Source organism: Parambassis ranga, chromosome 22 (genome assembly GCF_900634625.1).
Source record: "Parambassis ranga chromosome 22, fParRan2.1, whole genome shotgun sequence".
Classification (NCBI taxonomy): domain Eukaryota; kingdom Metazoa; phylum Chordata; class Actinopteri; family Ambassidae; genus Parambassis; species Parambassis ranga.
In genome coordinates this window covers 2,763,390-3,051,747 of record NC_041042.1, presented here as the reverse complement: position 1 = coordinate 3,051,747, position 288,358 = coordinate 2,763,390, and the positions used below count along the sequence as shown (strand labels likewise).

Here is a 288,358-nt window from a genome sequence, read left to right as displayed (position 1 = left end):
GTGCTTAATGCAACATGTCCTCCTCCAAGCCTGGTACGTCACATAGTTAGAGGTTCCCCCTGACACCCTGAGCTGTTTTGTTTTCACTCGCTGTTCTGTTTTCGGTAAAAAAACTAGGTTAGGCATTAAACACAGTGTAAGGAGGCAAAGATTCTAAACACACACATTTGTAACATAAAACTCATTTTACAAGGAAAACCACCTTCTTCTGCGGTCGCTGTTTTTGGCTGCAATCATGATGAGTCCTCGCCTCCATGAACAAGAAAAGTTCAGGTGCAGCTGCACCTGTGGTCAGTCAGGCTTGGTGAACGTCTTCTTAATTCTAATTACAAAGTCGGACCCAGCTAAGACCAACATAAGGAGTTAAGGTGCCTCCACACCAGGAGGGTACAGTCTGTCTTAAAATTTGGCACAAACGTCCACTTAGACTCCAGGATGAGGACCACATCTTGTTTCCTTCAGATTTGGAGTGATAGTTTACATGGACTCAAGCTTTTGGTGAATCAAAACAGCCACAGTTTAAGAGTTTATGCACTAAATGTCTCTTCCTGTTGATAATGCTCTTCAGAGTCCATTGAAGTTGTCACAAAGTCTGGACATACATGAATGTATGATGTGACATCTACAAGGCGCTAATTGTAGCTGATAAATAATTAGTAACATTATCATTAGATCACCATTATGCAGTTGAATGCTTTGCTGAGAGCAGCCAGCCATGCTTTCATTATTAGCATTTGCCGTGTAAATTCCACCCTCCCTGTTGAGTTTTGACTGATTGTCCCGAGTGAAAACGCCAAAACACATCTTCATTTGGCTCGTTGTGTCGAGAGCTGCGGTGTAACGATTCCCCAACATCGTTGTTATTTACACAAGCTAACAAGGTTAGGACAGGATTTAAACTCCTGAATGTCATGGTGGTTTTTAAAGAAGCAGAATTTAATAAGCTCCCCTGTCAGGCTGGGGTGCAGCAGTGCATTAATATGCATGAATATGTATAAGCATCTCTTCCTCACATTTAAAGGATTAACAGCTGAGTCTGTTACCTGTTTTAGAATTGCCGGAGGAGGAGTGTTTTTGACTCCTTGGCTGTGGGGAGAATTATTTATCATCATTATTATCGTGTGCTGGGGGAATGCCGTGCTGAGCTAATGTCTATACTTAAGGTAAAACTGGTTTTAAATGCTGCACCTCTACGGCCTCCCATAATTACTTGATATTAATTTACATATTATGATAATGTGCGAGTCATATGGCTCATTCACACTTTCCAATTAATTGCCTCTGTCTGTGTGATTTGGGATGGAGTCGGAGGTTCGTGACCTACTTCCAGGAGTCTGTGTCACTGTGATGGTCCGTGCAGCTGAGTCAGGTCTGCCCTCCCTGCACCGCCACAGCGCTCGCTCTCTCCTTCCTCACCGTGTCCCCTTTATACACCCTCATCATCCCCAGGCCAATATATTTCCATTTACTGTGGCTGGCAGAGCTGCTAATAGCACAGGATCATTAAATGAGGTCAGGAAGCTGAAGGTGAGGACAGTGGGCGGGTTGCAGGAAGGTTGCAGGTTTAAATCTCCAGCCAGGTGAGGAGGCGGCTGTGAACACTACACAAATGTTGTCATCTTAGTTTTAAAATAATATTTAGTAAAAAAAGTACATTTATTAATTTTAGATTTTTATGAATTGAGGATATTTAATTAAGCACACAAATCAGAATGTTTAACCACATTTCAATATTTCATAGCCATATTATCCATATTGTGTGATTCCTTTATTTAATAAGACTATGACTTAACAGAGACGTGACACATGTAGTCTGAATAAACCGCATGTTTCTGTCTAAGCAGCTCTGTAATCAACACATGTAAGTGTTGGATTTTAACTGTTTCATGCATTTAATTGGGTAAAATTGACCCTCTAGTGTTAATCCTGTGTTTGGCATCCCCGGGGGCCGCATTTGTTGCTAACATGCTAATCCGACAGGCCTTATTATAAACAATCTATGTTATCTCTGTAATTGTGTAGGGAATGTGAATGACGGTATGTATTTATTTATGGCTGCTGTAATGGACACAAGGTGCATCCAACACCTTCGAGGTGTAGTAAGAAGCAGGAAATCACCAAATGAACGTGCAACTCTGATGCAATCGTGCCACCCTGGAGCAGAATCCTGCTGCGTCTTGTCTGCAACATTTTGTGGAATTCATGCCGCAAGTAATTCAGTTTTTATGGAAAGTACAGTGTGCCCTTAAGACTCATTATACATGGTTTGCACACACTCTGAATTCAGCCAAGCTTTATCTGAAAGAGTAAACAAGTAACTTTTTTAATTTTCAACATCTTCAGCTAAAGTGTGTGATGGCTCATATTTTAAGACTCTCCGCTCTCTGCTGCCTGAGTTGCTTGTTTACATATGCTTGGTACATTAAAATCCTTGGATTACAGCTTACATAATGTACACCTGGTAAAAGCTGCTCTGCTGAAATGCCCTTGAGCAAACACACGTCTCCCGGCTACTTTGTGTGCAGTGACTAACAGGGTGGAAACCTTTCCGCGGCCATGTTTGGGCATCACGCCTATGATGGAAATGAATGTCGGTTCATGATTAAAAAAAAGAAGCCAAAGGTCACCGCGGACTATTTTAGCATCTCAGGCATCAGTTATACTTCATGCCTTGGGGTTAATATTACAATTACATGAATGTGGGTGATGGGTTAATGTCATACCACACACAGCTTCATGTGAACAAGAGCCTCATGTCATATCCTAATATGGATGGACGAACATGCTGATTTTACCTCACCCCTGAGGTTTTACATCAGACTGCAGCCGAAATGTCCGCTAGTATTAAACATGAAGTTAATTAACAGGAAGAAGCGCATACAAAGCAGAGCTGTGACGGAGAGATTTGACATTCCCAGCAGCTCTGCTACTGTATCCTCCTTCACAGAAGTGTCAGTAGGAGTTTAAACAGATCCCTCTGCCTCATGTCAGCCTGCTGGAGTTGGCTAAAGTTGCTGTTTTTGCTGATGGTCAAGCCGCTTTGATCAGGAGACAGGATGCGAGGTTCCTCCGGCCCTGTTGTGACTAAGCAGATATGACTCAATGAGGCAGAGAGTAACCTGAGTCAGCTGAAAACAAAAACCCTCACTGTCATAACAATGAGAGCAGGATGGAAAATTACACATTTTAGCTGACCAAACCAGAGGAGAGACGGCGATGACGGCTGCGATCACGCGTCCTGAATCGAATGCCCCACATCCCCCCAGGAGACCGAGCTGATTTCCTGCCTTGTCAAATACAGAAAAAAACAGAAGACGAAAAATATTACACGTAAGCCTGGAAAGCAGATATATATACAGCCTGAAAACACAAACCTACTCTGTTCACACATTTGCCCTCACCAGCATCGCCTAATAAGGACAGAGCTTCAAATATTCAACACACGGCGCCATAAACAGACATTTTTGTGCGATACAAAAAGACCCACTGTCTGCCCAGAGGCGATCGAAGGGAATCGGGGGATAAACTGAGCATGTGAGAGTAGGAAGCCAGTACAAAAAAAAGAGAAGGAGTGGCTGAAGCACCCGCAGGTCAACAACAAAAGCTTCACAAGCAAAAAAATAGAGACAGCTGTGCCTCAGGATATCAGCTAATGAGCAAGGAATGTCTTTCTTTTCAAGAATCTATGAGCACATGGTACGAAGATGCGGCCGCAGGAGCGGGTGATGGTCTGTGGCAAATGATCCTTCGTTATCAGAAAACACAACATAATGGAAAATCAAATGAAATGAGGGGTTTCAGGCCAGACGTCTGGATGTATTTTAAGAAAGTTTTATTTCCTAGAATTCATCACAACAGTGATTGTATCATCAAGAGCTGCGATTATGTCCTTCATTTAGTTGGCAGTAAAAAGCCACAGGTTGTGGATGGTTATCTCATCACGATGGAATCCGGTTGGTATTCGACCTGGCAGTGACTTCACTGCATCTCAGGCCTTTTAGGCCCATTCTTCAGAACAGAACAGCTACGATCTGAGATGTTTGGTGGGTTTCTTCACATACACTGCTTGTTTCAGGTGTTTCCACACCACTTGAGCTGGAATAAGGTCACTTCCAAAACAATAACTTTGTCCTTTTCTAACAATTCTTTTGTGAAATTAGCTGTGTGGTTGTTGTTGTCTCGAGCTCACAGACAGACGTCTAAGAATTCATTGTTTCATCAGTGCAGGCAGGTCATCCTGGTTCAGATGCAGTGAAACAGGCCCAAACCCTGATACCACCACCATGTTTAACAGAGGGGACAGCTTCATACACTGGACTGCGGGGTCATTCTTTCTTCCAACATTAAGCTTCTCATTTAAACCAAATAATCCCATTCTGCTCTCATCTGTCCACTGAACATTTTCCCAGCAGCCCTCTGGTCTGTCCACATGATCTTCATCACACTGCAGTGTTCTTTGTTGAGAGCAGAGCCTTTCTCCATGCAGCTCTGTCATGCACACCATGTTTGTTCAGTGTTCTCCTGATGGTGGATTCATTAAGATGAACGTCAGCCAACGTGAGAGAGGTCTTTATCTGCTCAGAGGTTACCGTGTTACTCTGTGACCTCGCAGACTGTTACAGGACTTGTTTTTGGAGAGATCTTTGTTGATAGACCACTCCTGGGGAGGAACTTTAGATGAGCCTGATGAGCATTGTATGAGGTCCTCAGAAAGGTCCTTTAAATGTTTAATTTCCACAAACACATGTTGTGATGATCAGACATTGATTGGGTCATATTTATGCAGAAATATAAAGGGTTCATTAACTTAAGCAGCACTGAATACACAACTGACTTCGAGTCCGTTGTGTTGCTCCGTTTAAACTTCATGCGTTGGAGCCTCATGAAGCGTCAGACGTTAGATTTGACTGTTTGAAACACAATTTGTCCTTATGACACCCTTAGGGTGGAAATTAACAGTGTGAGCACTGTTAATGGATGGTCCTGTGTAGCCCTTTGCACCCTGTTGTGAAAGAAGGTAGGCTGCTCACACAATGCCACCAGTTCTCATAAATTCCCAGCCGAGGGTGAAAGTGAGCGTCGGCGAGGACTGAGCCTTTATCTGAGAATGATAAATCCCCCTCCACTGCCACACTGAGGATCACTGAGGAACCTTGAGCTGATTTATCGAGCTCAGAAAAACAGGGAGAGTGAGGAAGCTGTCCTCTGGCTGGATATCGCTGCCATTCTTCATTTGGGTGACGTTTCACTCAACCCTGGAAGAGAGACCCAGGAAATACTGCTCTTTTTGTTTTTGAGACGTAGTTTTTGGCATTTCTGATTCATAATTTGGTGTTTAGGAACAAACCGGGAGGGGAAATGTTGTGTTTTTATCTTACAGCTGTTGGTAATGTAACAACATGTCAATGTCAATGTCAGAAAGCTTTCAGTAAATGTGCAAGATGTCACACTGTGGCACACCAGATATAAACAGCAGAGCTCTGTGCTGTTCCCAGTGAAATACATGAAATTCGGGCCAATCAGTTGAAGCCTGTTGGGTGAATTTGCATAGTTTCTTTGTGCCCAGAGCGACTGGTTTGTAATGTTTGTGCACTCGGTGTGTTGGCTTTAATTGCTGACATTTTGACATTGCCTAACTCTGCTTGGCTCCTGGATAATTGTCTTTAAAGAGGTGGAGCTAAGGTCCACCCAGCTACCATGCCCCAAAACAATGAATTATCCATGGAGACCAGGCTGTAAACATGTTTATCTCTAAGAGGATTGGTCTGTACAGCAGAAATAAACATGTTTACAGTGTCGTACAACAATATGAGGACCTTCATTTATTTATTTTAATATATTAGCCAAAATTCGCATGATGATGACTGCAGAAACATTCATTGTGGCCTGTGTGACATTTATTGCTGAAAACAAGACATCAAGTTGTTACTTCTGCCTCACATGTGTGACGCTGGTAGACTGTCATCATGCAGACAGAGCGCAAACCCCCCTGTCTGAGTGTCAATCCATTGTTAAGGCAGCAGAAAGCCCAGGTAGCTCCTCTAACCCATGATGCAATGCAGCTACATGACAAGTAACGAAAACTCTCGCTTTCAACTTTTCAACCCTTTTTTTCTGTAGCTTCCTTCAACCTACAGCTTTCAGAGTTCACACCTGAATCAGGTTGAAGGACAACTTGACTACAATACTTCATCACAAAATCAGTCCCTCCCAGAAGGTGCTGAACATTACAGCTCTAATGATGTCAGCGTACTTGAGGTCAGATGATTTCTTCTAAGAGCAGAGAAGTTTTTTTAAAAATCTGGCAGCAGGCCAAGCACAGCCATCTGTGACAGTACCAACCCAGATATTAAATAATTCAGGTTTGGTTGTCTCTGTCTGCCTCCATGATATTAAATTAAAACCATTTTCACCATGTTGTTGAGAACACTTCCGAATGATTAGACACAGTGCAGTTTTTACATCTCATTATAATTGTAGATGAATATGTGTGGCTGGAAGACTTCTGCCAAATCCAAATATTTTAGTTTATTTTTTCTTTTCCAAGGTTGAAAAAGATTTTCAGCTGTTCATTTAAATAAATTTCTATCAGGTACAGTAAAGGCAAGGTAATCCTCTCTGAATGATATGGGTTACACTTAGAATTTAATTTCTGTTCGCATCAGAGTTGCTTAGCAACCACAGCCACCTCAGCCACATTTAAAAACGTTTTAGCTGTCACAGTGGAAAAGATTTTATTTCAAACCTTTTCAGTTATTCAGTTTTTTTATGACATGATGTTTTTACTGTGTTTTTTAAGAAAAAGTGCTCCACAGTCAAATTTAGTGTCAAAGGAAGATTATGTGTAGCTGTCATGGGATGAACAGAAGGAACAGAAAGATGTGTGGAGAGGCTTTGAAAGCAGTTAGACAGCAGCCCTGCTTCTAAAATTCAATGTAATCAATCATTTGAATTTCTGCTATCTGATGCAGAAAAAAAGTTACAGGCAGAGGTAATCTTTATTTAAATAAAGATATTTTGTGTTTAATTACGAAATATTTTTAACAATTGCACTATAGGGTGATGTATAGTCTTTTGTATAGTGTAGTTCATTCTCTCATAGTTTTGTGGACCCAAAATGAAGCTGGCTAATAGGACAAAACTATGGACGAAGCTTCCATGATGTCACCCATAGGTTTCTAAAGTGCTGTCTGGAGTTCCTGTATGATGTTCCACAGTCTGCCTAAACTCCAACTACAGACAAAGAGGTGGAGCTAGAGGGGAACTTATCAGCAGAGACCGGAATCATTTGCTTTGTTTTGTTAAACCAGGCACATTTCTGCTGTAAAGTTGAACATTTTAACATAGGAGTCTGTGGGGAGCCTGGCATTAGAGGCTGCAGGGTGGACTGTAATTTTGAACACTTCCACAGTGGCTTCATGTCTGAGCCCTGGAGGTTTCCTGCTTGGGAAGAACTGAGAGAAAAAAGGGCTCAGTGGCAAATCTGTCCCCTGCGTCAGCACCACGGACAGCTCCATGCATCTACCAATGGCCTGCTGAGCAGAGCCTGAATAACACAGAGCTTTAACAACTGTTATTTAGCATAATATATATTAAAATATGTAATAAGTCACCTCAGAAAAGTCAGATTCCCTGCATGCATTATTATTTTTTTTACTTATATTTTTACAGTAAGTAATAATAAGTGTGAAGACACCCACTTTGACACTCACATCCTACAGTTCCACAGGCAAGGACACTCTTTTCTTCAGTAGCCTGATATTCATTATCATTGATTGGCTGTGAGGTCACTTTAGTTTAACGTGAAATACACAGAGGACATACATTACATGTTCTATAACACGCTGCCTCTTTATTACCACATATGTTTTATTTCACACATTCTGCTATCTTAAGGAAGTAAGGTGCCTACATTACCCACAATGCACAGTAACCTCTGTCTGTTTAGTCAGAGGAGGTTGCGAGGAACATTTTAATTTTATTTTTTGTGTCAATTTATCAAATTTCAAAGTCACACCCATGAAAAAGCACATGGACATCTCAGGCCTTGAAACACACAAAGCAGTGGGAGGTAATTACTCACCTTCAGACCCGTGTGCTACGTTACATCTTTCAAATCCATCTGCTGCCTGCTACACCAGCCTCCAACTGTGCCACTATGCTGCTGTTTGTCCCACCAGTCATTGTGTCAACAGTGCTGGCACAGCTGGCAATCATCTTTCTCAAAGTGGCCCTTGGACAAGAAGAGCAGAGTGATGTAGTTACAAGCAGTGTGTGGGAGGTGAACTGGTTGGAGGGATTGATGGAGTTGATTTCATTTAAAACCTCATGCATCCTCATAGTAATCCCATCTCCCTTATAGGTTATTTCATTATTCATATATTCACTGATGTCTATTTTTATTCCTAGCAAAGCCGGGGTTTGAATTCCCACTTCATTTGTGTCCCTGAAACATGTAGGTTATACCCCTGAGCCAAGGTAGCGGCGTTAGGGAAGGATGCAGTGATTTATTTTAGCTGTGCATGAGTGTCACTCTCAGAATGAGGTGCTGGACTGTAGGTGAGATGGTCAGCTTTTTTGAGGCAACTACGTATAGCAGCAGTTTGAGTTTGACCTGGCTCAGGGACCAGCTGTAAAATCTGTTGAGTAATCTGAAGCCTGCCTCCTAGAGAAGGTGCCATTGAAAAAATGAGCATTCTCCGTCTCCTTTTTTTTGTGTGTTTTTGCCCATTTTCTGCCCCCCCCAACAACACCAATTTGCTCAATTTGAGCCACATATCTGTTCCGCTGCATTTACTGAGGACAATGAGAAATGGACAGAGACAGGCAACACCAGGCAGCTCATGAACATTTTCAATTTGTGGGATTTCAATTGAATCTACCGGCATCATTGGGTCAAGCTGGAGCACCCAGGTATGCCTCCAGATGACCTTCAGTGCTAAACACATCTGACACCGTAATGGTGGAGGCAGACAGGGATGTTTGTTTAGACTCTGTAAGAAGGACAATTGTTCTTAAATTATCCCTGCACCTGTCAGCTGTTCGTTCCCCTCAGAGGGCTGCTGTGACCGCTCAGCTCCAGCTGAGACGTGATTGGTCAGATGTGGCTCCATTAAGCTGTAGTCACACCAGGATTCATCCCTACAGCTGTCAGTCTAGCTGAACACTGCTCATATGGGCCCCACAAAAGAGCATGTTTTCATTTTAAAATCACACACTGTATCACCAGATTCATGGCTAAAGTTACAAGCTGACATGTGGTCGTCTGATGCTACATGGTGCACCACTTAGGATGAATTATGCATATTGTGTTTTTTGTGTCATTTTGTGTTAAATGGCAGAAATTTGAATATTTTCTAGGGATGTCCAGATTCGATCACGTGATCGGAAATCAGGCCTGATTATGTGGTTTCACACTCGATCGGAATCGATAAGAATCGGATGTTATTTCCCGATCAGGACTTGAATATATATATATACATATATATATATATATTTATTAGGGCTGACAAAGTAAATGTGTTTCCAGTGCAGGATGACTGTGGCTTGTTGTCTAGGGGGTATGATTGTTACTTTGGGTGCGAGAGGTCCTGGGTTTGACACTCGGATGATCCATTCTCTTTGCGAAATTTCCTAGTATGGGATGGATGAATCCATAGTTTATGCAATGCGTTTCAGGCAGTTTGTCAGAGCATTCAGCGGCAAGTGACAACACACACCGAGTTTTGCCTATGCAAACAGAAACGTTAGAAACGGACATCGCTAATGTTTTCCAAGGGACACAAAATTTAGCAGGATCTGGTACAGTTTAAACCCTTGGTAGGTTGTCCCACTGCTCGTAAGCTGACTGATGAGTTTGTGTAAGTTTGGCCAGAGCTGCTGGAGTAAATCTTCAGCAAACTAAACTGGTATGTTAGCATCTCCAGTGCTACGATCTCTGTACACTTCAGAAGAAGTAAAAGAAACTTTTAGTCAAACCTCAAATTTCTTGCTGCTCTTACCCCTGTAGTTATGGCTGCTAAGCTATAATTAGACAGTTCCAATTTTATAGAGGTGTTAAGAGAACGATTGTCTGGTGAGAAAAATGTGTGCACGTTGAGGCAAAAGCAGGTGGAGTTATGAGAGTACAGACCGCAGACATGCAAAATGCTCTGTTATGGTAGTCTCTTGCAGCCCTCACAGTGACTCACCGTGCCTTTTTCCTCTGCAGTCCCACCTTTTCTCTCATTTTGATTCAATAAAATTGATCCTTGAGCAGGGAATCTGCTAAACTTGCAGCATTCTTTTGAAATTTAACCATCGTCAAGTGGAGGCGAGGTCAGAGTTTCACAGATTGCTCTTAAATAAACTCATGAAGGATCTAAAGCCAGAGCTGTTTTCATGACCTTGATGACGGCTGAATCAAATTTAATTTGTTCTTTTCACTTTCACTTAACTGCCTGCAGCACTCATGCTTGCAGCGTGTCAGTGGGGGTTTGATAGGGCTGCTCACTGATAGCATTATGATTCAATCAGATAATTGCACCCATTAGTGATTATAGAAAATACACATGAATGCTTTACATCAGGAACGAACTGTGAATGCATAATGTTGGTCAGACAGGCAGGTTTTTATGTGGATGCTCAGGGTTTCTTTTCGTTGCATTTGTACATCATTCACCAGTTGATTGGATGGTATTGTGCCTGGTTTCATCTAGTGAAGAGAGAAGTGTTTGCATTTCCATCAAACAGGTGGAGAAGATGAACAACTCAGAAGATAACAGTATAAGAAGGTTACAGTCTTCTTCTTCATGTACTTTAGTGTTCACCGTGTCAGAACATATGGATAATAATAGCTCTTCTTTGCATCACCTCAAGCACCACATCATCATGATGTGAATTTTGTTGTTTCTATTAGATGTGATACCACAAAAGGCATGTGAAAACAGAGCTGCTGTCAGAAGTTGGGACTTCTTCATGTACTCCTGAAATGTTACTAGAGGAGTGATTTTGTTTGTTTGTTTATTTTGTATTGTGGCATGTATATTAAGACTTTGTGGTCACCAGAAAATTTGTTGTATTGGCAAGGCATGTCCTGATCCGATCACGTGATCGGATATCGCGCCCAATTACGTGGTTTCAGACTCGAATGGAATCGGACGTTATCTCCCGATCAGGACTCAGATATATATGTATTAAGGCTGTCAACATTAGCACATTTCTACAGATTAATCCAGCATAATGCTGTGCAGGGGGACTCTGGCTTGTAGTGTAGGGGTGTGATTGATGCTTTGGGTGCGAGAGGTCCTGGGTTTGAGACTGGGAGGAGCTGTTTCCTTTGTGAAACTTACCAGTTTGAACAGAAGTATTTATCCGTATTTATTGTCTGTGATAATGCATTTCGGGCAGTTTGTGGAAGTATTGTACCCGTTGAAAGGGGCAGTTAATGCGGCTACGATGAGCAGCAAAAGTGTCCCACACACAAGTTTTGCTTATGCAAACACATGCGCGAGCAATAAGAGAGGTACCAATCATTCTAGTAGCGTTTATAAGCCCAGTGGCAGCGCGAAGGCACAGGACATCACAGTGAGAGCACAAATGAGTGACCTGCCATTCAAGTATTGGATCGGGACTCGGTAGTGGCAGATACTCAAAATCAAATGACTTGGATTCTGACTCGAGGGCAAAAAAACCTGATCGCGACATCCCTAGTATTGGCCGTCTACATGGTCTGGAGTGAATCTTACGTGTGGTATCTGAACTCTGAACTTCTTCACATGTTATTAGTTCATTTAATTTAGATGGCTTTGACCTAAAATTGATCCTTTAATTCTTCTTTCTGTCTTTCTCTCTGTCACTGAGTTTTGAGCAGACCCATCTGGCACAGATCGGAGGAGGCAATCTTCATTCAAAGCTAATGGTCTGACAGACGTAGAGCCATTTTTTTTAACTGGTAACCAGCTAAAATTCTGAGATACATTAAAGCATTTTCCATCTACATAATGTCTCCTCCACACCTTCAAGATATCAGCTGACATCTCTTTGTGCTTCACCTCCCGCTGAGCTCCTCAATTAATTTGTCATCTCTTTTAAAATGAAACGTGAGTTAAAATAGTGAACGGCGGCCTCCATTTTCCTCCATAATAACACCGCCATCCCCCCTCCTTCCAAATGAATCCAGCACAAAGAATTACCTGCAGTGTCCTCTTCTCTGCATGATCACACAGATTTTCCTGCCGCACTTTGTATTTTTGGGGGTTTTGTTTTTTTTGTATCACTTTATCTTCTCCGTGTAGTGGGACTTCTTCACCAGTGATGCCGCTGTCAGCAGAGCAAACAAAAAGCTGATTACAGGGCAGAATTATCTAGAATGCCAGTCTCTTTTAGCATCCAGAGATATCATAGTGCCCAAAGAACAGAGAGAGGTACTTGCTTTTGCACACACTTGTTTATAAGATAATATCTTTTTTTTTTTTTTTTTTTTTTTTTTTACGATAAGTCCCCATTCCCAAGCCCCGCCCCAAACAATATAAATGTATATGAGGGAAAACTAGGGCAAGCCTGAATCAGAATTTCAATGGACTACATTTTTGTTTAGTCGTGCAATTTTGGCAGTAAGCACCACCACAATCAGAATATCAATCAAAAGCACTCATTCTGAGGGAGATGACGGTCTGCTTACTGAAAGTGGCACCAGTAACAACATCTGCAATAAGGCAGATGTCACAGATTGTTATGTGTTATTTTTCCCCCCACTACATGCATTATTCCTCTGATATGAACTGCTGGCATCTCTCCCTTCCACTGCTATGAACACCTCTACATTTTTCCCGAGACCTTCATGACACCTCCATACATTAAACAGCAACATTAACTGCTGCTCGGCCTACTGATTCACTTGTGCAGTTTTTATTGGAGAGATGCTCGGAGCTATTTGGCAGCAGAGGACAAAAATAGAAAGAGGGTGATGATGGATCGTAAAGTATGTGCTTTATTGGACATAATGGAGCTCGGTTTATAGCTGCGATGGTGAACCACTGAAATGGGAGTGTCAGCTGTGGTGTTACAGACATTACAGAGTCCCCGAGCACTGCATATACGTGCCGGCAGGCTGGCTTTGTTAGTCATGTGTTGCAATAATAATGGCTGTGGAAACGAGGGGTCAGCTCTGTAATGAGTTCAAGTAAAGCTGAATATTTGAAGTCAGAATTCAGCTGCACATATTATCATTTAATTGCGGCGTGGCTTTAGTTTCAAAAGACGTGAAGACATTCTAAAGCCGTCGAGGAATTAGGAAGTCTGCTGTGAGTTTTTTGTGGGAGCCGACAAAACTTTGTATATATGCTTGAATGAAGTGAAGAGAAATCCGTTGTGTGTGTGTGTGTAAGAAAACCCTCCTCAGAAACACACTGGAGCCCTCACAGCTGATTGACTCCTGGCCCAGCCTCATTAGTGTGTTTGGAGAGGAAACTTTTCTGCAGGTGGGGGCTGGGAGGGAGAGAGTTTCACATGAAGCATGAAGGCCAAATACACCGCATTCCGCTGCCGTAACCAAGGACACTGCCGGGCAGCAGGGCGGTGGCGGCACCCCCCCCCCCCCCCCCCCCATCTAAAATGTTGCTCCACTTAATGGGAGCGAGTTGAAAACAAATAAGCCAACCTGATAATGAGGCTTTCCCTCAATTTCTGTGACGTTTTTCCAATAAGAGTCATCTGTGCCTTTAATAGACGACAAACATCTGTGCTGCTCAAAGCCTAATTTGTTTGGTAATTGTTGGCTGAGAGCAGACTGAGCTAACCACGTTTTTTTTTTTTGTCAATAGCTATTAAAGTTCTTAGAGATGTAATAAAATGGTTATTCATTACAGAACGCACTGCTGCCATAATTCAACTGCTGAAGTAAGAAGGAAGTACATAAGGACAGACTGCTTTCACAGCAGCAGTGCTTGTGCTAAGTGCTATGTGGTTGTCCAGTTTCACAATCTACCATCAAACCTGGGGCAAACATTTAAGAATGTTCTATATTTCTGCATAAATATGACCCAAAACATCCGAATCATACATACACAAGCCATCTGTTCAGGGGTGTGTTCAGTCAATGGGTGATGTCAGTGAGTTTCCTTCAACACCACTGATCTATCAACGTCTGATCATCACAACATGTGTTATTGGAGGTATATTGAAATTTCTGAGGACCTCTTACTAACAGGTGTTGCGGCTCATCAGGCTCATCTAAAGACCCTCCCCAGGAGTGGTCTATCAACAAAGATCACACCACAAACAAGTCATGTAACAGGCTGTGAGGTCACAGAGTAACACAGGGTAACCTCTGAGCAGATAAAGACCTCTCACGTTGGCTGATCTTCATGTTAATGAATCCACCATCAGGAGAATGCTGAACAAACATGGTGCATGACAGAGCTGCAAGGAGAAAGGCTCTGCTCTCCACACAGAACACTGCTGTCATGTGATCATGTGGACAAACCAGAGGGCTGCTGGGAAAATGTTCAGTGGACAGATGAGAGAAGAGAAGCTTAATGTTGGAAGAAAGAATGACCCTGCAGTCCAGTATGAAGCTGTCCCCTCTGTTAAACACGGTGGTGGTAGTATCAGGGTTTGGGGCCTGTTTCACTGCATCTGATGGGACAATGAATTCTTAGACGTCTGTGAGCTCGAGACTTTCATCCTAACCTACAACATCTGTGCTTCATGAAGCTGCTTATAGTGACAGCTTTGTATCTGATCAGGTTAATAGTCTTCTGAAGTGTTTTCCTTCAGATCATCATTTATAAAAGAAAGTACCACATGCACACCTTTATGATGCAGTAGGAAAGACCGGGAATGTGTCAGACCCACACACACACACCTGCAGTGCATTCAAAGCAGCATTCCAGCAGCACAGAGGGTTATTTAGTTAGCTGTGATTTTGATGCTATGCTAATTAGCCAGGAGAAATAATTACATGTGGTTGACACCTTTCCACTCGGCTTGGTCGCAGATGTGCCGATTAAAACAGATAGACCCAGAATGCAACTTGAGTCGATCATCTCCTGTGAGTCGGTGGCAAGAAACAGGTGGACAGGAGCACATGAAGTCTGCTGCAGGTAGACTGGGATGCTTCACCTCAGACTCTTTGAATTTTAAGTGTCTGTAATGACACAAAATGATCGAAGGAAGCTGACAGGAGATAGTCTGTGACTGATGCCCTTGGCTGACAAAACACTTTTTAAAAATGAATAATTTGCCTTGTCAGGTGTTAAATGATGGACTTTAAAGCTGGTTGTTTTGTCCTTAATGCAAAGGAGGTGATCAGAATAGAACCTCGGAAAGAATACTTTGTGCCAGATTTGATTTTAGCTGATGGTAGGTGATGCTGACATTTACCAAACTCTGCTGATTCATGCAGGTCTGACAGACAAACCGAGTCTTTTATCAAATCTGTGATTTTCTGAAGACTTTTTTCCTCCATATATTTGTATACATGGGAAAATGTGTTTGTGTTTTTTCTACACATACACACAGGGAGCAGTGAGGGTTAAGTGCTTTGCTCAAGGGCATTTCAGCTGTGGCTGTTGAGGGGGAAGCGCTGCTCGTTCTCTCCCCTGCCTACACATTCCATCATACTGCTTCAGGGACTCAAACTGGCGACCTTTGGTCCCAGAGCCTGCTTCTCTAAATACTAGTGCTGCTTGCATGTTGTGTTGAGGTCAGAGAGCCTCGGGATGTTTTCCTTTCAGGTCCCTGTGCAGAGCAGCTGTGCTGCATTAGGCCTTTTACAGCTCTGCATGCGCAGCATCCCACACGCTTGATGATCGGTTTTGGGTGCTTCTTCACTCCTTCAGCCACTTGTTGTGTAATCATAATGTACAAAAGTTTGGACAAACCTTCTCATTCACTTGTTGGGCTGCTTTGCCTTCACTCTGCAGTCCAGCTCATACCAAACCCTCTCAGGGGTCGGGTTTATGTCGGGTGACTGTGGAGGCCGGGTCATGTGACGCAGCACTCCATCACTCTCCTTCCTGGTCAAACAGCTCTCACAGAGCCTGGAGGTGTGTTTGGGCGCCTTTTCCTGTTGAAAAACAAATGATGGTCCCACTGAACCAGGTGTGGATGGCGTGTTGCTGCAGAATGGATGTGGAAGCCCTGCTGGTTAGTCCCCTCACATCCCATCACTCCTCCTCCATGCTTCACAGTGGGGACCACACATTGTCTGCTCACCTTTTCTGCTCCTGAAAGGACACGGTGGAACCAAAGATTTCACAACTGATCTTGACAAAGTTTGTAATCATCCATATCAACTGGAATAATTGTGACCGTGCTCATGGCTGGAGGTGGAGGAAGGTGCAGCCTCAACACATCATTTTTTTTTCATGTTTGGATTTAAGCGGCTGCCTAATTGTGAGCTTGCAGCCGGCACAGTAAAGATAAGATAAGATAAGATAAGATAAAACTTTATTAATCCCGAAGGAAATTCTTGTGCCAGAGGTATCAAGTTACAATAAATGCAGTTAAGTACAGAGTATAAGAGTATAAGTGTCACTATAATCCAAAAAGAGTACAGTACGCAGTATGAGCACAATATATGATACATGGATACAAATATGGAGACATAAGGTGCTAAGTAAACATAAATATAGACAAGTGGAGGGAATGACAGTGATGCCTGACATGATTATCTAGCGCTCCCTACAGAAAGGGGAGGAGTTATACAGTCTGATGGCCACTGGCAGGAAGGACCTCCTGTGGCGTTCTGTGCTGCTCCTCGTAGTCTCAGTCTACCACTGAATGTGCTCCTGTAGGACAGCAGTGTGTCGTGCAGGGGGTGAGACGTGTTGTTACGAATACTGAGGAGTTTCCTCAGTATCCTCCTCTCTGTCACCTCCACCACAGACTCCAGCTCCACTCCCAGCACCGAGCCAGCCTTCCTAATGAGCTTGTTGAGTCTGTTGGTGTCTGTCGTCTTCATCCTGCTGCCCCAGCACACTACAGCGTAGAAGCTGACGCTGGAGACCACCGAGTGGAAAAACATCTGCAGCATGGTCTGCCAGACGTTAAAGGATTTGAGTCTCCTCAGTAGATACAGGCGACTCTGTCCCTTCCTGTATATTGCCTCTGCGTTTGTGGACCAGTCCAGTTTGTGGTCAATGTGGACACCCAGGTATTTGTAGCTGTCCACAATGTCCACGTTGGTACCCTTGGTGCTGACTGGGTTTGGGAGTGTCTGGTGCTTCCTGAAGTCCACCACCAGCTCTTTTGTCTTTGTGACATTCAGCTAAAGGCAGAGATGTGCTGCCAGAGGTGCTGTAGGAGGTAAAGTGGTGGATAGATTGGACGCTGCGGGGCCGCGCTCACACTGCTGAGAGTAAAATAGAGGTCCCTGTCAGTAAACATGGCGCCTGTTGGCGTGATCTGAATTCTTTTGTCGATCATAACGATGAACCATCACGGTTTTCTTAAGTTCAATCTGCAGACCTACAAGAGCTGCAGCAAAAAATTATACATGAAGCTGGACGGGGAGCTGCTTTGGAGCGGCTGAGATCATGTGAAGGAGCAGTAATTCCCTCCTCTTCAAACAGCAGTGCACCACACGCCGTCCCTTTTTTCTGCTGCTGTCAAAATAAGTTTTTTCTCCACTTTATTGTTCAAGGTGCCTTACCCCAGCTGTGGCCTGACTGCAGCAGCGTGGTGAGTTTTGTTTGGCATTGGTGGAGAATAAACCTGTTATTTTGGAGGCATGTCTGCTTCTGTTAAATCATGACGTGGATTACAGTGTCTACGCTTAATGAACGAGATTGAAATGTAAATGTATCTCACTTGAAAGCAGCTGTTTAACGATGAGTGTGTTTGTACTTCCGGCGTTGATTTGAACGACCTTGTGTCAACATGGCGGCGTGTTGGAACCTAGAGCCCGGATGCTGCTGGACGTTATTTCCCTTTGCAGCTTTGCCAGTTTGGTGTCAGCGCAGTTTTCAGGCTCGTTCAGCTGTGTGACATTTAACAGGTTTATTGTCAAGAAAAAAAAAGAAAGAAACTGTGTCAACTGTGTCAATTAGAATCACAACACAGAGGAGGCTTTTATCACGATCTTGAAGGTGGCTTTTCTGTGAAAATAAAAGAGCAGAAGCGTGGGTTGTTTGTCTCGCTAATGTCACTCATTTTACTTGTAAAGCAGCCTGCGCATTTTGGAAAATGTGCTCTTGAACTAAACCTGTCTTGCGCTAATGGAAGCTGTGCTGTTGGGAGGTTGAGGGCCGTAGCCCTCCAGGGATCCTTGATAAAAAGCCATTAGTCTCCTGTGGGCAATACCTGCTACTTTACAGTATGTAATGGACTTAACATGCCGGTCGTGTGGCTTTGTGTTCTGTATTTTATCCACCGTACTGGGATTAATCCCTAAAGGCTGATAGATGCTAAATGAATATTTATGACCTCAAGCAGTGAGGGTGAGTATTGTAGGCGCACACACACACACACACACACAACGAACGAGCGGCATAATCAAATCCTCATAAAATACTTTTAACAAAAGCATTTTGTAGCAACATGAGTTTATAGATTTATTTTCTGCTGGTAAAACGACCTCTACCTGACACCACATTGACACTGAACAGTTCAGTTCTCTGTAGGGCTGTGAGGAAGTGCAAACTGTGTGAGAGGCAGCTGTGGAACAGTGAAGTCTTATAAATAAGTTATAAATAATGTGGCTCCCAGAAAACACACTCACTAATCATTCAGGTGATCCACATTCTCATCAATCAATCAGATGCACTCACTGCATGATAACATCAGGAAGGAAGGAGTGGTGATAAAACCAGGCTGCAGTTCACCTATAGGGGAGCTTGTGAGTGGTAGTGAAAATTAGTATTTACACTTGCTGCTTATTGATTATATATCAGAACTGAACTGAATAAACAGATGGATGCTAATGTTATTTGTTAGCAAGGAAGCTAATTGGTCTGACTGTGACAGGAGATCCTCCCTCTGCTGCTGTTTGTTAGGTGTGTAAGCAAAATGGCGGATGGCCTTCATGGTGAATGACATCACAAATAGTTGTTGTAGTCCAATTTCCAATAGGAAACCAAGTGGGCTCCCTCCATTCATTCTAGATTTTTTAAGAGCGCCCCCTATGGGAGAGGAGGTTCACAGAGTGGGACATTTTCTGCACCACACTGAGCTTTGTCCATGTAATACAGACCAGGTTTGGAGCTCTTTGGCATTATTGTCACCTGTTGATATTAAATAACCTAAAGTAGAGTTTTGTCTACTTGGATTGTTAATCAGGCTGAATGCACACAGCAGCACTGCCTCTGCTTTAAGGAGGCGATGCATGACAATCAAATTATTTAAACATTATATAGAGTTATGAATGAAATTGTAATCTTTTTTTAAAAAGACTGCATAAAAATCTGATGTGATGCGTTAGGAGCTAACAGGCTAAACTTCCTACTTCCTGTCTTCACCATAAATAAATGGTCTTTCCTGATGATCTGTCTTTTGACAGTTTTTTTTTTCTCCTGCTGAGCTGCGCAGAGAATTTACCCATGAAAAGTGTTGGTGTCACGCTCTGTCCATTGAGATCCAAACGACCACAGAGTAACCTGACAGCGCCTCATATTCGCATTAGAGTCTTTCTGATGTCATCTTAAGAATGTGAAATGGCTTTCATGCAAATGGTGAAACTCTCCCTCATGACTGTCTGTTTGGTGATGACGGGCACTTTGCTGCATTGCAGTTCAAACCGGCGAGCTAACTCGTTTTTTATTTTTTATTTTTTTTTTCTAAAGCCAGTTACTGGGGTTGCACGAAATTGCAAATCAGCGGCTGGTGACACGCTCTGTCATGTTTGCAAAGAGGAAGAGAGAAAGAGAGGAGGGAGGAAGAGGAGAGAAGGAAGCCCAAACAGTATCTAACACCTGCAAATGGAAACTGTCACAGCTTGATAACAAACTTAGAGGAGGGTGAGCAGAATAAACACTGAGCTCTCTAGTGTTGCTGCTTAATGAGGTTTTCAGTGGAACTATTCAGTGAGATGGAAAGAAGTGACTGGCTCCTGTGACCCCTGCGAGGATCTGTAAGTCTTACTGGCCATACATTTTGTTGCTCTCAGTGACTGAGATCCTATAGAAAATCATAAATGGAGTCACCGCCACGGCTGGGCGCTCGCCTCTGTCTTTGATTTAGTGCAGGGAGACGGCCAGAGACACCGGCGCAGCCTTGCATGACCAGAAGCAAATGAAACAGGAAACTGACCGCCTCATCTCCTCAAGGGTGTCTGTGGTCTGTGGCAGGGTGGAGGGTGGAGGGGCGAAGGGGATTTAGGTGGCCTGGGCGGAGGTGTTAGGGTTGTGGGAGTATATTTTACTAATGAGGACACCCATGTAGCCTCCGATGCCTGTGCAAACAGCGACGAGGGAGAGAAGTGAATCAAAGCAGCTCAACACAACAGAGCTGGAAGGCTCACATGTGCTATATCTGCTAACACACAGATGTGATGCTAGTATACAGAGTGTAAGCTACCGCTAACTGTAACAAACAGTTCACTTCATATGATGTGAAGACCTGGCAGCTGGTGATCCAAGGCAGTGTCTCTTTAAGAGTGCTTACTGTTGCATTTAAAAAAAAAAAAAAAAAAACGTTTTAACATGGTGGCTCATTTTTGGGGGTAAGCCTCAAGTGGCCACTCAAGGAACTGCAGTATTTGGCACTGGGAAACACATAATAATCACATCTGCGTGGAAGACATTTTTACACCATGGAAAATCGAGGAGCAGATTTTTGTGTAATTGGAGGAGAAACCCTGTAGAGCGGGGGGAAGGAGGTGTGTGTGCGTGTCTTGTGTTTGAGGTTTTTAGCTGCGGCTCTTCACCAGAACGACTTTAACATTTAAGTTTGAAGTGTTTCTCAAGGGCACTTTGGATAGCATGGCTCTTTAGGAGACTTAACCTGTGTTCTCATAATTATCTGACGTCTCTGTGAGTGCTCCGGCTACCCTGCCACCTTTAACTCCTTGTGCTGTTCACGGTTCACCAGTCCATAATCCATTAAGGAGTGGGAGGGCACGGGCTTCATTACCGACGAGTCGAGCAGTCTGCGCGCCTCAGGAGGAGACATTGACAGAAAAAAAAGCCTTCATGGTTCTGCAAGTGGACCGACTCTATTATATGCAGCGATGACACTTGAGCCACAAAATGCCATAAGTGCAGACGGAGGATTTTTCCAGCAGTGTGACTATGACCAAATGCTGCTTCATTCAGTCGCTGCTTTCATCCAAAGCTTTTTTTTTTACGGTCCTCAAACATTGGTGGTACAAAGAAGCCCCCTGAGCGTAGCAGTCCACATTCACTTCAAGCAATTTATTCAGAGTCAGATGTGTTTCCTCCGTCAATTTGGATCAGCTGGACAGGTGAGAATAAGGCTGTTTAAACAGGCCAGGTCAGTAGATCTGACACCAGCAGGAAACAGTTGTATGGGTATTACAGGACACATGTTGATATGTGACTGCAGGCAGTTCCTGGAAAGAACAAAATGAAGTGAATGGAACCGTCGAGAGAGAGAGAGAGACGCTCCACATTATATTTCATTTCCTCGTGTGCTTCTCAACCTCTTAAACTAATGAATCCCAAGACAAATTCTCCTCAGCTTCTTTGCCTTCAGGGGAGAAAAACTGAAAATATTTCCAAAGTGTTGCAGCATTTAAAGTTGCCACAGTGTATAAGCCTGACAGTGAGTTCAGTTTTCACACCCAGGATGCTGTGTTCTCGTGGCTGCAGCATTAAATCAAACTGAAATATTTTAGTTGTGCTCTGCATAATTCTCTGCTCCGTCTCCCTGAATTCAGTCCAACATATTTGTATCCGCAGACCCCTCTGGGACCGCCGCGAGAATTCAAAAATATTGTAGCGCTGTAAACATTGAGGGGGTGTTAGCTGGTCCCCTCGCGGTCAGCTGTCAGAGGGACATAACTCAGAGTTATTTGAGCTCCTCCGTGGAGGGGTGGCTCAGTATGATAAGCTGTGACACATGTCAGTCAGGAGTCTCTTTAAAGGCCTGTAGAGAAAATGATTCCAAATGTAACACAGTGTGTCTATGAAGGCGTCGGCTGTGGAGTTCAGCAGCCTCCTCTCCAGCCCGTCCTCACCAGGAAAACCTAACATGAGGTCTATATTTCAGGAAATGTGTGCACGTATTTCTACGACGGTTGTCTACGGGTGCGTTGATGGGGGCGGGACTTGTTGTCCTGCTAGCTGGAAAAGGTGAAAGCGGAAAGGAACTGTTTTCCTTGTTTACTTTATGACATGTAACCCTGTTCTTTTAATGCAAACCGGTGCCGGGTCTGCAGTCTACCTCCTGTCTTGGACTTTTGCAGCTAAATTGGTCGCATCATTGAATACATTGAACATCTGTGTGTTCCACACGGCCATGTTGTTTCTTTGTGAGGACATGCTGCTCCTTTTATCTTGGTCTTACCACCTAGATCTGGTGGCAGTACTGAAGAAAGTTGGTTCTGGGGTGGCTAACCTCAAACCATAGGTCTAAGTCTGCAGTTCCCCTTGTAGCCTATAGGGGGCTGCCACCAAACATCAGTCAGTATCCATAGACCTCCATGTTAAAATGTCCAACTTAACAGCAAAAATGTGAATTGTTATATAACTCAACTTTATTGTGTTAAAATTATCACCATGTTGAGTGACAGGCGCGTGCTGACTCATAGTTTCTGTGGCCTCAGCTCCATTTGTGCTCCACCATAAACAGACTATGATGTTGCCAACATGGCGACGGTTGGAGCCTCCCACAGAGGCTCAAAAAAGCTTTTTCAGAAACCTGCAGGTATACACCACAGATGCTATATACACTCAACAAAAATATAAACGCAACACTTTTGTTTTTGCTCCCATGTTTCATGAGATGGACTTGAAGATCTAAACTTCATTCCAGATACACAATATTACCATTCCTCTCAAACATTGTTCACAAATCTGTCTAAATGTGTGATAGTGAGCACTTCTGCTTTGCTGAGATAATCCATCCCACCTCACAGGTGTGCCACATCAAGATGCTGATCTGACATCATGATTAGTGCACAGGTGTACCTCAAACTGCCCACAATAAAAGGCCACCCTGAAATGTGCATTTTGTTTCTGCGTTATTGGCGGTCTGGGGACTCAGAACCAGTCAGTATCTGGTGTGACCACCATTTGCCTCATGCAGTGCAACACATCTTCTTCGCATAGAGTTTATCAGATTGTCTATTGTGGCCTGTGGAATGTTGGTCCACTCCTCTTCAATGGCTGTGCGAAGTTGCTGGATATTAGTGGGAACTGGTGCACGCTGTCGTATACGCCGGTCAAGCACATCCCAAACATGTTCAATGGGTGACATGTCCGGTGAGTATGCTGGCCATGCAAGAACTGGGACATTTTCAGCTTCCAAGAATTGTGTACAGATCCTTGCAACATGGGGCCGTGCATTATCTTGCTGAAACATGAGGTGATGTTCATGGATGTATGGCACAACAATGGGCCTCAGGATCTCATCACGGTATCTCTGTGCATTCAAAATGCCATCAATAAAATGCACCTGTGTTCTTCGTCCATAACAGATGCCTGCCCATACCATGACCCCACCACCACGGGCCACTCGATCCACAACATTGACATCAGCAAAGCGCTCACCCACACGACGCCACACACGCTGTCTGCCATCTGCCCTGAACAATGTAAACCGAGATTCATCCGTGAAGAGAACACCTCTCCAACGTGCTAGACGCCATCGAATGTGAGCATTTGCCCACTCAAGTCTGTTACGGCGACGATCTGGAGTCAGGTTAAGACCCCAATGAGGACGACGAGCATGCAGTTGAGCTTTCCTGAGACGGTTTCTGACAGTTTGTGCAGAAATTGTTTGGTTATGCAAACCAATTGTTTCAGCAGCTGTCTGAGTGGCTGGTCTCAGACGATCTCGGAGGTGAACCTGCTGGATGTGGAGGTCCTGGGCTGGTGTGGTTACTCGTGGTCTGCGGTTGTGAGGCCGGTTGGATGTACTGCCATATTCTCTGAAACGCCTTTGGAGACGGCTTATGGTGGAGAAATGAACATTCAATGCACGAGCAACAGATCTGGTTGACATTCCTGCTGTCAGCATGCCAATTGCACGCTCCCTCAATGCTTGTGGCATCTGTGGCATTTTGCTGTGAGACAAAACTGCACATTTCAGGGTGGCCTTTTATTGTGGGCAGTTTGAGGTACACCTGTGCACTAATCATGATGTCAGATCAGCATCTTGATGTGGCACACCTGTGAGGTGGGATGGATTATCTCAGCAAAGCAGAAGTGCTCACTATCACACATTTAGACAGATTTGTGAACAATGTTTGAGAGGAATGGTAATATTGTGTATCTGGAATGAAGTTTAGATCTTCAAGTCCATCTCATGAAACATGGGAGCAAAAACAAAAGTGTTGCGTTTATATTTTTGTTGAGTGTATATAGTTAGGTATTATCTAGAGGGCCGGTCATCGTCACAACACTGACACGAACCATGACTCGATCTTAAGGCACATCCAGAGAGAATTTTAGAATCGACCACTTCCAACATCCAGAGTCCAACCTGCACGAGAGGCTGACAGGATGAACGCTCTTCCGCTCATTAAATAACCCATTGTGATGATGGCTGCCATCCAGAAATGTGGATTTGAGCAGCACTTACCCTCTTCACCTGATCCGGTCTCCCTCAAGGTGGAAGTATATACTCTTGGTTTAATCTGTCTGTCTCCAACCCTGCACCTTAATGCACTTCCACTGCATTAACTGCTGCTTGTTGTGAAAATTGCAGCCTTTACGCATTAACACCGTTGACCCCGCGCAGCAGCGCACCTAATGAAAATAAACACATTTTAATTTTCACCGTGCGATTGGTGACAAATCCTCTCACATTCACACGCTCGCTTTTGTGTGTAATTCTGTATGATTATGGTCAAAGGATCATTACAAAAACAAATAGGTGGGATCACCGTGGCGACACTGATAGCAAGGTTCTTTCCCCTCGTCTCTGTAATGAATGGAATAATCAGCCCAGTGAGGCGGCTGTCGAATGAACGTCAGCATTAAACCATTTCTCAGCTCCACTTCCTCGACCCCAGCGGGCTCATTAGTGGGCTGTTGAAAGCGCTGCTATACAACATATTTATTATTTAGTGCTTTTTGTGTTTTTCTTTTGTGATTAGACTTTACTATGGTCTCACTTACACATAACGACACAAAATGTTTTGATAAAGCTGGAATTTGATTCTCTCTCTCTGTGTGTGTGTGTGTGTGTGTGTGTGTGTGCAACAGAAACTGTGTATCTAGACTAAAAACATCCTCTGTGTTATGAAGTGCATTGGGTTTGTCTCATTTGCATTAACAGCATCAGCAGTATGAGAGGCATGAGAACACAGCCTTCTCCCTGCGACTGCTGGAAAGAAAAAAACACACAACACAAACTAAGTGTATGCTTTCCTCACATACAGACACACTGACGAGCTGGAAGTCGCACATCTGCTGTGACGCATGTGAAGACAGAGAAGGAGGGGGGGTGGTGGAAGTGGCCTTAAGGTCTCTGCAATTTCAGATTAATTCCTTCCCGTGCTTTAAGATAACGACATGTGAGTGTTGGTCCGGAGAAGGTCAGGTGACATTGTGCTGCTGCTGCTTATGTCTGGGATGCACAGTGCTGTGTTGCATATTGTTCTATAGTCTGAGGATGTTGCTTGTTTTGTCGTCCTCTGACAGAAAGTCATCGTATTTAACCCTTTAATAAATATCGATTGGTTTCTACAAACCTGAAGCAGGAATAATTTGCCGTGTGTTCGCTGGGAAAGAAAAGAGAAGCTGTTTAACCTGAGCGCTCATGTAATCTGCGTGAGCTTGGTTTTAAAGTTTTAATTATGATTTTTGACATTTAGGCTCCAGGAAACTGTTTAAAAACAGAGTCTGAGGAAACCTTGGAGGTTGAGAGCTTGACCGGAAAAGAATCTCCCTGCAGCGATATGATGTCTGAAGTCTGAACTCTGGTTTTATCTTCCACAGAAACAGAAACTGACCAAGAACCAGAACTGCTGCTCGAGGGAGCCACGGGCTTAAAAACATCAACTGCCGGGCTGATAGTGAACGTGGCCCGTTTATCTCTCGCAGAGGACACGACGACAACAAAAGGTTTGACACAAGTTGTTCACGCAATGCACATAAACACAAAAACACGTTAGACTACAGGACGACTCCTCCTCATCCTCAGCCGCTGCTTCAGAGCGCGCTCAGCTGAGGTAATCCCCAAAACTTGTTAGAAACATCAACATAGTTTAACAGAGCATGAAGACTAAGCTGTTGACTTCCTCACCTGCCAAAATTACATATTTATTCTGCGATATAAGACAAAGGTCTGTTGTTATTTGTTGTGAAATATGTACAAATCTAAAAAAAAATAAAGAGGAGAAAGACAAAATGGTGACCAGTGACGGCTAGAGACTGGTCAGTGGTTTTCCAATCAGAGGAGGGACGTTAATGAGTAATTCCCAGCTAGCATTATCAGGCTCTTAACCCCATCCTGGCCCGTGCAGCTGGGGCTTCATGTCCTCCAGGACGTCTCTCTCTCTCTCTCTCTCTCTCTCTCTCTGCAGTTGTACTGGGGAGCTCCCAGCTGTGATTGTGATTGTGTGTGCACGTGAAGCAGGGAGCTGCTGGAAGCAGCGCATGTATGTGCTCAATCAAGTTCCCCCGGATAAATAATATGGGAGAAAGATTAGTGCCAGCAGAGATTGTATTTGTATTGCATAAATTTGAATTTGTCACCCTCATATTAAGCTGTTGATTTAAAACAAAAATATGAATTTGTTGAATAAATGAATTCTAAAATTGAACCTGGGGTGAAATTAAAGGATTTATGTCGGCTCTGATTACATTTAAATTAAAGCTAACGAGCCTGTATTTGTGAACAAACACAACCAAAGTCTCTGACAGCAGACACACACAGGTCTTTCTGCCATCATACTTCGTTTTATTGTTATTTCCGCTGATCGAGTGCGCTGTCTGAACTCGCCTCTGATAAAACTTGGAAAGAGTCACCAGCGTTTGGCTGCTCCGTGGACCAAAAAACTTAAAAGGAATAATTCAATTATATATTTATTTCCCCCCACACTGTCCTGTTGAGGAGTTCAGCCCTTCCTGGTGGCTCTGGGGACACAAACAGTAGCGCTCTTTATCCCCTTTTCTTACCGTCAGGGAGAAAACGTTGCCAGTTAGTAATTATTGATATCAAGAGCCCGAGAAGGAGCGTTATTGCCTGAAATGACATCAGGTCCCCTGGCAGCAAATTTAGAGGTTGACTGCTCTTGAAGTGTTTCGGAGGTGTTGATGCTAAAAAGTAAAAATGTTCTGACACGCCGGCTTGATGCTTGTTTTTGTGTTCCTGCCGTGGATGTCGTCTGTAATCCAGGGTCTTAGCTTAGCTTAGTTTAGCTTGTTTGTTCTGTGAGGAATTTAACCCCTTTTTACACACTTTTAGTGCAATGACAATGGAAGATTTTCCATAATGTTGTAACTGTTGGTGATGCCATCCATCCATCCATCTTCCACCGCTTATCCGGGGCCGGGTCGCGGGGGCAGCAGTCTAAGCAGGGACACCCAGACTTCCCTCTCACCAGACACTTCCTCCAGCTCCTCTGGGGGAATCCCGAGGCGTTCCCAGGCCAGCCGAGAGACATAGTCTCTCCACCGCGTCCTGGGTCTTCCCCGGGGCCTCCTCCCAGTGGGACATGCCCGGGGAAGACCCAGGCCAGCCGAGAGACATAGTCTCTCCACCGCGTCCTGGGTCTTCCCCGGGGCCTCCTCCCAGTGGGACATGCCCGGAACACCTCCCCAGGGAGGCGTCCAGGAGGCATCCGAACCAGATGCCCGAGCCACCTCAGCTGGCTCCTCTCGATGTGGAGGAGCAGCGGCTCTACTCCGAGCTCCTCCCGGGTGACTGAGCTGTCACCCTATCTCTAAGGGAGCGCCCAGCCACCCTTCGAAGGAAACTCATTTCGGCCGCCTGTATTCGCGATCTCATTCTTTCGGTCACTACCCAAAGCTCATGACCATAGGTGAGGGTAGGAACGTAGATTGACCAGTAAATCGAGAGCTTCGCCTTCCGGCTCAGCTCCTTCTTCACCACAACAGACCGGTACAGCGACCGCATTACTGCGGAAGCTGCACCGATTCGTCTGTCAATCTCCCGCTCCATTTTTCCCTCACTCGTGAACGAGACCCCGAGATACACAAACTCCTCCACTTGGGGCAGGAGCTCTCCTCCCACCCAGAGAGGACAAACTACCTTTTTCCGGTCGAGAACCATGGCCTCAGACTTGGAGGTGCTGATTCTCATCCCAGCCGCTTCACACTCGGCTGCAAACCGTCCCAGTGCACACTGGAGGTCCCGGCTCGATGAAGCCAACAGGACAACATCATCCGCAAAAAGCAGAGATGAAATCCTATGGTTCCCGAACCAGATCCCCTTCGGTCCCTCGCGGCGCCTAGAAATTCTGTCCATAAAAATTATGAACAGAACCGGTGACAAAGGGCAGCCCTGCCGGAGTCCAACATGCACTGGGAACAGGTCTGACTTACTGCCGGCAATGCGAACCAGACTCCTGCTCCGGTCATACAGGGACCTAACAGCCCTCAGCAGAGGGCCACGGACCCCATACTCCCAGAGCACCTCCCACAAGATGCCGCGAGGGACACGGTCGAACGCCTTCTCCAAGTCCACAAAACACATGTGGACTGGTTCGGCGAACTCCCATGAACCCTCCAGCACCAAGCGGAGGGTATAGAGCTGGTCCAGCGTTCCGCGGCCAGGACGAAAACCACATTGCTCCTCCTTAATCCGAGGTTCGACTATGGGTCTAATTCTCCTCTCCAGTACCCTGGCGTAGACTTTCCCAGGGAGGCTGAGGAGTGTGATCCCCCTGTAGTTGGAGCACACCCTCCGGTCCCCCTTTTTAAAAAGAGGGACCACCACCCCGGTCTGCCAGTCCAGCGGCACTGCCCCCGATTGCCACGCGATGTTGCAGAGGCGTGTCAACCAAGACAGCCCCACAACATCCAGAGACTTAAGGTACCCAGGGTGAATCTCATCCACCCCCGGCGGCCTTGCCGCCGGGGAGCTTTTTGACTACCTCGGCAACTTCAGCACAGGTGATGAACGAGTCCACCACTGAGTCATCAGCCTCCGCTTCCATAATAGAAGGCGTGTTGGTGGGATTGAGGAGACCCTCAAAGTACTCTTTCCACCGTCCAACCACCCCCTCAGTCGAGGTCAACAGCTCCCCACCCCCACTGAATACAGTGTTGGCAGAGTACTGCTTCCCCCTCCTGAGGCGCCGGACGGTTTGCCAGAATCTCTTTGAGGCTGACCGATAGTCCTCCTCCATGGCCTCCCCAAACTCCTCCCAGGCCCGAGTTTTTGCCTCTACAACTGCCTTCGCTGCAGCACGCTTGGCCTGCCGATACCTATCAGCTGCCTCAGGAGTCCCACAAGCCAACCAAGCCCGATAGGACTCCTTCTTCAGCTTGACGGCATCCCTGACCTCCGGTGTCCACCACCGGGTCCGGGGATTGCCGCCATGACAGGCACCAGAGGCCTTGCGGCCGCAGCTTTGGTCAGCTGCATCGACAATGGAGGTGGAAAACATGGTCCACTCCGACTCAATGTCTCCAGCCTCCCTCGGAATCTGGGTGAAGCTCTCCCGGAGGTGGGAGTTGAAGATCTCCTTAGCGGCGGGTTCGGCCAAACACTCCCAACAGACCCGCACAGTACGTTTGGGCCTGCCGGGCCTGTCCAGCCTCTTCCCCCGCCAACGGATCCAACTCACCACCAGGTAGTGATCAGTTGACAGCTCAGCCCCTCTCTTCACCCGAGTGTCCAAAACACAAGGCCGAAGGTCAGCTGACACGATTACAAAATCGATCATTGACCTCCGGCCTAGGGTGTCCTGGTGCCAGGTGCACCGATGGACAACCTTGTGCTCGAACATGGTGTTCGTTATGGACAAACCATGCCCAGCACAGAAGTCCAATAACAAAACACCACTCGGGTTCAGATCGGGGAGGCCGTTCCTCCCAATCACGCCTCTCCAGGTGTTACTGTCACTGCCCACGTGGGCGTTGAAGTCTCCCAGCAAGATGACAGAGTCCCCGGTTGGGGTGCCATCCAGCACCCCTCCCAGAGACTGTAAGAAGGTCAAGTACTCTACACTGCTGTTCGGCGCATACGCCGAAACCACAGTGAGAGACCTCTCCCCAACCCGAAGGCGCAGGGAGGCGACCCTCTCACATACTGGGGAAAACTCCAACACATGGCAGCTAAGCTGTGGGGCTATAAGCCCACACCAGCCCGCCGCCTCGCACCATGGGCAACTCCAGAATAGAAGAGAGTCCAACCCCTCTCAAGGAGTTGGGTTCCAGAACCCGAGCTGTGCGTGGAGGCGAGCCCGACTATATCTAGTCGGTACCGCTCAGCCTCCCGCACAAGCTCAGGCTCCTTCCCCCCCAGCGAGGTGACATTTCATGTCCCCAGAGCCAGTTTCTGTGTCCAGTGATCAGGTCGCCGAGGCCCCCGCCTTCGACTGCCACCCAATCCACTCTGCACCGGCCCCTTACGGTTCCTCCCACCGGTGGTGGGCCCATGGGAGGTCGGCCCCACGTCGCTCCTTCGGGCTAAGCCCGGCCGGGCCCCGTGGGGAAAGGCCCGGCCACCAGGCGCTCGCATTCGAGCCCCAACCCCGGGCCTGGCTCCAGGGTGGGGCCCCGGCTGCGCCATACCGGGCGACGTCACGGTCCTTGTTCTTCTTTCCATCATAAGGGGTGTGTTGGTGATGCCTACCTCTGATTTCATGCCACACACAAAACGCGAGTATGTTTTCAAGCCCAGTCTCATCCCATAATCTGAGATAGTCACACATTTTCAATCATTTCATGCACAAAGACACAACTTTGTGTATTTCAGTTGTGATCCACTTGGTGTTTTGCAGGTGTGGTTTAATGGACAATGGTTGAATCATTGTACAGAGAGATGGAAAACATGACAAAAACATATGGATCGCCCCCTGGTGGCTGCCTGCAGAATAGGTCATAAACCCTTCCTCCTCCATATGTTTCAATATGTTCAGATTTAATGAAGTTATTATTTAAAAAAGGAGGAGGATTTAATGTAACGGCGAGCTACGCAAAAAAAGCCTAAGATAGTGGTAGTAATAATGGTAGTGATGCAGCGTCGTCCATCTTTATATACAGTCTAAGGTTTGCAGCAGCTGAGTGACACACACACAGTGTTTGATGTGGATTCACAATAAATGTCATTGAAGTTCACATGGATTCATACTAATATATCATTCCCAGGAAATGATGCCAAAAATAGACCGATAAAAAACACATGGTGTGCACAATGCAAAGAAAACATTACTGCACCAAGTGGAAGTTAAAAATGACTGTGACATCATCAGCACTCCGTATTCAGAAATCCAGTGAAAGTAATAACAGCGTTGGAGATAATGGACAGCGAGTTCGAAACTAATGCTTACACTATGAGCTCCATTTGCTCAAGTAGTCTATCACCGTCAGCCTGTGAGGCTATAAACAGACAGATAATGTAGACATATCCAGAGGGAAGTCTGATTTACTCTTTATTTCATGTATATTTTGGACATTAACTCAATATAAACATATTATAATATAAATTTAATTCGCTCTAATAATTACAGACCTTCTCACCCGGAGCTTTGTGGGTATACAGGCGGGGTCAAGGTGTGTGTGGCACGTGAACAGGAAGTTCAATGATTTGGCCTAAAAAGCTTTTTTTTTTTTTTTAGAGAATACTTCTTCGTCGCCTTGACAACACACGAGCTGCAAATAGTCACAAACCAATCAAATGTGTTGAAGCAAGTACGACACATTAGAAATGCTCTCAGTGACCTGAAAGTGTGACTGAAGGGACACGCTTGTTACTGAAGCCTTGGGACTTCTGAAGTCACTGAAGTGGAGCCAGACTTTATGGGCACAGTAATTCATTAGCATTTTTGCTAATTGTTAGCATGACCTAGCCAAGTGTGTCACATTAAAAAAAAAAAAAAATCCCTGACTTCTGTTTGTGTTGTGAGCATTAGGATGGGGTTATGCTATCTTAATTTGCTGCCAGCCCTCCGGTGGCCACTTGTGGAACTGCAGTTCTCGGTAGTTTTGTTTGTGTGGTAGCCTGTGTTTGAGCAGCACAGAAAGGTGACACAAACAGTCATGCGACCTGTGGAATAAGTATAAATATAGCACAAGCAGATAATATTAATAATATTTTTAAACTGACGTGTTGCTCATGTGGTTTCGTGCTGGGCTGCTGCTCTAATCAGACAATGTGATGTGAGTGTGAGAGAGGCAGAGTGAGAGGTGTCAGTGTGTGTGTGTGTGTGTGTGTGTGTGTGTGTGTGATGAGTCCTGACTCAGCTGGAGAGGGCAGACAATGACAATGATGATATTCAGTTATACACATGGCAACTGGGACCTTAATTTAGACCTGCTGCAGTTACCAAGAACAGGGCCATTTAGTTTCAGGCCTTTTTGTTTTTTTGGACACTCCGTTCATTGAGCCTGATTTATCTTCTGCAGGGTGAGAAGGTGTTTTTGCCCAAACCTCATATTAATTTCTTATTATTTCCAGCTCTGATATGTAAATACAGGCCTGTATATTAAAGAAAACATGCATGAATTGCTCCTTTGGATGTGAAACAAACTCCTGGATGACCTCTAACTTCCCTGAAGTCAAATTAAAGGAGAAAATCATTTCATTTGTGTCATGAAAACAACAACACTCCCTCTCTCTCTCTCTTTTTTTTTTCATCCTTATAATGAATGGAATAATTAGGTCTGTGAGGCTACTGTCGAATGAACGTCAGCATCAAACCATTTCTCATCTTGACTTCCTCTCCCCAGATGGCCTCATTGATTTATCCATTTCCACGCAACCTCGCTGTGAATCTGAAATATGCGGCTGCAAAACAGCCACCGGGCTGCCAAGGACGTACGAGTCCTTTGGTTTTCATGCCTCTTTCTGAATGCCGCCGTCTCATCAGCTGCCCACTGCGATGGCCAGTTATGATTGTAATTACACCGCAGGCCTGCGTCAGAAAGCCCAAACATGGCGCTGCCTTGTTTTCTTCTTCTTCTTTTTCATCTCTCTCGCTCTGTGTCTCCCTCTCTCTCTCTCTCGCTCTCTGCCAGTTTCTGGTTACAGCTCGAGCCTGCAATGGGAGCAGAAGCTGATGCTGCAGTTCGCTGGCACCACTGCAGGCCAGGCTTCTCATATTCAGCTTCATCTTCAAAGGGGGTTTCATTGTTGTTGGAGAGGCAAGTGACAAGTTGGCATTTCGATGACATGCCCTGTGCTACAGCAGAAATATGTTGCCCGCCACCACAAACTCTAATCATTGCTGTAGCCAGAGGTTGGACACTTGAAGTGAGATACATGCTGTGGAGAAAAAACCCTTCATACAGCACATCCTTGAAGTTTGAAAGGTAAAAAAGTGTGTGTGTTAGGAGGAGCAGACGGCTTCAACTAAACTGCGGCCTTGACTTTATGAATAGTAAAGTTTTGCTCTTACTGTGAGCTCCCACTTAACAGCACGGTCCCTGTGATGCTGTCAAAATCTGTTCAGGACTAGTAGTGTATGAAATTCTAGTGTAGAAATACTGATCACTTCACTTAAATGCAGCACCGTGCACAGTAGTAGAGTTTATTGTTTCTGCTTTTCTATCAGCTGAGACGCTCACAGCTAAAAAAGACATACGCCTGGACATCAAATGAAACACGCTGAGTCTCATTCCACTCAGATCTCATATCTCACAAGCGATGAGTCCACTGTCTTTAAAAGCTGCACTGCACAGCACATGGGGGGGATGTTGTGTAGCATTACGGCTCGGTAATATTGGCCACAGCAGGGATAGAATTTAAAAATGGGATCAAATCAGTGTGATGGGCAAAAAAAACGAAAAAAAAGTGGCGTCATTTGTTTGTGTTGTGAGATCTTAGAAAGCAAAGCTGTAGTTTATTGTGAGTGACGTTCAGTCCTGACAGAGGTCCAAGAGCGGGTCAGTGACTAACAACCCCGGAATAAACAACAGAAGTTTGTTTATGAATAAATCATAGCAGCCTACTGACACTTTTAATCATTTATCCAGCACAAATAAAACATTCACTGCTTCTCAAAAATCCGAATTGTGCTGCTTTTCTGTATTTTACATAATGTAAATGAATCATATTTTAGTGCTGCAGCAGCACATGGGGACCACAGTAACTGGGACTGCTCGGCTGTGGCTGTTTGTTTCCTCGACATGAACAGAAGTCGCAGAGAGTGGCGGCGAAGTTATTCGCAGCTTATTCGTCGTCTCTGCTGTAAAGCTTACACACAACTCACCACCTCTATGTGGTAATAAATGATCAGATCAGCTGTTCGCTCAGTAATTGGACACAGCTGACCTTTCAGCTTTGATATCGCAGTCATGAAAGAAAAGAACATATTGGCTGAAGGGGATGTAATTATGCCCTGATTGTGCACAAATATGCTCTTTACACACGTTATTGTTGCCCCATAATGTGATAATTGCCTCATTGATATGATGTGTTTTCATATATTGGCAGTTTGATTATGAACACAGAGAAGAGCTCGGGTCACTCAGTGCCTGCTCGCTGTATGAGGAGTAGTGCAAACATCAGGAAACCACTCATTTTTGTGCCGTTGGAAGCAGGAAACTCACGTTGTGATACGTCAACTGTCTGTCACTCACGCGGCAACGCCCAAAATTATGCGTAATTTTAAGTCAGGATACCATTGAAACGAGTGAGTTGTAAAAAAATTCACCCCCCCTACAATCGACACTAGAAGAGAACCTATCATCTGAGACCAGAGTGGTTTTTTGTACCAGGCTGTAAACATGTTTTTTTCTGCTGTGAAGTCGGACATTTTAACATGGGAGTCTATGGGAAATTACTCGCTTTTGGAGCCAGCCCCCAGCAGTTGCGGCATGAATTACAAGTTTTGACACTTCCGCATGGGCTTCAACTTTGAGCCCCGAAGGTTGCCGCTTGGTTACACACTATGTTTTATGATGCATTGTAGGATACATTCAGGGCTACACATTCAGACATCACTACAAAGTGCCGATGACACTGTGTGAGGCCCTATAATAGTGAGTAAGGGGCGGTTTTGGGCACAGCCTTGGTCACCATGGTAACCAAAAATGGCAGATATAGAGATGGCATAATTTGGCCTGCCCAACTCTTTATTGGTGTTTATCAGTCACATTTACTTGTATACCTGGAGAGCCATTTTACACAACAGTAACAAAAAGTATTCAGAGAAAATTGCGTAAATGTTCAACAAGAAGATGAGAAAAGTGTGATTGAATCTGTGTGAGGGAGTGGATGTCAGAGTCACGGAGCAGAGTGCTGTGCTGCCGTCGGCCTTGTCATTATCATGTAACTGTATCTTTATTGCCAGGCAATTCATTGTTTGTGCACTGTGGCCTTGAAAGCTGTTGCAGTATCTGATTCAGCTCCATCGCTGGTCAACAGCTCGACTACGGGTGATGCGTAGGTGGAGCGGCACCACATCTCCTCGCTCCTGTTCCTCCTCAGCCTCGCGCTGTATTTTTTTTTCTCCATGTGTATCAGTAGGTGCACACAGAGGCAAAAAAAAACCCAGCTCAGGTGCTGGCATTCATTTGAATGAATTAACACCTCTCAATCAGATTTTCTCACCGCTCTGTGGCCAACCCAGCAGGAGCTCAGCCCACAGCCACTCCTGGCTCATGACATCAGCGTCACAAACGTTTTAATGGTAGAGCGGCTTTTTCAGAGGGAGACAGAGAAGATATTTCACAAGAAGCATTCAATCCAACGCAGGAGGGGAGAGGGAGGTTTGATCAATACATCCATTTTTTTCTTTTTTTTTTGGCACATTGCTTGGATTCAGGGGGAGGTGTGAGGAGAAGAGTGCAGAAGAGTGCAACTGCAGCCAGTTTGCCTTTGAGCAAAGCAGTTCACTACCAGCTGAGGCTGATGGAGAGCTGCCAGGGTGCAAATCCAAACCTCAGATTTTCCTCACCCTCCATCTACACTTTGTATTTATCCAAGCAGCAGCAGCAGCAGCAGCAGCAACTTCCAGGGCTGAGAAATGTCTGAAACCTTTCACCGTTCACCATGCATCCTCTAGGTGGGTCCACCCCTCTAAACCTCCCTGTTAGGAACTTTACAGCATAAAAAAACATACTTACAACCCGGTATCATTTTTAGTCGCCATAGTGTCAAGTCCCCCCCCCCCCCGGACAAAAGCTCCATCCAGAGAGAGAGACCACACGTTTTGTTGCAGTGGTGGGTTCTCCAAGCAGCTCTTCAGAACCTAAGGGGCTCCATCTACAGTCGACAGTTTCACCACAACACAAACGTCTCAGTAGACGACAGTTTGACATTTGAGTCCCATGAGTCTTTTTGTTGTTGTTGTTGTGAAAACAGGCTTTCATGTGAAGAAAATGTCATAAAATGACCACGCGCCCATTTTCCATTATTTACTGAAACCATTATATTTGACATTATCAGAAGAAACAGATTAACGTTGGGCCAGCGGAGGCTATTCCACTATTCCACACTTGAAATGTGTTGAAATCTGTAGTTTCATGCTCTCTTGTGTGCTATGAAAAGTTAATGCTGATCCAGGCTGTAATTTGTGTATGTTGTGAGCACTTTGTAATTATAAGGGGCTTCAGGCTAAAGACAAATCCCTGCAAATGTAATGAATGTTTAAAAAACACTTAAGAAAGCCGAGTGCAAAAAAAAAAAAAATCAAAGTGAGAAGCTGCAGCGGCCTCGGAGAGAAACATGCTGCAGGAATCCTCCTAACATCTGGCCTCCTGCAGCATCTTCACTCGCTTCGGTTTCGGTCAAACCAAATCCTGCCAGGAGCAGCCTGCCCACACGCTTCTCAAACCAAAAAAGAACACAGAGAGGAAGTTTGTAAATGTCTAAGGTTGTGCGGCTTGTTGTGATCCTTCCCAGCGTTCTTTTTACACACTGCACTAACAAGGCTTTGGGTAGAAGTGTCCCTGAGATGCTGTTAAACCTCCACGAATAAGAGAAACAGCTTCCAGCACACAGACCCTGCTCCGACATGAATCTCTCATTCAGACAATGTGCATTTAACCAAAATAATTCAGAAAGGTTGCTGCAGCCAGAGCTGCCTTCAGCCTGTGGAGGTGAAATATCATCGAACAAATGTCTTGTAGGAAAGTAGGATAGGTCTACAGCTTCAGTCAGGCCTGCTGACCCCAAACCCAGATCAAACCCATGATGCTTTGTTCTGTTTTGGAAGGAGAGCAGCATGAGCACATTAGCCAGCAAGTGGCACACACACACACACACACACACACACACACACACACACACTTGCTGGCTGCAAGATGGTCTCTTCATTTTCTTTTCAACCATTCGGAGGCAGAGCCGAGGTGAGTCAGTGAGTCCGCCTGCTTCTGGGCCTCTAAAAGATTTTCTCAACTGCCTCCAAATCAATGATCAGCTTGACTGTGGTAGTTTTTTTTTTATTTTTTTTATTTTGGTGAGAACAACCTACTTCCAGAGAAGTGTGGATGTGGCCCACCCACCCATACAGACTATGCACCATTTTACGCAGGATAGTTGTTTCCATTTTATGGCGCTATGAAATAGGCTATCGATTTAACTTGTCCTATTTCAACTTTGGCCAAGATTGGATTTTTAAACGAGCTGGGCATCTCCGGCCGCCCGGCAGCACACAGATCACAGGGACTGTGTGTGTGTGTGTGTGTGTGAGAGAGAGAGTCGCAGGTCGGAGTGCGCAAAGCAGCGCGCCCGTAATTCATCCGCAGTTTCCAGACGGCGCGCAGGTGGAGGCGAAGAGGAGAGGAAGCAGCAGCCGCTCCGGACGGAGGAGACGGACAGAGGGATTTTCAATACGCGCAAGATTTGTTCCACGCAAAAGGAACGGACTGTGTTCTGCCTCTCGGTTCGGATCCACTGGCTTTGACCCGTTTCTCCTCTATGACAAAAGTTTGCCTGTTTAAAAAAATGATGCTCTGCTCCGCTGCTGTTTTTTCACGCAGTGCTGTGGATTCCGGCGTCAGCGGCCAGTCATCACTTGAGAAATAGCTGCGGTTCTGTCCGTCCTCGCTTCGGTGCCAGTTTGAACAGACAGGGCTTTTATTCCCGCTCAGCGTCACTCCGCCCGGATTGCATCCATTTGAATTAATGTCGCGCTCCATAATGGACTTCCTCGGACTCTACTTCTTACAGCTGGCTCTCATTGGTAAGTTGACCAAGACTTAACATGTATCAGAGTGCGGCTGAAGTTGCGCGGTGTGGATGCGTGGTCCCGCGCTGCAAGCTCGTGTTTTGACCTGTTTTCAGTCTCATTAGTGCTGCTCAGCGCGCCGGCCGTGGCCACAAGTTGGTGCTCAGAAATGTCTTTTTCTCATGAGAGGACATGTGCAGGTGTTCCTTACAGACCACACAGACACCCGCAGATATCTGCTGTGCGCTCACTGGTCTCCGCTCAGGAGAAGCTCGCATGTCGTTTCTCTCTGTGATTCCTGCGGGCTGCGGTTCATTTGTTTTTACTCGCAGTATGTTTAAATGATTTTCAGACTGCAGCAGATGTGAGGATAGAATATGAAGGATAAAGAAAATGCCACCAAAGCTGGCGCTGACTGCGAAAATGCCAGCGCAGACAAGTGTGTGTCAAACTGTTGGTGCGCGCGCACATTTGCCAGCCTGTGTGGGTTAAGTGTGAACGTGCGTATGCGTGTGCACGCTGCGCGCGCTGGTGCACCTGCCTTTGCAGGTGAATCGTGTTGTTTTATGTGTATGATGGAGGCGGAGTGACACGGACCCCAGTGTGTGTGTGTGTGTGTGTGTGTAGGAAGCCTTAAACGGACCAAATAAAGTGGTGTGTATGATCAAGTCAAACACACACACACACACACACACACACACACACACACACACAGGGTTGTTTCCTCATCCTTCACTGTGCCAGGTGGTGCAAGTCGCTTTCCTCAGTGTCAGTGTTGTCCTCTGCTTGTTGGAGTCGTGTGTGCTACGAACTCTTTTCTTATTATTGCTGCATTCTGTTGCAAAATGTTCATCTCCCTCCTGCAGAGTGGGTGCAGGCTGGAAGCAGGACGTGCAGACGGAGGGATTTGTATTTGTGAGATTTCATGATGACAGCTCTACATCTCAGACTCCATTTGCTTCTGCTGCAGCTGTGATTTCAGCAGCTTTGCATGCTGGGAGGAGTGTACTGGAAATTCTGCTGCTCCTGGACGAGATGTTCCACCAGCAGCACCACCACCTCCAGCACTCGCTCGCCTTTTGTCTCACACTGTAGATGTAAAAGAAGAAAGCAATATAAATATGTTCCCCCTCACTTCTCACATCACATGTAAAGCCTGTGTCACCACTCTGTGCTGTCACTCAGGATATGAGCCGGGTGGGTAAGTGGAAGCTGGATGCATGGACAGAAGAAGAAGAAGGGGGGGGCAGTCAGTCCTCGTCTTTTTTTCCCCGCAGATTTTCACACCTTGTCAAAGAAATGTGTCATAGCAGCAGAGTTACTCAGCCAGGGCCTCATGATCCCGTCCATCAGCCGCACCGAGAGGCGGGGGGGGCAGATCAAAGAAAGGCAGGCAGCCTCAGCCTGAAGGTTACGGAGGGGAAAGTGTTCCGTTTGAACCCAAACACCGTCTCCCACGTTGTTGTGCACCAACACTTGAAATGCGGACCTTTCAGTTTAAGGGGGACCTGCTGTGTGTTTGCATGCAGATCTCCTCCTCCTGCAGAGCCTCTGCTCGCTCTTTACAACAACTTGCTGGACCGGATTGAGCTATAAAAACTGCCCATAGCTGCAGCCTCTCTCTGTCTGTCTGTCTCTGATGAAGCGTGCTGCGTGTTTGCATTTTAACTTGCAGGGCTAAACTCACGCAATTAAACCAAAGGAAGGGGAAAAAGCATGTATTTAGATGAGCTTGAAATTAGCATATTTACTCCTCAGTCTTGTGATGCTTCAGTGATTATCAGCCTGCAAACCCCCGTGAACATTTTGCAATCATTACTGTAATTAGTTGACCAGGTTCATCTGCTTATTATTCTTCTCTAAGTGGAGCAAGCACGCCCTGTTTTCTGTGGCGCTTCACGTGTGAGGGATAGTTTTTATATACACACAGCAGTCGTTTGTGGGAAGTAGCAGTGATCATAAACACAACTGGTGACTCGAGGATGGACACACACAGACACATGCTGGGACAAATCCCAGCATGTGTCTGCAGTGATTGGTTCCAGCTTTGAAAAGGTGTGAACAATGTGATGAAACGGAATGGGATTAGGGCCGTATCTGGATATATCCGAATCATTTTTTTCTGAGTCTAAATCTGGATATATCCACAGCTGAACGGACTCTGTATATTACGAGGCGCCACCTAGCGGTTTGGAGGACAACAAGCAAGCCGGATTGAGCGCAGATCTGGATTCAATCCTACTCTAGCTGGATTGACTTTCTCCAGTGTGAACGGGGCCTTAGACTCCTGTTTTGGCCAACAGATGATTGCATATAAATGAAACATGAATACAATGATTACTTGCTTTAAAGAGGAAATATTTGGTTTTGATTGTGAAATTAAAGGCTGTAATTAGATCTGATTTAGTTTTTTGCTGTCATTTAGCTGATTGGTTGCTGATGTTGTCATTATAGTTCCATATTGTAAAGTTACCCAAAGGTAATTACAGGCTACAGCACAGAGTGTAAACCCGCTGCTGATGATCATTCCTACTAGATAAATGTTAACTTGCTAATGTTCCAGTCCAGTTGAAGAGAATCGTGTCACCTGCAGCACTGTAAGGTATCAGGATGTTTTTTAAACATTGTTCCAGTTTTTGGAGCTTTCTCTGAAACGTGTGAGGTGTGACTTACATTTTCTCTCCTTTGTGCTTTTGACATCTGCGTGATTTTGTTGAATTTCAATGAGAAGCTTGAGTTGAAGACAAACTCTAATTAAGGATTTTCCCTTTTTTGAAGATCCAGGTGTCACTTGGAGCTCGGTCGCGTTCTGAGATTTAAGGCTGCGTTCCATCCAAAGAAAATATTTTTACTGTGATGGATTCCTGCAAGAGCCAGAGTTTTTAAGAATTAAAACATTTACGTTAAGTTTTGCCAGCCTGATACCACCAAAATGTGCATTAAATTCTGTCATTTTACATGTTATTACGACACGTTTTGTGTGTTAATTCATGCATCTGATGCCTTTATGGCAGCAGAAAGGGACCGGTTTCCTTTAAAAAGTGTTTAATGTTACCTAACAGTAGTTTTAAAGGCCTAACCCCATCTATGACGCAAGTAAAAACCAAACAGTTAACTATATCACAGTGGTGTTAGGCAGAAAACCTGGTGGTGTCATGCTAGCATTGATGCTAGTGATAAAAATAAAGCAACTAATGATGTCTTCTTGCTGCTCTGTACCAAGATTCGATCATGGAAAGCTCAGGAGCAGCCATGTTGTAGTTTCACAGAAGCTGTGGACAGGATTCTTTCCAACAACATGAGACCACACTGAGACCCAGCAGCTGCTGCCCACACCTTGGTCTGATTGGTCTCCAAGAGACAGTGCAGGAGAACAAATATGGACTCAGAAAAGCAGAAAGGAAACAGAGCTGCTGCCGACGACTTCCTGTGGTGGTTGTTTTTTTGCCCATGTTTAGTTCTGGTATGGCTTCTACCAGCCTGAATTGTTTGTCGGTTTGTTCTCCCCGGCTGCCTCCTTGTGCTGAAATTAGTGTCAAACGATCCTAAAACACTAAAAATATGTTTATGCAGGTTTCTCTCAAGCTCATTGAATCCAGTAAGAGTAAGGTTGATAATTAAGGCAGAAGCTATTAGCACCCAGGTGTCCTGAGGCAGTGATGCAATTTGCACCCTCGAGAGAGTCGTCAGTGTTTCCTTTACACCTGGGGTTTATGCCACGACAGATGAGCATCCTGGTATTTATAGTAAGCAATGCTATTTGCTATCTTTAGGGTCACATCATCCTCGGTCGAAAACAACCAAATATAATGTATCAAAATAACACCATCAGCCAAGAGTTTGACCCACGAGCTTCAGCTTTTTGTTTGTGAACCCTCAACAGACTGTTTAAGCTCTGCAGCTCTGGGTGTAAACAGCCAAATAGCACCTGACTTTTCTCACCATAGACTGTATAGACTAGATGTGGTTTAGCCTCCAGCCATTGCACAAAAGTGAGGCCAAATTATTCAGCCTACAGATGCGGCCATGTTCAACACACACCTCCCTCGGCTCATTGCTGCTGTATTGACTGCTGACTTAATAGATAAATAAATGATTAGTTCTCTTAGATAGAAATGGGGGGAGTACTGTTAGTTAGTTTGATTGCCGTTGCTAGACAATCAAACTCTTGTTCTTCACCCTCTTTCTTCTTCTTCTTCTTTATCCGTACGTTTTTTTGGCGCAGTTTATCTTCAGCATATATTGGCCGATTTCAGCCATTCAACTATCAAAATGTTCATCTCACAGAGGACATCCCGGGTCAACAAGTTTTTTTCAAAAAATTATAGTTTTTCACATATTAAGCAATTTCGGTGTAATTTCTAACATGGGAGTCTGTGAGGGAGCCTTTCAACGAGGGCCATCTGCCAAATGTATCTTCTCCTACAAATTTCAAGCCACAGACTCCATTTTAGTCTTAAAACGCTCATCAGATGCTGCTCTATCAAACTTGTATTCAGAATTTTCTAATTCCGAATCCTTTCCGCACGCCAGGCTCTCAAAGTTGGAGTCGTTTTTGAGGTCTCCTCTGCTGTTACCATGGTGACAGGCTGACACACAGAGGCATAGAAAGCTCTGAATTGCTCTGATTCTCCAGCAATTCAGAGCAATCCTTCACATCAGCACTCAAAGCAATGCTTCAGCTGCAGCAATCAAACTTGTTTTTAGTTAGCTTCATGTCCTGTCCATCACCATGAAGGAGCCAGGCCTCACGTCATGTCATTCATCTTTATTTACAGTCTATGCTTCTTACCCCAGAGGTAAACTGTACGCCTGGATTCGGGTTTACAGGCGTAACTTTCTGAAAGTTTCATAGCACAGACAGTGCAGAGGGGAGATTCTGTCAATCAGAAGATCAACATATCACCACACAAGTATAGCTTCCTAATTATCAGCCCCTCCACACACACAGAGCGGCCTCCAGTGGATCTAAACTCCTTCTGTTCCTGTCAGCAGTTATTCAGCCTAATCACCATGCTTTGTATGGCAATGAATAATTTGCTCCTTGCATGTTTGGTAACCTTGACTTGTGACAGATAATATTATGGACTACTCCAAGCATGCGCTTTATGTATTTATTCTGTCAAATCTAAAACCCAACAGCCCTCCTCCACCCCCACCTGCCCACCATGTATAATTCATACTCACCCTCCTCCTCCCTCACCAGGTCCCCACAGCTGGCTGCAGCATCGCATAGTTTTTCTCTCATAGTGGATACTTCTCGTGCACCTTCAAGTTCCACCGACAGAGAGAAGCAAGAGAATATTGTCAAAGAATTACAGGAGCAAACACAGCAGGGAGAGGAGGATGTGAATGCCAATAAGCCGTGTGTGACAGTGAGAGAAGGGATTTATTTTTCTGTGAGGCTGGAGCTGTCGCTGGGCATCTGACATAGAGGAGATACGTATCCTCTGCAGAGAAAGAGAGAGAGTCTCACCCGAGCTGAATTGCTCTTCGGATCCCCGGTGCTTCGGTTCGCCGCTTTCTGAGGCTCACATTTACTCAGCTGGCCCCCTTCAGAATCCATTTTGTGATTGTTGTTTATGCACAACACCTGTTGCTTCACATCCCCAAAGTGGAGATGTGGAGATGATTTCCCAGATCACCAACCCCCGTCTCCACATTTGCAGATATGATTTCTGACACTCAGTCCATCTACTGTGATTTATGGATTTAATTTGTCAGCTGTCTACTTGAGGAGATAATGCTTTTGGCAAAATAAAGGCAAACTATAGCAAAAGTTTTCGCCGTCATGGTGACTCTGTGACAGCTGAAACGTGATGTCGGGGGTGCTGCGGGTGTGTTTTGCTGCTGACTGGGTGACATTTTTAGCTGGTTGTTCCTCACTGTCTCCCTGCTCTGTTATCTCTGCCAGGACAATTAATACTGTATGTACAAAGAGCAGATGGATGCAATTACAGACCATGAAGAAAAGCAGGCCCCAAGATGGAGATAAGCATTCCCCGGAAGAGAGGGAATCAAACTGCAGCACTGAACAGTGGTAGCAAGGATTTTTGTGGGGTGAAACCGAAATGACAGTGCTCCTTATTATGTTAAAACCCTGTCATTTCCACTGGCTTTTGTTGAGGGACGATTATGCCACAGAGACAATTACCCTGCCCTTGCCGTGCTGAAAGGATATGGCATTTACTGCCACTGTATTCCATAGCCAGACGTTTAACTCTGCAATGAAAAGGCTGCAAAATGGTCCAGGCTGATTGTGAGAAAAGCCTTAAAAGGCTGCAATTAATCAGAAGAAAAAAGTTTTGTGAGTGGGAGGGAAAGGTAGCGTTGAGTTGACTTGGCATAGAGAGAGAATGAGAAGTGGTAATGAAACAAGCTAGCAAGGCTTCAAGGCCCTTCATCAAGTGTTCACACTACTTCAAGCCTCCGAGTGTGCCTGTCAGTGTGCATTTAAGAAATGAGGAAGGTTCAGTGTCTCATGGTGACTGGTCTGCACCATTATTCAGTCCCATACAATAAAGCCTATTATTACTCCACCATTTAACAGAGAGAGAGGCGTGCGGGAGGTGACAATCATACTCTTACGGAAATATCTCTGATAATCACAAGACTTCCGTTCACATGATCCTGTGCATTAATCCCACATGCTCCCCTGGTGACGGAGTACTCAATACTCTCACAGTGTAGGCTTTAGAGCGGGTGTTTAGTATGGGCCTTGACTTTTTGAGCAGGAAAATCTGCTCTGTCGTCACCACGATATACAAAAAAGTAGCTGAAAAGCTTGTTTCAGGCAGGGACAGTGTTCCTCAGTTTATTTTAACCCATTCTGTGATCTTTTATGAAGCATTTTGGTGCCTAAAACAGAGTTAGGTAAATGGTAATAATCCAGCTCTGGAATGTATATAGCAATGGATGGGAGAACCCATGAGCCTAAACTCCAAGTTAATCCAAATGCAGGCAAAGAGGCAAGCGGGGCAGAGGCTGGGTTGAGTTGCAGAAGCAGGAAGATTGATTAAATCCACCCGTCACCTGTCAATTCACAGTTTTTTTGAGTCACATATTGAGCTGTTCTACCACGGACATTCTTTGAGGTTTAGAAGCAGTTTATGTTTTTTAACATGAACATAAAGAAGAGAATTTGTCTAAGAGGACCTGAATAATGTTCAAGTGGAACTGATGTTCTTTGGTTTGTTGAGGGATGGATCTTTATCACGTGTGTGTGATTCACCTTTGAAGTCGTTTTTGAGATTTTGATTCACCTCCTCTTGAGTTAATGAGGTTTGCCATGTAGCTTAATACCCCCATCCTCTCCTCCATGTGGTCGTTTATGTGTGAGGACACATCAGAACATGTGGACTGGAAGCTGAACAGACGTGCAGCTTATCCCGACAGTGATGATTGCTAAGAAATAAATCAAAGACCGCCTCTCAAAACGTAACAGGAAGTTTGTAATGTGAACGTCTAGAAGGTTATAAAACAGCTGATCCTCTGCTCTGTTTAATGGCTTTTGAGGATTATGAGTTAAAGTGGCTTATTTTTATTGGCTTAAAGGTCAAAGATATGAAACAAATATTATGTGAAAGAGGCCCAAAGATTACAATCTCTCACATTTAGGTCAGTTCACATTAAAGGAGCAGCTCCTCCACTTGTCATCGTACTTTTCTCCCTGTGAACTTCAACCAAATGAGAGCAGACTCCTCCGTCCGGAGCAGGATCCAAACTGAGATGACATCTTGCAGCCTCTTCTGCAGGGGCCCCGGGAACTAAGGGAGCTAATTGGTTTCTAATCAGAGCTGCAGTTTCTGTGGTGTCGTTCCGCTCAATCTGTTGAGATAGAAATAGAAAGAGGGGAGAGTGTGAAATTCAGAGATTCAGGAATCAGGTTCAGAGCCAGGCTGTCAACTGACTAAACCACCAGGAGGTGGAGGAGGATGGGGATGTGTAGGAATGGGCCAGATCGCTGCAGGCGATCCACCCAGCCTGTCTCAGATATGTGCCAGATAACATTTATGAGGGCTAATGAAAGAGTCGGCAGCTCCATGCTGCGTTGGGGGCCGCTACGCTGATCCTATCTTTTTTGTCTTACATGTTCCACGTCATCACCCAGGCAGATGGAAAAACAGGAGGACAGAAAAAAACTGAAAGATGTTCAAGATTTGATAAAGATACAAAAAAAAACTGTTTATTGGCAGTTTTATATGCTGTCTCATTTCCCAGAATATTCATCACTAATTTTACTGTCACAGTGTTTCTGAATATTACATAAGTACCACATGTTATACAATATCAGCTGGTATTTCTGTAACCATGTGTGGACTCCACCATCCTGGTTCTCACAGCTACATGGAGTTATTTCAGGAGAACGGTGACTTATTTCTAAACCAGTGGTGGAAAGTAACTAAGTATTTGTACTTCGTTATTCTTATTTATTTCTACTTTACTTAAGTAAAAATAATAGAGCATACTCAGGGCTCTAGAGTGCGACCATTTTGGGTGCACATGAGACCTAATTTCTCAAAGGTGCAACCAAAAAATATCAGAGGTCGCACCGGTACGACCAGCTGTAAGAGGGAGATACATTCTCCGCGACTCTCAAAAGTCTCCACCAACAGACACACATCGGGCCCATATCGTGGTCTAAACCAATCAGAGACGGTGAAGGGCAGGACCTCCGTGTGTGTATCTTTCAAAACGTGTCTGCTGCGGTCAGCCGAGACTGAAAATTCAGAAGAAGAACGCAGACATATGCTGCGCAGAGCTGATGCTGTGTGATAAAGCTTGTTCCATACTTCACGAGAACGGAGAAATCTGTTCGTGTTCCCGAGGTGACGAGAACAAAATTCATTTCGGCCCGGACTTTTTAAAACGTGTGTGCAGAATTCATATGGCCCTCTGACTGCAGCGCGCACACGGACACAGACAGACAGGGTTTAAAGACGTTTCGCTGCTGAACAGCAGAAACCGCAGTTTAAGTGAACATGTACGGAGGAGGAGGAGTTGTTGCTACTATGCGGGTTTTGCTAATTTGCTGTTGACCTGAATGAATGACGATAACAAGCCGGTCATGTTCAGGGAGGGGGCGTGACGTGTTCGTAGCATCATAACAGACTGAACAACAGGTCTGAGGACAGTGTTATCTGACCTGCGTGGTTCCATCCATGAAGGCTGAGTCACTCTGACTGACAGCAGTCAGCTAGTTTTAAGGAGTTATAGTACATGGTTACGTGACGAACGCCCATTTAAACAGTATTGATATTATCCTGCTATAGTGGAGCATTGTCTGCCAGTATGATATCTGCATACACCTGAAACTGTAACAGACAGAATGAAAAGTCTGTCAGCTGGAGCTCAGCTTTAGAAAGAGAGGAGACACAGGAGAAACTGAGGAAGAGAGGTGAGGAAGATGAGAGAAGAGATACTGTAGTTGCATTAGAAACGTGTTGAAGAAAACAAATATATATCTCAATCACAACTATTAAATAAAGGTGTATATAATTTAAATAATTTTTAATTCCCATTGCCAGATAGATAAGTGAGAAGTGACTGCCAGAAAATACAGAGAGAAAGCAAACAGGGAACTGAAGTGCTGAGTGCTGTAACTTTGAATCTTCATTATGGATTTCTGACAGGCAGACTTGTTGGCTAGTTTGTCCATAATTTGAATGAGTACTATTGGTACATGTATTTATTTATTTTTATTAACCTGTGTTCATTAAACAAGGTCCAAAGTCAGTTTAGGATGATATGTGATTATTATCCCGTTCATATTTCCTAGAGATCAATTTTTAGACCTCAATATTTCTAAAACTTTGGCTACAGCCCTGTGAGGCCTGTCAGGTAAAAAGTAGATGTAGCTGCAGATGATGAGAGAAGATGAAAAGAACTTCTGTATTAGGATAGGTGTCAAGTTAAGGCCTGATTCATAAAATATATGGACAGCAATTAAAAAACAAACTGCTGTGTGATGTGTGATGCGGCGCACCTAACTTTTGTGCCGGTGCACCAAGAAAAAAAAGTTAGGCGCACCAGTGCAACCAGTGCAAAAAGTTAGTCTAGAGCCCTGATACTTCATACTTTTACTCCATTACATGTTGCAGCTGTTACCTGTACTTTCTCCTCCACTACATTTCTACAGTGTTTGTAGTTCCTTGTTCCATGTGATGAACACAGTGCTGGACTGATGTGAGGTCAGACTCTGCATGGAGGTGGTGTCACGTTGCCAGCTGTGTTTCTATAATGAGCCTCAGTCATGATGCCGGTGCTCTGGCTCAGTTAGCTAACTAGTTAGCTGCTGTCTGCTAACACAGGTCCATCCATTAATGTCTGATTAACATGAATCATCACATGAATCTACAGCAGGAACACTGACACAGTAAACATGCTGAATGCCTGTTTGTTATCAGCAGCCTCTCTGTTCACTTGATGCCCACAGCCTGCCTCATGACACACAGACCTGTCCACAGCTGCTTCTGGACTGAACATGTACATTAACTACACATGCTCCATTTTCATTTGAGATGATTTCTTTGATTATTTTAACCTGTTCAGATCCTTTGCAATGGAAATCAATCATATATATTCAGTGTGTGAGTACTTTTACTTTGGATACTTTAAGTACATTTAAAAGTACTTAAGACTTTTACTTAAGTAGGATTGTTGATGTAGCACTTCTACTTTTACTTAAGTACCAAGCTTCAGTACTTCCTCCACCACTGTTCTAAACAGATGTTTGTTCAGTTAAGTAAGTTAAAATTCAGTTTTCAAATATATTATATAAAACCATCCTCAGATTGAAGTCAATTCAGGTTTGGAATTTAAGTTGAATTTGGCTGAATCCATGCAGGCGGCTGTGTGGTGGTGTTTCATCCCTGATTGCAGTGACAAATCGTTGACTTTGTCACAGTTCTGAATCCTCTCATCTTCCTACACAGCATGCTTGCTACCCACAGTGTCGCTACATCTGTGGAAAAACACAAATGACAACAAAATGTGGATGAAGACTGACGTAGCTGCAGAGAGGTAGGAGGAGTAGGAATGTGGAAAATGCCACATTTAGGTCGATTGGAGTCATTTAAAACAAAAAATAACATTAAAACGGCAAAAAAGTCACATGTTTAGGGAGCTGAGGGAAAACTTTCTGCTTTAAGCCAAAAGTCTTAGAGATACATAATGTATATTAAACATGCGTCAGCAGTAAAGGGAGCTGTGTGAGAACAAGTTAAGTGCTGGTTTTATCATGTTAAATGTGGTCTCCTTAAGCTAATCAGTACATCCATGTCCTGCAGGCCCTGAGATGGATTCCATGTGAAATCACGGGTCTTCATATAAGCTGAGAGCGTCAGACGGGGCAGCCCCTTCCTATCTGCGCTCAGTGGATCATCTCCCCTTAGCTAAGCTGATAAATCCTGCCTCCGAGGTCTTTTTGTTCCAGCACATCTAAATACAGTTTTTCTAGATTTATTTCAAAGGGGATTGTGGAGTGTCCTGATTGACATGCTGCGCACAATGTAGGAAGGAATTAGCTCCTTTCCTGTTTCATCTGCTTCCTGTCTCACCAGCTGGATCGATGCGGTTTGCAAAGGTAGACGACATAAAGGATATACATTCACTTTTTTTTCTTTTTTTATTGTATGGTTTGTGCAGATTTCTATGTGATGCATGTAGCTGAGGATTAAATACAACTCGCTGATTAAACAGATGAAATTTTATTGTCATTTTGGACCCGAAGATTAGTCGAGCCAATATAAGTAAGGTAGGGAAGCTTAGTAACAGAAGAATGGATGTAAATAGGATTCTGTGGCAATGAAAGGTACAAAGTGGTCTAATTAAATCCCCCTCGATGGGAATTCAATTTCCCCGGGCCTCGCGGCGTCCTGTCGCTGACAGCAGAGCCGCCTCTCCCTCGTCTTCCTCTCAGCAAATTCCAATTAGGCAGTGGGTGTGTGTGTCGGCAATGCCAGTCAATCACAGCCGCAGCCTGCGCGTTAAAGATGATGAGTGGCGATATATTGACTACCACAGCCCCCCCCCTCTTCTTTTTAGTGGCTCTCATTTGGAACAATAGGCAGTTAACAGAGGTATTGATTTTTCTTTATATGCTTGTTGAGTGGGGCAGTTGGTTCGTTTAGAAGTCGGCCATTTGCAACCTCACAGCGTGCTCGGCTCCCAGGGTTTTTTTCAAAAATATTGATGAGTCCTTTGTGCTGTAGCGCCTTCTCCCACCAATTAACACCAGCGTCCACTGCTAAAGTGATTTTTATCTCTTTTTAAAAAATGGAACATATTTTCCCGGCTGCTGCTGGTGGTGGTGTTATGTGTGGAGAGTGTGTAGGCTCACAGTCCACACCTACACCTGTCCTAATCCAATCAGGTCTTTGGAACAGGATCATACACCCCACCTCAAACTACACACACAGAGATTTCCTTTAGGTTGAATGTTTGATGGCGATGCCCGGCATCAGCGCGGCCTCCGCCGCCATCTGCCTTCAGGAAGCGCCATTTATTTTGAGAAGACTTCTTTTTTTTCATGGCACGCTCCCTCATGTGGAACACTGAATATGAGATATCAACCCGTCTGCTGTGTGACTTTGGGCCATGGTGAGATCAAACAAGAGAGGAGCTGAGAGACAGACGAGAGAAGAGGAAGAAAAACCAAAAAAAAAAGCCTGATGGAAAATATTGGAAGTCTCTTCTAGACGACCGCTGGCTTGCCTCCGTCCCCTCGGTCACTGCGTGTCTCATCTTTAGGTTTAATTAGCTGCTTTTAACTCATCCATCACCCTCCACCCACCCCCCCCTCTGCTCTCTGTGTGATCCATGCTCCTCGCTCGCCATCTCTTCAGGCCTTTCTACTGAAGTGTGACCCAGCCTTACTGCCATTGATCTAAGGTCACTCGGTGACCTTTCACTCATTTCAATTATTTGATAATCCCCTGCATCATTTATCCCTGGGATGATAGGGGGGGGGGGGGGGAGGGGGGGGGGGGGGGGGGGGGGGGGGCAGTGATCAGAGGGGCGAGTTCTTGCTTCTTCAAACACAATCAAAGCTCTGGCACTTTTTTTTGGACTTTTATTTTGGCTGCTTCTGTGTAGATGAAGGATTATGAGTAGATAGCCTGTGAGGTCAGAACCACTTGACTCAGACCCAGATACTACTCGATGGTATCAGTGTAAGGTAATGGACACAGCCTTCCTAAAAGACAAGTGAAGTCGAGCTCAGATGGCGGCGAGGCAGATTGGCTATCATGGTGTCGAGGGCAGCAGATAAAGTGAAAGCTCCTCCTCTCCTGTCAGCCGCCGTGACCTCTTGTCTGATCAGCAACCTGAACAAACCCGAGGTTGCGTGTTCACTGTGCTGAACAAGATGCTGTCCGATCTTGATAACCGCTAGAATGGATGAAAGCCACTGAGCCGCTGAAGAATACTCCTTGGTGTACCCCGGCCTTCATGGGGTTCATGAGGTTTCAGCTCCCATCAATACTGTTTAAGGCCTTTACACAGTGTACCAGAAGCTGTGGGAGCTGTGTGGTAGTACTCGCCTGAGTGGAGGGTGGAGGGTAGAGGGGCGGGGGGTGGCGGTGGCAAAGAGCCCATAATGGGACCAAGACGCTAAGCCTCAGCCGTGGAGCCAAGAATGTGCCAGGGCCAGGGCCGTGATAGATGATGAGGTGCGGCGAAGGTTTTATTGAGGCTGTAGCGACGCTTGTCATGACAACCAGATTGAATGAGATTCTTGGCATCTGTGGGCACCGTCACCCCCCCCCTCCAGTCCCATTTTTATTATTACTTATTCACATGCGGCAATAATGTTGGTTCAATTTCTCCTGCTATCAATTTGCAGACTTGGCTGTTAAACTGTGAATTATACAACACTTGGATACAACAAAAAAGAAAGATGGCAGCTAATCAAAATGACTGCGCTGAGCATATTTACAACCTTCTCCGGCTCCCTGGAACTTCTTACACTTGTAGAGGAAAGAAAGCATATGGAAATATGTGCACACATGCAGGTCTCCTGATTGGCTCAATGATACATTCATCCTCCTGCTATTCACTGTTTGATCATATTTGCATCTAGTCTTAATCACTGTGATATCAACTGGGCTCGTCTAATTTCTGAAGTGATTGTTTACAAGATTCCTTCATTGTTTGGCAGACGATGTGTCATTATGTTGTGGTCATGAATCCTCGGTGGAGTTTTATATTCACCCCCCCCCCCACCACCTTTCCTGGGTGTTTTTCTTCAGGCTTCTTTTCAAGCTTGTGAAAATGTTTTCATCCGACCAGATAACAGATAATAAAGAGCCTCTGCGGCCGTGAATATATGTGTGTATTTTTGACCCTGCTCACACTGGGGAAATCAATCCGGCTAGAGCTGGATTCGGGCCGTATCTGGATATATCCAGTTTTTTTTCTCAGTCTGAACAATGCGAATCTGGATATATCCTATCGGAGGTGGATCTAGCCGGATTGGCTTACATCTGGCTCAGGTCTGAAAGCAAATCCGCGTAGCGATGTGATGGGAACAGTGTCCGGGTGGCGTACAAAAGCCGTATGTGAACAACTGTTGAACTACGACAGCTTTGCTCCAAGTTTGAACCAAGCGACATGGGACATGCGTGCTTGCGGTCCTACTGCGGCCTGAATGGATGTGTGTGATTTGAAAATAGGTCTGAATGTATCCAGCTTAAAGGCTATCCGGGTTCAATCCCACTCTAGCTGGATTGACTTTCTCCAGTGTGAACGGGGTCTTGTGGGGGCAGGAAATGTCGACATTGTAGGTTTAGGACGAACCATTTGCTGAAGCCATTCACTTGCCTGACCTTAACCAGTGTTTGTTAATGCACAACCCCAACAATCCGATTATCATTCGTTTAGCATATCTGGAGGATGGGTCCCTCTAATTTTAAAGTCGTGCATGTTTCAGTGATGAAAGTCGTCCGAACATGCTGAAGTTACGCTGTCCGTTGACCTGGATTCAAATCAAGCTCTTTCCCTTGTTCACGTCTCACACTTGTGTTAAAGACTGGTCGGCGCACTCATCCAGCAGCCATGTATTTTGCTGAAATGTTCCTATCTTTCTTATTAAATCTTCCGTCCAGAGTCATGTCACAGCGATCCCCAGCCGAGCCATTAGAGTCCATTGAAATGGTCAAGCATGTTCAGCCACGCTTGGCTGGATGATTCCCATTTATTCCTATAACGCTGCCTTCCTCGCCGCTCTCTTTTCAAAAGACAGGAGCTGCCAGGTTCATCTGTTTGCCTGTCTCCTGACTTGTTAGAGGCCCTGTCAGCCTTGTTACTGAGCCCGCTGATCCGTGGCCATAAACCTGTGCAAAGGTGGAGAGGTATTAGCGAAGCAGGGCTTTACACAGCTGTTGGATGAGTGGCTGTAAGCCCAACATCTCCCTCAATTCATTACTGACACTGTTAGCAGAAGCTGGGCTGTTATCAACCTAAGATAGATCAACCAATCAGCATTTCCTCGTGTCTGAATCAGCCTTCTGAATGTTAATAGCTGGCTTCCAAGCACTTCTCCCGCTCCTAAATTTTGGATTGTATCTGAATCATTTTGTGTAATGACCTCAAAGTAATGGTCTATGCGTCCACATTGCTCAATAAAAGCAATGAAGTGCTGCTGTTTCGCAGCCTTTTAATCTCCAACTGTCCGCTCGTACCACTTTATTGCATCCAGGTCTGGTGACTTTAATATCCTGGTTTTTTAAATAGGTACATTTCACTGCTGGCTTTTGATTTGATTTGTTTCTAGCGGTTGCTGTAATTACCCCTCCTGGAATCAGGTTTGTTGGTGATGTTTGCCAGAGGAGATGAAGACGTATCTGACCCGATGGGAAATCTCTCCAACATCAACACCATTAATTACTAATGGAGGATTTCCATTTGATAGAGCACATGTGACTTGATATTTAATGAGAACGAGGAGGGAAACAGGTTTTATTTTTCTTCAAATGTATGTTGCCGATATTTATTTTTTTGCTTTGATGAAGACATCTGGACGTTTCTTCATGACCACTCCTGTGTGAATTATTCGGTTCTCTTCACTGCACACTTCATCTAATAGATGTTACCTGTGGGTGGCACCGTTTTTTATCTTAGTGACTTTCATTAACCGCGAGTAGTGTTTGCGCACACAGCGGAAGCTTCCTGCCGCTTCTGCAAACGGAAAGCTCGGCCCTCGTCTGCACCTGGTCTGAAACCAGACCAGGTAAAACCTCCACAGAGGCTGAACGTGTGAAGAAAGCAAGCACACAAAAAAAAGTGAGAAGATGTAGAAGTCACCGCATCCCTTGAGAAATATCCCCGCTGGCTCCACATTCTTAATGCTCTTGACTCTGAGAAAGGCCGAGAGACAGAAATAGAGAAGAGGGGACGTTCGGAAGAAGAGTTCAGCATCTGAGAGGGGATGAAATGAGAGAGTTGACTGAGAGAAGGATTAAAAGGTGATGCAGGGGGTGAAGACGAGGCGGAGCAGTGGCATGAAGAAGAAAGAGAAAGTTCAGAGAAAGTAGACAAGATTAATTAGCTTATTTCCAACAACAGATCCTATTAAAGTTGCTGTCAGCAGCACTCAGCCACTCTCTGACCGGCTTAAACTGAATACTTTATGAGCTCTGTGTTCCAGATATATAAAGATATGGACACGCTGTGTATTGTACACGCACGCCGGCCGGCCCGTGTTTACCTTTATGGTTTTCCTGAGATTGTTGCAGCAGCAGTCGGGCATCTGTTGCTATGCTATTATAGAGAGCAGCAGATAGCAAAATGGCAGGTAGGTCTGTACACACAGCAGCTGAGCGATTCAGTGTAGCAGGCGTTTCTCCAGGTCTATACTGCCAAAGAGAGAGGGAGAGGGAGGCGGGCGGGCGGCTGTGTGCTGGGTGAGAGGCCAGCTGCCGGGAGACGTGATGAAAGATTGATCAAGCAGGCCGATGCCTTTTCAAGGTGAGATATCAGTACTGAGGGGAGGGAGGGACCTCATCCTCACCTTCTCACCTCCTCAGCTCAGCTTTGACTCCTTTTTTTTTTTCTCCATTTGGATGCTCTGGGAGAGAAAAGATCTCTGAGAATGAAACTGAGCTGAGGCAGCAGGAAGTCTCAGATTAGGGGAGTGAAGCGTTGTCTGTTTTCTTTCCCTGGTGGACTGTAGTAACGCTCTAATGCTTTCCCACAGCAGTTTTTCAAACATTTTGCTCTCTACGGTATATTTTGGTGAGTGGTTATTCCTCCCCTTCCTCTCCTTTCCCTTTTCCCTTGCCTATATATATATATATATCCTTTTTTTTTCTTCTCAGAGCTGACGCGGCCCCGCTGAGGCTTTTTAAACATTGGTAGAACTCTATTATGTCTGTCAGCCTCATCAAACACAACGACAATAACGCCTCTGGGCATTAATCTTCACCTTCTCTCATATACCACAGCACCGTTTGATCTTTCACATCTTTCTTCATTCCCCCCGACCCAACCACACACACACACACTCTTAAAACCACTTGAGGTTTGATCCCGGCATGACAAAGCCTGTCTGTCATCTCACCGCTGTTCAGAGCAGAATAGTTAGCAATAAATGCTAATTTCATATAATTGATTTCCACTCAATTCCATTTAGCAGAATATAGAGACCCTAATTGGACTCTGTGTCAGTCCGCTCTGCATTTTTTCACTTCCAGTTTCAGTGACGTTGCCTCAGAAGTGGATTTTTATGAAATGTGTGGCTCAGTAGCAGCAGGCGGCCCAACAGGTTACAGGAGCTACTTTATTTTTTTTTTGTGATTTCCAGGTTTAACTCCACAGGCATCCGTGGATGGGTTGTGTGAATTAACGACTCCTTACCTTCCCTTAAGCGCTGTCAAGGTGCCTTTAATCAAAGCATGTAGGGGGAAATTACTCCGAGACAAATCAACAGTGATTTCTAGGAGGTTCCACAAGTCCCTGCTGGAATTTCTGTTTCTTTTTGTGCATCCTAAATCCTGATTCACCACTTCCTCTGTGAACTTATCCAGGCCTGGATGCTTCCAGCTATTTTTTATGATAATTATAGCAATAGCAATATTATTAACAGCAACATAGCAAGTGTGTTTTTTTCCAGTTGAGAAGACATGAAAATTATAGCCTTAAACCAAAACATGTCCTCAGGCCTGTTGCATTGTGGGTTGTTGAAGTTATTGTCTGTAAGCCTTAAAAGCTGCTCGTCTGTTGGCTGACAGGCAGCAGCTGCTCCATCACAGCCGGTCATTCTGCAGACCTGCAGGTGTGCATCTCTTTTTATTCTGTTGATGTGTTTATGTCTGTATTGATTACTGTCTCAGCTCCCTCCTCGGTACTCGGGCAGTATTGTCTTTAACTGTAGATCGGGCGTCTGTGTCCACGTTCAGACACACATTCAGACACAGCTTGTATGAGCTTCTGGTAGAAAAAAATCTGACGGGCATCTCAGAAAAGTTTGTGATGCTTCAGATATGAAAGAAACTCTGGTTAGTGGATGGATTGTTGCAAACAGAAGGTTGAACAACATTCAAAAAGATTCTTTGTGCTACTCTTAGCACTTCTCCATATACAGACGTGCACATGTGTGTACACATACATCCGGTGCATTGAGCGCAGTAAAGCAGACAATGAATCACAGCAGATGCTGTGACACCAGCCCAAAATGGCTGCTCATTCACACCCTGCTGTTTTCACCTCAGGCACTAAGGCTCCGTCCACACGGAGACGAAGTTGTTTTTGTTTCCAAACCTTCTTAGTTATTGTCCGTTTGCGTCTCGCTGTGAAGTTTGCTGTTAAAATCAAAAACAAGCTTTGCAGTTTGTTGTTGACTGTGGAGCTGTGTCGTCTGCGTTTTAGAAAAGTAGCAGTTGGGCGTCTACGCGTAGACATGGACACGGCGTTTTCCATCGTATCCATCCTGGGACCCGTTTTCAAAAGTTGTTGTTTTCGCACCTCTGAAACGCTCCGTGTGGACGAAACGCCTAAATGATACAAAACTTTAACGGATACGGCCGTTTTCGTTTCCATGTGGACGGGGCCTAACAGAAAGGCTGCCATTGTCATTCATCAAAAGAGAGTCCTTCTCCGTCCGTTGTAGAGAACAGACGTTACAGAAATGCTTTCTGTGTTTCATATGCACACGTGACGTTGTGTTTGGTGACAAAGCTCAGCTGCAGCTTTTATGTATTTAATGCAAATACATAATAGAAGCATGGTGCATATTTTTTTGGTATAGAAGCTGTGAAAGCACCAAAAAATGTTGGTTAACAAGGAAACAAATCTTTTCTTTCCCCTGGAGAAAGATTTAATCAGAGCGTGCCTTACCTGCTGTAGGTGGTAACAGAGGAGGAACAGTGGGGGGTGGACCTGACTAAACTCCATTCAGAGTCACTGCTGAGCTTACAAAGAGAACAGATCGTGTTTATTCTGCAGGAAGCTGCTGTCACTTCCATATGGAATGCATCTAATTCTCTGCTTATGATTAATTTGAGTCAGCATGAAGTCCATTTTCTTGTTTTGGTTGATTTTTTTTGTGTGTTTTGCAAGTATAATTCAATACTTGAGCATTAAATATGCTCATGAATTAATTAAGCATGTCCTTGATTTAAAGCCATCAGCAAGTTCCAAACTGATTTTATTTGCCTGTGATAATTAGTAGAATTTACTTGATTGTGTTTGTAAAAAATAATGTGACATTTAGCTGAATAAAGAGATGATTGAAAAAAGAAGACGACGACTGGTTGATTAAAACCAAGCTGCCAGGCAGGTCTTAGGAAAAAACATAATTTACAAGCTGAAGTGCTCCACCTTTATCAGTGGGCACAGTGATCAGCAAGGTGTGTGTGTGTGTGTGATATTCTTCACCCTGTCACCTAGTCTGACACAGTGGTTGTAAAGATACCAGTTTGATCACAGGAAGTGTTGCCTTCCTCTTCCTGTGTTTCAGAGTGACGTCTGTTTGTCAGCGTGGATCCTCATGACAGTTCTGGGGACTAATTTAGCATCTCTGACACAAAGTCATGTCATAGCTGGTAGGTAGGTATGTAAGTTTATACCTCTACCTATAAGGTCGTACAGGGAACCATTACTTCAGGGGGTACTTAGTGTTGGCCACATGTTGCTTCTGAGGGTGTAGTTGTAGTTTGTATTGGCATCACTCAGGGTTCTTCAGAAGTTTGAGTGTCGGTTCATTCACTGATAGAGTGAATAGAAGATACATTTGTAGTACTACTGTTTAGGCCGCTCATCACGGAGGGGGAACCTCAAATGATGAATTTGCGCAGGTCACCGTCGGTCGGGCTTCCCTCCTCGTCTTTTGTTTGAGCTCTTGCTTTAAGCTTTATCTTCGTCTCCTCAAACATCACCTTCACTTTCTTCGGTTTAGCCTCGGGGGCCGGGCGGATGTGGTGTATGCTGTAAAGTCAGTTTTGGAGTCCCTTTTTAGATACGGGTTCCTTCCTGAACCCTGAAGTTCCTGGTGCTAGTGCAGGCGATAGAGACGCTCTGGATCAAAGACGGAGGTGTCATTCAATCTACTGTGAGTCGATGCACCATGAGTGATCTTGATCTGGTTGAGGGCTGATGTTCACTTCTGTTCTGACGATGCTCACGCTGTGTGCAGCATCGCCATGGTTACTTCTATCACATCCATTCATCTTTAGTGAGTTTAAATTCACAGCTGCAAATATAAAACTCCGGCATACTGATTGTAGGTTTTATTCATCCTGTCCTCTATCTGCTGTCACAGCTGTCTACACTGCTCCTCCCATCTCTGTGCCTCGAGTTGTATAAGAACTGTTTCTCTCTTTCAGCTCGGTTACATTATGTGCCTTCCTGAAGTTACAGTTAATCTCACCATTTCCCCCTTTTCTCTCATCCACATTATCTTTTCATACTTGCAGCAGAGCCGCAGCCTTTTTTCCAAGGTGCTGCAGTGTTGATGTTAAATGTAAACCAACAAAAAGAAGAGCACTTTCTCTGAGCCGGGAACTGGGAGGAGGTGGGGAGTTAATGGGAGTTAATGGGATGGACTGGAGTCAGATCCACATCGGTGCTCCTCTGTTTCTGCACAGAGACATTAGAGAGATCTTACAGGCACTGACCTGCACAGCCACAAGAGGGCGCTTAGTTAAAGTACGTCAACGCTGCAACACTGTAAAAACTTGAAACTGCAGATGTTTTCCTGGTGATTAGTCTGTGTGCACTGAGTAGTTAAATAGCCTGTAATGAAAGCGTGGACCTGGGGCCAGAGAGAGAGAGAGAGAGAGAGAGCCTCTTAAAGGGTCACCAGAGATCACAGGAGAAGGTTTTAAAATCAGTACCACCTCCTTATACATGAATAAAACTTAATGTATATGAACCAAAAGAAAAGATGGGGAATGTGGCGTAACAATGCAGTTCAGCTAACGGTGATGTCCTGCTCTAGTATTATCGCTCACACCAAAAGTCTGAAGACCTGCACGTGGCCTGTGAGTCCTTAGAACCAGGCCCAAAGTGCGCCAGGCTCCCAGACACAAGCAGACACAAAAGGGGGGTGAGGAAGTCAGTGTGGCCCAAAGACGGGAAGAACTGTAGGATATTTTTCTGTCATTAATTCATCGATATATATCAGGGTACGTTCCAGAGAGCCTGAAAGGTGTAGGCACCTTTAAAAGGTTCTTCCAGACTGAATATAAAACATCTCAGGTTCGTCATCATCACGCTTAAAACATGCCAAAAACCTCATCACTGAGAACCTGTCAGACTGTTGTGTGAGCGTGTGATCGCACAAAGAAAGGTTCATGCACACTTTAAAAAGATAATTAGAGACCACTTCCTGCGTGTAAATAACAAGAAAAAGAAGGGAGCTGGCAGTAACCGTGTGACTAACCAAAGATGCCATCAAGGTCAAAGTGAGAACTTCTTTCCACCGAGATACAATCTGAAGTATTGCCTTTAGTCCCTGTCTGCTTTCAGGCACAATACAAAGTTATATTTACTCGCCTCCACAATATGTCTGTTTCTCCTGCCGCTCTGTCGTTTGACCCCTCTGTCCATCTCTGTCTCTTCCAGCCTCCCTGTGCTCCCTCTGTTCCATCACAATGACAATATTATTTACAGTTGTTTGAGTCCATATCTTTGACCCTCCCAGCAGTGATAAGGTTATGGACTTTTTGTGCAGGTGGTGGCTGGTTGCCCACCCATCCACAACACACACACACGGCTGCATGTCCATTGGCTGTGAATCATGGTCTGACCTGGAGAACAGGGGGACGGAGCTGTAATTAAGCTTGGTGCCATCATTCCTCTTCTTACCTTTCCTCCCCTGCACCTTCTTGTCTTGGTTCCTCCCTCTCAAAGACATTTTTCTCTCTATTTGACCTTCTGTTAAATTGTCTTTCCCTCAACTGTCCTTTATCCTAAATCTGGCTTTGTATTTATGTTTATAATGGAAGGTTTTCACATTTTATTTTTAGATACTTTATTAATCCCTTGCCCAAGAACACACAACAGTGACTAGGGAGGAGTTGGGATCAAACCACCAACCTTCCGGTTACTGGACAACCCTGCTATACCACTGCGCCACATGTTACTAGTTATTAATAAGACCTCATTCACACTGAGAAAATCAATCCGGCTAGAGTAGGATTCAGGCCGTATCTAGATATATCCAGATACCCAGATAGAGTCTGAACAATGCAAATCTGGATATTGGTTTCACATCTGGCTCAGGTCTGAACGCAAATGTGGCTAGCGAATCCCGCTAGTGATGTCATACTTCCGGTTCAAGTGGACTGTGTCCGGGTCACGTACAAAAGCCGTATGTAAACAACCGTCGAACTACGACAGCTTTGCCCCGAGTTTATTTTCCACAGGGCTACAAAGGAATAAACTGCTTTTTAAACAGAAAAAACTGTGACCTGAACAGTTATTACGAGGCGCCACCTAGTGGTTTGGAGGACAACAAACAAGCCGGATTAAGCTGGATTGAGCACGGACACGAGTGTGTGATAGCCAGATTTATAAATAGGTCTGAATGTATCCAGTTTAAAGGCTATCTGGATTCAATCCTACTCTAGCTGGATTGACTTTCTCCAGTGTGAACGGGGCCTTAGACTCTGTTGCAACATTAAGAGGAGGCAGTTGAGGTGGTTTGGGCAGTTTGGTTAGGAGGCCCCCTGGATCCCTGAGGTGTTTTGGGCATGTCAACTTGGGAGGAGGCCTTAGGGCAGACCCAGGAGACACTGGAGGGATTATGTCTCCCAGCTGACCTGGAACGGCTCTGTGTACTCCTGGAGGAGGTGGGGACGGTCTAGGCTTCACTGCCACATGACCCCTGAAAACAATAAGCATGGATACATGCACAGATATGAATGTAATGTAAATATGGCTCATTGAATCACCTTTAACATCTGGGCCCTGCTGTTGTCTTTGTGTGGCCTGAGTGTAAAAAACAACTGTTCATGTGAACGTCTTCTTCAGTTCAGCTCTCAGATATCAGAGTGCAGTCTGGCCCAGCTGTTTTTATCTGTGTCTCACTCTGTGGCCGGTATCATCACACGTCCACGGCAAGGTCCTTCTGACCTCACCTGTCCTCATCGCCCGCCTGCAAGCTTCACAACCTGCAATCAATACTCACACAGCTATTGCACAGTTTGTCACAATCTGTGTCTCACGTCTGCGTGTTGTCTGCCGCCGACTGTGGCTTCAGTACAAATACACAAAAACAATGCAACACCTACGACTGAAACATGCAATGAACAAAGTGTGAGAAAGTAGAAACTGTGACAGTGCTGGCTCCTTGTCTTGTGAAAATATGGGGACTAGATATGAGACTTTGGTAAATTCAATAGACCGATAATGAATTTGCAGGAAAGTTCTGGAGTTTCTCCTCTGCACAGTTCTTGTGGAGCTTTATCTATAAGCAAGTGCATAATCTCCTCTCCTCATTATAAAAAAAAGTGACATCATTTACATATCAGAATGTCAACGGGAGATTTGCATATTTTTCATGAACTCTGCACAATTAATGACTTTGCTGTGAGGCTGTAAAGAGGAAAGACCCCCTGCTTATTATTGATATGTATTAGGCCATTATTCTACCGAGCACGTGCAGGCGCTCGGCTTCATGTTTATGTTGTTTGCACCTTGATGATGGGGCACGAGTGCACGCCCAGTGTTTTTTCAATATCAGCCTCGGAGTGCCTGAATGATCCGGGCGCTGGATCGGCCTGATGAGTGCATGCCGATGGAATTTATTCACTGTGCATCAAAGTTGGCAGAGATCAACAGGAGAGGTTTGCATAAACAAGCCGCTCCCAGCAGCCCCTGCTGCCTGCTCCGAGCCTGGTTGTAGGTGGACGGCTCGGGAGGGAGATGGTGTGTGTGTGTGTGTGTGTGTGTGTTTGCGTGGGCGGGTGGGATGCTCATTAGCATATTTACCTCAGAAATTCAGAACTAAAGATGGCACCCATGAACCTGCCTTCATTCTTAATCGCACCTCGAAAGTGCACACACACTTACACAGAAGAAGCACACATGCCTGTCAACACAGACGCTGCACGCACACACTCAGACTCTCTCACACTCATATTCACATCTCACATTAGAGTCCTCAAGTGTGCTGTTTGATAAATCTTCCCCTTAAGTCTATTATCCATGGAATACTCTGGTGGCACGAAAAAGCTGCTTTGAAGTCTTCCTCCCTCTTCCTGCTTATTCTTCAGTATAAAAACACAGATGACGCTTTGCAACTCAGCTGCCTACTCGCCGCAGATGCACAATATTCTGTTTGAAGAGTTTATTTTCAAAGTGCCAGATACGCATGTTGGAAATGGTTCAAAAGCATGTTTTCAACCAGAGTGAGAGGAAAAGAGATCTTTTGTTTTTTCACAGGCGGTCGATTTGTGAGGGCATCGCACTTCTCATACTGAGCAGAAGGCTGCGAAAATGTTCCATCATATGGTCAAAACCAATATTTGCATTTTGAAATAATTCTTCACACCTGGGTCCTCGTTTTAGGGATTAAAATATTGGAAGTGGCCGAGAAATCTGTGGCTGTAATGTCATCAGAAAAGGTGTTTGTGCCGCTCACCGGTTCAGATATTTATCTGAGATGGATGTGGAACCAAAAGTCTGGCTCTGAAAGTGAATTGTTTACAGCAGTGTAAACATGAGGAGCCATCGTCTGAGGGAAGAGTGGACTATAACAGCGAAACTGGGCTCGGCTTTCACAGACCGCCTGCATGAAAACACTCACACTGCTGCTCATACACACGGCTCCTGTTAGACCATCACGTTCGCTTTGACGAGGACTCCTGCCAGTCAAACAGCAAAAGAAATCCTGCACAAAAGTGCTTTTTACTGAAGAAAAAGAAATGTAATTTCAAGAGCAGAAAAACCTGACATCAGTGCACCTTTGTTTGCCTTTGTACACCTGCTATCAGTGAGCAGAAACGAGCACTTTCGGTCGACGGTGGACAAAAGATGCTTGATTGTAGCCACTTTTTGGCTTTAAAAAAAACATCCAAACTAAAAAAAATCTTTAATTTATAGCAGTGTGTGGTATGTCTGCGTTTCTTTTTATTGCTACTGTCTTGCTGCTGGTTGATGAAATTTAGATATCATATATTGACACAGCTTAAAGTAATAAGTTTAAAAAGTATCCCTGCAGGTATTACAGGCTTTTAACCACACATCCTTATTCGAGCATGGGTGGAAAAGCCTTCAGAAGAAGCTCTGTGGATGACAATAAAATAAAAAGTGCCGAGCATGAGGCACAAAACTTAAAGTTCAGCTGAGAAATGATTTCTGTTCCCCTCACTTCCTGTAATCTGTCAGATCTCTGGTAAAATCATAAAAAAGAATTCTTATTAAAATAATTCTGAATCTCCATCATTAGTGTTGTAAGTAAATTGTTCCAAAACGATGCCAGAAGTGACCCAATGACAGCTGAGACGTGGAAACAGTGGATGGTTTGTGTATCCAGGGATTCAAACTTCTCAGAGCGGCACACTTTGTTTTTCACAGCTTTCTTATATGCAAGAAAAAAACGATTTTTTTTCTTTAAAACATGAACAATATGTGCGTTCCTTTGAAATGTGTTTTTCTATGAGTAAAGCTGCGTTATAGATGGAACATGTCCCATCATAAAGCCTTTTGTTTCAAAGCTGATTGACCTCCATTCTTAGATATTACTCCAAATGTGATCTCTGGAGGGACTCTTTGTTCCTCCAGCCATAAAAAGCACGGAGTTAAAAGTGGCGCTTTCAGTTACTTTACGGCTGACAGGCGGAGAACACACAGATAGAAGCTCTGCTCTCTCCTGCTACCAGCCAGCAGGATTTCCGGTATCTGTGTTTAATGGAGGCTAACAGACACTTGGACAGAAGCAGAGACACTGATATGATGAAAGGTTTTTTTTTTCTCTTTACCACCCGCTGCAGCAGAGAGGATACGTCACAGCAAATTTAAAGTTTAATGACATCTCCCTGATGCCTTTTGTGGAGGATGCAGGGACGGTGAGCACCAAAGAATACTTATTTGTCATTTTTGAATAATTAAAGACACAGGCTTGTTAGAAAAACCTTTTGTTGTCTTGTAAGCTACTCTGAGGCAATCTCAGCCAGCAGACCTCCCAGCGGCACTGAGTGCATTAAGCAATCGCTCTCCCACTGCTGAAATTGAGCAAGTCACTCATGCATGCTGATGTCTTCATGCAGAGTTGGATGTGCAGTCTTATAGAGTGGAGAAAAACAAAACGCTTAAATAAGGAAAAGTGTCTGGACAGCCATGAGGAGTCTGTAAGCCTTCCTGCTCAGACGATGCTGTTTGTAAAGGTGTTATCTCCAACAAGAAGGTTCATACTTTGTAGACAGTGTGAATGGTCCAAAGATCCTGTAGAGTAATGGTTACCTTCTGAAAGTGGAGGGACTGATGCTCACATTTTGCTGAAAATGTTTAATGCAGGACCACATAGGAAGGTTTTCCAATGGGTTCCATGCTGACCTCTGTCCAATGTCTGACAGTAAATAGCTGTCTGAAGGAGTGTCCATGATGTGACTCGAAGGTTTCTGAAGAGCTGTTTTGAGTCTCTGCAGGAGGCTTCGACCGTCGCCATGTTGGCATCGTCACAGCATGCCTGAAGTCCCAGAACAGATACCAAAACTGTTTCTGTACCAGGCTGCACACCTTTTCTATAATATTGCTGTACAGATGAGAGTAAAGAGGCTGCAGGGTGAACTCCAGCACTTCCTCATGGGATTCAGGTGCCAGCCTGGAGGTTGATGCTTGGTTGGCACATAAGCATCGGAGCTGGATGTAGAACAATGACAGTATGACGCTTCAAACTTTGGGTCCTGGCATCCATGTTGATTTTCCTTTGACACACAGCATCTATCTTATCTGGTTTTAACACTGATTGGTGCATAGTTACCCCGTTCACACTGGGGAAATCAATCCGGCTAGAACAGGATTCTGGATCAGGCCATATCCGGATAGGTCTTGATCCACCTCTCAGAGCAGCCTGTATATTATGAGGCGCCACCTAGTGGTTTGGAGGACACGTGTGTGTGATAGCCAGATTTGAAAATAGGCCTGAATGTATCCAGCTTAAAGGCTATCTGGATTCAATCCTGCTCTAGCTGATTTGACTTTCTCCAGTGTGAACGGGGCCTATTCTAGTCTATTCAGTGCAAACATTTGAAGTTATTATGCACACTGTGCTTAAGGTTCTTGAGCAGAGCTGCAGTTATTTTCCATCTCACTAAGACTTATAGTGAAAACACGTGGTTATATTTTGCTCTTACTTGATGGATCTCGAGTGCAGGTTTTAGCTGTTAGTTCTCACAGCCTTCCTGGTACCTCAGCTCAAAGCCACATTTTTCCAAATAAACTCAAACATTACCTTAAATAGGTGTTAAAATGTTCAATAGTTTTCTCATGATAAAAGCAGCCGTGCTGATAAAAGTCCTCCTACACTTCTCTTTGAACTGACACAGCAGCCTGCAGCATCACGGCCAACCTCATTAACCCCCCGCAGACATTACACAGACTTTTTGGTATACTGCATTTTGCTCTTTTGCAAAGACTGAGTTTAGCTTCTATAAATGGCAATAGACGTATTTTTTTAGCAATAAAACTGGTCAAGTGAAACCCAGTGAACCTCAGATATTGTGGATACACCTAATCTGTTCAGCCTGGCTTCTGCATCAACTTTTGTCACTGCCCTCCTACAGTTCAGTGAGCCACATCTTCCCCCAACAAGCGCCTCCTGTGGGGCACATTTCCTCTTTGAGCCCACATTAAAATCAGGAATGTGTGGACAGGTTAGAAGCATGTCTCCATCCAAGGACTTAGTTTGAGCCCAGGAGATCATTAAACTTTGAATAGGAGTCGCTATCAATGCTCGGGCCCTCTGTCGCTCTGAGATAGGGCATGCAGCAGATGAATGTACGGATTTACAGTGAGTGCATTGAAGGTCACCCACCCAGAGGCATCAACTCGGAGAAACACTGTATCCCTGTGCTGCTGCTGTGTATCTCGCTTTGTCTTGCTACTGCATGAATGATAAGATGTGCAGAGGGTAGAGCAGATTCTCCTGAGGAAATCTGATTTGGCTTTTAGTCCCCCTGCACATTTTTTTTTTTTGCCCTGCCGGCTGCCAGGGCCCGTTTTTTTCCCCAGAAATATGGCAATGTGAGCATGCAGAAGGACGAATTAGCTGCACACTGGACATTGTATAGACAGACGAGACATGCACGCAGGTAAGCTAGCAGGGAAATGTCATGCAGGGGACACGCCAGAGCTGACAGATGTTACGTTGACTTTCAAGGGAGTTTTTTTTTCAGTCAAATAAGCTTAAATTCCTCTATCAACAACATGACAAGCCCTCAAAAGAAAACACCTCAACAGTCAGAGCAGCAGTGCAGAGAATGTAGATGTAATAAACGTCCCCGTGTCCCTCAGAAGTGCTGCATAATAAAGTAATAGTGCAGAAAAGTCAGGGTGAAGTAATAAAGCACAAAGAGGCTGTAATACTCAGATAACATATCAGGGAGGTCGGGCAAATGTGTGGCCTACATGCTCATAGTGCATTCAGACAGACAGCTGGACAGGGTAATATACCTCAGGGTGAAAAAATAAACATGTAGGGAGGATTAAAGAAACGCGAACAGACATGTGAGGACGGACAGAAGCCAGAAAGGCAGACCGACTGGCAAACCTAAAGACAGACAGAGTGACGAGGCTCTGAGGAAAACACACGCACGCAGACAGACAGCAGACAGGCTGGTCTTTTCATGGCTCATCCTGCAGAGGATCAGGGGAGGGAGGCGGCCTCTCAGCAGATGGAATATTTATCACGTCTGGCTCTGGATCTGCTACCCAGTCACAGCTGAGAAGCAGCGAGACGGCTGGGACAGATCTGGGCTGCACAACACACACACACTGAGCGGATTGGGACGTGCTGCGACTCGGGCTTGCTGTGCCCATGATGGTGATGAAGGCCTTGTCACCAACCTGTCACTCGCCAGCCATGTACACCCCGGCCCGGCCGCCAGCCAGAGACTGCACAAAATGGCTCACTAATGAATACAAGACAGCGCTTAGTGGTTTACTGGCTGCCGGGTATGAGACGCAGCCGTCACCGGTGAAGGCTTTTTTTTTTTAATACATACATACATCCGGGAACCTGTGGGCATTCCTAGCAGTCTCTCATGCTGCCTGTCAGCCACTTTTAGTGTAGTCTGTTGACAGCTGAGGCGAGAAAAATGTCACCGTCGACAAGTCTGATATCCAGACAACAACAATGACCCACTAAAGTAAGCAAACACAAAAGAACTCACTAATGGCACGTCAAGGCTGCAAGTGACACAGCTACAAAATGCAGAAGTTTCACTGTCATCAGTATCATGAGGCTTTTTGCAAAATAAGGAGCTCTGATATTTAGATCCAAACTTTTATGTGCACCAAAACTTTCCTGTTGTGTGTTGAGGCGTCTGACAAGGATATATATATATATATGTATTTTATCACCACAAGGCTAAGAGACGCTGACACCGATCACTGCAGCTCGTCTGAGGCACCGTTAGCAGTCTGTCAGCAGAGTTTTAAACAATGCGCCTGTCCACACTCACTCCGGGTGATGTGCGTTATATATGCAGCCCGCTCTGTTTTATAATACGCTGCACGTCAAGTCGTGCTCCTTTTCTTTTGTCCTAAGTTTAAACTTTGTAATCCTCTTCTATTTTATGAACTTCTAGCTGTGATGGTGGGATTAGAAACAAAAACAAATGCATGGATTGTGGATTATAGGCCTACTCCATAATCTCTTTTAGTGTAGCTCATAATTCCATTAATGATTTCTTTGTCTCCTGTTGGATTGAATGTGCCACGCATGTTACATAGACGTCAGTGTTAATGGCTCCTCCAGCTCTTTTTGGCTTATTTTTAACAGAGGTTTGCTTTATAAACAAAAACACCTGGTATAGAAATACATGCAGCTGGGTGCAGCCTGACAGACCTGCCAAAGGATGGCTCTATAGTCTTATTCTTGGGTCAGACAGGAAGCTGAAGTGTATCAACATTAGATTCTGGTCATGTTTTCCAGGTATAAACCAAATAAATGAATTTGAATTTGAATTTGAATGAATTTGACCATCCACCATAAATGAACCCATGTCTGTGTCATGTGTCTAGGATGTATTATTGATCACCATGTTTGGGACCGCCCTACCGCACAGTTGCCTCAAATTGCTTCAACTACTGTTGGTCACAGTTCCAGAACTGACAATCCAGCTGTGGGCCTGTGGTAGTCTGCTCAGGGGCCAATGTGCACAAGAGGTGAAATGCAATTGGAAGCTAGAACTTTGATCAATAATTTTACCCGCAAGGTCATCCTGTCACTTACACTTACAAAAACTGGCTCCATGAGAAATGAAGACCACGATTGAGGGTCAAAAACTGAACCCCTGCTGCCTCTGGAGATTGTTATTACAGCCTCATCAGGCTGAACTTCTTCATAAAGCCATAATATTCAGCATAAAGGATGTAGCTACAGAGCAATTACCGTGAAAGGACCCATCATGCTGTAAAAATCGCTTACTTCCTCTGTTTTGTCTCAGTAATCTGGATGTTTTGTAACTGAGCAGGGATCTGGGGAACTGCGAGCTGCCTGGTGTCTGGTTCAGGCGAAAACAGTGAATTTTTATACGCATAATACTCATTGAAATACTCACAGGCTTCTGAATAACAGGCCCACTTGTGTCTGTGGATGCCCGTCAGCTTTACAGTTCTTATTGTCTGCTGGCAGCAAATGACAGAAAACTCAACAAGGCTTCTATCACAGCTCACTAATAATAGGACAAAATGTGCTTCAGCTCGACGACGACTGTGCAAATGTACAGAAACGGTCTGTTGATTGGACCGCTGACTCCTTTCTATCAGTGAATTGGCAGTTTGTGTTTAAATGACACACTTCAGCTCAGAATCTACATGTTAGATGTGATTTTTCTTCACATTGAACGAGCATCAGTGCTTCTCAGCTGGCTTCCAAAGCCAGAAACCAGCACCCGAGATAAGTTCTATGCCACCTCAGGATTCTGGAGTCTTCTTGAGAAGCATCTGTCACCTAATGATTTCTTCCTCTGGAATCCAATTTAAACAAAAGAGTTTAGTTAGTCATCTATTTCCTGGTGTTAAGATAAGAAGAGCAGTTTAACAGGGCGGTTAACGGCTCTTGTAACCAGAGCTCATCTGCAGCCAGACAGCATCTCCTGCTCTTCCTCTCCATCTCCTCCTCCTCACTCCCCTTTCTTCTTCATTCCTCCAGGGCTGCAGGCTGGCAGAGGCTGTGCTGGTCAGCCAAATCAGGCCAATTACAGGGGTTCATCTGGGGCTGTTGAAGGGGCTCAGGTGCTCTACAGGGGTGGTAAATCTCTATTAAACCCAGATCCCACTGTTCTCCTCTTCATATTAATATCCCCTCCTTTCCAAGCTACCGCTGCTATCAAGGCGATCACACCCAGGCCTTCCCTTTTTTGCCTCTGTTCTCCCACTCCTACCTCCTGATTTCCTGCAGAAATGGGGCACGTTCATGCCGGCAGTCTACTCCTACCCGGAGGCGAGCTGCACTGGTTAGTGAACTGAGTCTGGGCCGGCTTGCTTATGTGGATTATCCATCATCCTGTCACTGCTTTTAATTCAACGCAGTGCAGACGCCTTTAAGGGGACTTGACCTGAATAAGTTGTTGTTTGTATTTTGATGTAAAGGTCAGTTCATTTACTAATGGTGCATTGAGGGGCTGTGATTGGTGCTAGCCCTGCTGTCCAGGGGTTCAGCGGGGTGCAGGTTTTTGCTCTGGCAGGACGCCCTGCCTCAGGCAGCCGGGTGCAGAGCGAGCAACCGAGCTGCTCTTAAAACATATGTATCTGTTCATTGTAAAGGACACAGGAGTCTGAATGTGTGATTCCCCACAGTGTTTCCACGCCTAAAATCGATACTGTAATGAAAACAAAAGTGCATCCAGCAGCCGTCCGGAGCAGAAGATAAAAATAATGAGATCCAAAGCCAATATCTGTGTGTGGATGTATGTCGTTTTGTGTGTGGCTGTGACCGTGTTTGCATATAAATCTGCAGCACATGAGATGCTCTATATGCTGAGAGCATCAGCATTTATGATCGCTGTGCATGTTTTCTGAATATATTATTTGCGTTTATGATCATGTGAATGTAAATAAGAATCCAAGGATTCCTGCGTGCCCTTTGTGTAATCACAGGAGAGATGAGCTGATCTGAAGGGAGGGAAATTACAATAGAGGAGGCGAGGCGGCAGGTACAGCTAACAAGGCCAACGCTGCCAGCTATGCAGATTGTGCACCATCAGTCCTCCTCCGCGGGGAAACCGCCCACACTCATAAGACGACGGCTGCAGATTGTTAAAGGCAAACTGACAGTCCATTAAAGCACTGACAGACAGCCGTCCCACCGTACCTGTGCGCTCTGTGGCAGTTTAATGCCAACAGCAGGGAGTGTGCTCTAATTGCATCATGGCAATGGATGGGTTTATGTTTTGTATAAACAAGTCTGTATTATTGTGTTTATACTGATGGTCATATTGACATTTATGAAAGGAGGCACTTGAAGGTTTTCTACACACTTCTACAAAGAAAGATTTATTCACAAAATAAATATAAAAATAATTTTGAATTTTTAGACCATAGAAACTAGGGATGTCCCGATCCGATCACGTGATCGGAAATCGGGCCCGATTACGTGATTCCAGACTCGATCGGAATCGGACATCCTCCCGAGCAGGACTCGAATATATATTTATTAGGACTCTCAAAGTTAACGCCTTCTGTGCAGGGTGGCTCTGTGTAGGGGTATGACAGTCGCTTTTGGCGCGAGAGGTCCTGGTTCGAGACCTCCATGAGCCGCTGCGTGTGTGAAATCTCCTAGCATGTCTGGACACACACACACACACACGTTTTGCTAGGATCGGATCGGGACTCGGTATCGGCAGATACTCAAAATTAAATGACTCGGACTCGAGGGCAAAAAAACCTGATCGGAACATCCCTAATAGAAACGACAAACGACAAATCTTGGCTGTGTCTAAATAATTCAGTTTGGTCGGTTGGGTGAAGGAGGAAAAAAAAAACTGTTAACCCTAGCACACGATGGCTTAGATTAACTGTAGGCATGCATGTGTTTCAAGCTCCATCATGAACTGAGTTTGGAAGATTCCAAAGTGTGATTTCATAGGTGAGGTATCAAAGCTCCGCCTCTCATTCTTAGAGATTCAGGGAAACACAAGCAAACCTGCATTCTGTTGGATTATATGGCATTGTAAGATCCTGAAGGTATGATGATAGTGATGATAGAGTTTGGCCTCTTAGGGCCTTGTATGTGTGCAGAAGAATTTTAAAGTCTGTTCTGGATAGAATTAGGAGCCAGTGATGAAGCTGACAGAACTGCCAGCTGCTCCTGCTTCTCCTCATGTAGATGTCGGGACATACTTCTAGACTTCATTCATGCCTTTTACCTTTGAGCATATGTTGTTTAAAACCCTTTTGCACCACCCTCAATAGTTGACAAACGCCTGTCAAAGGCATACCCAAATTAAACTACAAGCTGTTTGTGAGCCCTTAGGAGTATGTGCAAAAGCTTGGTCTCATTGTGAAGGTAACACTCTGAAATTTTTATTTTAGCTGTGTGATTTACTGCAATTGCAAATGGTTAACAGTGAGAGAAGTCTAAACACAGAGAAATAAAAAGATTTTGTAGCTCGCCTAATTTTTTTTTTGTAAAAAAAGGCTGCTTGACAACTGGAGCATGGAGATGTTGATTAGATGACAATATAGTGACACAGGCTGAAGTCTTACCTATTCCCAGTTAAAAGTAGATAGTAATTGGACAAGAAATGACCATTTGGGACAGGTTTTTCTGTAGGTATTCCCAGGCGCTCTCCAAAAAGTGCCATTTGGAGTCTCCAAATGGACACTTTGGCACCAAAGTGCATAACTCTGGAATGCTTCAACATACAGACATCAATGAGAGCTCTAATGAAAGGTGCCACTTAGAGGAACCTCATTCCATATTCAGATTCACTATTAGCATGATTGAAATAATGTTAGTGAAGCAAAAACACATTGAATGCTCATTATTCTACTGAAACTGAAATTGTGCATCAAAAGAAAAGACTCAGAACTATAGACATATGTATGTCTGTATGTATATATCAGATATTCATTCACAGAACAACTGTATCTGTATTCATTGTTCACCTCACCTCATTCATCAGTCCTCCACAACTACTTGTAGAGGAAAAGCGCACACCTCCCCCATACACGTGTAAACAGAACAAAGGACACAACACTGTATTCACTAATTCTTCGAAATGTCTACATTCTGTTTATAAAACTGCAACATGTATAAAAGTTACACTTACTTGTCAAGGACTATATCTCCTCCTTCAATGAACATATCTTCTTCCACATAACACATAACTTTCTGCGTCCGACACGTCCTCGTCAGAAAAGTTGCTTTTCCTTATTATAAACTCATCGATAACTTCTTCAATGGTGTAATTCTTCTTTTCTGTGTGTTTCGCCATCTCTCTGGTCGCTAGAAACACCAAAATATGTAGCTATACGCTCACTCTCACTGTTACACACGGACAGCCGGCATCCATTGTTCATGTTTACGCTTAGGTGTGTAGCCCACCCTCCTTCCACAACCCCTTCATGTGGGACATCCCCGTGACGGAAATTTTATTGGTTATACGTCCATTGCATCAGATTCAGCGTCAAATATAATGGGCTGAAAATACAAGCGTACGAGTGGGGGGAGGTGCTTCGCTCGATATAGTCGCTCATTGGATTCTTTTGGCTATGGACAGGCCCTCGATCCTTTTGTATGGTCAAACGAGCTGTCAATCAATAGATTAGGGAAGTGGCTTTCCAACGAGGTATAGGTTGTCAACAAAGAGCAAAAAATGGCTGTGGCCGGACGGAGATATTGCAGTGAAACATGAACCATCCCGTCTTCGGTCTGCCTACCCCCGTGTGTGTAGAAAAGGTTAAAGTTTCTATTATTAACCCCCCAACAATCTGAGCAATGCTGACAGTACAGAATTGATTTAACCCTGCAGTTCCTACAGTGAACACTTGAGGAAGTACACCTGAATCTTCATAGACCTCAATGTTAAAGTATGTGTGTCACACTACATAAGCCTCCTTTTTATACTGTTAAATTCTGTTATTTATATCTAACAATACTCTTGTTTTCATGAATAGTGTGACCCTGACGATGTGTCCAGGGACAGAAAACTCTCTTATTCCTGCTTTTACTGCACAAAAAGACCAGAAAATGAATCAAGCTATCAACCCCCTGCAGATCTCTGTCACATGAGCATCTTAATGTGCTCTTTAGCCCACGCACCTTTTTGTAAACTGCAGCATGTGTGCTACAGGCTACACCAGACCAAACATAGAAATAATACTTTCAATTGGGAGTCGTTCCATATGGACCTTGTCCTAAAGGCAGCACCTGCGTCTGTCAGTGATAAAATCAGCTGCTGGTTGTGGTTGTGGTTGCTGCATGTTACACACACGATTAGCTCCTAATGTACACATTATAAATGCTCAATTTAAATACCCCCAGTAAACAGGAATGCATTCATGGGGGTGCACACAGGTATGAAAAAGAGTCCATATTTTTCCAGCATGGCTCTGTGTACAGTGTTGATTGACTTGTGAGAGAAAAACAATAATTACACTCATAAAAACGACCTGTTTTGAAAGCAGCACAAGCCTGTAAATTACTGTTTGTCAGCCCTGGCAATCATGCAGGCTATATGTTAACCAACATCTGAAACACACACACACACACAAAGCAGAGCTTTGTTTATGTTATTTTTTGGCAGCTTTCATGTTGTCTCTTTGAGCTGATGATTGCTACTCTAGTGGCAACATTACCAGCATTTTATGTCAGAAAAGGTGCTTCAGTTTCCATGTGTGCATTAGTAAAGGACTCGGATTTGTCGACTGTATTAAGGCGGTTTTGTTCGCCCTGTCTAGATTTTAAAGTGAAACTTTCCTGTTTCCAAGTTAAGAATAGTGGTAAGTCTGTGTATCTAAAGCTATGATGATGCATATGTGCTTATTTGGGATTATCATGATACTGTTGAAAAAGCCGGGACAATTAACACGCTCATAATAAAAAAGGATGAGTGATTCAATGCTTTTTTTTTTATCTCACTGCAGCACTTAGGCACACTGGAGGGGATTAGCATGCTGCAAGCCTTATTTTAAGGGTGTGATTACATTTTCAAGGGCGAAAATCACATTATAAGAAGTGACTCAGGGAAAAGCCTTGTCCCCGATGTACCGGGGCGACGTCGCACGGTCGCACTGATACTCTGAGAATATTGTCTGAGGCCTTTGGCTGTGTAGAGATTTGTAATGTTTTGTCAGTTTATCGACGGGGAAACACTCGGACGATCACACGTCTGCTCGCCCGCTGGAAGTGTGTTTATCTCTTCCCCAGATCCGGCAGTGAAAAGCGACTGTTATGTAAAGTGCAACCGGCAGATATATCCTAGTGTCCGCACACCTACCCAGCCCTGACAGTTTATCTGCCCGTCCATCCATTTCACTCTCTGTTGCTTCTCTGATCTGCTACCCAATCATAATCAGCCAGCCCTCCTAGGCAAGGCAGAGTCTTTTATCTCAATCAGCCATCCTTTTCCCTCTACTATCACCATCTCTGGACCTACTGCGTTAAATAAGGTAGCGTATACATCCACCCCTCCCCCGTGCCGTCTAAACCGCCGCCACACAGACTCGCCGCTTCGCTTTCAACCGCTGCGCTTTGATGAAGCGTGATAGCAGCGTTTGAAAACAACGTGCAATTTTCCCGTTAGTCAAAGCAGAAGATATTTCACAACGACCTGCTGAGTGAGCATGGCGGTCCAGTTCAAGACAGTCTTTGAAATGAGAGGACACAGGTCAGGTGTGAGCTTAGTAAGCTTCATACTTACAGGGATGTTTCATTTAAAAGTACAGAAGTAACTTTACCATGACATTAATAATGTAGAATAGTACATAAAAGGCGATATGTCTGTTAAAAAAAGATGGCTTCCGTTGGTCTCCAGGTGGGTCCTGAACATATTGCAGGATTATTACATGGATAATTACATTAAACATCGTTATCACATGTCGCTGTCTGCACTACACATCTTTGCCTGCTTCTGGATTAGCTGGTAGTTAGGTGGAGTTTGCCAAGATGGCACTGGCCAGAGCAACTGAACTGTTGTGTACAGTTTCAGAGCTGCACCTGTCCATACATCTATCGATCAGTGGGTCAGAGGGTGGTCTAACCAGTTAAAGGCAATTTAGACCCCCCACTTAGCCTAACATGCAGGTCTTTGATATGTTCAAAGAAGCCGGAATACCTGTAAAAAAGTAAATAAAAAAAGGCCTGCTGAGAACGTCTCCACAGAGAAAGGCCTCAGCTGAAGCTTCACCAGAAACCTTCTCGCTGTGAGGCAATAGCACTAACCACTGAGTGGGACGAATTCAGCTGTCTGTTTCTAACCCTAATCCTTAAACTACAGCCTTCCAGTGTGCTAAGCTAAGCTAAGCCCTCTTACATCCTGGTCTGGTCTCCCTGCAAAGGTGCAGTGTAACCCCTCCTCTGTTTCACAGCTAACAAGCACAAAAAATAAACAGCAGTTTGGGTCAGAGGTCGGCGAGTATAGTGGATAAAATGCATGCATTAAAGCGTTGGTGCTTGAATGTGTCCACACGTCTGTGTCTGTGTGTGTCTGTATCTAATCGGCGGTTGTGGGAGAGCGACGGGGACACTGTACCTCTGAGAGTTTCAGGGAGATAATTGGGACCTTTTCCCAGGTGATTATCATTCAGAAGGAGTTACGATCAAAGCGAGGGCACCCTGGCAGCTGAGGAGAGAGGCCATGGCTGCCTTCAGTAATCTTTTCAGATAACACGCTCTCCCCGGCTGCCTCCCTGCAGGGCTCGTCCCATTCCTTACCTGACTGTTCCTCGCTGTCACCAAAGGCAGACCCTGGTCACACTCGCCAATTCGATTAGATTTTAAGGATTGTGTAAGAAGGGAATTGAGGCTTGAAGTAGCCGCTTCATAGTAAGTGAATGCAGAGCAGGAGTTTGACTTTTTAACATAGCAGGAATGTTGCACCTGTAAATAAATATAATATGTAGTATGACAGACATCCACACACACCCATCACACTTGTATGAGTGAAGTACGGCTGAGATATGTTTCCCCGGAGTCTCATAATGATAATCGCACAACATAATAATGAGATTATTAGCAGTGGTGCAGTTGAAGTCGTATTTATGGGTCTAACCTTGTTAGGGCAGGTTCTGTTTTAATTAACATGAACAGGGTTTCTCCAACTGGAATACTGACTGGATTGGAAGTGACACCGAGCTATCAGGTCGTTACTGTAACTGAGAGAGGGTGTGTGTGTGTGTGTGTGTGTGTGTGTGTGCTGCAGTTGAAAGTCCTGAATTTCCAGACTCCCCAATTAAGGTAATTGAGATTGTGATGTGAATTGATGTGAGCGTTTTTTGCGTACGTAGTGTTTCCTTTAAATTTAGGAAGGCTGCTCCCCAGGTCAGTGTGGCCTCTGATTGGTCAGCTGAACAAACACTTTCTAGTCCTGGAGAGACAGCGAGGGAGACAGAGACATCTGAATTATACCAAAAAATGTTTCATTTCATGCAAAATTAGTCCCCATGTTCCCAAAGAGTCATTAATTAACACGAGCTGCTGGCAATTGTTGACATACTATATTGACTAATTTTATTTTATTGGGGTTTTGACACTGTCTTTTCTCAAGGCAACAGTTAAGCTGGATCCATACTCCGCGAGACAAAGACATTTTTCCCCCGTGCAGACGTTACGCCCACAAAATGACGTCATTTTTTGTCCCTGACCGCCCGCTGTTCCGCACTCCTGTGCACAGGGTCCGGGCCGAACTTTGTCTTTCAAGGCTGTGCGGCAACCATGCTGTGATTGGTCGGAATTTATTGTGGGCGTGATGAAAATGGAGAAGCGCAAGAGCCTCTCCAGGTATATAGGTAGGTGTATAAACAGCACTGATTCAACAGATACCGGTTACCGGTAAAGTCTTTCCTTATAGTTTAGTGGGCGGGCCGTATGAGGAGTTCTGCACACACGCGTCTCGCGGAGTATGGTACCTCAGTGCGGAAAAGACCTTTTTTTTGTATCTCTTACCACCCGTGGAGCGCGTTCTCCGCTCTTTGTCTCGCGGAGTATGGAAAAGCCTTTAAGCATCAGTTTTAATTGTAAAGAGTTGTCTGATAGACTTTAATGGGAGAGCTTTAGCACTGTAGACTGTTTGTAACGATGGACGAAGCATCTGTGACGTCACCTGTAGGTTTCTGAACAGCTGCTTGGTCCTAATAGAGTTAAAATAAGTGAGTTAAGTTTGATATTTGGAGGTCTATGGGGGGGAATGACTCACCTTTGGAGGCGAGCTCTGGATCAAATCCTGATTCTGTGTATCTCTAGTACAATTAGCATTAACCCTTTCTGCCTCAGCGTTATGTGATAACATTAAAAAACGGTGTGAGCAGGTCCTTACTGTACATGCTGTCTTAGTCCTGGGAGATAGATCAAGTGTCACAATCATAACACCTCCAATATATTTTTTTTATATTTATACACTTATGGATGTGCAGTAAAATGACTCGTATTGTAGACCTGCCTGTGGCAGTAAAAACATTATGTACTTTTACTTTTATTTCTCTTGTCAGACGATCTTCTGTAATTTTCCATGCTGGCACAAATTAATGACTAAAAAAACTTGTACCCAGCTGACAGATTTAAGCAGGATATTCATAGCAATGACCCAGAATTCAGTCATTTATCACCACTTCAAAAACACAGTCGAGGATAAGCATCATTTCCTCAGCCTGCTCCCACAGATGGAAGTAACAGCAAAATACGATTCAGTCTCAAAGGCACCATGTCCTTTTCCCTTTATTTGAATAGACGTTGGAGTGTTTTTTTGTCTCGCCAGCTGGTTACACATAAGATAACAGTGCTGCTGCAGAAACATATCAACACTTAGAGGCCACCAGGACGTTTCCAGGCTTCATGTCTTTGTCATTCTTATCCTCCTCCAGAGCGTCTGGTCACGTTCGGAAAGCAGGCAGCGCTTTGAATGTAAATACATGTAGACCTTATCTCAAGGCCTGCCCCATTGACAGACCTCTGACAGAGCAAAGGAACCGAGCTGCATTATTCACAGCCGCAAATGAAACTGTAGCCCCACGAGGGAAACAAACTTCTGTACACACACACACACACTCTTGACCTGGCCTTTTGTTCATGCTGTTTTCACATCTTTCCTGCCTCTATAAATCCCTGCATCTTCGCAGAGGCGCATACTGAGCAACGCTCCACGTCCCCGCGGATCGGCCGGGAGCAGCTCAGACCAGGCAGTGAGAACAATTTGCTCGACAGATCTGTGTGAAACACGGGCGGCTGTTTCTGAACTGTGTCAAATACCTTCAGCTTGGTGGAAGGTTTCTCTTCCAACGTGAGCCAAACTTTCCTGACTTAAAGACTTTTGTTGTCGTTGCCACAGGAGCAGACGATGTATCCACGCAAACGTCAGGTGAAATCAGAGGGAAGTCTGCATGTTTCGACCCGAGACTTAAGTCAACCTGGCAGCCTGATGTGGACATGTCTAGCTGGACTCGTAAATAGGAAGAACGTTGTCCCATTTAAAAACCTGATGCATGTCAGGGTGTATTTTTTTTTTGCTCATAAAATGAATTTAAGCAGGTCAGTGAGTGAAGGAATGAAAACATGTGGAGTCAGGAAGCAGGTAACTGAATGACTGAGCTACAAAGATATGTAGAGCACCTTAATCATTTTATAAAGCACTTCACATTCCTCCTGAAGCGAGGACACCGAGCCTCCAGGCGCTCGCCCCTTGGCCAGGATATCCTGCTGCACTGCACGGCCCTCTGGGATGCCAGGGCAGCAGCTACACAGCCCTAATGTGAATGCAGAGCCAGAGCTTTAGTCAATAAATCAGCGGCCGTGACTGATGCGCTTGAACATTGAACCTAAGTGTTTGAAAACGTGCCACATTTTCTATAGAGTCACATTCGGAGTGTTCGGATGGACTCCGGGGGCACAGATAAGACAGACTGCTCACATATTTTTAGAATATCATCGGAACGGAACTCGTGGCTTTGTTCCCCGTGTATCACACACATCTTTTAGCCGCTGCTAATGCACGGTGTCAGGTGGAATTAGATCACCTGAGTGGACGGATAATTGGCCGCTGTGCAGCGTCTGGACACGGGCCAGGCACGTCAGTCACTGTGATCATATTAAAAACAGTGCTGTCCACTTTATTCAGCAGCTTTTATGTCTTGTTACTGTTACCTGGGAGATAATATTTGGCATAAATGTGGAGTGATGGCCACTATTTGGCGTCCTACAGCTCTGTACTGTCATTTTTTATTATGCTGTCATCAGTGTTAGAGTGAAAAAGTGGGGCTACACAAAGGGAAATGGAAACTGGCAGCATGTGGGCCGTGTTGTCTGCTGCTCCAAACACCCAGCTAACACTGATTTACACCAATCTGTCTAAGAAATATATGAAGCTCCTTTAATCTTTAATGCATGTATTCATCAGCGCATATGTAGCGCCTGTGTCCAGATGGCTGGCGTGTGCGTACGTACGTGTTTGTGTGTCGTCTGTGCAGGATCATTTCCTCTCGCTCTCTTCTTCTTCTTCAGCGTTCAAACAATAAAAGAAGAAAAGAAAAAAAATGATCACTTCAACCAAAGAATACTAAATGTTGAATATCACGATTTGACGGGGAGGATTTGAATTGCAAAGAGGAAGGAATTATAAATAAGAAGTGACAGTGACAGTGGCAGGGAATGGCCTGAATGCTGAACCGCTTGGATTTGTAATTACATCTTCTTTACAATTCAAATGCTCTCTCTCTGTCTCTCTCTCTGTCTCTCTCTCTCTCTCTCTCTCTCTCTCTTACGGTCTACGACTTTCTGCCACCCTCTCGGTGTCGGTAACACCCGCTGCTAGATGGTTATTTTACGGGCTGTTTGCACAATTTCTGGTCCCAAGGAGTGAAATCACCTCCACACTTGAAACCAGGCGCTCAGGGAGGTTATTCATCTGCATTGCTAAATTGAAATGAAGCTATAGTGCTGCCTGCTAGTGCTAATTCCCCTCCCACTCAGCAGGACAGTAGCCTGGACAGACACAATTCTCTCGGTGAAATTGGTCCATGTTTTTATAGCAAAAGCAACAATTCCAGATGCTAGTCTGGTTTCTTTCGCTCAATGTCACATGCTGCATTTGTCTGATTGGTTGTATACAGCAAGCCTTTTCAGTCATGTACAAAGTTATAAACTCGAGTAATATTCGAGGGCAAAATGCATCGTCAACAAATTTAGTATTCGATCGCTCGTTAGTGACGTCATCTCATCGCATGGCATGCAAGTGTAACACATTTACAGCGGAGAACGATTCTCTGGCTTGTGGTGTAGCGGGATGATCAGTGTTTTGTGTGCAAGAGGCCCTGGGCTCGAAACCTGGGTGAGCCGTTTGTAGGTTGGTGTGGAGTAAGTGTTTAGATTTTACGATAATGTGTTTCGGGCAGATGTGGGAATGGGTGAGCACACACACAGTTTTAAAGCATGAGGGTTTCGGCTCTGGGCATGGAGGTGGTTGCGGATGAAGCAATGCCTAATCAGTGGTCCTAAGTAGTCGTCCACTATTGAAATAGTCATTAGCTGCAGCCGTGCTTATGACATTTACATGTGATCCGATCGAATAATCGCAAAAAAGTTGGCGACTATTCGATTATCAAAATAGTCGTTTGTTGCAGCCCTAACCAGAAGTGAAACTGAAATCCGAGTGATGTTTGATGGCCTGATCATAACCCTGTATTGTTTATGTCTTGGATATGTGACACTCATTTGTGAATATAAGTTAGTACTATGTGACTTGTCATGTGTCATGTACAGAATCTACACCTGTCTTGTTCTCAGTGTCAGCAAACAGCTCCTCCTGGAGAAATATCTTCATATTATGTAATATGTGAAAGTTCAGCTGTCTAAACACTCATTAAAGGTAGGGTAGGAGATTTCATTCTGATGCACTTTTTGTTAAATTAGTGTAACTTCTCTTTACAATCCGATAGCAACCAATTAGTTCGTCAGTTTCGCTTTAAAACGAAGAATATGAATCATCTGTGGAAGCTATAAAACGCTAAAAACATCAGCCAATCCTGCGAGGCGCCCCTGCGCCTAGAGTTCGGCCGGTTGTCACTCTCTTCCTGCTCTGCGCACACCAGAGAGGTGCGCGCATGATGGCCGAAGTCACAGACTGGTTGGGAGGCGTGGCTTCAGGGTGAGCTCCGAGAGAAAGGGGCGTGTGTTTACTTTCAAAATCTGGCTGACTCTCACTGAGTTTTCAAAATCTCCTACCCTACCTTTAAAACCCCTCCATGAGTGTGAGGCAGGCCGCTGTTGCAAATGAGCAGCAAACTCACCTTGGAAGAAAATAGAAAAAAAAATCTAAAAAAAACAAAGAGTAGTTTAAGAGAGAAACGGAGGATAATGCATGAAAGCACATGATGCCATTCGTCTTTGTTTACAAGACGTGTCCTCTCCCCAAATCAAGATCTGATAAGTCGGTCCTGACCTGCAGGGTACTTTATCACAGCTGCTCCAGCTGGGTGATGTTTATGATGATACATGCCTGTAGGTATTTCTTATTCCTCATCATTACACTGGCCGTACGAGCCATTATTTATGAGCTATGACTCTGTTTGAGTGTAGCGAAGAGTTGGTGAACTCTGAATTCTTCTACATACAGACGTCTCCGCTTAATGAGTGAGGACTCTGTGACTGCCCACAGTGTGCATGGACATGCACAAAGCAGGATGATAATGTGTTGTTTAACCTCTTTGTTACACCTCAACACCGATGAAGCTGCTAGAAAAACAAGGAAAAAAAAGGTACATTGATGCCTGTAGCTCTGCCTGTCCAGGTAAAATCCCCTAAAACACGTTTCCCCCACAGGCAGAAACTCACTCATTAGCTTGTGTACATACTCTTGCATCACACTCACTCACTCACTCACTGCCGACATACTCGCCGCCTGTGTCATTGTCATCATTGCAGTCGGTGACAGGACCACTTCGCTGTTTGACGAGTATGAATCCAGCATCAGCACCGGCTCCTCTCTGCTGCTGCTGCTGCTGCTGCTGCTGCCGGCACACAGCGTGTCAGTCCTCATCATCTCCCCCAGACCGCCAGCTCGCCACTTCTCCTCCGTCCTGCTGTTTCTGCTCCGGCTTTGTGTTGATCACAGGGAATATTTGTTGCTTCACCTCATGGATGATGTAGCACTGTGAAAGTTTGACAGTTAGAAAAGTAGTAGTATGTTTAGGTGCCACATGATGCTGTTTTTAATGATAATATCTTTTTATAGCAGCGTGTCTGTAGAGATGTTTCTTTCTCCAGTGGACCTAAATGCAGATTACCACCCACATTTAACACTTTAGGCTCACAGTTATACGATTGTTGTCACCTGTGGTCCTTCTCAGCCTCCGCCTGGCTCCTTGATGATCTAAGATGGCGTCAATACTCAGATGTTTCAAGGAAAACAGGTTGCTGAATTCTCTGTGGACACAAACACACATACTTACACACTCTTTAGGGAATCTCTGTTCTAGTGGGAATTCATCAAGCGCTTATTTTTAGCACAGGACAGTGAATTTATTGGAAGCAAAGCAGTGGTGGCTGAAGAGCTGAGAACCAGCTGCCAACTCTGAGTCACAGCAGGAGGGGAGGGATGCCTTTATTGTCATTTCAAAGCCTTGCCAAAGGTAATCGATTATGAGCCATCTGTTCCTGGTTTCTTATCACAGGAATCAGTGCTAATGTTTGAATGTTCTTTTCTACACTTCCATTTATTTTTAGTTGCCATCTATCACACACTAATCCTTCAAATGTTTCTAAGTAGGCCAAGTGTTCTCACCGTAACGTCTGTGTATCGTCACTCGCTGCTCTGCCCCTCAGTGCCACTCATAGGTAATCTGAGTGGCCTGGTCAGCTGATGGTATCTGTGCAGTTCTACATCCCGTCAGCAGTGTGTGTGTGTGTGTGTGTGTGTGTTTACCTGTCCGTTGTCAGATACAGAGCTCTGCATAATGTGCTGCTGATGATACGTTTGCTAATCAAGTCTTTTGATATCTCCATTGTTTGTCTGATTCCTCTTCGGTTACCAGGATGTGAAGTGTGCATGTTCTCCCCGTGGGTTTCCTGCTCATGCTCCAGATTTCTCAGACATTTAGGTCAGGTGCAACCGGAAAATCCTGCAGTACACCCCTCATCATATTTTTCACTCCTTCACGGTGAAAATCCATGTATGAAGAGAGGAAAACAAAGGACGTGTCTAGGTTCAAATCACAGAAGAAGTACAGAAGTACAGAAAAAATACAGTACAGCCGCTTACTGTAGCAGCTCTTTAAGTGGGTCAGTGGAAACAGCTAATGGCTGTGGAGGGTTCAAGGGGGGGGGTCACCTCTCTGACAGGTCCGTTCATCTCATGACCCAAAACTGTAGAGTCAGAGGATGATAAGTGAACGTGTCCATTTATCATCACTTAGTCTGGATTCTGACTGAAAGCTTTATGGCAAAATGCACAAGATGCTTTATGAGCTAAAACTGTTAGCAGTTCTCTATCTGTCTGGACCAGGTTGGAGTTTTGGGTTCTTGGATTGTTTTAAGATACAGAACATCTACTAATAGATACATCCTGTAGCATTGGCGTGACTTTTTGTAGTGTAGAGTGCAAAGGGAAGAGATGGATGGTAGAACAGTTCCTGTGTGGTGCATCTGTGATGTCTTCTCCTTCTACGCCTTGTTCTGATTGCTCCTCTCTTCATCCTTACTAAGTTTAAACCTCTGCTGGAAACATTCCTCAGACGCTGACGAGTTTCACACAGTGGCTGCAGATTTGCCAGCTGGTCGTCCATGATGCGACCCAGCTCTTCCAGCACATCCTAAAGCCCGGAGAGCTGGATATTTTCTCTTTTTTTCAACTTTTTTTCCATATTCTGATGCTGAATTTGAACTTGCACATATGAGTGAGTCGCTGTCATGTGACTGTCTGATGCAATTTTAGATTAAACAAGCAGTTAATGAAGCAGCCGCTGCAGCTGGAGATGCACTGTGTAAACTCATTTGTGTGGAGACCACGTTCCATCCTCAAAACTTTGAGCCAGCGCCGGGGTACATGCGATGACCAAACTGTTCATAGTCCTCCTTCTCTTTGCTGTTTTGGCGGGCCCATAGCAGACGCTGTCTTCCAGCTCAGTATGTTCCAAATGAGGCCAGGTCGTGAGCTCCAAACCCAGAATACTCAGCACCTGAGTGCACAGAGTAATGGAGTCATTAGTTTTGATCAGAGGCGCTCTCAGCATCTTTCAGACATATTATGGTCATTTTGATGTACAAGTATAAAATAAGAAAAGTCTGTCTGGATTAACTCTTTGAGATCTGCTCCCCTCTGAGGCCACCCATGATCAAAATACTTCACATGTTGGAACATGTAAATGAGTCGATTGATCTCTCTGCCTAATGCACCTAATCCATAACCAAAAAAAGGCTCAGTGCGAAATCGGCATGTTTGGTCTACGGGGCGCCTTATTAACCCATTGACCCATCTATTCCAATCCTAAATCCCATTGATGTGTACACGGAAGCACTGATTACATTTTGTCTTTCCATCTAATCCTGCTGAGTACATGAGCCGTTAATGTTTAAATCAAAATCAATACATAACTTAATCATTCAAACTCGTCTCTAATTTGTTTGTCACAATCGATTGCTTTGGCCTGAGCGTGCTGTCTGCCCCTCTCCCCGTCAATTATGGCGTGATGTGAGCAGACTGTAGCTGCCAGAGACGAGGAAGAGGAGGAAGAGGAGGAGGAGGAGGAGGGAGAGTGGAGAGTGTTTTTATGACCAGCCCTGCTGACACTATGATCTATCAAATGTTATGACCTTGGGGATATTAAGTCAAACTATTATATGAAAGCCATAGAAGCAGCACTGAAACGACACACTTCATGTTCCCTTTATGTAATTACAGCATGCTCATTTATACAGTTATACTAGCAGGATTAACACATTGTCCCACGAGCAGTGACTGTAAATCCTGGCACGCTGTATAGTGCATGCATTCTGCATGAAGCCACAGCCTGATAGTTATTACAGTACTTAAAACCATTGTAGGAGTTATAGCAGGAATATTGCCCGATAACTCAAAGTGAGATTGAGATTACAGTGGAATTCAGTTTACCGTCACTTTGCAGAGCTGTTACCTGGAATAATCCTCCATTCTTAGGTCACCAGCAGCCTCGAAGCCAGAGTAGATGAAACTAATATTATATGATCACAGCACTGAGATACACCTTTGTATTGACAGCACACGTCCTTTCATCTTGGCCGTTCCCACATCAGAAAGTCCTGTGTCAGCAGTGGTGAGGTGATGAGAACCTCCAGGCAATAATTACACCGAGCATGAAGCCACGGCATCGTACAGTTTACAGTACTGTGTACACGGGTGCATGATGCCGCCCCGAGGACCCAGCCGTGGATTCTCTCATGCCACCCACTTGCAGCCCCTCGAAGATTCCTCGCTCAAGCCGAGCTCATTTCAGACTCATCTCTTATTAGTCCCTTTGAAACAAATTAAAAAAGAAAAGCTGCCCACGTCGCTGAGATTTGAAGGAGTCGAGGTTTTCTCCTGTAACAGTGTTGAAAAACCTTGCTGTTAACTTCAGGTTTCATCTGCGGATACTTTTGATCACTGTTAGGCTGGAGTTATAGGCACTGGTTGAGGTTAGGTATTTTAAACAGTGTAAGAAAAAGAACGTTCCTCTCCATGGTCGCCATTTTTGTCAACCATGGCTGCAAGACTTGCTCCACATGAGCATTTAGGGATGCAGCCGCAGAAATACACTCACATGTTCCATTTCCACAGACTGAAACAGTGCACTGGGCTTCCAAATGTAGCACACATTGATTGATTATCAGTAAATAATTTTCACACATTTCCAGACCAGCAGGATGCTAAAGCTGCACATGGCATCCAAGTCGCTCAGGTTGTACAAAGACCATCCACAATGGGAGGTTTTAGCCATCTATGGTGGTGCTAACATGGTTCATTTCAAATCTCAGGAGGTTCTCGAACTGTTTTTCTTTAGGCAAAACTTCTCCTGTCTCCCAGGAGGATGCACAAAGTTCCATCAGTTGTGTCTCATTTGCATTTTTAAAGCATTAAAAACATGCATGGCTGAAATTCAAGGTTATCATTGGACAGTGATGGCCTGCTGACCTCTGACCTCATAGCCCCCAACAGCATTTACCCTCCCACCAATTTCAAGGGCAGGTGAAGGTCTCCGTGCCCACTGGGTGGAGGTAATTTGCCTGACATGCGGTCATAAATCCAGCCAAGCGCCGCCGCTTTATGAGGAATGTAGGCTTTATCTGCAGAGTCAGGAGCGATCCGTCTTCATTCTGAACTTCAGCCGTGCACACTGCGATGGGGCTGATTGTGTTGGAACTGGCTGCGGATTTAAGGGCAATAAAGGCGTTATCGCCAGCGTGAAACCAGCAAGGAAGTCATCTCAGAGCATTGCAGCGGTTGATTTCTTACTTACCATCATCAGCGCCCACTGAGATCTGAGCTCAAAGTGCAGAGAACTTTGAGACGGAAAATTTTACCCTGATGAAAAATTCATGCATCCTAAGCTGCTTTGATATATCTGTCTGCACAGTATGATCAATGGGAAACAATACCGCCCTCTAGTTCTGTGTCAGCTCGTCTCTCAACCTACATGAAGCAATTATCTAAATTGTGATATTGTTTTGATTAAAATATATTTATTTTTAAACGCGTCCACGGTCCCTCTGACAGCGCAGCTCGCCTCCCAACGTCTGAATCTCATCTCTTCAGTGAAAAGCTTAAGCCTGACTCTTTTTCTCTATTTTGTGCATTTCAATATTTAATATTAAGCATCATTTTTAAGAGATCTAGTCCTGCCTCCTCGGGTGTGCTCTATTTTTTATATCTAATGTAAGATATACAAACTGACAGTGATGTGTGACTACACCAAGTACATCTGTTCTCTTAAAAAAAGAGGGGAACTCTTATCTCTGCAGAACTTTGTGCTAAGTTTCACATTCTCCTTTTAATTCCTGATGTGATATATGTGCCCCAGCTCTGACAAATCAGACATTTACCAGTTAATGATGATCGCAAATCTGTTGTGTAGGTATGTAAACTCATTTATTGCTAACCGTGGTTGTGACTCCTGAGTATGAAGCTGGACTTTCTGAGTAAAGGATGGTGTGCAGCAAGCAGGTCATTATAGACTTATTAACCGCTGAGCGGTGCCGGGTCCCAGCACCACACCTAGTCATCAGCAATTTTGCACAACATATTGACTTGGAATGAAATTTCCTGAACTCAGTATGGAGCGGTTCAATCCCCGGCTCTGGCTGCATGCTGATGTATCCTTGGGCAAGATGCAAAGTTGCACCATGGCTGTGTAAACGTGTGTGTGTGTGAAGAGTGAATATGTGTTAGAGTAAATGAACCTTCAGTACTTTTGTTTAGGTAGAAATGTGCTACATAAACGCAGACTGTCTACCATCCTGCCTAGTGATCACATCTGTGTACTTGACCACTTCACAGCTCTGTGTGTTGTTGGCTTGATTAACCAACAAAATCCACTCTCTCACCTCCTGCAGCTTGTTCTTTAATTGGAGTCATATCTTCTCAGTGTGCATTGTCACAACCTTTACAGATAAAAAAAAATAAAACGTTTCTACACCTACCGCCTCTTTTTTCCTCTAACAACCCACAAACCCATCTGCATTCAGAGCGTGATGGAGAGATACAGCCAGGGAAGTTAGGAGTGGGCCGGCGGGGGAATGAGCAGCGGCCTTCGTCTTTGAGTGGAATCGATTGCTTGTACAAGTCAAGGGAAATGAGAGAAATCTGACCACCCCTGGATTGGCTAGAATCACTCACAGGCAGAATCATAACAAGGGAACGAGCTCCCAGTGTGTGTGTGTGTGATAGATTGATCAGGTGTACATGCATAATGGTGATGGAGAGATGTAAGCTGTGTGTGTGTGTTACACATCACTTTACCACTCGAGCCTTTTTGAGAGTTGATTAAACGCTGTATATAAAATTTTGTCCAACAGTTTGAAGAAAATCATTCACGCCCAAATAATTTAAAGGAAAACATCCGTGATTGCTGCTATTAGGCTGAAAATCGACCATTTCCTCAAATGTGTTGAACTTTCCAAGACTTCTTGCGGTTGTACAAGGAATAACTGAGTCAAATGTGGAGGAAGAGCAGCAGGCAGCCCGTCCTCACCAGGAAAACGTGCTGGATATTTCAGTCCATCAAAACGGAACATGTCTGCGTATTTCTCAAGCGGCAGCCTTCGGGGCTCAGACTTGAAGCCCATGCGGAAGTGTCAAAACTTGTAATTCACGCTGAAACCACTGGGGGCTGGCTCCAGCAGCGAGTAATTTCCCATAGACTCCCATGTTAAAATGGCCGAATTCACAGCAGAAATGAACATGTTTACAGCCTGGTTGCCGTATCATAGCGCTTTCCTGCTTCAACGATCGCCCGCCCACTAAACTCTGCTCGTGCCCCCCTCTTTGTCCATATTTGGAGTTTTGGTGGACGTGACGTGTCGTCTATGTTTACAAACTGATAAACGGTTTATTAAGAGTATTGACACAGCCAGTCTTTGCGTCCTCTGGTGGCTGTGAAAGGCGTTGTTGTGTTTTTTTTTAAACCTAATAAAGTAGTTTTGATGCCTAAATGTAACCAATAAGATATAAAAGCAAAATAACTATTCATAAATAATCATTAAACTGATATAAAGGCACAAATAATGGTGATAAATGTCTGCAGATGCCCTCCTCCTCCTCCAGTCTCACCCACATGTTGTTGTTTAGAGTCAACCTCTGTGTGTGTTTACCAGGAGTCGGCATAATGTCCACAGCTTAAAGACTGTTTTGCATGCACTAAGCACTTCTTTTATATCTTATTGCCTCTCTACATGATGCCCACACACCTTATTATTTATTATAGATAGATGCTCACTGAGTGTGAACACGCTAGTTTAAAATAAAGCAGTGAGAAGAAGGCAGTGAATGCCTGCTAAGATAAACTGTTATCTTCACAGGAGAGGGCAGAGCAATCGAACGGTGCCTCGCTGAGTATCGAGTTACTACCTGTTAATGGGTGAGTTAGTGTATCAATGTACATGCTCGGCTTTTTCATTTTTAATGGCCAGCAGAAAGCTAACAAGAGGCGCAAGTGGTAGTTTGAACAAATTCTAAGCACCATTCAAACACCGCTAATGCTCACAGAGCTCCATTTAAGGAACTATCAGAGCCGGGAGGACTCCCCCCCCCTCCCTGATCGGGTGAGTGGAGTGGAGGGTCAGAGATTTAACAGGAGGAGGCTTGAGGTGGGGGTAGAGGAGGGCAGCCAGGGTGGCTTCGCTGGAAATGGAGGCCATAGATCTGTTTGTTTGGGGATTAGGACGGGATTAGGCCTCTAATTCCCTTTCCTCGTGTGCATAATTGAAAAAATGTGTCTGCCCATCGAAGGAAGCCAGGCCAGGCCAGAGAGCCTGAGCCCCTCGCAGCACTTGATGTTTAAGCTGTGGAGCTCTCAGGCGGAGAGGAAAGGAGGAGGAACCTTTAACAATTGAATCCTGCTCAGCTGTGCAGAGCTGGGTCTGTTCTTCCTTCCATGTCTGTACAGGGTGAGCTCTCCACCTGCAGCAGCATCCCAGCAGCTTTTTGTCCTTTCTCTGTCTGTCTTCTACTTTAGTCCCCGCTGTCCCCCTTTAGACTTCCTGTGTGGTGACACCATGTAACATGGTGTAGCTGTGTGATTGTCTGGCTAATGCAGAGATCTGGCCAAAGCCTCGAGACCACTCGAGGAGTTAAAAATTCATTGTAATTGTGTTTTACATCCCCTCTGCTCTTCTGGATTTGTCTGGCACTGAGTGATGACATGGCAGGGAGGTCCGACATGTATTACTGTAAATCACATCAGCTAGTGGTGCAGAGACCTGAGCAGAATGAGAGGGCATATTTTATTTGTCAAACGCACATGTGAAGATCTGCCCGACGCAGCACATAACACCATAAATCCAGCAGAACTGTCCGGGTTTGTATGAGAAATGTTGGGTTTATCCACATTTCCTCCTTCTTTTTTTAATGTCAGCTGCATCCTGGAATCATTCCTGTCTTTTATCTTTAACTCCTGACAATGCACGCCAAGATGAGGCTGATGGTGTCGGAGTGCACCGCAGATTGAGCCGTCACTTTTCTTCTCGAGCCGCCGAACGTCTGATACGGCAGACACGATTACAACCTGACATCCAAATACACCCATTCATCTCATGGCCTGAAAAGTCGGGATGAGTCGGAGGTTCCAGTTATTCTGCTGACTTCCTTGGAACTGTATTCAGTTTTAGAAAACGCTCAGCAGTATTTTAAAAGGCAGAAAATATGTCTGTTTTCAATAATTAATGCTTCCTTCTGCTGCAAAAACTATTTTCATGGTTCCTGGGAGCCAGCGCTGCACCATGGCCAACAGTAAAAGCCTCTCACCGCTCTGAATTTACAGCCATTTGTATATAAAGCAGTGTATTGATAAAAAAAAAGAGGATGTCTGCCCAGAAACCTCCTCCTCCTGCACGAGTAAAGGTGAAAACACTTGAACAGAATTAGTCTGCAGCAGAATTAAAATGATCTTTTGATGCTTCTGGGAATTTCCAGACCAGAAGCTGGATTGATCGTATCGTCCCGCCCGGCCGGCTGAGATAAGGAAGGTGTCGCTCAGACGTTTGATCTCTCCTGCAGCTAATTATTATTATTCATTGCATTTGTATTCACTCAAAGCTAATTAATTACATGCATTTGCCCACCGAAGCGCAGACATTTAATTGAAATGCAGACTGAAGAAGTGAGTTTGTCAAAGTGGCAGCAGTGTTTTCACCTTTTTCAGTCTGAAAGGCGTGTGATTGGATGAGAGCGTGTGATGACCTTTTTTAAGTTTCCCATACGCCTTAATTAAAACTCAAAAGGCTCCTTCCATCATGGTGATGTGTTCTCCTGAAAGGAAGGCCGTGAAAGTGTGACCGATGCTGCAGAACTTCAGGTGATGAAGTTCGATGTGTGGATTCTGTTAACAGCTGAGGACACACTGTGCTCCACTAATGCAGAGCAGAACAATGTGTCATTATCACAATGAGCGTAATTTTCCATTAAAAGAACGACGCCACGTTAGATCATTATCTTGTTTTTAATAATTAGCTCCTACGTGTTGGTTAATATGCGCAGATGAGTGTATGTCTGTCAGCAGAGCCCAGCCTGTCTCCCTGAAGAAGTGCACAGGTTCTGCTGTAAGTCGGGATATGTTCAGTCAATCAATCATTTGCAGATCACTTCAGTGAGGTTCAGAGATGATTGATAAGCCAACAGAGATAATGAGACAGATCCAGGGACAATACAATTTGATGTTTATGCTACAAAATCCATCTCTAATAACATAAAATAAATGACATTAAAATAACATTGTATATGTTTTAGACTTTTAAACTATGAAATATTAACTAACTTGTGTTATATTAATGAAAGAATGAATCTGAATCTGAATTATGCATATTCCCATTTTGTCCTGGTGGTTTGGAAAAGAGTGAAGTTACTGCCTCATATTTTTTAAAAAGCACATTTTAAATAGTGTATATGACAGAAGACCTCTGATGTGTTGCTGGTAATGATGTTATTCATCCAACTCAGAGAAAAGCCTGTTTTGATTAGAATTAGCATGTAGCTGCTTGTCAGGGCTGGTTTGTTCTGTGTCTGTTCACCCTCCTGTTAGCAGGAATACATTAAAGAAAAACACAATACCTATGTGACAGATATCAGAATCTGAATCAGAATCAGAAATACTTTATTGATCCCAGGGGGGAACTGCTTTCATTCCAGGTGTTCCATGTATACTAAAAAAAAAAACAGGTTAGAAATATAAAATAAGGTGAAGTAGTAAGAGTAAAATAAAAATAAAACCTAATAAATTCTAAACATTAATAAACATTCAAGTAAAATCCAGGCAAGTGAAGACATCATCACGAATGATGGATATTTACTTACCCTGAGCTGTGTGTTGGTGCCGCTGCACCTCGACGCTGGAGGGTGAACCTCAGTCCTCTCAGTCCTCTTTAGGGCCCCGCATGGTCACATGATGATTATCTGCTGGTTCATTATGCTGTTAAATCCTTCATTCATCTTAATGTCACCTGCATATAAAATATGTGATTATAGATTTATACAGGTTCTGTGGTGCTCAGTTTATAAAACCTTTATGCAGCGTTTAACCATTTAATGACCTGGATTCTTCCCTAATTGGCTCTTTTTTACACAATCAGAATTGGCTCTCTGATAAACGGTGCCCACAGGAACAGAGCAGCTTAAACCACAAAAAAAAAGAAAAAGCCATGAACCCGGACCCTCTGCAGGAGCTTAGAGCCTTTGGCTGTCATTTCCTGCGGCCCGGCACACCTCTTGATTCCTGGCGTGATACCGATAACAGATAGTGTGACCACAGACGGGGTTTGTGCAGCCTCTCCTCCTGGTTCGCTCTCTGATGGTATGTTGCTTGTAAGGAAATGTTTCACATGATGCCCGAGGAGTTGCTGCTGACAGGGTGTACAGTAAAACGAGAGAGAGAGAGAGAGAGTGGATATGGCGTGCAGCAAAGGTCACCTGACAGACTCGAACTGTGAACATTGCGATTACACGGTCAGCGTCTGAAAGCCCCCGGGCTGCCATGATGCCCCCATTTCTAACAGCAGCTGCAGATCAGTGTGAGCTTCAAAGTCCAGCAGAATGACATAAAAAGCATGGCTCCCTGCCCTCCTCTCTGCTTTATTGCCCGCTCATTTTTTGGTTATTGAGCTTTGATAATGGCGGCGCATTAACATGGAGACGCTTCCTGTGATTGGGTTAAGTTAATTAATGATGTCACTCCTTGGAATGAAGGAGGAAAACATTCAAGGCAGCACTGCAGCCATCTTTTAAACCTATAATGTGTTAGTGGCCAGATCAGTGAGCTCTGAATCTACCCCACACAGCGCCCTCCAGGGCCGAGCTTCACTGGTGCTCCCCCTCTGTGCCCGTATTTGGAGTTTAGGTGGACTGTGGACTCTGCTAAAGTGGCGAAAATTGGAGCCTCCCACAGAGACTGAAATGGCACTCAGTGTGGTCTAACCTGAGGTCCTTTTAGGATTCCTCCACCACTTCAGCTACAAAGACCAAATCCAGACACTCTACAGAGGACACTCAGTTTGGACTGTGTCAAATGACCACAGGTGAAGGCTGGAGCTGGGATTGGGGGATTGAAAGGTTGTAAGTGTTCTAGCAGGGAGCTGTGGTGTTTGCAAGTGTGGATCCTTCTGGATCTGTTGGAGCTGCCAGGACCTTACTGTGTTCCCCAAACCAAGGATTCTAAAAGCTCATCACTGAGCCACCCTGAACACATCATCATCATCATCATCATCATCATCATCAAGGGTCTAAATGCTTCTGTGAGATGAGATGAGAGCGCCTTGGTTTGTGTGACTGTATGTATTCCGTACGCCTGACCTCCCTGCAGTGTGGCTGCAGGTTAGCACCGTGCACATTATGGTCAAGCCAATGACAATAGACGCGCTGCGTGATGGTGGCTGCAGGGCGGCTGTAATTGGAACGGACAAGGTCAAGTGTGGCACTCCCAGTTTTGAAGAGAGCAGAGTGCTTTTTTTCTCCCACCCTAACTATGATGAGGACACAATCTGACGGCATGTTGATATAATACCGGGGCCACGCTTCCAGGCGAGTATCGGGGTCAGTGTCACATAAATCTTTATTTACGGAGAAGTGACCCAGACGTGTTTACAGAGAGGAAGAGGAGGAGGAAGAGGAGGAGAGCGAAGTGTCTTAGGTGAGAAAACATGTTTACCAGCAGTGAGGAATTATTTCATCAGCGATCATAAGTTTGTAAACATGTTTACTCGACAGAGCTGTTTGTGCTGGACTGATAAGGGTTTGTCCTGATAGAAGGCACCAGGGACCTGGGGCCTGTTGGCATGTGGGGCCCCCTCACAGTGGCATTTTTCCTCAACGCTAACGGGTGATGTGAAATTCACATAAACAGCGAGTCCGTGTTTACATCCGCGTGGCGTGCTAGGGTTAAGAAGACGTCAGACGGTTTCCGGCCTTCTTCAGTATGGATGAGCGCTGCGAGATTTACAGGCTGTAAATGTTTCTGCAGGAGTGACGCTTCTCTCTGCAGCAGCCTTTAATCTGTACAGTATTTTATTTCGGGAGCTGCTGGAGAAGCCAACATTTTGCTGGCAAAGAAAAAAGACATTTGAAAGAGGATTTAGATGTTTTAGACCATTTGGGAAAAAGTGTTTTTTTCAGATGTGGCAGAATACGAAGGTGACGTCACACCTCTTATAAATAGGCACAAAGCTTTAGGCCCGCTGCCATTGTCAGACTGATGTATAGGTGTATTACTGATGTTTTCCACATCTTCTGTGTGTGAAGATCATTTATATTTAAACACACGAAACATGAAGTCTCAAATATATTATATTCCATCACTTTCCATCATACATTTTCATATATCGGAGACTTTTCAAGACACAAATCACGTCCTGTGAAATGAAAGAGCAGCGTTTCTTTCTGGGTGGTAGTGGCATTGATGTTAACTTCTGTCTACAACAGGTCTATGTTCCTTGAAGCAGCGTTCAGGTGAGGCCCTGCCACAGGTTTCCAAGAACGTTGCTCCTCACGGACCAACATGGCGATGTGGTGATGGAGCACCAGATGGTTATTCTGAGCAGAGTTTCTAAGGACGCACTCCAAAGCAGGCAGATTGAAAGCGACCACACCATCAGAGAAACAGAGAAAGTGTCAGAGCTTCAGAGTGGATGATGGAAGATCCTGGATACAAGTCTTATTTATAATTGGACTGAATCATCTGTGGCAGTCAGAGAGGTTTGTGGTGAGAATGGATTCTCAGATTTGAGGACCTCCACCTTGTTGTTAGGCCAGGACAGATGATACCAGGGATTGATAGTCCATTTTTAAGGTGTGTGTAGATCTATATTTTTATATCATATAGTTTTTGGGCTGTAAACAAACAATGTCTTCCATTCCTGGACCAACCCTACCCTGCAGTGACTCTCCTTCCTACCAGACTGTGTGTATTCGCAGTGAGTCGTACACTCAGGTCATGGCCTGAATCACCAAACAAAGCCGTCGCCGTGCCTTCTGATGCATTCAATCTGTACGTTTCTGCAGGCTAAGATTTGTCTGATTCTCACAGATTGTGACTCACTGGATCATGATGCACCGGATGCCGTGGCTGAACACGGTCGTCTTTATTGTCGTATTGTAAACAGACGGAGAATGAAACATGACAGGGCATCAATAAGCACGCACAAAGAAAACAGCCTGTTTTAGACATCGTTCTCTGCATGCAGGACGACGCTGTGTAGAAATAAACAAGCAGAACCGCGGTTCTTCATAATGACTTTACTCTCAGGAGATTATCAACACACACACACACACACCTCTGTGGTGCTATGTAAAGAAAAGCTTTATATGACTGTGTGTGTGTGTGTGTGTGTGTGTGTGTGTTCAAACCAAGTGATATTAAAAGTAATTATGCCAGCAAGATAAACATAATTAACACAGCAGGAAACCATGTTTTCCTGTGAATATTCTATCTCTAATTATCTTGGTAGGGTTCAACAGGACCAACCTCAGTAGAGATCCATCCCCATGTTCATTTAACCATTCTTTATTTACACCTCAGTCCTGATGCGTCCATGCCTGCTCCACCTCTCTGGCCTCGCAGATACTTTATTCATCGTATTATTTTATTTATTTTGCTACACCCAAGTGTCTGCGCTCCACTTTTTGTTTTGCTGCCTGAGCTGGTGCGTCACAGTCCATAAGAAGGCCACTTAGCTTCATCCTTTATTCATCACAGTGTGCATCAAAGTTTGTGACAAGTGACAAACGCTTTAGCCCTCAATCTCTTGCTTATATTTACCTCTCGCCGCCGTGACCCGCGGTGCTGCTTGGGTCTCAAACAGTGGTGCTGCTGCTGCTGCTGCCTCTCAGGCTTTCAGAGAGCACGTGGCCGGTTTCCAAACTTTCCTCTGGAGATGAGCCAACAATGTTCCTGCATGTCGGTGACTCTCGTGACGGAGTCAAGTCCAATCTATTTATAAAGTGCTTTTAACAAGCAGGTTTATCACAAAGTGCATCACCAGGGAGGTAAAAAGAACAACACAGAGTGAACAGTGCAGTGTGTGTGTGTATGTGGAGTCAAGGATGATAAGAAAGAATGCAATTAGGGTGCGTGCGTCTCCTAGCAACCGTCTCCATCTTGGACATCAGTGGGGAAACATTCAGCCTTGTCCTCACCTGCCGCGCAGGTTCTCCAGCCATAAGCAGGCCGTAAACGGTCCGGGTCCTGAGTGTGATGGTCATCTGAACTACATGCATGGAATGGGTTTCCTCACGCAGCTAACATGCTAATGATGTTTATTAAGGCAGGAATGAGTTGCAGCCGTTGCACGGTTTTAAGTGTCTGGTCTGCCTCTCCGGCTGAGTCCAGCTGCTCTCAGAGCTTTTTTTTTTTTTCTGTCGACTTGAGTTCGGTTTGCTCTGCAGTTAAACTTTATCTTCTTCTCCCTCAGTCAGCAGACGTCAGAAAGCTATCAGTCAGTTTTGAAGAATCTGAGATGAGATCCAGAAATGTTCAGTCCAGTTGAATTTCTGTCAGTGTGGCAGCTGGAGGTGGTCGGAGCGGCTCCCTCTTATCTTCCCTTCATGCTCAGCCGACCCTCAGCTCTTCCTCTTCTTAAATTCTTCAAATTTGTTTTGCTTTTCTTCTCCTCCCCTTCTTCTTTTACTTCTTCATTCACCTGCTCATCTCCTCATCCTCTCCTCTCCACCTTCACCTTCTTCTTTTTCCTTCATTCCTCTTACCTCCTCCTTCTCTATCTTCTTCTATTTTTCTGCACATGTTCTTTTTCAGCTGCTTCTCTTTCTTCCTCTTCTCCTCCTCCTCCTTCTTTTCCCTCTTGCTCTACACCTTCTTTGTTTTTCTCTTCCTTCTTCTTCTCCCTCCCTTTCACTTCCTCCTCATCCTCTTCTCTTTTTCTGCTTCTTCTTCCTCTTCCTTTCACCTTTTCTGTATTTTCTCTCTCATTCCTCTTTCTTCTTCTCCTCCTCCTTTTCTTTCTCTCCCTGCTCCTCTGTCTTCTCTGATGCTTCTTCTTCTTCTGCTCCTCCTCCTCCTAAGTTAAATCATTTAATAAACTACAGCACTTGTTTAAAGTTATTTTATAAACCTGTCTGTTAGTCAGCTGTGCTGCTCCGGCTGTATCTACATGCGCGGGGCGTCGTTTGTTTTGTTCAGTAAATGTCTCATTTCATCTCTTTCTAATCTTGTCAAGTTTGTGATCCTAACTGAAGCCTAAACACTGGTTATATCAAAGAGTGTGTGGAGGGAAGAGGGAGGCGAGCTGCAGTTCTGCAGTATGTGCTGGCATCTCCCACTTCCAGCCTCGGCCCCGCAGCCTCCTGGGAGAATGAAGACGGGGGGACAGAAGAAGAAAAGGTGTTCGTGGTGTCGGCCCGGCGCTGCTGTGCTGCTGCCTCAGCCCCACGTGTCACTCTGACTGTCAGCCTGATTAATGAGCACCTGGCTCCCATGAGCCCCTCTCACAGGGACAACACAGATCAATACACAATGGAAAGTTGCTCCGGAGCGCCCTGCTCACGGCCGCCGCGGGTCCGTCTGAGGCATCAGCTGATTGAAACATTCAAACTATTCCTCTGTGTGTTATTACAATGACTCCAACATCGAAGCAGAGACTCAGTGTCTCAGGAGACAGTGGACATATCTTGAGGACTGTTTGACTTCACACAGCACACTTCCTCTGTGTTGAACTTCAGAGGCCTGAAAAGTTATGGAGCTCTTCAGGGGGCTGTCGCTGTGTTTGTGCCCTTTACGCCGACTGTCTGGCTGCATCTTTTAATGAACTTTTTCCTTTTCTGGTGTTTGTATCAATACTTCCCCACCGTAAAGACAAACCTTTGAAGGTCTCGCCGGACTTTTAATTGCTTTGACAGGAGCGCAAGTCTGTCTCCTGCTTCAGATTTGGGACCAGTCGGGGTCGATAGCTCACAGTCGATATTGCTTTGTGTCAAGGAGAGAGAGGGAGGGTGACAATGTCGGTATTTATGAGTCCATATTGGAAAAGGATTCTAAACGGCAGAATGATTGTTGATATTGAACGTCCGTGCATTCTAAGCGGGCCGGTTTTATTCGCTGCCTCTTTCAGGGATGGTAAGTGATGCCAGTTTTGCTTCCCGCTCACTGCTGGAAAAGCCTGTTTTGCTCCAGGCTATGGTCAATGGAGTCTCCCTACATCACATTCATCACTTTTTATTTTGAGCTTTTCCTCTCAGGGGTGAAACTGATCACTGCTCACTGAGTATCGTTAACCGTTTCCTGCACAAACAAATTCAATAAATGCCAAAATATTCAGCAGCTTCACAAATCATCGTAAAACTGGCAGAAACTTGATGTTCACGTCGCCTCGTTGTTCGTTCTCACCTTGAAAAAAATCCATCGCTCCTTTTGTGATTCCTCTTCTCGTCTTTTGTTACATTATCTCTCTGTTGTGTCAAGGCTGCCTGCTGCTGTTTGATGAAAACTCTCAGCTGAGTTTTTTTTCTGTATTGTTGTCTACATGCAGAGACATTTGTGTTAGCTGTTGAGAAGAGCTGGCTTCGATCATCATTTGTATGTGAAATGTATTTATTTATTTATTTTACACATTGACCCTCAGAGAGAAAACTCTAACACTTTCCAGCAAGTATTTACATAATCAAGTTACATAATCAGTTTTATGATTGATCATATGATCGCCTTCTCAAATGTCTGCATGCAGAGTTTTCAGGCAGCGGTTCAGGTTCCATTTATTCTGCTCAGAAAGCTGCTGGCAGACTGCAGGGTGCCATATTGTCGTTGAAGTTTTCTATTGTTCTGTATTATCTGCGGTGTTAGCATGAAAGATAGCCTGTGTTGGTTGGTGTCACAAAGTCCTGCTAACCCTGTTAGCTGTACAGTTTAGTTTCAAACCTTCTCTTCCTTAGATGGCAACAGACAGGGGCTCTCACTTTAAGGCTCTTATCATCCCATCATATGGCCTCGAAGGTCGGTTTTGGGAGGCGGGTTAGCGGCGTCTGAGGTTCATGTCCCAGTAACTACACGAGCTGTTTTCCTTTCACCTGCTGTTAAGTTTTGTTTTCCTCTCACAGTTGTGTGTTAGGTGTTATCATGGTCTGTCTAAAATTTATAACAAACACATTTTACCTTCTGCTGTTGCCATGGAGATGCAGCCATAGACATACACACACACATATGCCTACAGGAACCTGGTATTATGTTTTTACCAGTGAAAACAGGCTGGGTTTAGAATGTTTATACATATAGAGATCTGTAGTATGATCCCAGCTGAGGAGGAGGGGGCTGTCAGCCAAATCTATGGGAGTGATAACAACTGATGAATGGCTAAAACATGTACAGACAGGCAGATATGTCCTCGCTGGTTTGCTGCAAAAACAAAGCTTGAAGAAAAGTGAGTGTTGTACAAGTTGACTGAATGAATGCTAATGTTTCTCAATATGTAAAACACACTGACCGCCCTCAGTGAGAAGAAAAGAATCAATGGATACTGCTTCTATAAATGAAAGAATAGAGCAGCTGTACATGTTTAAAAGAACTTCACAAAAAACAAGTCGGCTCATGAAAGCAAATCGGAATCTGCAAAAAAAAAATATATGTGGATTTAAAGGATGTCATGACAAAAAAAAAATCAATCAATCAATCATGTGGAATCGTATCCTCCATCACTGAGACTCCTCAAACGTGTCAATATGTATAATTACCCCACAGTGCGTCTCTTCTTACAGCGGCATTACATCATATAGAAACATGTAGGAGCTGAACGCATGTGTCGTTTTAAACACACTCACACACACACACACACACACACACACACACACACACACACATGGTTTCACCAAAGTTTCTTTTGCCCACTTACATCAAATCCCTGCATTATATAACATCCCATTTTTTCAGCCCCTGGGACTCCTTTGAATCAGCCCATGGCGAAGCTTCATAGTAAAAATATTAACTTTCAGTTTTATCCAGGTCAACATCCGAGAGGAGGAGGAGGAGGAGGAGGAGGAGGAGGAGGAGGAGGAGGAGGAGGAAGGGGAAATAAATAAATAAACAAATAAGCACAGAGCACATTTAAGAGCTTATTTCTGCAAAGTCTTTTGGGAGCATTTTATCAGACTTCCCTACTAACTCTTTTTTTAAATTGAGTGCATTAAATCAGTTATTTTCCTTTGGAGCAAAGGTTCGAGCATCCTTAGCAGCAGGGATAAAAACAACAACAACAACAAAACCAGAACAAGGCGTTATTATGTGCAAAGCTGTGTTTGGTCTCCTCCTTTTTTCCAGAAAGTTTGCTGCAGAAAATGTTTTGCTGAAGATAAGCTGTTCTTCGTGTATTTCCTGCAACAAATGGAGAACATTTGTCACGCTGAACGGGCTAATGTTGGGAGCTGCTGATTTACTTTACAAAGAACAAAAAGTTCATGGAGAGACTGTGCGAATACAGAGTGATCAAAAGTAAACGGACACAACTCGTGCGGGCTGATTTTAAGCCGTAACAGATCGACTAGATGTGAAAAATGTCCATTGATCGACTCGTTGCTGCAGGTTTAGAGCACAGAATGAGGATATTAGATGATAACTGGGTGTGTTTGTCAGCCTGACCTCATCAGCATGTCTATAGCTTTTGTCTATAAACACACGTGCACACATGTCTTCTCCTAATGGTGCAGCACAGTCTAAAGTGTATTAGTAAGTAGCTAATCCTCATTTATTTCCACTCCGTGATCAAATATGAAGCCTTCAGGCGATCCTCGGCAGGGAGCAGATCTAAGTTTTCAGCGTCTAAGAGCCGTGGAATACAATATACATTTAAACACTTTCCTTGATAAACAAAGCTTATTCTCACAAGCCGTAACATTTTTTTTTTGTTCAAGGTCTGTTTATTTGCATTTTCCAGGTTACAAAATCAAACAAAAACAGCCATATGGGAAGCTGGTTTACAGTAAATAAAATTAACATTAAAATGAAAGCAAAAATAGAAACACTCAGGTAAAAAAAACGCCTGAGTCAAACACTAAAAGCGTACAGAAGGCTAACATGTTGCCCTGCTGTCTACTAATGTTCGTATTCTGTGGCAGAACCCCAAAAAGTGCAATCATCGGGGAAGGATTAATTGAAATATTCAACATCTTAGAAAAGGCTTCGAAGATTGAATGCCAGAAATTAAATAGTTCAGGACAGTCCCAAAACATGTGGAATAAGTCTGCAGGATCTCGCTTACATCTGTCGCATATTGGGTGCACATCTGGTCTGATCTTGGATAACTTGACCTTTGACCAGTGCAATCTATGATCTTAAATTGAATGACAGTGTGCCGTTGACATATTGATGATGTGTAAATCCTATGAATAATTTTCTGCCAGGTTGCATCTGAGATTCTTTCCTTTAAATCTTCTTCCCACTTAGTTTTAAATTGCACACAAGCCGTAACATTTAAAGGCCATTTAAATGACCTGTTATGATGTAATGTGCACCCTCTTGTGGCTGTGTGTAGAACTGCATGTCAAATAGCAGGAAAAAGTGGAAAGAGTTGGCCTTTTAGCATCAGCGTGAGAATGTGATGTTGCTGTGCCCTCCAGGAGGCGTTTCACAAAGCTTTTGTATGGAAGATAACTAAATAAATAAATAATAATCGTGCAGGATCTTTATGATCTTTATTAGGAACAGCGTCCAGATTCATAATGAATTTCTTTATTATTTGTGCGTTGTTAGACTGCCGCCCTTCTGTGTGAACGTCTAACAAAAAGAAGCACAGGTTGAACATGTCTAGTTCAGATTTTTTTGTCTTTTCTTGGTAATGGCAGGGCCGCTCTGCATGCAGATGGGATCTCATAAAACCAGGCTCATGCGTCGCTTCCTTGAGGCATCTGCATACACACAGACTAAAGCCGCATTCACAATAGAAAAGATAATCAAACTTTCATCCCTGTGTGCAGCACAGAAGGCCATCGCTGCTGTTTAAACAGAAGGGAATCCGACTCTTTGAGGTTTGACTCTGATGAGGTTTAGGTCACAGCTGGGGTGAAGATGAAAACGGTCCATGTGGTTTGTCCTTCTGCATCTCAGGGTTAAACTCAGACTCTCCTCTCTGAATCCAGCTTGGATTTTTACTTTTTCTTTTTGGCTCCTCCACCTGCAAATAACAGGTTGTTTTCTCTTTTCCCGTTCATCCAATCTGCGCTGATGTTTGCAAAGAGAAAAGTGCTGTTATCATCCGGACCACAGCCTCTGGGTGCTGGGTGTCAGACCCGACGACGCTGCCCTCAGTTCTACCCCAGACAGACCTCTCATCAGACTTAAAAGCACACCTGAGTGGTTGAGCCGGGCCCCTTTAATGCGCACATTAATGTGAAAAACAAAAGGCTTGTTAATGTGTAATCAAAGAGCAGGTGGTAATCACTTGATTAAAAGTGCTGCCAAGGTGAACAAAGCAACACTTTGCTTCAAGAGGACCACCGACTAAACCTGACAAAAGCGTAGCTTTAAGAGCGAAGGCAGCTCTCCAGCAGCAAGTGGCTGATGGTGACACTCACAATAAAACTCATTAATGCACATGTCGTCCTTCATCAAGTGTTCATTTCAAAGTTAGAGAAACAAACTTTATTCCTGAGTCAGAGCAACATTGATGCCAAAGAGACACTTCTTTCCACTTTGTATGAATTTCACTGCAACGTTTTCAAGAGAGACACCTGCAAACCAAAGTGTTGCCTCCTGCAGAAATACACCATTCATGAGAGAAAGCAGCAAATGCAAAGATTAGAAAATGCTTCATGACAAAGTGATTATGTGCTGAATATCCCCAAAAGTCTGGAGTCCTGCACAGTCCTGCCTCCTTCAACAAGACTGAAGTCTGCTAGAGACCACCTGGAGACAGAGCACACAGGCTGGAAGTCCTTTGGTCAGATGAAGCTAAACTAGAGCTCTGTGCTCACACAGATGTTGTCTTCATGTGGAGACAAGAAAGGAGAGGCGTAGAACCCAAAGAACAGGCTTCATACAGTCAGACATGGTGGTGGCAGTATGATGCTGTGAGGAGGATTTGGTGGATCTTCTCAATATCCTTCTCCTGATCCACATATTTTGTCCTTTTCGTTCCCCTCTGGAGCCACGGCAGCTAAACTGGTAGCTGTTGCAGCTAATATTTGACGTTTGCACGCAGCGCTACTGTTTGGTTATTAGGTCATTAGGTTAGTAATGTGATGTGTGAAAACATTTATGAAAGGATATTATTTTAAGTTGCCTTTCAGTCATCTCATGGTTCAGAGATTTTCATATTTTAATCGATCAATAAAAATATTCCACCGCGTACCACTAGAGGGAGCCGGAGAACCATTGTTCTATGTAGAATGTGACAAATATTTAAATATTAGGGTTAATATAAATTGAAAAAGGCTGTTTATAGTACATATATAGGACGGAGTAGACAGTAGTGTAAATTACTATAGAATACACTTATTGGAAAAAATAGGCCCACATATGAAAAAAGATCAATTCTTGTTGTACAGTGAAACTTTAATAAGACTTTTTTCACTGTTAATTAAAAGTAATTCATCATAACTTTGGGAAAGAAAACTCATCTGAAGCTCAGAGTACAGTAAAGGTGGTTCTGTGGGCTCCGCTCTGCTCTGCCTGGCTTCAGCAGCAGCAGCATCTCTGCGCCTCCACCCACATCCTCTCCAAGCAAATGAGAGCTCACTTCCACTTCCTCTCCTGCGTGCCGAGTGAATGAACGCAGATCGCTTTCTGCCACGGCTGGTGAGCAGTTAGAGCGCGCCGTTCAGTCCGGGGGAGCTGTCACCTCGCCTGACAGAGCTTCATCATTATCAGATCCAGAGAAGAGAGGTCCCCATGTGTCACAACAGCCTCGTCGTTAGCGCTGCTTTGACTTTCACAGAGAGCGTGGCTCTGCAGCTGCTCCACAGAAGATGCTGCTTGTTGTGTGGCAACATGTTTAAAAGCTGTCACATGTTTTTAACCACAGGAAGACACTTCACTTCTTTAATTAAGTAGATTTAAGTTCAGGTTGGGTCACAACTAGCTTTTTAACTTGACACTTGTCAACTTGTCAGTGGAGCAGGCTTGGAAATATCACAATAAATCTAATTTCACTGGTAGAAAAATAACAATAAAGGACTTATTTAGGTAGCACAGAGGCTGTTTGGTGGTTTTCATTCTTTTTTATTATCCAATATTTTACTGCATCCAACATTTCTCTTCAATTTTTCACCACCTCGTTAAAATTAAATACAAATTTATCATAAATTTCTCTTCTCTTCTCTTCTGCGAAGCTAAAACCGCTAAAATGTTTGACACTGTTGCTACAGCAACTAATTATTTATTCCAACCGCCATGTTGAATAGTTAATATATTTGATTTTGTCATTAATTAATCAGCTTAATCATATCAGTGCTGCGTAACCAGGCGAGAGGAGGGGAGCTGTAACAGGATTATTAACGTTTTAATGCTGCAATCTGCACCAGAAATGCTGATAGAATGAGAATGATTATTTTATGTTCACTGCTGAGGTGTTTGGTGCAGAGTGAACATGGACATGGAGGAGCCTCTCTGTGTGTGACCTGGCCGGTCCACAGCGGACACTTTAAATTGCTCCTGACACAAAGAGAGCCCAGCTAGTCACGTGTGTCCGACTTGATGTGTCTCTGCCGGGCTCGTGTGGTGTTATTGTGTGTGTGTCTGTGTGTGTGTGTGGGGATGCAGGATCTATGGTTGTGTGTACCTAAAGAACAATAAGCCAACATGCTGGACGGCTTGTACCAGGTCAGCCTACCCCTGTTAGTGTCCCTCTTCCTCATTAAAAACTTGCCTCTGGCTCCAAACTCATGACCACAGACCCACTCCCCTCCAAGTGACAAGGACCGCATGGAGGCCGTGATGCCCTCCACTCACAGGAGAACACAGACAGACAGCAGACTCAGTGGATGCTGCTGTGAGATTTTAAATCGACGGTTTGCTCATGCAGAATGTTGCGGCTCTGAAAGCGTGCCTGAGCAGAAGGCAGTTGTGAGGAGAGGGTTTGATCATTTCCTCTCATAGAGGAACATAACGCTCTTCTAGCTCAGATTAGGGGACACCAAAGCCCATCGGAGCATCTTTTTAATCTGCTGCCTTACATAATGAAACATCAACTCACCTCCTCGCTCATCATAGGTCATCTCCCAAGGAGCGTGTGACCACAGAGCTTTGCCAAGCGCTCACATCAAAGCATCGTCTGTTTTTATTTATTTATTTTTTTGGAGCGACATTGTTAATTAGCATGCATCCACAATCAGTAATTAACGCAGAGTAGATTCTTGGCCAGTGAGGTCATCTGCAGAACAGAAGCGATAACTGGGTAACGACGCCGCCGTCATGAAGGCTTCAATCCGTCTCACTGAACAAAGAATAACATTTGTTTCAAGGTTAGCTTTGCACTCGTAGCAAAGTTTTTTCGCTCACTGTTCTGTGCAGTTCTAATTGTCTGCTGACCTTCCACCCCGCAGGTTCAAACGTACATTTGAAGAGCTCTTTGTTAAAGTTATAATTGGAGGTCAGTGATGCGTTCACAGCCTGCTCTGTCCTCGTCCAATCACCTCATCTGACCCGGACAGGAGGCTAAACAAGGACAACGACACTGGCAGCAGTCACACAGACACATGCACCCTTTTGCACCCTGTATCTCCATGAATAGAAGAGGCGCTTATTATAAATACTTTTATTTCCTGGTGGAATCATTAAAACACACACTGGGTGCAGGAATCAAGCCTCTAACATATTATTATATATTTATTTTATTTATTTATTAACGCATTTTTTTTTAATTTTAATTAAATAAACAGCTGAAAGACTCCGAAATATAATGTGACTATCACGTTAAACGTGAGCGCCACCTATGTGGAACCACGTTGGGACCGGAACTGTTGTGCGCAGGGTTGTTTCCTGGGGGATGAGGGGGTGGGCGGACTCAGGTACGGCTCAGGTACGCCTCATATGTGATGATGTACAACAGACGGAGCGCTCTCTGTATTTAACAGGTCAGTAACTGATAAAGATGATCAGCGTCGATCGTTAAAGCTAAGTTTTAGTAGAAGGAGCAGTGTAGATGCATTTTGTCGGAGTTTTGAGCACTTTAGTTGGAGTTTTAAAAAAAGACGGCGGCCATATTGGCGAGCAGCGCTGCTCCCGCGCTGCGTGTTTGTGGTTTTCACGGGGATATTGCGTCACAGACAGGCCGCTTATCGTTATTATATATTATATATTTAGTTTGGCGCTTCCATGTTAGCAAGTGTGTTGTACTTAGTAGTCCTGTTATGTGAACACTTCAAATGTGAATCATTGCTTGTGAGAATGGTCTTATACTTTAGTTGTTATTGAAAATGATCTTTATTTCTCTGTCAGTGATACTAATGCTGTGTTACACAACAAGTGCTCCCAATCTGGACGATAATTACACCAAAAAGACCTCCTGAGATTTTCTGCACTACTAATCCCTGCAGTTACTGACATGTCAGTCAGCATGTAGCCAGTCACTCCAGCCTTCCAAACAGAGTTGGCAAGCTTAGTTCTGTTGCAGCTGTTCTGTTGTGTTTTTAACCCTTGTGCAACGTTCGCAAACACTACCCTTTTGTGTTGTTCGGGACAAAAACGTCCTCTAACTTTAACGTTTTTAAAAATATATCAGAAAAATATTTTTTTCATTTTTTTTTTTTTTGCATAGACCTTTTTATTAACTTCAGTTCTGATCAAAAGTAGCAAAAAAAATCATTTTCCCCCAGGATTTTAACCCTTTAATCACCAATTTCATAAGGGGTGGTGCCGATAAATGGAAAACAAACACACAAAATGGCTCATTTTTAATAGTAAAGGTGAATGTGGACTGGATTTTTAACCTTTATTACAGTCTTGGTCATGTCAAACATTAGTAACAACATTGACTTTAATTTAACATTGACACTGGATTTTTATTTGTTCTCCCTTACGTGTTGTCCGTGGACATTTTTGTCCCATAGACTTAATTATAACCACATTTTTGACTGCACAGCCATGGCACATAATCATGCATTCTTGATTGTTGGTGGTTTACCCTGTTGGTAGGAGGTAAAATTAGTGATTTTTACAGTTAACAACCTGGTGACCCTATTAACCCTTTACCTGCAGGCCTGTGCCAGTGTATTATTGACCTATGAAAAATTTTAGAATCATATAACACAATGTATGTAAAATTAAGCTTATTCAGCAAAAATGATTCAATTTTCTCACATATAGACAAAGTTATGGCCAAAATAAACAGAAACATTACTCTCAGAGGACAAAAATGTCCCGAACAGTGCATAAGGGTTAATATATGTGTCAAAATTGACCTGGAAATGTATGGTAACCACTGCAGTCAACCGAGACATGGTGGGGCACTTATAGTAAAACAAACACACGAGCATGTGGCTGATGAATAAGCTAATACTAGGTGGTGCATTTTGTGGTAGGCAATTATTGTGTTTTTACCACATCAGCTGATTCTGCTGCTAGTTTCACCCATTTAAAAAAACAGCCAAGATGGTGTGATGTGTATTCTGGTGAAAATGTCCAACAACTGTATGGGTTTACGCATTATAATGGGCCTGATGTAGCACTCGCCCTTGCCTGTGTTGTGGTGTTTAGGCAGACTGTGATGCTGCCAACATGGCCTACAGAGACTCTAAACAGCTCTTCAGAAACGTTTGAGTTGGATGATGTCTATAATATCAATGGAAATGCCAATTCATGATGTGTAGTAAGCTGTTTTAATGCTGGAGGCGGCAGGCCGCGTGTCACAGAGCGCATAATGTCCTGCTTGTCCTGTTTAGTGTTCTTTCAGTGGTTTGTCTCTTCCATATCATCATCTCTGGTTACACACCAGGGCTTCTTTGACTGAGGCTGGACAGGAAGATAGGAAGTACCCCGTGACTAGGCTTGTGCAAAATCGTATCGTGTGCAATTAATCGTCAGAAAAACTGTAATCGATTAATATTTGCCACTTATCGATTACGGCGATTAGTGCCTCGTCATGATGACGCATTTTTGTGCGCGGCGTAGTCTCACCATCACCCGCGCACATGTGAGCCCACAATAACAATAATGGTGGAAGGCAGTGGTGTTCAGTTAAATAATGCGGAGCAGCACGTTTCTAACATAAGTTCAACGTCTGTCACCATAAGCCCGAGCACGAAGAAAGCGCAACGAGGACACAACACTACACTACAGCTGTATATAGTGCCGCGACATGCATTAGGTGAAGCGTGGAGCGTTGGTTGTTGCTATAGTAACTGAATTTTTGCTCGTATCAAATGAATAAACTCCGATCTTTATTTACGGACTCCACAGCAAGATAGGAAACATTACAACAGCGAAGTCTCCTCCAGCAGATATTGGAAAGAATTCCACTCAGCCGAGGTACGTTTAGTCATTGTGCTCCTTACGACCAAACGAAGCGCTGGAAGAACGTAACGTAGGTTGATTTGCACAGACACACATTTGAATGTGAAATTGTCCGGTTTGTTTATTTGTTTGTTTTTTCTGCTGCTGTTCTACAGTCTGAGTGAAAACATGCTCTAGTGTGGGACATATTCAGTCACAGGTTCATTTGCGCAGACACATTTTTTAACTTGAAATAATCACTGATGTGACTTTTCTGAACTTTGTTTGTCTATTTGTCTGTTTAATTTTAATGTTGACATGCTTTGTGACCTTAAGATAAAAACATTTGAAGGACAAAGTTACTTTAAATGTTTGCTTCATTATTATTTTGAAGCAGTTTGTGCCTCAATATTATCAATACATATTTCCATGGCTGGTTGGTGCCTAATCACCAGCTTAACCTGTTAGAATGAAGTAGTTAACTTGACTGATGATTTGTCGGTATCATGCTAGAACACTGTGCCAATTTAGAGTCAAAAACATGTAAGTGCAACTGTCATCAATTAATCGTCAAATTAATCGTTATCGGCTAATCGTGATTAATTTTTTTGCCAATATCGCCCAACCCTACCCGTGACTAAATGACTTCCTCGCTGATGAGTTTGGATGATTGTATTTTTTTGTGAGGTTATATTAGTGAGGAAACGTGCAGCAGTTTTTGGCTGGAAGCTTTTGTGTGTTGTAGTTTCAGCACCACGGACAGAGCCTGAACAGTGTTGGTGCTGATGGAGGAAACATCCACCTCCAGCACGCTGCCCAGTGCTGCTCAGGGTTTATTGGGTCAGGGTATTTACTACGCTGCCTCCCTATGTGTGGGAGTGCCTCTGACATTTTAAACAGTGTTTGAAATACTGTTACAGTACACACAAAGATGACACAGCTGCTCATAAATGTGCTTTTTCAGTCAGGTTGATCATGTTCATTGCCTTATTTATGCATGTCCGTGCTCAGCTGGGTCAAATTGTGTGTGTTGCTGCAGCTAAACGTATGTTTCACTTTAATTCCAATATTCATTTTTATTCCTCTTTAATTTCTCATGTATTTCTGCATTTAAGACATTTCCTCTGGCTAATCCACATTTAAGAGGCAAATGGCCAAAGCCAGTATTTCATCTGTTAAGCTAATTAGTGTATCTGCACTTTCATGAGAAGGTGAGCCACGTTCAGAGCCGTGAGCTGCCAAGGTAATCTTTGATAACTAGCCTGATGACCTCACATGACAAGGATATGATGAATTTAAATCTAAGGTCGGGTAGGAGATTTCATTCTGGTGCACCTTTTGTTACATTAGTGTAACTTCTCTTTACAATCCGATAGCAACCAATTATTTTGGCAGTTTTGCATTAAAATGAAGAATATGAATCATCTGTGGAAGCTATAAAACGCTAAAAACATCAGCCAATCCTCCGGGTGGACCCTGCGCAGAGTATTGGCTGGTTGTCACTCTCTTCCTGCTCTGCGCGCACCTGAGAGGTACATGCACGATGGCCGAAGTCACAGACCGCAGCTCGTCTTCAGGTAATGCGCGTCCATGTGATTGGGAGGCGTGGCTTCAGGGTGAGCTCCGAGAGAAAGGGGCGTGTGTTTACTTTAGAAATCTGGCTGACTCTCACTCAGTTCTCAAAATCTCCTACCCTACCTTTAAGACTTCCACCTGGGAGCTTTTGTTTCCGCAGCTCTGCCCATCCAGGATGAACTCAAACAATGAGATTATTTCTCTGCCTGCAGACGTTTGAGTCAGAGCGTGCCCTCATTCAAATGATGCAAATAAATCAACACAAATTTTCTGTTGTCGAGTGTAACTCGCTAGTTTTCTTTTTCAGCCAGCTGGAAGAGGTGAGGAGAGCTCTGATCTGTGCCTTTTTTTAAGTGCTGATATTCGAAACGAAGCAGAATGATGAGTAACCAGACACTGTACAAATGTTCTGTGTGTGTAGAAAAGGAGAAAAGAAGGACAGCATGGCAATGTGGTGTTTAAAAAGTGAGAGTGTTGCAGCTTAAACCCACAAGTTTTTGGTAGTTTTTTTCTGAACTGCAATCAGACTTTATAGCACCTTGTCTCTGGAGAACCGTGACAGGAGAACAATGGAAGAGAATAAAAATATCATTAAAGAAATATGGAAAAACTCTGTTGCCAGAAAACAAGGCACTGCTGCAAAATGTGCCAAATGCCAGTGGGAACAATTGTTACAATAGGGAAGCATCGTAAGGTGGAAGAAAAACAAGACCAGCAGGGAGCATGCACTGTTTTCCTGCTTATGGATTATCTTCCAAACTTTGAGACTAATAGCATCACAGAGTCAGAGTGAGTCTGTGTTTGTCTCTCCGTGGCCTCACAGTGAACTTTGCTTTGGTCAGGTCATCTTTTTGGATCTCTTTGGCTTTGTCCACAAATGATGATTTGGAAAATTTAGAAGTGGAGGTATGATGCAGTTACCGATCCTCTCGCTCTTGCTCCTCCTGAGTTTAGATGCATTTCCTCGTATTTTCAGGGTTCATTTGAGGCTCTTGTGATCAACAAGTATTCTGATAGTCACATTGATTCATAAGAAGAAAGCCGTGGCAGCATCTTGGTCCATGCAACTCCTGCTAATCAAGTGGAGAGAGGTGCAGTATGAATAGAGCTAAAGCCAGAGGATGACATCTAAAAACCTGAGATGCTACAAATCTCATCCTGTCCTGAGTTATGCATATTTCAAAACCATAAAGTTGCTGTAAAATTGGACATTTTAATATGAAAGTGACTCAATTTTGGAGGTAGCCTCAAGTGGCCACTTGAGGAGCTGCAGTTTCTGGCACTTTGGCTTTGTTTTCAGTGACACATTTAGACATTTCCTGTTTTAAATGTGGTGTTTGCATCTTCAGCCTAGCACTGATGTTGGTTTTTTTTAACCTAAAACATCAAAACACCTGATTTCAGGCTGTCGTTGACATATCATGAGGTGAGATTTCACTTTCAGTCAGATGTTCAGATGTTAGCACTGCTCCTGGAGAGCAAGTGGAGCCATTTGAAGTGATGTGGGAGCTTGGATTGAATCTCTCCTGGGCCTCCTCCCTGTAGCGGTGCTTCAGGCATGTGTCACTGTGTGGACCTAGGAACCACTGGGGTGGGCGCTGATGTGATCTCCCAGCAGGCCCAAGATTGCTTTAAGAATCCAGTGAGGAAAGAAATACGTATAATTTGGACTCGATTAAATGTAATTATTGCTCAAACAAAGGGAAAGTAAATGTCAATTCACTATTGACTTTAGCCCCAGTAGAGCTTTCTGTACTTTACATTTGATGTGGAACTCTTGTGTGCAGACTTGCAGTGAAAATGGCCTTGTTTGCCCAGATTGTTCTCTAACTGAGAAAATTGGCAACAATTACATCTGGACTGACACTGGGCTCCTTTCATCAAGTCTGTAGATTTCCTGTAGAAAAAAAAAATACAATTCAAGACATCATCCCAACTGAGCATTTAACCCACAAGCTGGCAGCATTTTAAGTGTATTTTCCTATCAACACTGTGCTCGACAACAGTTATTAAACCCTTTTTTGTTCATCTCAACACAGACAAATAAGAGATGTAAACACCTGTTCTGCTTTGTGTGTGTGAGCAGCACATTATTACAACTAAAGACAGGGATAACGTAATGAGAATGAGAGCACGGGATAACAGGATGCCTTGCTGACAACCAGTTGTTCTGCAGTCAGGATCATTGCCATCTTGTACAACACCCGCCTCTTGCTTGTTGGCACCGCACGGCAGGGTGCAGCTGGCAGGGCGGGAGTGCTTCACCATGCTGTCAGCTGTGCCCTCTGATATGACCATTATTAAGGACGGACGACTTGGTCATGGCCAGTGTACGGGTAGTAAGGCCACACAGATGAAATGGTAAATAAATTGGAATTATTATGCAGATTATCATGATGGTAATCCATGTTATTTGGAGATCTGCTAGTAGTAGTTCAGCAGTCAGAATTTTCTGGGCACAGTCTTCTAGGGATGTCCCGATCAGGTTTTTTTGCCCTCGAGTCTAAGTCTGAGTCATTTGATTTTGAGTATCGGCCGATACCGAGTCCCGATCCGACACTTTCAGGACTCTCTATAAAGGCACTCATTGCAGCAAAACGTGTGTGTGTGTGTGTGTCACACTACCACCACACTGAGATTTCACACACGCATCGAAGTCTCGAACCCAGGACCTCTCGCGCCAAAAGCAGCTGTCATACCCCTACACTACAAGACACAGAGCCACCTTGCATAGAAGGCATTAACTTTGACAGCCCTGATAAATATATATCCGAGTCCTAATCGGGAGGTAATGTCCGATTCCGATCGAGTCTGAAATCACGTGATCGGATCGGGACATCCCTACAGTCTTCCTATTGTCATAAGTATAGGTAAGCTAGCGACCTCTTTTTTAAACTTCAGCTGTGCAGGTTGCTCTTCTTCCTAATCAGGATTAGACTCTTTATAGAGTCGCCTGACAGCTGCAGCTGATACTTGTAAGCCAGCAAGTCCATCCATCATCATCTACTAACCCGCTTTGTCCTGCAGAGCAGGGTCACAGGGGGCTGGAACCTATCCCAGCTAACTACAGGTGAGAGGCGGGGAACACCCTGGACAGGTCACCAGTCCATCGCAGGGCAACATGCAGACAACCATTCAGTCAGGAGAGAGGCAAGAGGCCTAAGATTCAGATTAGTTTGGGTTTCATTGAGAAGATTTGGTGTTGATCCGGTTGCAATGATCAACATCCAGCAACATTCAGGATGAACGAGGCTTCACCTCTTGCAGTCCCACAGGGGCCCTCATTCTGCTTGAAGGTAGATTCAGAGTGGCAGTGTTTAAAGGTGAAAAAAATATCACACCAAGAGAGGAGAAGTCAAAAGTTCAGCTAAACCTTACAGAAATGTTTTAGGGAGAAACTTCCAGATGGTGGAAGAAACTGTTGAAAAAGATTCCAATGCTTAGTTGCTCTCTACTTTAAAATAGTTAAATTCTCTGCTGCGTCTGTCGCATGCTAATTTCCTCTCCTCTCCTTTGTGTTCACATGAAAGCTGCCTCTCTATCATAACATCCACTTTGGACTTTTTAGAGGCGCTGATTGAAGTCTTGAGCTTTTGTCTTTTCAAATACAGAATCCAGTAATCATTTCACCCCCCCCATCATATCATTCACTCTGTGGGAGCTGAGTGTAAAATCTATTATTATCTTGCAAAACATAAATGTCTTCTGCAGAAGTGTGATCTCCATATCAAAGGGTGCTAAAGTCGCTTCTTTTCTGGATAAAAAGTTGTACAGTCACTTTTTAGAAGACTTGGAAAAAATGGCTGAATTGAATCTTGTGTTTTTTATTTTTGAAATAGCTGCAGAGTGATATTGACTTTTTTCAGGATGGATCGGTCACTGAAGGAATCCAGGAAGAACATTAGTATTTTGCGTCACGGCTGTAGAATTCTTCTCTTGGTTCTGCTTTAAGTTTCATCATGTTTTGTTGAATCGATGCTGCAGCAGAGACGAGCCTCACATCATTTTTTGGAGGACTCAATTGTTGTCCAAAGTGGTGCTGATGCAAATTTAATTCATGGGTTTATTTCTACTTATAAGGCCATGTTTTGTTTTGGTGTGTGTGTGTGTGTGTGTGTGTGTGTGTCTATAGGAAGAATACTGTGTTTCTGCAGCTCTGTTAGGGAGGAGAGAGCTGCATTATTAGTAGCTGTGAAAAGCGAGACAGCTGAGCAGAAGGAGCCCCAGCAGACACCAAGTCATCCTGGTTAAAAAGTGTTCGGGGAGGCACAGTTAGCTAATAGGGAACAACAATATACAGTAACAAAAGTGTGGTCCCCTGATAGTTCTGTCAGAAGATTTACCAAACAATCCAGCAGCCTGTTATCCCTAATAGGATCCATCATATTGTCTATAGCGAGTCGCTGAGCAGTACAGCGGCTGATGAGAGAAAACATGTTCCTTCTAGAGCTCCAAACAGACTTCATTCACAAGCACAGATCTGTTAGTTCAGGCAAATCTGCCCAAGGTGGAGGAGTTTTAACTATCACAGGGTTTTGGATGAGAAAAGGGACAGAAGAGCTGAGCCAGAAGGCGACGATCTTCATTTACCAGTGGGTCTTAGTCTCTGGCCTCACTTGTGGTCATGAAATTCGGGCAGCTAAATCTTTAAATGTAGTGTTTCATGTGAGGCGAACCTTTGATTAAGGTTTTCATTCTCTAAGGTCAAAAAGTCTGTTTCAGAGAAAATGGAGAATGTTTGAGATCATGACAGCAGCAGTAATTGGAGTATTTTGGCACGACTGCAGCCCAACACAAGCTGTCTGAGAAATTAAGTAAAAAAATAAAAGAAATGACCAGAAGATGTGAAACACAAAAGGACAAAACCTTGAAGGGCAATTAAGTCCCCCCTCGTCCTCCTCCTCCAGCCAGTGGAGCTGTCTTAAAAAAAAAAACAAAAAAACATTTTGCTACAACAATTGCTAGAAGAACACAAGAGGTTCATAAACCAAAAATGAGATTATAATAAATCTGTGCTTGGATTCCCTTATTAGAGAATCTAATTAAATGAGAAGTATACTTTCAGAGCACACACCTCGAACTCTTTTATCACCATCTGTCCTTTTATGAGCTTTTTACAGAGACGGACGTCAGTTTTTTGATAATCTGAATCTTACTGAGCCTCCTCCGACAAACACAAGAGTGCAGCTGATTCTGTCTGGTTGATAGCCAGCAGCTGATGGCAGTGACTGATGACTGATGCCCGGTGGCTGTAAAGCAGTATGCGGATTGTTACGTAGGCGGTGAAGAGACGTGAGGAGCCACCCAATGTGATGAGAACCCCTCTGACGCCATCCTCACACCTGTCGATGTGCAGATATTTTGGGTTTCTTATAAGATATATTGAGTTTAATCTCCTCTATTGTGGCAACTTTCAATTCATGGCCCACCACCACACTGGCATTCAGGATCCTTCTCTGTGGATGGTCCTACGCTTTTCCTGTCTTTTAGATTTTAGCTGCCGTGTGTCATTCAGCCCGACCTGCCCGAGAACACATGAATGACAAGTTTTATGTTTGCTAAATATTTTCTTGAACTACACCAGGTGTGTGTGTGTAAGAGAAAGAGAGGACAAACAGAGAAATGCATGAGAGGAAATAAGTGGAGAGGATGAGAGGAAATCAGAGAGAAACAGAAACAAAAACAGGAGGAGTGACGGAGAGCTCCAGCAGATTATTTACCTCAGTGGGATAAACAGGCAGGCACATAGGATGGAACGAATTTGAATGACAAGGCAGCTGATTTCCCCTAATTGGTTTTGACTGTCTGTCTTTGAACTGCCGGCGCGTCGCGGCTGTGTTTCCAGGCAAACTGTTATCTCCTGCAATCTGGAGTGCTGCTTAATTTCTCAGACAAATATCAAACCTCTCTCCACACTGGATTAGCTACAATTTAATAAGATTTTTGCTGCTGCTGCTTCCCTCCCCACCACCAAACCCAGCCTTAAGGTTCCTCTCTCCTCCAGCTTCAATGTCACACACACACCACCTACACATGTGTTGCCACCTGCTGTTAAAAACTGGTGTGTCTCAGTGTTGTTCGTCTTGGAGCGAAGGACCACAGGGATGATATAACATCATGCTTTTCCAATGCAAATGTGCATGTGGAGACTTTTCTCAGAGCGAGTGAAGTATCTTGACATAAGGCAAAAATCCTCCGCTTTTTTTCAAGGTACCACCTCTTGATCCAAGAAAACTCTGGAGCGGAGCTGATTTGCATCAAAAATGGATGACATTATCTCACCCAGCAGTTTTTTTTATACATAAAATGAACCTGATTATAACCCTGTATGGTGCAGAGACTGGTGACTTGTTAAAGGGAGGGTGTACTGTGTTTGTTTTTATTTTTGGGCACAATAAGTGTTGCCTGTCAAGACCTCGGTGAAGATGTTTTTTGTTTTTTGTTTTTTTTACTTGAGTGGCAGATGCTTTCTCTTGGTGGCATCCACAAACATCCAAACCCCACAGCACCAGGCTTCCCGCCTCCCCTTCTGTCTAGACTTTCATTGACAGCCTGTTGCCAGATTAGCTGACGCCTTGGAAAGGTTGAGAAGTCTCCTGCTGGGCATGATGGCAGTTAACCCATGTACAGCAGGGGGGCGGTCTAAAACGTAGGATCCTGGTGTGTTGAACACATCCTCCCCCTAGAGATTTACACTGTGAATCAAATGAAGACGTAGTGGAACGCTGACAAGCCTCTGCCTACGTCGGGAGGCCGCCTTCATTTCTTGTCATCTGCTTGAGCTGAGATTGGATCAGATTTAATGAGTGCACCCAGGTATAGGTGACAGAGAGATGTTTAGTGATGGACGTGAAACCTGTCATGCATTGGTTAACCAGTTCTTCGCACATGTTTTTAAAAAATACACGCTTGTCTTTGAACACAGCACCACTGCTACAGCTGCACTGTTAGATACACATATTAAAACTAATAGGTTTTCTGAATAGAGGTTTTAAAGCTTGCACTCCAAGTTAATCCAAAGGAGGGCAAAGCACTGGAGCATGAGTGAGCATGTTAGCAACAACCACCTGTCAGTCAAAGTCGTTCAGTCCATCATCGTTTGTATTAACTCAAATGAGAGTTGTGATGAACAAAGAAAGTTTAGAGACCAGAAAGCTTTTTTTTGTTGGAGTGTTTTTGGACTTTCTAACACGGTGGTCTATGGGGATTGAAGTGGAACTGCAGTTTTTGACATCATTTAACATTCTTAACCTTCGATTTGTCATGAAACAGCCAGTAGAGTGTCTTTTTCCTGCATGTTTTTGTATTCTCTGTAAAAACAATATGAGCCTTGGGTGCCCCTTGCATCTCCTGAAAAACCTGGTCTGCTCTGATTGGTCAGGAAATACCATATTTGATTTTGTGGCAAAAAGCTCTCAAATACTAGTATAAACAAAGGAAATATCTGTACTTTAGGAAAATCCATGCATTAAAAATACACATTGCCCATTTTACATAAATATTCTAACCACAACACATTTTTTACAGTACACAGCATGGATTTGCTGTGAATGGTTCTTGTTTATGACATGCTGTGTAGTGTTGGACACTTAAACTGATATAAGAAGCTTTAAACAGTTTTTACATTGTGAAATGTTCCAGCCTAAGGCTCCGTATCGTTACAGTGGCACTGTTTTCTCAGGCTGAATCACTGTCCTTGTTGTACAGTGCTTCATTCTGTACACATTTCAGCAGCCTGACTTTCTCAGCGTGTTGGTGCACTGCATGAGATTCTTCTGTATTGCCAAGCTAGCCGTGTAGCTGTGGGGATAGTGTTGTCGGCAGGACGGTGCATCACTGTGCTCACAATGAAATATCTCAGTGAAATCTGAGGTGCGCCTCCTCAACACCACTCTTGAAGTAAGGATTTAAAAACCTCTGTGTCTGTGAGATTTTGCGTTTCTTTGATTTCATCCCTGCCCTGACCTCTTGTGAGTCTGTGATCTGTGTGTTTGTAGGTGTCTTGTGCTTCGTGTTTTATTTTGAAAATCCACGTTTGCCTGTGTTCCTGTGTGTTTTACTTCCTTGTGTTTCCCGCCGTTGGGATTGCTTGCCCTGCCCTAATGTGTCTCACCTGTGTCTTGTTGTCCTCTTGTATTCAAGTCCTGTGGTTCCCTTTGTCTTTGACAGTCAGTCCGTCCATCCGTGGTGTGGTCTCGTGTGTGTTCTTCCGTGTTCCCTTTTGGATCTCCTTTGTGTTTGGTTTGTTCTTTACTTTTTGCCCTTGTTGGATTGGTTAGTTCATTTTTGCTCTTTTGGTTAGCACTTTGTGTTTTTGGGTTTTGGGTTATTTGTATTAAATCTCACCATCAGTTCACCTCAGTCATCCTTCGTGGCTGCTTTTAAGTCCTCACAACCTTAACACATAACAGCATCATCTTAAAGAGGGGAGCTCCCAGACAGCCGGGACTAAACGCACATTTGTTGTCCTCGAGGGATTGAAGCTTGCATACCATTAGCGCCACATCACACATGACAACAGTAAAGATGCTGCTCAACCCACCCCCCCACCCCCACCTTCATGATGGCGCCCCTCTCTGGGCCAATCTCTCACAAAGATGGCACCTCGTTTTGACTGGCGCTGATTCACGTCAGTGTAATTCTGAACATGTCGGGATGTGTTGGCTTTGTTCCCCAAAGCTTCATCAGAATCTCGTCAGATGTATTTCATGTGACAAATGTATGAATTCATGAATAATACACCCCCCCCCCCCCACTCCACCCCCCTTGGGTTTATGAATGTAATTTTAAAATGCTTGAATGCATGGCTGACCATGTTTAATCGTTTCTGACAAGAGCTCTAAAAATTTAATCCACTTATTAAATTCAGTTAAATTTAATTGTTTCAGCAATGAAGCAATGAAAAATTAAAATCACAGTTTTTAAAGGTCCGCTGTGATTTATATAAAGGAGTAATCTGCCATTTTTTAAGACAGAAAAATGGACAAAATCTCTGTGACTGTATCATCCTTAGCTGATTGGGAAGGTGCTATTTTGGCAGTTCATTCAAAAAAAAAACAATCAATTCAGACTCTGTGTCTAACTGTGCCCTCTGTCCTGTCTTGCAGGTGTCCCTCGTATGGCTCTCTCTGCGGGCGGGAGGGACTGCCTGCGTGCCGGAGACACCTGCTCCAGCGATGACACCTGCAGCCCACGCCTGCGTACCCTCAGGCAGTGTGTGGCTGGGGACGGCAGCGTGAAACTGGGGCCTGGGGCACGGAACCAGTGTGAGAATGCCATGACGGCGCTGCTGTCCACCCCTCTGCATGGCTGCCAATGTAAACGAGGCATGAAGAAGGAGAAGAACTGCCTGAGCATCTACTGGAGCCTGCACCAGTCTGTGCTGCACGGTAAGACCCGGCCAAACACACAATAACTACTGCCTGTGTTGCAGGAAGGTGGGTGGAGGCAGGAACAGTAAACTCTTTACATTAAATAAGGCTTTAACAGTAGATTCCAGGCCTAAAAGTGATTTTATTATTGTGTCAAAACGAGTTTAGCTCTGATTCCTTTTGTGCCATTTTATCACCTTTCTGCATATTTAAACGCTTGTGTCCTTCTTTGAAGCACATCACTTGTTATACATTTATGCATTTTACCGACTCAAATCTCGGAAAGTGAGTACAATGGAACTACGAGGTCGACAGCACTGTGAATAACGTGGTGTCAGGTGTGAATGTAGGAGATGTGACATGGAGATGATGTGCAGGTACAACAGCAGGTCTAAGCTGCCTGAGCTTTACATCCATCTGCAGTTTCGTCAGGGGTGGAGGCAGAGACGTAGCATACTGCACATACATATACACGGCTGAGACTAAACAACAGACGGTATGTGTTATCTGCAGCTCAAAGAAAATGCTGCAAACACTCTGTTTACATTCAGTGCTGTTGGTAAAACGTCTGTCACGTCAGCGCTGATCCAGTTTAGTGGGCTGAGACAAGAAAGCGATGTAGAAATGTAGGACAGACTTAAGATTAGGCACAGAAAAAAACACAGATTCAAGGTTAAGAGACAAAAAAGAATGACTTATTAGGCAAAAAAGGATCATTTCTTGATTGGTTAAGTCACGCAAACAGAGTCTTGGTTTGGTTTTGGTACAGAAACATCTTGGTTAGGTTTTAGAAGGCTCCCTGCCCCCCCCTCTATGATTCACGAGCATGATCAATACATTCCATTATGTTCATGTTCAACCTGCTAGCTTCTGCTTTATAATGTGAAATCTCATCCTCCACGTTGATATGTTTCAGTATTTATGACAAAAACTGCTGAAAAATAAGAAAATATATCCGTTGAGTTGTCATGACAACAAAGGCTCACCTCTCTCCTCTCCCTCTGTGCCGGCAGGACTCAGCCTGGTGGAGAGCTACCCGTACGAACCGGAGGAGAGGGGCTCCGACTACGTCCGCCTGGCCTCCATCGCTGCAGGTGCTTTCAAAAGTTAATCTGACAGTCAAAACCATTTATTCATCAGAAAGTCCGCACTCTGTCATGTGTTAAAGCGAGAGCAAATCAAGTTGTTACTCTGCATTATTTTGACAGAGCACACGGGTGGATGTGCAGGTGGGTTTGTGATGCGTTTGATGAGTAACGGGCCTCGCTTTGCTTCAGTCTTGCCTCTGAGCCTGTGGGCAAGCCGCAGGGTTGGTGTGTGCTTCTGTTAGCCCCTGAGGCACAGATTAATTACCTATTTACTTTAATGCAGCTGGAAGCAGCGAGGGGAGAGAGACCCAGTGTGAAGAAAACAGAGCCTGGTGAGAGTTTAGAGGGAGAAAGAGACACCGTGGTGTTCAGGAAACAGGCAGGCCGGGTTGTTTACTCAAACAACACAGCAATATTTTTACGTCTTGAGCTTCGGAAGAAGGCCGCAGATAAATGAGGAGATAAATGTGTTTTTCATTGAAGGGGATAGAAGTCGAGTGTTTTGTTTTCTCAGACAGACAGCTGAGAGTCTGTGAGTACTTTTTGAAATGATTAGCATGGGAAAGGTTTATGCAAAACATAAACTATAATGACGCACAAAAATACACGACTCAACAGGAGATGCTTCATTTAAATATAAAACTACATCATAAACATTTTAGAAATATTAGTATTTTTTCCTACATTAATTGCAGCAGATCTGACGGAGGAGGTGAAGCACACCGCCTCACACAATGTTTCCTAGATAAGCTGTCATGTTAATTATATTTATCGTGGGATTTAAGGTGTGTTTATGATGTTAAAATCATATTTTAGGATTTCTGGCAGCTCTTGTAAGATGACATTATTAAAGTGCAGATGTGATATTTTTTAATACCTCTGGTAGTGGCAGGAGTTGCACAGGGACAGTTCAGGTAATAGGTTTGAATAATAACCTCCACATGTATTACCAAAGAGTAATTTGTAAGAGGAACATGGATTTTATGTGCTTTTTTTCTTTATTTGTAAGATCACATCTACCCTGCCAGGCTTCCAGCTGTGTGCTCGCAGTCGAACCACAGGCGGTTCGGCCCAATCAGCATCAAGCAATGACCCTTTGACTGACTTCTTCTTCTTCAACCACTATGCTAACTGCTAGCGTAAAACAATTATAGCCTGTTGTGTTTTTCTTTGTGTGATTGGTTGGACATTGGCTATCATTGATTATTATTATTATTATTATTATTATTATCAGACTATGGCTTCTTTCATTTGACTAATGGTCTTTAAACGGCTCGAGTGGGTGAAGTACTTTCACGTCATGCACCTTCTTGGTTCCGTACTTCACAAATGGTCGCCTGTGCATTGGTGCTGAGCTGCTCTTATATTCTGAGATCTCTTGCAAAACATTTGCGCATGTTGTTGTTGTTAGAGGTGGACTCTCACAAATGACTGTATATTATTGTTCATCAATGATTCACTGCAGACCAGGGCAGCCTGTAGACATTCATTAAGACAGTAGCTGAAATATTTTACACAAAATAAACATTTAGTCAGCAAAAACTGATCAATCATTATGAGGTTATGGTGAATACTAACACCGGGCAGCTCCAAGGGACAAACGGCAGCTTTAAGCACATGTTTAACATTCTAATCAACAAAGAAATTATGAGCTAAACAGCGTTACAAGCGAGGCACCCAGAAGTCACACTCGTCCACACCACTGAAAAATTGTGCAAGCTCATAAGGTAGCTGAAGAATGATTATGATTTATTACAACTCCGATCTGATTCCAGTCATTTAACAATCATTTTCTCCACACTCACCAAAGTAATTATCGACTCCTGGGAGTGCGGCGACATGTACAAAATAAAGATGTATCCAGTTTTTAAAGTGCGCCTCTGCAGCAGAGCTCCCGTGGCTCCCGAACCATCTCATCTCTTCCCCGTGTGTGTGTTGTAGTGGTGATAGCAGCTCGACTCCATTCACGACTCCCTGAAAATCATCATGCGTGCCGTATCATTCACCTTCATCTCCTTAGCCAATTCATTTTCTATGGGCTTGTTGTGCATAATTAAGTGAGATCAGAGTAGGATAATCTGCTGTCACCTGTGTGTGTGAGTACAGGTGGAAGAAAAAAATCACGCACAAAAAAAGACAAAATTAAACAATCGCGTTTTAGTGATCGTTAGGGCTGTAATCTCCCGGTCGACTGGTCGATTTATTATTATTATTATTATTATTATACGTTCTGGCTCGACCAATATTCTAATTGGTCGACTTTTTGTAGCGTTAATTTTATCAGGAGGAATGTGCCAAGTGCTAATGGGGGTGTTTTTGGCGCACCCGTTTCACAGGTAACAGTCGATCTTTGAACACCCCCCTTGTTTTCACTACTTTGGTTTAGCCCACTAGACCCACTAGAGACAGAGTACCGGCCCGGTGGTTTGCTGAATATTTATGTAGTTTTGACCGTGTCATTTAAGTCAGTCCTCTTCTACCATGTCAGAGACATCTGCATGGAAAAAAGTTTGCATCCTCAATTTCCCCTCGCGGATCAATAACGTGTCTGTCTGTCACAGCTCGACATCGCATATCAGCTAAAAACGGACGTGATTCAAAACGCTGTCAGTGTGTAATTAATTTCAGTGCAAAAATAATCAGGTCAAAACGATGTAATAATAAACAAATAAATGACTACTCTTTGTACTCTTTATGTTACTATTACTGTTATTCGTTAAGCTTTCCTGCTTCAACTTCCCCGCCGTAGTCAGGAAGCACGGAGGAGCGATACAGTCGATTTTAAGTCGAAATTAAAGGGTTTCAGTCGACCAAGACTTTCTTTGGTTGATTACAGCCCTTGTGACCGTCCTCTTTGAAAGTTTTAGTGTCGTCATATGTTCTGTGACCTCCTACATATGCAGCTTGTTAAAATGACAGGCTGCTCTGAATTACCTGCACTGTACCGCCTCCTCGTAAAATTTCAGCGCAGTAAGTCGGCGGCAGGTCAAAGTTGACATCCATGCCGAGCATCTCGACAAGTCGACTGCCAAAACAGCAAAGACGTGATTAATGGATGTTTTTCCGCCCTCGCAGCATCCCTCCCTCAAACAAAGTAATGACCCTTCTCAGAGATGCGAGCCGGAGACGCAGCTCATCATATTCCGAGGAGCATTCGAATAACACAGCTTCACCCTGTACCAATTAATCAGTTAACTACAGCAAAGTCGTGTCGGGCCTGTTCGGGGACGGCGTCTGTGTGAAAACATCAGATGTTCTGCAGCTTTTTAATGCGTCACCGGCCTGTAGGAGTGGTAGAATTACTTCCTATCCTTTTACAAGGATTTTCCATTTCATGCGTCTCGCTCAGAAGGCGAACGCCATCTGTTTGCATTTTAGTGAATCTCTGATGCAACATGTTGGATACGAGCTTTAAAAAGCAGCAAAGATCCGAAAAACACCAGCTTCAGTGAAAGCTGAGGTTTGAAGCTGAAACAATACATCAGAATCTGATTATAAAACAAACAGAACATGGAAGCTGAGGGGCAGACAGTTGTAATATGCAGGAGCCCAGGGTTCATGAGGTGTGTCCTCATTCCTTTCTTCTTCGTCAGTGTTTAGTTAGATCAGCGGAGACTCCAGTTATGTTAAATATTAATCTATTGTTTCTGCACAAGACATACAAATCATTTCAAGGTATACAATTTACGAAGCAGGAGGGTGTGGACAGCTCAAACTTGCCTGGGCTGATCACTGGCGCAGCTGCAAACACGCATTGCCAGCAGCCAAGATGCAGCACAAGAGGCAGCGTCAGACGCCGACGGAGACTAGCGTGAAAATCAAAACACTGATGAACACCTCTACTGCTTGATCCAAACCTGGTTTTTCTTCCTTTATAGCTGCACAGACAGCAGCAGCAGCGGGCCGGCTGTCATCAGTGTTTATTTCTTCTTCTTTCTCTTCCTTCTTCTTCTTCTTCTTCTTCTTCTTTGGGTTTTTTGGCATTTAGCAAACAACAAGTTGCTGCATTACCGCCACCAGCTGGTATGTTTTTTTGTAAACTGTGGCCATCCAGAGTTTGCTGCGTTCAGTTGTCTTTAGTTGGTTGTAGTCTGTGATCCCTCATCATCAGGAGCAGTTGATAAGGTGTGACCCCCCCAAAATCTGTTAAGACTAGGGAAAGTCGTGTAGTGTGCCCTCAGCCTAAGGTGTTGTCTTCACGGATTTCATCACCTTTTCCAGGTGGTCATTTGTTTGTCTGCAGCAAACTCTTGGCTCACACTCAGTGGACAGATGTTCTCCATAACATGGGCTCAAAGATAACATGCAGACTTCATCCTTTTCCAGGCTGTTTGCTCCTCTTTCCGGCTCAGATCTTGGAGATATGAAAACATACTCATCATGTTTTCTTGCTGAAGCAGTGTGTGACGGGACATTAGTAGATGAGGAATGCTATGGGAACTTCTTTATAGACTCAGTGTCTCCAGTAGGCTGGGAAACAGATGAGTCTGAGGTGACCCTGTGACCCTTAACATGGGGAAGGTTTGCTTTGGTCTATCTAGTTGCATCCAAAGACGCCCAATAGATTCCTAAACCACGTTCACACGTTTCTAACATCAAGTAATGGTAGTCTACACACTTCAACCTGCACACTGAGTGTTTGTCACCCACAGAAATGGATTTTTATTCAAGGTTTCCCTCTAAGGCTGAAACATTCATTTCAATTCCATTGTGCAGGGGAGGAGTGCCAAAACAACTCAATGTGTCACTGTGCAAATACCAACAGACTGCACATTTAAAATTTAGATATGTGACACTGAATATTACAGAATCAGGTCTGAGAGTGAGGAGCAGTGAAGGACGGCAGAAACTTTGGGGGGTGTGAGATGTGTGTGAAGCATGAATGTTGCTGCACGCTCGACAAGTCGTCTCTGAATAAGTGATGACTTACAAAACACATGAAAACCTATGTGCACGTTCTGCTTCCATGCATGTGGCAACTGGAGACAATTTGTCTCAGCTCCTCGGCTGCTTAGCAGTGGTGGAGGACGTACTGGAGCTTGGTACTTAAATAAAAGTAGAAGTGCTACATCAGAAGTCCTACTGAAGTGACAATTGTATCTTTGTATATCCACCAATCGTTTTTTGGGCCCTCTAAATTCAAACATATCTTTTAAATACGCTCCCTGGTGGCTCAGTTCAGAGGAGGCTAACTCTGGATCCATGTTGTGAGTAAATGTCTAAAGTACCGGTATGCTCTGTTACTACAGGAAAGAAGTACAAATACTTAGTTACATTCCACCACTGCTGCCCAGCTGTTAAGGTGGGTATAACCTGTGCTTAGCGGTGAGTTGTTAGCTAGCGCTCCAAGGCCATTCATATTTTATATGACAGCTTGGTGGGAGTTGAACTCACCAGGAGAAACAACTACAGGCACTTAACAAACTAATGAGCGGCTCTGTCTGCCAGAGGAGCTGAACGTCATCATGGCCGTATTGACTGTGAGGTCGCATGGGATGCACACACACACACACACACACGATGATGGATTGAGAAATAATGTGGTTAAAAAAAAGACGTTATGAAAGAGGCTTTCTGCTTCCTCCACGGAGGAGGCTCATTATGGGGACACTCAGTGTGAGCGTGGACACAGAGGGAGGTAGACACGGACAAAGTTGTGGAAGAATGGATGGAAGACGAGGGAGGGAGGAGGCAGATGGAGCGGGGTAATGGCACTCAGAGTGTCAGGGAGGAAGATGGCGAGGGAAGATGGGAGTCAGGTGAGTGAGGTATGCAGAGCGGGAGTGTTGAAGAGATGGATAGATGGATGAAGTGGAAGGAGCGGTAATTACAGGCCTTGTTGTGTGGTTGGAGCGATGGAGGAGACGCTTTTTCACCGCTGCCACTCCGTATTAACCCAGCAGAATGAAATATTCAGCCATTAGGCCTCGGCTGAAACACATCCAGTGCCTGGGCTCATGCAACATTAACAGCACCAGTCATGTTCTATTCATTACAAGGAGGCCTATTACATACAATCATCATTTTGGTTTTAGTTTGTTCTTCAAGACGGACACTTATGTTTTTTTCATCTGTAAATGCACCGCTGCCTCCGAGTCTAGAGGTGAGAGGAGCAAGTCAATGTCGACTTCAATTAGGAGTTGGAATCATTTGTAAACATTGCCTGGGATTTGATTTTCTCAAACTACACAGAAGGATGAAACGCTTACTGCATCCCGTTCATGTCTCCTTCTCCTTTCAGAGTCTGAAGTAACGACGGTGAACCGCTGCCTGGATGCTGCCAAGGCGTGTAACATCGACGAAACGTGTCAGAAGCTTCGTACGGAGTACGTGTCCGCCTGCATCCAGCCGTCCGCCCGCTCGGGGCCCTGTAACCGACCAAAGTGCAACAAGGCGCTGAGGAAGTTCTTCGACCGCGTTCCCCCTGACTACACCCACGAGCTGCTGTTCTGTCCCTGCACCGACACGGCCTGCGCCGAGCGCCGCAGGCAGACCATCGTGCCGACCTGCTCCTACGAAGACAAGGACAAGCCCAACTGCCTGGCTCAGCTGCGGATCTGCAAGGCTGACTACGTGTGCAGGTAGGAGTTACAAATGTTGTCTCACGGTAAATGCTGCCTGCTGCTAGGAACATTTCACACTTCATTTCCTGAGCTGACATCGCCGCAGGGCCTGTGTCTTCTGGTTCATTCCTTTAACGCTAAAACTCTTCAAAGCCTGTTGGTGAGACACCAGAAAACCTAAACTCTAATACAGCAAACACTGATTGATTTGCAAAACGGAGTCGCTGCTCTGAAGCTCTGATGTCCAAGACTCAAAGCAGAGTTAAAGGTTTTTGGATGGTTAGAGGCAGAAAGTAAACTCCCACATGAAATCTTTGATACACTCCATCAGCTTATTGGATTCTTTTGTTAAAATTGTTAAGTTGTAAACACTCGCCTGAGGACACTGACACATCCAGGATCTGTTTGATCTGCCAGCTCTTCAGATCTGGGGCTCTTTGCTTTGTCATATCCTTTCAGCTGTTTTACACTAAAAAAACAGAATCATTTTAAAAGGTTCACAGGAAAAGACGAGTTCTTACATATGTGATGGTCGGCTGACGTCTTAGCAAACAGCTCCTATTTACACATTGCTGTGAGTGTGAGGCCAGGTGGTGAGATTCATTCTGATATTCAGTGTCTTTTTTAGCTCTCTCGTGTTTGCAGCTGCTGAGGAATGAACTGTGTGTAATCTGTTCCTTCACCAGCACTGCATCTGTTTGCTGCATTTTGCAGCTTTGTTGACAGTTCCTCCCCTCTGCACAAACGTTTCCGTTGAGTTCAGCCTCGGTAAATTTTGACATCTGTTTTACTGACTTTCGAGGAAGCGCAGCATCGCTGAGCACTCAAACCACACAAAGATCTGCCGCTACATGTGTGTCTCACATGGGATTCTCCTCCCTTTTCTGTTACTGGTGTATTCGTGTTGTTTTGAAACTGCAACAACAACCTTCTAACATATGCTCTAAACTTGCAAGGATGCAGTCTGGCTGGTGAGGAGATGCAAAGATCTGAAAGAATATGTTTCCAACCCCCTTTTGGTAATTCCAACCCTTGCTAAAATGATGTAAAAAAAAGAGTTTAATATTTCATATTTCAATATGTGGTGCCTATTTGCAGAGAGGCTCATTAGCAATGTAGCTGAAATAGGTGGTAATGTATTTCCACATTAAAGTGAATGCCGTCTTTACAGCGATGCACTAGTTTGATGTCTAAAGCTAACTGCTAATGAGTGAACAGACGTGTCCTTGGTCACCTGACCAGCTGACCCACAGTGCTGTTCATTTCTGAGGACGTGTAGGGTCAGTCAAGATATACAGATCTCAGCCCCAGGACACAATTCTAATTATGTGTCTACTAATTATGTAGAAAATCATCATCTGCGGCAGCCTATTGGCTTTTTTTGCCCAGTTCTCTGTTTATTTTGACATCTTTTGGGCTCTGTATTAGTTTTCCTTCCTGCCCTGACCTCCCTTGTGTGTTGCTGTCTCCTGACCTCCCTCATCTGTTCGTAGTGTTGTTTAGTTTGAAAGTCTGCGTCCCTTTGTATTTCCCTGTGAGTTTTACTTCCTTGTGTTAGGATTGCTGGCCCCGCCCCCTAATGCCTCTCGTCTGTGTCTTGTTTAAGTCCTGTGCTCCTGTGCTCCTCGTTGTTCTCGTTGGTTCGTCTGCTTACCTTGGTGTCGTGTCCTCCACGTTTCTCCTGTATGTTCCCATCCTCCTCTTCTCCTTTGGATTCTCATGCTTTTCTTTTTTTTTCTTTTTTTTGGATTTTGTTTGTACCTTTTGGACTTTTTTTGAATTTGAATTTGGCTTTTATTATTAAAAGCTTGCTGTAAAACCCCCTCACATAACATGTACACTTGGTGTTAGAGGGAAAGTCAAACACAAAGGGAGTCATATCCAACTTGTTGGTACCAGGTTAGCATTATGGCTAACAGGAACGTTCTCCCCAGAGACCAGCAAACATGGCCCACTTCTGGCATTGACACGGCACTCCTGGCCTTCATCTAAATGTGATGGATGGATGTGAGCTTCTAGCGGCCCACATGTAAAACAGCAAATGTGGTTTTAAATTCTCAAATTTAAAGTGGGCCTCTTCCTGTGAGTCTACAGTGGGCCAGTGCGGTTTATGTGGTTCATTTTTGGTGGGGATGTGGCTATGGTCTGGCCTGCTTGTGGCACTTGAGTCCTGTCATTCCATGCCATAAATGGCCCAGATAAGAACCAGATTTAGGCCACACTAATTTTGCTATCTGGGACTTGTTTCAACACCGCTAGACAATAAACCACATGCTAATTGCTACGTTGTCAAAGCTGTCACTGCTGGTTTTTCTCTTTAAGAGGTGCAGACCTTTACTCAGACCCTTCCACACAGAGAGGTATGGAAGAGCATGCATATCTTGACGATCATTTAACCAGCTCTGGAATAGGCAGTGTTGCTGTAGATGACTGACAACAATCAGTTCAACACTCTTTGTGTTAATGCGGTGGCCCCTCTCACACCGACGCTCCCTCCGGACTCTAAGTGGTGCTGTGTGTCTTGGAAGATAGGTCTGGCTGGGGTGATATGTTCATTTAGATTTAATTACTCAGCTGTGTTTAATTAATTCAATTGTTATACTCATTAACTGTGTTTAATTGGTTCAATTAAATTCTGCATTCATTTTCTGAGCGAAGCAGCCAGGCAACAAGCAGCCATGTGAAATAGTCTTTATTAGAGCAGCCATCATCACTTGGGAGTCACACACGACTTTCCTGCCAGGGAGCTCAGAAAATATTTATCAACATGTACAGCCAAGACATCATCAGGATCAGTAAGTAGTTTGCGGAAAAGTGACCCACTACAAGACAGGCTATCTGAATAAGCATATTTATTCAGCGTTAAATCCCTTTGTGTGAGAGACGCTGATGAAAACGATTTCATTCAAATTTAAATGGGTTGTCCAATCAGAAAACTAACAGCGTCTTATAAAGACATTAAGATTCATAGGGAGCGTTTCTCGCAGGAACATGGAGTTCCCAGACCCATCCAGTCTCTCTGACAGCAAATGGTCGCCAGCGTTTAATCTAGTTCCTCTTCAAATGTCAGGAAGACAAAGGGCTTCATCTGTCACGGCTATCGATCAGGCATTATTCCCCACCGCCTCCCCGATGGATGGAGCCTCTCAAGGCCCCGCCATGGCCCACCAATCCCACACCAGTCAGCTGGCATTAACCGGCGGCCCGCAGAGGATGCCTCCACTTAGTGCACAGCCTGCGAGTTTTGTACACACACCATTACAAAGACATGACAAACGAGGGCAGAGCAGAAAGTTGTGGTGTCCTGAGGGGATCCCATCGCAAATGCCAGTCGACGGGGGCCAATGATGCGATATGATGGCCGTGATAGCCTTGTATGATGATGACGGTGATGAGGTGAGATGTCTGGGCGGCTGGCAGGAAAGGTAAATGAAGGAAAGGCAGAGCGGCTGTGGGAGGAAGTATTTATATGAGAGATCCATATTTGTCTAATCTCCTCGCGGCCAGGCCTGCCAGACAGCACCCACGGTATTTAGAGAGCCGAGCCATGGCCTAGCCGTGCCCCTCATTGACTCCTTACAGCTTGGCAGCCTTCCAGAAGACAAGTGGCTGGGGAAGAGAAAAAGACGGATGAATGTCACCAGGGGTGACTGGAGTCGGGTTGAAGTGCTGCAGAGTGGGAGATCTTGAAGGGCAGAGGGAGCCGGTGTGGGATTATAGGCCGGCAGATTGAGCCTGGTGGGTTTGAGATCCACATCGAGAGAAAGCACCAAAGCTGGCCGCCGCTCAGTGACATGACGTGCGCAGCAGCCAAGCACGAGTAAATGATGGATGGCATGTTATTGCTCCCACAGGTCTCGCTGGGCACAGTTCCAGTATGACTGCCAACCCTCTGAGCTGAGCGCCAGCGGCTGCAAGCAGGAGAACTACGGAGCGTGTCTACTCGCATACACCGGCCTGATAGGTAAGAACTAAATCTTCCTCTTCCAGCTTTGGCTCACCCACCTTCTGTGATGGATCGGGGACAAAAAGGTTTTTAGAGGGAGGAAGGTGGCGAGCAGACAAGTGCCCTGAACAGAGCTGAAAAGAATGAATCAAGGATTGTGATGAGAAGTGCGCTCCAGTGATCGATGGGATGCTGATTAATGTGGCTGCAGTGTGTGCGGACAAATCGTTGGCATTATAAGAAGTGCAATTACAACTATCGACTGCTGTTTTGAGAGAATTATCCCCGACGTGGCGATTAGTGGGAGCAGGCGGGGGGGCGTGGAACACGGCTTATTGTGTTCCAGATAAAACATTTGACAAAAGATCACATAATGCACAAAAGGTTGTTAAAAAGCACTCCGTTCAAACGTGTCATTGTGGGACAACAAAGCCACCCCGAACTGCTGCAAAAAGAAGAGGTGACAAAAACAGCTCGGTTTGTGGGGAGCAGATAAACACAGGCAGAGACAGAGAGCTGTGATTGGCCGGTGTAGACAACTGAAGTAGAAGTGAAACTCGGAGGTGTTGTTGTTTGGAAGTCTGGAACCCAGGAAATCGATGGAGGTAGATCAGATTTTTTTTAACTGCACTGCTTCAAAGTGCAGCAATTTTATTTCTAACCCACTTCAAAAATACGAGCTACAGGGCTGTATTAAGCTTCCTGGACAGTGACTTCCCAATCATTTCCTGGTGAAAAGCTCCAAAGGCAGAAAGCACAGAAACAGAACAACCCTCTGTGATGGCGCACGGCGGATCGGAATGTGGGAAACCTATAAAAAAAGTTGCTCGGACTTAATCTGCTGCAGCATCAACAAATAAGACTCAAGAGCAGGCTGAGGCTGGCGGCCTCTTTTCATACTGAGACAAGTTGTATTTAAATATTAAGCGCCATTTTTCTGAAACATGACCAGTGGTGGTCAACAATCCTACTTAAGAAAAGTCTTAAGCACTTTTAAATGTACTTAAAGTAGTAAAAGTAAAAGTACTCACACAGGATCTGAACAGGTTAAAATAATCAAAGAAATCATCTCAAATTAAAATGGACCATGTGTAGTTAATGTCCATGTTCAGTCCAGAAGCAGCTGTGGACAGGTCTGTGTGTCATGAGGCAGGCTGTGGGCATCAAGTGAACAGAGAGGCTGCTGATAACAAACAGGCATTCAGCATGTTTACTGTGTCAGTGTTCCTGCTGTAGATTCATGTTATGATTCATGTTAATCAGACATTAATGGATGGACCTGTGTTAGCAGACAGCAGCTAACTAGTTAGCTAACTGAGCCAGAGCACCGGCATCATGACTGAGGCTCATTATAGAAACACAGCTGGCAGCGTGACACCACCTCCATGCAGACTCTGACCTCACATCAGTCCAGCACTGTGTTCATCACATGGAACAAGGAACTACAGACACTGTAGAAATGTAGTGGAGGAGAAAGTACAGGTGACAGCTGCAACATGGAGTCAAAGTATAAAGTATGCACTACTTTTTACTTAAGTAAAGTATAAATACATAAAAAATTACTTAAGTACAGTAACAGTAGTACAAATACTTAGTTACTTTCCACCACTGATCATGACACGCGTACAGTGAAACTAAGCAGGCGGCCTTTTGTTTTTTTTATCGCAGGTTTCATGGCTGCTGCATTTAAAAACCTGCCAGTCACTCCACTTCCGTCAGTTCCTCTTTAAATTCTTCTCACTTTCCCTCTCAGCGAGGACATTTACATGCACACTAATAACTCAGTCTTAACCTGATTAGGGCAATGCTGCCATGATAGAAATTGCCATGTAAACGCCTTTATTTGATTATCGTAACCGGGGTAAGGTCATAATCAGTGTGAGCGTAACTGGATTAAATCAGCCAGAAGTGACACCAAAGTCTTCAGTCAGACTTTCTGCAGAAATTGCACATTTTTTTCTGAGGTGATGATAAGCTGTGTGCGGGCGCAGGTACGATCACCTGAATAACAACAGACGGCAGAGATGTGTTAAATATTCAGCTCACTAAATCAAAGAGATTGCTTCCGATTCACATGAACACGCCTAAGGTCAGATTCAATCACTGTGCTGTAAAGACGCTGCGTTTGTTCAGCGCGCCTGTAAACACGTGTCGTTTCCTCGCCTCCTCCCCCTCCCCTCTACAGGAAGCACAATAACTCCCAACTACCTTGACAACTCCACATCCAACGTGGGACCCTGGTGCTCCTGCACAGCGAGCGGCAACCACAGGGAGCAATGCAACGACTTCCTCACTTTCTTCCATGACAACGTCTGCCTGAGTGAGTAACAGCTGCACACACACACACACACACACACACACACACACACACACACACCTCTGGCAAAAGACTAACAACAACAAAGAGCCAGAACAAGTGTGAGGATTAAGAACTCGTGAACACTGTGACGCTTTTGCGCTGCAGATCTCCTTTGATGCTGAGTAACACAAACAGCGGCGCCAAGTTAATGGAACCTTTACTGAGAGAACAGACTTCACTAACAAGCATGTTCAGAGGTTTAAATTCATGCTAAGGTCTTTTAAAGATGCTCCCACACACCTGGTTTGAATTTATACTTTTGTGAAGCCTCCACTGAAGCCTGCACAGGCGGCCTGTACAAAGACTGGTCTGGTCTCGGTGGATTTGAGTTGCAGGGGACAGTAATAATGAACTGCCTCTGGACCGACTGTTGTCGGTTTTGCTCAAATCTGAGGTGTTCTGCATTCTGCAAATATTTTTGAAGGAGGCAAACAGGAAGTCGGCACATAAAGCCCGCCTTATTCCAGATAAACAGTTCGATTGGTGCGATAGGGTTTGTACCCAGTGTTCGTGTGGTTGTGAGGAGGAGGGGGAGGGACTTCAGACCCATTTCATGGGGAGGATTTTTGCGGGCTGAGTAGATGTGGCTGTCCAGAGTAGACAATTTCCAGAAAAGTGAACGGAACAGATAAGATCTGGACCTAATATTTGGACTCACAGTATAAAATCCCAGCCTCTGTCCTGGTAATCAATAAGAAAGAGAAGGAAACACTATCTGATCTGTGGATGTTGAGATTTTATGGACAAAATACAAGAGGTACGGTCGCACAGTCGCTCACTTGTTATTGCTTCAGTCAATATTCAGCTATTTATTTGCTCAGTGAGTGTGAGTGACAGTAGCAGAATTGGTTAACACGTATTAAAATAGTGTTTTGTTTATACTGGCGGATTTATCTTCACACAAAGACCACAATAACAGAGAGATGTTGTTTTTTTTCCGAGTGGCAGCAAAAACGATGAAAAGACGCCATTGTTGTGACTGATAAACTGCAGCTGATGTCACATTATCCACCAATCCTCTGAAGTCTTTTACTGTCTGTACAGCAACAGAACATGATGGGAGATCATCCCTCTGAATGAAGGATCACACCAGCGACAGAAGAGTGACACCAGTGACAAAGTAATACAAACTGTAGCTGCTGGTGTCACCGCCGCTGGAATTTATTTTGGGTTATTATTTGTTGTAACAACAAAGAGCTGTCTGCATGAGTAACATCATCAGTGACAGACCAGTGACACCAGCGACAGTACAAAGCCAAGCTGCGACTGACTGCGATCGTGTGGTGACAAAACACGAGGTCCTCCTTTGATAGTTCTGCACGAGCAAGTCGCACACTGGTCCAGTTATGACAAAATTCTCATGTGATGTCGCACAAATGGCCTCTTTTACACATCGCTTCACAGTGTGAGTGTGGCAGTAACACACTCACATTCCATGCTGAGCCCAGATGTTTATGAAGACAGGACAGGCTATAAAAGCTGGTCTGTGTTAAGTCACAGACAGGTGCACTTTGGGTAACCTACCATTTAACTGCTGTTCAGTCTTGGGCTGCAACAAACGTCTATTTTGACAATCGAATACTCGCCGATTATTTTTGCGATCATTGGATCACACGTAAATGTCGTAGTTTTCCCACAAATACGGCTGCTACTGTTTTGTGGTGGACGCCTACTTTGGACCGCTGCTTTGTCATTGCTTCGATCTGCGACCGCCTCCATGCCCGGAGCCGTGTGTGTGTGTGTGTGTGTGTGGGGGGGGGGTCCTCTTGCACCCAAACTGCTGATCATCCTGCTACGCCAGTACTTGAATAATCCTTGCAGCCCTAATTCAGTCATTATTTCAAGGAGAAAATGAAACCCTGGCTGTAGTTAGCATAACTACATGATAGATTATCCTTGAGCGCAGAGGTTACGTCGCCGGGTTCATTGGTGTGGATGTCCAACAGTAGCGTTAGCTAGCCAGCAGTGACAGCTTTGACAATGACTATCAAGCTAAAAGTGATGCAAGAGTGCTCATGTCCGGACCGCCACTGGATGTAATAAGACAACAACCAAGAAAAGATCATCTGATCTTTTTTACAACCACACAGTGTGTGTGTGTGTGTGTGTGTGTGTGTGTGTGTGTGTGTGTGTGTGTGTGTGTGTGTGTGTGTGTGTAAGTCCCTCCCCGATGTGCATGGCTCAGTATTTTAGCAGGAACGTGTTCAAATGTTTCTCCTCTCAGAGGGTCCGACTCCACAAAGAGAGAAATAAATTACACGTACATTATCCTGCAGTGATTTAAAGCTCCCGGAGCCATCACGCGTGTTTTTCACCTGCTTGATGGATGCCTCAATGAAACACCTCATGTGCGTCCTGCAGTCAGGACTCAGACTTCCAACAGCAGCCCCTGTGTGCTATTTACTGTAAGCTCCTTAGAGACCCAGAAAAACAAACCCCAGCCTGACTGGCCTCATTTCCCTGCCCCTCTCTCCTCTCTTTGCCTGAAGGAGCCAAGCCGTCTACGTGATAATAAGGATGAACAGCTTTCTAATGGGAGAGGCGATTCATGAGGCAGCCGTGCGTGTCGTGCTCTCGTCCCAGCTGGAGTTGGGTCTCTCTTTTGCCAGCCTCGCGTGGACCGCTCTTCTGTTTTGGCAAAGAGACTCTGGGTTTGAGCCAATAAGTGGGAAAATGAATCCACCACAGGAGAGCTGCTGGACGTGCTCCCATGTTCCTCGTGTAATCACAGAATTACTCGCTTTGATCGGAGCTGAAAAGACTCTTCTGTCCTTTAGTTTTGCTTCACAAGTGGACAGCAGAGTCATCGTTTAAGATGCGCTTGCTGAGACAGGACTTCAGATGGCCTTCATAACTTTGTAATTGAGCGTAATTTGGTTTCCTGCCTCTGAACTAATGAGGCAGGCATTGAGAAGAGTGGCAGGGAAGAATACAGTTGTTTGCAGACATTGAAGTGGGAAAGTAGTGGGAAAAAGTTCTCCTCCTCTGGAGTGGGTGCACTCAGGTTTTAAAAACAGCTGTCACCCTGCCGTAGCTCCTCATCACAGTGATAATAGTCACATCACTATGCAGAGCAGCAGCTCTGGACGTCTTCGTTTTCAGAAAGCTGAGCGTGTCAGGGAAAAATGAGAGGACAGATGGAGGTGAAGCTAATGTATTTCTGCAATTATTTTAATTTTTTCTGGAAGTTAAAATGGTGTAACAAGAAAAAAAAGGGGGGGGAGGGTAACCAGCAATCTGTCAGACAGGGTGGGGGACAGGACAGGAGCATGCAGAGGATCTGCTCTGCAGCGTCGCCCAGGGGGAGCCTGTGAAGTCAGGAAGAAAAAAAAAAGGCCTCAGGGGAGAAACTTTAAAGTCAAATAGATATGAGCTGGTGGTGCTTAAACAGCCGTGTCCAAACATTCACAAAGGATCTGTCACAACAGCTCACCAGTGAAGATATCAACTGGCGCTTCTTCTCTGGATGACGGTGTGTGGCGAGCAGCTGGGGCTGCACCCCCTCGCATCCATCGCTGTGCGCCGCTAACGCTAACGGCACACTGTGAGCGCGCTGACATACTTTCCCACCTGTCCTACCAACACTAATGACCCGTAGAACCATTAGTACGCTGGTCCACAGCCTTTTTTTCTGCAAGGTGTGGATTTATACACACCCTCGGCCGGGCTCAATCTGTCCCCCCCGCCCCTCCCCGCCCTGATGACTCGTTGCTGTTGTGTTGTAACATGCAGATTACCTAATTAGCTGCAGGGCTGGCATGCAGGTCACACACCCAGCACCTCCATCTCTGTCTGTAAGCTGATGCTTAACGTTGCACCAGCGGGGGGAGTCGAGGCTCTGCATTGATTGCTGCAGAATTTTGTTTGCAAAGGCAAAACTACCTCTGGAGAATGGATCAATTTGTTATGATCCTGTGAGAAATCAATGTGTGTGTGTCACACCCCAACACTCCACTGAAGGCTTTGAAATCCCATCACTAATAACCAGCGAGTCGCTGCTGAAATCTGAGGCTTTTTCTCTGGGAACGGAGAGAATAATGGTACGATTTTCAAGTCTGAGCACCCACATCCATCTTACAGTAAAAAGTGGTGGATATTAATTGATAAATCTCTCATTCATGTCTTCATTTAAGCATATTTTAATTGAAGTGACTTTCATGCAAACGTAATTGCTGCAGAGTAGCCCATTAGCTGAATGAAAACGAATGCTTATAGAATATTAATTCATCATACGATCATAAGTCACTCTGGTTGTCGTAAATCCCAGAAGTTGTTTTTTTATGTAATAGGATTCATGTGGGTTGTATAACGCCATGTAAATCCACCAGACTGAATTATACATTGTACAGAATACACATAATGTAACTCCTCCTAGACATAGCCTACTTACTGTAAATAGTCTATTTAAAGATTCACAGTGACAGAACAGTCTGACTTTTCTTTTTGTAGTTACAAGCAGCTTTCTATGTCAACACCAGAATCTACCTTAGCATTATCGCTATAGGACGCTTATCTCAGTGAAGTCAGGAGGTGCCTCAAACAACTATATTGATAATCGATTAGTCACAGATTATTTTTGCGATTATTCGAGTAATCGGATCGGATAAATGTCGTAATTTTCACATGCGTACGGCTGCAACTAATGACTATTTCAATAGTGGACCGCTAATTTATCGTTGCTTCACCCGCAACCACCTCCATGCCTGGAGCCTGTGTGTGTGTGTGTCCACTCACCCATTCCCACATCTACCTCTGCAACGATCTGTAACGGCAAGTTTGTTGTTCTGCCCAGGTTTTTGTGTAGCCTCATGTTTTGACCTATACTGCAGCTAGCCTGCTAGCTTTGGGTGCAGAGCTGTCGGGTCCTCCATCTCTCTGGGGTGTCCATAATATGTTGCCCACCTGTCTGTGGTCATAATATACAGTTGTAGACGTGACAGGTCATTTTAAAAAATATGTTGTAACTTCTGTTCATCTTTATTTATTTAGACTGTGGCCATGGAAACAGAGATGAACAGTTACTTTTGTGGTAGCTTTAACACCCTATAGATATTCAGACCAGCTTCATATACTGTCTGCTTGTTTGTGATGCATATGCAGTTTAAAGACTAGACTCATTTAGTCCTGGACGTCTGACTTTATAAGTCACTTGGGGCTGAGCTATTTTCCAGATGGCAACATGGAGGCATCAGCTCTGTGTAGGAGTGTTCAGTCAGCTGCCTGATGACTTTAAATTCAGTGGTGAAGATTGTGGCTGTATTCCATAAGACTGGAAACTCTAAAACTTATATAACACCCTGCTATTATCGCTTCTTTTTGTCCTTTACATGCGGAAAGATGGCTCCCACCTGCTGCAGCACTGCAGGATTTGCATTGCCTTTGAGTTTTGCCACCTACTCCACATCAACATGAATCAATCATGACCCAGAAGTTTCTGACTGTAACATAAAGGCAGAGTTAAAATGCAGATTGAATCAGCGCTTTCAGCTGACAGCAGAACGCTGGCTCCTGTTTTCACAAATCACTGCAGGTGACAGAGCTTTTTACTTTTGGTGCTTTTGTTGAACGTAATTATTTCCTGTTGTTGCGGGCTGGCAAATCCAAATCTATTTAACGTTTGCCATTGTTTGATGATTGGATGTCATGACTCAGCTGCTGCTGAAAAACTGACTCCCATGTGAGCTGGACTTGATATTTACCATCCCTGACTGGTAATGTCAGCCATATGCAGAGGGCACAGAGTTAACTGTATCCTCTAGTGGCGCTGATGCTCACAGCTGCTGTGAATAACACAAACTGTGCACAGTGCCGGTACTTCTGCTTCCCAAGTGTTAATCAGAGGCAACAACTGGCAGCTGCAGCCAATCGCGGAGCTCTCCTGCTCTATCCAATCATCAGCTACATGCCATTTTAACTTTAATATGCAACAGTGTCTTTTCTTTTTGCAATCCATTAATCATTTATTGATCTATAAGTTCACCCTCACATGGATTTCAAAGATATTTTACCATTTTATACCAACCGGATTAATTTCTACTCGGCTAAGCACTTTGAGCAGGTGTTGGCGGTTCGTGTGTGTTGGTGCTCCGCTGCCTGTGACCCTGTGTGGTGCTCATATTTTACTAAAAAGAGAATCCTGCCAGGTTGAGAGGGTCTGAGAGTGTGTCCTTAACTTCCACTGAGTGAATGAAAGCACGAGGGAATCTGAAGCAGCACAATTCACACCGTTTTGTTCTTTAACATCAGTCATTGCTCATAAAATCAAACATTGGGCATGTAACCTTTAACAATAATAAGTAACAATAATACAGTGAAATATTTCCTGTAGCATTTATGAATATTTTATTGTGAATTTTTTAAAAATGCAAAATTTCTCAAACATTCAGATTTTAGTGCCGATTCAACCTTCCATTTCACCATAATTCTGCAGTATTTTTTCATGAAACTCACTGTGGTGATAGAGAAGACATTCAGAAACAATAATACAGTGAAACATTTTCTGCAGCATTTATGGATGTTTTATCGTGAATATTTTAATAATGCAAAATGTCTAGAAAATCCAGATTTTAGTGCCGATTCAACCTTTCATTTCACCATAATTCTGCAGTATTTTTTCATGAAACTCACTGTGGTGATAGAGAAGACGTTCAGAAACAATAATACAGTGAAATATCTTCTGCAGCATTTATGAATATTTTATTGTGATTTTTTTAAAAATGCAAAATTTCTCAAAAATTCGGATATTAGTGCCGATTCAACCTTCCATTTCTCCATACTTCTGCAGTATTTTTTCATGAAACTCACTGTGGTGATAGAGAAGACATTCAGAAACAATAATACAGTGAAATATCTTCTGCAGCTTTTATGAATATTTTATTGCGATTTGGTTTTAAAAATGCAAAATTTCTAGAAAATCCAGATTTTAGTGCCGATTCAATCTTTCATTTCTCCACAATTCTGCAGTATTTTTTCATGAAACTCACTATGGTAATAGAGAAGTCCTCCAGTAACAATAATACAGTGAAATATCTTCTGCAGCTTTTATGAATATTGTATAGTGAATTTTTAAAAAATGCAAAATTTCTCAAAAATTTGGATTTTAGTGCCAATTCAACCTTCCATTTCTCCATGCTTCTGCAGTATTTTTTCATGAAACTCACTGTGGTGATAAAGAAGTCCTCCAGTAACAATAATACAGTGAAATATCTTCTGCAGCTTTTATGAATATTGTATAGGGAATTTTTAAAAAAATGCAAAATTTCTCAAAAATTTGGATTTTAGTGCCAATTCAACCTTCCATTTCTCCATAATTCTGCAGTAATTTTTCATGAAACCCACTGTGGTGATAGAGAAGACGTTCAGAAACAATAATACAGTGAAATATTTCCTGTAGCATTTATGAATATTTTATTGTGAATTTTTTAAAAATGCAAAATTTCTCAAACATTCAGATTTTAGTGCCGATTCAACCTTCCATTTCTCCATAATTCTGCAGTATTTTTTCATGAAACTCACGGTGGGGATAGAGAAGACGTTCAGAAACAATAATACAGTGAAATATCTTCTGCAGCATTTATGAATATTTTATAGTGAATTTTTTAAAAATGCAAAATTTCTCAAAAATTCGGATATTAGTGCCGATTCAACCTTCCATTTCTCCATACTTCTGCAGTATTTTTTCATGAAACTCACTGTGGTGATAGAGAAGACATTCAGAAACAATAATACAGTGAAATATCTTCTGCAGCTTTTATGAATATTTTATTGCGATTTTTTTTTAAAAATGCAAAATTTCTCAAAAATTCGGATATTAGTGCCAATTCAACCTTCCATTTCTCCATACTTCTGCAGTATTTTTTCATGAAACTCACTGTGGTGATAGAGAAGACATTCAGAAACAATAATACAGTGAAACATTTTCTGCAGCATTTATGGATGTTTTATCGTGAATATTTTAATAATGCAAAATGTCTAGAAAATCCAGATTTTAGTGCCGATTCAACCTTTCATTTCTTCACAATTCTGCAGTATTTTTTCATGAAACTCACTGTGGTGATAGAGAAGACCTCCAGTAATAATAATACAGTGAAATATGTTCTGCAGCATTTATGGATGTTTTATTGTGAATTTCTTAAAAATACAATATTTCTAGAAAATCCAGATTTTAGTGCCAATTCAACCTTCCATTTCTCCATACTTCTGCAGTAGTTTTTCATGAAACTCACTGTGGTGATATAGAAGACCTTCAGAAACAATAATACAGTGAAATATCTTCTGCAGCATTTATGAATATTTTATTGTGAATTTTTTAAAAATGCAAAATTTCTCAAACATTCAGATTTTAGTGCCGATTCAACCTTCCATTTCACCATAATTCTGCAGTATTTTTTCATGAAACTCACTGTGGTGATAGAGAAGACGTTCAGAAACAATAATACAGTGAAATATCTTCTGCAGCATTTATGAATATTTTATTGTGAATTTTTTAAAAATGCAAAATTTCTCAAAAATTCGGATATTAGTGCTGATTCAACCTTCCATTTCTCCATACTTCTGCAGTATTTTTTCATGAAACTCACTGTGGTGATAGAGAAGACATTCAGAAACAATAATACAGTGAAATATCTTCTGCAGCTTTTATGAATATTTTATTGCGATTTTGTTTTTAAAAATGCAAAATTTCTAGAAAATCCAGATTTTAGTGCCGATTCAATCTTTCATTTCTCCACAATTCTGCAGTATTTTTTCATGAAACTCACTATGGTAATAGAGAAGTCCTCCAGTAACAATAATACAGTGAAATATCTTCTGCAGCTTTTATGAATATTGTATAGTGAATTTTTAAAAAATGCAAAATTTCTCAAAAATTTGGATTTTAGTGCCAATTCAACCTTCCATTTCTCCATGCTTCTGCAGTATTTTTTCATGAAACTCACTGTGGTGATAAAGAAGTCCTCCAGTAACAATAATACAGTGAAATATCTTCTGCAGCTTTTATGAATATTGTATAGTGAATTTTTAAAAAAATGTAAAATTTCTCAAAAATTTGGATTTTAGTGCCAATTCAACCTTCCATTTCTCCATAATTCTGCAGTAATTTTTCATGAAACTCACTGTGGTGATAGAGAAGACGTTCAGAAACAATAATACAGTGAAATATTTCCTGTAGCATTTATGAATATTTTATTGTGAATTTTTTAAAAATGCAAAATTTCTCAAACATTCACATTTTAGTGCCGATTCAACCTTCCATTTCACCATAATTCTGCAGTATTTTTTCATGAAACTCACTGTGGTGATAGAGAAGACCTCCAGTAATAATAATACAGTGAAATATGTTCTGCAGCATTTATGGATGTTTTATTGTGAATTTCTTAAAAATACAATATTTCTAGAAAATCCAGATTTTAGTGCCAATTCAACCTTCCATTTCTCCATACTTCTGCAGTAGTTTTTCATGAAACTCACTGTGGTGATATAGAAGACCTTCAGAAACAATAATACAGTGAAATATCTTCTGCAGCATTTATGAATATTTTATTGTGAATTTTTTAAAAATGCAAAATTTCTCAAACATTCAGATTTTAGTGCCGATTCAACCTTCCATTTCACCATAATTCTGCAGTATTTTTTCATGAAACTCACTGTGGTGATAGAGAAGACGTTCAGAAACAATAATACAGTGAAATATCTTCTGCAGCATTTATGAATATTTTATTGTGAATTTTTTAAAAATGCAAAATTTCTCAAAAATTCGGATATTAGTGCTGATTCAACCTTCCATTTCTCCATACTTCTGCAGTATTTTTTCATGAAACTCACTGTGGTGATAGAGAAGACATTCAGAAACAATAATACAGTGAAATATCTTCTGCAGCTTTTATGAATATTTTATTGCGATTTTGTTTTTAAAAATGCAAAATTTCTAGAAAATCCAGATTTTAGTGCCGATTCAATCTTTCATTTCTCCACAATTCTGCAGTATTTTTTCATGAAACTCACTATGGTAATAGAGAAGTCCTCCAGTAACAATAATACAGTGAAATATCTTCTGCAGCTTTTATGAATATTGTATAGTGAATTTTTAAAAAATGCAAAATTTCTCAAAAATTTGGATTTTAGTGCCAATTCAACCTTCCATTTCTCCATGCTTCTGCAGTATTTTTTCATGAAACTCACTGTGGTGATAAAGAAGTCCTCCAGTAACAATAATACAGTGAAATATCTTCTGCAGCTTTTATGAATATTGTATAGTGAATTTTTAAAAAAATGTAAAATTTCTCAAAAATTTGGATTTTAGTGCCAATTCAACCTTCCATTTCTCCATAATTCTGCAGTAATTTTTCATGAAACTCACTGTGGTGATAGAGAAGACGTTCAGAAACAATAATACAGTGAAATATTTCCTGTAGCATTTATGAATATTTTATTGTGAATTTTTTAAAAATGCAAAATTTCTCAAACATTCACATTTTAGTGCCGATTCAACCTTCCATTTCACCATAATTCTGCAGTATTTTTTCATGAAACTCACTGTGGTGATAGAGAAGACCTCCAGTAATAATAATACAGTGAAATATTTCCTGTAGCATTTATGAATATTTTATTGTGAATTTTTTAAAAATGCAAAATTTCTCAAACATTCACATTTTAGTGCCGATTCAACCTTCCATTTCACCATAATTCTGCAGTATTTTTTCATGAAACTCACTGTGGTGATAGAGAAGACCTCCAGTAATAATAATACAGTGAAATATTTTCTGCAGCATTTATGGATGTTTTATTGTGAATTTCTTAAAAATACAATATTTCTAAAAAAATCCAGATTTTAGTGCCAATTCAACCTTCCATTTCTCCATACTTCTGCAGTATTTTTTCATGAAACTCACTGTGGTGATAGAGAAGACCTCCAGTAACAGTAATACAGTGAAATATCTTCTGCAGCTTTTATGAATATTTTATTGCGATTTTTTTTTTTAAAAATGCAAAATTTCTAGAAAATCCAGATTTTAGTGCCGATTCAACCTTTCATTTCTTCACAATTCTGCAGTATTTTTTCATGAAACTCACTGTGGTGATAGAGAAGACCTCCAGTAATAATAATACAGTGAAATATGTTCTGCAGCATTTATGGATGTTTTATTGTGAATTTCTTAAAAATACAATATTTCTAGAAAATCCAGATTTTAGTGCCAATTCAACCTTCCATTTCTCCATACTTCTGCAGTAGTTTTTCATGAAACTCACTGTGGTGATATAGAAGACCTTCAGAAACAATAATACAGTGAAATATCTTCTGCAGCATTTATGAATATTTTATTGTGAATTTTTTAAAAATGCAAAATTTCTCAAACATTCAGATTTTAGTGCCGATTCAACCTTCCATTTCACCATAATTCTGCAGTATTTTTTCATGAAACTCACTGTGGTGATAGAGAAGACGTTCAGAAACAATAATACAGTGAAATATCTTCTGCAGCATTTATGAATATTTTATTGTGAATTTTTTAAAAATGCAAAATTTCTCAAAAATTCGGATATTAGTGCTGATTCAACCTTCCATTTCTCCATACTTCTGCAGTATTTTTTCATGAAACTCACTGTGGTGATAGAGAAGACATTCAGAAACAATAATACAGTGAAATATCTTCTGCAGCTTTTATGAATATTTTATTGCGATTTTGTTTTTAAAAATGCAAAATTTCTAGAAAATCCAGATTTTAGTGCCGATTCAATCTTTCATTTCTCCACAATTCTGCAGTATTTTTTCATGAAACTCACTATGGTAATAGAGAAGTCCTCCAGTAACAATAATACAGTGAAATATCTTCTGCAGCTTTTATGAATATTGTATAGTGAATTTTTAAAAAATGCAAAATTTCTCAAAAATTTGGATTTTAGTGCCAATTCAACCTTCCATTTCTCCATGCTTCTGCAGTATTTTTTCATGAAACTCACTGTGGTGATAAAGAAGTCCTCCAGTAACAATAATACAGTGAAATATCTTCTGCAGCTTTTATGAATATTGTATAGTGAATTTTTAAAAAAATGTAAAATTTCTCAAAAATTTGGATTTTAGTGCCAATTCAACCTTCCATTTCTCCATAATTCTGCAGTAATTTTTCATGAAACTCACTGTGGTGATAGAGAAGACGTTCAGAAACAATAATACAGTGAAATATTTCCTGTAGCATTTATGAATATTTTATTGTGAATTTTTTAAAAATGCAAAATTTCTCAAACATTCACATTTTAGTGCCGATTCAACCTTCCATTTCACCATAATTCTGCAGTATTTTTTCATGAAACTCACTGTGGTGATAGAGAAGACCTCCAGTAATAATAATACAGTGAAATATGTTCTGCAGCATTTATGGATGTTTTATTGTGAATTTCTTAAAAATACAATATTTCTAGAAAATCCAGATTTTAGTGCCAATTCAACCTTCCATTTCTCCATACTTCTGCAGTAGTTTTTCATGAAACTCACTGTGGTGATATAGAAGACCTTCAGAAACAATAATACAGTGAAATATCTTCTGCAGCATTTATGAATATTTTATTGTGAATTTTTTAAAAATGCAAAATTTCTCAAACATTCAGATTTTAGTGCCGATTCAACCTTCCATTTCACCATAATTCTGCAGTATTTTTTCATGAAACTCACTGTGGTGATAGAGAAGACGTTCAGAAACAATAATACAGTGAAATATCTTCTGCAGCATTTATGAATATTTTATTGTGAATTTTTTAAAAATGCAAAATTTCTCAAAAATTCGGATATTAGTGCTGATTCAACCTTCCATTTCTCCATACTTCTGCAGTATTTTTTCATGAAACTCACTGTGGTGATAGAGAAGACATTCAGAAACAATAATACAGTGAAATATCTTCTGCAGCTTTTATGAATATTTTATTGCGATTTTGTTTTTAAAAATGCAAAATTTCTAGAAAATCCAGATTTTAGTGCCGATTCAATCTTTCATTTCTTCACAATTCTGCAGTATTTTTTCATGAAACTCACTATGGTAATAGAGAAGTCCTCCAGTAACAATAATACAGTGAAATATCTTCTGCAGCTTTTATGAATATTGTATAGTGAATTTTTAAAAAATGCAAAATTTCTCAAAAATTTGGATTTTAGTGCCAATTCAACCTTCCATTTCTCCATGCTTCTGCAGTATTTTTTCATGAAACTCACTGTGGTGATAAAGAAGTCCTCCAGTAACAATAATACAGTGAAATATCTTCTGCAGCTTTTATGAATATTGTATAGTGAATTTTTAAAAAAATGTAAAATTTCTCAAAAATTTGGATTTTAGTGCCAATTCAACCTTCCATTTCTCCATAATTCTGCAGTAATTTTTCATGAAACTCACTGTGGTGATAGAGAAGACGTTCAGAAACAATAATACAGTGAAATATTTCCTGTAGCATTTATGAATATTTTATTGTGAATTTTTTAAAAATGCAAAATTTCTCAAACATTCACATTTTAGTGCCGATTCAACCTTCCATTTCACCATAATTCTGCAGTATTTTTTCATGAAACTCACTGTGGTGATAGAGAAGACCTCCAGTAATAATAATACAGTGAAATATTTCCTGTAGCATTTATGAATATTTTATTGTGAATTTTTTAAAAATGCAAAATTTCTCAAACATTCACATTTTAGTGCCGATTCAACCTTCCATTTCACCATAATTCTGCAGTATTTTTTCATGAAACTCACTGTGGTGATAGAGAAGACCTCCAGTAATAATAATACAGTGAAATATTTTCTGCAGCATTTATGGATGTTTTATTGTGAATTTCTTAAAAATACAATATTTCTAAAAAAATCCAGATTTTAGTGCCAATTCAACCTTCCATTTCTCCATACTTCTGCAGTATTTTTTCATGAAACTCACTGTGGTGATAGAGAAGACCTCCAGTAACAGTAATACAGTGAAATATCTTCTGCAGCTTTTATGAATATTTTATTGCGATTTTTTTTTTTAAAAATGCAAAATTTCTAGAAAATCCAGATTTTAGTGCCGATTCAATCTTTCATTTCTCCACAATTCTGCAGTATTTTTTCATGAAACTCACTATGGTAATAGAGAAGTCCTCCAGTAACAATAATACAGTGAAATATCTTCTGCAGCTTTTATGAATATTGTATAGTGAATTTTTAAAAAATGCAAAATTTCTCAAAAATTTGGATTTTAGTGCCAATTCAACCTTCCATTTCTCCATGCTTCTGCAGTATTTTTTCATGAAACTCACTGTGGTGATAAAGAAGTCATCCAGTAACAATAATACAGTGAAATATCTTCTGCAGCTTTTATGAATATTGTATAGTGAATTTTTAAAAAAATGCAAAATTTCTCAAAAATTTGGATTTTAGTGCCAATTCAACCTTCCATTTCTCCATAATTCTGCAGTAATTTTTCATGAAACCCACTGTGGTGATAGAGAAGACGTTCAGAAACAATAATACAGTGAAATATCTTCTGCAGCTTTTATGAATATTTTATTGCGATTTCTTTTTAAAAATGCAAAATTTCTCAAAAATTCGGATATTAGTGCCGATTCAATCTTCCATCTCTCCATACTTCTGCAGTATTTTTTCATGAAACTCACTGTGGTGATAGAGAAGACATTCAGAAACAATAATACAGTGAAATATCTTCTGCAGCTTTTATGAATATTGTATAGTGAATTTTTAAAAAAATGCAAAATTTCTCAAACATTCAGATTTTAGTGCCGATTCAACCTTCCATTTCACCATACTTCTGCAGTATTTTTTCATGAAACTCACTGTGGTGATAGAGAAGACGTTCAGAAACAATAATACAGTGAAATATCTTCTGCAGCTTTTATGAATATTTTATTGCGATTTTTTTTTAAAAATGCAAAATTTCTCAAAAATTCGGATATTAGTGCCGATTCAATCTTCCATCTCTCCATACTTCTGCAGTATTTTTTCATGAAACTCACTGTGGTGATAGAGAAGACATTCAGAAACAATAATACAGTGAAATATCTTCTGCAGCTTTTATGAATATTGTATAGTGAATTTTTAAAAAAATGCAAAATTTCTCAAACATTCAGATTTTAGTGCCGATTCAACCTTCCATTTCACCATAATTCTGCAGTATTTTTTCATGAAACTCACTGTGGTGATAGAGAAGACGTTCAGAAACAATAATACAGTGAAATATCTTCTGCAGCATTTATGAATATTTTATTGTGAATTTTTTAAAAATGCAAAATTTCTCAAAAATTCGGATATTAGTGCCGATTCAATCTTCCATCTCTCCATACTTCTGCAGTATTTTTTCATGAAACTCACTGTGGTGATAGAGAAGACATTCAGAAACAATAATACAGTGAAACATTTTCTGCAGCATTTATGGATGTTTTATCGTGAATATTTTAATAATGCAAAATGTCTAGAAAATCCAGATTTTAGTGCTGATTCAACCTTTCATTTCTTCACAATTCTGCAGTATTCTTTCATGAAACTCACTGTGGTAATAGAGAAGTCCTCCAGTAATAATAATACAGTGAAATATTTTTTGCTGCATTTATGGATGTTTTATTGTGAATTTCTTAAAAATACAATATTTCTAAAAAAATCCAGATTTTAGTGCCAATTCAACCTTCCATTTCTCCATACTTCTGCAGTATTTTTTCATTAAACTCACTGTGGTGATAGAGAAGACCTCCAGTAACAGTAATACAGTGAAATATCTTCTGCAGCTTTTATGAATTTTTTATTGCAATTTCTTTTAAAAATGCATAATTTCTCAAAAATTTGGATTTTAGTGCCGATTCAACCTTCCTTTTCTCCATACTTCTGCAGTATTTTTTCATGAAACTCACTGTGGTGATAGAGAAGACATTCAGAAACAATAATACAGTGAAATATCTGCTGCAGCTTCTATGGATGTTTTATTGTGAATTTTTAAAAAAAAAAAAATGCAAAATTTCTAGAAAAGCCAGATTTTAGTGCCAATTCAACCTTTAATTTCTCCACAATTCTCCAGTATTTTTTCATGAAACTTGCTTTCATATTGAACGGAACATTCGCGACCGACACATCACTATTGTTTGTTGTTTTTAAGGGTTTTTTTTTTATTTAACACTTTTTCAAAACACTTTTACCCCTGTGCATCTCCTTCACTGGCACAGCTGCAGATTCTGAATGCAACTCGAAGCCTCTGCCGTGCACGTCATTCTGTTTCTCACACCCTGCTATTCTTCTGTGTTATTACTCCATCTCACAAGCTCACAAGATTTTTCTTACACTCCACCTTTCCCTCCACACACACTATGATTTGTTCCTTACTGTCAGTTTCACTCACATACACCATAACTTTCTAACAGAAATTCATTCTTTTTCATTCACACTCCTTTTCTGTCTCACATGAACAGCTTTACCAAGGTGATAACAGTGTATCAGACTGGTTTTGCCATATATTTAAACACATATTTGACAATCCATTATATTATATATACAAAAAAATCAGATTTCGAACGCAGTCTTAAGAAGAATCGAGACATTTTAGCTTGTTTCTAACTTGTACCCTACAGCTATTTAGCAAGTCTGCTGACAGGGAATGGATTATTCATCATTTTACATTATGACCAGAGTTCCTTAATTTGCTTTCCACATTTCCCATCAAGTGGGTTTGTATTATATTTGTCTTGCAGCAGCTCTTGCCTCTGAGACTTGTGTAATTAAAACCAAAGCATCCATCTGCCTCTGACTCAGTCGCTCTTCTGTTTAAATGACAGGTGCTTCTGTAGCATGTTTACATTTTATACAGTGCAAAAAGTTCTTCTTTCTGTTGTATAAGAGTGGAGGCTGTGGTATTTTCTGCTTGAGGAGTAACGCATTGAAACTTGTTTCCCAGTTATGCTGCCACATGCTGCATGGTTGTTGGTAGTTTTGGTACACTGCTGGCTCAGAAAGCCAACATGTCATGTAAATTTGGCAGAGACGTCATTGCTGTTTCGTCAATTTCCCCCATTTTTCTCCAGAGATGGTCTAATAAGAAAGTATATTTTCATTAAAACATGGCAATTGCAATTTGAAATTAATAGTTCAGATTAAAGAACCCATTAATTCAGTGTATAATCATACAGTGACCAATCAGTCGGGAGTCATGCAGGTGAAAAAGCACTGAAGTAGTGGACTGATGGGAAAAGTTTTGTGTCTTTTCTCTTTAACAACCTTCTCTCCGGTGCACCTGTCTTTCAGAAAACGCCATCCTGGCCTTTGGAAACGGGTCGGATGTGAAAACGGGTGCCAGCTCGCCTGGGATGCCCAGTCCAGCGACGGACGTCCAGAGCCCCCACTCGGCAACCACCGCCCCGAGCATCTCCGTGGAAACAGAGCAGAACATTCTGCGAGCACAGATACCTACTCAGGTGAGACGAGATGGGGGGAAAAAAACGATGTGCAGCCTTTTCCAAACACAGAGCGGCTAATGATGGAGACGGCCTCACTCAGAATTAGGTCATACAGCTGCAGATAACTCAGAGGAGTGTTTGTTTTCAGCTGAGTGGGAGCGGCAGACAGATGGGATTTACAAAATCTGGCCGAGTGAGACAAAGTGAAGCAGAATCAGGACGCTAACTTGTGCACAAATTTCACTTCACATTTATGTAGGTATTATATTCAACTGAATCTGAATCTGTATTATCCATCCAATAGTAATTGGCTGATCCAATGACTAGGCTCTACTCATCAACATACCGTTTATCATGTAGGGGATTTTGTATGAGTGAACCACAGATGCTTTAAAACTGGATGCTACTTTATTGATTTATTAAGTCGCTGCAGCATAAAACAACATAAAGAGCACAAGGAAACTGAGGCAATTAAAGCTAGTGGCAAAATGTAGTGTAAACAAATGTTCTCTACAGGAGGGGAAAGTACAGAATGACTATTGATCCCAAGCCTATGGAGGATGTAATTCCATATAAATGTTATTCACAGCAGCACTAAAGATGTAAACACCGTTAGCTTAAAATATGCTGTAGCAAGCTATTAAAAGTAAATAAAATTAAACAGTAGGAAGGTCATGAAAGTTTAAGCAGTTACTGGATTCAGCAGAGGTCTTCTTATTGTTAGGCTGCAGTGGTCAGTACAAGTCTGGCTCCCTCTCTGTGTGGAGTCTGCACGGGTCTTCTCTGGGTCTGGCCTCTGGCCTCCTCCCATCCTGAGTAGTGGGACCCTGTACGACAGGACAAAGCAGGTTCAGAAAATAGATAGATGGATGGTTTTGTGTGCATCACTGTGCCATCTGCTTTCTTGAAAGCATCTCGGACCCCCCCCGACAGTTGCTATCCTCACTGTCAAAGTGGCAACCAGTGGGCTCTTTCTTCATCAGCAGTCTGAGGACTCCACTCAGGTGTTGGACAAAATCAAAATCCACTTTCTGGGAAAGGCTAGAGGCTAAAAAAAAGAAACTAGAGAATCTAGAGGCTACATTTATAATAAGTCACACCAGTCTTGCATCTAACTGTGATTCATTGTGCACATCACTATCCTCTGAGAGGCCACGCATGTGCACAGAAAACGTCATGTTTGTGCTGCCGCTGCAGGACGATGACGACAACAGTCACAGGCAAAAGCTGCATAGATTCCAGTTGCCTGCTCTCCTTCATATTGCAATGAATCCTACCACAGCCTGAAATGACTGAAGTGTGACTCAAAAGTCAGGACTGATAATTGAAGTTTCTGCTGAAGAATCTCAGCATAGAAAAGGCAGATTGCAGACGCTCTCTGCCATGTTTGAACTCTATTGGCCAGTTCTTCACTGTGCTGTAAGAGCCATACGAGCTCGTCTAGTCACCATTTAAGCAATTATTTCTCAAGTATTTCTGATTCTGATGTCCCTGGATGACGAGACAGAGGACGACAGTTGTCCATTTTCCCATATGGTGCTGATTCTGCACTTTTTTGGTCATCTGAAATAGAAATATGACAAAAGTTGTTTACTCAAGTCTTTCTGCATGCATGTGTAATGACAGCTGCTTACGTAAGGCAACAGGCTTTAATCACCAATAGCACTTTAACCGCCCCATATTTATAACTGCTTTATCAACAGTATAAACAGACCGTGTAAACATCATTAACGAATCTCATACAATGCAGTAGTAAAGTAAACAACGACTGAACTCTGTCGGACATAAATTTTAATGTGAACAGCCTGTCCTGCATTAAACATGCACACGCTTTTACAAATTTCAATAATGAGGATAGATTTATAAATAATATAATTCACTCCAGGCAAAAGAAATTTGTTCAGTGCGTTAAGATTCTAATGGGAACCAAAAAAAAAAAAAAAAGCTGTAGATAAAATATCTGCCGACAGATATAAATATATAACTGGGCCACCTACCATAGGTTCCAGAGAGAGAGAGTGCATTGTTTCAACAGTCCACATAACCTCAGAGGTAAACACTGTGGCTCAGAGATAAACAGGAAATTGACACTTTGTTGAACATGCATGTTTTTGTCACCTGATAGCGGAGGATCAAATAAAATGTCAGCGGGCTGACATCAGTTAATTAAACTGGGAAATTATCTGTGGACAGCCGCCTCAGAGTGTCAGACATAAGCCTCGTCAACCAACGTCCTGTCACATTTAAAGAAACAGGAAAAAGAGGTTAACTCAGGAGATGCTGCTCTGCATTTTTAACCAGTCTGTGTCCACAGTAGGGCCAGAGAGACTATATTAAAGCATGAAAACTACTACTGAAATCCTTAGGAAACGTAACTTTAAACGTACATCCAGAGGCAAACTATTAGAAATTGTATGTTAATGCATTTTTGCAAGTAATTTAAATGATGTAACACTGATGCTGACGTCTAACCTGCCATCAATTGGTGCTAAACCTGAACTATTCCGGCAGACCCAGAGGTCTAAACTGATTTCGGCCACTTGATCTCATTCTTTCTGTCACTACCCACACACACAAGTAGAAAGACTGACCAGTAAATTGAGAGCCTTGCCTTTCGGATCTGCTCTGTCTTCACCAATATGAGAACCACAGCCTCAGATTTGGAGGTGCTCAGGTCTCATCCCCACTGCTTCACACTCAGCTGCAAACCACTCCAGTGAGAGCTGGTCACGACTCAGTGAAGGAGCACATCATCTGCAAAAAGCAGAGACAGGATCATGGATCATACAGGTTATGAACAGAAATGGTGACAAAGGGCAGCGCTGGCAGAGACAGACGAATCTGATGTACTGCGTGGCTAACTGGACTGAACTTAGAGAGGAGACCACTGGTCTTTACTGAAGAATTACAGAAGTCCAGCGGTCTCCTGAGTGTCACAGCACACTTCACTGCACTGTGTATGACTGTTCTCAGTCAGTGAGAGTAGGGAATGTAAAATGAAGCTAAAAAAAAGTGGTTATGTCCTTGTCTTACTCTTTATCTGTGGATGTGGAGAATTTGGCCATTATTCCCCCATTTGAGCTCCTGGGTCAGTCCTTTTCCTGCTGCCTCTGCTGAAAATATGCTCCCTGCTGTGGAATCTGGAGGCAGATAACATCATTATTGGTAATGCCTGATTGCCGTTTTTGTGCTTTTTATTTCAGGTGAACGAGAACGACAGATTGTGGGGCGACGAGGGAGACTCTACTCTTCCCTCTCCGGGCCTTTCAGATGGCAGCGCGGAGCCTGTCTGCCTCACCCTGACTCTGGGCTTCAGCTGCCTGCTGCTGGTGCTGCTCTCCTACCCATAAGAGGCTAAGCGGCTACCCGGCCTCCAAGGACAAAACTCCAGAGGGTGAAGGGTTGGGGCGCGAGAGATAAGACAGCCATACCTGTGTGAAACGATGGCGAGCGGGGGTCGACTCTGTCCTGCCCCACTCCCCTCTCCCTCTCTGTCTCAAAAATCACACTTAATCTCTTTTTGTGAATCATGACTCGGAGCAGATGCAGCCCACTGCTGCACCACAGGAGGGGAGGGGGAGGGGGGAGGGTACAGGAAGTACACACCTCATTTCCTGCGTCACGCCTGCCTAAACACAAACTTCTACACACACACACACGCCGGCTTCGCTCATCCGAACATAACGTCCAAACAACACAATGACAGAAAAGGGCCGCTGGGATCAGAAGGTGTACAGTGAAGAGACACTGACAACACAGTGCGGGACAACTCTTCAAAAATATATAAAACTAAACAAAAAAAGTGTTTTTTTTTGTCCTTGAACATTCCTTGATGTAAAAGAAAACTATTAAATGTTAAGACTTTTCTCTCAGATGAAGTGTTACACGAGATTTCAGCTGGAACGTGTGTGTGTGTGTGTGTGTTCGTCCACATGCAGCTTTTATTTTGATGCCACATTTTCTATTATAATCAATGCTTTTGTTACCTACAGTTTTAGATGGACGCACCCGTTAGGCTCACAGTGAAATTCTTTGACTGTATGTTGTTGTGCTTTAAGTTGCAGGTATGAAGAGTTCATTTCCAAAACAAAGAGAATATATATATATATATATATATATATATAAATAGGAACAATTTAATCCAGATTAGAAAGCTCTAGAAAAGAGTTACGTTGCTTCTTTTTTGTTGTTATTAATGAGTTGGTATAAGTAGATGTCACTTTTTGTTTAACAATGGTGGATACCTCACTTTGGAAGGGGACTCTTCATATGTTCATTCATTAAGCTTTAAGTGTGAAGCCCTGACAAACGCTTTGGGTCTGTTCCTCTTCAAAAATGTAAAAAAACAAACAAAAAAAAAACAATCATTTGATTCTGAAGAAGCAGCAAGAAGAGCACGGAGACCGGTTTATATTTTTTAACTATATGTGGACTTGGCTGCAGAGAAAACAGAAATCTATGACTTGAGTTTGTGACCAATCATTGCTTTGTCGTTGTGGGAAAACCTGAGGGGGACCTGAGACGGCACGGGCGCATCTGTCTTTCATGAGATGAAAGTAGTGACCCGTATTGCCCGCCACCTGCTGGGGACTCTTCGCTCAATATGGGACATCGAAGTATTTATAATATGTACTGTAAAAGCACAGCTCTCTGCTTGGCAAGAGTGGACACGAAATTAAATGTAATGTTGGGTTTGGAGCAGTCTTCAGTACTGCCACTGAATTCGGTTTGTTCCACTGCTTTGTTAAATGATACACGCCGATTTTAACACAAAGAAAGCGAGCAGACCTGATGACACTGACACGTCTGAGTTGGACCTAATAAAAGCAAACAGTGTAAACTCCTGATAATGTCATAACGCCGCCATTTTGCAAACCAAGAAGGAAGAAACTGTTGAGCAGTGCTGCTCACGACGCATTGAAATGAGACCAAAGTAAAACCGATATAATAACTGGCCAGTTTATGCAAATCACAAAGAAATACCTCTCTTACTTAGTAAGATAAGTTACTGTTGATACCAAAAGTACAACTGCTTCTATATGATCACTTCTTTGTTTGGTATCGGTCAGGTGGGGCATAGCAGGTTTATAAGTAAACAATAAAAAAAGGGTATTTATTAACTAGTTTTGGTAACACAGAGAACAGGAGTGTCGTGACAAACCAATAAGAATTCAGCAGTCCTGTATTTTAAAAGGTAAAAGGGACAATTACTTCAGGCTGGTGAAGGCCTCCCACTGGTCAATGGGGTCCCTCATCATACTCTAGCTATCACTGTGGAGTATCAACAGCCAATACATAAGATTTATTATAAAAATATTTGTGAAATTAGTGTTAAATGAGGTCTTAAATGACAAAAAGGTAAAGAACTTGTATTTTTTGTGATTTGGGTGAACTGGCCCTTTAAATTTTCCACTAAGAAAATCACCAAAATCTTATAAGTTATGTGGTTGTCTGGGGATAAGAGTGTTTGAGTGATACCTCTGTCTCTCTATCATGATGTGTCAGCAGGCGAGCGCTCCGTCTTGATTTGTGCTGTGATTTATCAGTCGGCAGGCGTCGCGGCGTGTCCTCTGGTGCCGTGAGGTGACTGACCAACCGGCTCCCTGTTCGTCTGTGCTGCTGGCAGAGTCCCAGATGTGACATGTGTCACTTCCTACAAATAAAGACAGCACTGTAAACAGAGGTGCATTCTGACCAGTTTTCTTGAGCAGACAGGAGGGACTTTTCCCCTCTACTCTGTCTGGAAAGTTCTAGATGTGACTCTTGAAGGGGATGTGTGAGCTCATCAGAGTGCAGCATCGCCTCTCCATACTTCCTCCCTCCAGCAGCGCCCATGGCATCAAGTTAAAAATCCATGTTTCATCTCACACACACAGGGCGTGATATGTAAAGATGTTATAGTATAGTGTATATGCTACACAGTGCATACCACATATATGATGTCTATAACATTCATACCTTGGCTAATAATAAAAAGGACTCCATGCAAAGTTTGGCTTTTGATATGTCAGACACAGAACATCAATGAGAGGCTGATTCTGACATCAAAACACTACAAAGCACAAACTTGTGCAGCGGAAACTTTAATAAATGAGACCCCTGGTGTAAACAGACCGAGAGCAAACTTGTGTTTCTTCCCACCTAAAGGTGCTGATGGTACTGATAAGGTGACTGAGGACCATTCGGAGCTGAAACTCGCCACAAAGATTACTTGATGTTACAGTTGTTGGCAAATCAGCCAAAGAAGCCTGACAGCAGAAACCACTCCTCTTTATGCAGTGATGCTGCAGCGGCATGCGTGCCACCTGTGCTCTGCATGCTCTGCACCTGTGCTCTGTTTTGGGTCAACAGCTATGTGGGACAGACCTCCTGCTGTCCCACATACTGTAGTTGTTGGGTACATGGATGCTGCTGCTGCTGCTTCAGGCTGATAAAAGGCTAAAAGTCTGACCACCAACAGGGAGGTGAGTACAGCAGAAAGTCTTTAACTGGTGATCAAAATTGATCCTCCAATTTCACTACCGAATAAAATGGATACTTTTAAATGTTTTTTTTAATATATTAAAAATATCAGTCTAAAGCTAGAGCAACACCTGACCCGCTGAACTCCTGCTTTATGGCCTGAAAAGGAGTTCTGCTGCTTCCTTTACCACCATTTTTTTGACCAATGGATCAAATGTAGGCACTTAGTGTAGCAGAAGACACAACTGCATTGTGTACGCTCACCTTATTGTGTTGTTTTTGGTCTTTATCCCTCTGTGGAGTGAAGGCAGCTCAGAAAAAGCAGCACTGCTGGTTTCCAATGTGACACTCGGGGACAGAGAAGCAGCTGCTGCTGCAAAAAAAGACATCATAATATAAACAACAGAAAACTGAGAAGAAGTCTTTTGTTTCCAGAAAGACTTGTTTTTTTTTAAAACAGTGAAACTGAGGAGACTGTGACTAACCATTGCTGTCACATGATGACAGCAGGTGACACTGGGGGCACACAGGTGAGGGCAGCTGCAGCCATCAGCACATTAAGGAGAAACATTAAGGAGAAACAACAGGAGAATGCCAGGTGAGAGTTTCAGTGGGAGAACCAGCACTGAAAATGTATAAACACAGATATTAAAGACTTGGTTCTGTGGTCTGATATTTAATCAAACATGATATGGGATCAACCATGTTTAGCTGCAGATGGACATGAAAAAAAAATCTAAATTTAATAGAACTGCTACTTCTAGACAAACTTGCTTGATATTTGCTTGTTTAATAATTTTTTAACAAGCTAAGGGAAACATCTTCTACACCAAGAGCATGAATTTTTAATTAAAAAGACAAATTTAAGTTTAAAAAATAAACTTATGACACTGTTGTGACACCCAGAAGAGAAACTTTTTTCTTTTTATAATTTTAATACTATATAGAGGGGTAACATTATTTCCCTTAAAGCTGACAGTGAGGCCTTATTTCAAATAAAGTAAATAAATAATAACAGTGTCAGTTTCTTACTGTTAGCCACAAAAACAGCTGAATTATGGGAGAGTGTCACTTTATGTACCTGCAGCCAATGTATCTTTATCTAAAACTAAAAAAAAGAGCCATTGATCAATATTTTTGTACAACATTTTAAGTGCATGCAGCAACTCAATCATCTCAGCTCGTGGAACACTACTAGATCTTGTCTTACAGATGTATTACAGCCATCTTGTCCTGTTAACAAAAGGTACAACACATTTAATTCTATAGCACGGCTGCACATGAGCTAACAGGTCTTCTTTCATGCTATGGATTTACTACGGATTATTAATGAGGGAAGTCCTTCAGCATAACAAGAACTGAGGGCGAAAAACATCATCATTAGTCTGAATCTGACAGCTCAGTATATAGGATGAAGCCGCGGCGCATTGATCGAACCCACTCCTCTGAGAAATATTCATTAATTGTCATAATGTGTCTAATGCTGTCAGCAGGATGTGAGGGGGGCTGTGACAGGGAAACAAAAATGCAGCATTTCTGAAGATTACATTTCATCTCATAACCTTTGTTCAGCAAGTTTTAAAAAAAAAAAACCAATGGTGATTTTTTTTTAACAGACATTATTGCACCTGACAGCTCTGCTGGAAAAAAAAACCCACCAAATCAAAGCCAGGGAGAGATAATTATATCAGACTGTTTGATGAAAGTAATAAAGACTAGATGACCTGAAAAGGGGCAGACGCATGTAAAGTCTGCAAACAATCTCTGCTTACTCCGAATTACACTCATATGATGATGTGGACGAGGAGGAGGAGGGTGCAGCAATATGAAGGCAGGCAGGGGGAAAGTAAATAAATAAATAAGTAAAAATAAGAGCCTCATTATCAGCCAACTGCTACAGAGCAGAGTGTGCAGGCTGTCATAATGATCAGGATGGATTTAGTCAAAGACTCAGAATCAAAGGGTAGCACCTAATTATCTGTTTACACCGTAGAGGAGCTCCTGAGGCAGGGGAAGGAAAACAGGGTCGGACAAGGTAGTGGAGAGGAGGGGACAAAAAAAGAGGGGGAGGAAGATGAAGAGAGGAGAAAGAAAGAAAGAAAGGGACCTGATGGAATAAAATGTAAAATTTAGCTCATAAATTGAACTAAAAGCGGTGTTTTTTTTTTGTTCTAATTCAGCTTTGGTTCAGACTCACTATGTCACATGACATGGGACAAAACAGGAAGGTGCTGACAGGTAAGGAGGAAGACAGAAGGAGAAAGGAAAGTGGGGGGAAGACCGGAGGACAGAGAAGGAGGGAGAAATGAGGGGGACAGCACGGAGAGGTGAGAGCAGAAATGAAAAGAGATGGAGGGAGAGTGGGTGACAGCTGGAGGGAGATGAAAGAGAGAAGGAAAGAGAGAAGGAAAGAGGAAAAAGTTGAGAGGGATGAGAGATGGAAGAGGAGAATTGGACGGAGATGAAAGAAAAAAAGAAGAAAGGTGAGAAAGATGGAGGAAACGGCGAAAAAAAAAATAAACAGTCGGATGAGTTGGATCAGAGTGAAGTGAGACGGGGAACGTCTCAGGAGTCGACAATGGGATAGGAAAGAGAGGAAAAAGTGAGAAGATGGATGAGAGCTGAGAGGCGAAAGAAACAGATGAGGAGTGAAAGGAGAGTGAGAGAGAGAAACAAAAGGAGACATGGAGTGAGGGAGAAGCAGGGAGGGGTGGGAGACAGAGAGATTAAAGGGAGCGAAAGAAGAAAAGAGAGATGGAGGATGACGGGTGATGAATAATTGCTGGTGAGAACACAGCAGCTCAGCGACACTCAGCCTCTCTCCTGCCGCCGCTTAGCTGCAGGGCTCGGAAACATCAAGTGCAGCATTAAAAATAGCAGCGATTATTTGAAAACAGGCCTGGGGAAAAGTGTATTTACAAATAATAATTCTCAACATTTGTTTCATCCTACTTGGAGCAGCAGACGGGTGCGGCGTGTCACAAAAAACTTCATGTTTGTCTAACAAACACTTTTAACCCACAGAGACACTTCAGCACACCTGCTGAGCAGCCTGGATGAAGATATTCACAACAACAATCCCCTCAGGATGTTGTTGTTTTTATTGTAAACCTATGACCTTTCTCCCCCTCAGTTTCCTCTGGACATTTGTTTTTGTCATAAAATGCATTTACCTCCAAACTGTTCTTGGTGACCTCCAGACTGCCAACAGGCCAACATGTCTACCTCTAGGCAATAAAAAAAAAACATGTAGGTCATTATTTCTTGTAATACATCATGTCATGGATCTGTCCACAGGTCACCATTATGACCTAATAATAATTCAAATCCTCATGTTTTTGTTGACTTTTCTCATTTTCTTCCAAAGATAAGCACGGCTAGAAACACTGAGCGTCATCAGCGGCCATACTAACGACCATATGACGCAGATTAGCATGCTAACAGGTGTACGGTTAGGTGGTCGCCATATTATGTTAGCATGCTAACAGGTGTACGGTTAGGTGCTCGTCATATTATGTTAGCATGCTAACAGGTGTACGGTTAGGTGCTCGTCATATTATGTTAGCATGCTAACAGGTGTACGGTTAGGTGGTCGCCATATTATGTTAGCATGCTAACAGGTGTACGGTCAGGTGCTCGCCATATTATGTTAGCATGCTAACAGGTGTACGGTCAGGTGCTCGCCATATTATGTTAGCATGCTAACAGGTGTACGGTTAGGTGCTCGCCATATTATGTTAGCATGCTAACAGGTGTACGGTTAGGTGCTCGCCATATTATGTTAGCATGCTAACAGGTGTACGGTCAGGTGCTCGCCATATTATGTTAGCATGCTAACATCTTCTAATTAGCACACAGGGATGCATTTTCCCCTTAACCCACAGACCAAATGTAATTTGTAACTTGACAAGGAGGTTAAAAAAAACCTATGTGGGATTACCATAACTAGCAGATTAAGGCAAAAGGCTGATTTTTTTCGTATTACCTTATGATCCTTATGATTATCCAGACGTCTTGTATGGACGTACTTATCAGCGTGTCGTAGTTCCAAACTGTTGTAGATAATAGCTAAAGTGCCTTATATTCACATATTCTGTAGCAAAGACTAGAAAAGAACTTGTGTACACATGCTAGCTGAGCTGTTACGACGCGCTAGTTTACAAATATCCTTGATACGCTTGGCACGTTTCCGCATTTTGGGTTTCGTTGATCTCATTGGTCAAAGCAGATCATGGTACCTTGACTGACAGATGGTTCAACCAATCACCTGTCATTATTTTGTAAACATCGTTCGTTTGACTTCCGTGTTAGATTTTGTTTTAACTTGTTTACTTTGAGGCTACACTAATGAATAAAGATAATTTTATTTTTTAATATCTTTGTGGTAACACGTTGTTGACCTTAAAAAAGAAGGAAGAATGTTTTTAGATTCGTTTTTTTTTAGCTTAGCTTAAGCATGAACCACTTCCTAATGAAAGATTTGCCTGTAAACTAATGTTATGGGCACAAAAACAAAGGTCCAATCAAAAAAAAAAAATCAAAAATCATTTCAATTATTAGAAAGTAATTTAAATTTATGTCCATTTATCTGATTCAAAACCTCTGCTGTGGCTCCACAAGCTCAGTAAGGCAAACGGCAAAAGTTGGATTTTCACATTTAATAATAGACAAAATGTTCTGTCATTCTTTTTATGTACATCAGTAATTACAAGGTCATTAAGCTATTATCCTCGGGTTTTACATGTAGTTTGTCATCAGCTTGTAGTAATGCTTGTTCATCTTACACTGCTGCCTTACATACAAAATATGCTATGTACTGTAGTCACATCTTTAAAAGCTCAGAGAGGTTTTGCCATAAATGATTTTTTTTTAAAACCATTCAACAAATGTCATTCACAATACTTTCTCATTATTTACAAAAAAAACAGCAACTGCTAAATTATACATATTAACAAACTACTTTCTCAATATATATAATGCCGCTATACAAAGAGAGAAAGAAAGAAAAACAGGGTCATACACAGTTTTACAATGGCCTTATTCTGATATTTTAACCTGTGTATTAAAGCATTTAAATACATATTAATGCTGCCAGTGTTTGACAAAAATCTACTGTGAATATTAGGAACATCTCCAGTAACTAATCACACTTTATAAATACACATTTGCTGTACATTTCTATCAGTTAATACAGAGATTAATGATCTGAAATAAGGCCACTGTAAAAATTTTAAGTGTTAAAAAAGTTGAAAGTTTGAGGCTTGGAAAGCGGGGCGAGACGGAAGGAGGTGTCTGTCTCCTTCAGTCAGATGGGACAGGTACACAGGGCGGTGACAGTGCACACGGTTCTGACACATTTCCCTTCGCTAAGTTCCTCACTTCCTCTCAGATGTTTAAAGGGAGCGGCTCAGAGGCCACTTCACACTCGCACAGCGAGAGGTAATCGTCTGGAAAATCTGAACTTTAGGACCCTTGGATCCTGTAATGCAACATTGGTTCAGTATACACAGTGAAGCTCATGTTTACCAACAGAGCCAGGCTTGAACACATTCAGACATCAAGGGAAAAGTCAAAAGATGTAACCTCGGTGAGCCCAGCTCTCTCTGGACAGAGCAAAGGTTTGAATTGTGCTCTTAAGTTTTGACTTTGTCATCTCTACGGTGTCTCTGGGATGCACCTTACTGCCAAAAATGTATGATTTGAGGAGCAATTTTACAAACTAACGTGTCACTTTCAACCGCATGTTGTCGCAGGACTTTTCCAGTTATGCTGCATTTCTAAATCGAGGAGTAACGTGGGGACATCTTCACCAAGCCAACCCATGAACACCCACCGTGCGTCACAATAAAAACCTTCATTATGAAGCGGCAACATGGTTCAGTGTGTAGCAGACGCTGTTTAAAGGTGCTCTGAGGAAGCTGCCTCAGAGCTGCTTCATTATGAGGCAGCTTAATATGTCAAAATATTTTTAAAACCAGTTTTGCAAATGTTTACAAGTAAGCACACACACATTTGTTCAGTGAGTAATACTTCGAAATGCTGCTCTGACACACAGAGCAACCACTGGACTGTAAAATAATACGTCTGATGTCTGAGAGAATGAGCCAACGTGCAGCAGTAAAATACACACACATAAAACAGAGCAGCATCAGGAGGGTGGAGCCCGTCATGGGTTGGCCTGGTAGGACCAGCGGGGGCGTGGCTGTGCCCTGCTGGGAGACTTGACGTGTTTAAAGTGGGCATGTGAAGCATTTTGTGAGGCTGAATTTAAATATCAGCCAAAAATAGCACAATTTAAGATTTCAGGTCATATTTGCGCAGCCCAGGCCCGAGTCAGTCTCACAGTCTGAGCACGCCCACGCCAACCTGAGCAGACGTCTGCTCTGAGAAGGCCTGTGTGGGTGGAGCAGGGGTGAAATGTCCCGGATCATTTCCCTAATCGACTCAATGCTTTGCTGCTGACAACAGATCTGAGCCAAATTTTTTTCAAAGTTTTTCATCACTTCCAATATTACAGCGAGTCATGTGGGAGATGACAAAATAAAATCCTGAAGGTTCGGTTGTGTTGTGAGGTTAAAAAAATCTCATCATAATATCTCGTCAACAATATGAGACTCCAAACCACCGGGCAGACCGCGCCGTCTGCACTGCACCGCCCCGCCGCCGCCGCCCGTGGGATGAGCTGATGATCACACTTACACCGAGTTTGAGTTTACAGATTAACCTTGGCTGCACAGATTATTTGTTTTTTTTTTTACATTCATTTAGGAGAAGAAACACAATCGTCTTTCTTTGTGATCTTATTACTACAGTACTTGAAATCAGTCGTACAACAGATTCATATATGAAGAAATGAGCTCTCTGCTGTGACTGAAGCAACATGAATGTGATGGTTAATGAGGCGTCGAGAGCAGTTAGTGTCTTCTGCTAAAATATGGAGAAAGACAAATTCACCTCAAGAAAATGAAGTAAGTGAAAAGTGCTGCTGATGCTGCAGAGGACAGGCAGACATAACAATGCAGGCGTTCTGGTTTCAGGGCCTTTCCTCCCGTTACAGCTCCTTACCCCCCCACTGTCTGGTCTCCCTCAGCTTTTTGCTGTAAGTTATTGTTTTTCTTTGAAGATCATTTTCATGGATTAAGCCTCACCAATTTGCCAAGCAGATTAAAACATTTGAACTTTTTGAAACAAGATTTTGGGTCTTTGCAAAGCACATTTCACACAGATGTTCTTCCTGGAGTCACATTCTGAACTGCTAACACAGACCTTTTACTCTCCTGCACACCTGAGAAGCTGTGCGCAGGAGAAAACCTCGAGCGATTAATACCAACCACAGACCACATTCAGCTGAAGGCGGGCAGTTTTCACCTTCAAGATTTAAAGATAAAGACCTAAACACTCCACGATCGCTCAAGTGGGGACTGATAATGAAGACTGCTTTGATTCCTCAGCGTGACTTCTGAACGCGGCGGCGCTGCCGAGCGGAGCTGTGAGCACATGTGGCACTCTATAATTACAGAATGTCAACTTTGTTCATGCTTTCTGCTCTGACCTTTTCCCAGTGCTAGAAGCGTGCCCTTTAACCAGCCGCTGAGCAGTTCTAGTACGCTGAGCACATGTGAGAGCCTGGAACTAAACACAACAAGCTCTTTAGGGCACAATGCAAGTTATTAAACTGTTCTATTACTGCACCTCTCACAGGGAGGGAAGTTAATAACCTTACCAGGTGGGAGGAGATATGTTTTCTGCATTGGTCTGAAAAGCCAGCAGGTGTTGTAGTAGCTTATATTCTGCAGACGGATATATATTTATCACAAAAGTTCAGGAAACGCACACGGATCTGACGCCCTGATGCCCCAACGAAACAGAAGACTACAAGAGCTCGGCTTTAACAAGCAGTCAGAGTTTTCTCTTTGTGTTTCAGGCTGTGTTTTCCCTCATTTTCCCCTTTTGACAACAAGAAGCAGTGCTCCTTTAAAAATGGTCCAGTGATTTCAGATAAGGACAAAGCAGGTAAAAGCAGACCTAAAAAAATAAGAAGATACAGGAAGGGAAGCTGGCTTCACACACACAAGAATGTGAAGAGACAATTATAAGAACATTTCAGAAGTCACACTGGCGCCTGGTCTTATTGTTGGCATGAGCAGCTGTGATGTAGCTGCATCAATACAATCACAGGCGGCCCTTCTGTGGGGGCTAATTGGTCAGCTGTAGATAGCTCAGAGACAATTGAGTGTCTGTGTTCGGGGTGGGACATGCCCGACATTTGGGGACACAGGAGCAGTAATTAGAAGCTATGGATTTCTCGGGCAACAATTACAGAGCTGATGTGCTGCCACGGCTCCCCTCGCACAGATCAGCCTAATCACCCCAGTCAATCAGAGCCAGACGATCTATAGGAAGCCTGTTCCACACGTCTGAGGCAAAATGCTGCCCAAGGGACGATCGTTAAACACCGGAGGACGTTCCCACTGCACATAAACCTGTGTGCGTACAGAGCTTTCACTGCAACTGGAGGAGTAATCAGCTGGAAAACCTTCAATGGCGCTGGAGATCCAGCCAGCCAGTTTTGTACCCGGCCACAGTGCCAGAGAGGCTGGGAAGGCGGATGCTCTGGCAGCCGGAGGGGGCCATCGAGAACACGAGACACAGATGGAGAGAAAAAGCTCCAGACAGGCCACAGAGACGACGGCAAGCAGCAGACACAGAGGCCGATTAGAAATGTCACAGACTCTTTACATGGGCTTTGGCTGCACAGGCAGCCTCCTACAGTGGATCCTCATTAAAGGAAGACTGCACACGCTGTTAGCTTGCTCCATGGCCAAACTGTACAGGACTCCGGCGACACCGGCTCTCAGCGCTGAGCTGTGAACACAACAGCAGGTGACAATGGGCTACAAATGAGTACAAGGACCTGAAATGTTGCCTTTTAGAAATGTGCGAACATGTAGTGTGTGTGTGTTTGTGTGTGTGCACATGTGCAGCTGAGCTTCTCCAGTTTGTTCCTGCCTTCGAAACAATACAAAAGAATGAACGACAATAACTTAAAAACAGAACAGAGGGTTGCAAAGTCTCTGGATTTTTCAAAAACTATGAGACAAGGATCTCTTCTAGCAGCAAGCCGCGGCCACCTCGACTCTAACGAGGCGGTGTCGACGAATGTAAAATGTTTTTAGGGGGAGGGGTGGAGTCAGCACCTGTTTTGTCCCTCCCTCCCTCCCTCCCTCCCTTACTCCCCCTTCCTGTGTTCAGTTTCTGTCATTCAGTTCAAAGGGATCCAAATTTCCTGTCGAAGAAAAGGGAGGGGGAGGCCGCTAAGACTTCAGTCCGCCAGGCGACTCGGCCCCTCACCAAAAATGTTCAAGTCCTGCGTCCCAGCATGCACCTCTCCCTGCCAGAACAGAGCTGGCGGAAGTTTCTGAAGGAGGAGGCCGAGGCGGGGGGCTGAGAGGGAGAGCATCGGCTGCCGGGGCGTTACTACAGGGGCGTGGTCAGATGCAGGTGGATGGCTGTGCCGTGGGCTGCTGCTTGCGGCTCCTCAGACCTCCAGACTTCTCTTTGTAGCCCACACACATCTGCTGAGAGACGTCGACCAGCGCGCTGGCCACTGCCAGACCTGCACAGACACACAGAAGCATTACAGTTAGGACTATTTACAATAAATTTAAAAAAAACTTCAACCAATCAAATGTATATTAATATTCTTATTTTATGCATGAATAAACAAAAACTGTAATATCGTCTGTAATAATAACAGAAAAAAACAGACTACTTTTGAAAGTGAAACAAAATTTTCAGCGGCTGCACAGTTTGTCCGATTGTCATGAAATTTGGTACATGTCATCGTCAGACTAAGCCTCACAAGAGTTATCACTTTTTGTCTGTGGATTTTGAAGCGTTCGCCCGCTACGGCCAATCAAATTCAATGGCAAAGTCATTAAAACAGGAAGTGAGCTCATTTGCTGTATCAGCCGAATGCCATATCACAGCGCGAGTTTCGCCCACCCACTAAACTCCACTCGTGCTCCCCCTCTTTGTCCATATTTGGAGTTTTGGCGGACGTGACGCTGCCAACATGGCAGCAGTCAGCATGTCCCGGAGCCTCCCACCGAGCCTCAAAACAGCTCTTCAGAAACAAACGGGTGACTGTCTATAGTTTTTACCGTCAATGATCATAACCAAACTTGGTCACATGATCCTTGACCCCTTCCCAAGGGGTCACAACAAATTCGGTACAGTGTGGCCACTAGAGGGCGATGTAATTGTGTTCCTTGGAGTGCCAAAGACCGTTTCTCTGACTTAACTTCACTGTGTTACTTCAATTGTTTATCCAGCAATCAAGTCAATTAAAAGCTCACATTTATCTTTAATTGATCAATTTCCTCTGCTGCACATTTAGGTTTTGCAGACTAATAAATCAGCCATCCAAAAAAAAACTACCCTCGAATAGCAAATCCATCACATGCCATACAGGTCATGTCAAGAGTGAATCATCTTAGCTTTACACATTTGTTACCATATTTACAGCAATAACTGCACTGTGTGAGAGCTGTTGGTGTTTGTAATGCGCGCACACACACACACACACACACACACACACACACACACACACACACACCATCTCCAAACACACAGGTGGTGAGATCACAGGCTCCATGTGCAGGCAATCATTAACTTATACCACACTTCATTAACATTTATTAATACTCCCTGAGCCATGAAATTCCAATAAACTCCATTTATCACCAATAATGGATGCATTTACCGCGATCAAGCTCACATAGCTGGCGGCAACATATGAATTCTGAGGGGAGAAGCTATGGCTGGGATCACATCCTCTGAAACGATGCAGTCGTCTGTGCAGCAGGCTGCAACTATTAGCGCTCCCATTGATCTTAATGTGGGTACAGGACGGCTCAAATCGCCCAAATGAGGCTCAGATACGAATCAAAGATGACCTCCTCCTGGCTGTTTAGTTTAGCTACAAGGGCCGCCATTTTGGAATGAACCAAACAGGAAGCAGATGTGCTGAGAGGGCTGTGATGCTGACAACAGAAGGCAGCATGAGCGTTTTTTAAAAAGGCCGGATGGGAAACAAGTTAAAAGCATTACAACACAAGAGACCCCCAAAGGCACGGGGATATGGTAGCAACACGGCTAACATGGTCTCAATAAACCTGCCCGAGGGAAAGCTCCAGCGAGAGCTGGGGTGGTTTTGTTATGACAAAAGGACTGTGTGGTAATTAATAAGGGCCTCGGGCGTGCTGAGGGTCTGGGGACTTAAATTAATGGGAGGCTATACGACACAGATGGGCAAAGATACTGAAAGAAATCAAGTCTGGGCCCTTTAAGGAGACAGAAAAGGAGAAAAAATGTTATGAAGATGTGAGTGAAACAGTTCATGGTGGTATCAGACCGGCTTGAAAGAGAAAGAGATGAAGGACGGATGGTGGTGTGGTGACAGAGCAAAGGAAAAAAGAACGTAATGGACTCAATTCTCAGCACTAACAGAATGGCTCCGAAAACTGGAACACTGACTAGACCGACTAAAACCAGACCTCACAAAGGAGGAGCAACAGAGACTCAAGCTGAGGATGAGCATGCATGGATAAAGCTGCCGTCTGCTTCCTAACACAGAGAGAAGACTCCACACAGACAGAAAGAGGATGAAGGGAGGAAAACAGAGACGAGACGAATCAGGACTGAAGAGAGAGACAGAGAGAGAGACGAGCCTGAGCGGGATCAGAAGCATCCATACATCCACGTCCGATCAATCACAGAATAATTACTGTAAACACAGGAGACCACAGATAACATGATTGCTAGTTTCTCTCTTTGACGTGCATGATTTTGTCAGTGCTGCTCAACACTTAAAACCGCATATCCCATAATCCCTCACTCTTCTTTCTGTCGCTGAGGATCCCAGGTGTCATTTCTCCTCATTTCAGAGCAGAAATCTGGAAGGATTTATATTTATTTATTTGTTTCACTGGAGATGTTGTCAGTTTGTTTCGGAAGAACAGATCAGGAGAAACGTTAAATACAATTTCATTGGGCATCAGGATTTAGGAACGAGCCCCCTCTAATCTCAGATATCTGGATCAATTTGTGGTGCAGACAGCGCAGCGTCCATGATGTTTGTGTTTGCAGTCCTGGTAATAGTGTTCAGTCACATTTGAGTGAGTTGTGCTCGCACAAACCTGACAGCAGGCGAGCTAGCACTGCGCTTCTGTCGAAGGATTGTAGTAGCTTTATTCATCCATATATCCAGTGCAATGTTCTGTTGCATACCCACCTGAGTGGCTGTTTAGTATTGTGCACCTGATGCTTTTCTTTTTGTGCTTTATGTTTGCTTAATAAATAACAGCACGGTGAGAACAGGTACATGTTTTTGTGCGTCTGCGGTTCTATTTGACTTGTCTTTTTAGTACACTACGGGTATATGCATTTAGTTTTCTGTTGTCAAATGATGAGTGAGCACAAATATAGTCTTCAATGACGGACTGCTGTGTCTGACAGTTAAGCTAAGTGGTTTTGATGGGGGGGTCACTGTCTGTACTAACAAGAAGAAGTTATTTATGTGCATTAATTTGAAAGCATCCTGCCGTCTTCCTCCTGCGAGCACGTTAAGTGGCGACATAATTTACTGACAGGAGTTCACTTTTGTAAAAAAGTGGAATTTGTGTGTGTGTGTGTGTGTGTGTCCCAGTGGAGGAAAACAAAAGAAGAGGAAGTGAATCAAGTTAGACATTAAAAGGTTCGGAACTGTTCAAAACTGTCACAGTATGACTAAAGCTACACAAGACAGGAAGGAAGTCAGATCAAAGATGGACGCTGAAGAAAATCAAAGTGAAGAACAATCAAATAATAATAATAAAAAAAAAAAAAGGACAGGAAAGAAAACAAGCGAAGGCGTCTTACCAGACTGTCCTGGAGGAGGGATGCCGCCGGAGCCCCTGGGTAACCGAACAAAGATGGAGAGCACGGCGGCTTTGTTGCCAAAGCAAGGCTCCAGGGCAATGGGCTTTGGGACGGACTGCGGAAAGAAAAGGAAAAAGGGGAAAAAAGAAAAAAGCATTACACATCTCAAGCCTCCCAAATCCTGGTGAACACACGCCACTTTCAAAGGCACGGATAACAGAGGCTTTGCTGCTACTGTTGTTGTTGTTTGTGTCAGCAACATGCATAGAAAAAAAAACCCTTCTCCATCCCCTGCTGAGACACATACACTGATCTGCAGGCCCAAATTGAACCAACCCCCCCCCCCACCCCACCCATCCACCCTTCTCAAAATCCCCTACTGTGCACTACTGTGTCATTTCAGGACAATAGGCTGCTGCATGTGTGCAGCGTGGGCGACTGGATATCGAGCGCTGCGAGCGGAGATTTGTGTCGGCGTTGCTGTCGGTGCACTCCTGTCGCCGCGGGCAATCTGACACACCTGACTCTCTAATACCAATATCTGCTGTTTATCAGCAACTCATCCATATGTGGGGATGAGTACCCCCCCCCCCGATGTAAGCACTGTCCGGATCTGCTGCTGCTGCTGCAGCTCGCCTTGTACAATATTCATTGGTTTACCTTCACAGAAGACATGGATATGGAGGATGCTGCCATCTCACCTGCATACAGATAACTTTCCCTGTCTCTCTATCTCGCCCTCTCTTTCGTTTTGTATTTCCTGAGCAGGACCGGAAACTGGGCCATGGTGTGGTTTCACACGCTACTGACACAGCCTTTCAATGTGCTCACACACATAAACACCTTACACACAGATCCAGTCCCTTCCCACGCCGGTCTTTATCCTCTGGAGAGTTCATTTTAACGCCCCAAGTGGGAGCGCTGCAAGGGTCTGACACACTCACACGACTGTATGCATCACAGCTCGTCTCTCTCACACACTCACACACAGTGAGCATACATATGGGAAGCAGGGCAGTAATGATATTCAGGCTCTGACCCATTTTACACATTTATTCTCTGCTCCGTCTCTCTGAGGCTTACCTTTCATACCAGCAGGATGCACAGGCTGTCACACAGGTAGCTGGGGAAGTGGCACAAAGACCTGGCTGCTTGTGTGTGTGTGTGTGTGTGTGTGGTTTCAGTGCAGCTTATGCTGTAACAGAAGGAATACTCTGTATTTGTTTATGCCCCTCTCCAGATGTGGATGATCTGTGCAGCTGGCTGTGTTGTGATGCAGTTTGACAGAAAAGGGCATTTTCTTCTCACCTGTGTGTGAGCAACATGTACAGCACTCTGCTAAGTTTACATGTTTACATGGAGATTCTCACACCTGTCTTATCACATGTGTGTAAACGGTATCGACTTTGAGTCTCATACGTGGCACAGAGTAGGGGTGAGAACCCTACCTCCTGCCTATTGACAGCTGGGATAAACTCCAGCTCCACCGTGATGGGTTCAGAAAATGGATGGATGGATGGATGGAGGTCACCATGGTTACAACTGTTGCTCCTCCTCCAATTTAATCCAAAAAGGAGGACATAGCATCACTTCCTGCTGCTGAGGGACCTCCACTGACATATACTGGACTACTGTTTGTGTTAAAAAGCGATGACAGACCATCACCTCGGTGTATGTGATTCTTGTATGTGATCCTAAAATGGATAAATAGTTAAGATGGAGGTATATGGAGGCTGACACACTTCTGAAGCCAGCCTCAAGCGGGCACTTGAAGACTTGTATTATTTTCCAGCTAATTGAAAATAACTGTGCTTCAAATTTCTCTTGAGAAAGCAGCTTCCAGTGTGTTACTGTGTATAACTGCTTCATGTCTGAGTGCCTGAATGTGTCTCTGCAGCTGAGAACCTGCTCGCCTCATGCGTCTTTGGTCAGGGGAGGTTACTGCGAGGTTGTGTGTGTGTGTGTTTGGCGTGCATGCCTCTTAAGCTCGCAGCAATTTTCAGCTGTGTTGATCCTCCACTCCACACACATGCAGAGCTACAGCCCCCCCTCAGAACTGACAGGGGGAAGGAGTTCAGATGCAGACAAATGGGTTCGTCGTGGGATGGACTCACTGCGGTCCGACCACCAGCAGCAGCAGCAGCAGCAACAACATGGCGCTGAAAATAAATCCTCACATCACGGAATGCATGTGTGTTGCTTCCTAACTCTGACAGGACACACGCATGGTTATGGTGCTGAGAACTTTGAGAAATGAGTCTAATTAACATGAATAAATAGGACCAGGAAAAACAGTGTGATGGGTCACTGCTTTGTTTTATATTTACTTCATCTTCATCTTCTTTTACCATTAGTACGAGAAAATGAAGACAAGTGTGTCCCAGAGGGCTCTGCAGTCTGTGCAGCATGACGCTGTTTATCCTCAGAACTCTGACTGCAGCAAGGAAAAATGTAGAACCACCTTATCAAGGCGAACACAGACCTCATTCTTCCATATAGAATCTTCTCCTTTGTCTCTTTCCTATACAGCCTCCTGCAGCTCCTTGTAGCGTAACAACATCAACATTAATTTTAATAACATTTAATTATTTACTTAACAAAAATAATTACAAACTGTTGCTGAGGAGACTGGCAGCCAAAAGTGTTTATCCTCTACTTAAGGAAAAAGAAAGCAGGAGAGACAAAAACTCTGCAGCACAAAAAAACGTCTTAATTATGCAACACAGGAAACCAACAGCACCGCTGAAAGGAGCTACAAATAAGTGTGTTTGTAGTAAACAACAACGAGCTATCGGATGGCATAGCATTCACTGCTTCACACTGGAGTTACTGCGTCATTGGAGGGGGGGGGGGTGAAACTCCAGAATAGCTATGTGCTGTTAACTCGATTTAAACCCTTGGACAGAACATGACCTGGATGAATATGAATGAATCCTGTACTGTACTATCATTGTTCCTTTCAATCTCAGAGCATCTTCAGATGATGACATGAGCTCTTCTGGTAAAAGTTAAGAAATCGTTACTGTATATATGTATTTATACTTTACTTAAGTAAAAATAATAGTGCATACTTTATACTTTTACTCCATGCTGTTACCTGTACTTTCTCCTCCACTACATTTCTCCAGTATCTGTAGTTCCTTGTTCCATGTGATGAACACAGTGCTGGACTGATGAGAGGTCAGACTCTGCATGGAGGTGGTGTCACGCTGCCAGCTGTGTTTCTGTAATGAGCCTCAGTCATGATGCCGGTGCTCTGGCTCAGTGAGCTAACTAGTTAGCTGCTGTATGCTAACACAGGTCCATCCATTAATGTCTGATTAACATGAGTCATAACATGAATCTACAGCAGGAACACTGACACAGTAAACATGCTGAATGCCTGTTTGCTATCAGCAGCCTCTCTGTTCACTTGATGCCCACAGCCTGCCTCATGACACACAGACCTGTCCACAGCTGCTTCTGGACTGAACATGTACATTAACTACACATGCTCCATTTTAATTTAAGATGATTTCTTTGATTATTTTAACCTGTTCAGATCCTTTGCAATGGAAATCAATCATATATATTCAGTGTGTGAGTACTTTTACTTTTAATACTTTAAGTACATTTAAAAGTACTTAAGACTTTTACTTAAATGGGATTGTTGTAGCTCTTCTACTTTTACTTAAGTACCAAGCTTCAGTACTTCCTCCACCACTGACCCTATCACATCTTTCATATCAGAGGACTGCTGACCAAGCTAGTAGCATACGTGGGCACAGCCATGGCTTTCACTGCTGCAAGAACCATACTGATTTATATGTTAATTAAAACTAAACTTTAGCTAAAAAAAAACATTTTAGTTTCAACAAACTAAACACAGTAAAATCAAAGTTGTATGGATTTGGCTGAGGATCAGTCGTCTATCTCTCTTTGGAGGCACTTAGCAGCGTCACAAAAAGTCACAGGAGAGGTGAGAGACAGCCTTATGAAGGTATTCTATTTTTCATTTGATTACAGTAAACGCCAGCACTGTCCCACGGGCCGATAAAACCTTAATATCCCTTCCAGCTTTGTGTGATAAATGAGTGATGGCTCAATAATAGGAAGTTACGACAACAGACCCACTCACTATAAGGATCATTTCTTCCCATTTCCAAAGTCACGCTGCCAGAACGTCGTTACATCCAGCTGACGTGGACGGCCGAGAAATGGGAATAAAAAATACTGACAACTATACCAACACAACATTAGGTGGTGCAATATCACACTTGGCTAACTCTGCTCCTCAATCCCCTGGCACATGACGAGATGAAACTATTATTTTGGCCTTGCCAGAAGCGGTCCAACTAGGCTCGGCTTTCCACGCCACGTGCCTGTTTTCGCCCCGGGCAAAATGTATTTCTCACTTTACAATTGAAAAGTGAGGAGCGCCCATGATAACCCGAACACATCTGTGTGTGTATATATATAAAAAAACACAAATAAATAAAAGAAGAAACAGACTGGCAGCTTTTAATTTCACAGCTTAGGGCTGTTGTAAGGCTCGTCTGCCAAGTCCAATTTCCACTGCAGCAGCGGCTGCGAGCTGCTCTTAAGTTCTCGCTTGTTTACGTGCTTGTTTCTCAATTTCCAAAAATCAGCATCTCACATTCCGGCTGGAGAGGGAACAGGCACTGCAAATACAATCCATTTGGTATTGGAAGAGACTCGCTGTCAGACTGATGTGGGACATGACGACAGGATCATTTTCATCTCAACAGGCCTTGTTTCATATTCCATCACACTGTGCAGGCGTTGGTCTGTACTGCAGCCGACGTACACGCACACGCCAGGCGCTTCACTTCACCGCAACAACATACACACCAGTTATCTTCTTCCACACATGTGTCCTGAGCAGAAATTAAGGGTGGAAAACAAAACACTACACCTTGAAAAATTCAATTATCCTTCCTTTTAAACTCCTTGTGAGCCTTTTTTTTCCCCAAAGGAAGTGCCTCTTCCTGTGGTCTTCTTCAGAGGCGGTGTGTTATTAACATTCCCCAGCAGATACCTTTGTTTTGCAGCGTTGCAGCCTCTCCCTTCAGCCCCCCCACCCCCAACCAGCTCCACTCTGGAGAGTTATCTAGACTGGCCAGGCAGAGTGGCGAAAGGTTTTGTTAAATTACCTTCAGTAATTAGCCCAGCACGCAGGACGGCTGCTGAGACCACACACAGACAGACAGACGGAGCTTGCTGCTCTGCTTTCATCCACTGGATTCATCGCTTCTTTAGCAGCAGTCAGGATCTAGCTTCCCCCCCTCCACCTCCACCTCCATCCCAACCAGCAGCAAGAGCCAGTCAACCTCCCTGCTGCTGTGACTCACCAGGTGCAGCGACTTTCCACTGAGACTTTGATGAGCTTTTTCACTCTTCAGAAAAAAGGATCAATAAACTGAGTTTAAAGCAGCAGTTTTTAAATAAAAACAACATATTTTCTTCCTGTGTTTGGGACGATTCAGCAGGTATGAAGCCTCCAGCCAATTACAGCACAGGGGGGGCGGGAGCTCTGTAAAAACATAGCCACCAGATTCCACTGTTGTTCTGTTATTCTGTTGGATAACGTTGTCTTGTCTAAAAATGCTAAAAATAGCATGAAATCAAATCCACAGAACACCGCCTGCACCGCGGCTGCAGCGGTTGATGGTGGCGACTCCAGTCTAGTCTGTGCGTGTGGTCCCACCAGACGAACCTAGAGTGCATTTTCAAAAGCGTCCCAGAAGTGACTCTCTATACGCAATGCTCCACTGCACTAAGTCCATTTTGGCACTCAGCCGAGCCACATCAGTGTCCGCTGGGCGGATTGAACAGAGTCACACACAGGAGCAGCAGAGAGGTTCTGGATGATGTTCAAAATAAAACAGCAGGTGTGGACTCCAGCTCGTTACACTACATTAATGCACAAACATTAAGTCATAACTGGAGAAGAAAGACCACACATGAAGCACTATAGATGGAAGAGGGCTCAACATGGATCACTGGATGTTCTCGCTTAATCCTTCGAGTAAAGTCATACTCATGAGTCCAAGTGCACTTCCTCCAAAGGTTTAATGAAGAACTGACATGCCTTCACGCGGTCACTCCTCCTCTCCATCACCTGTGTATCAATGCTGCGTTTACCAAGCTGTAAGGCTTCATGAAAGTTTTATAAAATCAGAACTTTAGCTCTCCATCAGGAACACGAACAGGCAACGTGGGGTCAAAGCAGATCTGCAGAGTGCAGCTCTTACTGTCACCGAGGCTGTTCCTGCTGCACACTATACAATCTAAAGACCTTTAAAAAGTCAGCAATGGCTGCCTTCAGCTGATTAAACCCAACAGGTGAACTGAGGTAAGCCTATTCAAACAGAAGACGACGAGCGTAACAACTTCAATAACCAGCTCTATGTCACCGAGGAGACGTCAGCGAACCAGCTGGGGAAAAAAAAAAAAATCACTTACAATCTTACAGCTTGACTCTTTTTTCTTTTTTCCAGCTGAAGTGAGAATGATTCATGAAAACTGAATCATCATCTTTTAAGTTTCCTGGCATCCCCCACATGCTTCTCTCTCTAAAACACTTCTCTGTGTAACCAAGTGACACTGCTGCAGAGAAGCCAGTGATGAAAGATGCTTCACAGACACAGACGCAACATTAAACGGTTTAAACGTGTCAAGAAAAGCTCCAAATATTCCTCCTTTCATCACAATATCACACGGGACACACTGGTGAAAACCTGCAGATGTGCTGGCTGATTTAAATTCAGGATGTATGACTACCATCTATTAGAAATGATCATAATTGAGTGTTCCTGTGCTTTTGGCCTGTAGCCTTACTTTTTCCTGCAATCAGGGGATTTAAGGTTATCCAAATGGCACAAGCGGTATAAAAAAAGCCTGTAATTTCATAGGATACAGTCTAAGTGCAGGTGATAATGGGTGCACCATCGCGTTAGATAAAAGGGAAGCGCTTCACCCCCCCCCCTCCACCGCTCCACCCCCCACCCGACTTCTCCTGCCTCATGTGTGGATTTTCTCTCATCCCACGGTATCTATGAATAAAAGCAGAGCAGAAGGCGTCACAAAGGTAATCATCTGCCTGTGATGCCGGGGCCGCAGGCTCCATTTGGCAGAAGCTGAGTGAATATATATCTCATCGGTGAAGCAAGTTTGGACTTCCCAAAGAGGCTATAAACAACTTTAATGATCTTCAGCTCGCTGTGCAGCGCCGGGCCTCCCGTACAACCTGATCGCCGGTCTTAATACACCGCTGTAGCATCCTGATAAAACAGCATGGAAACAAGGGGAAGGACCTGCTCTGAGTCGCTCAATCTGAGCCGAGAGGAGATAGGATAGTGCGCACTCACAGCCTGAGCAGGTGAAGGCACAGAAAGCTGAGGAGGAAGATCTAAATTGGATCTCTGCTCCTGGACTGCTCCTGCCCTGATGGAGAGGAGGAGAGCAGCTCCGGGTAGAATGGAAGAAAAGAGCCGCCAGAAGAAAAGCTAAAGCCGGAGACGAAGGAGGAGGAGGAGGAGGAGGAGGAGGAGGGCTGCATCTTTCAGAACGTGTGCACACACACACACACATACACCCGCCCACAAACACACACAGAATGCATATGAACACAGCAGATAAGGCCCACAGAAAGCCGCAGACAGCTGATAGCATCAGCAAAGTGCTGGTAAATTAGAGGAGGACACTGTGGTGAAGTGAGGACGTCAGACAGGAGACGAGAGAGAGAGAGAGAGAGAGAGGAAAAGAAAGAAAAAAGGAAGAGGAGAACAAACCTGAGGAAACAGCACAAATAAAGAAGAGGGGAACAAAAATACAGAAAGGAACAAAGAGGGAAAATAAGACGATAAAAACAAAAGAAAGAGTTAAAGAGAAATGCTGAAAGAGACACAAATAAATTAAGAGGAAGCCTCATATATACAGTATTTATATATATATATATAGCTGCTGATCCTCCCGAGGGGCCCTGCAGTCGTTGCCGTGGGAATAACCTTGCGCTCGCGAGCTGAGACCCCCACCGCCCCACCCCCCTGAGATGCATGAACCCTGTCAGAGCCCAGGGGCCCTGAGCCGCCCTGCTGAAACAGCCCTATAATTCTGCACTACATCTGCATTCAGAGGTCGTTCATCACACCGTGCAGAGTCACAGGTAGACCTGCCTGCGGCTCTGTGCACGTCCAACACTCAACCACCAACTTCTACACCTCAGAACAACGCACACCTTTAAATACTTTCCACTGCTGCTCAGAATTCCTCTCTGTAATGAAGCCTCCTCTGCAGCTCTGCCTGACCTTTACGCTCACATCCCTGCTACCTGTAATTCCTTTACATTCTAATCTACTCGTTGTGGATATGGTCTTCAAAACAGTGACGATAAGCCCAAAATGAACCCACAACGTCCATGCAAACTATTTTAAATAACTACACACAGTTACTCTGCCTTCAGTCTGGACTTCACTGTTGTTTGTTAATGCACTGCCAGCAAACATTTCCCAGGTGTAGGTGTGTGTTTGTTTATTTATTTCTGAGTATAGTTTAAAGTCTGCATTACCTTCTTTCACCTGCATGTGTTTAACTCCAGGGTTAACTAAATTCATTCCCATCAGGACATCAACAATAACCGTGTAGCTCCTCCCTTTATTCGTCCATGCACTGACCCTTCATTAGGTGACCTCCTCCACTGATGTGGACACTTAAAGCTGCCAAAAACTAATCAAATCACCTCAAAGGTTCTAACATGATGTGAAGCAGATGGCACATAGAACACTGATCGCTGTACTCAAACCTGAGCGCCCACTTCAGGTGAAGATGAGCAACACCGGCAGTGATGGACGGAGCTCTGTCGCCTGCCATCCCGTCAGCACACACACACACACACACACACAAAGGCAGATCTCTGGGGTGCTCAAAGAAAAAGGTTGCGCTCACCTTGACGTTTCCTCCTATCAGGTCAGGCGGCTCCTCGTCCGTCTCCAAGGCGACGTTGATGGTGGCAAAAGGCCGGCTGGCCATCTGCTGCATCTCCCTGAGCAGTTGCTGGAGGAAGAAGAAGAAGAAGAAGAGGAGAGCGAAGGTCAGAGACACGTAAACACAGACGGTCTGTTCTTTAATCAGCTGCCAAAACTGAGTGAGGTACACACTCCTGTCACAGTTACAATCAGTGCGGGCTCATTGTTCTCTGTAATGTAGAACAGCTGCATGGAAACAGCTCCACCATGGTGACAAGGGAACAGGGTCAAAAAAGGGCAGCATTAAATGTATAAAGATATACACAAGTGCTGATCTGGAAGCCTGCAGATAAGCCAATAACTTCCTGATTGACCTCTGGTCACCCAGCCAATCACAGCTTCCTAGTTGCATGAAGGAGTTCTTCATTCTTTTTTCTTTTCTTTGCTGATTTTATTTTCCATGACCGTTGGTCATAGGTGAGTCAGTCATGGCGTCCTAGTTGTGGAGCAGAGTGCAGATTTTGTTATTTTTGACAGAATCTTGCAGCACTAACAGCATATTTTTGGGGAAAATTTTAAATTGGAAAAGTAGGAAACAGCAATTTTAAACTTAAATTTGAAGAAGAAAAAAGAAAGAAAGAAATTTCAAAGACAGGAAATTACACCACTTTTATGAGTAAGATTGATTTTTTTTCCCCTGATAAATGATGTAATTTTACCAATTCTGAACACTCAGACTGGCTGCTGGGCATTTTGTCAAACCTGCAGGTCTGTACCAGCTCACCCGAACCCTGAGAGGAACATCTGGCTCTTTCAGCCACTGAATGCTTCTCTGTGCTCACTCAAGTTAGTTCACTGCAAACTTTCTCTGCTGTTTGGCGCAAGATCTGCATTCAACTGCTGCTCAACATGAGGCAGATGAGAGCGCTGAGACCCAGTCCCAAAACTGAGAAAAAAAACCCCAGACCAGGACTACAGGTCTACATCACTCCTGCAGGGTTAAAGCATTAAACCAGAGGAGCAGCAATCCATTTATTCCTGACTTCTGTGAATATTAATCAGTGTAGCTTTGCAGAGTAGTCAAGAAATCAGTAATCATGATTCTGCATAATTGGGCTTCTACAATCAAAGATCAATAATCTAAAAAATAAAGAAAGTCCAGGAGGTAAATATCCGATTTTTATGATCAAATCTTAAACATTTGAAAGCTGCCGGTGACAGTATTGGCATTTTCAGCGTCCCTCAGAGGACCAGAGTCAAGTACTAGCAGCCTCAAACTGTAGTTGAGTAATTGTACTCTAACTTTTCAGCACTGCACGGCAGAGGCACACTCTCATTTTCTTCTGATTTATAACATGGACCTTGGCCAAAGGGGGGAGAAAGGATGAGGGAGGTGATTATGAGAGAGGGAAGGAGGAGGAAGGGGAGGTAAAGGATGAGAATGGACACGGAAATAAGGAGAATCAGAAACAGAGTGAAACAGAGTGTGAGCTGCAGAGAGAGAGGAGGCAGAAATCCCCAGTAAACAAGGCGCTGCTCCTGTGTCAAAGGCTGTGAACAGAGAAACAAACAGCATCAGCTGTCAAGACACCAAGACCTGAACACAAGCAGCGAGGAAACAGAAACACCTGCAACGGCTGTAGGAGCTGGAAAACACTGACAAAAGAGAGAGAGTCCAACACAAGCCAACACACACTGGGGGACAACAATCAGTGTGTGTCTGAAACATGTCGCCTCACACTTACACACACACACAGAGCAGGCGGGTGTGTGCAGACCAGCTGAAACATTACACAGGCAGAGAACAGGAGCAAGATCAGCCTGAAAGCCCAGCAGACAGCTCCACACTGACCAGCTCTCAGTCAGTCAGCGGAGTGATTTCATCCTATGTGAGGCTGGCGATCGCGGTTATTGACACTCGTCTTACTAAATGTGACGTTTTCAGGGGGGGGGGGGGGCTTGAAGCACATCACACACACAGACAATTTATTCACAGCAGCTGGTGGGAACAAGCACAATTTCCAAAGTACTTTGCGAGCTGACTGCAGACACTTTAATGCCATCTGATAGAAGACACTGCAGCTCTGTTACCTGGATACTGGCTGCCTGAATCACTCATCATTCATTTTTCCTTTTACTCACATTTCCGGACTATCGCCGCCCTCATTCAGACGAGTTCACAGAGCTGGCACGGCTGTCTGCAGCCACTTCCCAGAAGGCTTTGTTAACTGAACTCTCTGTTTGTTTGTTTTTTAAGCAGGAAGTCATTAGCAAATGTGGAAATTAATAAAACATTAGGGTGCTAAATAAAGCTAGGGATAAAACAGGGTGAGAGAATGTATTGTGGAGGCATTGGATAGGCTTTATGACGAGCTCTTACAGTCAGACAGACCGAAATCACGTCAGTCCTGAGAAGCAGATGCTGTAAATAGAAACGTTGTGATGCACAGTAGTAGAACATGAAACATGAATGAATCCCAGCACCGTGTCTAAGAGCTGCCTCATTACAATGAACACAAATAAAAACAGGCTCAAGTAACGTGACCTGAGTGAGCGGCTCGCTCTCTGCAGAAGAACAAATGAAAACCCGAGAGAGGGACTCGTTGTGCCGAGTCTCCATTTGTCACGATTAGACCCCCCGCTGTGTGAAGCATCTGAGAGCCAGAACACTGTGAGAGGAGGCAGCGACACAGCAGCCGCCTCATCTTTCACTGATTATAAAATCCACTGCTCTATTAAGAGCTCATCAAACCTGCAGTTTTATTTATGAGCTGAACTCCTAACACACCCACAGAACCTCTGCATCCTGCTCTCTCTCTGTCTCTCTCTCTGATACAGCACGCTGCAGCAGGCAGCCGTCAGTGTGGTAACCAGCGTGCAGAGGAAGCAGGAATCTGCATGCAGACGACATCCTCTTCACACGCCGAGCTCCTTGAGCAGCACAAAGCAGCAGGTTTGATTCAGTGGATAAAAAGCAGATGGAGGAGTCTGAATGTTGCAGTAAACAAACTTCATAAGATTCAGTCCGGCGACCTCTGCCTCCGCTCGGCTGCCTTAACATGCAGCTAACCTTCATTCAAACACCAACACTTGGCTGAAACTAGGTGCTTTTTTTATCCTGTTCACATTTGAACTTTTCTACTGCTCACATGGGAGTTGAGCTGCGAGTCGATGGAGAGTGGTGTTAGAAGACAATAAGCTCTGTGAACGATGGAAGAGAGGAAAGTGTGTGTCTGTAAGTTTCACTGGAAATTAGAGCAAAGCATGACACCAAAAAGAAACTCACCAAGGTGTCTGTGGACTAAGAGAGGTGGCAGCACTACCTGATCAGCCTGGTTCTACCTGATCAGCCTGGTTCTACCTGACCACCCTGGTTCGGTCTCCTTGAAGCAGCTGTCTAATGCAGGCCTGAAACACCTGATGACGCTGGGTTCTTTACTGCAAATGTGTCCAAGCAGCAGCAGCATCAGGCTAACACAGTCTATGAATGCTCCCGGCTGACACTCTGCTCTGTTTTTAGCCTTCACCAACTCCACCAGGTCATATCTGGCTCTTTAGCTTCTTGCAGACCCCAGTCGGCACCTTTGCTCATTCACAAAGACTTTGAGAGGGCCTGCCCTTCATCATGTTGCTGGTCATGTGTGTTTCAAAATGCTACATCCTCTTCCTCCTTACACAGTCCTGTCTAGCACAGACTGTCTGGTTCATGGTCGTATATGATAATGAATGATGGTCTGATGGCTTCATAATCAGCTCCTTTAATCTACAGTATCATTTATTCATCAATCACTGCAGTGTGGGCTTCTCCTCAGAGCCCTACACTCTAACCTCAGGACCCTCGGGTTAAGCACAATTTGGAGAATAACCATCCTGGAAGGAATCCTACAGAAAAAAATACAATTTGCACAAATCTCATTAAGCTGTGCTGTGAGTAGGCAGACGCAGCACAGCAAACACTCAGCACTCCCAAGATAACCAGGCGCCAGAGGAGGTACAGTGCAAGTCTCCCACTCCTGAAACCGGCTGTTAGTGTTCTGCAGGGCAGTCAGTCAGTCTGTGTGTGTATGTGAGCGATATCTGACTATGGCAGAGCAAGCTGTGCATATATAAACCTAATTAAAACCATGAGGTGGGCACACATCCTCGGAGATACCTGCACATGACCAGTCATGTATGTGTTTCCTCAGCTGCACATTAACCCTCTGTAAATTTAATTCATAAGCACACAGGGAAGGGTGCCCAGAGGGGGGGGGTACAGAAATACAGAAACTTTAATGCATAACTAATCACGTTACAAGCTTGAGCACGAGTGCAGCAAGGTTAATATTTATTTATATTTAATGTGTCTGGACACACACAGATTTGGTTGACTGTACATCTCATGGTGCATTCAAGGACTGCGGGAAAATCCTGATCTCGCAAAATCAACAATGTTCCACAGACTGATGTGCACTTTAAATGCAGGTAGTTTCCCTCGAAAATCCATAGGCTGATCAATAATGCTGATTTATACACATGTCACAGAGGATGACCGAGGGACATGTGTTTGAGCACTGTCAAAGGAGGAGAGGAGCAGGAGCAAGGAGGAGACGGAGGGTGAGGAAAAAAAACAAGAAAAGCGAGATGCAGGAGAAGACAGGAAATGACTACAAAAGGTGATGATGTTGGAAGTGATGAAAAAATAAAAAATAAACAAGCTTGGTCGAGATAAAAAAAACAAAAACAGAAAGGCGAGGTGGCCAGTTGGACGAGGGGGTGGATAAACACGTTGGTTGTGCACGTGTGTGGACACACATGTGGGTGCACTAACATCAGTCCCTTTATTTATTGATGTGCGTGTTTAAACATGCTGTGGGAGAGCTCTCCATCATCCTCCATCATCCTTCAGCATCACTGAAGGAAGTAGGAGGCGTGCAGGGGGTGGAGAGGCGTAGAGAGGGAGGGAGGGGGGAGGTTTTCCTCACATGTGAGACGATGCTGGCTACCTGCTGCTCCATCTCTCCATCTCTGACACGGAAGGTGGGGGGGGTGGAGGACGCACACTGTGAATGCTGACACAGGGGAAGTCTTTGATCCCTCCCTTCCTCTCTCTCCCTCCCTCCATCCCTTTGTCTCTCTCTCCCTCTCTCTTTCTTCTTCTTCTTCTGGCCCCCTGCTGTCCATGCCGTGCACCTCTCTGTCCATCTCACCCCATCCATATTCTCCTTATAGGTTTCTCCTTCCACTGAACACACTGTGATGAGTCCACCATGCTAACCATCAAAGAGAAGCAAGAGGACGACAACAGGCCGGCGGGCTGTCAGTCTTCTCTGACATCACTCACGTCACGAGCGGCCGACTCTGTGTGTGTGTGCGTCTCTGTTCTGTCTGCCAGTCAAATCTAATGTGTGACAACCGACAATCAATGCAGCCAGAGACGCCGTTCGCATAATCAGGACTTTTAATTTTTTGCCAGATCTCTCATACACACACAGTCATAACTCTGACTTCTTTGCTTTGTTTAACACTCTGGGTCGGCGCCATTTTGAGCTTTTAATTGTTTACAGATATGTCTACCAGCTGGCCAGACTTCAGCAGAGCAGACCTCGTTCACTCCTGTTGTATTTCTAGTCACTGTGGGCCTCAATGCAAACAGCACAATCATGAGAATAACGGAGAAACAGTGGAACAATGAGCTTTATGTGCCACAGATATTTGATTTTTTTGCTGTAATTTTAGCAAAATATTCGCTGAATTTTTGTCATGTGACCGCTGGTCACATGTGAATCAATCATAGCTCTCCAGTTATGCTCTAGAGTCCAAAATTTTTTGTTTTGGACCTAATCTTGTTATTCATTAATTTTGAGTGGTTTAGATTTGGTCGTATTTTCTGAGGACACAGTTTACGCTTACACGTGATGCATTTAAGGACTATGGGAGAGGTCATTGCCACAGTGTACTCAGGTCTAATTTTGGTAGGCTTTTGGGTTTCTAAAGGGTTAACACAGTTCCACATTTGTGCATTAACTGCAGATTAGAGTGGACATTTAAAGAGGAAGAGGAGTTGGTTCTGTACAAGTATCACATTAGGTTGAATTAGTCTTTGCTGTGGAGGCTGAGTCCACTTCATTCTCCACCCTGGACCTGACATGGCAAAACAATCTTGACCCAAGGTCCTCTTATTCGCTTGTTCAACAGCTTTCACCCACGTGCCAAGGTCTTCATCACTCAGTCCCCCCTCGCTGCACAGACAGCCTCCCAGTCCTGGGAGGGCTCAGGAGCAGCTAAAGCTCTGCTTTGTATAGATTTTCTCCTTACGTAACACAAAAGGCAGGCGAGGAACAGGTGCTAATGTTATGCTACAGCATCGTATATGTTTTCAGTCATGTTCAGGTGGAGGAATCAAAGTTATTGACTTTAGAGCGGGCAAAGTAAACTGAGGTGGTTTGAGGGTAAAACTGAACAAAGATGGAGGAGATGAGACAGCTGCGGGAAGAAGGAGGAGGAGGAGGAGGAGGAGGAAGAGGAGCGGATAAAAGTAAAGAAGAAGTGAAGACAGCCTGTAATGAGATGAAACAGAATCAAGAAGTGCACGAGCGGGGCTCTGACAGAGGTTCTGGGCTTATCATAAGCCCTGTACCAATGCCATGATGGATGGACGGGTTAGAGAGGGAGGGAGGACGGGGGAGAAGGGGGAGACCGAATGAGGGTCACCCACAGTGCAGGCAGGTTGTGATGCCAATACTGCCTGTATACTGTGAGCAATAAGACACTGGCGCTGATCCAAACTCTAATTATACGCACCATCTCTGCAGAATTAAGATTAGCGGGGTTTAGAGGTGTCTTGGGAAAACTGGCAGACAAAAACCCACATGTTCACACACACACACACACACACAGAGAGAAAGAGAGAAAATGTGAATGACACCAAAGCAAACTCTGCGCTGATGTGCTGTAAAAATGTGGGAAGCACACAATCTAACCCACCCACACACACACACACAGCTGGAGGTATTCACCATTCATTCACCTGCACTCAAAAGCTGCAGAGAGATTTGAGTATTTGCAAAGTTAGAACCCCGAATTCCTTCACAGGAGCTACACCAACACAAATATGATTAGCATTCCTTCAGTTGTTTACTTCAGCAGTCTATTATTGGCTCGCCAGTTATTTCCTTTTACAAAGCAAAGCTAATATTTACTACGGCGCCGGTATGCCTTCTGCTCTGTGTCTCCTGCTACAGAGGCAGCTCTGCTGCCAGAGCTGCGGTGGATTCTGTTTCATCACTTTCTGATGAATCCGCATCCTGTCAGGTCCGAGGAGACGCTCGTTAGCTTGGCTGCCATTAACAAGGAGCAACGTGCGTTTACCTGAACTTTCCCGGCTTCCTATGGAAGTGACCTTCAGTTTAGTTTCCCCCCTCCCTCCCTCCCTCACTCACTCACTCTTCATCTAACTCCCCCCACCCCCACCCCCACCTCACTTCAGGATTGATCACCTCAGAAGTAGGCCTTTTGTTCTGTGAGGTGGTGCAGCCAGCGCTGACCTCAGGAGAGGAGGAGGAGGTGGAGATGGAAGGCATCTCTCATAGAATCTTAAAGTGCTGCTCTAGTTGATCTACAGGGAGCTTCCGGCGCTTCACAGAGGAGCACAGCTGATGGTTGCTGCCTTGTTACACAGGAAGCCGATTCTCCCTGCATGCCCGCCTGCCTTCGTCCATCACAACTTAATCTGCAGCAACTTTCTGAAACCCTATTTGGAGCCATTAATAGCTGTTACAATATTTATCGACTCTAAAAGTTCAAATTGAAATGATTTTCTTATCTTTTTAAATCTGCTTGTGAAGAGTTAATGTTATGAATTTAATTTGCATTAGTTTCAAGAGACAGTTTTACTCTTCATCGTCTAAAAGCTGCAGAATTTCATTAGCGCTGCTTTCAAGGGATAGTTTATACACTTTATACAGCTAATGCTACTGCAGAGTTATGAGCAAATAAAATAAGTTATTATATTCACTGCTAATTGACTATAATTAGCATATTTTTAGTAGCACAGCTTTGACCCATTTAAGTGAGCATACTGTCACCAGCCCATCGTGAAACATTGGGGGCTTCAGGGAGGGTGGACGCGGTGGGGGGGGCGGGCGTCGACCAAGAAGCTGCCGCTCTGAAGTTTGCCGCCTGGAGGACTGGCAGCGTGCGAGGTGGAGGAACAGAGTAAGCGTGAGGAATGGTGGCAGGAGGGCAGGCGGGCGGGCGGGCTGAGCGGACAGGATGCCAGCTGGGGTCACCTTCAGCAATCCATCTCCCACCTCCAGCAGGGAGGGAGAGCGCCAAGGCAGCGAGGAGTGCTCTCCGCCTCCTTTTTTTTTTTTTTTTTGTGCGGAGGGTGAGACGAGGTAAGAAAGTGCTTCGTTTATGAAGCCGTCTGAGGATGCTCCGCCACAGCTGGAGCGGTAGGAGGAGAGATGACCGGACATCCCTGACAGCAGAGACAAACAAGGCAACACAAACAACACAGCGACAAACAACTAGTCTGTCAACACTGCAGCTGAATGAGCTCTCACTCTGTTAAAAAAAGGAGAACTGTTAATTTCCTCTTTTCTATGCATGGACAGAAATCTGTCATGAAATTGGAGGTAAACTCATTTCCTGCACACTTCAGGGGCTTCACACTCTCCCCAGAGAACAACACGACACTCTTTCATCCAACAAGTCATACATTTTAACACACAATAGACAGTCAAAGTGGCTAATGATGTGTAGGAGAAGCAAAGATTTTCTGCAGCGAGGTCCCGGCACATTCCGCACCACCGGCAGGCCATAACATAACAGCGGCCGTGGCCTCAACAGTCTGCCTTCAAGGGCACCATTACTCTTACTGAGTGCAGGCATGGCTGAATCCATTTTCAAGGGTACACATAGGTAACACTGATCCACCTCTGTGTTCAAATAAGATTACACATTCTCAGCTTCCATGTTTCCTGAACGTACAAGGCGACCCAACCACACGAACGCCACAGTCACAGAGCCGTGATTAAATAAGCAGGTTTCAGACTTCTTCCTTTGCTTTTTCACACCTCACTGCACACCAGCAAAACAGCTGAACTGGGCAGGTTAACACTGCAAATAAGGCCCCGTTCACACTGGAGAAAGTCAATCCAGCTAGAGTAGGGTTGAATTCAGTACGTTCAGACCGTTGGATCAAAAAGCAGTTTATTCCTTTGTAGCCCTGTGGAAAATGAACTTGGGGCAAAGTCGTAGTTCAAAGGTTGTTTACATACGGCTTTTGTACGCGACCCGTGAACCGCAAGTATCACGATTGATTTCTTCAGTGTGAACGGGGTCTAAGTGGCTGGATTTGGAACCACTGAACGCTCAAACACAATGACTATAAAGAAATGAGCTGGTGGATCCAGAACCCAAACCTGCACTAGCAACAGTCAGATTACAGTGTGTCAGTCTCCCCGTGCACAGCTGACCTCTTCCCATCTGCTAAAAAAAAAAAAAAAAAAAATCCCTTGGGCAAAGTCATTAGGGATGCATAAGCAGATCTTTGTAGTAAATGTGTGTAAAGTTTTGGTCCATTTTAAATGACTCACTTTGCATAATTGTTCTATTTTTAGTCATGTGTCTGGGCTGATGATAAAAACTGAGCTGATTATTAAAAAATTACTGGATGTCCCCGGGCTGTGTTAGTCCTAAGCTAATAATGTTTAGTTGGATCAAACTGCAGCCTTGCTGAAGCCAAGTAAGACTGCCAGAAAGCAAGCACAACAAAAGTGTCTTGTTAAAACTTGGAAGTGTTTATTTAAAGATGTGTGCACCGCAGAGACGGACCTGTGTTTACAACGAACAAGCTGAAAACATGCCAACTAAGCTTGTATAAAGTAGTACTTTAAATAAATTAAAAAACTATTTTACATGTCCACCAATCTTTAAATTCACAAAAGGAAGGAATAGAATTGTCAGCTTTCCGATGGTCCTTAAATGCATCATTTGTCCATGCAGATTTTAACAAAAAATACTTCCCAATAAAGAAATAGCTAAAAACAAATGCTTTGCATTAAAAAGATTTTGTAAAAAAGGAAATATTTTCCATTCCTTTCTGCTTCTAGCAAGCCATGACTGACTGACTTGTGATAAGCATGCACATGGCAGAAATTCATCAAGTTTCTGGCACACGGCAGGCTTTGATTGAGTTCAGTTCTTCAGTATAAACGCAGCTTCCTCAGGTTGTGTTTATCATGGCTACCATTGACGTAAGCATGTGGTGTGTGACGATGAGTCTGTGTAATGAAAGCACCATCAGGGATGCATCCAGATATCAACTCCCTGGACGCTGTTGTAAACACTCCTGCCAAGCAGAAGTGAAGAGACTCGGAGCTGCAGCTCATTCCCATGGTTCGAAAATGATTATGTATTACGGAGCATCATGGAGAAGGGCTTTGTAAGGGGGGGGTAACAGCTTCAAGGTAAAGGTGGAAAGATTGTTTTTTTCCTTTCTTCCCTGCTCATGTGTGAACCACATTCACTTCCAGCCAGCTGCTTCTGGGACTGCTGTGTATGGGGGTCTGAAGCAGCCATGCTGGAGAAGGATCCTTCTCATCATTACAGATGATTTTGGAAACTAATCTGATGTGGAGCCTACGTGATATCTTCATTGTTATTGCCGGTCTCTGTGTATTCAGAAGATACCTGTGCCAATCTCTCCCACTCTGCTGCACTTTTGCATCAAACCATCTGCTGTAACGACGCTGGAGTCGATAGAAGAGAGGCGACAGTGGGCGACTGTGCCCGCTCAGAGTTTCCGACAATGTTTACGGAGACGCAAACTTTATTCCGCTGATGTATTTTGACCAGATACCATCTTTGTGCCAACAGATATGCATGTTAATGTACTGAAAGCTGCAGACGGGGTCACGCAGCTTTCTCTATTAGCAGAGGTGGGAATGTTTGGTGGGAGAGAGGGACAGGAAGTCACAGTCTGGAAAACATGGGTCAGCAGTTTGCAGCGTCTGAGGGCACCGACACAAGGACGCAGCCGTATCCAGATACAATCCTACTCTAGCTGGATTGACTTTCTCCAGTGTGAACAGGGCCTAAAAGACAGAGTCAGTACCCACTTTTGTATCTGAAATGATAATCTATGTAGCTTCATGTCAATATCTAATGTGTTGTTTGGGGCAGGATTTGGCACCATGGCAGCTAGAGAGGAGGTGAAAAACAGCCGAATGCACTGTTAAATGGTGAGTTTGTGTAGGAGAGAAAAGTCCTCCACGGTCCAAATATCTCTGAAAGCAACGAGACAGAAACGTGAGGATCCAGGAAGCTTGTGCACATACGAGGCTGTGCATCAAGACGGATTGACAGGTTAAAGCACTTGAATAAGGCGAGTCTTACGTCAGAGCGCGCTGCGATTTCACCGCAGCCTGTTTCAGATCGTTCCTCTGATCTGCTCCTGTTCTTTGGAAACTTGTATGCAGACTTTCCCTCACGGAATCTTCAAAGGGAGGCGGTGGCCGTTCTCTCCCGACAGGAGAGGAAAGAGAAGACTGTTATTTTTTAAAGTGAGCTCTTCCTCTACACTTCCTCGGCTATATACATTAGATGAGAACCAAGAGAAAGTTTACACATCACAGCCCATTGAGCATCTTTTCATTCATTTTATGACAGCTTGGTTGACATTTATATTTATATCTGGGGGAAGGTAGTGGCGGTGGTGAGAGGAAGGAGACGAGGTGGGCGACTTAATGGGGTAATAAATATGTGAGGGTATCTGGAGACGTTTATGCGCCCGCCCTCCTCTTGGTCGCTCTGCCTCTTGCGTAACATAAAGAATCTACAGCCGTTAATCATGTGGGGACACGACGGTGATGATCAGGGACATTATCACATTCTGTCAACACCTCAGGGTGCAATACATGTCTAATATATGTCAACTTATGCAGGATATATATGTGCATTAGCGCGCCGATGGATGTCAGATACGTTCACAGTCTGTCACCAAGCGGATATTTTTGTGGCGCTAGTCAGGATCCTTCCATCATGGGAATATAAGAGTGTGAAGACAGGAGAAAAAAAAGGGGGGGAACGCTGGGAAAACTGACAATGAACATCAAAGTCTGACTTCACACTGCACCGCAAATGAATCAATACGTATGACTCAACTCTTACATGGCCAGGTCGTGGAAAATCTCCCGTTCTGGCCCGAAAATCTCTCGCACAATCGAGCGAAGTGAGACATTCTGTCCTAAGGCGAAGAAAGTGAATGTTAAAGTGCTGCCATTATTACAGTATTTTGCATCATGATATATTACCCCCCCCTTCACTTGAAGCTTTCGCTTTAATTAGCCAGCCTGCTCATCTCTATTCAAAAAGAATCTGCTTTTATCATGTGTGTCTGTTCAGGGCCTCCGTGAGCGGTGCCTGAAACCTGTCTGAGGTGCTGCAACAGAAAACCAACGTCTGATTCCAGCAGCCTTTAATACAGACTCCTATAAAAGAAATGTTCCACATCCAGCCTCCAAAGACCTACGACACTAAAATGTTCCCGCACAAGTAATCAACTGTTGAGCTGCGGCGGGGCTCATTTTTGACTAAAAGGCCGGCGCCTTGTCGGGCACCGAATGGCTGCTGGCTGCTGTTGGGTCTGTCTAACGCCATCTGGCAGCTCCAGCTTCCTTCAAAGGAACCATCAGGTCTCAAAGAATGGCTTTGATTAATACTGGAAAGAAACACACACACATACACGCACACACAAGGAAACACATGCACCAAAATCTGTCCAGAACCCAACAGGTGGGCTCCACACCTCCAGCCGTCTCAGCAGGTGTTACAGCTTCTTTCATACATGCACTGCAGACATGAAATTTTCAGTCAGACCTCCCATTCTGGGAAAAAGGACTGTTTTTGTTAAGTTGTCTTACACTTCAGAGGACACGTGTGTTTATTAGAGGAGCTGTGGACATAAAACATGGCTGCTTCAGGAGTTGTCAGCTTCTAGCTGCTAGCAGCCATCTCCCAAAGACCTTCTTGAGCCCCCTCCACCTCCACCAAACCACTTTTTTGGAAACTGAACTTAATGACTGCACAGCCTCTTCATGTGGTTTCATCTACTTTCCGCTTGTGTGGACGGTTAGTGGCAACATAAATCACAACTGCTCCGAACAAGTCCTCTTGATCTGAAGCAGAGACCCTAACAGGAGGCTGTTGTGTCCTCTCAGACATGAATGAATGTGAAAAGAATCTGCTCACGCATCTGACAGCCAATAATCAGCGATAAGAGGACGGGACGTTTATCCTGACAGCTCCCTGACAAACAATTTCAACTAAAGGACTACAGCTGCTTTACAGGAACCTTTATGGTTACAGAAAGCATAAAAGAAAAGCAGGAAAAGACATTTTTATCCTGCATATCAACAAATCAGCGGGTTGTGACGACTTCTACAATGTTGAATTTAAACTGTGCATCTATGCCTGTCTTAAAAAAATAACATCTGTATTTGCAGGCTTATGCTATCACTGGGATCCAGAGAAATGTACAAAATCCTGCACAATGAGTGCCATGGGATGAAAAGCAGCCAGAGGTAAAAAAAGAAAACAGGAGCCTTAGCATTCCTGTCACCTGGCAATGACCACATTAGCTGAAATGGCCACCGTTTTTTCCCACTGCACCGGGGGCCTAAGTGAGGTGAACGTGGGCATAATTAGATGCAAATGTGTGTCACTGTACAAGTGATGCAAGCAGCGAGTAACGGGGAGGAATGGAGGATGGATGTGGGAACGGAGCCTGGAGGGACAGCGCTGAAAAGAACACAGCAGTCCTGATGTCAAGGAAGCAAATGGCTGTAACGAAGAGCGTCGACCTCACGGAAAAACATGATTAGCTTCCTGTTTTCCTAAATTATGTGTCACGTTGTGTTTACATGTCGCACGTGCATGCATGTGGGCAGGTCTATATGCTACACACACACACACAAAGTTTGGTGCAGTAAAAAACAGGAGCTAAACAGACTGAAAAGCCTTCAAACATCATTTCTATGCATGCAGGAAGCCATTTTTTCTGCCAGTGTGGGAGTGAAGGGAGGCGAACACGGGATGCTGAAATGACTGCAGACTGTTTCTTCAGCAGTCACACTCCTAAATCAACTCGACATCTGTGATTCTGAATATATAAATTGTGTCGTTTTCAAAAATGGAACCACAAGGGCTGTGATGTCACAGCTGAATCTGCCGTTGTGATTGGCAGAAATTACTATAATTAACAACTGGTTAACTCCCTTTGGAGTCAGCACACCCTCTCCCAGCACTTTGTGAAAATTACTGATAGCATCACGTCTGCACTACAACCTCCATCAGCACCATCATATCTGATTCCTCCCTCTAGCTGCTCATAACTTCCAAACATCAGAGTGTGTGTGTGTCTGACCTCAGATCAGATCCAGTAGTGAGGACTCCCATGATGCCATTCTGCTTCAGGATAAGAACAAACAGAGGCTGCATCCTTCAAAGGATGGGACCTACAGAGGTGTGTCCTTCAAAGGTCGCTTCTTTAAGACTTCCTGTTTGCGTTTCTACTGGCAAAGTCAATCAAGCTAGAGTGGGGTCGAATCCACTTTCAGGCCCGATGCGTTCAGACCTATTTTCAAATCAAGCTATTGCGCACACGGCGTCTTCGCTGTCCTCCAAACCAGGAGTCAAAATCCAGACCCCGTTCAGACCTCAGTAGGACAGGGTGCATGCGTTTGTGGTTTCCTTTATTTTGTTCGTTCTTTCGTTTATTTTCCTCGCTCCAAAATGGATTCCTTTGTAGCCATGTGGAAAATAATCTCCTGGCAAAGCTCTCATAGCTTAACGGATGTTTACACACAGCTTTTGTGCGCGACCCGGATGCTGTCCGCCATGAACCCAGGATACGGCCTGACATCCCGCTCCAGATGGACAGATTACGGCCTCCTGAATGGGGTCTTAGAGATCTGTTTGTGGAGCATTCAGCGGCATCCTCTTCTCAATCAGGAACTTGTAAATTAGGAAGGCCATTGTCATGCTGCTGTGCCGCAGTCGGGCATAATGTGTCCTTTGAAGGATGCAGTCTGGAAGAAATGGCATCCTGTATCTTTAAGGGGGTTTTATATTACATGCAGATGGGTACACCACACCTGTGCATGGCCTCTTGGTATTTATAACACACTGCTCTCAGACGGTCTCTTTCCAGATGAAACGTGCAATTTCTGCTTAACAATGTGGAAACTGAAAAAGTACAAGAAGACACCGGAGCCTGCAAAAAGCACTCTGTGATGATCTGATTGTACAAGTACCACTATGAATGTAGTCATTCCATGAAATGTATTTTATCAAACCCCCACTGAAGCCTTTGCAGGTGCTGCAGATTTTAATTTTGGCCCCACTCTCCTGCAGCCACACTCCACTCTAACAAAAGGTCCAGTGGAAACTCTGTGTAAAGGTCAGCCTGTAGAAGGTCCAACTGGACAACAGTGGTTTTGTGATGGAGAGTGGGTGAAAGGCATGGAGCGGAGGAGAGGGGTGAGGGGTGTTAAGAGGTGTCCAGAGGTGAGGCTGATGACGGCACTTTTGGGGCGAGGTCAGCAGCCAAAAGGTACTTCAGCTGGCGCGGCGAGAGTGGAAAGCACAATCCTAAAAGTTCACATTAGCTCAACATTAGTTTCTGTGCCCTCAGACACACACAAACAGCAACACACACACAAACGGCAGCCCGGACCCTCCCGGAAACACACACCATGAACACAGGCAGGGAGGATTCAATATGCAAACAGTGCTCTCAGTGACTTTTCATAGCTATTACATCAGTTCAGTTTAGCCACGAGCTAACTGAAATCTAGATGCTTGATTCATTAAGTTTTTGTCTTCCCACAGTTTGAAAGACTGCTCGGCATCCTCTTCTAGAAAATGATCAACTTCTGGGTTGACTCAGTACCACAAGCTGTTCCGTAGCAACAATTAATCACGGTCACTTCACTCCAGCGACGGCTGACAGCTTAAAATGAAATGACGTCTTCTAAAATGAAATTCTGAAGCCCTGTGGTTATCGCTGATGTTCATGAACTTTGGGACATCTGGGGACAGTTTAATATTCACTTTATTTATGACTCTATGGACAGCCGCCATTTTCGATTTCATATCTGACACCTACAGTTTATCAGTCTGGACATTTCTCACATGTTGAATTTAGAAGGCGCATATTATAAAAAAAAAAAAAACACTGTGCGAAGACGTGTGAGTCCTGGTCAGCTCTTTGTGCTGCTGTATGTGTGCAAGTTAAGGAAATCTGTGTGTAGTTCAGAAAAAAAACACACCTCACAGCAATTAGGCCTGCGTGAGATAAAAGCACCTATTAGACTCTTTGTAGCTGCCTGTCAGGAAAATGTGTTTTAAGTGGGAAAAAAAAGAATAAATGTTGTAAATAAGATCAAGAGTGAGCCTTTGCTGTACAAGCTGCATGATAAACTATCAATAAAGCTGAACTATCATCGGGGGATTCTGAAGAATTTTGTTGTGGGTAATTAGCATGCCACACCATAAGGGGGCAGTAACGTGCACATGACCTGCCCCACAGGCTGGAATCAAACCCGAGACTGCGGCCTCAGTTTATGAGGCCATAGAGGGCGCGTATCAAAGGCTAACTCCAGCCATGAGCAGTGAGAAGGAAACAGAAGCGTGACTAAAATAAGGCAACAGCACCAGGAGGGACATCTGCTTCCTGGGTGAAAGGTCACAGCAGGGATGAAGCCACCGTCCACCTCTCCAACCTCCTAACATGGACCTTTGCTGCTATAATGGCTCCCTGATCTAATAAGAGGTCAAAGGTCAAACACCCAGAAGGTGCTGATGACCAACATCCACCTGCCCTCTGAACCCGCTTCTTCCAGGAGCACAGGACCATGGCGGGCTGGAGCCCAGCTATACACACACACTTTAGTCACAAACTAACCAAACAAGCATGTCTTTAGAATGTGGGAGGTGAAAACGCATGCAGGAGAACGTGCACACAGAAAGGGCCTGAGCCAGAATCCAACCAGGAACCTTCTTCTAGTGAGGCAACAGTGCCTCCACCACCATGCCACCAACATCTGACTGTCAGTCTCTGTGTGGTTGAAGGTTCAGCCGCACAGATTCAGCACAGAAAGGACACCACTACATATAGCAGCACAAACATGAAGCTCCACTCTGACTTATTTTCTGTGTGTTGCTGAGATAAACTGCCTTTGCTAAAGTAGCAGAGCTACACGATGCAATTTGTTTTGTTTTTTTGTCCATCAGGCCAGCGAGCCTCTATCTGTGAGCAGGCTAATAAGCTATCTAGTTGGCTTCTAGACCTCTATTGCTCAGTCATCTGATGGCAGAGGCTTTATATCTGTGAGAGAAAACTCATTAAGCTAATCTTTCAAACTGCAGAGATTGACTGGGAATTATAGTAGGGTTAACCCCAAGGCTGCGAGCTGGACTGCACCAACAATTATACTGTAAGGCCCGTCGTTTAGCTCTGACTGTGATTAGAACTTACAGTTTAGTTAAAAATACAAAAGTTGACCACAAACAGCAACAACAAGAAACACGCAACCAGAAACGCGCGTTTATGCAGCCATGAAATCGATACTTGCTGCATGCACGAGGCTCACACTTACCTCTCGACGCCGTGACGCCCAGCAGCTCTGTTTGATCTTCCAAACCACGGCGGCCACCAGGAGCAGGGACAGGAAGCAGCTGAGGACAGACAGGAAGACGAGTCAAACACAGAGCTCATCATTTCCTCCTAAGACACATATGAATTCATAAACACATGCACATTCATGTGTGTTCTGGCCTGATTTGAATGATTATTTAATGAGCTCTGAAGCTAAAACCAGACCTAAAAATACCCTACACTGAGGATGATGTCACTGCTTGGCAGGATATCAGGTGTGTGTGTCAGAGAGAGGCGGAGTTACAGAAAAAACACACTTGATTTCGGAGTTTACTTCACGATTCTGCACCTTCTTCCTGCTTTTTCTCACAGTGTTTCCCACATTTGCACAAATAAAATATACAAAGAATAAAAAGTGTTCCTTGCACTCAACAGAAAAACACCTCGAGGTGATGAAGGTAAGGCTGACACGTCTTGGAGACATGTACTTTCACTGTGAGTGCGAGTGTGTGTTATCCTCGGCTTGTTCTCAGACATGCACTTAGACTGTGTGTGTGCTGCAAAATCATCAGAGACAGCAGCTTCTCCAGAAACCTGAACTTCAGTCCCAGACTGTCGCGGCTCTTTGTCAGCCCCGCTGCAGCTCTGCTGGCCCACACTTCCTGTGTTTCACTCGCTCACATCAGCGTTGGCAACTGCTGCCGATGAGCCAAGTATCAACAGAGCTATGGCAAAGTGCCGACAACGAGACTGATCCAAACATCACAGATTCCTCCGGGAAAAACATGCACTGTAAAGAGAAAGCTGACGTACGCAGGCTGTCATCTGGATGGCTTTATGTTCATGTAAATATATTTAAGGAAAACATACACTCGATGCAGTCTGGATGGGTTAGAAGTACGATAACACAACATATTTTTGATGTACGCATGGCTAGAAGCAGTTTTTTTTATCAGACGCTGCTGACAGGCTGCATGACAGGGTTCGTCACCTTTAACTAAAAAGTCATGTTTCAGGTTATAATAAGCCCCATCAGCCTCCGGCTCTCTGGAAGCTACACCATTCAGGCTAAGAGGTAAACGCCTAAAGCCCGATCAGGAAGGCAGATCGGCCTGTCACAGATATATTTCTATCTGCACTGGTGTATCTGGTCTGTGTTCTGCAGCACATAATAAAGGAAAAAAGTGACAGTTATTTCCTATTTTTTCAGCCTGAAAACTATTGAAACTGCAGAACGTTACAAAAAGTGTTGCAGTTGGAGCCCACTCTGCTGGACAAACTTTGTGATAACAACATTTTTAAACTCGTTGCCATCACGTTTGAGATCTCGATTGAGTTTCACCCTGGAATAAACATATGATGTCACATAAGAGATGTCGAACAGACCATCCTGATTTTGTTAGCTCTGAAGGAACCGATGAACTCTCCTCTGCTGCAGCTGCCACATAGGTGGTGGTACGGAGAACAATTGTGTCCATGACCTAGCTGGAGCCCACGCCAGCTGTCAATGGGTTCATTTTAATAACCCCACTTAACCTAACATTCTACTTCTGCTTTCAGTGAATCATCTATTTCCTCCTAACTATCTCCTCGGCTCTATCTTCACATCGACTAACTTCATGCCCTCTGCTAGAACATTCATATATCTCCTCTTGACCTCTTGCCTGGCAGCTCCATTTCCAACATCCTTCTACCAAAATAACCACTATCCCTCCTCTGCACAAGTCCACACCATCTCAATCTGGCGTCTCCCCCGAAACAAAGTCAGAGAAGAAGCCAGAGGACCTGAAGAAAACCCAAAGAATGACCAAACAAGAACCTAAGTTATCTCTCTCCATAGACCATGGAGTCCACCAACAGGGACCCAACCTGGGCGTTCCACAGTAAAAACTGTGTTAGCACAGTTTGTCCAGCAGAGTGCGCTCTGCCTGACTCCTCAACACCGTTTATAACGGGTTTCATTCCCCACCTTATCTCTACACCGGGTTAATGTCATGAAACTGCTTGACGTTTAGGTAAATAGTGGCAAACACACACTAAAAGGCAAAGCCTTTGTAATGTCTGAGACATTACACCCCTGTGCCAGTAGGAGGCTGTAAGGGAGCTCCATTTTTTAATTGACAGCTTCCGTTTTTAAATTTGTGGGCTTGTTTCCAGAGGCTGAGTCACTGGACGCAGGTGATTTACATAAAGCAGCAGAGACCTTGAACTTTATGTAAATGAGGAGCAGCTTACATACAGTATACAATGAAAAGGACGGCTGTGGACACACCTTTGTTTGATCACATTCACCCTGACCAAGGCTTTGAATTTCATAAACGTATTATTTTAAGTTGATTGTTTAAGATCACATGAATAATAAATAAATAAATTCAGATTCGGGGGTTTGTATTGATTAAATTAGAGCTATAACTTCTTCAGACGTGGCGGCCGTTTCCTCCAAACTTTCACCACCCTTCTTCAATCTAAATGTCTTTGCCTATTTTACTACTGGCTGTGATGTGTTCAGATCTTTATTCATCACCCCCACCCGCCGTCCCCACGCCCACCCTGTGTGACTCTTTAAAGTACCATCCATTCAAAAAATTCCCTTATCTCTCCAGGCTGGAGAGGACTCTTAAGACATCCATCCGTTCAGCCATCTTATTGATCTAGCTTCCTGCTCTCGCTGCTTTAAGAGCGACGCTGCGCTGATGAATGACTTGCGTGAATAGATATCAGCCTGGCATCAAAGCCCCCCCCCCTCTGTGGGGAAGGGGGAGGAGAACAGGAAAGACAAAGAGGTGGAAAGTGGACAGTAATGGACAGAAAGAGAGACAAATAGAAGACGGAAAGAGAGACAAACACGAAGGGAAGAGGATGCAGATAGGAACAGACAGAGCAGCGCGCTTCATTTGATCTCAGCTTCCCCCCCACCACCCTCCACCCTCCACCCTCCACCCTCCCGCAGGGGAACTAGCCAAGTTCGTCAGGCTTCAGCTATCACCTCCTCCCAAACGCTCCATCACACCTACAGCTCTGACTTTCACAGGGAATAGAAATGAGCATCTGCCTCACTTAGAAGCACCTGAGATGATCACACTCCACCTCCTTGTCTGCCAATAAATGAAACACACACACACACACACACACACTCGTGAAATCTAAGAGGTGGTGTTAATGTGACAAAATGGGAAAGAATGTGATTTAAAAAAAAAATAAAAATGAGTCACAGTGTCCAAGCGGGTTTAAAAACTGTCCCTCTCTTTAAAGCAGCGACCACAGGGACTAAGAAATAAAGGCTGTGCAGTTCCCTCTGCAGCCTCTGGGGGCAGAGCTCCATGTTAAAAAGTCCAACCTAACAGCAGAATTAAACATGTTTACAGCCTGGTACAGACACTGATTAGGTCTGTGTTGATAGCAGCTGTAAGATCTCAGCACACAATCTGCTTAGCATTTATGTAATGTGACTAAAATGTGAATATCTCCTATTGTTTATTCATTGCATGCCAAATATTCAACACAAATGAATCTTTTAACATCTCTAAACCTCGTTGTCCTCATTTCCCAAACATCAGATGATTGTGTTGAAACATCTGATTGTTCCATATAGATTCATGTAGATCTGTGTAGCCTGCAGGGCAGCAACTCCCACCACTGACTGCAAACAGATGCATCTCAATTGTGGGAAAGGAAAAAAGAGGAAGGATAGAGTCAGCATATAAGAAGAAAGAAAGAGGTCTGACGGCTGTGAAACGCCCACAGTGAGGCAGGCTGAGGTAAGAAATGATGGACGCCGACTACGTCAGCGAGTAGAGTGCTGAAACACCGCCAGAGGAAGTGTATTACAGCCATGAGCTGCCGAGGCCAGAGAAGGTGAGCTCTGACGTGTCATTGGCTAACCTGACAGCAGGACAACAGCCACAGGGCAAACACCAGCACACTGCTTCTTGTTGTCCACGGCCAGCTGAATACTAATCCCGCAGTCTGGCTGCCGCTGGCTTTCACTCCGGGGTGGGAAATGAAACCCGCTCTGCAGCCACACAGCATTTCATTTTCATTGCAGCTGATGTGTTTCGTCTCCTGAACCACACACTAAGCGGCGGTAGCGGCGGCGGCTCAGAGGTCCTATCCTGCCCTGCACTTATCGCCACTAAAGCCTGCAGCACTACGGGTGCCGGGACCCTTCAGAGGAAGTCTAACCTACCTGAAATAGAAGAATAAAGGCTGAACATGTGGTGGAATACAGATGTTGGAATAATCTGTGCAGCTTTGTATTGTTTGTTTACTCACTGCTCTTACAACGGGAGCTGGGGGTGAGTTTCATGTTCACGCTGACATCTGGCTGAAAATCTGTTGCCCTCCTCAATGCCATGTTTTTACATGTTATAGATAAATAACTGGGCGATCAACAGTTCACCTCAGAGGGTGAATGTCTACAGCAGAACTATCTCCATGCACGTTTAGCTGGAAGAACACGACAGTGTTTCATAAACCGTGCATACAGAGCACGGAGGAAGGCGGTGGACACGAGGCAGATCAGATTGAAAGAGGTATTTTTCTCCCCTCGGGACTCCCCGTGACTGCGTTACAGCCCTGTTCACGTTCCTGCCACTGTCCTCCCAACTCATTACAGGTGAGGAGAAAGAGGAGGAGGAGAGTGGACGCTCCCAGTCAAACCAAGTGATCTGGCTCATTTATTATTAATCGGCCCTCTCAGCACCTCACAGACCTATCAGGAGGAAGGCTTAGCCGCAAGGCGCTTTTTGCACCGTCTCTATCTTCCTCTTGTATCTCTCTCTGGCTCCTCGCTGATGACCTGACAATGAGGTCAGATACAAAGAGCATGTTCAAGAATGCAAAGGAGAGGGGCGAGAGAATACAGAGGATGGAGCAAAGTGAAGAGGAGCACACAAAACGAGGCCGAGAGAAAGGTCTGAGGAGGGAGATGAAGAGTTTAGAAATGTGAAGGAGTGGAGGAGCAGTGAGGTAAACAGAGAAGCAGCACATGTTCAGATGAAGATGGAGAGAGCAAGAGGAGGCACAGAGAGAAAGACAACAGAGGACTGAAAGGCTCAGAGGGGAGGAGAGAGGCGAGCGGGGATTCTGGCACGACACCGGCAGCAGCGCCCGCTGAGCGCCTGCGGAGGCCCCTCAGGACAGACAGGCAGGGTTTGAATGTGTGTTGAGTATCTCTCTGGCTCGCTCACTTTGTCAGGTGTCTCGAGGGGGTGAGAGAGTGAGTCTGCTGTCAGTTTGCACCACGAGGAGCAAGCTGAGGGCAAACGCGACACTGAGCGCGTGCAGCTGTTACTCTGGGAAGCAGCTGGGTTTCTGAAACGTTACGCAAACACGCATTTTTTTTTTTTTTACATTTCCCATTCAAACCAGAGCCTGAGAAGGAAAGACCGACTGACTGAAGGAACAGACTGTCATGGATGAAGGATGTTTTTGAGGAGCGGGTTTGTAGGTCAGGCGTAGGTGTAGGTTCGGCCTTCGCCATCTTGGCAGAGCCTCAAAATGGGTGAATTGGGAATCAATCAAAAGCCCTGTGATGGGGTGCCGACCTGTCCACGGCGGACCCCGCCTCTCACCCCTCAGATAGGCTCCATTCCCCAGTGAGCCTGTGCTACATGTTGTAAACATAGAACTGAAGTGAATAGATCTGCCCCATGGATTATTTCTAGCCTTCCAGTCCAATATCCAGCTTCGGGTGATATTGATATCAGATTGGTGCATCTCAAACCAGCTTAGATCAGTAAAAGTAGCATTTTGTCTTGGTGGGAAAAAAGACAACAAAGGCTGTTTTTTTTTAACCCTTAAAAGCATCTTCATCATGCGTGTTGGTGCTTTAAGGTGAAATAAAATCAAATGATTCAGATTGAATCACACATAGTCTGTGCTGCGGTTTGTTTTTGAGCTGCAGAGCCTTCCACACACACACACACACACACTGTCCTGCTGTCAATCATCCATCAGCCTGCCTGTCACGGCTGCCGCTGACACTCATCCACACCGACATTTGTGTACAAACACAGCAGTGTGTTAGAGAGAACAGCGAGGCCACGTGCTCCACGCCGCCTCTCACAGTCGGGGTCAATGTCACTTTCTTTTCAGCCCACTGCTGTGATTGATCGCTTCCTGAATTTGAAGGCAGAAAAGCGTTTTTTTTTTTTTTTAATTATTATTTTTTTGCTCCATAATGAAGCCGCTGAGAACAAATGAAGCCACTGGGACATAATTGGGAATGATTTGTCGTTAGTTAACAGGTTGTAGTTTGAACTGACATTTGGAATTGATCGTATCGAGCTGACCTCCATCGTGTGCAGCCATGCAGGCTGCAGCTTTAAAGATGAAGCAGAGATATCAGAAGACAGAGTCCCCAACCAATGTGTGTGTGTGTTCATGAAGGACAATCATACACCTCAAAGGGCACACAGCACCACTGAGTGGCCAGCTGCCTCAGATGCATGAATACAGAGTGCTTCTGAGTGTGTGTGTGTGTGTGTCCAAATCTGCAGATTTGTCTGAGAGGCTGAAAAGTGAGATGATGATCACAACAACAGAATTATTTATGTGCTGTCGGAGGCCTCTTCCGGCTCCCAAAAAGATGAAGAGTGGCCATTAGGTGGTTCTCAGTGGCTCAAATGTGTGTGTGTGTGTGTGTGGGCGGACTATTGTGTATCCACAGCTGAGAGAGGACAGCCTTTATGTCTTCATGTCCCCATCGAGGCTGAGTGCCAAAAAAACAAACAAATAAAGCTGAACACGTCTACGCATGGATGTGGAGCTAAAGGCAAAGACTGCAGTTTCATGGTGTGTGAATGAAACGATACATCTTACCTAAACTGTGAGCACACTACAGGAAACATGTTGGATGCACAAAAATGCATACAACATAGAAGCTAAGCAGGCGATGTATGTTCTAACTTCTTCAACAGCAACAAGGACACATCGGCTTCACTAAGCTCCCGCCAACTAGCATAAGCTGGTCCACAAAATCCACTGCATGGTCCCTATTCAGCTGAGCATGGCCTCTGTGATCGCTTTCCAATCAGTTCATGACTTTCAGGCTTAAGATAGAAAGTTTCTAAACTCATAAAGTCACTATTTTACCCAAATATGGTGCAGTTTTCATTGATCTGGCCACTCCTACACAACTATCAGATGGAACACCATCGTGCAACAGGTGCCTTTGTGTAGTCAGCCTCGACTGTGATGAGGTTACCGTATTTTTCGGACTATAAGTCGCACCGGAGTATAAGCCGCACATAAGGTGTATGGTATGCTAATAGCATACTGTACATTACAGCATTAGCATTATGCTAACGTGACAAATTAATGGCTATTCAGCTACATGAAGCATAAAAACGAACTCAATAGTTGTCCTTTATGTGACATATTACCAGTTATCCAGATAACTACAGAATAAAGAACATAACTAAATGAGTTTATCAAACCCACTCCATCTCACTCCAAATCACTAAATCCACTGAATTCTTCTTCCTCTGTTGTCGTACTGAACAACTCCGGAGTTATACAAGCCTAGAGCGCCCTCTATCGGCGTTCAGTGTGAAAATAACAAACGTGAAATTATATATTTTCATATATAAGTCACACCTGAGTATAAGTCGCATACCCAGCCAAAGGATGAAAAAAAAGTCAGAAAAATAAAACTGATGGCATATGCCGTCAAAGTGATAATTAAAAAACCCCCTCCAGGCATGAAATCAAAGCCACAGCTGACGACAAGAAAAGCAAAAGAGAAAAGATCCTGACGGTGAAGCGTGGAGGTTTGACTGCTGCCATTAGAGAGTAGAGACCTGGCTGCCCGTGGAGGAGGGTGGAGGGTTAGCCAACAACAGGAGCCTGCGTGACAAACACGGCCGGGAAGCCGACTCAAACTCAGACCTGGGAGTGACCACACTAATCACCTCTCTCGCATTAACGAGGCAAATGGCCGAGAACAAGGTCACTGAGTGCTGCTGCTGCCTACATTCAGCGGCTGCATGCTGATGGTGCTGGTACTCTGGGTGATTATTTCAATGACAGTACTTAGACAACTGGAAAGCAAACACACAAAAAGAGAGAGGGGGAGATGGAGAGAGGGCTACAAAGCTTCAGATAAAGAGCAAACAGCCTCATCTTCACACCCACTCATCAGCGCAGACTTGGCCCACAGTGGGCAGCCTGCTGCTACCCTGTCTTTTAATGCCTCCACCCCCCCGACTAAATTATACCTCCCCTCTGTTCATCATAATCGTTTTAAATGCACGACCGTGATAACACGCTGCAAAGTGAGGAGGAATGCGATTTTTTAAAATGCTTTTCAGGTTGTAATAATTAATCTCACTGAGCATGGCTTTTTTTTGTTATTTTTTTAAAGGGTGACAGAGGTTGTGTGGTGCCAGTGTGGGTCTGTCATCACTGCTGCACAATTATACTGTCAGTGGTTTGGAAAGGCAGGAACTGCAGCCCGGCTCTGAGTACAGAACACATGTGTGAGGGACTACTTTCATCTGTGGATGTATACACATTTAGGCCCCGTTCACACTGGAGAAAGTCATTCCAGCTAGAGTAGGATTGAGCCCAGACAGCCTTTAAGCTGGATGCGTTCAGACCTATTTTCAAATCTGGCTAGCACACACTTGTGTCTGCACTCAATCCGGCTTCATCCAGCGTGTTTGCGGTCCTCCAAACCACTAGGTGGCGCCTCGTAATATACAGAGTCCGTTCAAGATGCGGTAGGACCGCGTGTGCGCATGCCCAACGTGCCCTGTAAGCCGGAAGTAGCACATCGCTAACCGGAAGTAGCATGTCGCTAGCCAGATTCGCTCGCCACATTTGTGTTCACACCTGAGCCACATTTGAGCCAATCCCACGAGAGGTGGATCTAGCCGGATTGAAATCAAACTGGATACAGCCGGATTCAAGGTGTTCACACAAAAACATCTGGATAGGCCCGAATCCCGCTTTAGCCAGATTTTTTTTCCCCAGTGTGAACGGGGTATTAGTAGGTGGGAAATCAATCCAGCTAGAGCGGGATTCGGGCCGTATCTGGATATATCCGGATAGCTTTTTTCTGAGTCGGAACAACTAGATCCATATATATCCGGGTGGATCTATCCGGATTGGCTCATATGTGGCTCAATCCCACTCTGGATTGAACCTGAATAGCCAGCTGGATTGACTTTCTCTAGCAGCAGGGTTCACTTTCCATTGGGGGGGGGGGGTGCAGTTAACTAAAAATAATGTATGCAAGTGCTTGTGCTGGATGGAAGGGCCCACCAAGTTATATTAATATAAGCCATCAAGCAGCACAGATGTGTCGGCCCCGCTCCCTGTGGAGGGAGGATTTTCTGGGACATCGGGCCTCGGTGCTGCACTGACTGTTAGAAGGTTAAGTCAAGTTTTTAAGAAGTAAACAGCGCGCTGGAGAGAGAGTCAACAAGAGTTTATCATCGGTGTTGTTTTGACGTCTCCATCAGCAGACAAAAAACACAAGATTATATTTAAAAAGTGAGGAGCAGTGAGCAGATATTGGTTAATTACAGTATAATTTAAACTGATTAGCTCCTTTTTAAGTTTTTCCCTTATCAGTTTAAGGGGCATTGAACAGTCAAATTAATTACTGTAGGTCAACATAACATGGCTGTGTATACATTCTTCATATCTCTCCATAATTACCACCTGAACGCTGCATTTTCTTGCAGACTGGTTGTTTATAACAGCCAAAAACAGGCTGTGTATTACAGGATCAGACTAAAAGCAGCAAGCTTACTTTCCCACAGTCTGTGAACTACTCACAATCAAAATGAAGCTAAAATTATGATATATATTTAAAATCTAATTATTCTGCATTTAAAAATTCCATCATTAAAAAACCTGTAATACTGGATAAAAACATCCAATAAAAATAGAAAAATTCTGTGTTCCTCAGCACGACGAGGAAGCCGTGAATCACGTTCCTGTGAGCAGCCGTCATGTGGCAACAATTCAGAGACTTTGGAGTAGACGGGCGGTGGATGAGGTGCCCGAGCAGAGAGGCGGACAAAATATGCTCAAGCAGTAAAGTTCAGCGTGGCTCAAAAAAGGGCGTAAAGTACAGCAGGTCTTTGGAGGAATCGGCGAAGAAGACCGTGCCTGATGTTAGACAGGAAGTGGAGACTGATATGACCTCCGATGGAGAGCTTAGCTTCACTCCATGCTGCTCGACGGTTAGAAAGAGCGAATGTTGTCTCGACAGTTTCATCTCTGTTCCTCACTCTGGTTCTTTAACATGATTCTAACACTCTGCTTCCGCCCACTCTGCTGCTTGACTCTGCACTGGGCTGAATAAGACATTAAAGTGCTCTGGTGTACTTGTGTTAATTATACATTCCAGCACCATCAGCTCTCCAAGACACGCAGAGATGAAACCTTCATGCGCACCTTTGCTGCTCAACATTTGCTTCATAAACAACATCCACTATTCAAGAAAACATAAACAAACTTTTTTTTCTCCACTTTGAAGATGATGTATAAAGTAACATTTCCATGACAAACACGTCCCACTGTGCGCTGTGCAAATGTTGCATTTTGTGATACGTCTTTTTGGCTTCCTCCATCCAACACTTTGGACTTCCACAGCCAAGAAATTTGTCATTCAGGTCACTATTACTTCAAAGGGTGCTTGCTTTAACAGCAGCCAAGTTTAAAATTAAAAAATATGACAGCGAGAGAGAGAGAGAGAGAGAGAGAGAGAGAGAGAGAGAGAGAAAATGCTCCAAGAATACATTTTCATTGCATTTTTAAAAAATAAAAAAAAAATGTTTTGGAAAGTTGACATTCTCCAGGGCTTTTCCAGGCCTGCAAGAAAACATTCAATTTGCACAACTAGAGACAACATTCAATTTAATAAACATTCATGAAAAAGTTTTCATTGAAACTTTGCTTGGAGAAAATGTGGAGGAAAAAAAAAACAAAAATCAAAACATGATTCAACATCTCCAGCCTGAGGAGAGGTGAGGAGCTGCCGGACAGACGGACGTGAGTGTGTGGATGCATCTGTTTGCTGCTAAACACATCTGCTGTGTGGCTGGAGAGCGCTTGTGGGGGTATCGGTGCTGGCACCACAGATAACAGGATGGCAGCACCTTCATCTGTCCCCACGGGGAAACAACGTGGCGCCCGAGAGAGAGAGAGAAAGAACCCACAACCAGAGAGAGAGAGAGAGAGAGAAAGAACCCACAACCAGAGAGAGAGAGAGAGAGAGAGAGAGAGAATCCACAACCAGAGAGAGAGAGAGAGAGAGAAAGAACCCACAACCAGAGAGAGAGAGAGAGAGAGAGAGAGAGAGAATCCACAACCAGAGAGAGTAGGAGAGAGAGAAAGAACCTAACCAGAGAAGAGAGACAAGAGATAATAAGAACCCACAACCAGAGAAGAGAGAGAGAGAGAGAGAGAGAAAGAACCCACAACAAGAGAGAGAGAGAGAGAGAGAGAGAGAGAGAACCCACAACCAGAGAGAGAGAGAGAGAGAGAGAGAAAGAACCCACAACCAGAGAGAGAGAGAGAGAGAGAGAGAACCCACAACCAGAGAGAGATAGAGATAGAGAAGGAACCCCAACCAAGTCATCACAGAGAGAGTAAAGCGAGATAGAGAGATAGAGAGAGAAGAACACCAACTAGACCAAGAGAAGAGAGGAGAGAGATAAGAGAAGAGAGGGAACCCACAAACAGAGATGAGAGAGAGGGAGAGAGAGAGAACCCACAACCAGAGAGGAGAAAGAGAGGAGAGAGAGAACCCACAAAGAAGAGAGAGAGAGAAGAGAGAGATCCCACAAGGAGAGAGAGAGAACCCAGAGGAGAGAGAAACCGAACCACAACCAGGAGATAGAGAGAAGAAGAGAGAGAGAGAACCCACAACCAGAGAGAGAGAGAGAGAAGAGAGAGGAACCCAACAACCAGAGAGAGAGAGAGAGAGGAAGAGAGAGAGAGAGAGAGAGAGAGAGAGAGAGAGAGAACCCACAACCAGAGAGAGAGAGAGAGAGAGAGCCAGATTAAGTCGCAGAGTGGAGCCGGAGTGAAGAAGAGCAAACAATTTTCACGTTAATTAGCATCCCTCTCCTCCCCCGCAACACAAACAATGAGGCGCCCAAAGAACCAGAAGCAAACAGGCACAAGGCTGCGAGCCTGCTAACTTTAGGTCTCTACTCATCTGTGCTGAATCAGTGGCAGGCAGCACACACATCAAAAAAGACAGCGCCGTGGGATTAAGAGCAAGTCAGAGAGAGAGAGTGGTGGGAGGAAAGAAAACAAGGAGGAGGAGGAGGAGGAGACAGAAGGAAAGAAGCGAGGGAGGGAGAGATGAAAGGAGGGAAGGAAAAAGGAAGAAGGGTACAACGACGAAAGGAGGCACAGAGAGGGATAAAAAAGGAGAGAAGATGGAAGAAGTGACATTTGTTCCCTTTATGGATTACTGTGATGCCTGCTTCAACGCAGCAGGCAGCAAGTTGCAGACGTTTAAACGCTGACGCATGTGTGTGTAAACACGCCAGCACCATGAGGAAGAGCTAAGAGTTAAATGCAGAGGGAGGCGCAGCGCGCGCTCCCGCTGCTCTGAATATGAACCTCAGCCAGGAGACCCCGCTCCATCAGCTGCTGCCGCTGAAACGTCTCATTATTAAATGTCACCACGCTGGCAAATGGCTGGTCACAAAAAAAGCGCCATCAAATCTCTCTCTCCGCCTCCACATGGGTGCCGGATCAATAAAAGCAGCATGACTTGGAAGAGCCGGCAACGTGGAGAGCACACAAACATGAAGAAAGTCCTGCGCTTCCCCTGCAGACACACAAACAGGCCGCTCGGGGGAAATAACACACATGCAGTCGATGCATCTCATCCACCCGATTTTTAGTCTCTCTCTCATTTTTTAAAATCGATAAGACATTACAGCTGCCTTCCTGAAACGGCCTGAATGCAGACTCAGGGATTCATCCGGCTCATGTGTGTGTGCAGACCCGCCAGCAGCGACACCGGCGTCTCCATCAGCGCAGAGCGCGAGGCACGCGCCGAGCTCCGCCGGCAATCCGGGAAATTCATTTCAAATTCTAGCCGAGGAGCAGAGGTGATTCACTCTGACATCTCGGATATGTCACAGGAAAAATGTGTGCAGAGTGATGTGCAATGCTGCAAAAATAGTTCCATCTCTGGTACTATCACATGGCATCATGAATTTCAACGTCTGACTGGATGGAAGTATCAGCAGCAGGAGGAGGAGGAGGAGTGATGCTGACTGTACACCGCTGCACGCTCACACACTGCTGCCAAACAAACCATGGAGGCATTAAGCAGCTAAATATGGCGACATGTCCCTTTAAGACTGGTCCGAAGACCAAGAACGAGCTTGTAGAAAAAGGAAGGAACTTCACTTCCTGGGTGTCATTTTTACTGCAGTATAAAGTCCTGCACCGCGGTGGAAACGACTCAATCATGGCCAGAAGTTGAGAAACCTCAAACACAACCTTTGAGCACAACACAATTAAAAAACACACGAAAAAAGTAGGTTTTCTTTCAAATGTGTAAAAGGAAAGCAGCATTTTTAAAGCCTCTATAAGCCACTTTTTGCACAATAACCTGCATATCACCTGTAAAAAAAATCTACAAATCATCCAAAAAACCTGCTGATTTTTGTGCCATGGGACAGTTGGTGACATATAAATCAATCACAGCTTCCTAGTTGTGCATTTGTGATGGAATATTTTAGGATTTTAGGCTCAGATTCTCATATGCATGTGATGCATTCAAGAACCACTGGGAAATGTGTGCATTTTTTGATCCTTTTGTTGTGTTATTTTTGCAACTTTTAGAAAATGAATGCATTTTAATGTGTTGATACATGTGAGGATTCATTTGATTGTTTTGGGGATTATTTTGTTGCTCCAGCACCAGCTGACAGCACATGTCAGGATGTGTGTATGTGTGTGTGTGTAAACAGATCATCTCTGAGTCTGTGTGTGCATGATGAGTTAACTGATGGACTGTGAGGCGGCACACACTTGGCCTGACAGCTAACCAGCTTACAAAGCGGTGAGCTGCAGCGCTTCTTCACAGTAATGGCTGGAGAACGGAGACGGGGACGGGGGGTGGGGGGGGGCTTTGGTGATCCATCACCACACACACACACACACACACACACACACACACACTGAAGGCAACTGCAGCCACTTTAACACTAACACGTCTGTGGTGGGGAATAAACGAGCCGACAGCAGCTGCTCACCTGAAGAACGTGACAAAGAACTGCACCAGATCCATGAAGTTACTGTGCTGGGAGAAGGCGATCTGTTAGAAACACAAACAAACAGAGGACAGAGTCAGAAATCTGCTTTAATAAGCCACAGCTCAGCGTTACACACCATAAACACTCCGGCTTTACACGTGAGTCGACCTTGTAGATGTGCTGGCTCTGCTCACACACACTGCACACATGCAGGGCAGCCTGTCTCTGTGACTGCGTCAGGGCCTGGTACGACTCTCTGCTGTTTGTATTCACAACATTCACTCATCATTGTGTGTGTGTGTGTGTGTGTGTGTGTGTGTGGAGGTTCACAGTGTGCTGCCTGCACTCATTCCTGTATATGTGGGCAGAAATATTCACCATGTAATCATCATAAGAGCGACTGTGCTAACGACGTCCTGTCTTAATCAAGGTTGCTAGGGGTTACACTGGCAGTGGTCGTACCACGTCCTCAGCATCCTCCTCCTCCTCCTCCTCCTCCTCCTCCTCCTCCTCCTCACGCCTACAACCACCCACCCCAATGCCTGACAAGCCAACCTGCTACGACACAACACCGCCTCACTCTGGTCACTCTCAGGTACTGCAGCTGAAAGCAAACACCCTCACAACACTTTCTTCTGCGGTGACACCTTGAACTCATCACCACTGATTATTATTCCTCAGCAAAACAGGGATTTGCATACAATTCCTGTGGAAAAAAGAAGCAGCAGGAGGCTGAAAAACCCACAAAAGCTGGAAAAACCCAGCTGTGTTCACGTCAGAACTGGACGATGAATACTTAATATGTGATCAAAGATTACAACGTATGCATAGAAAGAGCTTGACTGTGTTTAAAATGTGCAGCGGACACAGGGCCAGAAGCAGCGGCGGCCTCTGTGGCGAGCTGACAGGGTGAGAGTGTGTGTGTGTGAACGGCCTGGGGTCTAATGTACTTGTGTAGTCAGCACCATCTGGATCGCTAATGTGTTGTTGTTGATTACTGTTGAGCGCTCGAGTCCTCGGTGTGATGATTTTGCTCCAGACTGTTGAACACTGAAGAGAAGTTCAGGGTGGTGATACACCCCGAGAAAACTTTCTAAAGAGACACCATCAGCACAGAGCCGGAGAGCTGACTGCTGGTTCCATGCACAGAATCTAGTTTAGTCTTGTTCCGAGCAGTTGTTCAAGGTGACAAGTTAATAAGTACCTGATAAAAATCAACAAACTGTGAGCTCTAAATGAGCACATGTATACTTGTTATGGTAACAGATGGTCTCTAAAGTTTGGGGAAAGTGCGTCTCTGTAATCCTTCAGTATTCATCCTCTCCAGATGATGGCGCTCAGTAGCACTCCGACAAGACTCTTGATTACTTTGTTTGGAGTCAAAGTTTGGTCTAAAAGTCACTCGGCGGAGAGGAGGAGGAGAGGACACAGGCCCGGTCTATGTCTGAGCTGCCATTTTAAGGGTAAAAAGACTTTACTTTAAATCTAATAATTGATCCGTTAAAATTAAGAAAGTTATTTAAAGGAGGGATTAATGAAATAATGCAATTGATGACATCTGAATGTTACTAATTGCAGTGTGAGGTGTGTGTGTGTGTAGGGATATATTGTGATGCTATCATGCTAGCAGGCTGTGATGGGCCTCTGATGGTGTCTGTGTGTTCCTCAGTAGTAGCTGGCTGCAGTTTTAAAGACATCAGCCCAACATTTGAAATCCATAGTAACTCCGATAGAATCAACACTAAGTGTATGAAGGAACTTCTTTTGTTTGAATTTCTTATGTTGCTGTCTACCTTTCCCTGTGTTTGTGTTCTGAGCGTCTGTTCGTCACCACCCTGACCCTGCTGAGGTTGTGCAAGAACCACAATCCGGCTTTGGCAGACTTCATTAAGCGGCTATCCAGCAAAAGTGGCACAAGCGCACCAGAAAGAGCAAAGACACTCAGCCAGAGGAGAGTAAAATAATGAAAGCTCGAATTTGTAGACAAAACAAAAAACACAAACACCCGAGACACGACAGAAGAAAAGAGAGAATGAAGAGTTGTGTGGAGGTTTTCTTGTGAATGACACAAAGCCTTTGTGTGCTTTCAGATGCCTGTCAGCAGTGTAACTATGTGCAAAGTGTTTACCTTCCACAGAGGCAGAGAAAGCGTTACAACAGCAAAACCAGAGACTCTTAATGAATGCAGGTCGACTGACCCACGGTCAGAGACACCCCTCAGCTAACGCTGACAGACAAGACAGGATCTTTGTTTTCTCCTCTTCATCGCGCCACTCCCACCATCTAGTCAACACAGGAAGTGGAAGATGAGCATTTTTTAATGATAATGGTTCTCTTCTTCCACTTGGGAGGGGAAAAAAATGAAAGGATAAAAGAAAAACTAGCAGCGACTCGATGAACCTGTGAGTGGCAAGAATTCTTTCAAGAGCAAAGCTTAGAATTATCAAAAGGCAGCTTGTCAGCTGGGGCGCCGAGAGCCTCCTAACAAAGCCACCTACTTCTAAGGATGATTAAAGATACAAAGTTCTCTCTTTTAATGACACAACAGCACCCATTTAAGGACACGGTACTAAAAAAAAAAAAAAAAGGCAGCATCACGCCATCGTCGCCTTACTCCATCTTGAAAAGTACAAGCAGGCTGCTGAGAAGATGTGCGATAACAGTTATTGTAGTGGCTAATCTCAAGTGTCAGACGACGTGTGCGGTGCTTTGTCACAGAGGAGGGCAGGCTGACGGCGGCTGGCGGCGGCGGCGGGAGGCCCCGGGTGACGCTCTCGTTATGTGCCCAGCAGAGGGTGACTCTTTAGGGGCCCCCGAAAGGATCTCGCAGCGGGGCCTGTCAGCCTGCCGCCGGGCATTAGGGCTGGAAATATTCTGCCTTTAATGGCTTCTGACAGCCGCTTCAACTATAATGGAGTTTTGAAGGGAAAGTGTCGTTATCAGTGCGAAAGGAGGCGAGGTGGAGGAGGGAGGGGGCTCAACAGGTTCCACAAAAAAAGAGGAAGAGGAATCTTAACCATGGGAACCAGATGACAGAGAGGGAGATTTCCTTCTAGAACTTGAGGTTATACCTGCCACTGCTGCAAGCTGGGAAATCTCATTCTCTAATTTCCTAAACTCTCTGTGATCACTATCAGGACACGCCCACCAAGCAGCCAAGCGTGGCCCAGATAAACCCGACACGAGTCCAACCAGCTGATAGCTACAGCTGCTGCTATCCTGCTCCACAGCAGGGTGTTAAATAACAGGAGACTGGTCTAATCTCCACCGTATCATGACATGTTCACTAAGGCACGGAGCAGCAGATCACAGCTCTTTAATGTAATTAGTCTGGGATTTGCGTTTCATTACAAACATCATTAAATCCAGATCTATTCTTCATCGGGAAAGGGGGGGGGTGTCTGTGAGAAGTAATCTCACTGCAATGGATTCTACTCTGATAACCGAGCTGTGATGAAGTCATCACAGATCTTATTCTGGTGGAAAATAAAATAAAAAATCTGCTTCACATCCTGTGGGAATTTGTTCTGGAGCCGTTTGGACCAGCCCTCGTCTGCAGAGGTACGTGCGGCGCTCTAACGCGACTTCCGACCACGTGAAAAGCAAACGGAAGCAACCCTGAGGTGGAGTGTGAAGAGAGAGAGAGGAAGAGAGCGAGCTCTGTGCAGCCTGCAGAGCCGCAGCTTAGCTCGCACACAGCCCACTCTGAATGCACCATGTGTTTCAACTTAACATTCCACTTTGCCCTTGCTCTTTCTCAGTTGCTGTTTATGAGTCGTTTTCCAACCCAGATCTCTGCCTGCCAACACTGGAGGACCCGCCGCCTACGATCACACACACACACACACAAACTCACACCCCAGTGCCGCACAGCAGCACACAACTGAAGGAAAAACTCGACAAAAAGATGATTTGAGATGATGGCAGCAAAAGAAAGAAAATGTTACCTCGCCGACGAAGACAAAACTCCATGAGTGCAAGGAGGAGGAATGACACGGCAGCAGACCTGCCTGCCTTAGATTCAATGGCAGGGGTGATCTTCTACATGATCCCCACCCAGCAAGACAGAAGGTGAGGTGGACCAGAGCAGGCAGAGAGAGGAGGTGGTGGTAATGGTGAGGAGGAGGAGGTAGGGGAGTGTGGGGAAACGCTCTCTTAACTCATCTCACTGCTCCGCCGTGGAGCTGCGCTCCTTCTGAGGCTGGCTGGCAGCAGCTGGAGTTCTGAAGCTGAGAGAACTAAAAGCCCTCACACAGGGCAGGACATGGAAGATGGAGGCAGGATTTTTCAAACCCTGCAGGAGGAGGAGGGCAGAGGCGAGCGGGGCAGCAGCAGGAGGAGGAGGGATGGAGTCAAATCACTTTTGAAAAGCACAACAAACCAGGCCCTGAACGCCTCACGAGCCAAACAATCCTTCCATGAAGGGCTGCACACACCAGTGATAAACACACCACCCGCTAACAGCTGCAGCCCATTTTTGTGTCAAATCAGTCTTGTGTGTTTAAGTAACTAATGAAAAAGGTGCCAACACACAACAAACAAACATGATGAGGCGTCCTGAGGAGCTTCAACCTCCCAGGAAGTCTCTAAAAGCAGCCTTTAATTATAACTATGTAGCTCACTGTCCGCTCTTTTATGTGAATTCTCTCTTTACAAAGTTGTTTATCTTTAGGTCCAACTTTTCAGAGTCAGAATTTCTTTGGACAAACGTGTCAAAGGGCTGAATTATAATATCTGTGTTGGATTAAAGTTGTGAGGAGGTGGCAGAATGACTTAAGAGGCTGCATATGAACTCATGTACTTCCAAAAACCTGCTGCAAATCCAGGTTAAATCAGCGAGAGAACTGTCCACCATCCACACGGCGTTCAATTCACTGCTGCTGCCACATCAACACGTCTCGACAGAAACTATTTCCTTGAAGAAGTCGGTAATTTTCCAGGTTGACAGTGTGAACGGTGTAAAAGACAAACCTGAGTCCAGTTTCAAGACTTCTCTCTTTGTTAAGCTAAGAAGTTAGAGGAGTGAGCGCTCTTGTCGTCAATACAAAATCTTTGATCCGAATGTGGATAAAGAAAGCAATCAAGACTGAGCATCACTATCATCGTCATGTGTTACTGCTTTATCAATGTACAGTCATTCTCATCTTTACGTTTAAGGCACACTCCAAGTCTTTCATTTATACTCCATCTAAAATAAAGTGTGTGTATGTAGAGAGATGCTTTGCTGCTTCTAAACGGCAGCTCTAGCCATGCTGACCTGGATCTTAATCGGCCACGTGAAGTTGCTGACATAGACGAAGAACGTTATGTTCGGGCTGTTGCGGAAATCAAAGTTCTCGTTGGAGAAGCTGTCTTTGAACTCCTTGATGTTGCTCCTTGAGACGATGGGGATCTCCTCTCCGGTCTGAGTGCCTGCTGAGAGAAGAAGAAAGAAGAAGAGGAGGAGGAGGAGGGATGAGGAAGCTGCTTTTGTGTTCAAATATTGATCCAGAAATCAGTAAAATTACTTCATCCTGTGTTAATTTCACGAGAAGCAGGAGTTCCTGCTCAGCTAATCAACCAATAACCCATCATCTTACCAGTGAAGCTCGTCGCCCAGGTGATGTTCAGATTAAAGTTCTTGGAGGCGTTGATGAACATGTCGAGGTCTCGGTTTGGCTGAAGAGACAAAAAAAAACACATCACATGAACACAACACACAACATAAACACGCATTAAGAGTTCAATGAGGAAAAACAATTAATGACTTATAAACGCAGCTAATTAGTGAGAGAGAAAATGTATGTAAGAGGTCAGAGAGGGCGTCTGTGCAAACGCAGCTCAGCTGAACAAACAGTCGCTGCGGCCTACGGAAGCCGAGCAACCAAATCAAATGTTTGAAGAAGAATCAGTGACGAAAACTGTCTGTGTGCTGCTGTAAGAGGAGCTGAAATATGTCAAACAGATGGAAACTAAGATCTAATTAATGTTTGCAGACAAACGGAGAGGCAGCGTTCATTAATAAATCAGAACACAACTCAGCTTGGCCGGGTCGCCTTAACAGAACTCTGACTGTCTGCACCTCTGTTTTGGAGACATCTTGCAAGAGGTACAAAGACAAGAGTGTTTATGTGAGTTAAAGAGAGAGAAGTCTGAAGTTTGGACCATGTTGTACAGACCTAAAGAGTGGAAAAATACCAGACATCATCACCTTTAAATGACACGTGGAATGTATTTTTGCATTTGTAACCGTAAAAGCTTTTTCAGGGGTAAAAAAAAAAACCCATCTGGAGCTTTTAATGTGATGCTTGTGTTTCAGTTTAGGCTCCAGATGCTGCAGGGACATAAACAGCACCGGACAAGCTTTTGTTTGCTGGGAGAACATCTGTGTGAGGAGTGCACTCCATGCTGCGACGGAGTGTTCAACCAGGGCTGATCAATTAGTTTGGCAGATATATAAATGTCATTTTCTGTCAGCCTTCTATTAAATCAAAATCTCGAGATTTTAAAATCTGACGTCTGCACAAAAATTGAGGATTGTTGTTTGACGATAAACAGCAGAGAAAGACAGCAGCATCCCCCACCGCTGACTTTAACATCCTTAATCCTAACTGAAGTGACAGCTGCCGGGTCGGCGGGGCGTTCACTGTCAGAGACGTACCTCCTCAGGTGTGGCCACGAAGTTGATGGCGGTGTAGTAGCGGTCGTCCTCCTGCGACAGGCTGAAGGTGAACTGGTAGTCGATGAGGAGGGTGTCTGAAGTGATGATGAAGGAGAGCATGGTGGGGATTATAAAAGAAAAACAAGGAGAAGAAGTCCGTCAGTGCAGTTTGAAAGTCACAGACAGACACAGCTCCAGGCAGGAAATGATCCCATTCTCTTTTTCTGACAGTCCTGAAGACTTTAGTGTGTGTGTGTGTGTCCTGTGATGAAGGTCATGGCAGAGGATGAGTGTGAGGCTGCAGAGGAGCTCCATCACCACAAAATAACAAAATATAGGTTGCAACATGTCTGAATTCTTCCTTTCCTTCCCATCACCAGATGAGGGGTGATGGGGTCAGGCGTCAGGCAGCCTTTGAGGTCAGGACAGGCGAGTTCTTCCACATTAAACTGTGAAGATCATTTCTTTGAGCTGTTCTTGTGTCGACAAACGCACAAAGTTATCATCTAAGTCCTCATTACCTGCTCTAAAGCTGCAACTGCTGGAACTGTTAGTCTGGAAACAGGAACATTTTCTGTATCTAGTTTGGGATTAAAAAGTGTATCCATCTATTCATCTATTTAAAAAACTGGGAGAGCGAACTTACATACACAATAATACACAGAACAAAGAGGGTTCAAGTTGTGCTAAAAAGAGCCTGAATGAATTGCTGCAGCTTGACAGACGTTGCAGGTTTCTCCGCTCTGGCTGGCTGTCGTTCTATCCCGCCTGCCTTTGTGCACCTTAACTCCCCGTGGAAATCTGAAACAATCCGAGAGGCTCCAGACTCATTTACATTTGTGCATCTGCACTGCGATGCCAGGTGACTAAAGCAGCAAATCCTCCCAGAAGAAGAAGAAGAAGAAGAAGATTTAAAACGTACGCTTGACTGATTTTGACAGACCAACCAATTAGCCAGCAAATTGTTTCAGCACTAAACACAGATAAGGTCTGATTCAGCTACTAATAGAAAAGCCGGCTCATTAATGCCGGGCAGAATCAGAACCGGACTCAACGCTGGTCAGAGACGAGAAGGTGCAGCATGTTTTACAGCCTCATTCCTGCAGCCAGTGGACGGTTTACCATCATCACAACTGGCAAAACTAACAAATGAGGAGGGAACAATGTGCAGTGAGAGCAGTGTGGATACAAGGACTAATGAGAAACACGGTCCTTCAATCGCTCTCCGGCGGCTCCCTCTCATCTGCGCCTCACTTTGGATTCTTCCCACATGGAGCTGCATCTCCTCTGGCTGTTATTTCCTCAAACATCAGACTACTTTGATTTAAGACTTGTGTAACCACGTTCGGCATTGACCCGAACGGGGGGAAGAGGCGCCTCGGACCTCACACACACACACACACACACACACACACACACAGAAGTTAGTAATTGGAATTGGACTTACAGTAGCATGTTCCTTTGAGGGGGTTGCCTTGGTAGCGATTCTCGACTTCACACCTGAAACAAAGAGAGGGGGAGAGACGAAGAAGAAGAGTGATGAAGGGGAAGATGAGGCAGCGACAGAGAGGAGGGCCGACCTTCAGTCGGCTGAACTGACGATAAACAGTAAACAGAGGAAACGTCTGAAAACTTTAGAGAATTAGAAAGGACAGAAATAGCCTCGTTCTCAGACTGATGATGCTTCACCGTCCATTTGTGCGACTTTATCTCCAACTTTTTAAATGGAGTTTTTGGAAGCCCTGTGATAATGAAGGCCAGAGGAGAAGATAAGGACCAAAAATATAGCAGCACTAATGAACAGCTGCTACTACAGCGTGCCAAAAGACACGGTGTTTAAAAAGCACACATAACAAAGTGAGAACTTTTCACTCAGACAGTGACAACAAAGAGCAAGTTTCAGTAATTTACTCATGGAGTTAAATCCACAATCCTGTGTTTCAAAATGGTACATGTATGTTTCATTATTTTTTTAGAATCTGCTGCTTTGTTTACATGATGGAATCAATAATAATAATTACAGAAGAAAGAGGAGGAGAAATAGAAGGAGAAGAGTTGCAGCAGTGCTTGACAGGTCAGCGATTGACGGACAAAAAAAACGCTTCTGAGAGGAAGAATAAGAAACACCACCCAGAGTTTAACCATGGTGCAGAAGTATAGACCCAGCAGGAGAGGGAGGACAGACGAGGACAGACGACATCAGGAAGTGTGAGACTCACAGGTGGCATCGATCTCCTTTGATGCCCTTGGTGGTGCAGAAACACTTCCCGTTGTTGGGGTTGCACATGCTGGCGTGGCCATTACACTTGCAGGCTGAACAGAAGACAGAATTTGTTTTGTTAAATTTTCACACTTTCACACACAACACACCAGAATCCTGCAGAATCTTTACCACACTGTATGCTCTGTATGTGAGAGGACAGATGGGACAAACGGTTAATGAGACTTCAGCACAGCATATGCAACAACACATTCATTTATGACGGTCTCCTTTTACACATGCAGCCGTTTAGTTCTAATGATGATCAGTGTGAAGGCAACAGAGACTGATTCTAGTCTGGATTTTATATTTTTGTGATGCGTTCAAAGACCTCAAGCTTTGCAGGTGACATTTGGATGCAGAAACTTCTGGCCTTGATCCGGCCCTGATGAGACCGATGTCAGCCTCTAGTGGCCCCACGTGTAACACATGTGGCTCATAAAAATGGGAAAACAAAGGCCCCGTTCACACTGGAGAAAGTCATTCCAGCTAGAGTAGGATTGAGCCCAGACAGCCTTTAAGCTGGATGCGTTCAGACCTATTTTCAAATCTGGCTAGCACACACTTGTGTCCGCACTCAATCCGGCTTCATTCAGCATGTTTGCTGTCCTCCAAACCACTAGGTGGCGCCTCGTAATATACAGAGTCCATTCACGCCGCGGTAGGGCCGCGTGTGCATATGCGTCATGCGGTTTTTTGTCCCGTGTCGCGCCCCGTAAACCGGAAGTAGCACATCGCTAGCCGGATTCGCTCGCCACATTTGCGTTCACACCTGAGCCACATTAGAGCCAATCCGGCTAGATCCACCTCTCGTTGGAATCAAACTGGATACAGCCGGATTCGAGGTGTTCACACTCAGAAAAAAACACATCTGGATTGATCTGGATGTGGCCGAATCCTGCTTAAGCCACATTTTTGTCCCCAGTGTGAACGGGGTAAAAAAAGAGCAGAGTTCTGCTCTGGATCTCCGGAGCTCTGTGCAAGGTGACTCTCCACGTCCCAGGAGAGCACTCCTGTGGCCGTCTGCACAGTTTGGTGGTTTTTAGTACCAAACTTTGCCACACCTGCACAAATGTTTCTCCCCCTTTTGCATTAATGCCATTCATCATTTTTATAACCCTGGTATAAACAGCTGTGAAACACATACAGCTGGTGGAGATAAAGAGCCGTCTCCTGATTTTATGGTCGCTTAAGTCCACCTGTCATTTTGATTATTTGATAATAATGCTCATTTGGAGGCATTGACTGTGCACTTCCGTACCTGCACGGCCTCCTGAGTGATAAGTTGTGAAGTAATAGATGTGTTTAATGTCCCTGAGGGGCAGCGAGGAAGTATAAACAAGGAATGCAATACTGACAAGATACTGTAGGCAGAGGAGCTGATTCATTGATCGACTGTCAGTGATGCATAACTGAGTAAATATATGTGCATTCCAGGGGGACACAACGTACACTGCAGCTGTAATATAACGGTGAGCTAAATTAACCTGTCGGAGAATGGACGATTGATTTGTGGCGCGATGGACTGACTGTCACTATTAGCTGTAAAGGAGTAAATCTTTAATATCCCAGGGGAAAGCTTTACAGCGCAGCCAGGAATCAGGAAAATGGCCGACATAAAACTTAACTGTAAAATAGTGACAAGTTTAATGAAGCCGCGTGCAAAGAGAAGACCCGCTGCTGTGATTTACAGCGCCTGGCCAATGTACTCACGCTGGCAGCTGCCGCCGTTGGTCGGATCTCCGTAGAAACCGGAGATGCAGCTCTCGCAGTGCCGGCCGGTCGTCAGGTCCTCGCACTTCTCGCACACGCTCTCGTTGACACACTGGCTGTGACCGTTGCACTGACAGGCTGCCAAAGCAAACACAGTGTTAGAAAAAATAAAAAATCAGCCATTTAAAAAGAAGGCCTCGGGCCCAAACACGACTGAGGACAGTGATGCTCGGTCTGTCCTGACTCACTCATATGATAAATAATCTTAATTTAATACTCTCTCTGGCTGCCAGGTTAATTCGTCAGGAATTAACCACACAGAGCAGAGGTCACAACTGCTGCTGCAGCTCACATAGAGATGACACAAAAGGGGTCTCAAAGCCCAAATGTTGGTATGGTCCTCATGTAGGAGCGTCATCAGGTTAGTGGGCGGGGCCTACATCACACAGGAAGTTGACCCTGCAGCTCATGAAGTGACGTAAATTTTAGATTATAGAGTCATTAGATTATGAAGATGTATATTTCTATTTATAGAGCGCTACCTAGTGTCTGCATACAGCCAAGGTGGGGGATGAACCACAGCTCATACCACCTGAGCCACTACTACGTCCAAATGCAAACTCAAGCACAGTTTCACCTGTTATTCAAGTGTAATCAGTTAATCCTCATCAGGCTGTGACCTTTGACCTTCCACCACAAAAATCAATTATAAAAACCATATCCATGGCCGCTCTCACTGCTTTGATATTGATTTAGATATTTTTCAAAGTCAGCTTTATGAAAGCACTAAAAAAAAAAAAACAACAAAGACGCACATCAGCAAAGAGCCACATCCTGTCCTACCTGGGCAGTGGATGAAGGACCAGTTGTATTTGGCTTCGCCCGGGCACATGCTGGCATTGAGCGCCGGCTGCGGGCTGGCGGGCAGACCTGGTAGGGTGGACGGGGCCGGGACGGAGGTCTGGAAGGGCCCGCGGTAGGAGCCCTCGATGCACTGACCTTTCCCCGTGTTACTGGGGTCGGTGCACCAGCCGCAGCCGGGCTGGTCCAGACACTGTCCACACGTCCTGTAGCCGGAGCAGTTTTCAGCTGCACAACACAAACATAAACGAAAAGTTCATCATGCAAACAGTTAATGTATCTTCCTCCAGAGCCCCTGGTTCCCTTCACCTGCTCTCCATAACAACACTCCTATATTTTATTTTCCCATCGCTCAGCTCTTGGGGGGATTCTCCGCCTGTGGCTGTAAGCAGCAATTTATATTTAATTGACCTGCCAGGTTAAACAAATGAAAATTGTTCTCTGCTAACACGAAAAACAACAACAACAAAAAAAGAGACCAAGTTATCAAACCTGGATTATTAATCCTAATCTCATCCACTGGCGGTGCTGCTCTTTAATTTGTTCACCTAAATGGAGGTTAAGAAACATTTAGTGGATGCTCAGCTCCACAGAGACAGACACGCACTGAAAACGTTGCCTTTTAGCATTTTTTGTGAAGTCGGATGATCTCCAGAGATTATACCCTTCATCCAGAAGGTGTTTCATGGCAGTAAATGTGATTTATTTGAAATAAACTGCACAACTTTCCTCTCAGCCTGACAGTCCATGACGGATGTAAGATAGATGATGCTCACCTTAACTGATAAACACACAAAGAGGCCAAACAGAATAAAATAAGGTGTCTTACGTGGACAGGAGTTCATGGTGTACCACTCCATACACTGTCCAAAGGGGAAGGAGGCCACGTAGGCGTTGGAGTCGACACACTGCTTCATGTTGCTGCACCACATGCACTCGGAGCTGCTGCTGGTGCACTCGCTGCAGGTGGACCGCATGGCGCACGGCGTCCGGCACTGCTTGGCGCTGTGGTTGGCTGAAGAGGATGAGAAGACGCGATGTTTAGGCAAGACTCTCTCTATGAGACTAAAGCTCTCCTGCTGATTTCTAACATCAACATAAGATCAACAAAAGGTCACAAAGACCATCGTCAGTCAGAATCCGGTGCAGCGCAGCTGAGGTGTTGATGATGATCTAAGGTAAAATGTCCATGAAGCTTCTCATCCAGGCCATTTTTCAGTCAAGAGCTTGAAGCAGGAAAACTAACAAGTCCAGCTGACCTGATCCAAGCGCTTGAATTCCTTACAGTAGGATCACACTTCATCTAGCAATCTTGTTGGAGCACACAGGTCCCTTCTTTCTATGAATCTGGCATCTTGGAGCTCAGTAAAAAGGTCCAAGATGGCTTCATCTCAATTGGAAGTCTGAGTTAAAAGACCTCACCGATTTGGAGACTGTCTGTTCATTGTTTCAGAAATGCCGGATCGTCTCTTGATGTGTACAATCAGCCTCTCAGTTTCAGGACTGAGTGAGGAGTTGGACAAAAAAAAAACCCCAGCATCACCATTCCGACCCACTGTGAGCTCACCTGGTCGTTCACACAGGCTGCCGTTCACCGGGCTGATGCAGGTCTGCGCCTTCAGTCCGCTGGACGCCGGCTCTGCCAGGTAGCCGCAGAACCCGGCGTCGCTGGGCTCGCCGGGCAGCCACTGCAGGGTGGTGTTTGTGAAGGGGGACATGTCCTCCCAGCACCAGTAGGACACGTTGATTTTCCTGAGCCCCACCCAGGGCGTCACAGTGGCCTTGTTCTGTAACAACAAAAGTCAAAAAAACGAGTGATGTCAGCCGATTGCAGATTGTCGTATAAATCTGCATCTTAACCATGTTAGACAGCGAGTAAGGACAGATTGTTATGATTGTTGTCGTATTTCTACCAAACAAAAAAAACTGTGTGAGCACCAGCTGAAGATAAACGAGACATTAGATGAAAATCGATGTCAAAAACACATTCGATAACCTTCTCTGGTAATCAGAAATCAGGGCTTAGCGCCGCTGGTGTGAAGACGATGGCAGAGCAATCTTTCATGTGCGCTGACAGAAATAAAAGCAGGTCTACTACACTTGATTTGAGAAGCTCACTTCTCCAGTCCATCTCTAATCAATGACTACGCAGCTCACAGATGAAATTTGCTTCCATTTCTTGGATTGATTGATCGTGTCTGGAAGCTGTAGATGCTGCTAAATAGCAAAGTCAATATAACACGACAGGGCGACTCGTGAAGCATCTTACAGAGCCTGTATGTTTTTTTTAATGTTTATCCGGGCATTCTGGAAAACCAATATCATTCCAGCTTCACTAACCCTCCACATTTAAAGCACAAAGATGACCGGAAGACCAACAGAGGAGATGGACACCGCTTCATTAGAATGGATGGAAACCAGGCTTTAATTCCAGCCCGACTTAGAAACACACGTTTTGTCTCATTTAGCTCTGTAGTGGCTACAAGGCACTGAGATACAAAGCGTGACTCCATGTTTCATTTGAGTGCAGAGCAGGTTGTTAGGGCTGCGTCAGACACATTCTTCAGGGAAGCTGTGCAAATACGTGCACATACAGACAGATTTAGCTAATTAGGTCTGTAAAGTACGTCTGAAATGTTTGCTTTTTGTCTCAGGTTGGAAATCAGGCACTTCTTTCTGCAGTTAATCGTATCTCAGCAGTGGAGATCGACCCTTCTTCACCTTGTGTTCAGGCTAATTTTAGGCTTGATGAAGCAATACATGATCATTTAAAGCATCATTTGTCGTGCTTTAAGTCATAAGAAGTGACTTAAACCATGTTTAGCTTTGCTCACATGAATTTAAGGTGCAAAATTCTGCACCTGCATCTGATGATACAAACAGCCCTGTGCAGTGTGCTGGGATGGATCTCGGTGTATTTGCTCTGATGGAGCGAGTAAGAGATGTCAGCTCTGAGGAAAAGATCTGTTAATGGGAGATTTGTTTCACGCTTACTGAACCACAAACTACAGACAAAGGCAAACTGAGCAGATTAAAAAAAAATAGGATTTCTACCAGAGCCAAGACTCCCAAGGAAAAAAAAGTGCACAACAGATCAATCTGTGGCGAGAAATCTGAGATAAAACCACACGTGTATTTTTCATCTGTCCACATGCAGACTCTGTTTCAACACCAAATTATTACTTATTGAACTAATTTATTATTCCTCATTCTTTGCCTGATGTGATCTCTTCTGCTGTAATTATCCGTTTTATCTTCAGCCCTCTCCGTGCATCTGAAGTGTTATCGAATCACAGCTGGTTTTATGACCTAATTTCCCTAAGGAGAATATTAAAATTTCTATAATCCAATAATTAATATCCCAGTACCACTCCACCCTGCTCCTCTTCCTCCTCCTCCTCCTCCTCCTCCCTGGTCTCTTTCTTACCAGCACGCTCCTGATCTGCAGCTCCTTCAGGACGAAGTCCACCTTCTTCTGTGTGGTCAGGGAGGCCAGGACGGCGTTGTGGCTCCTGCAGGCCAGCTTGGCGTTGTCGTACGAGTCCTTCGCAGTGATGAACTTCAGACAGGAGTTGCCCACCAGGTGCCAGCCTTCACCGCACACGTTCTCTGGAGGACACAGAGCAGATGTTGGTACTTCACCATCTAAGAACCCTCATAATCACAAGCATGGAGTCCTTCTATGGAAACAGCACAATCGTGGCTACCAGTAGAGAGAACTCAATTATGCAAAGATAAATCATACAAAACAGAGAGAAAAAGAATTTTATTGATTTTTAAAAATGTAAATAAACTAGAAGCTGTATTTATTATACTATTTCTGAGTGCACAATAGTAAAAAATCTTGAACTCTCTCTTTTTGATCAGCCAAATACTGAATTTTTGTCATGTGACTGCTGGACACATGTGAGTCAATCATGACTTCCTGCTGCACTGATGCTGCACTGTGGCGTGCAGAATTTTTTTGTATTTTACAGAATATTTTTTAGTGCAAATGATTTATTTTTGGAGATTTTTTTTTTTAACTTTTTATAATCGATATAATGATGCAGTTAAGCCGGCAACACAACAGTTATTGGGACAATTACCAGTGAAACAGGAGAGACAAATAATCAGACAGCCTGGTGCTCCATTAACAATCAAACATCAGGAAAACAAACAATTTTATACAATGCTCAGCAACTGCCTGTACAAACCCTGTGACTGTCCAAATCTAAGAAAGGAAGGTGACTTATAATCTGTAATGAAGTGGGATTATTTCTGTCACCTGGCAGTGAGATGCACTCCTGGTTGCGAGGTTCCCACTGACAGTTCTGGTCCACAGCGCAGCTCTTGCAGCTGGTTTTCTTGTTGCAAACGTACGAGGGGTTGTCCTTGGGACAGACCTCGTACTCTGATATGGCTCCCTGAGAAAAAGAGGGCAGGACTCAGAAAACACACCACACACACGTCACACTGACCCAGATTTATTCATGACAGAAACGAGTAAATTAGATTAAATTAGACAGATCCCTCATCATAAGATGATGCGGCAAGCTCACCGGGGCGGAGGTGCAGTTACTGCCCAGAGACACACACTGCACTGAGCACCACTGGCAGGCGTTGGTGTTGGCGGTGCAGCTGTAGCAGTCTGTGTACTGGTCGCACCTCTCGTTATCAGCGTCTGACACAAAAAGAAAGAATTTTTACAGTGAGGCTAATGAATACAGGTCACACTATGACAAGAGTATCAAGGTTTAGTTCCTTTATTCACACACTATGCTTTGATTCTGGTTATTTTGCCTCCGTCATGACCCACAGCTCAGCCAAAACCTCCCAAACACACAGTTTCTTGTGGGGCAAGCATGACAGGGCGGCTGCCAGGCGGCAGAACCGAGCGGCCTCCCTGGTATTCAGCACGCCTGAAAGATATTCCAAGCCGCAGTTTCCATCTGCTGCTACTCGTGTAGATGCCGACAGCGGAAAATGAGACTGCAGAGAGGCTGGAGAGAGGTGTGTGTGTGTGTGTGGAGACCTGTCTGAAGTCCCTCCTTGTTACCTACACAATAGATAATAGTCATGACAGTGTATTTGAAGGACGTATTAACCCTTGAAGGACATACATGCAGCCTCACAAATATAATCATGTCATTATAAAGCAGCAGATTTGTTCATTTTTATGCATTTTGATCAATGCAGCTTACAGCTTTATTATTATTTTATTGAGCCTCCCACTTACACCAAAATATCTACTTCTATTAGTGAAAATGAACATTAATTAATGTTTATTTCCATCTTCTTCATCCCTTTAATGGCTCCATCCTCAGGCCGGAAGCCAGTGAAATAACCTCCTGCTTCCTTTTGCCAAATTTGGGGCTTTAAGAGCTCTTGTTCCTTTTTGTCTCAGCTCATGTTCCTGTTGGTCAGAAGTGTGTCTGTGGTCCGCCTCCCTACATCCAAAATGTATTAGGGCACCTCAGTTCTAGACTGATTAATTGATCAGACAACGATTCAGTTTGCATGTCAGAAACACGCCGAATCACAGCGTGCATGGAGCTGATGAATCTTCAGAGCTATTGACTGATGAATGATTCAAACTGTCGATGATCAAAGTCACAATAACACCGTTCATTTTCAGCAGAAATGACAGCTTCTTTATGATGCACACATTTTTACATATTAAACACTCACACACACAGACACACAGACACACACACTAACGGCCTGGTGACACATTTTTTTGCCATTTTCACTCTTTGATGTGAAAAACAGCCGTCCGTGACAAACAAGCTGTTTCTGGCAGTCTATGCATCTCATCGGACATCAGTGCAGTGAATGCAGATGAGTTCCTCACACACTCAAGAAAAACATCAAGAATCTGAAATCATTGCGGATTAGTTTCACATGGCAGACGCCTGCCGGAGCAGCATTTCAATGAGGTGTCACCTACATGATCTGGGGTTACAGGAAGCCGGTAGCTGCTGCTGCTGCTGAAGCTGCTGCTGGAGCTCGGGGCTGACGGCGTTGCCTTCCCACGGCGTGCAGATCCCCTGGGTGGCGTTCCACAAGCAGTGGATCCCCGGCCAGGCATGGACGCAGGACGCTTCGCTAGAGAAGGCCAAGCAGCTGGGCGAGGTGTACATGAGGACGTCGCTCAGCAGCAGGCTGTTGAAGCCGCCAAACACGTACATCATACTGTCAGACAGAGAAGGAGAAGAAGATGACAGGTTAGAGGAGTCACACGAGGAGGTTTCAACCCTTTCTGCACAGCGAGAGCCCAAAAAGCCTCGTCTGAGTGACCCTCCTCCTCCCTGGGCTTTAACACTCGTCATAAGACCACTAAATCCCCCAACAAGTGCTCTCTTCCTGTGCAGACGGAGCTGACAGAGCCTCCTGCTGTGTGTGTTTGGATGCTGTGTCCGGGGCATTTCTGAACATCTTTCTCTGCTGGCCTCTGCTCAGCTGCTGGGATTACTTTGAGAAGTAACAAGTCTGATCAAAAGTCCCCTCAGATGGTGGAGGGCACACTTCAAACCGCTGGCTGAGGACGTCCCGCTGAGCGAACAGATCAGGAGGAGGAGGAGAGCGCAGCAGACTTTCAGGGAGACTACAGCAGCTAGTCCCTTCTTTCTCATTTAAAATATGCGAGTCATTGTGGAGGAGAAAACCGGATAGTGACAAAAGAATTAAAAGGGAATGTAAAGAAAGCCGGTGAGGAAGCAGGACACATTTCAAAGGGAAAATGGCTCCAGAGTTTGGGGGCCCTGACGGCAAACACAGCGTCCTCTGCTTTTACAGTTTTTTCTGATTGCTTAAACACTAACAATGATTCTTATAGCACAATTTCTAAAACTATTAATAGTTTTAACAAAATCACTCACTGAGTTTGCAAAACTAAAAGCAAAAAAACTGCTTTACACTCAATTTGCACTTTTGTAACATACAATTTGCAATTGTATAAATATAATCCACTTCACAGCATCTTTTTGCTGAACTGTAAACACAACTCACTGCTTTACACACAACTTCCAAATGATCAACACACTCCTAGTCAAACTACACACATTTATGGCTGGTATTTACACTATTTTGCCAACTGTCTGGCTACACTGTCACATGTGAGAACTGTTTTACATCATTAGTTCACTTTGCAATCAGCATGAGCTCTGTAAATAAGACACAGGTAAGCTTCAGTGTGGAGAACAATGGAGGGAGAAGGAGACTGAGAAGAGAGAGAATTAGAGGAGGATGAGGACATGAGGAAGCAGGAGGAAGAGGACGAGGAGGTGAAGAGGAAGGAGGAAGGGTAAGAAGAAATAGAATTACTGATGTCATCGGAGCTACAATAGTGGATCATGTGATCAACCATGGAATGACCCTGAGGGAAGCTGGACAACGGGTTCAGCCTGAGCCGCTACACTGTAGCAAGCATCATGAGGACATATTGATGAGAATGGGTTAGTACAGTTCCTTCACTCTAAGTTTTGTAGGTGTACCATACTCTAATGAGAAAAACAACAATACTGTACATGTAAAACTGAAACTGTTACTCCACAGAATTACTAGACATCCAGCATCTGGAAGGAGGCATGCGAGGATATGGACCAGGCATCATGTCAGGCCTGGATACGGCACTCCAGGAGATATTTTCCCCGGTGCCTTGGACTAGAAGACATTGCATGTGATGTTGATGAAATTCTGTGGCCGGACCCAGAGAGACAATGAGACTGATTTTCTCTCTCTTTCAGTGAAATTGTATGTTTTCTTGTGTTTGTTTTGATGTGTGTGAATAAACATTCATACTTGAAATTTGAATCCCTGTGTTTATAGAACTATTTATGACAAAAGTTTGACCTCACATGGACATACCTTATGCACAGAGAAAGCAAAATCCAGATGTGTTTTCAGTTAATACCATCAGTGTGTAGTTGGCACATTGTGTGCTTAGTAATATGATGGTTTGTGTTAACTGTGTGGTACAAAAATACCATTTTTACAAAGGTTTGAAGAGTTAAGCTAGATGTATTAGCTTTTGCAAGAGATCTACAATGTTTTGCTGATTTGGTGTAAGGTTTTTTTATTTGTGTGTAGAGTTTTGCACAAATAGCCAATAGTTACAGAAATGTGCTTAAGCAATCAGAAAAAACTGTAAGTTGAGACCGGAGGACTGAGTGTTATTGTGGGTTTTTGAAGAGACTGAAACTAAGAAAATGAAAGAAAATATTACATTTACATATGACACACATTTACAATTAAAAAGGGACAAGAGGAAGACACACAAGTCTAAAATGCATTATTAAAACAGGGAGAGTGTAGGTAGAGGGTGCAGGTTTCAAACCATACAGACACTGAAACAGGAAAGAGTCGGGTCTGTCTAACATCACATGTGAGGCTCTTCCAGGTTTTAGCTGCCTCTGAACCTGAAATGCTGCTTCACAGTGTTTAGGTCCAGCTCTTGGGAGGACCAGGACCAGCAGGCCTGTCCCAGATGTCCTCAGGTTCATACGGCACAAACAAACGTGGGTTTGGGTGCTGAGTGATGTTGTAAGGTCAGTTTCTCTGAGAGACAGGGAGGCGGTGTAGAGGTATGAGAACAGGGGTGATGGGCTCATACTGCCTGGTTTTAGTCAGGACCCGAGCAGCTTGGTTTTGAAAACACTGGAGCTGCTGCAGAGGTTGTTTTGTACGTCTGGTGAGCAAAACTATTACAATAATCTAACCTGCTGGAAATGAAAGGATGAGGCTTCCTACGTCTTCTGACTCTGGCAATAATGTTTTGGTGGTGGAACACCAATCTTAGGCCCCGTTCACACTGGGGAAAAAAATGTGGCTTAAGCAGGATTTGGCCACATCCAGATCAATCCAGATGTGTTTTTTTCCGAGTGTGAACACCTCCAATCCAGCTGAATCCAGTTTGATTTCAAGCCGGCTCAAATTGAGGATTGGCTCAAATGTGGCTCAGGTGTGAACGCAAATGTGGCTAGCGAATCCGGCTTGCCACATTATTAGCCATATTACGAGGCGCCACCAAGTGGTTTGGAGAACAGCAAACACGCTGGATGAAGCCGGATTGAGTGCGGACACAACTGTGTGCTAGCCAGATTTGAAAATAGGTCTGAACGCATCCAGCTTAAAGGCTGTCTGGGCTCAATCCTACTCTAGCTGGAATGACTTTCTCCAGTGTGAACGGGGCCTTAGTCTTAGTCTTTGTGGCTTCAGTCTCGTCTGTGACTCTACATCCAGTCTGTGATTTGGTCAAATCAAATCAATATTTTATGTACAAACTATTTTCTACTAAACCACATCTGAGCGTGTGAATCACTGAGCAGAAGAAGAAGAAGAAGAAGAAGAGCACGCACGGTCCAGGCTGAATGAGCTTGTGTTTATGAAAAGAACTAACCAATGTTTACACCCATCACCAGAGCTGCAGAATTCCAAGAACAATGACAGAGCTCTGAATAAAAGTCAGAATTTTAAGGACACAGTGAGACCTTTCTATGGCTGAGGTCTCCTAAACTCATCACCCCACATTAAAAACACTGATAAATATAAAACCTTTATCTGTTGTTACTGCCTGATGACGCCGCAGTGACACATTGATCCAAACGGGTCTTCCATCTGAACAATCTACTCGTCAGAATCACTTCCCACTCTCTGCTCCTACCAAGGCTCTTGGGTGCCATAACCACTGGCCTGTTGTAATGGGCCTCTCTATTGATGCTCTGTGTCTCTGGTAGTCTTGTGGCTTGAATATTAATCCTCATCTTGTAAGTCTGCTAAATGTATAAATATCGCTGCAGGAGCGATATAGCAGTATCTGAATTTGGGGGTGGACTGTCCCTTTAAGAGCACACCTGTGTCAGAGTTCATTTTGTAGTTCCCTCTGGATTACATCCTCCATTTTCCTTTTTAAGCCTCATCTCTCATCTCTCACTAAAGCTCCTCATTCCAAATCCACAGCAGCTGTTAATTCTATTTGGGACTATTTGATCAGTTAACGAATCCACGAACAAACTCTTAATTGCTCCTGAGGAAGAGGAGTCATCAGTGAGGATTGACTCCAACAGGCCGAGTGATTCATGTTAATATTTGATGCGCTCTCTACAGCGGGATGTATAATTTAATATGGATTGCTGTGTCTAGCTCTGCTGGCAGTGCAGATAATACTTACCGATGACTCATCGCTTCTGGTAGCAGCACCATCCCAGTCTATTCACATCCAGGAGTAATAATGAAATGTCATGTATGAAGGCATTGAGATTTTTTTCCCACGCTAACAAGGTCGATTTTTTTGTGTCAGTCGTTCGTGTTTGTAAGCAGATTTCTGGAGTTCTTTAGTCCCATACTGTAAATATACACACTGACAACAGATGCACACGACTCCATATCAACCACACCACAGCAGTTAACACTCAGGACAGAAGTCAGACATGCTCACATCACAGACTGTATATAAAGATGGACAATGTGGCTCCACCTGTGCCAAAATATCGCCCTAAGACGCCATCTTGGGAGTCTAAGCAGCACTGTGTATTCCTGCCGTGTGATGGAGTACCTGTCACTGAAGACCGCCGAGTGTCCAAAGCGGTTGACGTCATGGTAGAGGTCCGGTCGAGGCAGCACCGTCCAGTCGTCACATGCTGGAATAAGAAGAAGACAAGAGAAGAGGGGTTAAACTTCCTGACCTGCTCCCCACATATTAAATCATACGTGTGTCTGGCGGTGGCGAGCTGGGCGGTTATAGCTGGACCTTTCACAGCTCATCTCCTTACGTCGATCAAGTCAGCCGGAAAAAAAAAAAAAAAAACGCCCTTGACCTAGACGCTGGAGGTCTGAGAGCTATACGGGAGCGACAGCCATGAAGAGGACGGGGAAAAATATGAGCTGCATGTGAGGAGCGTAAGAAGAAATAAACACAGCCTCATAAAATGAGGCCTCACAGGAAATCAGACTGACAGGAATGATGTGGGCTAAACAAATGTCAGTCTGGATCCTGAGGTCACTCCCCTCTCTATATAAAGCAGGGCTGGATGTGGATGATGCCTCTGATATGAGACGCTATTTCCCAGTAGACCACCAGAGGACGAAGGGACAAATAATCTAGATTCCATTTACATGACACAAATATTTGTCAAAGATAATTATGTCCAGACAATTATGTAATCAAAACATCTGACAGCAGCTCTCAACATGAGGAAGGTCAGGACTTGAGCAGTGATTCTGCTGATTTACAGATTAGAAAGAAAAGTTTCTGTATCAAATCCGTTCATGAACCCAAATAAAGAGCTCGTAACCTGCTGGATTAGACTTCGACATTCAAACGGCAACGGTGCGAACACTGTGAGCACGCAAGGCTCAAACTGTGAGAGTAATAATCACATTTTCATGCAAACCACTGAGTAACACCGTTACATTGCATAACAGCGGCAGCAGTGCGAGCTGGTTTGCACCCAAAAATGTGACAGCAGCACAAAAACACTGGCAGGAATGCAGAGCAGTGACTGCAGTACATCACATTCAGTCTGTACAATGCAGTGCAAGTCATCATGGGCTCCCAGAGGACAGCGGGTGACGTCTGCGAGAGCTGCTGCTGCTGCTGTGTTCACGGGCAGACAGTGCCCTCTGGTGTGCTGGGACGGGACTGCAGGCGAGGTGGATTTATTACAACGCCATCCACCAATGTCAGGACAGCGGACGGCTCTTAAATTCTGCACTCTAATTGAGTTCAGCCTGTTAAGGAGGGGCAATTAGTTCTCGACGCGCAGCCCATCTCGACTGTAATTACCAGACAATTACCAGAGCTGATGCTGCTGACACAGACCCTGCAGCTGGCTGCTGTGTTGGAGGTTGAGGGGTGGTGGGGAAGTGAGTAATAAAGTCAGCTACAGTCCGATTAGAAATCATAGAGAGGATGCACGAGGAGGAGGAGGAGGAGGAGGAGGAAGAGGAGACAGAGGTCGGACAAAAATCATTTGGACGAGTTAGACTCTGGGGAAATGGTGGCAACAATATGGTTCCTGCGGACCAATCAAGTGTTAGTATAAACATGTGTGACGCTTTAATTTGAATTATGACTCTACATCTGCAGTTACATCACGTCATCGCACAACAAAGGGATGTTTGTTAGGTCCCAGCATGAGCAGAGAGACAGCAAAGTGTGTGTGTGTGTGTGTGTGCCTCCTGAGGTTCTAATTTCCCTGCTTGTCAGTCATCTTGGTAACGACACAGAAAACCTGAACGTCCCGAGGCCGTGCCGCGGCCTCCGGGGAATTCTCCCTCCCATCCAGGGAGACTGCTGAAGCCTCCCATTAATGAGCAGCCTGTGACAGCACTGCGGAAGGAGGCCGACTCAATTTACAGCATTTACAGGCAGTTAACAGAAAACCAGGATGGGTTCTGACAAAACTTCCAAATGAGGACACAGAGGAGAACTTTAAATGGGATCTTATAATTAGAATTCATGCCACCATTGTCAAAACAACAAAAATCAACTCTGATCTTTGAGTTCAGCTCATAAACTGAGACAGGAAGCTGTTTTTAAATACCACACTGCTTTCCTTCATACAGATGCAGATGAGGGGAAATCACAGTGCAGCACTCCCCCTGCTGTTCAGCTGCTGCACTGCACTAACTCAGGATTGTTTTTACAGGCACCATCAGCAGAAAAGAACAGGAGAAAAGATCTGCTCTTTCCCTGGCACTAATATAGAATTTACTTGCTCATAGCATAGCAGTGTTTGATTTAATGGTGGGAAGGTGTGACAGGTTGTTGGCTGTATAATCACAGTCTGATGCACTAAATAGACAAAAGTGTATGGACAGCTAGCCACCATATGTGTCTGCACAGACAGGTTTGCCTGTAAAGATCTTTTCTTTGAGCATTTTAATGGCAACAAAACACACAAAGCTATCATCTAAATCCACATTATGTGCTCTGAAGCTGCAACATGGAGTCAATAAATGGAACATTTTTCCACTGGTATATCCATAAAATGTCAGCATACATTGATCATTGATAAACAATCAATAATGCAGGTTAACTGCAGCACTAAAGTAAAAACAGACCAGCTACACATACCGTCCATTTACTTTTGATCACATAGTGTGTGCAGTCACTGCTAGAATTTCTTCGTGCAGTTTTCAGAGGACTGATTGAACCATTTACTGGATATTCTCTGGAGAGGAAGTTTTTTTAATCAGAAACATATATTGGTTCTTAAACCAATGGGCAATAATCTGACTGAATCATCTCCACTTTACTGGATCCTGAAGGAGGAAACGTTAATAATTACTGTAGTTAGACACCAGCGTCTGAGCATAAGGTATCGCTCTGAGCTTTGTTACACAGGCCTAGGTCTCCTCCATGAGGTCTTAGTCGAACCCAAATGTATGCAGACACTAGGGCTGAACGATCTATCGTTTTGGATCGAAAATTGCGATCTCAGACAACACGATTTTGAGATTGTCAAACCCACGGTTTTTTGCACTGCTCCTAACTGAATCAGGTTTTGTTTTGTCAAATGCTACGGCTGAAAACGAAAAGAAAACGGAGGAACTGGTCCCTGAAACGAACTCCAGCTTTATGTTCGGTACTGTTTCTGCCGGCAGCAGCGGCGTGTCTTCTAAGCCTGTGTGTGTGCGCGACGTGTGTCGCAGTGGAAGGGCCGCGTGTATACGAATGTATTGTGTGTGTGTGTGTGTGTGTGTGTGTGTGCAGTGGGAGGGCCGTGTGTGTACATCAGATGCAGACAGAGGCAACAGCTAATGACGTCACCAAAACAATAACGCAGGCATTTGATGAAGAGGCTCCATATGAGGACTCTAGTAAACGGTGGACAGAGCTGACAGCAGCAGCTCCGTTTGTCCTTAGATATGATTCCCATTAAAGTTTGATCATTTGTTCTAAATCACATTGAACTTTAAGAGTTACTTAAGTCTCAATACTGTATTTATTGTTTAACCTTAGGAGGCACACTTCAGTTTGTTTAAATGAGTGTTGAATAATACTTTACAGAACTACATTAGTCTTATTTTTAACCTATAAGAACTTTATTTTGTTCTGTAATTGTTATTTAAATGTTCATGTTTATTGAAAACTAATACTGAGTGCACGTTATCAGAGTTTACTTTTAGATCTACTGTTTTTGAGAGGTGACAGAGTAGCTACCTGAAGTCTTTTACACAGAAACATGCAAATTAGTGTCAATGTAAAAACAAATCGTGATAAAATCGAGATCGTGATTTTATCATTAAAGAATCGTGATATAAAATTTTTGCCATATCGCCCACCCCCAGCAGACACATGTGTCCAATTACTTTTGGCCATATTGGGTGGATGCGATTGCTTAAAGTAAATGTAGCTGAACTGAGCAGGTGTGAGCTCGTGCCAGCAGCTGATCATTGTGTGTGTGTTGACTGACCCAAACTGTAGACCAAGAAGTCCGAGGAGAAGCACTTGGCGCCGTGGCTCATGGACGTGTCGTTGTGCGTGTTTCCACCAAACACCAGCATGGCGCCGCTCACTATGACCGCCGTGTGGAGGTAACGGAAGAAGCCGCTGTCTCTCAGGACGGTCCTGCAAAAACACACACATGCATATATAATGACACACCTTCCTTTAATTTGCACACTAATGTGTAGAACATACTGACTACATATTGATGTTAAATAACGACATTTGATGAGAATTTAAAGCCTCATTTGAGTTTTTTATACTGTGATATACTTTTTACAGTGAGGAAAAAACTACAAGTTATCATATGCATCATCCACGAAACTCCACCAATCAATCATCATCATCATCCTCTCACCATTTCCTCTTGTCCACATCAAACTTGTACAGGTCTCCGGCCAGGCCGTACTTGTTGGCGCTGAAGGCCTTGTAGCCTCCGTGGATGTAGATGGCTCTGGTGCCGGGGTCAAAAACGCTGCTGTGGCCGTAGCCGCCTTGGACCAGCGCTCCGTTGGTACTCAGGACGCTCCACGTGTTTTTAGCTGGAGGGTCACAAACAGCACAAAACCATCTTCAGGGATTTTACTGTTCATAAAAGTTTCATCACATTTTACTGGTTTTTATTCTGGTAAGCGAATAAGAGAGGCACCCCCATCCACAGCAGGATAATAAAACCTCCTAATGAAGTTCAGCTTCCTGCCAACAAGACTTTCATTTCCTGTTATAAACCGACGTGTCTGTAATGTCTGCAGCAGGTGTGAACGTACCGATGTTGTACTCCTGGACATGGCTGATGTATCCATACAGAGGACAGTGTCCGAACAGGACTAGCATGACAGGATTGGCCCCTTCCTGGAGCGGGGGCACAATGTGAGCCGAGTGTCCCACTACAGCGTACTGCTCCTTGGCACGGGGGGTCAGGAGGACCCAGGTCTGGTTCTGGATGTGGAAAACCCACAGCTGGCTGGAAACGTTTCCCGTGGAGTCGATCTTTCCTCCGTACATGTACATCTTACCCTGCAAGAAACAAACAGTGGAGCAAAGTTAGTCATTTTGATGTGTGATAAAATGATGTTTGCTCATTAACTCACACAGTAACTGCAACATTGTTGATTTATTTATTGTTCTATGCACCTTAATATGCAATAACTGCACATGCTGTTTACCTCCTGACAGTTTTGCACAATGATTTTTTCTCTGCTCAATTTGCACAGCAGCTGGTGTAGCACACATGCACATTTATAAGTATATAGCTCCACTTACTTCCATAGTTTATGTATTTTATGTGTAATTATATTGTGTTTTTTTTGCTCTTCAAATTGCTCTTTTTGTAAATGATTCTATTTTTTTGTGGTACCTTAAACCTTCATGACATTCAGTGTGAGCAGCACAGTTTCCTTACTGTGCATGTGACAACAAACACTTTGAATCTTGAATCCAAAATCTTCTCTGTAAGTATTGATCACAGCAAGATGGTTCACATATCAAAATAAACTACACAACCCGACCTTTCCAAAGACACACATCACATTTGTGAAAAATATTTTATGGTTGTTTATAAAAGGCAGATTTACATCCAACAAAATTCTGAATTTCTGTGACGTCACACAATGTGCCACCATTAAGGTTCTGAAACCTTCTCTACAAAACTATAAAAAATAAATCTCTACAACCGGCTTTTTAAATAGAAATATAACAATTTCATAAGATGAATCGGACTTTCCTTAAATATAAAGACCAGTCAGTGAATTCCTGCTGTAACACACAGGCATCAGCAGGTATTAGTATGTAGGAGGCCGGTCGTGAACTTTAAGACACTTTGTGTCTCATTATGACTGAATAACTAATGAAGCATCGTTCTAATGAAAACCAACAAACATCACAGAAACCCTGAGCACCTCTGACCTTCAGCAGAGTGATAACTCATTACCGTCTAATACAGAACAATAATCTCCTCTGAAGGAGCTGCAGACCATCTGGAGGTCAGACAGCAGAATGTCTCCTGACATGAAGAGACATGGGACAACTGTAATAATGAGTGTTTTCTGTACAGGTTGAAGTGTGTGTGACAGCGAACATCATCATCAGCAGCTGCTAAAAAATCACATTATTTCCACCTGTTGTGTATCTGCTGTGAAATTTGATTTCTGATCTGATCTGTGGAGCACGCACTCGCACACTCGGATACAATCTGTTCATTACAAGCAGCTCTCAAACCGCAGAGCGCGCCGACTGCGTCTTCTTTTTCCGTCTAAATTATTATTCCATCAGCAGCTCCTAACAATCTCTCCGCTTCCCCACTTCACTGCAGCAGCATATCAAAACTCAGAGATCCAAACGTTAGTTCCACACAACAGACACGACTCAAAGCACAAACAAAACGAGACGAGGAGTCTATCATGATTCTGTTTACAGACTGAGGATCCTCCGCCCCGTCACGTACCTCGTGGAGAGCTAGCGAGTGGCCGTATCGGGGCGTGACGGTGTTGACGGAGGGGTCAAGGCTCATCCAGGTCTTGCTGCTCAGGTTGTAGCTGCAGAAACACAAAGGTGTGGTCAGATTTAATAAATATCTTACAATGGTTTTCAGAGATATTGCGCAAAGTTGGCAGATTGCTCCTTTAGCCTCTGCTTTTATAGGCAGAAATAAAAAGGCCTTGGCATGCTGGCGACCTCATAAAACTCAAAACATGAGCCGAGGGAGTGAGCGTGATCCTTCTGGGTGGAGTTCAGGGTGAGGAGCATCAGACCATCCTGTAATTTTATGACTTTAATTACGGTGCAGCGACACAGACGCACACTTCTTCCAACACACAGGACATCAAGTGCTTCTTCAGCATATGCAAGTGAAAAATATTTAACAGCAGACACACTCTGAAACCGAGCGGTCGCATAGCAACAGGAGGACTGATGTCTCGCAGCTCATTTGGACGAGAGCTGCAGCCAAAATGATGGAGGGAGGACTTACGCTTTGACCATGTGATAGTCGGAGGCGTTGAAGACGTAGCCTCCGATGACCCACATGACGCCCTGATCCACCACGGCCTTGTGAGAAGCCCTGGCCAGCCCGGCCTCGGTGTACTCCTCCCGGGTCCAGAAGGAGGAGTTGGCAGGGACGGAGACGGAGCAGTCTGGACCTGAGGAGACAGGAGGAGACACAGCGGAGGCGCAGTTAACCCAGAGATATCAACAAAGTGAATCAGCAGAAGCAGAAACGTCCCTGCGTTACGGGCAGATTAAACTTTCACAGGCCTGATTAGTTTACATAAATGTCCTGCGGCTAGTCAGCGCTAACAAACTGGAGCCATCTGCTTTCTGTGGATTGACAGTGTAGGTGGAAATAAACATCCTTTTCCTTTCATTGGCAGTTCTCTCCTTTGAGAGGGACAGCTCTAATTGTTCAGAGGGAAAAAAAGAAATGCAAATGACTCCTCGTGTTCAGCTGTTGTCCCCGGCAACTTGTACATTAGAGAAAAGTTGTATGATCCAGTAATCATCTCTTAAATTATGAAAGAGGGATGTGAGAGATGTTACAGAAGCTTTTAGATTCTGCAGATAATCATGGTTAAAAAGAAGCTTTTGTGCGGACCAACCCTTTAAGGACACACGGCTCAGGCCTGTGCTGCCTTCCCTTGTTTATTCACAAGAACAATAACGCTAGCATGAACCGGAATCACCGCTGAATGATGGGAAAAAGACTCAGAGAGTCAGGAACAGAAGGATCGGCCTTTTCCTGACCTCACACAGGGTGCGACGGGGTTTGATCCTGTCTCTCCGCGTGCTACCTGATGACATCAACCCTGCCTGGAATAAAACATTTACCAGCCAATTAGTGCTATCGCTCCATCGTACAGCAGCAGCAGCAGCAGCAGGGACAGGCTGTTAGGTGTTAGCGCCTTATTGATTGTTATCAAAAACACAATGCACAAGTGGCCATGTGCCAGGGAAGGAAGTGTCATGAATCACTCCTGCAATCAAGGTCACTTTATCCATCCTGCTTTCCTCGTTTCGTTTCAGCAGTTGCAAAAAAAGAAAAACCCCTGATGGCTCATATACAGTGGTGGGGGAAGTACTGAAGCTTGGTACTCAAGTAAAAGTACAATTACCCATCAAAATATATACTCAAGTAAAAGTAGAAAAAGTAGAAGTGCTACATCAACAATCCTACTTAAGTAAAAGTCTTAAGTACTTTTAAATGTACTTAAAGTATTCAAAGTAAAAGTACTCACACACTGAATATATATGATTGATTTCCATTGCAAAGGATCTGAACAGGTTAAAATAATCAAAGAAATCATCTTAAATGAAAATGGACCATGTGTAGTTAATGTACATGTTCAGTCCAGAAGCAGCTGTGGACAGGTCTGTGTGTCATGAGGCAGGCTGTGGGCATCAAGTGAACAGAGAGGCTGCTGATAACAAACAGGCATTCAGCATGTTTACTGTGTCAGTGTTCCTGCTGTAGATTCATGTGAAGATTCATGTTCATCAGACATTAATGGATGGACCTGTGTTAGCAGACAGCAGCTAACTAGTTAGCTAACTGAGCCAGAGCACCGGCATCATGACTGAGGCTCATTATAGAAACACAGCTGGCAGCGTGACACCACCTCCATGCAGAGTCTGACCTCACATCAGTCCATCACTGTGTTCATCACATGGAACAAGGAACTACAGACACTGTAGAAATGCAGTGGAGTAGAAACTTTAACCTCCTGCAGGAGATGGATCTTCTGTGAAAGGCTGGTCTGACTAAACAGGCGTCTGTCGCTGCTTCTGCTCCGGCAGAGTGAGTTCATTTGGAAGCTGGCAGCACTGAAGAACACCAAGTGTGCTGCTCCTCTGCTAAAACACAATGACAGGGTAATAAAGGCTAAAGAAAACGCCGGTCTGCTTCTCAACTCCCTCAGCTTTGGTAATTATGAGCTGCTGAAACAATCTGCAGTTAAATTAAGCTGTTGTCTCTGCTCGTGCAGAGCGGAGCGCGTCAGAGCCGTTTAACAACTAATTGAGCGCTCAGATCATCCATATGGTCTGGCTACAGCAGGGTGAGGATATCGGCAAATAAAAGCTCGACAGTCAGGAGGAAGCTGATCCTGCAAAAAGCAAAAAGTCCATTTGAAGTCCAGCAGATGGAGGCTGTGGGGCAGCAGAAGCCCCAGTAATGATGCTGGTGGAGGCTTAAAGACGAACAACTTTGAACCGCTAGATAAACAGGCGAGATCTGGACGGATAAAAGACAACACCGCCTGAATGAAAGCTGCTGCTGCTGCTGCTGCTGCTGCTGCTGCTGCTGCTGCTCAGGAGCTGCTCTGGATATTCACCCTTCATTCCTCAGGCACATCAGGACGTTTAATCACACTTGTTTCACTTCATTCTGTCCTCGAATCAAATCACAGAGACGTGCTTGGTTTTGAGAGGTTGAATCACTTTAAGCTCTGAGTCAGATCCAGCAGCTCTACATCAGACCGACTCAAGGGTCTGAGCAAAACTGTTGCATCTAATCTCCAGGTTTTTGTTTCATTAAGAGCAGAACTACAGCTCTGGAAAGCAGAACTAAAGGAGAAAAGGTTCAGCTTTACAGTAAAGACAGACAAAGGGACAGGAAGTGAGTGACCTTTCATAGAACCGACTTCCCACCCAGCTCAGCTCCACTCACAGGAATCAGCCCTGATCAGCAGAGGTTTAAGGAGTAAGACAGTCCAGACTGAGCATGTGTAGTTAAAACTATCATAATTTAAATGGTTTTCATCAGGTTTTGGGTCCTCTGAAGGTCTCACCTTGCCACGCAGGCTTACAGACGCAGGTCTTGTCCCGGCATTGTCCTCTTTCTGGTCCGCCACAGTCAGCCATGCAGTAGGGGACGTCGCAGGCTTCCCCCTTCCAGTTCACATCGCATTCGCAGTACACAGAGGAGGTGGAGTTCCTCACGCGACACTCGCCGCGGCCCGAGCAGTTGTTGGGACAAGTGTTCACCCTTCAGGGAAGCAGAGAGAGAGAAGGTGTGAATAAAACATCAGGAACACTTTTCACTGGCCTGGTTACATCTGCTTCTGTCAGAGCAGAGACTCAGCTGTCTCCAGGCTGCAAGCTATTAGCAGTACTGGCTGATATCTGATCAGAATCATTGATTGTTAGCCATATAATAACGGCTGCACCTCTCCAATTATATCTTTACGTTGAGGTGAAAAAGTGTAAACAAGTCAAAAGTTGCCTTTTAAACATCATCATCCATCAAAGCGACACACTGAGGTGCACCGTCTGACGGTCTCCCTTTCTTCCTGAAGACAAACATGGAGGGAGCGCGGCCGGCGACACAAAGGGCCCTCGTCCTTCTTTCATGTTCCTCCGCCGCCTGATGGTTTTGATGTTTCGGCTCTTCCACTTCTCCCAAACACCAAAGACCGCAGGGGCCCGGGGGGCACCTCGCTTCTTTCATCTGGCTGATTCTCAGCCCAGCTTCAATCCCATCGCTATGGAGACGGGACCAATGAACGAGGGGAGGAAAAAAAATGCAGGGGTCCATTGTGTCCTTGGCAGATGTTTGCAAGAGAAACTTTGGTTTTTAGAAGAGTCTTCCTTGTCATGGCAGCCGAGTTAATGTGACCGCCGGTTTTAATCCCTCTGTTTAATCCAGTTTTGTGTTCAGATTAAAATTAGTGGTTAGCATAATAAAAACAGGGATTATGCATCTAAAACAGGTTCAACACTGTCAGTGAAGCAGGATTGAAATGATCCGCTTTATTTACACATTTCCTAACATGTATAGCGCCATCTTGTGACGCTGTGGGTTGGTAGCTGGCTTTTGCTAACAGGCAGCGACGGCTTTGACAAACGCTAAAGAGGTGAAATTGATACAAGGGAGGTCACGGTTGTACAGTCACAGGATGTAGTGATGGACGTCAACAAGCAGGAAAAGATCAAGGAGCGTCTGGTTTGTTGGCTAGTGGTGCTAATCTGAGAGAACCCTCCTGCTAGCCGCAATGCTAAGGTTTGTAGCAACAACTTTGTAAACACTCATAATGTGGAGGGGGATGGTCAGACCTGGCTGACTCCAGGGGGCCAGATCCCTCTCAGAGAGCTCCTATCGCTGATCATTTATTTATTTATTCATTTCACGTTTTGCAGAGCTGCGACGGGAAACGAACACTTGACAAAAAAAAAGTTAACAAAGAGGGAACGATCTTCACCTCAGATGTCCCACAAAGAACATTTAAATTGTGGGGGAGAAAAAAAAGTCTGCCAATCCAAACAAAAAAAATCCATCTGTTATCCATCACAGCATGTGTGTGTCCAGAGAAATCAATAAACTGTGGTTTGATCTAATTTTTCAAAAGTGTGTTCCCATTAAATTTCACTGTGTGTTACAGTTCTGCACAGTTCTGTGCAGTTTATCTACAGCGCCACGTGATACAACGACACAAAAACAGGCCTTATTTCACTTTTAAACTGACACTCAAGAGTCTCAGCCGAGCAGTCACAGAGGAAGGACAGGAAGAAGTGAAAGTCATCCAAAAATAAAAAATAAAAAATGGATTCTTCTTGTTGAAGAAATGTTTTAATTAAATAAAAAATGTCACTAAAATAATTAAAATTCGTCACACCAGCCTTGGGTGGTAATTAAAATAACATTTCTCAAACCTGACACCCACCCCAAAAAAAAAAGAAATAAACATATAAAAAAAAACACTCAACAAAAACAGAACTTTATTATTGCCTGTATGAACACACTGCTCTGTTCAGCAGCACTTATCAGGCTGAGGATGTTTGTGAATAACTTATCTTTACAAGGATCTACTCTAAATTATAAAGGGACAATTTTAAGAAGAAGCCGTTATTCCAAGTGTTTTCTTAGAATTTTGTCACTAAAGGCAACGCTTAGTCTTCATAAAAATGGCCGCAGGGTTTAATGATAGGGATCTCTGATGGAACAGACGTCTTCACACATGCCTGAGATCACATTCTGAATCTGAAGAGGAAAATTTGGAGCCACAAAAAATGTTCTACGTTCATCTTCACACACACATGCCGTGCTGTGTGTGTGTGAAGATGAAGCACTGCAGCAAACGGACTTGATCCTGTGGCGAGGCGCCGGCAGGCAGCACGCAGGCTGAATCATGCAGAAAGTGATAGGTTAGTATGCGTCATCATGTCCGAGGCAGCGGCGTGAAGTGGGCCCTTCACCTAAATAAAAATCGCAGCCAGGAGAACAGGAACGACTCAAAGCATGCGTCCTTCAGAGGAATCAGGACTGCCAGACGAGAGAGATGCTCGACACCAGGCCGGAGGACAAAGAGTCTCCTGGGAGAAGCTGTTTTTTCCTTGTTAACATCGTCTCACCTGTACGAAATGTTGAAGCCAGTCAGGTTGTACGCAGCATCGCTGAAGAAGTGCAGCAGGGCGTAGCCGGAGTGAGACACCACCTCAGGAACCGTCTCGTTCCCGTATCGCTCGGGCACGATCAGACCACTGCAACAACAACACATTATTATTATCAACCATCGTTTAATCAGCCTGATGAAGCCACAATCATGGATTAAATTAGTGAAATTATTGTGTGTGTTGTTTAAGACATCGAATCCGCAGCAGTCCAACCTGAAAGCAGCGAGCAGCGGGGCGTAGATGGAGTCTCCGTCGTACACATACAGGTGGTCCCAGCTGCATTCTGTAGCAAAGTGGTTGAACCGTAATCGTAGAACGGTGTTAGGCCTGTAACACACACACACACACACACAGAGAGTGAGTGCACCATTTAATGTCCCCATCTTTGCATGATTGTGTTGTTGTCAGCAGATTTATACCAAATAAAGCAGTTTAGATCCCTTTAATCATTCATTCCCTCCTGATTTTAAAGTTACTGTTTGACCGGCTGAGGCTGCAGAAAGCAGGTGACACACACTCACCTTCAACAAACCTTTACTGCTGTGTTGTGTGTTGAATCAGCCGCAGCACATTGAAACACACACTGTTGTAGGTTATTTGTGATGTTGAATGAAGTAAGTGTACAGTGTGGTTACAGTCAGGAGGATCAGCAGACCAGGAAACGCAAGCTGTTTAATGACTTTTCTGATTGAAGACGTTCATGAGATTCCGACTCTAAATTTGGTTAAAACATGGAGGAGGGGAGAACACAAAGGCCCATTTAGACACACAGGAAGTGATATGAATAGTCACAGTCCTCCACTCCCTGTTTTATTTATTCGTCTCTCTCTCTCTCTCCTGGAAAATAAAATGAGCGGAGGAATGGCAGCAGCCTGAAGGTTCGATTAGAGACGAAGGCTTGTGACCGGTGAATAATTAATCAAAGGAACGGACTGAAAAATGTCCTCTTCTGCTGCGGCAGCCCGGCACACGGGATGACTTCAAGTGTCTTCACACCGCAGGTTGATGCACACAGTGCACGTGTCACTGCATTAACCCTCTGTTAGGACCGAGCCCAGGTCTCCGGGCAGCATATAAATGTCACATTAGTGAGTAACAAACCCACTCGGAGGACGGAGCATGAGCCGCGTGACCGGAGAGGTCAGACTGTGCTCACACACACACACGGCTCCTGAACGCTGGCCACGATCCAAACATGCAAATATAATCAATGAGTTTACAGTATGGATAAGCTGGCAGCCAGAAAAAATTAAGAATCACGGCCATGAAATCGATACCGTGTGCAGTGGAAGTGCTGACTGAAACAACAGAAAGGGAGGATTGAATTTCTTACAGTGACTTTGTCATTTAATTTCCATCCATCACCTTCTGGATGCTGTGAATCCTGGCCGCTGATGGAGCACGCCGACGTGCAGCCTCTGGAGCTAAAGTGTCTTAATGGCAGAAGAGGACTGCATGAAATCATTAAGCGTGCCAGCATCATGTTGCACCGTCAGAACCAGAACCACACATTACACGGTGCACTCACGGCGACAAGCTGAGAGAACTCCAGTTAGGATCTTACAACCAAGGTAAATACACTGAAATCTATGTTTACAACCATTTTTCACATGCCCACAGAGATGAGAAAATCAAACCGGGTTCCACATGCTATGGATGAGTAGTTAGGAATCTCGCAGCTCAGCTGATAAAGTCTCAGATTTGTCGTCATGTGACTGCTGGTCATGAGTAAATGTATGATGGCTTCTTATTTGTTGCAGATTTACTTGCTCTATTTTAGGCAAATTTATTTTTATGATGAACGCTGTAATAAGAGGGAAAAATAACTCCTCTCATTCTGGTGTTTGTCTTGGTGGTGTTGGATCTGGACTGTACTTACTGTCCCTCAATGAGCCAGGTGCACTTGGTCTTGTACTTATAGTTTCCTGGACCATCAGTCAGATGACCAGAGGGCCCCGTCAGCCTGGAAAGGAAGAGAAGAAGAGAGTCGAAGTTAGGGAAAGGTGTGAAAACCATCAATCTCTGTGATCAAGTTAGCTTTATACGATTAGCATTTAGCTGAAACTACTACATGAAACGGCATCACAAAGCTTCTGGCACAGCTCAGGTCATTTTTAAATAAATTCACTTAAACATAAGTCTGTTTTATGCCATTAAAAGTTTAATATCAGCTACCAGGGAAATGATTTTATCACACAGGAACAGCAGAGGGAGCGCAGGTAGACCCGGAGCAGCTGAAGGTCTGAAAATGATTAAGCAAATGATCATGTGAGGCCAATGACGGCCATGATGGGCGGCTGTAAAGACTTTAATGGTAGGCTACAGCACGCCGGCCCTGCCCGGGTATGGCCTGATCAATTCCAGCGTGATGACACAGCAGCGGGAGCTGAATTACACAGGGGACACAGAGATTGTATCATTACTGATGCAGGTCTCACGGGGCACACACACACACACACACACACACAGGCTTGTTCCAAAACAGGTCAAAGTCGACAGAGAGACCTCCCCTGATCAGCTTGATAAATGCTCGTCTGTCTCTCGTATTGTTTTTATTAACAACATTTCGTGTTATTTGACGTTTTCATTATGAAAGGTGTTTTTTTGTCACTGACCAGCCCATTATCCGGAACTTCTGAGTACAGTTTCATAACACTAGTTTTATTCGTATCCAGGCAACAAGTGTGCAGCAACTTCTTGTTACTAAACGGAGTGGGCTAACTGTCACAGCTGTGTACGCCGCCCGCGAGGCTCAAGGTCCATGGCCGAGGGTGTTGTCAAGTTAACTTCCACTGGGACAAACACATGACACAAAGCTCCTGAAACCTGTGGTGGAGGCTTTTTTTTTTGTTTTACTGTAGTGAAATCGATGAAGAAGATCAGATCAAACCAACTCTCACCCATATTTTCCACAGAAAAAAAAAAGAGAGTTCATCCACCGAGCTCTTCTGATGTGGTGGCGGTTTGCTAACGAGTATGCTATCTGTAATTACAGACGGCTCACTGCTAATACAGCCAGCAGCGCCTGTGGGGACGCCAAGCTCCCCCAGCTCGCAGACAAACAAGAGTTCTCTCAGAGGGACCCTGGACACTCATGAACACAGCAGCCACTCTCCATCTGCAGCTACTGCACACAGCTACACAGATCTACTATCAGACATGTTATCGTAAAAATCATACATACAAATGTTTATCAGCACATGGACGTGGAGGCTGCACAGTCAATGAGTTTCATTCCCTTCCAGCAGTGCAGCTGCAGCCTCTCACAGAAAATATTTAACCATCTGTCTTTTAGGTCGAACTGACAATCTAAATGTTAAATATTGATTTAGGAAGTTTAACAGAGAAAATAGAAACAGGAAGAGATCTGCAACCGAAACCAAAAATCAAACCCCAGCCACCCACAGACGTAGCATGAGAGGAAACACTGATGTGTTCCCGCAGCTCTCACCGTGCCTCAAATTAGACGCACTCAGAAAAGTTGTGTGAGCTGCTCAGTTTGTGACATATTATAAAAATATACCTCGATAGCTGCACACTTCATGATGGCACTCACAAAGAAACACAAAAAAACAAAAAACTGAACCAGTTGAACCAGAAAAAATAAACACAGATCTTCCAAAAGCGTATGGTTCCAATTGATTTTTCTAATCAATCATTCTTCAAGTCTGGACAGTTTCTTCGTATTGATGCAACTATCTTGGAAAACTTGGAAAGTCAGAGGTCAGAGTCCTGAGCCAGCAGGTGTCTGTACTCTGACAGCATCCCCGCAGCAGAACCAAGTGGCCTGCAAATAGCAAAGCGGTTCAGCATGAGAGGGAAGCAAACACGATCCCTCATTCACAGGCGACGACAGTCCTGTTCAGCACGCAAAAAACAAAAAAACAGCACGCTCAGACGGAGAGTAAATGCTACAGAGGCGAAACGGCGTTCCCCTCAGACCATCTGGGCAGACGTAGAAAAGTGCCGATGTGAGATTTTAAATCGATTATTTGAGAGGAAGGCGGATCCACTTTCATCGCTTTACTGTGACGGCCATGATTTGATTCTACATGGTTTTGCATGAGGCATCAAAATAATGTCCTCCAGACGCTGAGACTTTCACAGCTTATTATCAGAGACACAATATCCAGGAGACTGTCCTCCACCAGAGGGCTTCATCAACAATGAATGTGCCATCATCTTCCTCTATTAATGCAGCTGTGCAGGATAAGGAGGAGAGCTGAGACCTGAAATACTGCCGGTAACAAATCTGTAAAAGGCTACAACACCCAAAACACAACCATGACGCCATCAGTCAGTTATACTGTGATAAATATTTCATGAATTATGAGCACTGGCTATTTTTCATCCTTCCACCACAGCTGAACTGTGAGACTGGGTGAAAGTCTGCACCTCTGCACAGCAGCAGCAGCAGTGGGGACCATTAGTCTGGCAGGCTGGGTGCTCAGTGAGGTCAGCCTTCGAACAAGCACCACACAGCAGCTAATGGACTAATACGCACAACAACAAGGCAGCAAGCTCTCTAAGTAAGCACAGCTAAATCAAAGCCAGAGCTGATGCATGTGTCAGCAGCGGCAGAAAAAAAAGCCTTAAATTATGACGGGTCAAGTCAGACATGATGGAAGCTGCTCTGAGCTTCCTGCCTCTCTGCAAACCTTTGACCTCACACTCTCTCTCTCCCTCTGCACCTGTATGCAGACAGCTTCTCCTTCATTAGAGACTCTGTCCATGCTGGCGGCAGCCTGCGCAGGCCCTCGCAGACTTTGCAGAAGCTCCACCCATGTTCAAACGAGGTCAGAATGTAGATACCTGCACCTGACCACACCTACACACAGGCTCTTACAAGTTACACAATAAAAAAAACTTTTAAACCTTCAGTACTCCTCTGAGCTGAGTGCGGGTCTATTCTCATTTTTTCCCCACCTCATTGCGGGGAACACGGAGCCTTTCCTGCAGTGACATTAACTTATTTGATTAGGTAATTAAACCTGCAGCATGGAGGTGATAATGCTGAGCTACCACAAGCAGACAGCAGCTATGCTAGCAGTTTCTAACATCATAAAAACCTCCACACTGCAGACACACTGTCCCTTTTATTCAGAGTGGCTGTCATGTCTGAAAGGCCAGTTTCAGAAGGTGATAATGGAGTGTATGAGCACAGGAGGGTGGAGACGAATGGAGGAAATTGAGGAGCAGAATTTTGAAATCAATTTGTGGGTGAACCAGAAGCCAGTGAAGCTGCTTGAGAATAGGATGGATTCTGAACCAGTTGTAGGGACAGGCAGACCAACGGTGCAGGGCTGGTCTGGTGCAGTGTGAGGTCAGCCACAGCAGATCTGGGTCCCATCCCTGCTTTTGTGTGGTCCTGCTGACCCTTTAGCTCTCACTGGGGCGGTTTGGGTTGAGGGTGAGAAGTGGCAGGGATGAGAATCAGCACATCTAAATCCGAGGCCATGGTCCTGAGATGGAAAACTGTGGAAGGGCCTGTTAGGATTGGGGACAGCTTCAAGTGGAGGAGCCGACGTATGTCTGGGTTTTGTTCACTTGAAGGAAATAAGGGGGAGCTGGCGATCGACAGGAGGATTACTGCAGAGTGCACAGTAATGCAGACTCTGCTCCGGTCGTGGTGAAGTCAGCAATGAACCAAAGGCAAGGCGCTCAATATGCCCGTCTATCTACGTTCCTAACCTCATCTATGGCCATGAACTGTGAGAGTGAAGTGATACATCCAGATAGATCGTCCTCTGCAGTGGCTGTTCTCTGCCTTAGAGATGGAGGTAGAGATCTCAGTCATCTGGGAGGATCTCGGTGCGGAGTCACTGCTCCTCCACATTGACAGGACCGAGCCGAGTTGGTTCAGGCATCAGGTGAGGATGCCCCCTGGGTGCCTTCCTGGTAAGGAGTTCCAAGCATGTCTAACTGGGAGGAGGCCCCGGGGCAAACCTTTGTCACGCTGGGGGTATTACGTCTGTTAACGAGCCTATAGGAACACGTGGGTAACCCCACAGATGATGATGTGGAGGAGGAGGTAGTGGGAAGAAGGAGCTCTGGAGCTCTCTGCTGCACCCGCGACCTGACCCAGGATACGCAGCAGGAAATGGATGGATGCATGGAGTGGATGAGGTGGCTCATGCTGACAAAAGATACAGTATACTAAATAAATAAAATTACTGATGAAATGTGGTCACTTCCAAGGTTACACATTAACTGCATTAGGGGGGCATGAAGATGCGTCAGAGCCCTTTACACTGGCTCTATGTGGGATGGACAAGAAGGCGTTTATTCCCCACTGCTGGCTCTGAACCCATCCTGCTGAAAAACACACTGATCTCTGCAGACGCTTCGGCTCGTACCAATAAAAGGAAAGAAGGCCAGTCGCGTGTCTTTGGGACTCTTCGTACCGAGAAGCATAAAGATGCCTTTTGTAGTGATAATCTGATCTTGATACAGTTCAGCCTCATGGCTGCAATCAGCACGGTTACTGCTGCAGCTGAGCAGCTGTTCACATGAACATGTCAAAACTACTGGAGTTCCGCAGCTCTTTAAACACAACAATGTGTTTTTTTTTTTTTTCCAGCTGCAGCGCCGAGACAGACACACAACTCTGTCTGTAGCAGTGATTGCAGGTTTCCTGTCATCACTTCGCTGTAATAACAGCATCAAACAAACCTGTTTCCACCAGAGAAAAGAAATAACTGCGGAGTCTCAGGATTGTCCACTTCCTGGAAAGTCATTTTTTTAACAAATCTCCTCTCTGCTTCTTTTTAGTGAACTGACCCTTTAAAAAATGAAGCTAACAACGTGTAGTCCAACACAAATAAAGAGGATGTGTTCAAATGTTAGAACAACATGGGTCTATCTCAGGAAGTTTAGGATGACAGAAGTCCAGACGTTTGCCCGTCTGAGTGTCAGTAAAACAGACGTCTGGTTCTGCCCCCTCTCGTCTCTCCTATGTTGATTTTGGCCCTCATGGCTATAGCGGGGACTCCATTTTGGCACAAGGCTGCCACAGAGCTGGTTTTTTTTAAACCAGCATTCACCAGGCCTTGTATGGCAGCATTGTCTGTATGCTAAACACGGCCTCAGACCATAGGCTCTCCCCGAAACAAACAAAAAAAATTAAAAAAATCAGCCCTTTGACCGTGCTAACAAAATAACAGCCTCCATTCCGGGCAAACGGTGAATCACTGCTGCTGTAAGTTTACAATTCCACTTAAAGATAATGAGCCTGACCGGGTCAGGCGGCCGCAGGAGAGCTGATGGCTGGTGTGTTTATTAGTGCAGTCCAGGGTCAGACTATCACCTCAAAGTGTGACAGCACCGACAGAAGGAGACGACAAAGACGACGGGGTCAGTGCTCGTAGGATGCTTCCTCTCCTCACGGAAGAGTTACAACCCCCATAGTGGCAATAATGTTGACCCACTGCAGCAATAAGGAAACATTCAGAAAGACAATCAAGCAACTCGGTCAAGGGCAACGAGGCATCTGACAGCTGATATGAATATTCACAACAAGTCACAGCAGGAGACGGCAGAGACGTAAACAAAGAAAGACACACAACACATCATCACAGAGAAACAGAAAACACCTCTGCTCAGTAAAGATGCTGCTCAGAGCCGCCATCTTGGCAGCAGCTTACTCCACCTAACGCCTGGTTAATCCAAATATCAGAAAAATCTCTGCATAACATTACACCTGAAAAAATGACGTCAACCTGTTTATCTGTCCATGATACCTACTTCCTGTTCATGCTAACATCCACAGACCCCCTTTTTCTCTCCGGAGCGCCCCCTATAATCAGACAAGTGGGTCTTCTCTTTATGAAGAAACGATTGAACACGGAGGTCATGGACTCGCTTTTTACAGCCAGCCTCAGGTGGCAGATTGATTACTCCCTCCCTCCCTCTTTTAGACCCTTGTTTTGTGATTGAAAATATTGTGAGCGATGAAAACAGATCCAGCTCAACACAAGTGGGTCTCCATGGCAACCGGGATGCAGCTAATCATCGGCCAACATCGACAGCGACAGACTGTCACAACTAGACAATGGATGCTCGGGGGAGTGCATCAGGCTCACTGGTACCATCGAGACGAGCCATCATTTTGGACCGAGAGAAGAGCACTTAACGCTGGTGTCCTGAAACATGAGATGCTCAAAGCAGGAACTTCAGCATGTGCTCAGCAATCAGGCTCCACACACTCTAAAAAAAAACTAAAAACTGCTTAAGACACAGACACATTTTAGCTGCCGAGATGGAAAGCAGACGTGTGGCATGAGTGTGTGAAAAGGACATAAAAAAAAAGGACAAAGGTTTGGGGGGGGCAGCTTTTCTTGGCAGGACGTGCAACATGGCACACTCCGTCCTGTCTGTCATCAAGAAGCGCTGCCAGGCAAGTAATAGGAAGTGACGGAAACTATTCTTATCAATTGCTCCGTTTGTTTGTTTTTGTTTTTTTTACAACTTTGAAATCACATGCTGCCCTGTCGTTGCTCCGTTTAGAAAGAGGGCGAAGGACAGCAGCGAACACAGACGTGGGCAGAGAGGATGTGTTATTGGGGGTTTTTTTTGTTTTTTTTACAGAGTGGTACCTTCCTCCCACCTCTCAGATGTTTCCACCAGCAGCTCTAATCGAGATGGCTCAGCTGTAAAAACATAAAGTGGACGGTGAGCACACACCTTTTTCCTCGTGACTTTTGACCCTGCTTTTTATCTGCACTCAGCAGTGGGTCAAACAAAAAAATAAAGAAATAAAAACTAGAACACGTTAATTACACACTTCCTCCAGACGCTCACAACACACAGAGTACACACATTACACCTGGGAAATATCAATAAAATACAGTTATCTCCTGATTTTGAGCAGATTTAAAGCATAGAGCTTTAAACGATGCCTTCAGGGTCTATGGGAATTCTGCAAAAATGAAGATGATGTCACTTATTTTGAGGAAAAACCTGCAACACATTTGTGTGACTGACACACACTTGATCATTATCATCCACACCTGCATCCACACACACACACACACACACACACACACTGAAACATTAGAAGTGTGTCCTTGTATTAGCTGGAGTAGTTGGACATAAACGCCTCAGGTGTGCACTGACACACAAACAATCCTGATCAGGCCAACACACACACAGACACACACACACACACAGACTGATAAGAGCAGCTTTATTCTGCCCGTGTGTGTTCACTGTACCTGAATCGCCCTCCGCAGTGCTGGCATTGGTCCCCGACCCAGCCGGGGAAACACACACAGTTGCCCGTGGCGGTGTTACACTGCCCGTTCATACACGGTTTGTCGCATTCCTTCGCCTCGGTGGAGCCGGGCAGCCCGGACAGCAGTCCGACCACCGAGAGCAGGAGCGCTGTCGTCAGCATCAGCCAGCTCCGGCCCCGGCCAGAGCCAGAGCCCGAGCAGGCCCGCCGCGTCGCCCCGTACATTCTCTCACAAAAGATGGCTGCTTGAGGCAAGGCGCACCGCTGCTTCGGAGGAGAGCGGCCCGACGCGCTGTCCCGTTCCCGCGGCTCCGCTTCTGGCACGAACGGTTCCGCTTCCCTGGGTCTAACGTTCGGGGTGTTCGTTCAGGCTGGTCTCCGCTGGTTACTGGGTTTACATCTTTCCAGTGGTGCTGTTACCCAGCGCCGCACCAAGCCGCATATTGACATCCAGAAGTGACGTATGACAGCGGAAATGCGCAACGGCGAGGCGCGCGGCGCGCAGGGCTTTAAACTTTTATTTTGAAAACGGAATCCCGCCATCATCAGCTCCTTCACAAGGATCCACGGTCTGTCGTGGCCCGGACGGGTTCAGGGATCGTTCTGGAAGGTTCTGTCCATTTCATAACACTTGTTGAGCTTAAAAAAAATATATATATATATATTTGAACAATAAATCATATTTCAAATGTAATCTCCTCCTAAACTGTGTCATCATCTGTACAAATAATTTAGAATAAATATTTATTTAACATTAATAATTGATTCATAATCAGTCAGAATAAGATCCCTGTCAAAGTGTGATGATTAATTAATCAAAAATAAAATAAAATTGATTAAAGATCTGATATTGTAGCGTCCAAATACTTCAGACTTATGTCACAGCTGCAAATAATCATGTGATATTTTTGTATAATTTTATACTTAAAAATGTGGCTCCTCAATGAGAGTTTAATGCTTAATTGTTGTGTTTAAGTGTGTAATTATATTGGACAGCTTTTACTGTATATTCCTATTAAGCAAAAACAAAACAGTTACCTCCTGATTTCAGTTGATGCAAAGCATAGAGCTAAACGATGCCTTCAGGGTCTATAGGAATTCTGCAAAAATGAAGATGATGTCACACATTTGTGTGACTGACTACACACTTGATCATTACCATCCACACCTGCATCCCTGTGTGTGTGTGTGTGTGTGCATCCCACACACACACACACACTAAGAAGTGTCCTTGTGTTAGCTGCAGTAGTTGGACATAAACGCCTCAGGTGTGCACTGCTCGCCGTCCCTTGACAAACAATCCTGATCAGGCCAACATTTTGAGCAAAGGCACACAAAGGCTGCACACACACACACACAAAGAAGCCAGTATAAATATCAATATTCAAGGCCATTGATTATTTGTATTGAAGGTTAAGAGTGTAGTCCTGCACACTGCCATGTGCAATTTAAAGACACTAAAATCAGAGCTCAGGTGCTTAACTGTCTAGTTTTTGATTTTCTTATTAAGTTAATTAAGAAATAATCTTGACAGCAGCGTGTCTCATGGCTGTTTAAATACACTATTAAATGTCCACATGTTTACAAGTATACATTCAACTTTGGCCCTTCATAATAAAAGCGCCTCTTTTTGGGGCGTAAATATGAGCAAATTCCCACATCGCCACACAGACTGCACACCACAGACACCAAACTGTAAACGGTATAGAACAGTTTATTAAATTCAGACTTATAAGAAGTCATATTTCAATGCACTCCATCACATGAAGCGCATTCATAACACCAACCCAAAAAAGGATTGATCACGGCATAAAACATAAATAAACAAATAAACATATTTACAATTGAACATGGACAGAGAAATGGGAGTCATGGGAGTCTATGTCCAGAGGAGGAGTCTGAACGGAGGAGGAGGAGGAGGAGGAGGAGGAAGATAAACACGATTCAACAAAGTCAAAGTCTTCATTACTACTGTGGGTGATTAAAGTTGTGAAAGTTTCCTCCTCCATCACATTTTAGTCTGGAAATGCAAAAACCAACAAACAAACAAACAAAAAATCAATTTGTAGGAGAGGATTTACCCTGAAATCCAACTTTAAATCACTTCATGAAAATTAAATATTAACAGTAATTCTACAAAATATGTTACTTTTGTCAAAGGACACTAGTAACTACCTCTATACAGCTCTGTCTGGATGTGTGGCAGGAGATTTTCACATTTTTTCCCCCTCTAATTTGAGGACATTACACACCAAAGTCTCCGGTTTCCACCTTTATCATGAGAATTATTGATCATTTCTTCACAAAGAACAACCTCAGCGGCCAAAATGGAGGGATGAACGAACGTCAGACTTTACAGTAATCCAAAAACCCTGCAGAATAATCAAAAACTGCGCTTGTTTAAGAAAAGAATTCTTAGAAAAAAGTACAATCATTGAAAGCACATTACAATTAGCTGTGTGTGTGTGTGTGTGTGTGTGTGTGTGTGTGTCATGTGACTCTCCCAGCACTTCTAATGCACATAAAACGATGCTTATGTGGATCACATAACCAACATCAGGTCCAGGCCCCCGCTGCAGCAGACGGAGCAGCACGGGGGGGTACAACAGTATCTGAACTGAAAAATGCTGCGTTCCTGCAGAACTCAGGGTTTTCTGTGCTTCACTTGGAACACCGGCTGAATGCTTTTAAAGCATAACGGCAAAAAAAAAAAAGAAAAGTGAGGTGATTTATCAGTCACAGAAAAAGTACACTTAACTGACTTTCAAATGGCACTCTGGTTCCTGCAGGTTCTCCTCGAAACATGTGAAAACAAACACTGAGAATCATTTCAAAGATGGTGACCGCCATCATCTGTCTCCGGAGGTCACGCTGTAACATTCAGCTATTCATTAATGGCAAAGATCTCCTCGTCTCCTCTTTTGTTCCCTCTCTCACAGTATTTCACACTATGTTACAAAAAAAAAAGCCATTTACAAGCAGCGGGGCCTTAGATTATGTACAGGATAACAGAAGAAAAGGGTATAAACAGGGTTTTCCTTCAGGTATGTACAGAGAGTAGAGAGAGAGGAGGAGGTGTTAGAAAATTGATTGAGCACCTCAAGAGTCATCGTGGAAAAATGTATACACAGAAAAAAAAAAAAAAAACTGCGTCCAAGTACTGGCTTCAAGATAACAAACTCACACTCATCCCCTCACTTTCCCCTCAGATACATGCAAAAAGCTCTGCATTCATTCAGAGGAGGCCACGGGCCCCTTTCTAAAGGCAAGTCTTATCTGATGCAGGACTCATAAACTCTTCTCTATGCAATACATCACCTTCTCTCAGTTTAAAAAAACACACACATAGGAAAAAAAGATGGTCTTTTCTCTCTTTTTTTTTTTTGGTCTACCAAATCAGGCATATTGGGTGTCAGAACACCAGACAGTGCTCGCACTAGTGACCAGCACAAATCACTAGCAGATAGATAGATAGACTGATGCTCAAGCATCAAAAGGCCCCTTTGGAGTGTCCTCTTGGTTTTGATACCTGAGGTGTAAGCGTGGATGAGTTGAACACTGGCTTTGAATGTTGGGAGCATGCAGCAGGTTGTGACCAGACCGGGATCGAATCTCAACGGGTCAGCAAATGGCGTCTAAGCAGCAGATGATGATGTCATGTGTGAGGAGTTGTTTATGATAATCACAGGCGACATAAACGAGGAGCCGAGCTGTAAACACAGCCTGTATCTGCTGCTCAGAGCCATTTCTTAAATGCCCACTAAGAATTATCTGGAAGTACCACTTGAGCAGAGTCCGGCTGTGAACGTAACAGAACAATTTGAGATGTTGTGCGATTACTCAACAGCGTGTGTGTTTACCAAGTAGAGTGATTGTGCGGATGGACTCCGGCACATTTGTCGTTCTTGGCGTTTAAAGTGATTCTGTGTGAGGCAGTGTGTGGTGGCCGGCGGGGGGGGCTGAGGTGCTTTTTGGGGGGCAGACCAGCAGGAGGATAACAGCGGGGGTGGAAAAAAGTGGCGTGGAAGGGGGAGGAGGGGGGTTACATATTGCGTTCATGGGATTTTCAGGTAGTCGATGTCTGGCGTGAGGGGCGGCCCATCGAAGAGGCGCTGTACGTGCGGGAACGCTGCCTCATGGCCAGTCGGCAAGGCAGCTCCAGCTCCTGGAAGAGGGGGGTCCCCGTGATCTCAGCCGCTTCTGGACGCTCGCCGGGGCTCAGTGACAGCATGCTGCGGACCATGTTCAGCTGGAGGAACAGGGACGCCGTTACATCACACCATATATATATATATATATACACACATAACACCACACAGAAGCATCTATCAACAACACCTGCACACACATATTATACATAGGAACACAGTAGGCAGCCTGGGATAAGAGAGCGAGGGTATTTCCAGTGTTGGAGAATCACAGATTACGCTGTGGGATTATGTTAATCTCATTACAACGTAAACAGGTAAACAAGGCAATGGAAGCAGCTGCACACCAACGTATGGCCCCATAACTGTGGCACTAAGAAACATGTAGGTGAACATTTAAGCATGTATAAATATGATATATATATATAATCTGTACTGGATTATGAACAAAAAACCTACAAATTTAAAGGTCTCAAATTATATTGCTGCTTTGTACCTTTTGATGTGGAAAATTAATGGTTTTGGTATTTTAAGGTTTATAATCAGTTGATTTAGAAGCAAAATAAATCAATGAAATAACACTCTGCTTAATTGGATTAACTGAGGAAATGCGACTCTCTAGGTGGATTACACCGGGTCACTCAATCTGTTACTGACTTGATAATATATTATGGGATTAAATCTCATCTCTGTGTGTATGTGTCTCTTTAAATGTGTTCCACCACTTGTTCTCAAGTAACTTGGGTTCCTTTTCCGTTACCTTCGGGTGCAGTGTACACTACCAGCCACTAGGTGGCAGCAGAGGGCCACTCACCTCCTGGACGTTGTTTTTGGAGAAAACCTCTGGGAAGTGCAGCGATCTCACTTCTGTCAGCGTCTGCAAAGAGGGACGTAAACACCTGTGAGCGGAGCCGCGCTAATGGCTTATCAGGGGGTTCTTTGTTACTAAGACAAAAGACTTCATGGCTGATCGCCGCTGAGAAGGAAAACAGCATCTGTTTGTCTGTGTGTGAACGATCGCATGGAAAACGAGCTCTTATTCGGACAATAATATAAAGATTAAAAACTAAACACAAGTAGGATATATAATAAATCTTTTATCTACTCTTCTCTATTTGTTGTTGTGTTAATACTAATGTTTCACATTCTGATCTGGAGATGAATTTTGGATATAATCTGAAAAAGTGAATCACTTCCCACGTTCTAATGGTTGAGGTTGGGTGAGTTTTACATGAGAACAAAACATTTTATTCTTCATTATCTTCTTCACAAGTTAGTCAGTGTTATAAACACAATTAACTACTCTCTGAATTATAGTGACTAATCATGGCTTGCCAGTTTTAAAGTCTTGTTACAGGCTAATTTACCGTATAACAACAGTTTTGGGATTTAAACGAAGGAAAGAAAATGAAGTCATGATTATGAGCCCATGTGTTTGCTGACTCACCCTCACTCTCTCCATCTGGGTCCTGAAAGGATACAGCAGCTCGAACAGGATCAGACCCAGAGAGTAAATGTCCACTTTATGAGAGTATGAGTTTCCAGAGAGCTGCGAGGACAAAAAGGAAAGACGGGATTTAGCGTCTATGCACTATCTGCACACACTTTATCTGTCCCCGTGTTCCCTCACCTGCTCCGGGCTCATGTAGAGCTTGGTGCCGACCTGACCCGTGTGGCGTGTGAGTAGCGGGGCGGGCGTCAGGGCGCTCGGCATGTCCTCGTCCTCCTCCTGGTCCATAGCCGTCACTAGGCCAAAATCTCCCACTTTCACCACGTCGTCCATGGTGAAGAAGATGTTTGAGGGCTGCAGGATAAGCGGGGGGGGGGGGGGGGGGTATGTTTACATGTTCATAACAGATGAAAGCGTTACATAAGTGCATGGAGCAGCCTTTACCTTGAGGTCCCTGTGCATGAGGCCTTTGCTGTGCAGGAAGTCGACTGCCTCTGCGATCTGGAGGAAGATGTCCAGACATTGGTTGTGCTCCCTCTGCTCCGGCTGGCAGCGCTGAGCCATCCAGTCCTTCAGGTTCTCCTTCCGGCAGAGCTGCATCTGGATGTATAGGTACACCTGGAGACAGGAAGTCTGTTAAAACCACACCGTCGATGCTCAAAACTAAGACTTCTCTTCGACTGTTCGGCTTAAGAAGCAAATACAAAGAAAGAAATATTTATAATCATTAATTAAAGATATAGAAAAAAATATATATTTTTAATTAAAGCCTATAGATCAAACAATAGTACCATGGATCAAACATGTTTTTGAAAGTTTACATGAATCAATGAAGTTTTAAAAACAGTGTCGAGTTGGATCTTTATTTTTAATCATCACAACTATTATGGAACATAAAAGTTATAGTGATGATACTGATCACATACATGAGAAGTGTTTCAGTACATAGATATTATTTTGATCATTAACCAACCTTGGGGGAAGGCAGGGTTTTCTGCGTTGGGGGGGGGGAGGGGAGAGCCAGGGTGAGAGTGTTTGGCCGAGGAGGTGTGGAGGATGGGGGTGGGACGGCCTCCTGTCGTCTGGTGTGTGAGGAAGACGAACTGTTCTTGTCCTTCATCGTTCTTGGCACACTGGAGCCCGAGTCTGTGTCTGCGTCGGCATCCCGGTCGCAGCCCGAATCCTCGAACACGATGTCGAAGGAAGAGGAGGTGCAGTCGCTGGGGCCACGAGGAGGGCAGAGTTCAAAGGAGTGAGGGGTGTCCGAGGCATCCGGGTCCGCTTGGCTGTCCCGCTCGGACATCAGGCTGTCGTGGCCGAGCAGTGGCTGGAAGGACAGGTCTCCGTCGTCAAAGCCGACAGCGCTGCCAGCGCTGCTGGAGAGGAGGGCGTGTTCATTGACAGATGTGTCCAGAGTGTCTGCTTTAGGCCCAGAGACGGGGGACACTGAGCTGGAGACTGGCACTTTGACTGACAGCGCCTCCATGTGGTCGAGGAAGCTCATTGGCCAGTCCGTAGCACTAAAAGAGGAAACAAAGGCGTTTAGTGTTGCTCGCTTTTCATCTGTCAAAGCAAATTACAGCAAAGGAGTAAACACAAACTGTCCATCTGTGAGTCAAGCGCATTAAATCTGCGCCGTGCTACTTGTCAGAGACCAAGTGTCTTGTGCCAGATAACAGGACTCCAGGCAGACTTCGTGGCATGTTTGACCTGATGGGCTGCACAGGATAACAGGCTTTAACAGCCCCCCTGGCTCACCTGGTGTCTTTCAGCCACCTCTGGTCCATCTCCTCCTGCCAGCCCTCGGGGGGGCTCTCCTGCCAGGCGTTGAAGTAGCGGATAATCCCTGGGTGCTCCAGCTTGGCCAAAGCCTTCACCTCACGCATCACCTTCTCACGGGCCAGCTCCCTGAGTGACAGAAAAACTGCCATTTAACAAGATATATATACAAAAAAAACCTCCTCATCAAGCAGAAAAATATTGATTTCACTGCACAAACTGACAGTAATGACAGAATAAAGCTGGCCTTAATACACCGACAGTTCAATAAGCTTATGCACTTAGCGATGCATCATTAAACAACAGCAAACACATGCAGGGCTGCTGAGGCTCAACACTACATCACCATGCCTGTCAGTGTAAATAAGCATGCAGGGCTCATATTTGTTCCAAAACGTCAGTTATGCCTAAGTAGGATGCTGCTTACATAACTCAGACTAACAGCTTTAAAGAAGAAGACGGCGATAAAAAGGAAGCGCTAACAGCCTCCAGATTGGAAGTCTGGCCAGCGTGAGCTACCTATTGGGCAGGCGGATTCTTTTGATGGCGTAGTTGCAGTCGTCCACTTTGTTACGGGCTTCAAAGACGACGCCGAACCCCCCGCGGCCAAGGCACTGCACCGGCTCGAAGTCCGTCAGGTACCTGGTGGAGGAGAAGAGACACTCTGGTTGGCAACTGGTAATTTAACAGAAGGTAGAATTCACTGTCCTCAAGGACGCTTACGGAGCAGTAAAATGTGATTACACAGAAGGCCATGGATGGCCGTGTCAGGTAACCAGCGCAGGTCTAAACACATCATCTATCATCATTATGTTTTAGGGAAGAGATAATGATAAAATCATTGTTTGCTGCTGAGTAAGACTCAGCCTCCTCCACCCGGCAGAAACAACCCTGCTCCGTCTCCTGGGGGGATTGAAGGATGTCTTATTAGGAAGTGTGTGGGTACATGTGATTCAGGCCTCACTTCCTCATCTCTATGTCTGCCCCAGCTGCTGCAACAGCCGCCAGTTTTATTTAAGGAAAGTTCCTGGGCAAAAGTCATTTGCATGAACTGCAGCAGCAGCAGCAGCAGCAGCAGCAGATTTTAAAGGAAAGCGGCAGCGGGTGGGGTGTTTGTGGCATGGATCAAAACGGAGAGGATGCACAAGTGGTGACACCAGACGAAGAGGAAAAACAGAATCTGCATTTGATTTGGATTTGTTGCTCAGGTTCTGGTGGCATTATTCAGCTCACGCATGTAAACATGCGCAGTTCATCGATCAGGCTAGAGCAGCTCATAAATTATGACTGCTGATCATATTTTGGATCTTCAAAGTAAAAAAAAAAAAAAACTTGTGACCTGACAGTGATGTAAAGTGACACCGTAACCCTGTGGCAGATGGGCGGGGTGGGGCCTGCAAGGTCATTTTCATATCAGCAAGCTGAGTTACCCAATCATGCACTACCAACTACCACTGCAGGCTCCCATCTCCCATCTCTGCCTGGTCCTATCCAGACAGGCTGGAAGACCACTGGTCACCATGGTAACAGTGCTGAATCTGTAGCTACACCTTGAAAGAGTGAGGCCTGTGTGAGGATAACAATTTCTGGCACAGTGGTGAAGCAAAGTTCTCCTGAGTGCTTACAACCAACAAAAATAAAAAAAAAAGATCAAACTTAGCAGCGTGTTAACGATGTACCTGGACACATATTCACTGGAACGGGTCTCCATGGCAACCGGCTCTTTGGACTCCACAACCTCAAGGTCAAACTTGCTGTCTGTCTGGCACTGTGTCTCCGACTCTTTGCGTTGCTTTGGGGCACAGAAGGAGGATGGCAAATAAGGAAAAGTTCTTTATTATTTAACATATGTATATAAGTGTTCTCAAAGGGTGGAAAAGTATCATTTATTCCTATAGAATGAACAGTTAGAATTCCAAAGAGGACTTTGTCCTGGCGTCTGTGCTCTTACCCTCACATAGGTGACAGGGGCGGGCGGGTGGAAGAACTTGCGGACGATGTAGGTGGTGGCGGCGATGCAGAAGATGATGGTGCCGATGATTTCCTTCCACCAGGGCAGCAGCAGCACGGGGTCCTTCCTCCTGCGGCTGTCACCCCCTGCCTGGTTTACCTTTATCACGCTGATGGCGCCGTCACGCTTCCCTCTGTAACGCTTGCTGTAAGGGTAGTAATAGCCGTTGTCTGCGGAAAAACAGAAACAGAAACAGAGGCTGCTCAGTCGGGTTTACGTCCAATATGTCTCAAGTACGCATGTATTGATGATCAGCCTCTCACCGTATGGGTACTGAAGGATGGACAGGCCGCCGTTGCTGTATTCTTGATGGGAGAATTTGTCATTGTTCAGACACTTGTCGAATTCATCAGAGCCGACCAGAGCCGGTGTCCGAGACGGAGAATCTAAAGCAAGGACAAGATGAAGAGGTTCTTTAGAAAGACTCTTCAGTCAAAGGGTAGACTTACACTATGAGACTTGAATAACGGCAAAGCCCTGAGCCTGAGGGATTGCAATGTCGATGTGAGATCGAACACTTCTTGTGTTTCAAGTGCACACTTACGTATGAGCGGCTTCCATTTGACAGTTGGGAGTGGAATGATGTCCTTCTCTGACGCAATGGCTTTGGAGGGGAACTTCTCAGTGATTCTCACCGAGGACTGGAGGTAGAGCTGCCCCTGGAACATCCCTGAAAAACGGACAAAGGAGTTTAACCTTTATCCTTACTGTGTAACAACAGCAACACATGTTAACACAAAAAAACAGCTCACCTAGGTAAACACTGGACTCTGCGGAAGCTCTGGTTTTTCTTGGATCATCGTCCTCTTCGTCTTCATCAGTTTCAGATTGGTTGCTGTAGGCAGTGTCATCGAACAGGCTGATTGGCGTGACCTTCCCGCCGCCCACCAGCCAAGCTGAGGCGATGGGTGTGCAGAACTACACAACAGAGGTGCGTCAGAATGAGTCGAGAGGTTCGAGGTGTTAAAACTCGGACCCGGAAACGTCGCAGAATCTTACCTGATGTTCCCACACCAGCTGTCCATCAGGCTTGGAGCTGAAGGCCATGACCTTCCAATCAGGCACAGACACTTTGATGACGAGGTCCAGATTCTGATTTTGGTTCTGCTGGTTTGCCGTCTGCTCTCTCTCTTTTGGGTCATCAGTGATGACCCGCTGACTCTCCTTCCAGGTGTCGCCACCGGCTAATTCTCCCTCCAGGAAGTTTATTCCAGGCTGCATCTCCGGAAGAAGTTTCAGCTCAAAGTTTCCTACACTGAAGTTCCACCTTGTAATAAAAAAAATATATATAATTAGTGTCTGATATTCTTTAGATCGTGACATTAACAAAAGTTCTCCGACTGGCTGGAGAGTTTCTTGAAAACGTCTGACAATGGTGGGGTCAATGGTGTGTCTGTGTTTCTTTTCTGCCGTCACTGCTCCCTGATGACAGACAATGACGGATTGATCGACTGAATAAAACTCACTTCTCAATCCCTGATCGAGGCCTGATGGCTCGCACAGTCTTCTGCGTCCTCTGCAGGAGGAGCACGTCTTCGCTCTCCAACTCCTCCTCCCCCCAGCGGCGGCAGCCCCCCGCTGAGCAGATGTAGCGAAGCTGAGGGAAACAGGAACAGCGGGGGAGAGAATTACTAAGAGGGATAATTTTACTGTGTCAGCCTAGTTATGAGAGGCAAATATTTGTTCAAATAAAACACCGTCACGTTGCACACACCTTGCCGCTGTACGCCCCCAGGCCGTATGTGGTGAGCGATTTCCCCCCGACCAGGACTGTGTCCTCTCCGATGCGGTAGGACGACTCCAGCAGGGACTCCACGCTGAAAGGCACTGCCTCCATGCTCTCTCTGTCCCGGTTCCACTGGAACAAGGCACCGTCCAGTGAAGGTATGACCATCTTATTGCCAAACACCTGCAGAAAACACATCATTTTGATTAATAGTTTGTTTGACTTGTTTGCTAAAGTGATAGAAAAGCTAGGCGTATACACAATTGATGACCGGCAACTGATCGTTTAGTAAAACATCACAATATAGATTCAGATAAATGATAAAAACTACACATTATATGAAGCTGGTAAATGTACGAGACATGGAGGGTTATTCCTGTCTGATGGCTTTTACAGTGTTGAAAAGTTTCTTTATGGGCCAGGACAATGCTTCAAACACAAAAACACTCCACACAGACGGCAGCGCTTTCCAACACACACCGGCCCACACAGCGGCTTCTGCCCCCGCACACTTGGACTCAATCCACAGACCGGGACCATTACACAACTAAGAGCCTAAGTAATTAACCTGGATCTTTAACAAGTGTGATGCTTGTTAAAGTGTGTGAGTAACTCACTGTAGGGGGGCAGAAAGGATGACATCATCGCAAAAACCTGACCCTAATCCTGTTTTAACCTCCATGGCTTTAGCTCAATGGTGTCCTTAAACACTTCAGTCATCAATAAACAAGGACAGCTGATTTTTTTTGGGTCCCCAACTTGTGACGGACTTATTTAAATCAACTGTTCAGTGACAAAATAACGGACTCTTTGCTCTGCTGGTTCTGTTGGGGTCAGACTTCTGACTGATCTGTGGGACCTTTGTGTTGGATTAAAACAAATTACCAGGAGGGAGAACAATGTGCAGAATGATTTACCACAGAGCCCGAGCCAGGAGCAGCACTGATGTCATCTTTTTTGGGAGGGAGGGAGGGAGGGAGGGAGGGACAGGGGAGAAGAGTTGGTGTGGAGACCAAGATGAGGATAAATTTAGCAAGTGAAAGGAGGATGGGTTGAACAATCTGACCATCACATCACACCACGCTGCTGCTGCTGCTGCTGCTGCGGCTGCAAAGAGGTTTACAGCAGAGGGGGAAATACTCAGAGCGGTGGGTGAGTCATCCTGCTCCTGATGCCTTAATCCCTGCCTCTGATCTGCTCCAGAGTCTTAACACAAGTTTGACTTCGTTCAGCTGTCCTCCACCTCCATAATAAGCCACATATAAGTACATATATATGCTGGTATTATGTGATGTGTATTTAATCTGTATTAAACCAGTGTTAGTGTCAAAGTTAAAATGTGTGCACCATGAATGCAGATTTTATTTTATTGTTTTCTCCTAGTTAATACAAATGAAAACAATATATTCATAATCAATAACCATCAAACATCAGAAAATAAAACCTGGTTGCATGTGGCAGAGTTTACACAAGATCAAAGTTCCACTGAAGCAAAATAAAAAAGTTACATTGCTGAAGATCAGTATGTAATTAGATTACTTTTTAGATTATTTCATGGTTATAATTTTGATTGAGGAACAACTTTCACAATTTATTGATAATTTTTTCATGACGGCATCCTCTCTCCAAAGCAGCAAGCTGCATGCCGGTACACTTCTGAGTTCTGGTTCTCCTGTCATCGGTCGCCTGCTCGCCTTGTCAGGTCAGAGAGCAACAATGGCGACAAGAAGAATGCATTCATGGTGTTGGAGGTTCAAAAAGCATTTAACCCAGGCTGCAGATAAGGGCCATCATATTATTGTACAGTGCGATTAAGATGCTGTCGGCATCAACCCAACGGGGATTATTAAAGTTAATCTTAATCTTAATCTTAATCTTAAACAGTTCATGTCGAATTTGAAGACACATCTAAGGGTATGTATCAACATTTATAACAGGGTAACTGGTAACTGTAACTATTACTTTTCCACTGTAATCTTCCCAACACCGGTTGCTAACAACAACATGGTGGTTTTGCGGTGGGAACTCAGCTCCCAGCTCTGGCTTAAAAATTCAGAGGAAAAGTCCGTTTTGCACTCTGTAGTTCAAACTATTCAAACTCCATTCAAGTTTTTTTTACTGCGCATCTCATCTCATCTCCAACATTACCATCACAGGCTCGAGAAGCTCAGCAGGGCTGCTTGGTGGTGAATTATTAACTACACCTCTGTTTCAACAAGCCTTTAGCGTCGTTATATACTTCAGCTAAGCAGAGCTTTACTCCGTATATCAAGGTTTTGTGGCACGCAGGATGATTCTCTTTGACATATTTTGACAGCTTTTATCGATACAGTCACCGGGAAAGCAGCAGAATTTAGTGATTAGAACAAGAGCAGACCGAGAGGACTCCAAGCTGATGGATTTTGAAATGAATGATAAATGTATACTTTCTATTATTTAGGATATCCAGACTTTAATGAGCAAAGTATAAAAAATGAATGCAAACATTCAGATTGCTTATGTTTTGTCAAATAAAACCAATTAAATGAACACTCAAAAGATAATAATGCCATAATAAATATACATATTTTATTAGATTACGTTATTCTAACGAGCAAAGTTTGACAAGGACGACCCCTCCTCCATCATCACACAGTAAAGGTAACGTTTGATGTTGGTAAACATATATGAACCCCCACTCCATCTGTTCTCTGGTCTTTGTCTTCTAAACCTTGTTTCATGTTTCTTATTATTCTTATAAAATAGAAAAAAATAAACTTGTGGAGTAAAATAAAATAAAATAAAATATTCAAAGGGTGCCGAGAAGTTAAAAAAATATTCTGAATGAAAAGCACAAATGTTTTCCTTCTCTGTTGCTATAAATTTCTTTTATTTTTATAAATTTTTTCAAAGAGTCGGTTTCAGTCTGCGTGAGGTCAGACGGTGGATTAATATATGTTTTTGTAGCTGTAATATGAGGCTGTTCATTACTCCCGTTATTGTACTTCATTATGGAGGCGTTCATCCAAATGATGATTATTTGATGCTACTGATCGCGCCATCATGTCCCACCCTTGAGGGATGAGAGTGGCGGGTGTGTGTAGATTTAGAAGGGGAGCTGTGTGTTTCAGTGTTTGCATGTGTTGCTGCTGACGCTCCAGCGATCCTGTCAAACAGTGTCACCTCTCACACCGCTGCTGCCGGCCCACGAGGCTACTGCTCCACTTAAGGTGGCAGAGGAGGAGTGGGGGGGACGGGGGACGGTAACAAAAACCAAAAACTAGAAGAACCAGAAGAAGAAACGGCTTTCTGTCCATCTGGCCACTTTCATTTCAGAATCACTGCCTGTCCCATTAAACGCTGCGAGGAGATCGATCGTTTATCACTGCGCAGCGATCAATCTCATTTCCTCATCATTCATTCATTCATTCACACTGCGCGCCAGCAGAGGTATGCAGGAATGTGTATCCCGAAGTCAGCATGTGTGTATCGCTTATTAATGTGATGACATCATCTGTGGTCTGAGGCATTACCTCACCTCCCTAATCACCCCCCACCCCCCCATCTCCTCTTCAGCCTTTTAGCCCCGCCCCCTCCAGTATGAGTCACTGCCCCCCCCAAACTCCATACACGCGCCACCTTCAACCCCCCCTCCGCCTCTAACGCCCAGGAGCAACTCTTGGCTTTTTGAAGTGATGGCTCCTTTTTTCTGCAGACAATGCTGTTTGTGGCTGTGTTGTCCCTCATTTCACAGACACACACACACACACACACTCGCTGGGATGCAGTAGGTGACTGGCTGCTTCCGCCCAGGCCTGTTTAGGCCAGCCAATCACGCAGCAGCAGCAGACCGACCCCCCCAGCCTGTGATCACTGAGCAGACTGGTGGCTCAGGGACCAAGCAAGCACCAATGAAACCGTTGCTAAGCGCTCAGCAGGCAGGTGGAGGGGGGGGGGGGTGGAGCACACACACACACACACACACACACACACAGACACAGACACATGAACCCAGACAGGCATCCCAGGTTACCGAGGGCAGGGAGGGCAAGGCTGGATTGGAACTTACGTAAAGTACGTGAATATAAAACACAGTCACTGCCAATCATAACAAGTGGCGTCACAGCGAGTCACTGGGTTCAGGGCTGACAGGCGGCTCTCCTCCTTCCGCTCCGTCAGCCAAATGAAAGCCAACAGGTGAAAACACACAACAAACACACAAACACCGCCAGCCTCGTCTGTCACAACATGAGCACACAGGACGATGACAGGCAGATGGTGGTGGTGTGTGTGTGTGTCTATGGATTCCTGGGCACTTCCTGTTGAGTCTCACTAACTTCATTACTTTTACATTTTTATATTTAGACACTTTTGGCACTTAGAAATGTGTAAATAACAAAAAAACATGTAAGCAAAAGCAAAATATCAGGAATGTTGAAAAGGAAAGTTTCTTTTAATTCAGTATTTAATTCAGCACGGTGACGTCCGACTTAATATTCAAGGTCAAAATCACATTCTGATGAAGTCAGTGGAGACGCTCCGGCGCTCTTTACTATAGAAGGGCTTCGAGGAACCTTCAGGGGTTCTCTACATCATAACCTCGGAGGACACAGGAAAATAAAACATAAAAAGAACTGGTTAATGAATTCGGATCTTCTCAGACGGCGGTTCTTTCACATTAAAGCCGCTGATTTGTTCCCTCCTTCTAATTGTAGGTTTGCTAATCAGTGAAGTGAGCCGCTGCAGTGTTTAGCGCGCAGACTTTTCAGCGGAATGCTCGAGAGCCACTTTACCCCCTATTAAGGAAGGTTCTTAGAAACTTGAATGGAATTCTATTACAGAGAGAGAGAGAGAAACCCCGAAGCTGCTGTGTTTGGATTTAAACTGCTTATTTGGCACTTTCATTTTATACATTTTAACCCTCTGAACTCCAAGCAGGGGTGTTTTTTCCCCCAAGTAGAGAGAGCTTAAATATTATAATCTCATTATAATCATTATCAATTTAAATTGACTTTCTTTGATAATTGATTTTATAAAAATGGAAATAAACCCAAGCACCAGACTCTATTTGCATTTCATTTATTATCGGCAGGCTTTCAACATTATTGGTAATATTGCCAAATATTCACATGACTGTGAATCAATCAGTGCTTCAACCAACATGTTTTGTCTTTTACAGTAAAATAAAGTGAGTGTGTTCATAGTCGTTATTTCTTTTGCTTGTTAACTTTTTTTGTTGTTTTTGTATTATTTGTGTTGCCCACCATCAACTCTACTCTAGTCTATTTTATATGGGAAAACAATCCATCACAGCCAGAGCCGGGCCTTCTGGGACAAACACCACCTGCCAGAAACATTTAACTTCCTCAACTAGTTCTAAACTGCATTTTTTTTTGTTGTTACCCAACACTAATGAAGCAGAATGCGCTCGTGCTAGAGAGCTCCTTACATTCAAACATGCCCTCGCAGCACACCAGCAGGACTAATATTAAACCGATCCCAGCAGCCACCCAGACCCTTGTTAGCATCAGAGGCTTTTTCTCTGGGGCGAAAATCACACACAGAGCCAGTCCACATCAAAGTCGAATGAAAACAAGCAGGCTTGTAGCAAGTATCTCTGAGAGCAGCGCTCCGGTCGGGCTCTGGGCTACACTTCACTTTCAGCATGTCGGTGTGGGCGGTTAAGCTTCTCTATATATATGTACAGACGAGGGTCTCGCTGTGCTTGTGTGTGTGTGTGTGTGTGTGTGTGTGTGTGTGTGTGTGAAACCACCGCAGTCAACAAAGAGGCTAATCCTCCAGGCGAAACAGCCACTCTCACATTCATGTGGGGGTGTAACACATACATGTCTGGGGTGTATGTAAGCAACAACAACCCTTGGTTGACTGATCAAAGTGCACCGAGTTCAATTATTGGTCTTGCCGTCTACAGCAGAGAAAGAGCGGAGGGACGGAGCGCATCCTTAACCTCCGGCTGACATGTCAGGACTCTTGCTACTTGCAGATATTAATTAAATGAACTTTGCTTTTTTGACCAGTGTAAGTGGCTGTAGCTGACCTCTGTGTTTACCCAATAAAGCCTGTATTCATTTGAATAACAGGCTGACAGATCCCTGGAGCTCTTCACTTGTTTAGCATTTACCTTCTTATTCATGGGACGGGAACATACTTTGATAGACAAGAGAAGTCAATGAATAATATTGTCATAATAAGACTGCTGAAAATTAGGTCTAAATTCCATAGAAAATACTAAATTAAGCACAGGTGTTGATCTACCTCAGGTTTGCTGAGGCTGGAGGACACCAAGCAGCCCGAGCCAACATCCAGGTCCCACTGCTTCCTGCCCTGGTTGTGAGGATCCAGAGCTGAAATCCGCCCATCCAGGGTACTGATGATCACAAGAGACCTGAGGACAGAGCACAGAGCCATGTGTGTTAAGTCTAATGTCATCGCAAAGTCAGACACTAGAGGACAAAGATGTGTTCGGCAGCGGTGCAGATGTCTTCCTTCACTTGTTCTGCCTTTGTTTGGCTACCGGGGTGACCTTCAGCAGCAGCCAGCAGCACACCTGTGCCATGACAAACACCATCCCGTCAGCTCGTTTGGGTGGCATGTTGATTAAAGAGGATTATTAAAGCCAGACCAGGCATCAGCACAAACCAGTGATACGGTAAAAAAGGGCGCATAATCACTCACAGAGCATCAATTTGCTCAGCACTTCAAATATTGTGGATATTACTGAGCAAGAAAAATTAAAAATCCATATGGTTTACTTAAGTGAATCTCCAAAGCTTAACCAAAAAGGAACCAAACTTTAACCAGTTACAGTTGCCCCCCCGCCGTAATGTTTTTAAAAAAGTAAATTGCACTGACGAAAGTAGCCTGCTTTACCCCATTGCAGAGCTCTAAAAGAGGTGCTGTGGTGGAAGTTCCAGAGGTGGGAACTAGGAGCAGGCTGCTCTGAAACGGCCAGAGAGTTCCTGCTGTGTTGCTCCTGATGTGATGCTGGTCAAACCACGCTCAAAGCTCTAGAGAGACTGTTTTACATTTAAGTACTAATTGCTCATTTCTGGTATTCTACACGGCAGTCGTTTGAAAGTGTGATAATAACTGGCACAACTTACAAACAACCTTAAATGTTTTGTGCCACGATCAGTCTTGTGTATCATTGTCTTATTTTGTTTTAATACAATGAAAAAGGGAAATAAAAGCTAAAACAAGGCAATAAAACTGAACTAATTACCATCAATGATGCTGTTTTATCATTTGAACGATCAATAAAAGTACATGTCGTCTTCAGAGACTTGTGTAATTTCACTTTTTACCGACTATAAAGGATAAACTAATATGAAATCCCATCCTAAGTGTGTTGGATGTTTGGCATTCACTTGAAAAGATTACTTGGATTATTATAATCCTCATTTTTTTTTTTTTAGAATTTAAGTGCATACATCTCCCCTAATATTTCATTCACTGCTGGCAGACACAATGAGCGGTAAAATCTAAGTCTGGGAGGAAATAAGATGCAGGGGGTGGACATGTTTTTCTTACATGATGTATGGGCTAACGATTTCCAACAGCACCGCTGTGCTGCACCCCTGAGAAAAGACTTTAAATAGTATTGTGGTGATGGATTTTTTTTCATTTTTTTTTTCTCCCCATCTGATTAATTCTGTGGCTCCACCAGAAAGTAAGTACAGATTCTTCGGTGCCCACACAGCAGAATTTGTCAACACTTCTCCCTTTTCTTCTAGTAACAGTCCGATGTAAACCAAGTGAGACGTCCAGCCCCACCCATCGCTGAACTCAAGAGAGTTTCTGCCGCATTGCCTGTCAATCAAGTCCTGAGCTCCGGCAGGGCCACATCCTTGCTATTGATTTGTATCTGTCTGGAGGAGATGCTGTCAACGGGGCTTTTAGCTTTATTTAACCACCGAGGCTCTGCTGAGTACACACACACACACACACACCGTCTCTGAGCACCTCCACACAGCTGGGACCGGAGCAGCTTCCCTCTGTTGGCCACTGGGGCTCATGGGATTTTAAACTGCATCCCTCCAGGGCAACTACACAGAAACGGCTGAGGTAGAATACACCGATACACCTGTTCACTTTCTCATGCTGACAAAACACAGTTAACCTCTTCAACATCTGAAGTTATCAATCATTTATGTTCAATTTGACAGCTATCATCCAGTATATTTAATAAAAGCATCACACACAGGATCCATAATTTACTAAGCAGCTGAGTAGTTATCGACTCGCCATAATACCTTATCCATTTGAACTATTGAACAGTCTTTAGACATGAAAGGAAAGGGGGCATGTTCGAGGATGCTGCAGCTTCAGAAAACAGTGATTCTGAGGGTGCTAATCAATTTTAGTTTAGTTAGCTGCAGCTCTACACCAGCGACTTGTTTCAACTCAACTGGAGCTGGAAGTTTGCATAAAAATGCAAATAGGATCACTTAACAGTAATGGGCCGTGTGTCTTTCAGCTCCATCAAAGCCAAGATTATCTCCCCAAATCTGCTCTCAGCACTATCCGCACTGAAGTGTGTAGAGCGCTAAGAAAAACATTGTTTTTCCTCCCAGCTACCAATAAAAACTCTCTCTCTAAAGCCCGCTCTCACCCTCTCAATTGGCTACGAGACCCTGCCAAAAATATTAGGCTGATTGGTTGTTGCTAAGCAGTCGGTTCTCTGAGAGGGTGGAAGCTTTGGCGGCCTTCACTCGGCGGCCGCCCCCCCCCCCCCCTCGCACACAGACACGTCATGCTGTGAATATAGAAGTGAGGAAGAAGTCACTGAGAGCACCGAGTTCAACTTCAGAGATGGAAAGCAAGAGATAGAAGAATTTCATTCTGAGAGGGAGATGATCAAAGGGCGGCTGTGCACTCTTTGTACTCCAGATAAAAGATGAGAATAGAGTGGGGGGGGGGCATTTAACACTACAACTTAGGTACCATGATGGTAATGGAGAAAACGAGTGGTGGAGCAGAGAAAGGCGTGGGTAGCTACAAAAATAGCACTAATTCAAAACATAAAAAAACAACAACAGAAACAAAACAAACAGCCCCGCTGTATCATTTAGCACTCAGGGCAATTTATTTTCCACGTCTGAGCCCTGAGACACCAAAGCTCTGCTCGTCACCAAAGAGATAACATGTAGCCTGTGGGGCTGCTGCCTCTGAATGAAGCAGATGAGGGATGCTAAAGAAGACGTCTGTATGGAGAATAAGAAGTAAGACGGAGGCAGGCCAGCGAGGCTGCCAGCAGACTGAGGGTTGTTAGCATCCGTGCCTGTAATGCTGTCAAAGTGTCATGATAGTGCAGACTGTGTTCTTCAATCACAAAGCGGAGCAGGGAGCCAATTAGCCTCGCTCTCACCAGACTCTGCTCCTCAGAGACGCTCAGCCTCAGTCTGCACACACCGGCAAAAACTGAGGCTGCTGGTAAACACTCTCCCATTGAAAGAAACAACCAGGATGTTTACACAAGCTCCAGTCTCCAAGGAGCGGGAGCCGCTGAGCTGGACCAATCCCGACAGCCTGCCGCTCTCCCAGCAGCCAATGGAAGCTCTGTTTTACTCACTGCTTGGCCAATGTGCGGGCTGCTCGGAAGACTCTGAGCCAATGATGGGGCAGGACAGTCTGTAACCATGCAACAGCAAGCAGGCTGGGCGCACACTGGAGTGTGGAGTTCTGCTGCCGCGCAGCTGCCACTCAGCTTACCGTGCGGCCAGCGAGAGGCAGAACAAAAATACGAGAGCATGGGGAGCACGTGGGGAGAAAGTTATGGATGCAGCTCTGAGCCGGCCGCACCCAGCACCGCAAGAAAAGGTCAAGTGCATTCCTTTCAAGTGTGCATGGGGTAGAAGAAGACACACATGAATACTGAACCGTGTGCAACAAATACACATAAAAAAACTCAACTCTTAAAGGTGGCAGAAACGTCTCACTTGAAGTGACTTTGATCATCACAGATGACATAACAGCAGCACTTAAACACCGCTTAATGTGACGTTTATATAACTGTCCTCAGAAGGGGTTAAATAAACAAGTGATCATATTTGTGGTCACAGCAGCTGAGTGGCACCACATCCACCAGGGTCACTGCAGCAGATCACCGCAGCACAGAGCAAAGGGCGTGGTGATAAAAAAAAAAAAACTTCAGGAAAAACACACAGCATTAAAAAAAAAAAAAAAAAAACTCTATCGCCTCAACACGTGGTAAAATCCAAACTCTATGGCGCCACACTCCTGCCAGGCGATTGGCTGAGACGCAGCTCTGATCCACAGATCTGATTCGTTGTTGCTAAGCAGTGAGGAGCCACAGAGAGTGAAAACAAGGCAGCATGGTCTTATACCAACTAAACCAGCTAACTCTGTTTTCATTCTGCCCTCCCTCTCTCCCTACTTTCCTCTCTCTCTCTGTCTCCGTCTCTCTCTCACACCTTTCTGCCTCTGCCCCACCCATACTGCAATGCTGCAAGACGGGTCCTACCAAAATAGCCACTGACCTATTAAAATCATTCACTACTGATAATCACATTCAAAAACACTGGGTATTTTTTTTTACTTTGAACTCAAAAGTCTGGGATTAGAGATTCACAAAACAAGCGTTGGATCAAATTTTCGGAACCCGCTCACCAAACAATAACTTACGAAATTACGCCAAAGACACAAAAAAAAGCACAAGCTGGAATAAAAACATGGTTACATAAGAAAAAGGAGAATAAAATACAGATTATATAAGCTTCAGAAACACTGAGTCAATTAGAACTTGTGCAGGATGACCTGTTATTTTGGGGACAGTCTATTATTAAAACGCACAACATCTCCCTGGTTACACAGACCAGACTTTGTGCAGCAAGAAAAAAAAAACATAAACTCTGTCGTCCCAAAAATCTCCATCCCATCCTTTACCTAACTATAGCTTAGACCCATGTGGCCAACTCAAATTCTGAGCACTAGCCCGTCTCTCTGATGCAATTGGCCGACAAGTCGCCCGGCTGGTCTGATTGGCTGTTGCTAAGCAGTAGGGCTGGTGGGAGCCAGCCTGCAAGCACGGCGGCCCAGAAGAGCTGCTGCAGCTACAGGGCCCGGAGGGGGGGTGGGGGGTAGTAGGTTCAAACAAAGCTGCTTGTCCTCTCTCCTCTCACCTCCAAGTGCTCCCTAAGGTGCAGGAGGTCCCAGCAGAGCGCTTGGTAGCGGAGGTGTCAAACCTGGCAGCGGCGCCGTCACATGCATGATTCACACACAGATGTACACAGACACATATACGTCTATACATGCGCCGAGACACGGCGGAGTTTATACCATGAAGGAGACGGCATTAAAGGTGAGGCGACAGCTGTCAGCTGACACGACAGGAGCTCCCGTCACGAACTGAAAGCCCGATCAAAGCAAACATCTGGAATATTTATAGATTACAGGATACAGGAGGAGGAGGAGGAGGAGGAGGAAGGAGTTATTAAAGAAAAACAAGTGACAGAAACTTAAAAATGTTGACATCTAAACATTGACTGCTCTTCAAGCTGTCCACATGAAATGTTTAGAAGAGTCTGTGTTTGAAGTGCCGCACTCCAAAAAAATGAATTTGGAAGAAAACAAAAAGGTTCTTTTCCTTTTCTTCTTCTTCTTCTTTTATTTCAATGGAGGTCCATTCGTTCCAAACACAAATCAGTCTGGGCTGTGAGAGTCATTATGTTTACCACAAAGTTATCAAGATCCTTCAAAAAGTGGAAAAAGTGCTTAATTGGTTTTAATTCTGCACCAAAAACAAAGGTCAAAATACTTATTATTTCTTCTGAAGCAGCAGATTGAGCGTTGCCTTTCCAGCCTAAATAGAACGAAGGGCGTTTCATTGTCACAGGGTGCCACTTATCACAGGTCTGTTTGATTTGGAAGCATTGAAAGTTCTCCTAAAAAAAAACATGTGAAACACTTTCTGCTGGATTTCCATTTATTTTTTCACATTTAGGATTATTTTCCTTAGATTTCAAGAGAAACATTAGAAGTATGCTTGATTCCTTGTGCCACTTGTAAAGTTCAGCAGCTTGAAGACGGATAGAAACAGAGCATGTATGTACAGTAGCAGGGTATATCCTCTGGGGATGGCATTAAAAAGCAATGTGTGAAGGAGGTAAGGGAGCACACAGGGAAGGAGACGAAGTGTAAGATGAGAGAGAGGCTAAATTCAAGAGCGAGAGACAAAGAGAACACATGCAGGGGAGACAGAACTCCACACAGATATGGTGTAAACAATGTTTTGACCCTGAAAATAAAATATTGTTTAGTTTCTGTGTCATCCTTGTTGTTTGACAGACAGGCTTGTGAATCAATAATTCACCTGCTCATTGGCAGCGACTTTGTTAATTCTTCATCTTGTTTACTACGTTGTTTGTTATCGTGTTGTTGTGTTTATTCATATGCTAAAAAAAACTGGGAGAAAACATTGTATTCCAAGCAAAAAGTGATGGATAACAGATGACTTGAAGCGAATAGGTGTCGGCAAACAGACGAAAACAGACTGCAGGTGACACAGTAAGGGAAATATAGAGTGTAGAGCAGCAAACGCAGGCAGAGAGAGAGAGAGCGAGCAGTGGCAGGGTGTGACCAGCACCAGGAGTTTTCCTGCAGCAGCTGAGGTGACTGGCAGGGGAATAGCACGCTTCTACCAGAGCACACTGCTCGGCTAATTACTTTCGCTTTCCTCTTGTTGTTATTTCATATATATATATATATATACACTCTACCTTGATAAGTCTGCGCCCTTGGCCCCGTGCTGGGTGTAAACACCATGTGGAAACCTTCTTATTTGTCTTTTTCAAAGTCACATATGCAACTGAAACCTTAGTCCTCTTGAACTGAGCTTACCGAGTCTGACTGATCGGTGGCTCGCTGTTGTGAATCAGGGGGGATTGTATGGTATCTCCATGCTTTGGGGGGTTGTCAGGAAACTTTAAAGTGAGCTTTAAGATTAGAGAAGTTGACAGAAAATGCTCCATCTTTCCCCCCCATTAAGCACGTAAAGTAACATCAAGTCGTGATATTAAGGTCAGAAACAGCACCAGCAGTCTTCAAAAGGCTGGACTCTAACAAGGCGTTCAATCCCCACTGAAAACCGTGCTTATAATACAACACAGAGAATAATTTAGGGACTGACCCGAACACGAAAGGAAGCTGCAATAATTATGATTCAAGAAGCTCTATCACAGTCTAAAGTATCTGTGATGGTCCTGGTAAAAAAAAAAACACACACAGAGACAGAGGAACAGGATGGAGAACACACTGCGCCAAAAAACATCTAAGGTGGGCGTCAAACCTACTGTTTATCAAGAAGACAAAATCAATGCCCTACCCACTGCACCAAGACGTGTACATCGGTTTGGGCAGCAGCAGCAGCAGCAGCAGCAGCAGCAGGTCTGACAGGATCCTGTTAGCATGTGGTCTGTGCGAGGCAGTAAAGTTTGGATCGGCAGCATCCTGGGGATTTTCTCAGCGGAGCAACACGTCTTTGCAATTGGGAATATGTCAAAACATAAAGCTGTGACCAAAGCATCCAGGGTCTGAGGATCAGAGGATCCGATCAGGAAACAGGGGTACCACCTCTAAAACTTCTAACTGTGTGTGTAATTACACAAAAAACACTCGGGAGGTGATCAGAAGAAGATCCGGAGCGGATGTTATCTCTGGTGTCAACTGATGAGACAGCTTTCTCTCTTTACATGTTATTGTAAGTGATCTCTCACACTAACAAACAAAAATACATGTGATCTCAGATTTCTGAGACCTCCATTGGACCAATGACAGCAACAACACAGCTTCCAACGACAGCATGCGCCTTCTTCTCTGTGTGAAACAGTCTTTACAGTGTGATGGAGGATCTCTGCATCCTGCCTCACAAACTTTCTGCTCCACGCTGTGCAGCGGGTGGAGCGGGTGCTGCCCCGACATGCCTGGCTGAAGTCCACTTTCTAAAGCCTTTCACTTACTACTATGCAAACAAATGTATTGACTTCACGATCAAACCTTAGACTTGGTTTATCGTCATCATTCTGTATTTGTAAAGGTCGTTTAAATCTGTGGTTTACAGCGTCTCCATAGAAGGAAAGTTGGGCGCATTTGCGCACATGGCTCAACTTCATAATTTACCTCAACCCGGTGAGAGGATGCATGTGTATATAAGTGACTTTGTGCATTGTTTTCCACTTCATACATGTGAGCTGTCACGTTATTATCTCTACGGGTCGACAAAGTGACGCATATAGGCAGCACTGTATGCAATTTTCCATTCAAACTTTAAACACGATTCCGCGGGTATTATCGGACACGTACTCAAACTTGCTAATCAAACTAAATGTGCATCATTTTGGGCTTTGACAGCTCGCTAATAAAACATGAGACAATATGAGGAGTTTCAACACGTTGAAATAGTTTATGATTGACAACTTCAGAGCGCAGGGGCGGAGGGATACACACGTACTTGTGTGTGCATGCTTTCAAGTTTGCTAGCTAAACAGAGCTAGTTGCATTAAATAAAACACTTTTTAAGAGCTGTTTCGTTTCCGTAGCTTTAATTTTTAATGTCGTCCACAACATATGAGCATTAAACTGAAAGTATTCACTGTCTAGCCCTGCTGTAAATCACAGTTTTGTCAAATTTACCTCGTCTGTCGGACGCTTCCGTTACTTTCTCCATACGGTTCCTCGGCTTCTCCCGCGGACCCGTTGTCATCGTCCTCCACGGTAACGTCCGCTCCGATGACCGAGGTGCCTACGTTCTCCAAGCCGCGCTCCATCACACGAGCACCATCCTCCTCAGAAGCCTCCACGGAAACCTGGGTGGTGGTGGTGGTGGTGGTGGTGGTGGTGGTGGTGCCGATGGCGGAGCCCTGAGCCTGCGAGGTCCCGAATCCGGTGAGCGCTTTCAGCAACAGCAGGAGCACCAGGGAAATGCTCACGCTTCCAAAGTGAAGCCCCCTTTCCATTTGTAAGACTGGCACATTAGTGAAGTATGAGATTTACATGCCACTGGCCGTGTAAATCTGAACATAAAAAAAGAAACTGAAAAGTGCAGCGGTGATGAAACGGGTAATTCCGTTGTGTTCCTGCTAACCGCCCCTTCGAGTGCGTTCTTTAAGTAAACATAAACAGCCACTGGGTAACCATGTTATTCCCTTTATACTAGCCTGGACTTGCCTTGGTAACGCTAGGTCCCGCCTTGTTTCTACACCAGGATTGGACAGTAAAATCCAGACATTTAATAACAACTCCTGAAACCGCCCGCCATTGCTCCTTTCCCTGTCAATCCCCTAGAGTCGCACACTAAGCACAACACCATTGCATCAAAGATGTGTCACTCAAAGAGGCGGGCTTAGAGCGTGCACGCCTCCAAAACAGTGCACCCGATTGGCTGAAATCGCTTTCTGTCACTGCGGCGCATGCGCACTTCTCACATGCCACACTTTAAGGTGACGCAAACAAGTCCCCCGATGTCGCGTACCGTGGAGGAAGCCGTGATTGGTCGAACGGCGAGATGGGCTGTCCAATGAGAGGGGTATTTCCGTTAAGAACGTAACGCGATTGGTAGATTCGCGGTCTAGCGTGAGTGAAATGGAAGCAGCGGATTTGATGAGAAGCGTTGTCAGTCATGAGTAGTTGTCAAGAGAGCCGACATAAAAGCACCAACGTGGCTCAGAGATGTCAGGCAGTTCCTGTTCCTGGTCACGAGTGTGTCACCCCATTGTAAACAGACAGGGAGGGCCGTGACATAATATCTATAAAAGGCATGCCTGATTGTTTTTATTCAGTTATGATTAATAATGATGACGAAATGATTAATAGACGAAATTACGATGCAGAATAAGGTCTTTGAACGCACCACACATATAATATATAGAGACATTTGCATCACAAACACGACTATCGTGTCACTTTCAGTGGTCATATGAGGTCAGTGTGTTACCAGACTTTGCTGCACTTTGCAGCAAGTTAAAGATGTTTGTAGCGCCTCCCTGTGGCCAAAGAGGGGAAATGCCAGCAAATATTTTATCAACAAATCTGCTTCCACGCTGTCAGTTAATTGCCTACGTTTATTCCCCCTGGGATCAATAAATTATGTCTGATTCTGATCAGAGTGCATATAAATATGCTCTCTGATCATAATCACATAATCAATTCATGTTTTTACTTCTTGTGGTGCACAGTCCAGAATAAACACACACACACACACAGAGACAAACCAACATTGTTTTGGTCCTGTATTAGGTGACAAATGAAAATCGTACCTTCAGAGAGATCAGCAGAATCATAGATCACAGTTAACTGGTAAAGAAAAGAAATGCTGGTGCAAAAATATCCAAAGTTCTTTGAGGTTTAGACATAAACTGCACCCGTCTTCAGACCAAGACCGAAAAATTACAATGCATGAGACCAGAGAGAAAACAGAATGACACAACTGCATCAGATCTCCCAGCCTTGGTGTTCTCCTGAGTCTACACACAAAGACGCACTTTCGAGTGTAAGGCATCGTGAGCCTAAAGCAGAGTGAGCAGATGGACGTCACAGTGCTGACAGTGCTACACGATCTCACTTTCTAATTGCTTAGGCATGCCAAGGCACATCAGATGTACCTACTGGACCACAGTTAAGCTACAGCAGTTCACCGTTAAATCGAACACAACTTTTAAACAACGATGGCAGCTTGTGTGGGGAATAAGTGACCATTACACAGGCACAACAAGACAGCAGCGCCGTGGATGAAGGTGCATGCAGTGAAGTACACACATTCAGTGGTTTGTTTGTTTTTTTAAAGACAGCCAGGCTGCAGACTTTAACCCTGATAACTCTTGAGTGGAAACCACAAGCATTTCCTAACTCTCTCTTCATCCAGGGCAGGAAGCCACATGGCTGTGTCACAAAGATTACAAATGATTCTGTCATGAACTAAAATGGAATGTGTAAACCTGGTGAGGCTGAAATACAGACAGGACGACAAAGCATGCTGGCCCACATCTTTTTTTTTTTTTTTAATCTAAGGCACGCCTTAATTCAAACCTGCAGACATTCACTATACCCTCAATAACTACAGGAAAACCCTCCCCTAAGACTAACTGACACTAAAACACTTGATTTTACTCATCAGGCACTTTAAAATCTCACAGAATCAGAAGCACCGGCGGCAAGATGAGAAAAATCAACTGTGTGTGACTGTTACGAGTAGTAAAGCGCACTTGCGGGGTGACGTGAGGTCGTTCGTGAGAGGAGACGCATAAAACGTGTCATCAGTTGACCGGAGGATCCCGGACTTGCACGCTTCCGTCCTCCATGCCGAAGTAGGCCCGTTCAGCCATGCTGACAAAGAGCCCCGTCTCCACCACACCTTAAGAAGAGGGGACGCACAGAGAATTTAAAATGCGAGACAGAAAAACAGAAGATCACAGCCACGCTTCGCGCTCCATCTCCTCACCTGGAATCATCTTGATTGCCGTGTTGACTTCCTTCCAGTTCTGAGCATGCTCGAACTTCCAGTCCAGGATGAAGTTGCTGTTGTCAGTGACCACAGGGCCCTGTGAAGAAGCAGAATCTGGATCTTTCTGGATCTGTATTTATAAAGTCCTGGCTCAAACACAACAACATAACGCAAAACTTAATTTTTAACACTCATCATTCCGACCAGTCTGTGGAAGCAGAACACACAGCTGTGAGTAAAGAGGGTGTGATGGCTCCTAATAAACCGGAGTGCTGGAATCAGTCCACTTACCGCCTTACTGACAGCCATCCGCAAGTTGGCCTCCCCTCCGAAGCGCTTGGCTATCGTCCTGGAGACGGGAACGTACGCCATGGGGATCACCTCGATGGGAACCCCCTTCTTCCACTGCTGGCCCAGAGCCTTGGAGTCCTTCCTGGAAGGAGCGGGGAGGAACCAAGGCATAAATAAAACTCCCAAAAGAGTGTTTGTTGTGACACTAAAACCCTGAAACACACCGTGCACACACGCACAATGACTTTTAATCCTTTCTCTGTCATTTAAAATGTCCAATTTCTGCTCCCGAGTGCTGGAGCTGAAACTCAGCGAACATTAGAAAGGATTTATTTTTCAAGGTTTTGCTAATGCACTTCAAATCCTCCAAAGCAGATGATTTATATTTATAAATTAAAAACATGAACGGGCAGAAATCCTGCAGTCACTGAACCTCTAAAGGTTAATGAGCACAGACCTGTAGTCGGCGATGACGATGAAATGTTTAGCACAGCCGGCTACGATCTTCTCTTGAGTCAGGCAGCCGCTGCGAGACACAGAGAGAGACGCAGAGCGTGAGACACAAACCACAGCGGACGCTGGTTACATTCTGTCCAGACCTGTCCTCACCCGCCGCCTTTAATCAGCGTGAGGTCTGTGTCCACCTCGTCCGCTCCGTCGATCGCCACATCGAGCTGAGTGGGAGAGAACACACACACACACAGCTCAGAGAGGAATAACCTCCACTGCTCCAACTCCAGCTGACGGGGGCTGAGCTGCAACATATTGCAGCTTTTTCCTCATTTCCACGGACTTCAGATTCACTTGAAACAAGCTCGTCATACCTCTGGGTGCCGGTCCAGATCCGACAGCGTGAGGCCGTGCTGCAGAATCAGCTGGCGAGCCTGTGGGAGGACAACGAGACAGCCAGCGGTCACTCGTGTCACTTCATGTTTCAGTTTAAAGAGCAGCCACAGTCTTCCACACACTAACCTGGAAGGAGGTGGGCACACACACAATGTTGAGTTTCTCCTGCCGCACTCTGTCAGCTGCAACAACAGGACAGGACAACAGTTCATGCGAGCATTTATGTTCTGAATCGGTAATAAAAACACAGAAAACTCAAACAACAGTGAAAGACACAGAGTCCCTGGCTTCCATCAGTGAGGTCTGCATGAAGCACTGAGCTCTTGAGACAGCTACAGAAAAAAATGAGTAGGATTCAGTAGGACAAGAGGAGCGTGCTTCCACCAGGACAGCCCACCAGCCTAACACCTTCACCTTCTCTATCATCCAACACCATCCATGTTCACCTGATCTGCCCCCTCATATTAGCAAGATGCTTAGTGGTCACCATCACTGGTGCTGTGGACCGCTTTCTGCTGAAGCCAGACACAGGATCTGTATGCTTTATGATCGCTAAGCTGTTTGTGTAAATATAGGAGCAGACCGTGTCTAAACTTTTCTAGGCAGAGCTGGAGGTAGCAGAGATGAAGGTCTTGAGGTTCACTTTAGGAGGATGGACAGAATCAGAAAATAAGCACAGCAGAGGGACAGCTGGACAAAGTCAGAGAGGACAGATTGAGATGATGTGGACATGTGCAGAGGAAGGAGAGTGGTTATATTGGAAGGATGTTGAAAGTAGAGCTGCCAGGCAAGAGGTCAAGAGGTGAGGTCAAAGAAGAGATGCATGGAAGTTCTAACAGAGGACATGAAGTTAGTCGGTGTGTGTGAAGATCATGTTAGCAAACAATCAGCTTAAGACACAAACCCTGGGAGCAGATGTGTATGTAATAAACACATAAGCTGGAATAAAGTGAAATTACAGTGACTTTACTCACCTAACCTGTCCACAGCATACACGATGGTGGAGCCGCTGCCCACTCCAACCACCTGATTGTTCTGCAAGACAGAGGAGAAGTCATGCATCATGACATTTCACACCAGGAAGCAAAGTAACTGTCACAAGTTGCACAATCATTCACTGACACGATTATGAGAAGCAGTTTGATATAATAGTTTGTAGTTTTATGCTGCAAGAAAGTAAAACATGACCAAATAAATACACTTATATATGATCAATTACGCAATGTGATGCAGCTGTCAGCTGATTTCACCTCCACGTTAGCTTAAATAGCAGCTAATAGCATGCTGTAACGTAGTTTAAAGTATATTTAGTCCTTAATGCTGAACAAAGTTAGCACAAGTGTGCATAACACCGAGCTAATTCCCTTACAAACCATTCAAGTTAGGTAACAAGCTAGCTGTAGTAGCATGCAGCTGTGTAGCTAGTAGAACGTGTTTGCTAAAGTGTAAACATGTTAGCAAAAGCGGCTAACAGCACACACAAACACACACTCCAGCCTACCTGGACGTGGTTATCCACAGCGGCGTACGCAGCCAGCTTCTTCGCCTCCTCTGCCATGTTAGCCGCACACCGACTGATCAGACACACGTGTTTCTGGCTGCTGAGCGCCGCCGTCAGCCTCCAGGATGCTGCGGGGGAGAGGAATCCAGCAGCGAGCTTACTGAGAGGAGAGGCCCACACCTCAAGTCTCATGACCCGGCCCACCACACAGAAAGAGACGGCCCCACAGCGGAGAGGTCCCCCTCTGCTGCTGCTGCTGCTGCTGCCTGTTCGCTTTAAAGCTGGTCACCTGTCTTATTCTGTCTCATATGACTTATAGATCTGCGCTTTTCTGCGCAGGCGCAGCACAACTGCGACACCACATGGCCACTAAACAAAGTGCACAGACGCCTGTTACATTCTGTATGATATAAAATCACATTACACAGCTTTAGTTATATAAACTTTGACCACAGGGTGGCGCCAAAGATGAGCTAGGGTCCTTCCTCAGAGGAGCATGAACGTTATAATCATCATCTGCTACCTAAATTATGATAGTTTTGTGGTACATATTTATAATTGTTGCACAAAGAATAACATAAAATAATATGGCACACACATATTTACATCACTACTACTTTTTATTTGGCAAACAGCTTGAGATAGTCTCTCTTTTTCAGTGTACAGTATATATATACTATAATAAACCAACACATTCTGTTTGATAACCATTTTTTTTCTCATTTTTACATATTACAGCTTACAAATATAGCTGATCTTTTTGACAAAATTACAGATTCTGTTTGACACCTAAATTAGTATGCTATATAAAAATCCACACGTCATACATTCATGATTAGAAAAAGTCGGCTATATGAAATCAGGAAAAGAAGGAAACTAAACCAAACACCACAGTTACGCAATTTTTCAAACAAATCCAATTAAGAAGGAGGAGGAGGAGGAGGAGGAGGAGGAAGGTTCACAAACAGAGGAGTTACGTCTCTGATATTTAGTCCTCTGAGAGAAGATTGCTGCTCTTCCAAAAATCATCAGTACAGTGAAGATATCGAGGAACAACAACAGTACTGCCACGTGAGAAGAAGACTCGGTCCAAAGTTAGAAACTAATACCTTTGCCGTGGATTATAATGGAGAGTTGATAAAAACTAAACTTTGCATTGCAAACTGTACATATTACTTCATAGCTCACAATCTCTTCCTTCCCTGCTGTCTTAAGGCTTAGTCCAAGGATTATGCAAATGCTTCTGAGCTTTTCCTTTCATGCTTTGCTATCTCAGCATGAGACATCTGCTTAAATTGGACATCTTTCTCACATCTGTAAGACAAAAGTTGAACAGAACTGCATGAGGGAGC

The 288,358-nt window shown here is 44.3% G+C and overlaps 4 protein-coding genes and 2 long non-coding RNA genes across 13 annotated transcripts; 2 read left to right on the top strand and 4 right to left on the bottom strand.

Moving 5' to 3' along the window:
* The first annotated feature begins 97,541 nt into the window (after nucleotides 1-97,541).
* Nucleotides 97,542-114,353, top strand: LOC114427002 (uncharacterized). Its single transcript, XR_003669416.1, has 4 exons — nucleotides 97,542-97,552; nucleotides 99,595-99,598; nucleotides 112,950-112,955; nucleotides 114,302-114,353. It is a non-coding gene; the product is annotated as an uncharacterized LOC114427002 (long non-coding RNA).
* Nucleotides 114,354-120,425: 6,072 nt separating this feature from the next.
* Nucleotides 120,426-155,994, top strand: gfra4a (GDNF family receptor alpha 4a). The gene is made up of 7 exons (XM_028396336.1): nucleotides 120,426-120,702; nucleotides 121,698-121,778; nucleotides 128,014-128,353; nucleotides 132,190-132,299; nucleotides 134,467-134,601; nucleotides 151,893-152,062; nucleotides 155,248-155,994. The coding sequence occupies exons 1-7, from the start codon at nucleotides 120,432-120,434 to the stop codon at nucleotides 155,392-155,394; spliced, it is 1,254 nt and encodes a 417-aa protein (XP_028252137.1). The 5' UTR covers nucleotides 120,426-120,431; the 3' UTR covers nucleotides 155,395-155,994.
* LOC114428028 (uncharacterized) lies at nucleotides 150,586-162,689 on the bottom strand. 7 transcript variants are annotated; one of them, XR_003669501.1, is made up of 8 exons: nucleotides 162,492-162,689; nucleotides 161,680-161,733; nucleotides 158,992-159,046; nucleotides 158,771-158,879; nucleotides 157,523-157,697; nucleotides 155,078-155,184; nucleotides 151,866-154,798; nucleotides 150,586-151,679 (listed from the first exon to the last, which is right to left on the bottom strand). It is a non-coding gene; the product is annotated as an uncharacterized LOC114428028 (long non-coding RNA). The 7 variants fall into 7 exon arrangements; XR_003669503.1 differs by lacking the exon at nucleotides 150,586-151,679 and having other exon boundaries at nucleotides 151,906-152,038; nucleotides 152,739-154,798; XR_003669502.1 differs by lacking the exon at nucleotides 150,586-151,679 and having other exon boundaries at nucleotides 151,920-152,054; nucleotides 152,739-154,798.
* A 2,599-nt stretch (nucleotides 162,690-165,288) lies between these two features.
* On the bottom strand, nucleotides 165,289-256,334 carry atrn (attractin). Of its 2 annotated transcripts, none has more exons than XM_028394918.1 (29): nucleotides 255,780-256,334; nucleotides 248,447-248,530; nucleotides 246,781-246,894; nucleotides 246,526-246,654; nucleotides 243,966-244,162; nucleotides 241,154-241,322; nucleotides 240,629-240,719; nucleotides 238,953-239,202; nucleotides 238,544-238,727; nucleotides 238,154-238,308; nucleotides 234,289-234,373; nucleotides 229,684-229,928; nucleotides 228,296-228,417; nucleotides 228,022-228,160; nucleotides 227,182-227,363; nucleotides 225,322-225,541; nucleotides 224,584-224,769; nucleotides 223,737-223,982; nucleotides 222,894-223,031; nucleotides 221,140-221,233; nucleotides 220,368-220,420; nucleotides 218,921-219,015; nucleotides 217,860-217,938; nucleotides 217,538-217,692; nucleotides 212,281-212,342; nucleotides 198,039-198,117; nucleotides 180,374-180,481; nucleotides 171,428-171,542; nucleotides 165,289-168,122 (listed from the first exon to the last, which is right to left on the bottom strand). In XM_028394918.1, exons 1-29 carry the CDS (start codon nucleotides 256,022-256,024, stop codon nucleotides 167,998-168,000), a joined length of 4,146 nt encoding a protein of 1,381 aa, XP_028250719.1. In that variant the 5' UTR covers nucleotides 256,025-256,334; the 3' UTR covers nucleotides 165,289-167,997. The 2 variants fall into 2 exon arrangements, with proteins under 2 accessions (XP_028250719.1, XP_028250718.1); XM_028394917.1 differs by having other exon boundaries at nucleotides 217,538-217,695; nucleotides 255,780-256,332.
* Nucleotides 256,335-257,497: 1,163 nt separating this feature from the next.
* eif2ak3 (eukaryotic translation initiation factor 2-alpha kinase 3) lies at nucleotides 257,498-282,188 on the bottom strand. The gene is made up of 18 exons (XM_028395836.1): nucleotides 281,563-282,188; nucleotides 273,169-273,298; nucleotides 266,902-267,096; nucleotides 266,654-266,784; nucleotides 266,187-266,454; nucleotides 265,940-266,105; nucleotides 265,732-265,857; nucleotides 265,451-265,573; nucleotides 265,128-265,357; nucleotides 264,856-264,968; nucleotides 263,696-263,818; nucleotides 263,156-263,305; nucleotides 262,371-262,917; nucleotides 261,842-262,015; nucleotides 261,578-261,751; nucleotides 261,395-261,496; nucleotides 260,762-260,824; nucleotides 257,498-260,048 (listed from the first exon to the last, which is right to left on the bottom strand). Exons 1-18 carry the CDS (start codon nucleotides 281,883-281,885, stop codon nucleotides 259,866-259,868), a joined length of 3,321 nt encoding a protein of 1,106 aa, XP_028251637.1. The 5' UTR covers nucleotides 281,886-282,188; the 3' UTR covers nucleotides 257,498-259,865.
* Nucleotides 282,189-283,142: 954 nt separating this feature from the next.
* rpia (ribose 5-phosphate isomerase A (ribose 5-phosphate epimerase)) lies at nucleotides 283,143-287,327 on the bottom strand. Its single transcript, XM_028395355.1, has 9 exons — nucleotides 287,007-287,327; nucleotides 286,480-286,540; nucleotides 285,632-285,687; nucleotides 285,484-285,543; nucleotides 285,269-285,333; nucleotides 285,117-285,185; nucleotides 284,660-284,801; nucleotides 284,366-284,465; nucleotides 283,143-284,278 (listed from the first exon to the last, which is right to left on the bottom strand). The coding sequence occupies exons 1-9, from the start codon at nucleotides 287,196-287,198 to the stop codon at nucleotides 284,181-284,183; spliced, it is 843 nt and encodes a 280-aa protein (XP_028251156.1). The 5' UTR covers nucleotides 287,199-287,327; the 3' UTR covers nucleotides 283,143-284,180.
* Nucleotides 287,328-288,358: the final 1,031 nt, after the last annotated feature.

What these genes read in the sequence shown, in the direction of transcription:
- gfra4a (XM_028396336.1), top strand. Translation starts at nt 120,432, where the DNA reads ATGGCTCTCTCTGCGGGCGGGAGGGACTGCCTGCGTGCCGGAGACACC. An exon ending in CCTGGCCTCCATCGCTGCAG is followed by an intron (nt 121,779 to 128,013) that starts GTGCTTTCAAAA and finishes TTCTCCTTTCAG; the next exon opens with AGTCTGAAGTAACGACGGTG. An exon ending in GAGCACAGATACCTACTCAG is followed by an intron (nt 152,063 to 155,247) that starts GTGAGACGAGAT and finishes TTTTTATTTCAG; the next exon opens with GTGAACGAGAACGACAGATT.
- atrn (XM_028394917.1), bottom strand. Translation starts at nt 256,024, where the DNA reads ATGTACGGGGCGACGCGGCGGGCCTGCTCGGGCTCTGGCTCTGGCCGG. An exon ending in TGCAGATCAGGAGCGTGCTG is followed by an intron (nt 225,542 to 227,181) that starts GTAAGAAAGAGA and finishes TTGTTGTTACAG; the next exon opens with AACAAGGCCACTGTGACGCC. An exon ending in CAACGGCGGCAGCTGCCAGC is followed by an intron (nt 221,234 to 222,893) that starts GTGAGTACATTG and finishes TCTTCTGTTCAG; the next exon opens with CCTGCAAGTGTAATGGCCAC.
- eif2ak3 (XM_028395836.1), bottom strand. Translation starts at nt 281,885, where the DNA reads ATGGAAAGGGGGCTTCACTTTGGAAGCGTGAGCATTTCCCTGGTGCTC. An exon ending in TCCAGTGAATATGTGTCCAG is followed by an intron (nt 263,819 to 264,855) that starts GTACATCGTTAA and finishes CTCCTCCACCAG; the next exon opens with GTACCTGACGGACTTCGAGC. An exon ending in CCAAAAACAACGTCCAGGAG is followed by an intron (nt 260,049 to 260,761) that starts GTGAGTGGCCCT and finishes CTGTTCCTCCAG; the next exon opens with CTGAACATGGTCCGCAGCAT.
- rpia (XM_028395355.1), bottom strand. Translation starts at nt 287,198, where the DNA reads ATGAGACTTGAGGTGTGGGCCTCTCCTCTCAGTAAGCTCGCTGCTGGA. An exon ending in GTATGCTGTGGACAGGTTAG is followed by an intron (nt 285,688 to 286,479) that starts GTGAGTAAAGTC and finishes CTGTTGTTGCAG; the next exon opens with CTGACAGAGTGCGGCAGGAG. An exon ending in ATCTGGACCGGCACCCAGAG is followed by an intron (nt 285,334 to 285,483) that starts GTATGACGAGCT and finishes TCTCCCACTCAG; the next exon opens with CTCGATGTGGCGATCGACGG.